The 279,894-nt window shown below is 39.3% G+C and overlaps 27 protein-coding genes and 2 long non-coding RNA genes across 36 annotated transcripts in view; 13 read left to right on the top strand and 16 right to left on the bottom strand.

Annotated features, from left to right (window-relative positions):
• rnf34b (ring finger protein 34b) overlaps positions 1–20,261 on the top strand; it is a 22,867-nt gene extending 2,606 nt beyond the window's left edge. The window contains exons 2-7 of the mRNA XM_014997970.2: positions 8,406–8,624; positions 10,246–10,728; positions 13,795–13,857; positions 13,970–14,171; positions 14,269–14,292; positions 17,906–20,261. Coding sequence (XP_014853456.2) covers positions 8,406–8,624; positions 10,246–10,728; positions 13,795–13,857; positions 13,970–14,171; positions 14,269–14,292; positions 17,906–18,090 — 1,176 coding nt within the window. The 3' untranslated portion in view covers positions 18,091–20,261. The remainder of the gene's footprint in view (positions 1–8,405; positions 8,625–10,245; positions 10,729–13,794; positions 13,858–13,969; positions 14,172–14,268; positions 14,293–17,905) is intronic.
• Positions 20,262–20,465: 204 nt separating this feature from the next.
• Positions 20,466–40,764, bottom strand: kdm2bb (lysine (K)-specific demethylase 2Bb). Its single transcript, XM_014997917.2, has 21 exons — positions 40,583–40,764; positions 39,896–40,040; positions 39,672–39,750; positions 39,203–39,249; positions 38,067–38,245; positions 37,841–37,947; positions 37,553–37,646; positions 37,236–37,389; positions 36,715–36,830; positions 36,197–36,317; positions 35,273–35,673; positions 35,092–35,178; positions 29,826–30,056; positions 28,366–28,509; positions 28,175–28,261; positions 27,674–28,039; positions 26,447–27,498; positions 26,194–26,357; positions 23,581–23,742; positions 23,249–23,467; positions 20,466–22,287 (listed from the first exon to the last, which is right to left on the bottom strand). The coding sequence occupies exons 1-21, from the start codon at positions 40,625–40,627 to the stop codon at positions 22,106–22,108; spliced, it is 4,182 nt and encodes a 1,393-aa protein (XP_014853403.2). The 5' UTR covers positions 40,628–40,764; the 3' UTR covers positions 20,466–22,105.
• A 1,499-nt stretch (positions 40,765–42,263) lies between these two features.
• Positions 42,264–43,909, top strand: orai1b (ORAI calcium release-activated calcium modulator 1b). Its single transcript, XM_014998020.2, has 2 exons — positions 42,264–42,594; positions 42,677–43,909. The coding sequence occupies exons 1-2, from the start codon at positions 42,481–42,483 to the stop codon at positions 43,232–43,234; spliced, it is 672 nt and encodes a 223-aa protein (XP_014853506.1). The 5' UTR covers positions 42,264–42,480; the 3' UTR covers positions 43,235–43,909.
• An 815-nt stretch (positions 43,910–44,724) lies between these two features.
• morn3 (MORN repeat containing 3) lies at positions 44,725–46,164 on the bottom strand. The gene is made up of 5 exons (XM_014998005.2): positions 46,002–46,164; positions 45,724–45,881; positions 45,480–45,639; positions 45,206–45,390; positions 44,725–44,790 (listed from the first exon to the last, which is right to left on the bottom strand). The coding sequence occupies exons 1-5, from the start codon at positions 46,144–46,146 to the stop codon at positions 44,725–44,727; spliced, it is 714 nt and encodes a 237-aa protein (XP_014853491.1). The 5' UTR covers positions 46,147–46,164.
• A 1,665-nt stretch (positions 46,165–47,829) lies between these two features.
• Positions 47,830–57,097, top strand: tmem120b (transmembrane protein 120B). The gene is made up of 12 exons (XM_014997983.2): positions 47,830–48,009; positions 50,896–51,014; positions 51,463–51,579; positions 51,713–51,772; positions 51,861–51,956; positions 52,036–52,125; positions 52,224–52,289; positions 52,390–52,451; positions 53,888–53,980; positions 54,255–54,319; positions 54,451–54,519; positions 55,520–57,097. The coding sequence occupies exons 1-12, from the start codon at positions 47,830–47,832 to the stop codon at positions 55,622–55,624; spliced, it is 1,122 nt and encodes a 373-aa protein (XP_014853469.2). The 3' UTR covers positions 55,625–57,097.
• Positions 57,096–60,318, bottom strand: rhof (ras homolog family member F). Its single transcript, XM_014998035.2, has 5 exons — positions 59,860–60,318; positions 59,614–59,701; positions 58,538–58,647; positions 58,107–58,241; positions 57,096–57,899 (listed from the first exon to the last, which is right to left on the bottom strand). The coding sequence occupies exons 1-5, from the start codon at positions 59,992–59,994 to the stop codon at positions 57,735–57,737; spliced, it is 633 nt and encodes a 210-aa protein (XP_014853521.1). The 5' UTR covers positions 59,995–60,318; the 3' UTR covers positions 57,096–57,734.
• A 2,522-nt stretch (positions 60,319–62,840) lies between these two features.
• On the top strand, positions 62,841–81,773 carry setd1ba (SET domain containing 1B, histone lysine methyltransferase a). Its single transcript, XM_014997869.2, has 18 exons — positions 62,841–65,982; positions 66,215–66,366; positions 66,589–66,687; positions 67,377–67,647; positions 68,453–68,574; positions 68,951–70,030; positions 72,708–73,457; positions 73,928–74,101; positions 74,303–74,396; positions 74,822–75,042; positions 75,128–75,200; positions 75,287–75,685; positions 76,136–77,374; positions 78,581–78,747; positions 78,825–78,950; positions 79,064–79,183; positions 79,577–79,714; positions 79,801–81,773. Exons 1-18 carry the CDS (start codon positions 65,922–65,924, stop codon positions 79,972–79,974), a joined length of 5,460 nt encoding a protein of 1,819 aa, XP_014853355.2. The 5' UTR covers positions 62,841–65,921; the 3' UTR covers positions 79,975–81,773.
• Positions 81,774–84,405: 2,632 nt separating this feature from the next.
• car15 (carbonic anhydrase 15) lies at positions 84,406–89,070 on the bottom strand. Its single transcript, XM_014997995.2, has 8 exons — positions 87,520–89,070; positions 87,396–87,425; positions 85,949–86,125; positions 85,713–85,858; positions 85,509–85,601; positions 85,363–85,429; positions 84,764–84,924; positions 84,406–84,681 (listed from the first exon to the last, which is right to left on the bottom strand). The coding sequence occupies exons 1-8, from the start codon at positions 87,569–87,571 to the stop codon at positions 84,469–84,471; spliced, it is 939 nt and encodes a 312-aa protein (XP_014853481.2). The 5' UTR covers positions 87,572–89,070; the 3' UTR covers positions 84,406–84,468.
• A 135-nt stretch (positions 89,071–89,205) lies between these two features.
• dgcr2 (DiGeorge syndrome critical region gene 2) lies at positions 89,206–103,985 on the bottom strand. The gene is made up of 11 exons (XM_014997929.2): positions 103,520–103,985; positions 98,318–98,350; positions 97,466–97,588; positions 95,327–95,413; positions 95,039–95,249; positions 94,355–94,431; positions 94,093–94,275; positions 93,802–94,005; positions 93,088–93,240; positions 92,681–92,917; positions 89,206–92,060 (listed from the first exon to the last, which is right to left on the bottom strand). Exons 1-11 carry the CDS (start codon positions 103,602–103,604, stop codon positions 91,828–91,830), a joined length of 1,626 nt encoding a protein of 541 aa, XP_014853415.2. The 5' UTR covers positions 103,605–103,985; the 3' UTR covers positions 89,206–91,827.
• Positions 103,986–105,177: 1,192 nt separating this feature from the next.
• Positions 105,178–110,251, bottom strand: ess2 (ess-2 spliceosome associated protein). Its single transcript, XM_014997948.2, has 10 exons — positions 109,852–110,251; positions 109,019–109,187; positions 108,829–108,912; positions 108,539–108,708; positions 107,684–107,801; positions 107,411–107,544; positions 107,011–107,113; positions 106,133–106,242; positions 105,928–106,043; positions 105,178–105,833 (listed from the first exon to the last, which is right to left on the bottom strand). Exons 1-10 carry the CDS (start codon positions 109,993–109,995, stop codon positions 105,554–105,556), a joined length of 1,428 nt encoding a protein of 475 aa, XP_014853434.2. The 5' UTR covers positions 109,996–110,251; the 3' UTR covers positions 105,178–105,553.
• Positions 110,252–111,308: 1,057 nt separating this feature from the next.
• On the bottom strand, positions 111,309–114,682 carry LOC106924361 (retinal homeobox protein Rx1). Its single transcript, XM_014998048.2, has 3 exons — positions 112,515–114,682; positions 111,609–111,853; positions 111,309–111,461 (listed from the first exon to the last, which is right to left on the bottom strand). The coding sequence occupies exons 1-3, from the start codon at positions 112,735–112,737 to the stop codon at positions 111,384–111,386; spliced, it is 546 nt and encodes a 181-aa protein (XP_014853534.2). The 5' UTR covers positions 112,738–114,682; the 3' UTR covers positions 111,309–111,383.
• A 545-nt stretch (positions 114,683–115,227) lies between these two features.
• On the top strand, positions 115,228–117,842 carry LOC106924376 (uncharacterized). The gene is made up of 2 exons (XM_014998063.2): positions 115,228–115,443; positions 117,074–117,842. The coding sequence occupies exons 1-2, from the start codon at positions 115,314–115,316 to the stop codon at positions 117,739–117,741; spliced, it is 798 nt and encodes a 265-aa protein (XP_014853549.1). The 5' UTR covers positions 115,228–115,313; the 3' UTR covers positions 117,742–117,842.
• Positions 117,843–117,907: 65 nt separating this feature from the next.
• On the bottom strand, positions 117,908–122,100 carry rnf185 (ring finger protein 185). Its single transcript, XM_014998074.2, has 6 exons — positions 121,490–122,100; positions 120,551–120,569; positions 120,330–120,442; positions 120,004–120,058; positions 119,553–119,670; positions 117,908–119,468 (listed from the first exon to the last, which is right to left on the bottom strand). The coding sequence occupies exons 1-6, from the start codon at positions 121,693–121,695 to the stop codon at positions 119,371–119,373; spliced, it is 609 nt and encodes a 202-aa protein (XP_014853560.1). The 5' UTR covers positions 121,696–122,100; the 3' UTR covers positions 117,908–119,370.
• A 2,388-nt stretch (positions 122,101–124,488) lies between these two features.
• Positions 124,489–126,626, bottom strand: LOC106924393 (chemerin-like receptor 1). Its single transcript, XM_014998095.2, has 2 exons — positions 125,845–126,626; positions 124,489–125,721 (listed from the first exon to the last, which is right to left on the bottom strand). The coding sequence occupies exon 2, from the start codon at positions 125,708–125,710 to the stop codon at positions 124,697–124,699; it is 1,014 nt and encodes a 337-aa protein (XP_014853581.2). The 5' UTR covers positions 125,711–125,721; positions 125,845–126,626; the 3' UTR covers positions 124,489–124,696.
• A 2,412-nt stretch (positions 126,627–129,038) lies between these two features.
• On the top strand, positions 129,039–132,247 carry iscub (iron-sulfur cluster assembly enzyme b). The gene is made up of 5 exons (XM_088010966.1): positions 129,039–129,219; positions 130,590–130,703; positions 130,830–130,940; positions 131,547–131,625; positions 131,727–132,247. Exons 1-5 carry the CDS (start codon positions 129,118–129,120, stop codon positions 131,816–131,818), a joined length of 498 nt encoding a protein of 165 aa, XP_087867092.1. The 5' UTR covers positions 129,039–129,117; the 3' UTR covers positions 131,819–132,247.
• A 1,029-nt stretch (positions 132,248–133,276) lies between these two features.
• Positions 133,277–136,993, bottom strand: tmem119b (transmembrane protein 119b). Its single transcript, XM_014969044.2, has 2 exons — positions 136,650–136,993; positions 133,277–134,450 (listed from the first exon to the last, which is right to left on the bottom strand). The coding sequence occupies exon 2, from the start codon at positions 134,432–134,434 to the stop codon at positions 133,601–133,603; it is 834 nt and encodes a 277-aa protein (XP_014824530.2). The 5' UTR covers positions 134,435–134,450; positions 136,650–136,993; the 3' UTR covers positions 133,277–133,600.
• Positions 136,994–138,327: 1,334 nt separating this feature from the next.
• Positions 138,328–144,330, bottom strand: selplg (selectin P ligand). The gene is made up of 3 exons (XM_014969068.2): positions 144,048–144,330; positions 143,722–143,829; positions 138,328–142,285 (listed from the first exon to the last, which is right to left on the bottom strand). Exon 3 carries the CDS (start codon positions 142,265–142,267, stop codon positions 140,771–140,773), a length of 1,497 nt encoding a protein of 498 aa, XP_014824554.2. The 5' UTR covers positions 142,268–142,285; positions 143,722–143,829; positions 144,048–144,330; the 3' UTR covers positions 138,328–140,770.
• A 1,265-nt stretch (positions 144,331–145,595) lies between these two features.
• On the bottom strand, positions 145,596–160,384 carry coro1cb (coronin, actin binding protein, 1Cb). Of its 2 annotated transcripts, none has more exons than XM_014969076.2 (11): positions 158,226–160,384; positions 152,798–152,997; positions 151,382–151,504; positions 151,137–151,266; positions 150,847–151,028; positions 150,629–150,748; positions 149,594–149,698; positions 149,370–149,515; positions 147,230–147,287; positions 146,886–147,128; positions 145,596–146,549 (listed from the first exon to the last, which is right to left on the bottom strand). In XM_014969076.2, exons 1-11 carry the CDS (start codon positions 160,378–160,380, stop codon positions 146,430–146,432), a joined length of 3,582 nt encoding a protein of 1,193 aa, XP_014824562.2. In that variant the 5' UTR covers positions 160,381–160,384; the 3' UTR covers positions 145,596–146,429. The 2 variants fall into 2 exon arrangements, with proteins under 2 accessions (XP_014824562.2, XP_014824569.2); XM_014969083.2 differs by lacking the exon at positions 158,226–160,384 and adding an exon at positions 157,111–157,541.
• Positions 160,385–169,039: 8,655 nt separating this feature from the next.
• Positions 169,040–182,224, bottom strand: ssh1b (slingshot protein phosphatase 1b). Of its 2 annotated transcripts, XM_014969101.2 has the most exons (15): positions 181,712–182,224; positions 180,338–180,375; positions 176,515–176,615; positions 175,515–175,579; positions 175,020–175,141; positions 174,870–174,938; positions 174,561–174,626; positions 173,437–173,631; positions 173,255–173,348; positions 172,603–172,731; positions 172,267–172,313; positions 171,907–172,053; positions 171,538–171,738; positions 170,447–171,083; positions 169,040–169,747 (listed from the first exon to the last, which is right to left on the bottom strand). In XM_014969101.2, exons 1-15 carry the CDS (start codon positions 181,781–181,783, stop codon positions 169,253–169,255), a joined length of 2,478 nt encoding a protein of 825 aa, XP_014824587.2. In that variant the 5' UTR covers positions 181,784–182,224; the 3' UTR covers positions 169,040–169,252. The 2 variants fall into 2 exon arrangements, with proteins under 2 accessions (XP_014824587.2, XP_014824579.2); XM_014969093.2 differs by lacking the exons at positions 180,338–180,375; positions 181,712–182,224 and adding an exon at positions 177,909–178,172.
• Positions 182,225–182,337: 113 nt separating this feature from the next.
• Positions 182,338–189,045, bottom strand: svopb (SV2 related protein b). 2 transcript variants are annotated; one of them, XM_014969113.2, is made up of 16 exons: positions 188,887–188,963; positions 188,531–188,664; positions 187,309–187,394; positions 187,127–187,225; positions 186,960–187,031; positions 186,738–186,862; positions 186,564–186,627; positions 185,833–185,958; positions 185,620–185,748; positions 185,443–185,516; positions 184,652–184,725; positions 184,459–184,563; positions 184,214–184,325; positions 184,038–184,119; positions 183,872–183,961; positions 182,338–183,353 (listed from the first exon to the last, which is right to left on the bottom strand). In XM_014969113.2, exons 1-16 carry the CDS (start codon positions 188,946–188,948, stop codon positions 183,213–183,215), a joined length of 1,575 nt encoding a protein of 524 aa, XP_014824599.2. In that variant the 5' UTR covers positions 188,949–188,963; the 3' UTR covers positions 182,338–183,212. The 2 variants fall into 2 exon arrangements, with proteins under 2 accessions (XP_014824599.2, XP_087867090.1); XM_088010964.1 differs by having other exon boundaries at positions 183,144–183,353; positions 183,872–183,948; positions 188,887–189,045.
• Positions 189,046–196,509: 7,464 nt separating this feature from the next.
• Positions 196,510–206,586, top strand: myo1hb (myosin IHb). The gene is made up of 31 exons (XM_014969124.2): positions 196,510–196,691; positions 197,047–197,162; positions 197,901–198,099; positions 198,184–198,264; positions 198,351–198,530; positions 198,881–198,979; positions 199,059–199,172; positions 199,258–199,329; positions 199,415–199,534; positions 200,398–200,465; positions 200,546–200,651; positions 200,734–200,814; positions 200,906–200,997; positions 201,076–201,170; positions 201,339–201,385; positions 201,972–202,052; positions 202,142–202,247; positions 202,349–202,466; positions 202,552–202,665; positions 202,772–202,848; positions 202,951–203,019; positions 203,127–203,211; positions 203,294–203,456; positions 203,557–203,640; positions 203,935–204,028; positions 204,316–204,371; positions 204,456–204,591; positions 205,626–205,696; positions 205,794–205,891; positions 205,963–206,062; positions 206,134–206,586. Exons 1-31 carry the CDS (start codon positions 196,566–196,568, stop codon positions 206,152–206,154), a joined length of 3,069 nt encoding a protein of 1,022 aa, XP_014824610.2. The 5' UTR covers positions 196,510–196,565; the 3' UTR covers positions 206,155–206,586.
• Positions 206,587–207,482: 896 nt separating this feature from the next.
• Positions 207,483–214,820, top strand: LOC106904697 (sushi domain-containing protein 2-like). The gene is made up of 16 exons (XM_014969137.2): positions 207,483–207,609; positions 208,277–208,475; positions 208,559–208,710; positions 208,811–208,978; positions 209,191–209,365; positions 209,452–209,653; positions 210,117–210,202; positions 210,497–210,765; positions 210,838–210,972; positions 211,067–211,228; positions 211,438–211,686; positions 211,849–212,032; positions 212,682–212,776; positions 212,859–213,038; positions 214,381–214,477; positions 214,613–214,820. The coding sequence occupies exons 1-16, from the start codon at positions 207,549–207,551 to the stop codon at positions 214,659–214,661; spliced, it is 2,463 nt and encodes an 820-aa protein (XP_014824623.2). The 5' UTR covers positions 207,483–207,548; the 3' UTR covers positions 214,662–214,820.
• Positions 214,821–217,126: 2,306 nt separating this feature from the next.
• Positions 217,127–218,394, top strand: hspb15 (heat shock protein, alpha-crystallin-related, b15). Its single transcript, XM_014968979.2, is given in 3 exon segments — positions 217,127–217,626; positions 217,740–217,803; positions 218,217–218,394. Coding segments are annotated over 3 exon segments (621 nt in total). The 5' UTR covers positions 217,127–217,247.
• A 1,275-nt stretch (positions 218,395–219,669) lies between these two features.
• LOC148155998 (uncharacterized) lies at positions 219,670–222,143 on the top strand. 3 transcript variants are annotated; one of them, XR_015764878.1, is made up of 6 exons: positions 219,670–219,980; positions 221,006–221,091; positions 221,181–221,298; positions 221,480–221,547; positions 221,626–221,741; positions 221,837–222,143. It is a non-coding gene; the product is annotated as an uncharacterized LOC148155998 (long non-coding RNA). The 3 variants fall into 3 exon arrangements; XR_015764876.1 differs by having other exon boundaries at positions 221,622–221,741; XR_015764877.1 differs by having other exon boundaries at positions 220,985–221,091; positions 221,622–221,741.
• Positions 222,144–226,325: 4,182 nt separating this feature from the next.
• Positions 226,326–233,232, top strand: taok3b (TAO kinase 3b). Its single transcript, XM_088010962.1, has 7 exons — positions 226,326–226,605; positions 226,727–226,855; positions 226,944–227,147; positions 227,798–228,037; positions 228,124–228,336; positions 228,471–228,653; positions 230,722–233,232. Exons 1-7 carry the CDS (start codon positions 226,420–226,422, stop codon positions 230,881–230,883), a joined length of 1,317 nt encoding a protein of 438 aa, XP_087867088.1. The 5' UTR covers positions 226,326–226,419; the 3' UTR covers positions 230,884–233,232.
• A 3,384-nt stretch (positions 233,233–236,616) lies between these two features.
• m17 (IL-6 subfamily cytokine M17) lies at positions 236,617–238,116 on the top strand. Its single transcript, XM_014969157.2, has 3 exons — positions 236,617–236,696; positions 237,075–237,223; positions 237,331–238,116. The coding sequence occupies exons 1-3, from the start codon at positions 236,642–236,644 to the stop codon at positions 237,796–237,798; spliced, it is 672 nt and encodes a 223-aa protein (XP_014824643.1). The 5' UTR covers positions 236,617–236,641; the 3' UTR covers positions 237,799–238,116.
• Positions 238,117–241,470: 3,354 nt separating this feature from the next.
• tescb (tescalcin b) lies at positions 241,471–249,919 on the bottom strand. 3 transcript variants are annotated; one of them, XM_014969182.2, is made up of 9 exons: positions 246,749–249,919; positions 246,545–246,650; positions 245,951–246,020; positions 245,641–245,721; positions 243,355–243,494; positions 243,211–243,272; positions 242,953–243,057; positions 242,821–242,868; positions 241,471–242,637 (listed from the first exon to the last, which is right to left on the bottom strand). In XM_014969182.2, exons 2-9 carry the CDS (start codon positions 246,606–246,608, stop codon positions 242,554–242,556), a joined length of 654 nt encoding a protein of 217 aa, XP_014824668.1. In that variant the 5' UTR covers positions 246,609–246,650; positions 246,749–249,919; the 3' UTR covers positions 241,471–242,553. The 3 variants fall into 3 exon arrangements, with proteins under 3 accessions (XP_014824668.1, XP_087867087.1, XP_087867086.1); XM_088010961.1 differs by having other exon boundaries at positions 242,748–242,868; positions 246,545–249,919; XM_088010960.1 differs by having other exon boundaries at positions 246,545–249,919.
• Positions 249,920–250,011: 92 nt separating this feature from the next.
• On the bottom strand, positions 250,012–259,323 carry LOC106904745 (NACHT, LRR and PYD domains-containing protein 12-like). Its single transcript, XM_014969203.2, has 11 exons — positions 259,123–259,323; positions 257,561–257,683; positions 257,380–257,427; positions 255,087–256,851; positions 254,834–255,007; positions 253,927–254,094; positions 253,544–253,717; positions 253,003–253,170; positions 252,721–252,894; positions 252,288–252,455; positions 250,012–250,522 (listed from the first exon to the last, which is right to left on the bottom strand). Exons 1-11 carry the CDS (start codon positions 259,175–259,177, stop codon positions 250,276–250,278), a joined length of 3,264 nt encoding a protein of 1,087 aa, XP_014824689.2. The 5' UTR covers positions 259,178–259,323; the 3' UTR covers positions 250,012–250,275.
• Positions 259,324–268,781: 9,458 nt separating this feature from the next.
• Positions 268,782–279,671, top strand: LOC106904752 (uncharacterized). Its single transcript, XR_001414976.2, has 3 exons — positions 268,782–269,759; positions 272,941–273,033; positions 278,626–279,671. It is a non-coding gene; the product is annotated as an uncharacterized LOC106904752 (long non-coding RNA).
• Positions 279,672–279,894: the final 223 nt, after the last annotated feature.

Here is a 279,894-nt window from a genome sequence, read left to right as displayed (position 1 = left end):
ATCAATGAATATAAAGTCAAACAGCATTAAAAGCTGAAGAGCCAATGAAACTTATAGATTTAATTTCTAAAAACTAATATTTGGCATCAAAAAAGTGGGTGGAAATCATCGTCACATATTTACACCCAAAGGATGGAATAATCAATTACTAATTCAATATACATACTTATAGCTAATACTTGCTTAAATGACAGAAGGAGAATTAAAAAAATATTCAAGGCATGTATAATTTTTGTATATTATATGAAATGTAATCATATTTAAGTAAATTGTTAACAACTGTGTGCTTTTTAGCTTTGTGTGTTTCTGGATTCGGGGAGAAATCTGTAAGGAGAAGGACTGCAAGATGTAAAGTTTAGATTTAACATATTTTTACATTATATTGGAAGCAAATGTGTTTTTGTTTGGCTTCTAAACCTACACAGAGTTATGTATAATTATGAAGTAGGTAAATTAAACTAAGCAACTCCTATTACTACTAATAATATTTTAAGTACTGTTCTAAAAGTTCACCATTTGCGTTGCTTATAGTGTTGATTTGAAAATAGTGTTCATCATATTCTTAATATGACATGTTTTTAACGATATAAATTGTAATGTGAGTTATCTTGAATATGTCACATTGTACAAAAAAAATTTCAAGCAACTGAATAGAATAAATTATTGCTAAAACAAATATTTAAATCATCCAAAACGTTGCTGGTTTCTGCCAACCAGAAACCAACAACTTCACTTTAAACCTGAAATACACTCTTGCACGTTAAGAGCTCGCTGAGTTCAGCCAGTGCTGGAAAATTAAAACAAAGACATTGAATGGAGCCTCAGAGAATCTGTGGCACTTATTTATTCTGGAAAGAGTCGCAGAGGACGTGGTTTGGTTCTGAGGCAAAAAAACAGCGTCGACACGTCTTTAATTGTCACTGAAAATAGAGCGGGGGGGTTTTTTTTGTTGTCGTTTTTTTTATCTGGGTTGAGATTGTCACATTTTCCACAGTTGTTAATCACAAAATTGAGGCTGATAAGAGAAACAGACGGCTTAACTCCGTGAAGTAAATTTTCCCAGAGGCACATCCTCACTCACGCTGTCCCAGGGAAGCTAAATGGACGCGTTGTTTTATTGACTAATCGGGTTTAAATTAAAAAGCAGCTTTTCTGCCCCTGTGGATGTGGGACGGCGCTGCTGTGTGCAAGCGTTGCTCTCAAGCTGGGAAATATACTGCTGCATGGAGGCCGCTGTAGTCACGACATAAAAACTCGACTGGATCCACACTGCTTCTGCATGCATGGTTGATTTTCTTTATATTTTTTTTTAAAGCTACCAGTAATTGCATAAGTAAAAAACAAAAATCTGCTGCGGTTTTGTTTTGGAGATCGCATTTCGTTGCAAATTAGGCAAAACTAACCTCAGGCTTTTCATCTAAAGTGGAAGAAGAAAAAGTCCAAAGCTATTAAGGACATCCAGGAGGCACACATTTCTGGTGATAGCTTCATTTGTTTTTTTTTTGTTTTTTTTACATCTCCAAATGATTTCCTGAAGCCAGATGCAAGGTCCGAACTCATTTCTCATGGAAAAGTTGCATACTTTTCCATACTTGGATAGAATGGCATAAAATGAAGGATAGTAAGAAGGAGAAAATAAAAGAACAGTGAAGATCACAAAGAAGGAATGAAGGAGAAACACAAGGATGGAAGGACATAACGTAGGACTCAAAGCTGAAAGTTTACAATGAAGGATACAAGAAGGAAGACGGATCAAAAAGAGGAAGGAAGGGCAGAAGAAAGAAATCGAGAGACACATGAAGGGAGGACACCAGACAGAAGGACTGAAGGATACAATCAACATGCCCAACAAAACATTTCAAAGTCTGTAAAAAAATGAAAACAAACACAATATCCTCCTTCATTTTCAGCGACAGTAATATCCCTGACTGAATCTACCTTCTCGGGGAGTGAATGGCATTTGGAGCTGATGCAAAAGGGCGAAAAAGAGGAAGAGGAAATGAAAAGCGGCGACGAGACGGCGGAGGATGGAAGACGCAGAGTTTACCCTGATAGCACCATCTGTTTGGTACTTAGATGTGGGAACTGATGGCTGGACAGATGCACGGACCGGGCCTGAGTGACAAGACGGCAACGTGAGATGAAGAAGAGAGCGCTGCCTTCTCTACAGGTTAACTTTGCTCTCCTGGAACAGTAACATCAACATTCCGCACAATACCTCCATCTGCTGCTATTTTTCTCTAGAATCCAGCCAATATAAACTTTTTAATGCAGAATTATGTAGCGGTTTGTCCACAGCAGGACGGCATTTAGTGTTGGAAGTCTCTCCAGTGACTGATTTAGAGCTATTATCTGGGTTCTTATTACTGTCAGTATCAGCTTACCTTAAAATATATTAAACTGGGGCAGAGCAGGAGATTTTGGATACGGTTTACTCGAACCAGCAAAGCTACTAGCATGTCTGGGATTTTATTTAAGTTAATCTGAGTAAAAGTGACCCATAACCTTTGAATTTCTCCTAATTTTGTCATATTACAAGTTAAATCTTCAATGTATTTAATGTGCAGACCAGAACTGATTATGTACTAGCAAGAATCTGAAAAGTGTGGTGTGCATTTGTCAATACATTGGAGAAAACTGCTCACATTCTTTCAGAATGGGTGCAGGTGTGTGGACAGCAGTTTTCAAATCTTTCCACAGATTATGTTATGAATTTAGATTTGGACTTTGACTGGACCATTTTGAATGTCACTTTTTCCTCCTGAAAAATGAACCTCCATCCCAGTCCTGAATCTTTTGGAGCCTCCATCAGATTTTCTTCCAGTAATGCTCTCATATTTAGCTTCATCAGCTCTAAACAGCGCTTCTGTTCCAGCTAAAGAATAGCATCTGCACAGGATGGTGATTTATGTTTTTTATATTATATTATACACAAATGGTGCCTGTCTGCAAAGTAGATGACTTATGAAGGTGATTTGTGGCTCTGGATTTGAGTTAGACACATTTTTATTTGTAAAATAAAACACAGTGGAGTTTGAGGTTGTAATGTGAAATTTATGTGAATACCTTTGCAAAACATTGTAGATGTTATTACTTTATATATACTTACTTTGGTTTCATGTCACAATTTGGTTGTTTTGCACTTTCTGTAACTTTTTAGCACTTCAGGTCACAGCATAATGTGTTGTAGTACATTGTTTTTTATACCTTTAAATAAAAACAGTTATAATACTTTTGAATTTTTATTAACTTGGGATGACAAACGTAAAAAAGTAAAAATCAAATAAATCAGAAACAATTATTGTCTGATCCAAAAATACAAAAATACTGATTATGTTTGTCCTCTACAGGCAGCCACTTTGTTTATGTAAAACTACTGGATAAGTGAATAAGATAAACTTAATGTAAAAAAAAAAAAAAAAAAGACGTTTATTTAATCAAGCTGCTTCTGTGAATAGAGGTGTTGAAATATTTATTCGACTTTTCATCTGAGAGTCATTTTTATTGACAGTTCACTTCAGGTCAAGCAGTTTAAGGAACAGTGCAAGGAGCTCATCGTCCCATTTCAGCTTCATCTCCTCTCCTTAAATATGCTCCAAATGCATCATATTTGTCCCGGTATAGTAAAACACCAATCAATTGGCAAGTGACTGAAAAGATCTTTTCTATTCGCTAAAAGCAGCTAAACAGAAAACTCCCATTTTCAAGCAGCATCTCGTTTGAAGCATTTTGTGGTAAAAAAAAAATCACACATTCCTTCATCTTTTAAAAGCGTTACCTCTATCAATCGCAGCGTTTCTTTTTGCCAGGAGTGTTCATTTCCATTAAATATGTTTGAAATCCAAAGAGAAATGTCACATAGAGGCTGCGCTCGGAGAAACTCTGATGACGCAAACATTTTAATCCACCCTGCAGCTGACTGACCTCAAAAGCCACGTTGTCATACATCACTAATTCAACATGGAACATGTGGAAATGTTTCATAAGGAGGAAGTTTTTAGGGTCATTCAGTTGCTGAATGGAGAACTTGTTAGTGCCGAAAAATTCATATAGCGATTCATTAAAATCCATCTTAATCAGGCCTTGTTTTGCATTTTCTGACTCATTTTTAGTCCTAATTAAACACTTTGGTCTGCCTCTTTGACCCAGTTACTTCTGGTTTAGCTTTCCGGATGCCAGAGCGTTTCTTTTTCACATTTTGTTCACCAAAAAAGGCTCATTTTATGAGGTCAGACATCCTTTTTATCTACACGAGTCTTTTCCCTGTAGGATTTCTATTTAAGACTGGGCCTCTGTCAGTTTCTGAAACACAACCAGGTTGGATGCAAGAAGTTTGATGACGTTCACCGGTTTCCTTTAACTCGTGCATTTATTATTAATTAAATCCAATGGTGTTGAACCGCAACTTGAATAAATGTGAGTGTTTTGCTTTTATTGATGTCGCTGGTGCTCGTTATCAACTTAATTGAACTGAGCTGTACTGATCTGAAAGCAAACTGAGCTGAAAGGAATTCACCGAATTTTAAACTAACGAAAATTAAAACTAAATTAAGATGACATGAATTCAATTCAATTTAGAAGAATTTAATTAAGCTGAATTGTAATTAACTGAATCTTAAATTGGATGGATGGATTTTTTTTGTTTTGATTTGTAGGTTCATTTTGCCCTGATTGATATAATTTTGTATTTTGAAGACAATTTTGATTCAGATTGTCTTTTTGTGATTTTTTGTTACTTGAAGTTAAAGCTTTATTGATTTCCTGACGACAGATTTAATTACAAATTTAAAACTGGTATCATCAGTGGTTGGATTTGAGTTTTTTATTTAAACTACGACAAATGATTGTATGTGCTGTGATTGTAATTTTCATGTTTTAACTACATAGGTGGAAAAATGGAGAGACCACTGCACTGAACCTCCTGGTTTTTCCACCAAATATTGATTTCTGAACTCTTCCTGAGTTAAAACATTAGCATTGTTGTTTCTAAATGAATATGAACTTGTTTTCATTGCATTATTAAGAGAAAAGCACCGCACCTTTTTTGTTATTTTGACCATTTCTCATTTTCTGCAAATAAATATTATGTTTTTGCTTGGAATTTCAGAGACATGTTATCAGTAGTTCATAGAATAAAAGAACAAGTTCATTTTACTCAAACATATACCTCAGGAGTAAAATCAGAGAAACTGTTGTGTTCTCTTACGTTTTTCCTTAGCTGTACGTTACAAACATTTCACTTCCCTTTTAACACATTTAAGAAAATGACCAGACACTTCACCTCTGCTTATCTGCAGTTTCCCACGGCGTCACATGACCAGCGTCCTCCTCTCCTTCTCCAGAAACAAGATGGCAGCGAGTTTCATTTATATGACTGATACTGTATGTTAAAAAATGACTTATGTCAGCCGATACTGATATTAGTGCCAATATATACAGACATTAAACAACATTAAACTAAGCTGTGCTGAACTGAGCTTAGTTGATTCGTACCAAACTAACTGAACTGGAATGAACTCAGTGGGTTGATTGAACTGAATTATTTTTATCTGATTTTATGAAGTCCAAGATTTCCACTGAAGACTGGTCCTCTGTTGGCATTTGTTGCTTTGCCATATTTGTTCTTTTGCGAGTATTTACCGGTGTTTAATTTCAGTAAAACATCTCCACTGCTTGCTGAATATCCGACCAAAGATGATGAGAGAACAAAAACACCGTCCATGTTTCTGGAAGAGCTTATAGATCTCCTGTAAAGAAGCCCTTGTTGCTTGTTTGTCCGGGACTCCCCGCCTGCAGGGCTTTGAGCCTGCTAATGGAAGTGACAGTAGGGAAAGTCGAGCTGCTGGCAAACAGCCAGATAAGCCTAATTTTTTTATAGCCGGACTGCAGTGGCTTCTCCTCCTGTCCTGGAGAATGCAGTAAATGTTGCCTTTTCCCTTCAGGACGAGGGAGGATGTATCTGACCAGGGAGACTGTTGGGCAGTAAAACCTCCAGTCGAGTTCATACCAGCAAAGCAAAGTGTTGTGCATTGTGGTTTAACTGCAGGGAAATAAGACTAGATGTATGAACAAATACGCTTGGCACTGTGGCTCATTTTCGCTAATATTTCTGACTTTTCTGTTGTTCCGACTGCAAAATGTGTGTTTTTAAAAAAATTTTATTCTGCAATTCAAGTTGGTGTAAACTAAGTTTGCTAAAAGATAAATCAATTATTAATAATCCCCTAGTAGAAAAAAACTGAAATGACTTAAGACTTCTTCAATCGGTTTAATAGTAAGTAAGTAAGTAGAAGGACAAGCGGCAGGCAAGCAGAAATGGACAGACTTTACAAGAAGCTGTTAAATATTATCGATTTGAACTTTAAAGAGACACGACTGCAGGGAGACACATTGACTTGTCTGGCTGTGCTGCCTCCTTCCCCACCTGACTCCACAAATAGAGCCTTGTTCCTAAAGATTACATAAGGAATCCCTGAGCAGACGGGTGAGGTCAGATCACAGGGTGTTTGTGACAGAGCGCTGTCTTAAGACGGGACGTGGCTGGACCCGGTGGACCGCATTGTTTCCCACACAGAGCCGCCTTACATTACGCCCGTGTCAGCTATCGATTCAGGAAGCCGGGGGAACAACAGAAGGAGTATTCTTTCTCCTCCCGCATCTCATCTGTATGCTCCGAGGAGCCGCGGCTCCTAAAGCTCCATCTTCGCGCCGTGACTCGGCACTGCTGAAGCGAACCGACGAAACGTTGGGAGTTTTTTTCTCTCCTGTGTATTCCAGTCTGCAGAACAACAAGGCCCTGCATTTGCTTTCATCTAGCTTAATGATGCTTAAAAGTGATGTGCAACACACACTAGAAAGTCACATAATGCTTTAGAAAGATCTTCTGAGATATTAACTGGTTCAGTTACTGATTAATTTCCTTTAAAAGAAATATTTTCACTCATAAGCATTTGTAATTAACTGAATCTAACGGTTTTGAATTGCATACAATTTCATTTTAATGTAGTTTTGACTGGACTTAGTTGAATAAAAGGGATGTTTCTAAATTTTGTGTTGCATAATTGAATTAAATTGAGTTAAACTGAGTGAGACTAATCTGAACTGAAATGAAATAAAGTGAACTGAACCGGATTTACCAAATTAAAGTGGACTGAAATGGACAAAGTGTAAGCAAGCTAAAGTTCAATCAACTCGACTGAACTGAAATGAACTGAATTGTTTTTAGTAGATTAATTTGAACTGAAATGAACTAATTAGAGCCAAACTGAGCTGAATTGGATGCAGTTAAGTGAAGCAAAACAGATTAATTTATTGTTGCGTAATTGAATGAAACTGTATCAAAATCTGAACTGAACTGAACTTGATACAGTTTATTTTTTTGTTGATTTTTTTGAGTTTTGTTTTGATTTCCAAATAACTTTTATGAGGCAATATATCTACTCAACATGAGTCTTTATCCTGTGGATTTTCTATTTTCTATTTATTTTCTATTTCCACCAGCTGCTAGAAAACTTTTATGATGGTGTAATTCACCTGGACTCATTTCTGTCTCTGTTATATTTGTACCCGGAAGTCAGATTTTGTTCCAATATCGGAAAACCAAAGACAAACGTCTCCTAAAATGGGAATTCTTGGAAAATCAGGGGCTCTACTGCATCCCAGTAACTTGAAGGTTGTAACTCCACAAACTAAGTGTGTTCCAGGGATGTGAAACATCAGCGACTTTTCAGCAACTATTTTCACAGTACAAGTCACAATGAGTCCATTTTTCATTGCACGACATTCTGTCACTTAAGGGTGAAATGCATTCTGTGTGCGATGGATAGAAAATTGAGGGAGGTGCAAATAAGCTGTTAATTACTGCAGGGTTTTAGTAGAAAACACAGAGCTGAGCCAAGAGCATTCCACACATTTTCAAACACCTGTTAAAGTCCCAGAGCCAACATGGTGAATATAGTACAATCATTTGTGAATACCAGCCCAATTGATATGATAAATATAATACCTTTATACATGTCTTCTATACTCTTGCATAGTGAAAGTCGGCATGTTTGATTTGACTCCGGCTTTGCAGGGATCACATGGAAAAACGATGTTTTAATGTCTCACATTGATGATAAAGTCAGAGAAATTTGTGCTCTCCAGTGAAAACGCATGACTTCACTTTTTAATTCCAGCTCTTGCATCATGCAAAGTTCCTGAAAAGGAGGACAGGGAATGTGTGACACAGAATTGCATCAACAAAACATACATGGGGAGAGTTTCAATTTGTGCAAGTCTTCCGCAGTTAAAAACCATGATTAGTTTGAAAAACGGTGCATGCTACTGACTGCAGCGTAAGCAGAACGTGAGGATGCGCGTTCCTCGTTAAGTGAGCGTGCAATATGTGTGTTTGCCCCCGGCAGGCGGGGGCGTCGTCCATGTGGGCGTCATGCTGCGGGCTGCTGAACGAGGTGATGGGCACGGGAACAGTGCGGACACCGCAGCCGGGCTTCGGAGCGGGGGCGGGGCCCTTCCGCTTTGCCCCCAGCGCAGGCTACTCCACCTACCCCCCCACCAGCTCAGGGAGCGCCGGGCAGCTCTGCAAGGCCTGCGGGCTGGCCTTCTCCGTCTTCAGACGCAAGGTAAACGCAGGCAGAGGTTAGACCCTTGGGGGCGGGGGTGATTTCTCTTCACCACAGAAATCTGTGAAGCTCCATGTCTGGGTTCACCTTCATCTTTTTTTTGCTCTAAAGTGACTCTTTTAAGATTAATGCTCAGTCTTCTTTTTATGTTGTGACTGCATGCTGCTTTTTAAATGGAGTTTAATGATGCATTCAAGGAACACATTCATAATTACTGAGTTTTGCAAACCTTTATAGAACTTTTCGGTCTTAAGCCTAATCAAATGCTGTGATCTCAGGATTATTTTTATTTCCAAAATAGTGCGAACTAACACAATAACAGTTGAAACTTTTCCGTTCTTGTTTTCCATGCATGCTTTTCTAGGATTTACCTACTTTTCCTGACATGGCTGCTCCAAAATCGTCACAACTGGGTGTCACAAAATGCACAAACTTAGAGTCAAACTTGAACGACAGTCAAACTTATCCCTTAATCTGATCTTTATATATAAATGTCGGGTTTGACATACGTGATACTCTGCAGAGTCGCGGTAATCTTGACATTTCAAGTCCTCCTGTCCAACCCGGAGTTTTGTAGCTTGAATAGATTTGTCTGGCAGTCGGAGACGTTGATAAAAACTCCGCCGTTCCCAGCTTCCCTCTCCGCTCGCTGCTTCAGATCGCACTTTCATCCTCCGTGCGCAGCCAGTTGCCTCCCCTCCGACGGCGGCGGGTCGACTCAGCGTTTGAGTGTCAGCGTGGTATTTTTTGTGGCGTGGAAAAAGTCCCACCGGGGGATAAGCTGCAGCCGATTGAAGAAAGCCGTCTGTTCCGCTGGAAATGTGCTCCGGGTGGATCCGGGGCTCGGTTGTGCCCGAGCGATAAGAGAATGTTTACCGCCACGGCTGACCTGCTTTTCTGTTCATTTGAAGTGTCAATCTACTCTGTCGCTCTGTATCAATGATAAATGTCAAACATCGCCAGAAGCTACAAACGGTTTGTCTCGCTTTTCTCTGCTCTCGCCAAGAAAATGGCTGGGTTGAGGCAGGAAACGACAAGTAAAATAGATACTGAAATCTCCTTTAAAAAAAAAACAAAAAAAAGTGGCTGGTTGAGACCAAAACACCAGACTGAAGCTTTTTGTCATCCGGTCTTTGGTGGAAAAAGAGACAAATACGAGAAAAATAAACAATCAAGTAGATAGAAAGGATGAAGCTCCTTTTAATTTATCGTGCGATTAACTGATTATCACAACCCACTTTTAGCTGGTGGAGAAATACACTAAAAGACGTTAAGCAAAAAAGTGATTTAACAAATTACTGACTCAGGGCGACTGAATGCTGCGCTTCTTCAAATAAAATCTGAAAACCATCAATCATTTTCTCTCCATTCAGTAATTATGCTGTTTGGAAGTTATAAAATGAAAAGGTTCGAGGTGTGTGAACACTTGAGCTCGTGTTTTATTTATCAAAGCATCAGCTCACACGAGTGCAAACAGTTCAGCGGCTCCTTTTGTCTGTCAGACTTGAATAAAACAAATAGTTTTGTTTGTAAAAAAAAAAAAAAAAAAAAAAAAGTCTGCTCCATGCACAATAAAGAGAATAACTGATCTGACGTGCGTCCTTCTCATGTCTCCCCGCAGCACATCTGCTGTGACTGTAAGAAGAGCTTCTGCGCCCTTTGCTCGGTGCTGCAGGAAAACCTGCGCTGCTGCACGACCTGCCACCTGCTGCGCGGCACGGCCTTCCAGCGGCCGCGCCTCATGCAGCTGCGGGTCAAAGACCTGCGGCAGTACCTGCTGCTGCGCAACATCCCCACCGACACCTGCAGGGAGAAGGAGGACCTGGTCGACCTGGTGCTCTGCCACCAGGGGATGCGGGAGACTCCAAGGCCCGTGATGGAGGAGGAGGAGGAGGACGAGGAGGACGAGGAGGACGAGGACGACGACACGTGCGGCGACGAGGAAGAGGATGGGGGAGAAGACACAGACAGCCTCCACTCGCTCCCCCACTCGCGTGCGGCGTCGCCGCCCTCCGCAACGCGCTCCGCCTCCGAACAGTCGGTCCTGTCTGCCTCTCAGGGGGAAGCGCTCAGCCCGAGTGACAGTTCAGGGACCCCCAGCCAGGTTGGTGCCGCGCGCTCCACCCAAACATCCATCCCTCACCGACATATGCCGCACTTCCTGCACATCTGCCCTCATTCTATCCACAATAATTAATTTCAAGGGAGAAACAAACTTATTTACAAGCTCTTCACAGTGGCTGTTTGAAGTCGCACAAGCAGTCGCCCCTCTCGTGCAAAACTGAGCCCGAGTCAAGCCCGAAAAATCCTTTTCCTTTTCCCGTTTTCCCGGGGTTTTCAGGGTCCAACTGGAAGCAGCTGTGTTTGCGTTGCGTCAGTGTGCAGAGCCCTCAGTCGGGCCAGTGAGGCAGCTTAAACCGTTTGCCTTTTATAGGTCTGTTACATGAACTGATGCCGTTACGTAACAATCACAGAAGTTAAACTCGCCTCATGCGTTGCTGCTGAAGCCGGGGAATAGAAACACCGCGTCCCGTCGCTCCTGTCAGTGGATGTCTGCATGTTGTAAAGGGGCTTTAATCCTCAGACCTGGAAACAAACATACTTGACCTAATTATGTTCACTGAAACAAAAATGCCAGTCGGGACGTCGACTTCAATCCTCCTGCTGGTTAAAACTATGGTCGCTGTGATAGAGACGTGCTTTCCTTTGCTTTTTTTCACATTTACATGTTTCAGATGATCAAACAGATATTATTATTGTTAGACAAAGAGTAAATGCAAAAGGTGGTTTTCGAACTATGTTTTTATTTGTTGTTTAAGCTCAAACTGGAATCAAAGACTAATAAGTCAAAAGTTTTTGGGCAGAAGAATTGTGTGACATGGCTGGTGGAGATCTCAAACATCTTCCAAATGCTGATTACACTTTGTTAGTTTGGTTTTTTTTTTTTTGGTTTGTTTGTTTTTTGTTTTTTTACGGCATCTTCCATCAGATGACGCTTGCGAGTGTTTCTGCGTTTATTTATCTTCCATCGCTGGTTGTGTAGCATTCAAACTGTTCTGCTCGGCAACTTTTTCGTTCTTTTATAAGTGCTTACTACTAGTTCAGTTTTTTTTTTTTTGTTTGTTTTTTGTTTAAATAATCTGTGCAAAAACCAACTCGTAGTCACAGAAACCATGTGATCCAGGAGGTTTGGCTGTTTGACTGAGTGGAGCTGCTGCCGGCGTCTCGGAGGAGTCTCCTCCGGGCGTGAAGTCTGCGCGCCGCCACGCTGATTGATGCTTTATTAAAACGTCTTCATTAGAGGACGACGGAGGTCTGCTGGAATGTGCTGAGGCAGAGAAAGAACGAGACAGTTTTGTCTTATTGCACTGAGGTGGAAACAGTAAACTGCGTCACATTAGATGTTACAGGCTCGCTTTTGTCAAGGAGATAAAAAGAGGACAAAAGCGGATGATTGGCTGACACAACGCTCAGAAACAGATCAGCTGCTTTTGTTGCAGTTTAAATTCAGTAAGTAGAAGGTTAAAGTAGTAGTTAACCTTCTGGTCGTCAAATAGCGAAATCTTCTTTTTGTAGAAGAATGCAGCCAGACGACATCTGTGTATTATCTGTGTTACTCAACACAAGAAAAGTTAAGCTGTGTTTGATTGTACATCATGTTATTGTCTGAGTTTGAGTTTAATTACAATGTTATCGTCAGAACAAAACATTATCATCTTTCCAGTCGGAAAGGAATGATTTTTAACCCAGTCTTTAAGCTTTACAAACATTCAAGATTCACTTTCGTTCTGCAGCTGCAATCACAAGGTTATTTCTTTCCCTCCAATATCCAAATTGACCACTACTGTGTTTGTAACACTTAATTATTAGTCACACTTAATTTGCATAAAATAGTCGTCAAACTTTGACATTTATTTTATTGCGTCAAAGAAATCATGTCATAATTATTCTCTGCAATCAGAATGAAGCTTGCAGCTGAATTACCCTGCGTACATTCGCGACTAGTACAACGTCCTGCGACAAATTAGAAATAGAAAACTTCTGGCTCTGTTTTCTATGCTTAATGTTTTTGTCTCAAAGAAAGACTTTGTCTTTCTGCAGTTCTCTTTAGGTTCCGGTTCAAAAATGTCATCTTCTCTTTTGTCAGAATTTAAAATCAGAAAGTTTTGTGTCATCCAGATTCTCGGGCTCTCAAGACCACAATCTGCCTAACGAATTGGATTCATCAGTGACTTTTATTCATGATTTAACAAGTGGGATGATTTCTTTTTGACGTAAGCCCAGATGTATTTGGATAGCTATTATTCCTTAGCATATTAAATCATCATTTGGAAACTGTATTCTGGTTTTACTCTCGTTATTTTTGTCAGATGTCAACCTTTATTTGTGTAATCTAAAACACGTAAGTTAGACAAAAACAGCAAACAAAATAGAGGAAGTCTGCAATACGGTTGACTGATGAGGAGCAACTGCAAGTCTGTTTATTAATGAGTAACAAGTCGCCAGGTATTTCGCACTGCAAAACCATGTTAGACTTTAAAAAGGTGAAACGCCACTAAGAGCCAATCAAATGTTTGAAAAGCCATTTAGGAAGCGAAGAAAAAGTGCAGATTTTCTGTCAGTTCTTGACCAATCCTGTCCACGTTGGAACCGTTATGTCCAGCAGGTTTCCATAAATTAACCAGAAGGACTCTTGCAAACAGCTGGAGGCAAGTTTGTTTATTAAAAATTTAGACTGAAGCGTTGCGATGTTTTCTCCTTCACTACGAGAATGTTGAAGAACTCTTTTTTTTTTTTGGAGAGCAAAGTGAATAAACCCGTTCACATGAAAGCTGTTTCATAATGGGCTGGGGCTTGGGAAGAAATCACATCTCTTCCTGTTTGTGTGTAGTCTCTAAACGGCAGCTTTCACCAAAATCAAACGGTTTCATTGAACTATCCGACCAATGAAATACTCTTTTCATGCCTAATGCTTCAGGGCTTCCTCTCATTTGGCGTGAGATGAGATTCAGGCAGTGTGAACGTAAGACATAATCACAACAGAGGAAGAAATATTTCCTCTGGAGGTATTTTTCTTCAGCCCTCATGGGCATTTTGAGGCATCAAAATGCTGATTATGCTGATGACTGTGCGGTCAGTTTGAAAGCTAACGGACATTTCACTCCCGCAGGAGCACGAGGAGACCCCGACGGCTTCCCTTTTGAACCTGGAGCCTGCTGAAAACATCTTAGAGGTTCGCTGGCTGCGTTCATATTTGCCCGATTCTTATCGCAGACGTCTTTGTTGGGGGAAAAAATAAAATGAAAATCTGCGATTAACAGCTGCGCTCCCGTGGGGATTTGCAGGTCAGCCCGGCGACGCAGAGGAGGATCAGGGCTTCGCTGTCTGATCTCGACAACGAGGAGGCCATAGAGAACCTCTCCGTCCGCCAGCTAAAAGAAATCCTCGCCAGAAACTTTGTCAATTATTCCGGCTGCTGCGAGAAGTGGGAGCTGCTGGATCGAGTTCATCGGCTCTACAGGGAAAACGAGCAGAACAGGAAATCCAGTAAGGACTCTGAAGTTCTTTGTATTGCGTTGATCATTAACCATAATGCCTGACTAAATTGATCCTTTTCTTTTTGTTTTCGTTCTCTATCCTTTAGTGGAAAACGTCAGCATAACCGCAGGTAAATATTTTTTTGGATTATTGCATTTTTTTATGATAATTGATTGTTTTTGGTTAAATCAGGAATAAGTGCCTGGCAAAAGTATTCACATCTCTTCAACTATTGCATATTTTACCACTTTTTGCACAGATTCTTCATTGTATTTTATTACAATTTTACATTAAAAAACAACACGAATTGGAGCATAATTGTGAAATGGAACAGAAAAACACGTGGATAAAAGATTTTACAAAAAAAATTACGCTTATTTTCATCCTCCGTGAGTCCAAACGTATTGAAATATCCTGTTTTATCGTCATGGCTGCAGCTGTTTTTAAAACACTTTCCCATTTCTTCTTTGTCAAGTTTGGATGAAGAGCAGCTGTTTGCGTTACGCTTGTCACAGATTCTCATGTGGATCCGAACACAGCATGATGCTGTCACCACCGTGTTTCACAGTGGGAATAATGTGTTCAGGATGGTGTGCAGTGTTATTGTTGCTGACACACGTGGCCTTTAATAGTAGGTCAAATGTTACATTTTGATCTTATCTGACCTGAGCGCCCTGTTTGCTGTCCTCCCTACAGCAAACTGGACACAGGACTATTTATGGCTGTCTTCCTGCCATAAAGGCTCGATTTGAAGTGCATGACTCTTCTCACTCTGCTTCTTCAGAGTCATCACGGTCCACTTGACTGTTTTCCTTGCTGGCAAGTGGCAACACAGTCAGAACCTATGAGGCCGTTTTAAAATGTAACCCTGCTTTAAGCTTCTTCATAGCTTGACCTGTCTGCTGTTTGTATTGTGCTTCGAGTTGCTGTTTGTCCATTAGATGACTAGTGAATTCAAATGGTTTCACCTGATTTTATTTACACAAATCCATGCCATACTTTACAGTTTTTGTCTTTGGAAAAATGATACCATGTGTTTTCTTTTCCACTTTATAATTATGAAGTTCTTTTTGTTTACGAATCATAAAATCCCAAAAGAATACGCCGATGTAAAAAAAAAAAAAATTTAACACGTGAATACTTTTGCGAGGCATCGTAAAATACGAAGCAGATAAAACATTACCGTACAACTGTACATTGATTTTGATTTCCACTAAAAAACAGACTCGCTATTCCCGAAACTAATTGATTTTCACTATTGTTGCCCGTTCTTATGTGTGAAGTGGTTGCATATCCTCCACCTCTTTGCAACAGTGGAGTTGGAGGTAAGATAATAACCGAGCTAACTTTTTTCATTTCCTTCACAAACCGCTGTGCAGACACAGTAAAGGCATGCTGCAGCCATTTGTTTTGCTCATGTGATCCTTTCCATCCTGTTATGGACATCGACTCCTGCCTGCTTCTGTGTTTCCACATTTCATGTGTCTTCCCCACTCTGCGCCATCTCCTGTAATTCTGAAGGACAGCCTCTCGTTCCGTCATTAATGCGCCCTATTAGAGCTTTTAACTCTTGACGAGCAATCATATTACTGCAGCAGCAGCAGCACGTCTCCATCAGGTGTAATTACATTGTCAAGCATCTCGGCCGACACGAAGGCCTCCAGGACCTTATTAGCCCACTTTGCGTCCAGCTGCAGGGAGGCAGGCGGGTCGCAGCTGCATCGACGTTTTGCCCGTCACGGCAGCGGGAGTCGGATTTAGGCCAGCCGGCCGATCGCTCAGCGTTTGACTCCCATAAGTCAGCGCTCTGACACGATTTAACATGATTTGATGCCTGTAGTTTCTCCTCCTTAGCCGGGATTGAACAAGAGGGAAACGCTCCCTCCAACTGGAGCATGAAAACTGTCGGAGTTTAATCAAATCAGGAGGAAGCTGCTCGACAAATAATTACAGAAATAACTTGCAGGATTTGAGTGGCGTGTAGAAACGAAAGAGCAGATTGGTGCTGGCTAAAAGGCGGAAGAGGAAAACAGAAAAGATAATAAGAAACTGAAATGTAAATATAGATTTGTTGATGGGGCTGCAGCGTTGAAAAATATGTAGTGTATGGATTTATTTCCTCTAGAACTGAGAAACTCAGTGTAAAAATTAAAAAGTGTAATGATGTTATATCAACCTATGAGATTCATATTAAAATGTAAGTAAAAATATTATCTTAGTTTCATGTCGTAAAGTAAAGATTAAGTTTGTTCTCCCATTTATGTTCTGTTTTTAACTTTTTTGTAAAGCAAATCGATTATTTGTGCACTGAAGCTGCACAGTAGATAAAAATGCAATTGCAATCGTAATTTTAATGTTTGCAACACCACAATGACGGAAGACGACATGGATCCAGCAGTTTTCTCTATATAAAATTGTAGGTGCCATGAGTTCTTAGTTATCAAGATACTGAAGCTGACGAGTTGAGGTCACTGTGATGAGAGGAAAGGAAAGAGAAAAGTGGAAAAAACTCAATTTGTGTAGAGCTTTTCTCGTCATTCTGACCACTCAAAGCACTTTACAGTCACATTCACCCAATTGCACTAACAAATTCTTGCACCAAAACACTGATGGGCTGCATATTGGCGTGTGACTGTATGTGGAATCAAGCCCACAACCTTTCGACTGCAATACGCACTGATCCACATTCTGTTGCACCATGAGACTGCATTGATTCATTGGTTTTCTATCAATTCAAAGTCATGCTGAAGATTAAACTTGTAATGAACACTGGCTCTAAATTAAAAAAAAAAAAAAAAAAACTAAATTTACAGGTGAATAATAACGAACAGATGCCGTCAGTCTCATCTGTTTCCTTGACAGATGTTTTGTTTCGTCAGGAGTTATCTGACACATCATTCTACTTTTTGCATTAAATTCGCTGCTTGCTGATGCTGATGATGTTTTCATACGTCACTGATGTTCGCTGTCTGTTTTGATGCGACTTGTTGATAACGCGGCTTGCAACACGTTAAGCTCAAGTTAATTTTCTTCAGGAAAAACGAATCTTGTGCTTCATGATCTTAACAATGTGCCATCCATCCATCCATCCGACAGGTTGACATTTTTTCACAGTTTTAAAGCATTTAAATTGCAATTACAGAATGTAAAATCATTTGTTGTAGTTTAAATTAAATCCGTTTTGATGCTGCAGAGGAAGACCACTGATGATACCAGTTTTATATTTATAATCTGATCTGCTGTCAGGAAATCAACAAAGTATTAACTTGAAATAACAAAAAAAATCACAAAAAGACAATCTGAATCAAAATTGTCTTCACAGAAGACGAATAAACCTACAAATCAAAACACAAAAAATCTACATCCACTAACAAGATTAAGAAGTTCTGTTACAAAAGTCTGTTTTAGGGTTTCTCTTCAAAAGATAAGAGGAAAAAATTAGATTTAGACTTACTATATTCTCATTGCTCAAAACTTGGCAACAAAATGTAGTTGCTTGGTCACCAGAGTACACAGGAAAAATCCTGGAAAACTATAGCTTTAACTACACATAGATATATACAATTGTTATTGATGCAGGTCAGAAAAAAAAAACAACAAAATGATGCAGCAACATAACCTATCACACCTCCAGGGAAAACATTTGAGAGTTACAGAGGATGAGAAGAGGCCGTGAATAAATCAGCTGATCTCTGATCTATGTGCAGCTCAACGCGTGTGACGCTTCCCGTCTCCCTCCACAGATGGTGTCCGAGCTCAGCTGGCGGCGGACGAAAACCTTTGTCGCATCTGCATGGACGCCATCATCGACTGCGTGCTGCTTGAGTGCGGCCACATGGTGACCTGCACCAAATGCGGAAAGAGGATGAGCGAGTGCCCCATCTGCAGGCAGTACGTGGTGCGGGCCGTGCATGTCTTCAAGTCCTAAAACTGAAATGGGTTTTTTTTTTTTGTTTTCCGTTGCGTCGGAGCGCACGTGGCCCTGGATTTAGCACGGAGGAGGAACCCGATGCTGCAACAATTGTGAAAGGATTTTTGTTTTTTCCAGACTAGACTGTTGCCTCTGGCCTACATTTCCCCCCCGACTTCGTCCCAACTTACTGACTGGTCCCACCCGTCCTCCGGCCGCGCCAGGTCTCCCGCTCTGCACAGCAGACACCGTCACGACTCTCTGCTTTAAATCCTTACTTGTGGGAGGCAAGAGGAGGTGGTTCTGTGGACGCTTTGAGAGGGTCTGTGGCGATAGATTTCAGATCCCAGGGTTTTAGAGTCGATAAGGTTTACACTGTCATGCCACATGGCACTGTGTGATCTCCCTCAGTGTTCATTAGGATGTGCAATATCAGAGAAAAAGACTTTGTGCGTGCGTGTTGTTAGGAAAAGAAACATCCGCCACCGCATCCATCACACACAAGGGCGCGTGTAGGGTGCCAAACGACATGCCTTCACAGGATGTTTGGGTTGAGATCTCACAGTGTGCATCTCATAACCAGCAAGCTTGGTTTTAATAGTTTACTTTTATTTATTTATTTATTTTCAGATCAGCAAAGTGTGGACACGTTTTCCTGGTAATTCATTCCGACAAAAAAATGAATAAATCTGAAGTCAAACCCAACTTTACCTGGACCACGTCTCAGAAAATATTTCCATTAGCAAGCTTGCAACAATTTGAGAGCTCTGCGTAGTTTATGGTGGTTCCTTTGGGAAATACAGGAGAGACTTACCTTCTGGTTTTTGATCATGCTGTCATCTACAGTGCCTTGCAAAAATATTCATATCCTCGAACCTTTTTTCTAGGCACCCCAACCCTCAACAATAACCACAAAACTCATTGTATTTCGATGGGATTTTGTGTGATTGGCCAACATCGAAGTAAGCACGTCAGTGGAAAAGTGGAAAGAAAATGATTTCAATTGTCTTGTCCATTTCCTGAAGAGCCTGCAGTAAAACAAAAATCAGATTTTAAGGAAGAATATTCCTGGTCAAATGAGACCAAAAATAAGACATTTTTGGGAGGAGGCTTAAAGTCGGCAGGGTAAGGGAAGATGGACGGAGCTAAATAGAGGAAATACTGGGATAAAAGCTACTAGAAGCTGCAAAGAAATCAACAACAACCCTGAACCTTCAGATCAAAACCTTCTGTTTGGACCTGAACGTTCAAAACAGTTCAGATCAAAGACTTAAAGACTTGAAAATTAATGTGAAAAAAAAAAAAGAATGGGCAAATATTTTAGTTGCTACTACTTTGTGTTGGTCCGTCACAAAAAAAATCTGTTTGTGGTTGCAACGTAATAAAATGTGAAAAAGTTCTAGGGCATGAAAACTTTTGCAAATCATCTTAAAACCTTCACCGTCTTCTTCCGCTAACCGTGCTTCTTTATGGTTCCATCCTAGCTAATCAGGTGCTATTTCCTCATTTATCACCGTTAGATCATCAACATGATTTTTTTTCTTTTGTCTCGTGGTCCTACGTTTTACGACACAGAGGTAGCTGTTTTTACTTTAACCTGTTATGCAAATGAAACACTTTCATGTGAAAAGAGGCAGTTAAATCTGTTTCGAAGTACTTTGCAGCAAACTGAATAGATCTCGTCGTTAGCTTCTGTTGTTCATCAATAAGTTACGGATGTTTTCTTGTAAGAAATATGATTTTAAAAAAAAAAGAAAAGAAAAACTCCACTGAGGAGAGAGGGTTGAGAATTTTCCAGAATGTATTCTCACTGCGTCACAGTCTCTCTCTCTCTCTTTGTTTGGCGCATTTCTGTCACCAAACAACTGAATCTGTTGAACACCATTTCCACTGTAACTCTGTAGGTCCTGTTGTTGAAGCTGCTGTTTGTCGAAGATGTCATTCACGGGCAGCTACGGTGATATCAGACTGGGAGAGCACTCATATTCACAGATATTTATATTCTGAATGTTGAACCTTTTTATTTTGGTTAACAGGAGATAAAAAAAAGGATTTATTAGATTCAATAAAATGCAGTATTACAAACCACAAGGTTTAAAGTCTGCTATTCATTTCTCTGTAGAGTTCATTTAATTATCAGCATTAAATCAAACGTCAATATTAAAAAAAATAAATAAATTGGTGCACAAGTTTGAGTTGATGATTATTTATGCCTGTTTTCATTTATCTCAAACAAATGTTTATGTCATAATCTTAATAAATAGAAAAAATAGACAATATATTGGCCCTAACCAACCCAATCCTACGTAAAAAATAAATAAATGTATAAATAATTGTTCCCAAGTTATGATTTGTGAAACCTTTAGACAAAAAAATGAAAATTTAAGACCTCATTGTTCATAGTGAATTTAATATCTCAAAGATTTTCTATAAGATTTACACGTATGTTTTGAACAGATAGACTGATCTAAGGTAATATACAAAAAAAATCTCACAGAGACAGTCTTTTAAAAAATGAATCTTTAAAAGTGATGCTGCTAAACTGTAAACATGGACTGACATTTTATAAAAACAAAATCTTTCCACAAAAAGGAGAACCATTTCAAAAAAGAAAAAAAAAATTACAGTTTGCATGAAAACTAAAATTGTTCAGTGTTACAAACCAAAAGCAAACGTAAAATACACTTCTGTAAAATGTTGCAAATAAAGAAGTATTTTGTTAATATATCTGTTCCCACATGATAAATGGTAATACGTCTCTTGGTGTTAAAGATGAAAGAGATCATAAAGTAAAACCTTGAAACTTATCCTCAGACCAATGTGCTTGGCTGTCATGAATTTAGCATGAATATTTATTTATTTATTTATTTGAAAGCTTCAACTGCAGCAGATGGAAACCAAATCTGCCTTAATGCTGAAATCCAGAATAATCACACTTTTGGAATAAAAGTGAATGAAAAACCGCCTTGTTGGTTTATTATTTAAAATGACGGTTTCATACATACTTTAGACAAATTACTTTCCTTTCTATTTTATTTTATTTTTCAGTCTTTGCAGATTGATATGATTCAGCACTGCTTATTTTAACCTAAGGGGCTCCACTAAGGCCTAGATTTAGTAATGTCAAAATATTGTTAAATCTAAAGATGGATGTAAACATTTCTTTGCTGCATGCAGAGCTAAAGCGCTTTCGTCTAGAAAGCTCCAGCAGGAGAGGTGGCAGAGAGGCGACTGCTCACTGACGTCTTAATGCAGAGCCGCCGAGTCGAACGCAAGCAGTCGGTAAAATTACTCAGCAGAATGTTTTAGTGTTGAAAAAATAGGCTTTATACACTGTACAACGTAGCGTATGCAGGAATACATTCGTGTATTCGTATGTACCTCATGAGTGCAAATAAGTTTTAAGCTTTGAAACATACATACAGGTACAGTACCTGATCCAAATATGGTCTTTATATTGGAAAACTTTTTGTCTTTTTTTCTTTTTACAGTAGCTTTATCTAATAGAAGAAGAAAAAAACAGATCCAGGCACATTCAATAAAGTGTAAAAACAACCGCACAAACACTAATTACCTTCCCAACAACTGATTTTTGCCATAACTCCACAGAGCTGAACAACAATGCCAACTGATTATCTTTTTTTTTTTTTTTCCTTGTTTTGGCAATATGATACTATACACTGGTGCATTTTATATTGCACGTAAATGTAAGAAAGACTTTCTGATACAAAAATAGTGATTTATAATGCAAAGGTTATTGCATTGGAGCAAAATAGTCTATAAACACCGAGGGATAGCTGTGATAGAATATGCAAACAGTTTATCAATAAATAAGTCATAAACAGGCGCCAACAACAAAAAACATTTAATGTAATATTGCCATAGCTGGACGGGACCTCCATTTTTACATTCTGGCTCAGCAGCACGTCAGTTTCCAGACGTATTTACCGTCCGCCTGTGGTCCTGCGTCTCCGTCACAAAGCCGTCTGCTGCCTCCAAGTGGACGGTAGTTTTATCACAGTCTCTCCCGCTCCTAGCTGATCTTCTGCAGCAGTTTGTCCTCTATTAGCTCAAACTGAACACTGACCGACATCTCGGCGATGAACTGGTCACAGCCCTCCTTGGTCACCTGTTTGCAGTAGCGCAAGTCGATGTGACAGATGCTTCCACAGCGCTTGAAATAGGTCAGCGACTGGTCGGTGACCCTGTTACAGACTGCAAAGGGAGGGAGGGAGGGAGGCGCAGGGTGAGAAATCAGAAAAAAGGTGCAGAAGTGTTCTGACATGAAGGATATATGTGCATGTCTTGTGATGACCTGATTTTGGTTTTAAGGCTAGAGCTGTACTTAAAAAGTCCACGTATTTTAAAGGTTACAAGGTTCCCAAGACCCTTAGAGGAGAAACGGGCCCACAGCATTACAGAACTTTCACCGTACAAAACAGTTAGCCAAAGGTGCTCATTCACACATTCTGATAATCATTTGTTACTAAAAAGCTCAATTCAATTAAATCCTATTTATTTTATGTTTATCTTTGTGATGGTAGGACAAAAAGAGATTACTTCCTGGCTTAAAGATATTGCTTAATTAAAACTTGGCAATCCCAAGATGCCACTTTCTAGACTTATTGATGAACTAAACTAAATTAAACTAGCAGATAGGATTTAAAAAAATGCTTGACTTAAACTTCCTTCATCGTAAATGTCAGTGTTGTCAACAATAGTAGAACTAGTGACTTTGTTAAGAAAACATTTCCACAGATATTAACATCGAGGAGAATCTGACTCTGACTAGAAAGTTCTTAATGAACTAAATTCTGTTTCTGGATAATTCACTTTGTTTGCACTAAAACAACATCAATGCTCTCTTTCAATTTGATTTCTCAGAGTTCCTGGTGTTTAACATGTTCATAAAATGAAACAAAATCTAATCTTTCAGTAGTTAATAGTTGTCACACTATTTTTATTTTACATTTTTTTAAACGATGTTTCACTTTTTCCAGAAACATGTCAGTCAGCAGTGGCTCAAAATGCTCAAAAATATCTTTTTTTTTTTTACCTCAATTCCAACTGACACGTTTGCTTAACTTATAAACCTAATATTTTAACTCACACGCCAGTGAGCTGCACATGTGAAGTAAGCTGAGATTTCCAGCCTGTAAAAGAGAGATTCTGGTACCTGACAGGTTGATGTCAGTGAGCGAGTCTCTGGTGGTTGTCCCTGCAGCGGTCAGGATGTTCACGGACTGGTCGGTGACATGGTTGCAGTAGCTGAGGTCCAGCTTCGATAACAGAGGCATGTAACGGATGATGAGGCACAGAGTCGTGTCGGTGATGTCCAGTCCGGCCAGCCGGAGCTCCTCCACGTTACGCAGCTTACTCCGGTTGTCCAGCTGACCTGGAGCATAATGAAAGGAACTTCAACATCTGAGGGAAATGATTAGGCTGGGTAACAACAGCGAGGATGTTCAGATGGTTCTGTGGAACTGATTTCTTAAGAAGCGTTGATACCTGGCCTGTTGTCTGTCGGCGGCGACAGTAAGTCTCTCATCTGGGCGTCTTTCAGGCCCTCGACCCACTGAACGTCCAGCGTTCGCAGCAGAGGACAGCTGGAGGTGCACAGGGCCGAGACGGCGACCCAGGAGCAGCCTGACAGGAGCAACACGCGCAAACCTGCAGGGCAAGAATGTAGAAATATATAGTTACATTTTGAGCACCTCCTCTTGTTTTCCTACAGGTACAGAAAAATATTCTGCGTATCGAAGAGTCATTCTGAAGACATTGTTAGGATTTCCTGTGTAAACCAGCTCACATGCACGTCAGGTAGACTAACGGTGAGGGAGAGCCGTAACGATTCATAAACCTTTCCTACAGTAAAATAGTAAATAGTTTGCACAAAGTTGCTTCATGAAGTACATTATTTGATTCCCTTCATGAGAAAAAGCATTTACAATGATGATAACTTCTCTTCTCAGATTATTCAAAAATTGAGTTTGCTTCTTTTTGGTACATTTTTTCCCTACGGATAACTGAAGAGGCCCTGGACAGTCACTGTAAGTTTCCTCAACTTGCTCTCTGCAGGTTTGGTGTTGTTTTGACCCACAGAGGCACCGAGGTGAAGTTTTACATCTTCTTTATTTGACAACTTTTTGCCATGGCCGTGTCCCATAGTGCCTTAGCACAACAATCGCATCCCTGCAGCCTTTTCACATTTTGACAACACAACTGTTACAAACACAAACTTATATCTACACTATTTGGATTTTGAGTGCGAGATCGACGTAAAGCAAGACAAAAATACACACTTGCCAAACTTCTTTATATAAATAAAATCTGAAAATTGTGATATCCATTCGCATTCTACCTTTCGCTGCAATTACGACTGCAAGTGTTTTGGGGTCAAATTTGCACACCTGGAGACTTCATTTTTATCCATTACAAATCCTTGGAAAAGCAAGTGTGTCGTAGTCGGGGTGTGTTCGTGTTTATATGGAGTGTTTGGTTTTGACTCGTCTGACCAGATTAGCTTCTTTTATGCGTTTGCTTTATCCTTTAATCCCAATAAAATACATGAAAGTTTGTGATAATAACGTGGAAAAAAATGTGGAAAAATACTACTGCAAGGAACTGCGTATCAGTGCACTCCCGGTTATTCAGGTGTGCACCAGTGTAGTTGGGGACATTTGTGTTTGCATCAAGACAAATGTTGCAGAGGTTCACAGTACGCAGCTTTAACCATGTTTGATGTTTTACTGATGAGATTATAGAGCGCACATTTCATGGATAAAATCACATTCCTGGTTCCATTTATTAAATTCTCTGCATGCACAAGCAAAAAATGCTTGTGCATGGAACAAAGTCAGGAGCTCTGCTGATGGAGTGCAGCACTTTTGAAAGCAAAAAAGGACACGGTATGAACCATCATTTGTTTCCCCTCTTCTGTAGTGTCTGCACAGTTTGACTAAAATGTGATTTGCTAACATAATGGGTAGGCCACAATTCGTCTTCACTTCAAGACAAATGTTTAGTGAGCTACTGTAAGGAGTTTTGTATATACAAGTTAAACCAGGTGTGGACATCCACTCACTGTTTGTACCCGCTCGTCCTTCCCGGATCTTAGCACAGCTGGTGCCGTTGTCCAGGGTTTATTTGTCGAGAGGCGGGGACACACCCTGGACAGGTTGCCAGCTCATCACAGAGACACACAGGACAGACAACCACACACACACACTCATATCTAAGGGCAATTTAGAGAAACCACCTAACCCGAGAGTTGTGTGTTTTGTAACCTGGAGTACCCAGAGAGAGCATGCAAACGTGCAGAAAGACCTCAGGCTGGGATTCAAACTCAAGGCCTTCTTGTTGGCAACAATGCTCCCTGCTGCGACACAGTGCAGCTGGAAAATATCTACAACCTGAAGAGCATCTGACAGCAATGCCTTTAAGGAGAACGGAGGAGAAATGCAGTCTGACTTTGGTTTCATTTACAATTCTATAAGATCACTGCAGATTTTAGCCCCTTTCAGATCATAGTTCACAACTACGAACAAGATTTCTATGGCTTTTGTCATGCAACTCATACAAGTGAGTCCTATGAGGCGTACACCAGCATACACCTGGATTTGTGGAACCAAAGGGACATGTCCTGCAAGTTACAATCGTTCACCTGAACAAAAGACACAAAATTAGTGTCAGGCTCAGTAACATCTACATCTGCTTCTGTTCATCAATGTATTTCTCATAATCGGACACCTACACACTACAAAAACACAAAATCTCTCCAAGTATTTTTAGTCTAGTTTTTTGTGCAAATATTAAGTATTATTGACTTAAAACAAGCTCCTATATCTTTCTGAAAAAGCTCCTATATCTTTCTGAAAATGTACTTGTAAGTTAGTTACAAGCACATCCAGCTGAGAGGATAAAATCTGACAAATCCCTTCTTGTCATGGCTTGATTGTCTCCTCGGGTAGATCTGAGGTGTGGACAGCGTTGGTTCAGCTTCAGTACCCATTCTCTACTGACACCTTCCTACTGACTGCTGTGGCATGCAGAACATGTCACAGATCAAAAGTCTTCTCGAAAAAGATCCTTAAGTTTTACACTCCGATGAAATCCTCTTACCAGGAAGCCTGTTGATGAGCCAGCTGAGCTGTTTTTTGGAGATGTTGGTCCAGCTGAGGTCCAGAGCCACCGGCTGCCTCCGGATGATGCCGCTCAGCATCAGCGGCGTTATCGACTTGCAGCGGTTCAGGCTGATCTGCTTCCACAGGGTTTTATCGCAGCACCTGGTTTGTGACAGGAAAGACGCGACCCGTGAGTTCGCCGCGCGTTCCCGTTTGGACGTTTCCAGCGGGACAGTTCGTCTCATACCCACCATCTGTTCCACGCTCTGCAGACACGCATGCAGACGCAGAGATCCCTGTGAGGGAGGTGACTGAACACTTTCATCCACGCCTCGCGACGCATCACGTGGGCTTCCCCGTCGTTCAGCGGCAGCCTGTCGGGTGGGGGGCTGATGGGAGGGGGTCGAATGACGTGGCGCTCCATTTGAACGCACTTCGGAGGCGACCGGCGGGGGAGCGGACGCGGACATATCGGTGTAATCGGCGCGCCTCTGTTCCAGCTGAGAGGAGAGTAACCGCACGGCGTCCCGTTGACCTCCCGACCTCCCCGGTGTCGCAGCCAGTCACCCAGGTCGCTGCTGCCGTTGCTGAGCGGCCATCTTGGTTTCTGCTCGTCCGCTTCGCTGCCCGGCTCTGGCTTTACTGGGCTGTGATTCTGGTTGCCCGAGCAGTCCTCGGTTTTCAGCGGCTGTCTGTGGTAGCTGGCCACACTGTCCTCCAGCTTCGGAGCTCTACGATTCTGAGTCTCTTCGGTTTTTATAGGCTTGCAGTTCTGATTGGCTATGAAATCTTCATTTTTGAGCGGCCTGCGATAGTGACCGTTGCTGTCCATCTTCTCCGCGCTGTGCTTCTGGTTGCTCAGAGAGTCCTCCATCTTGAGGATCTCTTGGCTCAACTCTTTGCTCAGTCCTTTGTTTGGAAGACGCCGGCGCTGATGGCGGGCTTTGAGTGGACCAGAGCTCTTCTCCTGGCCGTCTCCTGACTCGCTGCTCGGTCCGGCTCTGGGAGAGTTGGAGGATGAGTGGTCACCTTCTCTGGCTGAGGATGTTCTTAGCAGGGGAGTCACGAGTGCCTTGGCTTTATCATCTCTCTCTTTAGCTGAGGCCTCCTCTTCCTCTGAGTCCTCGTCTTGGTCCTCATTGTCACACTCACTCTTCCTCTTAATAAAATGCATTCGGTCCAAGGATAAAATATCTTCTTCATGATCCCAGTGTCCCTCATCTTCCTCCCTGTGATCGTTCTCTGTCTTGATTTGTTGCAAAGGCTTCGGACTAAATTGATCATCTGTTTTTAAAAGCTTTTTCTGAGAAAGAGAAGAGAAAGTTACGTTTTAATGCAATGTTACTTTACAGCTCTAAAACAAATCTATCAAATCATATAACAAAGGCCTCAATCTTTTAGAACAACTCCAGCACAGTAATATCAAATTTTAATAATAACATATGTAAAGGTTAGTGTAAAAAAAATAAGGGTCTCACCTTCTTTTTCAACATAATGGGTTCATCATTCGTATCAAACAGTTTCCTTTTCTTCCTTAACGGATTATCTTCAAGCCGTGTTCGTGGTAAGCTATCCAGAGCCAGCAGGGGCGGACGTTTCTTTGGCGGCTCCTCGTCGTTCTTCTTCAAGGCTACTTCCCGCTCCGCTTTTCTTTTCACAGCGGACGAGGTCGTCAGCGGGGTAACAGGTGTCGTTGCCATCACCAGCGGCAGCGGGGGCGGCAGTGGCGGCGGCGGCGGGGGCAGCGGCTCGGGCTCCTCCTTTGAGTCTCGGTTTAAGCGCGGTTCTTTGAGAAGGGAGCCAGGAAGGTTTGATGCGTACTTGAATCCTGGCCCCCTTTTTTGCTTTGTGGCCAAAAGGTTGGAAGGAAAAGAGAGGACAACTTTATTTCTCTGGCTCTGACATGTGCAGATGAATTCAGCTGTTTTGCAAATTGATCAAGTGAACATAAGCGGAATCCAGTCCACAGTGATGCTTACTTTCCCAGTTTTCCCTGCATGGTTGCACTTTGGACACTCCCAACAGTTTGGCAGCTCATCATTGACTAATCCACTCGAATCTTTAACCTAAATGAAATCAGGATTTATTATTTGACAGCTGTCTATAGCATGAAAAGGATATTGTTTTTTACGGAGTTTATATTTGACCATACTGATGCCGATCGGTTTACCTTGAGACAGTTCGGATGAACAATCTCGTTGCAGATGGAGCACTCCATGAGCATCAGGTTGAATTTCTCCTCTTCGTCCTCCACTGTGTCTTCCTTCCCAGCTTCTCCGCAGACAAGACACACGGCTGTGTGGGGCAGGACCGGCTGAGGAAACCCATACAAGGAGATAATCAGGACATCTGATTTCACATGATTTCAGTTGATGGCTGATAAACAGGGTTTTGCTGAATTGCAATCGTCTGAATGTGGTCCATGCAGGTCAGTGTGTCGTTAGGACCAGGTTTGGGAAACTCTGCCCTGCAACAGGCTGTTGCCACCCTGGTGTTTGGCCTTGTGGTCAAGTACACACGATTATGCATCATCAGAAAACCAACTAAGGCTTTTGTTGTCTGTGGGTGATTTGGAACAATGCTGAGACGTTCACACAATCTTGTGACTCATCTCAGCTGGTGAGATTGTTTAAAGCAGAGGTTCCCACAGTGAAGCATCTCCATAACCTGAGTGTTAAATTTGAATCAGGGTTCATATACACATTCTATGCTTTGATTGTTTCCATCCATTTTGACCTATTTAAAAAATATAAATATAAAATCTTTTTTTAACGCAGACGTTTTCCTAAAGGTCTGGCTTTGAATAAGCAGAAAAAAAAAGGCAGATAGACTCATACGACAATGATTATAGGATAGGGAATACAGTCTGACAATTTTTTCCCACTCTCTTAATTTCTTCCTCTATATTTAGTCAGATTCATAAAATCCTTTAAATGAAATGTGATACTTTTGCAGACATTCCCAGACTGCATTCTAACCACGTTTATTCTAAAACTATTGCTAATAGCATACATTTTGCCATAATAAGAAGGGATTTTTTTTTTTTTTTTTAAAGCAGTCATATATAGCTTAAAACAGCAGAACTGTGGCTGTTTGTGATGTCATTTTGCTCTCGTCTAAGAGGCTTATTAGAAACATGTGTATCCTTCAAAAAGTAATACTCAATGTCATAAATCTTTGAAAGTATTATTTAGTGAGTTGGAATCTAAGAAGTCTTAGGAAACTGGTCTAAGCTGCAAATACAAGCCCAGTTTGTGTATATTTCTCTGTCCATGGTTCTGAAACATACAAACAGCATTTCACCAAACACTCATCAAGAAGCCTTTGAGGGAGTCAGGACACAAAAATACACCTGTGAACCAACATCTATGGACATTCTTCATAAAACGGTAAAACGGTACAGCATCCAAAATTGTACCGACCACCAGCCTCTCACAACATGCTCATCCATCTGCCTTTATTGTTTCTCCAATTAATTATCAGTCTTTATGCAAAGATGGGTTTATTACCCTTCCTTGTTTATCAAACAGATACAAAACTGCTGCCAACTGTGTCACGTCGCATCAGAAAGCTAGCAAGCCAAACATCATCTCTAAATAAAAACGAGCGCTCCCAGCATCCTGTACTCACAGCAATGCACTGCCTCATGATGCAAGACTGCTTCATTCGCCCCGGCCCTCCAAACTTCTTCATGTCTTTACAGAAGTGGCACTCTCCGCACTCCGTCCGCAGACACGCCTCGCACTTTCGGCAACGCGTCCTTCTTCTCCTGGCACCAGACGTTCCCCGGCTGGCCGACAGCTTGACTGCTGATGCGGGAGACGCTGCCATCTTAGGTTTCGGCCGGTTGGGAGGCCGGGGCTATAAGGGCAAAAAAGGGGTATACAGTGACGAGCGGGTTAACAAAAAAAACAAAAAATGAAGCAGTAGTTTTACTTTGGTGGTATGTGTTGGTGTCACGCTGCTCAACATGAGGCCTGCAGTGAATCATGTGGGATAAAAGCTCCAAGTTTAATCACATCAATGTAGAGATAAGAAAGAAGCTTTACAATTAATAATTAATATCCAATTGTCTCAAAGAATACATCATTAAGAAAACCTCATAACAGGTAACGTAAAGCCCATTAGTACATTTAAGTTCTGCAAAAATGTTCATACTACTTCAAGTTTTTCATGTTTGGTTACTTTTCAACCAAGCACTGTATATAGACCATAAACTTATATAACTTTAAAAAGTGTAGCATGCATTTGTGCTTAATTCCTTTGACTCACTACTTTGTAGAACCACGTTTTGCAACAATTACGTCTTAATCTTATTGGGGTGTGTGTCTCTTCTGGTATTAGACATAAAGAAACTAACATTGTTGTCTATTTAATTTGCAAAGTAGCTCAAAGTTGTTCAAACTGCGTGGAAAGTCTCTAATCTTTCCACATATTCTCAAATAATTTGGGTCCAGACACCAAACAAAATTCTGAAAGAGTTATGTTTTCCTCACCTGAAATCCCAGTAAAACACATTGAAGTTTGAGGCTGTAATATTTAAAACATGAAGAGGTGTGAAACCTTTCGGAAAGCTCTGCATAACTGCAAATCTAATATTCAAATAAGATGATGTAAGTGCTGAACAGCATTTTTTTTTTTTTTTTGCACTTTCCCTCTCTAGGATAATATCAGAATGTACACATAAATAAAGGGATGATATGCGTTAATATTTATCCACAGAAAACAAACCTGACCAGATGGGGCTGGTTTTAAACACATACTCCGTGCCTCTTACAGGACTGAACAGAAGAACAAAAACAATCATCAAAAAACGTCCCTGAAGGCACCATCCAAATTTAGCCTCTCGCTGCCTTGCATGTTTCTTCTTCAAAGAGAAGCTGCACTCACAGCCACATTTCACACATGCTGCATGAGGAAGACACATTGTTCTGTCTCCCAGAGCACACGGAAGACACGCACTCGTAATAATCTCTCCTCTATTTTAAACATCTGGCCAATGGAGATTATAAAATCTTTGACCATTATTGTTTCTGTGCTGTAATTCTCCTCCTTTGGCGGCTCAGTGGTTGTTCTTTTTAATCAGAAAATCCACTCGATGCTCCCCACCATCACACACGAGAGACACTGAGTAGCAGAATGGGGGGGGGGTAAATAAATAAGAGCAAGAGGTGAAAAACACTGCAGCTATTGGAGACGAAGCCTGGATTCCTTCAGTTACATCGGCAGTGCAGATTTTCCTGGTGTCAGCATAGCAACAGCCGCGTCCCGTTCCCTAACAGAACAGTGTATGACACACACACACTTGTAACCAATGAGGACTGTAACTAGAGAGCCTCCAAGAGGGGGGAAAAAAAGTGAGTGTGGTAAATTTTGGGCACGTAATGATAATTTAGAGCAGCCATGAAACAGACTGACACGGACCGTCAGATATGTGGTTGGCAGACAGGATTAATGTGAGATATTGAAGAACTGGGGGGTTGTGCAATCTGCCCTGGAGTTTTTTTTAGGGGGATTAACAAAAGGGAGGGACCAGATAACCAAGCAACAGAGACCAGTCCTGAATAGTTACAGCCTGACAGATACTCAGGTGGATGTTAAGCAGCTACTTATCTAATGATCACAGTGTATTACAGGTAAATAAAACAGGTAATTAGACTACAAGTTCAAGAGGCAAGATAGAAGACAGACTGATCCCGTCTTGTGTCCTGTCAGCAGAAACGGCTGATGCACAGAGAATTAAAAGCGGTCTTAGCTTTTAGCAGAAAAATAACTATTTTTATTATTTTATTGACAAACTACAAACGGGCTACAGTTCAGTCTTTATCAACAATAAAAATACAAGAACATCGGACTAGTTAGCAATTTCTTGAGAGCTTATTCTGCTGGGAAACATTTTAATAGAACAGCTGCTACGATTAACGAAATGACCAAGAACTCCACGTTCATTAAGTTGAACACAAACGTCAATGTAAAGTAGATAATGAGAACAAGCATAAGACATATACAGACAATTACAAACCTAAGGGCAACAACAAACTTCAATGATCGTATACCAGCAGTAGAGGTTCAAAGAAAAAAACACGTTGATAACATTTTTGCAAAAATTGGAATAGATAATAACAGTTTCAACATTTATCGGAATAAACGACCAAAAACTGCATTTAAAACCTGCAGGTGATGTCACTAAATTCAACACAAGTTGCTCAAATTGTTCCTAAAGTTTCTGTTTCAGAGCCCGAATCACCCTCTGAACAGTTTTTGGCCTTAAGGCTACTAACTTAAAGAACGTGTGTGTGTGTGTGTGTGTGTGTGCGTGTGTGCGTGTGTGTGTGTGTGTGTGTGTGTGTGTGTGTGTGTGTGTGTGTGTGTGTGTGTGTGTGTGTGTGTAAATGACTGGAACCAATTTTGCAAAGGTCATGTGACTTGTTCTACTTGACAGCAGAACAAGATGGACTCGTTCATCAGCGCTCAGTGTTTTGTTTCATTCAAATGCAGTCACAGATTTTAAGTGAGGGAGGAGTGTGGCGCTGAGGTGAGCAGTGGAGTAGGAAAATCATTTACATCAACAAAGATTTGCAAGCAAGTTCTGTCACAGATACAGCTACCATTTTTACCCGTGTAAATGGGTGCAATAATATATAACACATGTTGAAATATTAACAGAGTTCAATATTTTCGCAGTCAGGCCGCTAAATCCGAAATGAATCAGCATCATAAGGCGACCGCCAAAAGATTTTAACAGTAAAAAAAACAACAAAAAAAAACACCAATTGTCTTCTCTGCAATAAACACACAAATAAGAAAACTATAAAGAAGGTTCAAATCAAAGACTGAGCACTGAGGGCAGACTGAATCCATGCTTTTGTCTCAAACAAGCTCAATTTCCCCACTGCTCTGTGATGTTCCACACAAGCGTAAACACAAAACATTCCTCCAGTTGGCTCGCTGTGCCCGCCTGCCTGCAGGGCGTCAGTGTGCTAACCTGCTCAGAGTCTGAGTCGTAGTCCTCATCATCAGCGCTCAGCGACATGGCCATGGCTTGTTTTCAGATGCCGTCCAGCTCATAGCAAACTGACATGGCTGCAGTCTCCTCCTCCTCCTCCTCCTCCACCTCCTCCTCTTTCTACTCCTGCTACTGCTGTCAGGCCTACAGCCCTCCCTCCTGCTCTAAAGCTTCACAATACCACAAGCAGATGTAGGAAGCGCACACACACACACACTCACTCACTCACTCACTCACACACGCACACAATTCTCCCTCATTAATATGGATCTGCTCCATGGAAGCAAGGGGGTGTTGCTGCAAAGCGCCGAGCCAATGGCAGGCGGCTGAGCATCAGAATATGAACTGGGGGCGTACGCCTCGGTCCAATGAGAAAAGAGGAAGCGGCAAAAGTGTTGTCATATTCATTCTGCGCATCATAAGGACAGAAGAGCAGGCTTGTGCACAACCAATAGAGCCAGATGGCATCTCATTACAAAAGGCAAACACAAAGGGGCCCCGGGACCAGCAGCTGGCCTTTCAAGGGACAGCAAGTGGGTGGCGGGGTGATCCAGAGGCTTGATGGGACCAGCAGAAACTTTATGAGCAAAACATCCACATGACAATTATCTTGAGATGCATAAACAACACTTTCCCTAGTAGCTTAAGAACTGATCTGCCAATTACTATTCAAAACAAGCACCTGCATAAGCTTTTAAGTAAGTAAGTAATTTTACTATAAAGTGTCCCGATAAGAAAATGAAGACGATACTGACATTGTTATTGTTAAGGTAAATGTAGGAGTTGTTTTGTTTTTACATATCACAGATTAACACAAATTAATTGCAGTATGATGTATTTTCAAGGCACATAGTGCTACTTTATTGCACAGTAAAGCAACTTTGTTGCCTTAAAAAGGCAGTATATATATCAAACTTGACTTAAGAGAAAGTTAATGTTGTAATTTGATCCCTGGAAATTGGCCTCCATCTTTTTAAGAAGCGTCTGCTCTTTCTGACACTCCGCCTTCAACACGTCGTCACAACAACAACGCTCCTCATTTCGTCGTTTACAAAGGGTCTTAGGAGAGCTGAACGAGATTTGGTCACATTCTCCGACAGGCAACGACAGCTGGCAGAGGCTGCATCACCACCGTCCACTTTAAGAGCTTTTTATCATGCTTTTCATGGAAAATATTCTCATTTTCCCGTTCACTGGCTGGTTCTGCTCAACTTCCCTTCAAGATTGGACATCACCAAAACTGTCCTGTCAGAACCTGCCTGCCTTCTGTGACCGCCGCAGTGTACAACGTGCCTACAGGATTTTAAAGGATCGCTGTCACCCTCTGGACTCGGATTGAGATGTCCAATACGCAGAACTCAGAGGAGGAAAAACATGTTTATTCCCAAATTAAAGAGCAGTAATAAGTGCTTCTGCAATCTTCTGTAGACTATTAAGCTTTTTGCAACACAAATGTGACTGATCAGCTCTGACAGACTGTCCTACATTTAGTAAAAACCCGTGTAAAGCACCAAACCTAGGAATAACTTAAATTACAAGGATTTTTTTTTTTCTTTTGACAACCAGCCACAGGTTTATGACCACGTATTAAACTGTATTCTAATTGGGGTATCCTACAAAACTTGAAGATCAAATCCTTTACATTAAATTTAAGAACCACAAAACTTCCATACATTATTATCTTCCTTTAGCCGTTATCTTAAAGTCAAGAAAAGTCAGATGAACACCAGAACTTAAAATGTCCCGCAGCTAAACATTTCTCAGTACATCAAAAACTCACTCCCACTTTGCATAGTTCATCGCCCTGCAGCTCATTTGTCTGTAAAAGAGGGCTGACACAATGTAATAGAAAATTAACACTCTCTGCAAAATCTGGTTTGTTTTGCTTACCTTTAACACTTTCTTAGGCCATAACACGACAGGAACCCCGGTGATTGCTAGTTTTGGGTCATCATCAGCATGTTCCTTCAGGACAACCTAAACAGCCAAAGAAGAAAACAAACCGACTTATGTCTACTCCTGTAATTATTTCAGTGGGTTTTTGTTTTGTTTTGTTTTGTTTTGTTTCTACCTTCATGTCATCTAGGAGGCCCTGAGGGCTCTCTATTCCCACCGGAACACATTTTTTATTCTCAGGGAGTGATTCCAGTTTCTCCACCAGTGTCCTGAGCCCGATCAGCTCATGCTGTGTCAGGTGAGTCCACTGAGCCTCAGAGCCTGGAGAATCCGAGGGGGTTTTGGGGAAGTCTAGAGAGGCGGAGCAAGGATGACAGCTGTCCTCCGAGTCGACAGATAAAGCAGCTTTGAGCAGTGAGCCCTTGATGATGTCAGGCGAGCAAGGGCCATCTCCAGACGGTCTTTCGGTTTTTTCTCCGTGGCCGTCCCTGACTGGAGGCCCACAGGAGTCATCGTTCATGTCCTGGCTCCTGGAGTCTGAAGACGGACTCTCTGTCTTTATCTTTGTCTCATAGTCTAGAACAGAGGTAATAATAGCGCTTGTTGAGAACGTGTCAAACATCACTACAAATGAGTCAGCTTTTGTTTTTACTTCACCTTGCAAAGATGCTTCCCACCTCCACAACTAAATCTTTCAGATAATTGACAAATTAAAGACGATGGGTTTTCCCTTGTTGATTTGATTTATTAAGGGAAAAAAAACTATTCTATGTGGCAATAACTGTGACAACAGCAATTTATTTCAAAAATAAAATAAAATCAACTTCAGGCATCAAATTCAAAAGCAGAATGACATGATATCCAACACCAACTTGATGCAGAACCTCCTTTCTGCACGATTTCCTGACTGGTGGATTCCGCTTTACATAACGAGAAAAAGTCCAGCTGCTAGTATTCAGTCTGTGTGATAAAAATCCTCCAAACAGGTTGGAGGATTATATATTCTATGAAAATCATGCTTTTAGCAGTTTATGCATCATTGAATCATATGTTTTTTGCATTTGTCTTTTTCTTTGGTGTAGTAACTGATCGTTCTTACCGACAGACTCTTTATGGATCTCGTGAGTAAAGTAGGACCTCCTGGTCAGACAGTGCAGGTATCGCTCCAGGACGTACCAGCATATCTCGTAGTAAAATGGGAAGCGGAATTTGGAATGAACCTGAGGAGAGGAAAAAGGAATTTATACTTACATAAACTCAGACTGGCGACACACTGGTGACGTTTCACACTAATCGCATTTTTTTTTTTTTTTTTTTGAAGGTGATCAGAGATGTCAGACACAAAATTTTGCTTTTATACACAGACGTGTATAGAAATAACACATTATGTTGCATCCTGAAGCAGGAGACAGAACAGCTCCTGGGGAATTCGGGTTAAAGTCTATAAAGCCAATAAACAGGAGACAGCAGTTCTTTTTTGCAGTTTAAAATAAACTCAAAAAGTTTATTTTTGAGTTTATTTTAACTCAAAAACCACAGGAAGCTCTGCACAGGAAGCTGCAGAGCTTCCTGTGCAGGTAGATATATCGCCATGCTTTCCAGTATGAAGACTCCTACCTTTGTCCTGTTTTCTATCTCGTGGATAGTGAACTGCATGGGGATGTTAAAGCTGTGCAGAATGTTTCCTCCAAACACTAGCGTGTCCACAGGAGTGTAAACAGCATGAATCCAACCTTAAATTGCAAAAAAATAAAAAATAAAAAATAAAAACAATAAGGAAGGAAAACATTGGATAGACAGGGTTGCTACAACTTTTTTTTTTTATTTACAAAAGGCATACTTTTCCAAACTCCCAAAATTTCCAAGTATGTCACTCTTTGTTGCCAGTTTTTAAACTACACACACACAATTTACCATTTTACCATGGTCAGGCTTTAAATATGTAAACTGCCAACACCGGGACAATAAGGATTCACTACTATTCAAATTAAATCCCAGACTTTTAAAGACTTCTCCAACTTCCATAGGAACTCTGCATTTACTGCAAAGTAACCGTAAAAAGGCTTTGCGTACTTCTTAATTCATCTGGTATCTAAACTGTTCCTGTTGCCTCCTTAAAAACAACTAAATCAGCTCACCAGATGGGATGAAGAAGGTGTATCCTTGCTTCAGCTCCACTCTCTGGCATCCGTCAGCTCGGTCTCCCAGGAAGACGTCACTCTGCTTGCCTGAAAGGACCCAGTCCTCATACAGTGCAAGGTTATGTGGGGTTGGAGGCACAAGCCAGAACACCTGGCAAAAAGAAGTGTTGTTACAGGGGGGCTTTTACTGCAATGGACTGGGATAATGTTAAAAAAAAGCCTGGGGCTACCAATTATTAAACCACATGAAGCAAAATCTTACTTTAAGTATGAGTTTAATATAGTTTAGGTATAAAGATAAAACACAAACATACTTTTTGTCCCTTGAATACATGATACCAAACTGAAGTTCCTCCGAAATCAATGTGAAAGTCTGTGTAGCAGCCCTTTACACTCATCAAACAGTACCTGAAAACAAAATAAGATCATACTTAGTTCTACGAAAAAAAAACAACATATAATTAAAAATTGGACAAATATTAACCATTTAGAAGATGGCAGCAAAAACAGTTACACTTGCAAAAAAAAAAAAAAAAAACACATTCCAACTATAAGAAACTAACAAGGAGGACAACAGTAAAGGAAATACTTTACAGTATTACCTTTGCACTTTGGGGTACTTCATCTCTGAAATGATGTTGGTAGCTTCTGTTTGGCTGTGCTTCAGATCAGGAGGCCACATGTTGTCCACCCAGTCAACCTGATCCACCTGTAAAAACGATTAAAACTGGACGTTTGTGCCTGAGTAACAAGTTTTCAGTCAAGCTCATAGAGGTAGGTTTCTGAACACCTACGAACATTTTCACAATATCACTATGCATTTCCTACCACTGTGGGCCGTTTGATGAGATGCTCCAGCTTAGTGTGGCTGAACTCTAAGCTGATGACATTAAAGAGTTTGTCGCGCTCTTCCTCCGGGGTCTCGTAATAGCGGACGAACTGAGCCATGCTCATTTCCGAGCCTTTTTGAGTGCTCACGTCCATGACATCCACAGACCTGCGACTGCCTGCAACAAAACAGGTCAAATCAACTCATCATTGGATTTATTACAAAAACTACAAATTGTGGTATTACACGGGACTTTATACCACAAAGGTCGTTTTCTTACAATCTAGGCAAAAATCTTTTACGTTTTCTTATTTTGATTATTGAAAGTTTGCAATAAAGCTGCAATTCTGAAACAGAATTAAGACAATTGTCATTATCAGTGACACTGATAATTTATCATTATCATTTCTACAGCTTTTATTGCAGTAGTTTGTTCTCACTCTTTCAACTTAAAGATATTTGTCAGTGTGAGATTAGGCAACTGGAAAAAAAACTTAAAGTAATTACCACTTCTACACATCTTTACTAGAGGTGTAAGAAAATGTTGAGGGTACTGTAATACATCTGCTCCAATTAGGGGTTCCTCAAAGTATCATTCACATGAGTCACCACTAGATGGGGCTGATTTATTCAAAATTAATGAAACTAAAAAGAGAACGGCAAAAAAATTAAATATCATAATCATAGCAGTGAGGGGGAATTCTTCTATAGCATATCACAGTTCAGAGACCTGTGTGAGTTTTCATCTCAGTGTTATACTTAAAAAATGTAAATACATATTTTCATAATTTTCATTAAAATATATCAGTGTCTTTTGCAACCAATAATTTCAAGCAACAACACTTTTCTGCTTTAAGTACAGAAAAGTGCTTAAAGCAGTATAATCCTGTGTTACAAAATATGTCACTGTCAGACACTAGATTAGGCCAAACTGAAAAAATGTAAACAATTTTATGATTTTATGTCATTTCTAATGTGGTGATCTGGTTTGTTTGCAGGAAGTCAAAACAGAGTTGCAATGATTTCTTTATTAAATCTTCTTCATATATATATATATATATATATATATATATATATATATATATATATATATATATATATATATATATATATATATTTGTGGCATTCTGCTTACCAACTAATCCTTTTATTTCACTGACTGTAAATTCCGGGTCAGGCATTCTGCAAAAAAAAAAAAAAAAAAACTATTGTAAAAATAGAAAAGCAGATCTTATCGAAGAAACATGTCTGACAATGAGACACAATTACATAATTTAGAACTTCACTTCTATACTATAGCAGTCCTTTCAAAAAAAAATAAGCACACAAATACTCAGTAATGCTGATGAGATTTTGTTTGTTTTTCAACTGTTTTTGCAGGAAAGATCTGCACAACTACAAATGCAAATATAAATACATCTTAGTTGTTTTAAAAGGATCTGTTTACATTTAATGAGTTATGTTATTTGAATATGGACAACTTTAAATAATTACTGCAAGTGTATTGTGGTCCAGTTAACAATAGTTTAATTAAACACTTTAAGAGAAAGTGAAAACAACCTCAGTAGTAACAAAATTGTTGTTTTGTGTAGAACACTTCTTACCTGATCCCTAATTCATCTTTCTCTTTAAAAATTAGTGGTATCCTGAGGGCCTCCCTTTGCACATATTCATAAGTGAAGTCTGCAAGACAGGATATTGTCAGTTTTACTCCAAATCATGTAGCTATCTCTTCCTATATTTTTTGCTGTAAAAACGATATTTTGCCAGTCAAATTGTCATGTATTTTGTTGCAAGTGAATAATAAAGTTGTATGACATGATTTTACCTCTGCCCTCCATTAAGTGAACAAACTCTGAATTATAGCAGTCACTGGCAAGCTTTTCCTCCACGTTGAAACCTCTGATGTTTACAATTTCTTCCACGTCAGACAGATCCTCGTTCTCGTCGTACATCCTCCGGCAGATGGAGCGCTGCCATTGAAAAATGCCATTATTTACATGACAAAAACAGAGACACGCGTGAAAAGCCCACTGGCTATCCCTAAAAAGGCCCACTCTTCTCCACAGATGGTTACTAAAGAATAGCAAAGAGTCTCTGAACGTTCATTTAGTGTCTAACTTTAACGCGTAAAATATTTCAGTTTTTACAGCGCCACTTCGGTTACCATAGCAGCACAATTGTAAAATGTGACTTCTCGCGCTGCGAGCGTTTAATGACGCTTATCGAATGAGAAAGGAGCTGCTGGTGATAACTGTAATTGTTTCCAGTTAATCACCCGTCTTTAACAATTTGTCTTATTTATGTTTTCAAATGCTTGGTGAATGTTACACAAATAAAATAAGTTATGGTCTCTACAATTCGGCATACGCCGTTCTTTTTATTGTTTCCCCCAAACTTTACCAGCTTCCATGACATGACAAATACCCCCCAATGTTTTCAGTCGCAAACGTTAGCTAAGCTAACCCAGTCTCTCTTCTCACAAGCTAACGTTAACGCGGCGGATGCTACACACCAGCCTCCGTCCAGTTTCAGCACACGTCTCCACGGACTGGGCCATCGTCTCTTCGGGTCGTTTTCCAGCCTCTCAGTTTCGGGGAAGCATCCTCATGCGTAGTAAAGTTAAGGAGGCACTTAGCACGCTTTACGCTTCAAAACAAGGGAACCATGTTTTTGTGTCTTACGTCATGTTCAGGAACCAAAACATTGTTGGACAACGTCATGGCATGTCACTCCGCTGCTTTCCACTGTTTTTACAAGCCACAAACATTCATTACATAACATCGGCTTACAACGCATAAAAGCAACTTCCGTCGTTAGAGGACGCGTGTAGTTTAATGAACCACCTTTAAATAAACAGACTTTAAGATGATTTTTAAAATGTTTTCATGCATAGATGAGTAAAACTGCAGGCACCTAAACTAACACCTTGGTTTTTTTTATATAATTAGATAATGATAATAAAAGATTTTGTTCGTTCCAAATAAGGTTATGGTGTTAGGTGTTAGGTATATGACAAGTATATTTCTTGTCATATCAAGAAATATACTACTAACATTTTGTACTCATTTAAATTCCTTTTTTTATTTTTAACTCGGTTCCCTTTTGGATTAGTAAGATATTACTGAATCTGAAATTATTAAATTTCTGATTTTGGTCTGCATCTCTGTGCCTAAGGATGGGTTAGTTTTATTTTTGTTTTATTTTACTTGAAACCAACATGTCCCAAATCCTCTATCAAAGAACATAGTGTAAGATATTTGCTTTGCAAATTTATAGTAGTGCATTTGTGGCTATATGTCACCTCATTTCCATACCACACCGCACTTGCGATGCCAAAACAAATTCAATCCAGTTTAAGATAAAAGTGGAAAAAATGTTTCCATGTTTCATCTCAACAAAGTTTGATCAATTTGTAAGTGTGTGCTACTTGACTTTCTGAGGCACAATTTTCATTTTTTGCAGAGTTCTGGGCTTTTCATTGTTCACAGCTACAGTTAAGCCTTTATATGATGCTTGTTGCTAACTCTTTCCCCCACAAATACAGCTCAAAGTGATGTGCTTGCAATGACCAAAAAGACTTGAGGCACCAAATACTTTTTGTGAACATTAGGAGCTGACTCCTGTCTGAGAGCTGCTTTATGTTTTTATTAATATGTGTTTACTTCATATCCACAACAGAATGTTGACAGAAGCTGCAGACTCCTTCTGGTTATCCCGGCATACTGAAATTAAGTGCCACAAGAAACTAGTATTGTATAATTTTGTCATGTGTTGCTGTTTGTTGATGTTTAGATGTTTAGATGTTTTCATCTAACAATAAACTTTTCACATTTTTCCAACACCCAGCATATTGCGAAAGTCTAAGCTTTTAGTTTGATACTTTGGACTGGATTTTCATTTTACAAATGCATGTCTGTACATGTTCACAAATATGACATAAGTTCAGCTTGTAAATTTTATTCAAGCTCTTGAATGACTTTTGCTTCACAATTTCCTTACGGTAGTTGAAACTAAACTTGGAGTTTCATTTACTTTTAGTCAAAATCATTGAAATCACTTATTCCATATTCTAATTTACTGAGGTTTTTAAGTTCAGAACTTTTAATCAACTGACTTTAATTAATTGAGCCAAAAGATTCGGATCTCGGAAAAGATTCGAAATTCCCGTCACTATTTGCTTGCGGATGTTGCCCTCGCCGCGCGTAGACTTGTGGGTAATTTAAGGTGCAAAGCAGATCAACACGCTGAAGGAAGACTGTGGGTGGAAAAAAATAGCTTCCGCAGTTACAGTCAGCCGACGAGTCTAAATGCTTCCTGAGGGGACGTAGTTGTTCACTCCTTTTAGTTTTGTGGCGCAAGCTTTCCTAAACAGTTGCGCCGCTCGGCCGGTGTTGTGATAATTAGCGCAACATGAGTCTGAACGAGCATTCACTGCAAGCCCTGTCCTGGAGGAAGCTGTACCTGAGTCGAGCCAAACTGAAAGCTTCAAGCCGGACATCAGCTTTGCTCTCCGGATTTGCCATGGTAAAATCAACTTCATATATAAATTTCTAGTCCCCTGTAGATGAACTCATCGCATGACATTTTGTTTGTCCTTTCCTGTTAGGTCGCGATGGTGGAAGTGCAGCTCGACAACAAATACCCATACCCACCTGCTCTCCTCATCGCCTTCAGTGCCTGCACTACTGTGCTCGTTGCTGTTCACCTGTTTGCTCTGATGGTCAGCACCTGCATTCTGCCTAACATAGAGGCGGTCAGCAACGTCCACAACCTCAACTCTGTGAAGGAGTCTCCGCATGAGCGGATGCACAGACACATTGAGCTGGCTTGGGCTTTTTCAACTGTGATTGGGACTTTGCTCTTCCTCGCCGAGGTTGTTCTGCTCTGCTGGGTGAAATTTCTGCCCATTAAGCCCGACCAATCCAACAACAGCACCTTCTCCTCTGGTGTGGCTGCTGCTATTACCTCAACCTCTATAATGGTCCCGTTTGGTTTAATCTTCATAGTCTTTGCTGTGCATTTTTATCGCTCGCTGGTCAGCCACAAGACTGACAGACAGTTTCAGGAGCTGGAGGAGCTGTCTAACCTCACCAGGCTTCAAAACGAGCTCGACAACAGAGGGGAATCTTCAATATTACAATCGCCAAGCTCCCAGTTCCCATAGACAAAATACCCCGATCTGTATTGGAACTTCCTGAGAGGGCAGAAATTTAGGAATTACATTTTTACAAGAAAGATCTTTCACCATTTGAAGGTTTTACTTTTCTTTTTCTTTTTTAGAAGACACACTTTATCTTACTGTGATCTCATGAATGCGTCATAATGCATGTAGCTGGAAATCACAAAGTTCTTAATGTGATAGTAGCCTGATATTACCACTCGTTATCAGATATCCACCCACCATTTGTTTCCTGGTTAAAACATTATTCTGATCCTTTTTTTAAAAAAAAAAAAAAGATATATATTTTGAAGTTTGACCTGCTGAGGAATTACACGTTGTACATGTTATTGGTTTATGTGTTTCTAGGCCAAAAGTGGTGTGCTTGATAACAGCTCTACTCATTATGTCAGACATATCATGCCTGGACTTGTTTCTGTTGCCTGCTGCATTTATTTATCATTTAGTAAAAAAGCACATAATGTTTATCAGTTATTGCACATCTGTGTTTGTGAAACACAGCCTTTTAACTTTTTGCGTATTTAAAGAAATCTACTGTCCTGACAGTTTCAAACAGTTTGCTGTATGTGTTGACTAATAAGCTGCCAACTTTACAGTATTAATAGAGTGCTGACATGTGTTGTGTTTTAATAAACACTTTTTAACTAAATGGGACTTGAAGTTCAGATGTCCAACACATGTCGTCTTTAATTTTTATCCTTGTAAATTACAGCAATCCTGTAATCCTGCAATCATTTGTGTGACTATAGTTTATATTTTTAAACTTATCCTGTTATGGTTTTATTACACATTCTACATTCACTCCAGACCTGCAGGGATCAATAGCGTTTATTCTCACTTGACTGTTTTGTTTTCAACAGTTAAATCAGTCCATTTTGAATAAACTATTACTTATGTTAGTCTATCCAGATACTTATAAGTGTAAGGATGTCAGTGGCTGGACATGGCAGAGATGAGACCCACCTTTTTGAGGCTGACTGAAGGAACTGGTGGATTTCTAAATAGGTTTAATAAGTTCAATTGAACATATTATAGCTTCTGAAGGCAACAAATGAGCAAATCAAATTATCCATTGTCTACACTCGCCGATCTTTGAAGGGTCACATCTCCAGCTGCCACTGGGCAAGAGGCGGCATACATCCTGGACAGCTTGCCGGTTCATCGGAGGGAAACACACACACATATTCATACCTAAAGACAATTTAGAGAATCCAATTAACCTAAAAGTCATGTTATAGGACTGTGGAAGGCATACGTGCACAAGGAGAACATGCAAACTCCACAACGAAAGACCTCAGGCTTCTTTCATGTTATTAATTATAATTGTAACACCGGTGTCATTAATTAATGATCAAAAAAGTGGAATCTCAATGAAAACTATGACTGAGAGAACTTAATGAATGGATAGCGTTGTTTTATTGGCTTTCTGGTAACTGGATGAAGTAGGAACTTGCCGTTTTTCCTCCTACTGCTCTTCAATGGTGACATTGGCAAGCTGCTCTAGCTTCCCGTAAAACCAACTCCATGTCAACCAGTTGAATCTTGGAAAAAGAACATAAATACATATCAATCCTTGTCACTGAACTGAATACTTTTAGGTGTGTTTCCAAATTTTCCAGGAACCACTAGTGTAGTTTTCTGGGGCCATTCTTTGACCCTCCACTGTTTTCACTGCAACTGCCAGCATAAAAACAGATTACGTTGGTCAAATCTGACCCAAGAAAGCTGCCTTGGTGTAGGCTTTTAATATGACCCTGGAGATTTGAAGAGGGAAGGTGTGAAGCTTTTCTGATTGGTTCACTTTGATCAGTATAATGTTTTAGTGTTTCACAGTGCTGATTTTCCAGCGTACAAATAAAAACAATCACAATGCCAGCAGGTTTTCTGTTTGTCTGATAAAATGAGTGTGGAAGTGAACGGGTTTTAATACAGTCATAACTGTAAATAGTCACATACCTCTGGAAACGGAAACTGAGGTGGCGATGGTGCTGATTCCCTTCCAACATCTACAAATGTCCCACATTTTGCTATCCCATCCACCCAAAAGCCTTCATAAAGCAGGCCTTTGTCAGAGTAATAGAACTTTCCATCTCCGTTCCTCTTCCCATCTCGCCACGAGCCCTCATACCAGTTTCCATTGGCTACAGGAGAAATTGGTAAAAATTCCAATTAGACATATTGGAGCCCAAACGTTTTTCATTTGCAATTATGGGAAGAAATATTCTCCTACAAAATCTAATGATTCCCCGGCCGTGAGTCTTATGGTTCAGCCACTCTCCTTCATAAATGTCTCCGTTTTCGTAGTACATCCTTCCCCAGCCGTTGTGTTGGTCATCTGCCCACTCCCCCTCATACACTGCCGAGCTGTCAAAGAAGTATGTCCCATATCCCTAAAAAGACAGAAAAAAAAAATATATCACTGTCTGGATACATATGTTTCACAGTCCAATATGAAGATAATAAATAAAGCATACATGCTTCTTTCCATTTTTCCATTGACCACAATACTTCCTTGCGTACTCCTTTGTTTCTGGGATTTGTACACTGTAGGTGCCATAACCATCACGTTTTCCATATTTCCACTCCCCGTGATAAACGGCACCAGCTTTCTTCCAAACCTGAATTCCTTTGCCTTGACAAAGTTTTCAAAAAGTCAGTCATCTAAAATTCCATCTTGCAGAGTATTTGGTTTAATATTGGCTAACTTGATATTGGCAAGTTTTGTTGTGGTAAATGAAAAGTGTTATCTAACCATGCTTCTTGTTCTCCAGCCACTCTCCGGTGTATTCATTTCCACAGACAGAGTAAACTGTGTGCCGCAGTCCACATTTCTGGGAATCTTTATCCTTCTGTACTGAAGGTGGGAGAGTTTTCTTAAATGGTTTATAAATTGGCATGACTGGAAGGATGTGATGGAAATCCTGTGAGAAAAAAATATATATTTTAAACATTTAAGACGGTATGTTCACTCACTGCCCATTGATTTACAGACTAAGTGTTTTTTGCTTTTTAAAATGATCATCAGCTTCAGCAAATCTGAAGTTTAAACTCTGCACAGAACAGTTTCAAAACAGTGGGATGCCAGAGGGTTTTCTTACACTTGTGGCTTCAGATAATTCAGAGTTTTTGTGAAGTTCTCTTGAATAGAAATATATTGAAATCTTCAGAGTACTCTAATCTTTACAGCTAGATACCTGAGACACAGTGCTAAATTAGCAAGAACAATACAGACTTTTACAAGAGAATGTTGTTAGGTCTGCTGCAGTTGTCTCAGCCAAGCAACATCTATGCTACAGCTCCAAAGAATAGCAATCCACCTGAGCATTTAACAACACTCTTGTGAAAAAGCACATTTATATGTGAAAAAAAATCAGCTAAAACAGAGGCCCATATCATCCACCAAATCAATCAACTGGGGTAATTTCTACAGTAAAAAAAACTAAACAAACAAACAACATCTACTTAAAAAAAATTACAGCTGGTATCAAAATCCATAAGTACAGTCCACTATGTAGAATAGAGAGAAGAATCGCAGCTGAGGAAACCATTGATAAAGTCGACAACTTCAACCAATGTAACTTTAATGTAATGATACTGAAGATGTACATATGAGAAAACAACCACAAACTTAACATTCTTGTGAAAAAAATATGTGCAAACATCAGCTAAAACAAAGGCCCATATGACTAGCACCTTCACAGCTCTGAGGATTTATTCGGTGTTCTACAAACTTGCTGGAGTATGACATTTTTTTCTATCAAAGTGGGGGAACTTTTACTGATAACTTCACAGAACTCCACTTAAAAATTTCTGAACTATCCCTTTAAAATCTGTACATCAAAATCAATGTCAGAACTTGGATTTTATGTAACATTATTTTTCCTTTGCAATTCTCTTGAGATTTTGTTTTAAAAAATATATTACTTAATTTCATTGTTGACTATTATGTCACTACAGAACATTATAATGAATATGCAGCAAAAATTTGCAAAATTACCAAACCTTCATAAGACTACCTTGTTTTCATTACTGAATAACGTTCTCAAGCAAAATGAGCCTTATCGTTCTATCAAAAACAATATAATCACAGAAAATTAAAGTCAAATTAGATTATAACTAAATATTTTGGAGCTACCTTTTTTTCTTATGTACATAATCACAAAGACATCTGGACAGTTAATGCGATTTTTTTTTGGGACACATGTACTTAAAACATAAATTACTGTAAAACACCGTCCAGAAATTTTAAGTTAGATAAAAGTATTTTGTACCTCGGCAGTGTATCCAAGCGGATGACTTAAACGCACTCAACCCGCTTGGAAAAAATCAAGAAAACACAAGCTATATTAACTTCTTCCGCAGAACAAAAAACTGTTTGGTGTATCATAGCAACAGTAAAGTGCACTGTGATTGGTGGATAACGAATTCATTAAAACCCTCAAATTAAAATGATTTGTAATTAAACCTGTCAGTTATTTTCCAATATCTTAACAACTTTAATAAAAATTACGGAACTGTTTGTTGACTTTTAGCAGGTTCGGCTGCGGTTCAGCTACACTGCTTAATCGTTGGATGTGCGCATGCGCTCTGCCGCACAATTAAAACACGGAGAAGCAGTCTTTTGGAGCAGTGAGGACGAGCCAGTCCGAGTGGAACCTGGTGGAAGTGTCTTTCCCGTCACGTTTCGTTCTGCTACGATGTCCAAACCCACTTTTGAGGCAGAATGGGAGGAAATAGAAAAGGAATACCAACAATTACAGGTAACCAGAACTCGCTTAATCGAGTGTTTTTCATGTGTAGTGGGTGCAAGTGACAGACACAGTAGCGGGGCTTTGGCACTTTGGTTCTTTGCTCTTCGCCATTCATTCTCGGCTCAGACTTAAACGCTGTAGTTAGTCTTCTCTCCTGCTGTATGTCGCTCCAACTAAGCTGTGAACTTATTTAACCATGACTTTATTTTTCTCTGACTGTAGTGCAACATCCTTGTGTTGTAGCAGCTAGCATTAGCTGCAGGTTACTTGACATTTTTCCCTGCCGCTAGAGAAGAGCTATAGTCCAGCTAAAGCTTTCAGTCTGACATGCTATGCTGCTGTTTGTTACACAATTGCTACCAAAGTTACGTAAAGGTCGTGTAAGGTGTTTGTTTGCTCAGGTTTTTGCTTTGGTAAACTCTTAATAGCCACTTACTCCCACCCTCTGTCATTAGTTATCAGGCTAGCTCACCTTTGCTACAGTTGGCTAACTTGAAACAACTCATGAGCAGACGATGCCAGTGCGGCGAGGCATCGTAATCAAGTTAACTTTAGACGTGGATCTGCAATGCCATGGAAGATGGAAATCTAGAGCTGCTCTTCAGGGAAGGAAATTGTGGTGGTGATGGTCAGCTGTTCAGGGATTTCCATGATGAATGCTACTGCTACGTATTCTTCTTGAGTCTATCGTAGTCTTGAATGAACTTGTTCAGGTGCATGATCAGTAGAGAACGCATTAAAAAAATGAAAACGATTCAATGTAACAGACACTGGCAGTATCACAGATGTGAAGGAAAGAGACATAACGTATCTATGTCTTTAAATCCTGCTGCTTCTTCCCCTTCAGGTAGTGTCTCCTTATTCCCTAATATGATAATGTTACATACTACTTTAAATAAATGAATCCTCTTTGCTAAAAAGGTCCCATCACTATTGCCTTACTATTTGTCAAACTTGTTGAATTGGAAACATGTGTGCTATCCAGTTCAAAAATGCTTTATTGATCCCAAAGGGAAATTAAATGTTGTTGTATCTCTTCTTAATTTAAATTCTTCAAAGATTTATTTTAGATGGCGTTGACAGGAAAGATCACCTGTAGCAGTGTGTATCACAGTGAATTTGAAGAAGCCTCTGACTGAAGACATTTAGTTTTTCTAAGACAGTCTCAGAGGATGGTCAGGGTTGTCCATAATGTTCTTGATTTTATGTAAAATATTTATTTGTATTATCATCTCAAGAGGTTCCACAGAGCAGAACCAGCCTTCTTTATCAGATTGTTGAGCATTTTTAGGTCCCTGGTTCTGATGCTACTGCCCCAACAGATGGTGGCAGAACAGATGATGCTCTCAACAACAGAATCTTAGCTTCCTCAACAAGAACAACCTACTCTGACCCTTCTTATAGACGGCTTCACTGTTGCGTCTCCCCTCCAGTCTGTTGCCCAGGTGAACACCAAGATATTTATATTCCTCACCCACCTCCACTTCTTCTTCCTTGATGGAAATATGGTTGGATCTTACCCTGTTTCTCCTGAAATCTACACTCATCTCCTTTGTTTTGTTCACATTCGAGATAAGATCATTGTTCCCACACCATGACACAAAGTGGTCCACCAGCTTTTTGTACTCACATTCTTGTCCATCTCTGACACAGCTGACGACTGCAGAATGATCTGAGTATTTCTGTAGAGGACATAAGTCGGGCTTCGGCTGTAAATCTGAAGGTGAAAAGGAAGTACAGTACAGTACAGTACCCTGTGTTGCTGACCACCTGGTTAGACACAAAGACCTTCCATCCAGTGAACTGTGATCTGTTTGTCAGGTAGTCATAGATCCAGCATCCATAAGAAATGGCAAACCAATGTGGTAAATATATTCATGAAATGACAATTAACCACATTTTTAAAGGAGATTGTGTTTTTTCATATCAAAGTAGAAATGCTAGAGAAGTGCCAAACTGGTCAGTCTAAGTTTATTTGCCTATTTAACAAATGGTGAAGAGCATCTACATGTATGAACATGTATTTTTTGTGTTGACTGATACAAGGCAACAGTTTTATTGTAAAGTTTGTTGTAAAAAACCTTTTAGAAATGGAATAATAATAAAAGTATTACAACTTCTGCCCTACCTAGTGTTAATAATTAGTGTTTAGTCATTAAACACTAAACTAAATGAGTGTTTAATTAAATTTCCCTTTGGCTAGATAAAATATTATTGCATTTGAATTGTGTTGTAGAGGCAGGAATTCAACATATTACAATAAGTCACTCCTTGGCAGTAATTGTCCTACCACTTCCTCCACAACGTAACCTCAAGTATTCAACTGTTCAGATGTAAACTCCTGACTGACCTGAGGTACAATGTGGTCCTTAAATTGGTCATGTGCACATCAACAGCTTTAATGAGCTTGAGAAAACTCATGTGACATAAAGCACAGGCACTACTTTATATCACACACCTCGGGATGTTTTATTGCACAGCAGAAATCTGTGTGTGGTTTCATTCGGTGGACTTGGTTAAAATACAGAAACCCAAAGAGCAAACCAATAAGGAACCAAGACGTAAAGACAAAACCACGTTCTTTGGAGTCTGAAAACTCAAGTCTGTTTAGGTTAAGTTGTCAAAAGCATTTCTAAAAATCTATTAGTGGCCGCGGTCGTTTCTGTAACAGCTTGTGTTGTCTGCAGGGATAAATTCATTCTGCGGCGTGTTGTTTATCTCGCCGCTTAATGCAGAGTCATGGGCGGATTTTGTTCAGACGGAGCTCAAATTAAATTTCACAGAGTGAAGCGTTCCCTGCTGACAATTTTTTATTTATTTTTAAATAATGTTAGCGCTTTGACATCTGTACAAGTGTCTTAATGTAACTCATGTTTCTGCTTATTGTACCTCCAGGAAACTCATAAAATATACAGACACAAACTGGAGGAGCTCACCAATCTTCAGGCGACATGCAGCAGCTCCATCAGCAAACAGAGAAAATGTCTGAAAGACCTGAGGCTTAGCTTGAAGAAGTGAGTGCTGCCCGCATTTAGGGGAAAAGAAACAATTTTTGTTTGGGTTCAAAACAGTGAGACTCAGTTAATGATGTGACTGAAGTGTCTATATCTATATTGCCTCGCAAAAGTCTCCATACTCCTTTAACTTTCCCACATTGTTCAATGTTTCAACCACAAGCTTCTGTCTAAACACAAGACAATCCAATAGAGGCTGCAAAAGACTAAAGAGTTTAGGAACTGTTCGCCATCCAACCGGATAGCAGCTGCACATTATTGAGGTTTGTGGGTGTGACGCCACAAAACATGACAAAGATGAAGAGATATGGATACTTTTGCAAGGCACATTCTCATTCTGATTCCAGTCACAGGTGTAGATGGATGTTACTGCCTTAAAAAAAACAACAACATATTTTTCTGGCACTGACATTTTCTTGCTCATCAGCATTTACTTTGGTCTTCACAGGTGTGCGCAGACGTGCGATGAAAATCAGCTGAAAATAATAACAGACATCAAATCACAAATCAAAGAAAAAGAAAATGTTTTCTTTGACATGGAGGCCTATTTGCCAAAGAAGAATGGGTGTGTGCTGTTTGTTTTTTCCATGTATTTGTTCTTTTCCTTATTCGGTAACATGAGAACTGTTTTTAATCCATGAAACTGTACTGACCTGTTTTGTGTTGTATTTATTTATTTATTTATTTTTTAATTTCAGGCTGTACCTGAGTTTGGTCCTGGGCAACGTGAACGTGACGCTCCTCAGTAATCAGGCAAAGTATGGAAAATGCAAAACGAGTTGACTCCAAGATGGGAAAAGGAGATGTTGTCTACTTGCCCATCTCACCCGTGTTTCATTTGCATAGATTTGCCTACAAAGACGAGTACGAGAAGTTCAAGCTTTATATGACGATAATCCTGATGTTTGGAGCCATAACTTGCCTCTTTTTTCTTAACTACCGGTAAGGTAATGCTTCCTCTTGAAGGAGTAGTCTTATAACGTTTTCTTAAATAATTTTTTTTTTTTTTTTTAATCTTCAGAGTCACAGATGAAATCTTCAACTTTTTGCTGGTCTGGTACTATTGCACTTTGACCATAAGGGAAAGCATCCTCATCACTAATGGTTCCAGGTGTGTTTTGACAATGATCTCATAAAAGATTTCTCCGTTTGGGTTTTTGAAAATAACGCAGCTGTTTTTGCTCTCCTTCCCTTTTTTTCCTGTTTCAGGATCAAAGGCTGGTGGGTGTCTCACCATTATGTGTCCACTTTCCTGTCAGGTGTTATGCTTACCTGGTGAGATGCCCGTTTCGCATGTAGTTCAGTAACACACCAAGAAGGTGAAAGTCATAAAATGCTAAAGCGTGTTTCTGTTTGTCACTGTATTTTTGGACAGGCCTGAGGGACAAATGTATCAGATGTTTCGAAACCAGTTCCTTGCGTTCTCCATTTATCAGAGTAAGTCTTGTGGTTCGCTTACCCAGATTTGAGCTTTTTCCCCAAAAAGTCTTTCTCTCTTGTCTAATGTTCTTTTTTTAAAATTTTACATGTTTGTATATTTGAAAGCAAAGCATACAGTGCTGTAAAAAAAGATTTCATTGTCCACCAGGACTTTATTAGGTTTGATGACGCGATCGCAGCTATTAATGCAAATTCACTCATCATTCTCAGATTTTATGTATTTTCACCAGTCGTCGCAACTTCTTTGCAAATCCGACCAACAATCCTACCGTTTTCTGTATTTCCTTCTTTTCTGAAATGCAGTATTACAGTTTGAACTTTAAAAACCATGTTGATAAAAATAGTCCCATTCAGAGGGAGAAAAGAAGAGGGCTTGTATGTTTTTGTTTTTTTAGTTTTGCATGACAGGATATTTACAGCTAACCACACTGTGCTCAGGATTGGTGGCACCGGCGTGAGCTTTGAGCTCACTTTACAGCGTTTAGCACCTCCTGCACAGTGGAGGGTCATAAATCAGCTGTAGAAAACAATCCTGGTTTCCTGAATGAAGGGATGTGACTAAACATTTCCATTCTTAACAAATGGTCCTCCTAAATCGCTTTCTTGATCAGAGAACTGAATATGCCAATTGTTCCTAATCAGTGCTAATCACTATTCTCAAATCATATGGATAAATATTGTTGTTCTGTTATTTAAATATATTAAAACTAAGAATTTAGACTATTTTTAACAGCATTTACTTTCACACACTGTCTTGTTCAATAAAATCCAGCTAAATGTCTGGAACAAAAAAAAAGCTATCAGTTTGAGTGTGACCAGTACATTACTGATGAAACTTTATCTTTGTTTAGTCAGCTTTTCTCCTCCCAGCTTCTCACAATTCTATCAAAGGCAGTAGCAGTGGTGAGTTTGTCTTTCAGGGCGGTTTCATCTGAAAATTCAACAAGTGAAAGTCAATATCCAAGATAAAAAAAAAAATTTAACTGCTGGGCAATTAAACCATTGACAAATATTTGCTTCTAGCAAGCACGTTTACCCTAAATTCCCATGTACATTTTGTTCAATTGGATAAATAAGCTTTAAATTAATAAAATTGAGGCTGTTTGAAAAGTTAATATCCAAACTTGGAGAGTATAACGTGTTGCACACTAGTGATTAAAATCATTGCTTATTGATACTCATTATGTGGTAACTTTCTTCAGTCTCAGGCGATGGTTCAGATTGAAAAAACATTTAATTTAAATAATCCCTGCTCATAATTTCAGGGTACAAAACCTTAAATGGTTGGATTTTTTTTTTTTTCTAAGCAGATTGGATTGGTGTGTTGTAGTATTTTCTGTCTCCCTACCTATATATTTTTCTGTGAAATCAGTTTATTCTTATCACATTTCTATAATCCAGTAATTATACTCCTATCATTTCCACAATTCTAGGCTTTGTTCAGTTCCTCCAGTATTACTACCAGAGCGGCTGCTTATACAGGCTGCGCGCTTTGGGAGAGAGAAATCAGCTTGACCTCACAGTGGGTGAGTTGTACACTATTTTTGGTGCTAGTCATTTCAATCGTTTGAACCCTTGAGTCATCTGCAGCGGCATGTCTAGAAAATTGGGGTAAAGGTGAAGAACGGAGACAGCTGTAGCTCTTACTCTGTTGGGATGCAGATGTCTGGGAAACTCGAGTGAGGCATCTTCAAGCTATCTCCAATGTCAGATTGTTGTGCGGAAAATATAAAGTAGTAGTGTAATAATATCTCAATTGGTCTGTGGCACGATAAGGTTATAGTTGGGTTTCTGTTGCAGAGGGATTTCAGTCGTGGATGTGGAGAGGGCTCACTTTCCTTTTGCCTTTTCTATTCTTTGGCCACGTAAGTCCAACAAGTCTTGCCTTTCTGCTTGTATTTAATGCATTAAAATAAAAATCTGAGTTATGCCACGTCACATTTAGCATTTGTAGACATTGCAAAAGTTCTGATGGCGATGCTTAATTTGTTTGCAGTTTTGGCAGCTGTACAACTCTGTGACCCTTTTTCGCTTGGCAAGACATGACGACTGTAAGGAGTGGCAGGTAAGGATCGGGTTGATGGATGCAGTCGTTCAGTCAAACACATATTGGTTTCAAAAAAAAAAAGAGCTATATTTAAAAAGATTTTTTTTATGTCAAACATCACCATAAGTTCCTGATCTTGGACTTGTATGTTCTGGGGCTTTAAAAAAATCAGGTTTGTTGAAACTTGTAAAGGTTTTTGTCCTGCTTCACACATTTCTGGCTTTGCTTTGAACACCATAGGATTTATTCACTAGCGTTCCAGCTGCTGTTCCCAACAAGTCTGATGCTGATCGTTTAGAAGTGGTTTAACTTTCTCATTGTTTACACTAATAGAAAACTACATTTTAAAAATAGTAATTCGTAAAGTTACCTCATTGGCATATGGTTTTTGTTTACCATATTCAGTGTAGAAAGAAAATCTCAAATGATACGAATAATTTTCTGAAAAAGAAACTAAACAACAATACAAGGTGATATTTTGTATATGACTGCAATTTCAATGATGGTGACTAGAGTTTCATTTTTCTTGAATTTTAATAATATTCAGCTCAAAATTTAAGAGAAAACAAATTTTGTGTGCAAGACTAAAATGAAAGTTGGTTTTCATCCTAACCCGAACAAGTGGTGACACAATCTTGTCTCTTTTTGTTTCATGAATTTCATATACACTGCTCAAAAAAATAAAGGGAACACTCAAATAACACATCCTAGATCTGAATGAATGAAATATTCTCATTGAATACTTTGTTCTGTACAAAGTCGAATGTGCTGACAACAAAATCACACAAAAATCATCAATGGAAATCAAATTTATTAACCAATGGAGGCCTGGATTTGGAGCCACACACAAAATTAAAGTGAAACGTTCCCTTTATTTTTTGAGCAGTATATTTAGTTTATTGTAACAGTTTCACATTTTAGAGTGTTAAAATGGTTTCTAGTACAGCTTTGGTTTCTGTTTATTTGTAACCTTTTTTTTTTTTAATTATTGAAACAGGTTTTCTTTGCTTGCTTTCAGATATTCATGCTGGCTCTAACGTTTCTCGTCCTCTTCCTGGGAAACTTTCTTACAACGCTAAAAGTCGTCCACCAAAAAGTTCAAAAGAAGGAGAAGGACATCTAAAAAAATGGCGACTGAATAAGTTCGGTGAAACCTCTCTGATCCTTGAAAGGACCAGCAATCGCAGGTCAAACACGCACAATCGTTTACCGGACTGACCCCACACCGACCAGGCCGAGTCTGGATGGAGCTGAGGCTTCTCTCAGCCTTCGACGGCAGCAGCAGCAGCTTCCAGCCAAAGTATCCCGCTGACAGGTTCTTACTTTACGGTAACTTGATGTTGCTGTGAACCAGTGTGGATGATCACCAAACAGGAGGAGCAGTTTCTTGCTTTATTGTGTGTATATATTGTGGACAGAATGTGTTTCTATGGATTTGTGCATGAATTTCGGAGCGCCTTCGCTCAAATCATTATGCAAGGACAGGTAGCAGAACAGAACAAAGTTTGCCTTTCAACACTTGAACGTCTGCCATGCGCATACTTCTGTGAAGTAGTAATAGTCAAACTGGCGCTGGCTTGTATTCTCTTTGGCACTTCAGTCAATGAACTTTTGTTTTTTTTCTTCATGAGACATTTAAAGCCACTGTCATGTTACATCAGAGTAAACCAGCACACAGTTCAAGCCCATGACTCTAAAAGCATTTGTTAAAGGGATGGGGGGAAAAGGTCCTCACTAGTGTACTTTGCTCTATTTACAGTCAGAGGGAGTTTTTTTTGTTGTTTTTAGTCAGAAAACTTCCATTTAAAAAGGGAATTTGACGTTTGTTAAAAACCAACTTTAGTGAAACGGCAAGGAAGCGCACATAACAATGTAGCTTGTGATTTCTTACAGACGTAGACACTTTACATTTTACATCTTAACATTTTGTTAAGAAAACGTCTAGCAGAAATTTGACTGATGGTCTTAATCTTGCCGAAGACACTTAAAAGTTCAAAATGCACTCTTCAGGTCCCGACCGTTCTGGTTTCTTCTGTTGTTTTGTTGCATAATGTTGTACAAGTGATCAAATGCTGCTGTTTGTGCCGCTACTCAGATTTATTCAGCTAAGAGTACTGTTGTGTTTTTTTCCGTTTTAAGTTGCGTAAGCGTACCACTATTCTGTAATATTGCACATTTTATTTTTGATTAAATCATTCACTGTAATGTTTTTTTTGTTTTTCAGTCTTTTTAATCTGTTATTTCAAAATGTGTGTGTTTGTTGCCTTATTCTACCCCCAAAAAAAGAAATCTTCCATGCTATTTTGAAAATGCCACAGTTATTCTTTATTATTATTATTATCATTTCAACAAATTTTAGTTCCATCAGAGAGCACGTAGAACTCCTTTTTATTCAGGGGGGGAAACTGAAGCTCTTTGAGGATCAGATTGTTACATTTTTATGTCATAATGCACAAATAATCTTATTTCACAATGTGGCTGTTCATTTCATGTCTGAAGTGTGGTCAGTAACAGAGGACATGTGCCAGTTTCTTTAACCTGTGTATGTTGTTGTGAACAAAACCCACGCTACATTAAACACAAATATGCAACTGTTTATGTGAAGATTTGCTTTTATTTTAATTTTAGGATATTGATGGCACTTGACATTTAACGTGCTAGTTTATTTTCTGCCTCAAGTGGGCGCTGTTGGTAAAGTTAAGAATTACTAACAGGCCCAATTTTGCCATGTTGGTAGCCAACCAGTGCTACTTTAAAGTCACAGTACCAATACGTATTGAAAACCAACAACTATTCTAAGTAGGATTATGTTGCCTACGAATGTCAGCTCAAGAACTGATTTCCATTAATAAATAGGTAAAGACAACTTTCTGCAGTTGTGGTGCAAAATACTTTCAGGAAAAAAAAATACTTGTACATAAACACAAAAAGTACAAAACGCATACAAGAAGTGTCTTGTATGCTACATTAGAAAATGTCACTACGACTTGCAAAACTGCCCTTCCTGTTGCAGCAATCGCAATTTTTGTTGCGCTGTTGAAGATTACTAACCGGCCTTCCGGGGCGCACATAAGACGCATCCTATCAGGGTTTTTTTTTGTTTTTTTTTTACTTTCATATCTGTGTAGGACGCAAATTATATTTGGCATCTCAAGTGTCCAAATGCGTTGAATATAGCAAAGGATCCTCTAACAATTGCCTGCAAGAGCGTGGGATCCTGAAAGTTTGTATCTTCACAGAATAAGACATTTTTTCTTCCTCTTGTTGTTCCTCTGTTTTCGGTTGAAGGCCAGGGCTCTTTTTGTCGCCTCTCTGAAAATGTCCTCCACGTTCTCCTGATGTTTGGCTGAACACTCAAGATAGAGCTCCGCGTTCATCTCCTGCCGAGTCTCCTCGCCCTAGGCCCAAACACACCGAGAATTACACTGTGCGGCTGACAGTATGACAGCATGCAAATAAAAATAAGCAATTGGGACATGATAGAGATAATGTGGTTTAAATGTTTGGTTTGGCCGCTTCCTCTTTCGCATTGCTCTGTGCCTCCTGCAATCTTGCTTAAAAGGTTCTGCTTTGTAGATCAGTAAATGCTGATGCGCTTTTCTTACCTGAACGTACGTAATGGGATTCAGATTCATGGCCTTCAGTTTCCTTGAACACTCTTTATCCTTCCTGAGGTCAGTTTTGCAGCCAATCAGGATCACCGGTGTGCCCCTGCAGAAGTGCCTCACCTCTGGGTACCACTAGATAAATATGAGATTTGAACATTGTGTTGAGAACTGGAAGCCTGGGTTATCTGATTGCATTACCGTGCTTGTTTCTGCTTGACTGGATAATCTGTATGGAGGTTTAAACGGCAATAGTTCTTGAGTTAATCAGCAAAAAGAATGCAGCACTTCTTCAACATAGCTTTCGCTACTAATCATTAGCAGATAAAACCTGAAACTCCACTTTGGCATAAAGAATCTCTATCCGTTGCTTTGTGCTGTGTGTGTGTGTGTGTGTATAGCTTGACGCAAGGTATGTTGGAGGTGTGCACCTTGATCATAACATTCTCAAAGCTGGTAGGGTTGGTCACATCAAAGCAGATTAAAACCAGATTAGCTTCTTGGTATGACAGTGGCCTCAGTCTGTCATAGTCATCTTGTCCTAAAGAAACAAAAGCACAAGCTATGTGGGTAAAATAACAGCTATAGAGACGAAACCATGCATGGTAATGCACAGCAGAACTGAGCAGCATCACTCAATAATGAATATACCAGCAAGCGAAAAAGCTGCGAGTAAAGACATAAAACCACATCCTGAATTAGGTTTCCCTCTCTACAGATGCAGGGCGCCCTGCCAAAAGATAAGCTTCGGCACAGACTGTCATGACTTTCTAAAGCAAAAACATTTAAGTACTGTGTGCCTTCCCGTGAATCTTACAGGAAGCTGTGTGACAAACATGTACTTCTTATTCCTGGGTAATTATAAAAAAAAAGAAACCACAATTAATGCAACATTGCCATGAACATATGCAACCAAGTCAGTATGGGAAACAAGAGGTTTGCTCATTCAGTTCGCAAAGAAACAGAAACTGTACAAAAGATCTCTGATCTTTGACACAGAATACTAAATATGGAGAGCTTTTCTTTTTTTTTTTTTAAAGAAAGCACTAAAGTCGATGCGCATCTTGACATAAAAATATTACAAATTAAGCTAAAACTAAATAAAAAAAATAGGTATTTTTCTAGTAAAAACTAAACAGGTTGTATTTTATGTTAGTATGTAATGAAGGGTTGGTTATCACTAACTTGTCAGTTTCTCTGTCATAAATATCAACCTTTTCTACTTCCTCTACATTTGTTGCTCACCTACCAATTCAGTGACCAATAAAATTTTACAGGCCACAAATTTATTATCTAAAATAAACACTTTGAAATGTGTTGCCATCCCGATTAGTTGACAGCATTGCTGACTCTGGGCCAGAATGCAGCATTATTATATTATCAACATGTGGACAAGGTGTGTGACCGCTGAGTTCAAGATGTTCTAAACCTTCTTTATGATGTGAAATGTGTTGTGTCAAGAGTAAAAACGGGATGAATTGTAATAAGGAAGTGATATTTCTCTTACCGGCTGTGTCATACAGGTTGAGCTTTATCTCTTTTCCTCCCAAGGAGATAGTTGTGACATACTTTTCAAACACTGATGGAGCATATTTCTGTTTAGGAAAACAAAAAGACAGACTTATTTTTATAACTGAATGTTTAATATCAACTTCAGATCACATTAAGTTATTTTTTTTTTACATGAATTCTTTCACATTTATCATATAAAGTGTTGTCTGTATATTAAAGTCTCAATGGGAGCTCCTCTTACCTCTGGAAAATCACCTTTGGCATAAACCATCAGAAGAGAAGTTTTCCCACAGCCTCCATCTCCCACAATCACAATTTTAAGTTCTTCCACCTTTTTTGTGGTACCGCTGCCGGGTCCGGCACCGTTCTGTGTCATGTTTTGGTTCCCTCGAAACAGTCAAATACGTGCCAGGCAGTACGAGGCAAGACGGTGCTCCCTCCAGATTTTAGTGAGAGATTTTGTGAAAACAGGTAAATCTACATTTGGATCGAGTTGAGATCACATAGACAGGAACAGGCATGTCTCATGGTTTACCAGGTAGTTCAAACAGCTCACCACTTCCTCTTCCTGTCAACATGACGCCGTTTCCAACTGTCCCCCCCTACACTTCTCTCCTGCCCCATCATCAGGCATGCTCATAGAGAGCTGCAGAGAGCCTGCAGCCGAACTGCACATGTATCGTTACCAAGACTGGCTACTCCTACTTCCTCTTCTGCTTATTTCATCCTGTGGGTGTGGGCTCAAAGTGAGGGACAGCCTCCACCGAGTGTGGATTTGTAAGGAGGGAAGATAGCACTTAACCTAAAAACATGAATGCTTTAGTACAGTGAGTGGGCTTTTGTTTGCACGAACATCACTATAAAACCATTTCTTACTTCTGTGGTTCAGAAAAGTGTGAGGATGCTTTGACGGCGGTGAATGTAACCTCACACCTTCTTGACAACTGTTTTTGTACATGTGGAGGCAGGTGAAGAAACTGTAAAGTCTAATTTGAGTGGAATATTTATATCACCAGTAGGCGGGATAACTAAGACACAAAAAGTTATATTTGATGTGTTTATAAGTGTTTGTATATTTTAAGTTCAGCTGAGTTTCAGATTTCCATTTTGAATTATTTCCATTCAACAAGGACGTTTTCTTCTGATAACTGAGACGCCATTGCTCAACAGGTAAAACAATGGAAAAGGAGTGTCATTTAAAAAAAGAATTAATTTGCATTTAATAAAAAAATTGGCTTCCTGGAAATGATTTAAACCCTCTTTAACAATCAATGGAATTTTTTTTATTGGCATTACAGCAATCAGATCTTTCCACAATTGTGGACCAGCTGTTTTCCATGTTTCCACTGGTATTTTGAAGATTTATGTTTGGCAAATAGCTACAAGTCTCTGAGGTTGTAAGGTTATCTTGTCACCAACCTTCATGTTCAACTCTAAAAATGTCGGTCAAATTAAACAATTACTTTAAATCTTGAATCTGTTTGTATAATCAAGAAGATTTGTTTTTTTTATTCCGATGATACTAAGTGGAAAAAATCATGAGTCATCCACCAAGTCTTCAGAGGACTTGATTTTACACGGCCACAAACGGCTTATATTTTGTCAACAACATTCCAAGACAGGTTTCAGCATCTCACCAGGCCAAAATCAGAAGGTACTTTGAGGCGTATTGAACAACATAATCAGTGTGTCATGATTTTTAGTCGTGGGTTAATGTGTCAAACTACAGCTACACCCTGAGGCAGACATGGTCTATCTGGCTCGGATTAGGGAGGTATCGATGCACAATAGGCATAAACAATCACTCCTTGCTCAAAAAAAAGAATATATATATATATCTCAAGATAGTAAATGTAATTAACAGCGCTCTAAAAGTGAAGTATATTTTTCAAAAACAATTTTGGAAACGGTTTAACTGATGAGGATTACAGAATAACACAATCTGCTCGGGTAGAGTGAGTAGATCACAGGGAGTGAGCGTTCATCATCAGAACATACCAAAATGTTCTTGAATGGACCAGTTTACTTAACATGAAGGCATATCAGCTGAAACTGAGGTAGGCTGTAAAGTCAAATTTGAAGATTTATGTTAGAAGACAGCAAGTAGAAGAAGCTATCACTTTAGAATGACAGGTTATAAATTTGTACTATTTGAAAAAGGTATTTTAAGCATTTTATAAATGATGATTTGTACATTACTAATTCAACAATGTCAGCCTGTATCTGAAATAATGTTCCCTGCACATGTTGTGTAATTTATTATATTTGGATGATGCAATCCTCTCAAGTATGGGCCTGAAAATCTTTTATAAAACATAAAATAGCACAAAACTCCAAAATGAGTGTACAGTCTTTATTTAAACGTCAGGAACATACAACTAGTAAGACTACATGAAAAACTGTAGAGTATAACAAAAACAAATGATTAAAAGTTACAAAAATTAAACCTACATACAACACCATCAATAGGAAAATTACAAGTCACTAGTAACTGCATTGGATGAATAAAACTATAAAGCTTTAAGTACATGTTCAGTACAATCTGGCAGCTTTAAGAGCAAATCATTGTCCCTATAAGGCTCCATTTCAAGCTGTGGGGAAAAAAACCCTGTCTAATAAACAATAAAACGTGCTTGTATGACTTACAGAGTGAAACTCGAAGCTTCACATATGCGTAAAAAGGTGGTCTGTAAATGTGTCCTAGAATGTCCACACGCACACAGCCCTTTATCAATAAACAGAGAACAATTCTTGAAATATTTGTCGCCGAGCAGAGAGAGAGAAAGAGAGAGAGGGTGAGACAGCTGTCCTGCGGAAAAGAGGCCAATCCCCTGTGTGGAATATTCCAGTCTGTCAGCGGTAAACTGAGCGGCGCTGCCGAGCGGGGAATTTTTTCTCCCTGCTTTTTTCTGCAAATACAAGGCTATAAATACCTTCACTGGTGGGTTTCGACACAAAACTGTCCACTAAAGTGGCATTTTCACTGCTCCGAACACAAAACTCTTAAATAAATGCGCAGTTAACAGGCCTCTGAACCACAGCCGGGTTTTTGTGCCCTGCTATTTATCTTGCAGGCAACTCCATCGCATTGAAAAAGGCAACATTAACCTTGAAATGCACCTGGAGACCCCCCCCCCCCTTCCGTTGCGCAAGCGAATCCAGACCCTCCCACCTATAATTTAACTCTTTCCCCGAAGTTAACTGTAAGAACCCGATCTTATTTGTTTCCACTATCTGGTCTGCGGCGCTTTAAACTCGCCGTGCTGGTCGGTCGCTGATCCGCCGGATTCTGCCTTGAAGCACCCTTCACCTAGATACAACACAAACAGGGGCTTGCCGCAGCGGATTCCCGTTGACCTTATATGGAAGTGTGTGGGGGTTGTTGTTGCAAAGCTCTCGCGCTCTCATGGCAACCATCCAGTTCTCGTATTACGAGTCAGCCTAGCAACTGCCAGCCTGAATACGCTTTTATGATCAAAGTTTCACCCCCTCTCACGGAGAGTCCACCATTTATCCTCTTTTTTTTTTTTTTTTAACTAAACAGCATTTGGACGATAACCACATTCGTTACAGTCGTCATATTTGTTTCTTAGTGCCGAAAACATAGAAGGAAGTGTTCCGACGAAAAAAATAAGGGCGCTTTCCAGAGCCTCACCCAGTTATGGCGCAGCAACATTTCACAGCACAGTGCTCCTTTTGTCTGTTAAGAAGCCATTTTGAGACAGAGAACTGAGCAAGAGCAGCCTCCTGAACACCAAAAGGTTTATTTGGATGTAAGAAATCAGTAGAAAAACACAAGATTTCCTCCTCATAAGATTCCTTTTTGTCCGTTTAAGACTTGGATTACATATTTTGAATATCAACTGTAAGTTTGCTGTATCATTAAAAATGTGGGCTACAGCAGTTTTCCCTATAATCGTCTTGTCAAGTTTTAAACGTCTGTGGCTAATATGTTCACGTATAAGCAATTAAAAAATTAGGTTAAATAGCTAAAAAAATCCGTTACCTTATTAAAACATTTCCATGTAGGTTTAAATGATGTAGCTCAGTTAGAAATGTCGAAAATGGACGAGGTTATACTCGACTGCAATCCTGTCTTGAGGAGAAGAGATGGTTTTGCATATTGCCCACACAGATGATGCTTGAAGATGCATTTTCGCTGGCTGTCAGATGGGGTATGCTTGCCAGTGATGAGAGGGGAAAAAAAGACTTTTTGAAAAGAGGTCTAACTGTCGTGCTAATGGAATTCCTTCCTTTTCAGGAGACGCATTCCCACCCCCTATTAAAGCCATTATTAGAGGATCCGAAGATGGGGCTGAAAACATCCCTCCTGTCCCTGCGTTTAGGCCTGTTAACTGCATTCACCAAAGTGTTGAGGTAAATATTTTCACAATGAGAAAGTTTTCCCTCCATCGGTTTCCTATTAGGTTTTGGATTGTTTGTGATTTAAATATTACAAGAAATATTTTTGTAAAAAGGACTACCTGAATATGCTTGTCTTAGATATTTAGATATACCCTTGAGGCAAGGTCAAACCGGCGTTTATACTTTGGACGTGTTTGGCTCTGAAATGGCGAGTGGACGACTCGAACCTAAACGTGGTTCTGGTTGTTTCCACCGTTCCAGGGCAGGGTGCAAGACGAGCCATGTTGCTGTTTTGAGAGGAATAATGTTGACAATTAATAAACGAAGCAAATAATTATTAGCACAATACATTTTGGTGAAAAGATATTTGTTATTTATGGCCTGCTTTGGACAAGTTCCACTTAAACACATACAGAAATCAATGTGAACATATAAAACTGAAAAAAATAGTTTTAATAATAGTTACTGCATGCCTCACAATTGACAATGTTAAACAATCAAAAATGTTACATTATATAAATTATATGAAAAGAATTAAAACTTACTTATTGCTACTCACTTCCTACAAGGCCATAAAAGGAATAGTAACATTTGTCACTTTAACTGTTTTCATGTCTAATTCAACATCTCCAATCACTTAAAACAGTTTATTCACATTTGGTTTATCACTTAACAAATATAAATATTATATGGGTGTGCCATGACCTAGTTAAGACAAAGATGGATTCCAAGCAAAAGAAAAAAAGGTTGAAAATGTCACAGGGTATTTACATCCAGTAGCTACATTCTCTTCCAATCTTCCCAATCCTTTAAAAGGAGCAAACATACGTTTTATCATAGTCCGTAAAGAGATGAGGAAACCAAGTGTAAAGATCCCTTTTGGAACAAAGGAAACCCATATAGGCCATTGAGTCCTGTTTTAAGGAAAATGGCTGCCGAGAGAGCGCACTCAGCCCCCTCTCCCTGCTCTCTCTGTTGAAGGACTCCTGAGCCGTTGCCTCTAATAGCAGGCAGCTCCACCGCTGCCGGGCTCTGATTGGCCCGCCGAGCTGCCGCTGTTAACCAGCCAATTGCCCGAGCACTGCAAAACAACAGGCAATGTCAAACAAAACCCAGTTTGCTCGACAACACGCTCTTCGTTGAAACAAAAAAAGAAGAAAGCTAAAGATCAGGAAATACCAGTGAATTTTGAATAGTTTGATGACTATAATAAGGCAGGCATTGCTGTTTGTTCTAGTTCGTCCGTTATGTATCAACTGCCAGAAAGAAACGAAACAAGCCGCTGCATTCCAATAGTCACAAACGTTAAAGAAACTGTAGAAACCAGCTGCTAACTAACCAAATTTTCCTTTTAAGTCGCATTAATTTGATTTAAATGCAACATAAGTAGCCAACTGGAGTCTCTGGAAGCACTTGGGTTTCATTTTTCTATTTTAAAATATGCAGCGACACGTCTGTATAGCATACAGCTCCTACCCGAATCAGCTTTATTAGCTTTCAGAAGCAGTTAAGAAGATATTGCCCTCCGAGTTTAGCTTGTTTGCCGTTTAAGTCAACGCAATCAGCAGATTCAACACTGTTACTCAGTGATTTAAGAGCACGAGACTATCACTAGAGCTCATATTCCCATATGTTTTAGGTGTATTTGTGCTATTGTACCTCGTGTTTATCCAAGATGATTTTTTTTAGCTGAGTTTACGATGGAAATGGAAGCAACTTTGTGGCGAAAGTGCGATGCGCGCAGGGGGTGGGCAAGCCTAGCGGTGTATTGTGGGAGAGACAGCAGCTAGAGAGAGCAGAGGCACACACACACAATATGTGCTGGCTCTCGCCGAAAAGGAGGCAGTATTCTTCAAGCGAAATCATGTAATGTAAACGGAGAAAGCAAGGCGATTTCATCTTTTTGTGTATTTAAAAAAACACTCGATCGGACGAACCATGTCCAAGCCAGCGGAGAGGAACAGATTGAACGAAGACCATGGGAGAAAGCAGAGTTCAAGTAAGCTTGTTCTTTTTTCCCCCTCTTTCTCCAGCTTTACTAATGCCTGTTTTTCCGTAAGTGGGATATACGCTACATCCAATTTTCGTTTCCCCTCATTGCCGGAGTCATGCATGTGTAGCGCCGGGCTGTTTTAAAGTGTTTGGAAGGGCTGGTTGGTCGGGAGACTGTTTAGCCCTGGCTCCCGATAACGCTAGCTCTCCTCTCTCCCTGTCGCTGGCTGCCGTTTCAGGTTTGGCGAACGGCATGGACAGTCATCCCGTCTGCGGCTCGGCGGAGAAGCGGAATCACCACTGGAGAAGTTACAAGTTGATCATCGACCCGGCGCTCAAGAAGGGATCCCACAAACTCTATCGCTACGATGGGCAGACTTTCAGCATGCCCGTAAGTGCCGCCGTTGATGCGGCCAAAAGGCTACAATAGTAACCGAGGAGCCGACCTCCATGATGCCGTTACTATGTGGCTGTTTTGCCGTGGCATATTCAACATCCAAGAACACCTGTTTCACCAAGCAACAATTCCGATTTTTTGCACGACTACTTTGCAACAAGTTAATACTGTGTGAACCTGGCTAACAGGATCGTGTCCCATCCTTATCTCCAACAGAACCCAGGGATACCACCGGTGGACCTGGTCCGTGACCCGAGGATCGGACGTCTCTGGACAAAGTACAAAGAAACAGACCTACCGGTGCCTAAATTCAAGGTATCTACCATCGGAGTAGGATGCCACATTGCTGCTTCAGGAAAACAGTTGCTGTCAGAAGTTGCAGACACACCCCCCTCTCTGTCATCTTTGGGTCTTGGAGTTAAAGTATGCACCGGTCAGGCATAACATTATGATCTTCATGGGTATCCCGCCTGAAACTGGGATGTACTTTGTTTTCTGACAACTTTCTGTCTGAATCAGCATTCATTCTTCAGCAATTTGAGTTGGATAAGACCCCTACGAAGCAGACCCTGCTCACTAGGGCATCGCTTTTACTTCTTTGGACGACTGCAGACCAGAAACGCCACAAGAGCTGCAGTTTTGGAGATGCTTTGATCCAGTTGTAAAACTTTCTTCGGTCCTTCTGCTTGTCCATTTTTCTTGGATCTAACACATCAGCCCCAAAGATAAAATGTTCTCTTGCTGCCTAATATAGCCCACATGCTTAACAGGTGTCACAATGAAGAAATAGTCTTTCATGTCACCTGTCTAGGGTCATAATGTTATGCCTGATTATTGTATATCAATGTGTGGATACACTGTTTCATATATGGCTTTAAGTGCTGTAGGAAATTTATTGCAGCTTTCTTTTAATCCTTATCTAGCCTGATAGAAATGACCCCACATAACGCAACATTAAACTTTGACGGCCCTTCTCACCTCAACTCCTTTCATTCCTCTCCCAGATCGATGAATTTTATGTCGGCCCCGTGCCTCCAAAGGAGGTGACGTTCGCCAGGCTGAACGACAACATCAGGGAGGGATTTCTCACGGACATGTGCAAAAAGTTTGGAGATATCGAGGAGGTTGAGATCCTGTACAACCCGAAGAATAAGAAGCACCTGGGAATAGCTAAAGTTGTTTTTGAGAGCGTGAAATCCGCCAAGGTTGCTGTTCAGTCGCTGCACAACACGTCCGTGATGGGAAACATTATCCACGTGGAGTTGGACCCGAAAGGTAAACAGTGATTCATTCAAAAGCCTCTGCAGGGTTGCGTTTATGCAGAGCCAGATCGGTTATAAGATGCATGAACGTGGATTTGAAAAGATTAGTTTTACATGTTTGTTTTGAATGTTCACAATGACAGTAGTCACGCGTTTACATTTACGTGCGTTGCCTGGTTACACGGGCGTAATTGAATTTCATTGAAAATGAGCTCGGTCCCATAAGCCCAGAGCTGGGGGTGCTGCGTACTCCCACTGAGCATAATTTTAGACCTGAAAACAAACAATACCAATCTGTCAGAGTCTCATGCACCTCTGTTGATTTCAATTGATGTGTCTTTTAAAAAATGAGAAATATATATTTTTTTTACACTTAATAAATCTATTCAAAGTTTCAAATGTCTTTCAAAATCAGTATCTGAAATGCATTTTGCTATAGTGCATGTTAACATATTTTTTCTTACTATTTGTATTTATATGGACTTAATTCAGCAATTTTTTAAGTGCACTTTGAACTGTTTTCATTAATTTAAAAAAACTAAGCATGCACTTTTTAAAAGCTAAGATGCAATTGTTGTATGCATTGATTCGTATGTGCACTATTTATATCTTTAGATTGCCATAACAATCAATATTAATTTATTTGAAAGCATTTAATTCTTTGATGATGTGTTCTTTGATTTTGCTACTGTTCTGTTTTATTGATCAACTATTACAGAGATAAGTATTACCAGTTATAATTTCTGATCACTTTTTATTAGTCGCCCTGCTGCTTTCTAAGTCTTGCATCAGACCGGCTCATTTTAACTGTCCTGCAGGTGAGAATCGCCTCAGGTACTTTCAGCTCCTGATGAATGGCAGCTACACACCGCGGACGCTGCCTGTTGGCGGAGAGGAAAACAGGGAAGTTTCCCCTCGGAGTCTTGCAGAGGCCTTACTGGTAAAAAAAGAGAAACTTTTAGCAAAATTTAAGGAGTGTTTTTATACAACGTTGTCCTGATGATTGTTTCTATATGGTCAATTTGGTGTTGTTTGATGCTCATTTTACCAGTATTGTTATTTTGTAAAATCCAAGCCTGAAGAGAGATGTTATCTTGACCTTTGACTCTGGTTTGAACTCTCAAAGCTGTAAAAAAAAAAAGCACTTTGACCTTGTAGTAAGATATTTCCTGAGCTCCTGAACCTAGAGACCTACAGAGTTTTAGATCTTCTCTTTACTGAAATGTTGCTATGTTCATATAATCACTTTTTTTTTTCAAATTGTTGTAAGTTTTCCCAATATAACTTATTTTAATGTCTTTTTTTTTTTTTTTAAGGCCTGTGAGCCCATCCGCAGGTTGTCAGAGAGCAGCATGTCTATAGGAGGAGTGCTGCCACCCAGCAGCTCCACCACTCCCCTCAGCCTGGAGACGGGTTACTCCAGCATAAGGCAGGACACCCCCCAGTCCCAGGGAACCCCTCACACCCCTCGCCAGCCGGGTACGCCCTTCTCTCAGGACTCCAGTTACTCCAGCCGGCAGTCCACACCTGCGTATCAGTCGAGCCGTCCCGAGAGCTCTGGAGGGTACAAGTCCCGCAGGCACGAGAGCAAGTTCCAGGACGCGTACAACCGCCGGCCGGAGAGGCCTCAGTACCGCAGCAACATGTATCGGAATACGCCGTCTGATCAGGCTTCCTTCAAGCAGCACCAGCTGACGCCGCCTGAACCTCCACCTTCAACCCCTTCCTTCAACTACACAGCGCCTCCTCCCGCTACGCCCAACTTTAAGTCCGCATTCTCGCCCTACCAAGCCGCTTTGCCGCCTGCGTTCCCCCCGTCAGAGTCGCCGTACCATCACCCGGCTCAAAGGGAGAGCGAGTACCTCCGACCGCCGCAGCCGCCTCCGACGCCCCCGACGGACGTCTTGCCCATTAAGGAAAGGCCGGAGACGCCTCCGATCCCAGAGCCACCGCCGGAACCGGTCCCCCAACCCGCCACCCCTCCCCCTCAAACGCCAGAGCGCTGCCCGTCGCCCAGCTCCCCGGCGCTGGATCCGGAACGCAACAGCCTGGACTCGCGTATTGAGATGCTCCTCAAGGAAAAAAGGACAAAGCTGCTGCCGTTTCTGGAGGAGCGGGACTCGGACAACGAGGTTCGAATGGAAGGTAGCCCCATTTCCTCCTCATCCTCCCAGCTGTCCCCGATCCCACCCTTCGCGGGCGGCCAGCAGAACTCTCGGCCGTCCAGCACGGGCTTGGAGGACATCAGCCCGACCCCGCTGCCGGACTCCGACGACGAAGAGCCGATTCCCGGAACCGCTTCGCTGATCAAGAGAATCGGCTCTCCCGTCAACGAAAAGATGGGAAAAGGTGACGTCAAAGACGGAGGCCACAGTCCCACTGAGAAAATGGACACGGTAAGACGCAGACACAGAGTGTGTGACACAAATCACAAGAGTTTTGCAAAAACTGGCGCGCAGGTGGCAGCAGCAGCAAGCCACACTTATTAAGTCTTGACTGTGATAGCAGCACGAGGCTGGCGTTGATGTATGCAGGTGTGAATGACAGTTAAACAGGGACACCGGAAGTCAGGTCTAGTTTCAGTGTGAGATTGTCGTAGTAAAGACTTTGTGTCACTGTTTTTGTTCTGCCCTGCGTCGGAAATTCTGGTTTCTCAACAACTGCTGTCAAGACAGGCGTCTTTGAAATAAGCAACAGCCTAAATTGAATTGCAAGTTTAGATTCCTAACTTAAAAATAGCTTCACAATTATTAAGCTTGGCTCACACTCTGACCTGCGAGGCTACATTTCTGAACTATACTATCTCTTAAAAGGGAGAAACTCGAGCCGCGTTGCAGTTAAGAGAACAAAGCGTCTCGTTTCCTCTTTCTAACACTCGCTGCACTTGCTCACAGGGAGGAAAACACAGTTTTGGCTGTTGGCCCCATTCAGCTTCACACTTCCTGGTTGTAGCAGAGACTTACAGTCGGGATTACGTCTCTGCTCTCATATTTCAACTTATCACAAAGCAAACAGTGCAAACAGGTCATTTGGATAACAACGCCATTCCCCTGACAAGTTTAGTCAGCTTGCTTCCACAACTGCAGCCGCTTGCGACGGATTGTTTTTGCATAAATGCATAAAATACTTTAAAATTTATTTATTTATTTATTTTATACTGTTGCTCAATCTGACACTGAATGTCCAACCTTAAAACTTGGATAAATTTTATTGTGAGAGAGTCCCCAGTAGTACATTTATTGCCACCGACACTTTAAATACTTCATGCAACCCCCTTATTGTCCACAGAGACGCCGCTTTGTTTTCCACTATAACATTTCACAAGCTTGGAGCCTATAGAGAGGAATCTTTGACCCTTCTTTGCACAATCTGCCTAGATCACCCAGAGTCCGAGGTCCTTTCTCCTGCTCTCGTCTCTTCAGCTCCAGAGCTTTTCTATACGGACTGAGACGATCACAGGGAATGTTGATTTTTTTTTTTTTTTTTTGGTAATTTGTCCTCATGTTTTGGATCATTAGCCTTTTAACAGACCAAATGATGATCCGGTGTTAGTTTTCCAGTAGAGCTGTGTTTCTCAGTCATTTCAAAGCGTTAATGCACTCTGACAGGTTTCCCTGCTCCGCAGCATCACAGATCCTCCACCATGCTGAACGCTGGGCATGAGAGTCTTTTTTTTTTTTTTTCCACATTTATTTTGTCACGCCACACTTGTTTTTTTCTGAAAAACAAAACATAGTTCCACATAACCAGATGAGCGCATGGCTCTGAAATAACCAGTGGTTGTTATAAAGACTTGGCGACCTCAGGATACCACCTCTTGCTGCAGCTCCCTAAAAGTTAGCTTCAGAGATTTCCTCTTGCATCATTCTGACTGTCTTTAGCTATTAGGAGCTCTGTGTCTTGCATCATATTGTCACCCCAGGAAAGCAGGAAGCCACGCATTACAATTTAAAAGTTCTAAGAAATGTTGCAGTTTAACAGACCAGTTAAAAAAAGTGTGCATTTTAAAGACTTTTAGGTACTTTATTTTAATGTGATAGTTGGGAGTAAACAATTTTGTCACAAGTGAGTTTTATTAAAACAGTTTTTCTGTTGGATTTTTCTAAATTTTCAGTGTAAGATTATTCTGCTGCAGTAAATGAACAGATTAGGGATTTTTATGAGTCTTCACCAGAGCTGCCAATATATTTTCTTTAATTTGTATTTTGTTATTACAGTTTTCTGTAGTTTGTCCACTGTCGTGTTCTAATAAAAGAGGCAATCAGCTCCGCTTGGAGCCGTGCTGACCAAAGCCACAGGTCAGCTGTGTTTGACTGCTAATGGGTATACAAAACTTTGAACTCAGATTAGCGCTGGAATTATTTATAGCTGCCATTCTGAAATATTCACTAGTTCAGCTCTGATTGAAATGTTTCAGCCGCACCAGCTTCATTAGTCCTGACCGGTTTTGATATAAAATAGTTTAATAGTAATAACGATTATTTTAGGAATCGATTTTATCACTTATTCTGACGGTTAAGCGATTAAAAGGATGAAAAGAAATTGGCATATATATATGCAGATGTTTCTTTTATTTAACAATATTAGAAATCATTTAAAAGATTAATTAAAAAAATGAATTCGTTTTTAAAGAAGAAAATAAACATTTTATTGTTTAAATGCAATAATATAGCATTATTTAGTGAATTTGAAACGGGTAAAGCTAAAACTGCACCACTTGAGGAGTTTTTGGTAAAACATACAGACAGAGTTGTTTTTATCATAATAATGTATATATTTCTTGCAGTTCTGGCTTAATTACTGCTCTGAATATGGTATTTTTTCAGCAAATATATATATTTTTTTGAGTTTCCAGATAACGATTACTAAATTTTTTATAATTGATTAATCCGATTAATCGTTTCATCTCTATTCAGTAGTGTATTTAAAACCTCTCTCTCTCTGAACTAGAAGCTCTCTGGATTACCAGTCTAATGCTGTTGTTTGAAGACTGCGGTCTCGTTTGCTCGCAGAAAAAGGCTGACGACCGCACAGACATCGGCTCTTGACGCTTTTTGTCCCCTTCTCACCAAGGCTCATCAGTCGTCGGGAGAAGACATGGAAATCTCCGACGACGAGATGCCGGGAGCCACCATCACCAGCGGGGAATGCGCCAAGGGCATCGTGGTGAATTCGGCCGTGTCACCCATGCACACCATGTCCATGCACCCAGGCAGCTACCACGCCATGCAGCATCAAGCCGGCTTCGCCATCGCCCCGCAGCACCTGGACCCTCACTCCAACATGCTGGGGCACCCCGCTCACCTGCGCGGCCACCACGGCGTGCCTCCCCACATGATCCCGCCCATCGGCCACTATCATCAGGACGTGATCCAGATGATGGGGCTCATGAACTGCGTGCCGTGGGAGCGGTGGAACACGATGCACATATCCTTCCAGATGCAGCAGCAGATGCTGAGCCGCATGACTCAGACCAGGGGGCCGTACTCGTATCCGCTCTTCATGGACGGCGGCACCTCGGGGCAGTTCGGCGGGCTCTACCCGCCGTTTTCACTGGACGCCGCCGCTCCGGCGTGCAGCACCGGGGTGCCAGGGCAGCAGTGGCACCATCCCAGTTTACCACAGTTCAACCCCACGGTTCCTCCGCCGGGGTACGAGACGAAAAAGGAGGACCCCCATAAAGCCACCGTCGACGGCGTGCTGCTGGTCATCGTCAAGGAGCTGAAGGCCATCATGAAGAGGGACCTCAACCGCAAAATGGTGGAGGTGGTGGCTTTCAGGGCATTCGACGAGTGGTGGGATAAGAAGGAGCATTCGGCAAAGGTAAAATACAAACTTCCTGAAATGTGCGTGTTTGCACCGCAATCTGAAAATGGATAAAACGCTAAACCAGTTACACCAACGTTGGGAGCCGTCATTCCCATGTGAATCATCGGTTCTTTGTGGCAGATGATGACCTTTCTGTGAAGTTGCTGCAGATTTGCCTCCCTGTGGTCCGGCTCTCATAAATTCAGCCAGTAGTTTTGAATTAATTGCCTGGCTGCTGTCAGTGGGACAATAGACAGAAATGATGCATCTGCTCTGACGTTCACCATGTTTTTATGAATGCAAATCCCCTCAAAATCACGTTTGATTTATGTCAACCAAATCAAAAGCTTTCCCTTTTTTGGAAACTCCTGTTTATGAGAGTTTCATGTGTCTCCTTGGTTTATTTCTTAAAGTAGATTAGATAAAAAAAAGTAGATTTTTTTTTTGGATTTCTAGAAACTAAAACCCCTTTTCATTTTCTGCAGGCATCTTTGACTCCAGTAAAAGGCGCTGAGAGCAAAGAAGAAGAGCGACCCAAACCCAAAGAGACGATAGGTTCCAGTCTGCTGGAGAACTGGAACAAAGGAGAAGGGCTCGGCTACGAAGGGATGGGTCTGGGGATGGGTTTGCGAGGAGCCATCCGCTTGCCGTCCTTTAAGGTGACAAACTTTCCAGAGCTGCTTTTCGTGTAAATTAGACTTGAGAGTTTTGCGGTCGAGTCAGACACGACGCCACGTTCTCCTCCCCTCGTCATGTGACCTACGACCATCCCATAAGATGCTTGTTTGGTCATATAATGCCATGTTTTGTAATTTTATGTTTTAAAGTATCGATGAAAACATTTCAACTCTTTAACTCAGGTAAAAAGGAAGGATCCACCTGATACAGCAACGGGAGGAGAGAGCAAACGAGCCCGACCGGCCACCCCAGCAGACGACGAACTGGAGGATGAAGGTAATAATCCACAAACTTTGATGTAATTCATCAGGATTTATGGAAGGAAAATTATACATTTTCAAATTTCTTTACAAATAAATTTCTGTCCCCTCATATTTAATGCCTTTAATAATAGTATAAATGTGTAAAATGTTGTTGTAGTTTAGTTTGCCTTGTTCCTGCTGTAGAATGTAAAATACTTTCACAGAAGCTCTTTTTTTTTTTTTAGTTCCTGTCTATTGTTTTCATCTCCATATCGTGGTGCTGAAGAAGTTTGAAAAGTGCTTGAATTTTGCTATAGGAAATGTGTGCAAACCACTTGCCCTTCTACTTCCTTCCTTCCAAACAAAATACATTGAAGTGTGCAGCTGAGACATGAGATGAACTGTGTGAAAACTCTCCCGAAGCCCCTCAACTCAGTTTTGGTGACAAATGTCTTCCAGAGAGAGACAGAGATGCAGCCGAGCTCCCGTCAGACGACTCCAAAGTGGCCGGCGACGGCCCCTCGGCCAAGCGGCGGCCCTCGCGACCGCTCGAACTGGACAGCGAGGGAGAGGAGGAGATGGACACCTCGGAGAAGGAGGAGGAGGAGGAGTCGTTGTCCGACGCCGTCGACGAGGAGCGCGATGAGGACAAGGCTCCAGACAGACTGTCGTCAGCCAAAGTGAGTCTCATCAAAAGAAAAAAAAAAAGGATGCAGGTAAACGACACGACGGTGATGATGATGATGATGTCTAATGACCTCGTAGGAGAGTGACGAGGACGAAGACAAAGATGGAGACTCGTCCAGTGACAGCGGATCATCAGACTCGTCCGACGACGGTACGTCAGATTCCTAAAAGAAACGTCTGTTGAGAGTTTGATTGCGTTTTTTCCTGTTATCGACCGTTTTGCGTCGTCACTCGCAGAAGCGGACAGCTCGGCTTCCTCCAAGGCCAGCTCCGACTCCTCGGCCGAAAGCTCCGACTTGTCAGGGGCAAGCTCCGACTCCGAGTACGAGATGAGCTCGGAGGAGGAGGAGGAGACGGAGGAAGACGTGAAAGCGGTCGCAGAGAAGGTGGACAAAAAAGGGGCCGAGACCACGTCATCTTCCTCCTCGTCCTCATCCTCGTCGTCCGATGAGGAGGAGGAGAACAGGGAGGAAGACGTCAAACCAGCGACTCCTCCCACCGTCCAAGTGCGGGAGTTTAAGGTGGAGCGAAGAGAGGAAGAGGAGCGGGGCGGCAAGTTCAAACGCAGACCTCCCAGTCCTCCCGAAGAGGAGACCCCCGAGGAGCCGAAGCCACCGGCGCACCAGGGGGTCAGAGGTGAGTGAGGGTCCACACCAAGCTCCTCGTGCAGAACCTGCAAGGTTCCTCCTGTGCAACATCTGGAAACAGAAAGGAAACATCTGGAACACAATTTCAGTTTCATTTCTGGATAAAAGTGAAGAAAATGAGAGAATGGAAATATGTATTGGCTTCCTTCCTTCCTTCCTACTCACTCACTCATTCACGTTATTACTTCCTTTTTGTCCTTCCTTCCTTTCTTCCTTCCTTCCTTGCTTCCTTTCTCTCTCTCTGTCTCTCTCCCCCTCCCTCCCTTCCTCCCACAGCCCCCAGCCAGCAGTGCTGCTGCCACTGGTGCTGGGGGCTTCAGGGATGAATTAAATCCTGACAGAATCTCTCAGAAATTCAATATTTTACTGTTTTAATGGTTTTAAGTTGAACATCGTTGAACTCAAATTGTAACACCTTTTTTTTTTTTTTTTTTAATAGTCAAAGAGGAGAAAGTCTGTGTTGATGTCAAGCTTGAACCTCAGGACCACGTAGCAGGCCTCCGGCCCCCGACCCCCACCGGTTCCCTCCCTGACGGCGACCAGGAGGTCAAACCCAAAGGTAAAGCAGAGCCTGAGGAAGTGCCCTGCACCCCGACTCAGTTACCCCTCTCCCATCCTGTCGCACCTGCCCCGAAATCCGTCTCCACGTCCTCCATGCACCTCCCTCTCCCCCCTCACCCTGCCATAGAGAGTCGCTCCCTGCTCCACCCGCCCCCCGGGCCCTTGCCTGAGTTCCCTCAGCGACCGCGGCTCCCCACGGACGAGGACATCCCTCGCACGCCGGGCCGGGACCTGATGGAGCGCGCCCGCTGTCTGGGGAAATCCCAGAGCACCGACACGATCCCCAACACGCCGGGCAGCGACGCCCCTCTGACAGGCAGCAGCCTGATGCTCAGCTCACCTCACATCCCCGGCAGCCCCTTCTCCTACCCGTCCCAGTCCCCCGTCCTCAGCGCTGGTGTCCCTCGAACTCCCGGTAGAGACTTAACCTTCACGCCCGTCTTCCCCGAACCTGCAGCCCTGACGCTGAACAGGAAGAGCTTTGACGAGCGGCCCGTTTTCAAGGAGCCGCCGATCAGCGCTCCTCCGTCGCTGGCAGCCGGAGCCGATCACTCGGCCGTGGCGCCTGAAGATCTGCCGACCGGCGTCTCGGGCGATATCCCCGTGATGTCCGACGCCATCGCCTCCAAGAAGAAACCGGGGCGACCCAAAATCAAAAAGACCGCCGCCGCATCCGCCGGCGACGACTTTTCATCCGAGTCCACGGACGCGCCCCAGGCGTCGCCTCTGGAGAGCGTCTCCCTGACGACGGTCCGATCTCCCAAACACACCAGCCTGGACTTCCGGGAAGGAGACGTGGAGCCGCAGACGCTGCTGCCCGCCGAAGACGGCTTCCCCGCCTACGACGAGGAGCCGCCCCCCGTCACCAAGCCGGCTCGCAAGACGCGGCGCTGCTGGGAGGAGCTGCTGCTGGACAGCCTGTCCCCGGTCAGCACGCCGCCGCGCGCCTATTTCAAGCCGCGCTCCGAGTTCGAGGAGATGACCATCCTGTACGACATCTGGAACGAAGGCATCGACGAGGAGGACATCCGGCTTCTGCAGATCACGTACGACAAGATGCTCCAGCAGGACAACGGCAACGACTGGCTCAACGACACGCTTTGGGTCAACCATCCTTATATCCTTTACTGCTGCTGCTGGTTAGATCAATCAGAACCTCTTGTTTACAATCTGAATCTTTGCGTGAATCACAGAGCAGCTCCCCCTGCTGGTTAAACAGGGTTCGCACAGTTGCTTGACATCTTTGAAAGTTCTTGACTTCTGTATATTGTAAGGCAGCAACTAGCAATTATTTTAGCAGAAGATTATGACGATTAATCGGATTAAAATATTTCACGTTCTGCATATTTTTCTCTTAACCACTTGAGCAAATAAATACATTTATTCCTTTCTAAATAAGAAAGTAAACACTTTATTGCCTAACATGCAAAAGTAGCAAAAGATAAATTAGTAACTAAAACATAGTAATAGCTTTAGCTTGTGAAAAGCTCAGCCCTTTCTGCTGGACTGACTAGCAATAGATCGTACGGCTGATACGTTAATTATTTTTTTTGACTATCTGATAAATAATTGGATAGCAAAAGGTGCTTGATAGATTTTTTTTTTTTTACAGAAGTTGTACCAGGTGACGATTAAACTGCACTTGAGGAGTTCTGTGAAGAGCTTCTTTTTCAACAAATGTTTGCAGAAAAAGAAGCGTTTCTTTTTTTTAATCTTGAAAGAAAACTTTATTTTTTAAACAGTTTTGGCTTAATTCCTGCTCTGAGTGTTTTCTTTCAGCTATTGGCCTTTTTCCTACTCTATTGTCCAGTTAACGATCAATCCATTACTAAATCGATGACAATTATTTAAATAATCGATTCAGAACGATTAGTCATTTCAGTCTTTGCGTAAAGTTTGGTAATAAAATGCCTAATGTTTGATTATCATTGGGAGAGACAATAAACAATAAAAAGACACATTTTTTTCTTCCTGCTGTCTGAAGTTAAATCAAACTAAACTTCCTGTTTTAGGTCAGTTAGACCTAAAATTTGCTAAATGTCAAAAAAATTAGTGAGAAATTTTTTTTCAGACATTTCAAAACATGAAATTTTGTTATATGTTAGTCAACTACGCTGTAGGATATACAGTCACAGGCCATTATTAATAACAATAATCCATAAATAGTGAAACTGTCTCCTTTAGTTCATTTGAATTGTATTGTTGGAAAAGTTACCTTGAAAATGTTTGAAAAGTGCTTGAATTTTGCCTTTGCCCTGGTAAAAGCGAGGTGCGTTCTGGAAGTTTTGGGTGATTTCTTTCGTTTTCCTTGACTTCTCTGCACCGACCCACATCCCCGGGGTGAAGAAGAAGAGGAGAGACGACGGCATGCGGGATCACGCCACCGGCTGCGCCCGGAGCGAGGGATACTACAAGATCGACAAGAAGGACAAGGTGAAGTACCTGCAGAGCTCCCGGGTGCAGTCGGAGGAGCCGCCGGTCGACACGCAGGTGGGTGGAGCTTATATATAATTAATGCACACATGTGTGTGTTGCTGGGCGTTAACCTGGGCGCTGAACTGTCGCAGGGTATGAGCATTCCTGCACAGGTCCACGCGTCCACCAGAGCCGGCTCAGAGCGCCGGTCAGAGCAGCGGCGGCTGCTCTCCTCTTTCGCATGCGACAGCGACCTGCTCAAGTTCAACCAGCTGAAGGTAACCCAGTCGTTCGGTTCCCACGGAGGAACATTTAGCAAGAACAAAACCGTTTTGGTGCAAACAAAGGATTTTTATTATTCATTGGGCGTTTATTGTCTCTTTTTTTTAAGTTCCGCAAGAAGAAGATACGATTCTGCAAGTCGCACATCCACGACTGGGGTCTCTTCGCCATGGAGCCCATTGCTGCTGATGAGATGGTGATTGAGTACGTGGGGCAAAACATCCGACAGGTGAGACGCAGTTTAGCTCCATCTATACCACATATGTCAAAGTCGAGGCCCGAGGGCCACATTCACCAGTTCCTCTGGATTTTTACCCAAATTTTTTTGCAAAAATAGTCGAAATCGTTGGATTTAAGTGATGCTAACTCCCGCCTGTAGGTGGCGGTGTTTGTCCCACCACACTGCTGCCTCTGCCTTACTTGATGTCAAGTTATATTCCATGAGCGATACCGCGAGTCGAATTTAATGTCCTACCTAAGCGCAAATTTAGCAAAATTCCTTTAAAATACTTCTAAAATTAGCAACACATTATTTTTGTTTGGAGGCTAATCGTGTAAAGCTGAGCAGGGTTGACGCAAACCTTCACGTTTTTTTTTTTTGTTTTTTTTTTGTGGTTGCCAGGTGATCGCCGACATGCGGGAGAAGCGCTACGAGGAGGAGGGCATCGGCAGCAGCTACATGTTCCGCGTGGACCACGACACCATCATTGACGCTACCAAATGTGGCAACTTTGCCCGTTTCATCAACCACAGCTGCAACGTAAGGCGACATCATCTTCATTTCACAAACTGAAAAAAAAAAAACATTGTTTTTATGATTTTTTTTTTATTGTTTGTCGTTTGCAGCCTAACTGTTATGCTAAAGTCATCACGGTTGAGTCTCAGAAGAAGATCGTGATCTACTCCAGGCAGCCGATCAACGTGAACGAGGAGATCACGTACGACTACAAGTTCCCCATCGAGGACGAGAAGATCCCGTGTCTGTGCGGGGCGGAGAACTGCAGGGGGACGCTCAACTAACGGACCCGCCTCGCAGCGTGAAGCGACCCGGCGCCTCACGCTGGGTCGAGCTAAGCTACCTGACCTGCACTCTTCATACATTAAACTCTAGATTGTTTACGATTCACGGTGCTCTTCAAGTGAAACTGTGTTTGTTATTTTTCTGCCAGTGTGACTTTTTCTCCCCAGTATTTCTGCACGACTCCTGCAGCATCGGGTCCCGGCTCGGGGCGGGGCTTTTTATTTTACACTTTTCTCCTCTCATTTGTCTCATAAGCTTTACCCCACAACAACCACTTGTGGTACAAGGAAAAACAAACTCACATGTTCAGCTGCTCAGTAACACTTTAAGATGCCTGAGGTCACTTTGTCTCTGGAGCAGACGAGCGGAAGGCGGAGCGTTCTCTCCGCTTCCTTCCCTGCGCGTAATAAATCAAACTAGACCGAGATACAAATGGTTAAATCTGGAGTATTCAAGCATCTTTCACCTGTCCTGGACGGGTCGTGCTGCTTCCTGTTAGTTTATGCAAAGGTTTAACGATGTTCTGCAAAAATTTGCATTAATCATATTCCTTTATATATATTTTTTCTAACAGTTTGTTTGTTTTTCTAACAGGTATTTTCATGCCTATTTGTTCAGATACACTATGTATGGGTGCGTGTTTTGCATGAATGAGTGTCGGTACCTCCTGGTGCAGGAATGTGAGTGCGCTGCCCCCTGCTGGCCGAAAACGGAAGAGAATCTCAACTCAACAGCAACGGGGCTAATCTTGAGTTTTCAGCTCTGGGGTGGGCGGGGAGCAGTTATTCATCATTTTAAGTGCCAAATTAATTAATTAATGTACGACTGTCTCTGTTTAATCATGAGGAAGCTGCTGATGTGTTAACAAGCAACCGCGAGGAACTTTTCCCCTCTCTTGATGATCATGTTTTGTTGTATTTTCAGTAACATCAAGGCGCCTGCGGGCCTCCTCGCTGGAGCCTCTCTGTCTTTGTCGTTTATTTAGATGAAAGATAAAATACTAAATGCACTCGAGGGCTCGCACCTGCGCCCCTCTCCTTCTCAAGCCCCGGAAGACCAAGTCAGTTGTCGCTTTTCATTCACTTGGATTAATAATGCAGATTCCTGTTTGTTTTTTTTTTTGTTTTTGTTTTGTTTTTTTTCCACCTCTGATGTTCATATTGTATATGAGAATCTGTACAGAAGATCTAAAACCTTTTTTATCTTCAGAAATGTAACACTTTTAATTTTTTTTCTTTTTTTTTTTAACGAAAGACTGAATATTTAAATATTTTCAGGGATCTGTGAAAGGAGCTAACGGTTAAAAGGTTGTTTATTTAAAAGGTCCACTGTGTACAGGAAAAAGCTTCCACTTCCCTTTTTGAAAGATTGTTTCTTGTGGAAACGTCTTTGTTTTCTGCCCATTTGCTTTGAGATCCTAAAACGTGTAAGTAGTTTAACTGTGAATACGATATAAATATATAAATATATATATAAATATATATATATTTTTGTTTCTTGGGATTTGCTACTTGAACACAGCTCGGAGGGGTGTGTATCATAAAGAGGGCGAGCGCTGAGCTGGTCAGCTGGTAGCAGGATATTCAGCTTGTGTCAAGCTCCTTCTGTTATTTTTGGTTTTTTAAATTTTGTTGTAAATTCTATGAAAAGCTCTTTGCAGTGTGGAAAAAAAAAAAAAAGTGCAGAAACGGCACTGGGAAGAGGACTGAAGTTTCAGCCCGTTTCTCGTGTCTATTTATTATAAGTGTATGAAAAAGAAAAAAATGATGAATAAAATTTTTTTGCATACATCCATAAACGGTGGTTGTTTCTTTATTGTAGCAAGGAGTGCCGTTCTTATACATTTATAGCATCTTAATGCTGTTCAGAGAGCATAATATAATTTTTAATATGAATTTAAGAAAGGAGAGGACAAACTTCATTGAGTCTGATTTATTTATTTCTGGGTTTTTACAATCTGGAAGAATATTTTAAGTTCAAAACTTTATTTCTTATTCTTGTTATATAAAATAAAATCTTAATTTCTGAAGAATAAAGTGCTTCTTATTGATTTATATTTAATTTTTACCTATCTCGCAAATGAAACAACTCAAATGTTAGTAAATTGAATCAAGTGGCTAGTTTTTTTTTTGTCTTTTTCTAATTTTTTATAAAAAATGTTTTTGCCATGTCGGACCATTACCTTTTTTGATGTCTAGTCCTCCAGTGTTTCCATTGAAAACATAGAAAATAACCCCATTGCGTTTCTGTTTACTCAAACAATGTGAAAAATTGTTGAATTTTGAAGAATCTGATTTCTGTATGCAGTCCTGTGAATTACTGCCCCATTATAGATAATGAAATTATCTATAACTGATCTATATATTTATCTGTGGCCAGAAAATGTCCCCGTTCTTCTGATTTGTTCTCAGAAATCAGGTGGATAAACTTAAGCCTCAAGTAAAACCAGAATGGATAAACATCAGATTTTGGATCACAAGCGAGAAAGAAGATTTTAAATATATCTGAATTTTTAGGTATGGATTATGTCTGAAAGTCATTAAATTATCCCATTTGTTCAGAATAATATAGTAGCATTAAGTACGCATGGGTGTGCGTGTGTGTGTGTGTGTGTTGACCTGAGGCTGTGACAGGATGGTGTGACCACAAGCGGAGAGGCAGGGCTGAGCAAAGCAGCATGGGAGCCAAACTCACACCCGTCTCCATCTGCTGAGCTCGAACTGATTGGTCCGAATCATAAAATGCTGCTCTGTGTTCTCAGATTTATTCAACAAATCCCACATTACGAGCCAGAAGTCACTACAGTGTCATCCTAAAGTTTGGACAAAGATGATCTGAAAATGATTCTCAGAAAAGATGGAAGTAAATATTATCATATGGGTTGAAAGTAGAGCATTGTCTACAAAGTTTTAGGATATTCTCTCATCATGACGATGTTTTTCTGCTCTCCTAACTTGTTTTATTCTGTTTGTATGAAGTTACCTGACGCTGCTCAGGACTCTGGTATTTGATTTATATTAGAAAAAATAGTAAAGTAATAGTTTAGCCTCTTAATTTCCTTTGAATTAAAACCTAGCATATTTTTCAATATATTCATCAAATCAAACCAAAGAGTGTGAAACAAACTGATTGGATAATGTCTGGCTCTCTTTCATTTAATTGGCTGCATTGCCTAAAGATCCTCTCCTGATTGGCTTGTTCCCCATGTGTGTCCATTTAAATTACATTTTGTTTTCTGAGTCCTTTCCACAGTCGCCACATGCTTGCTCATTTCCTTAGATGGAAACTATTTTATCCGGGCAGCAGAATGAAAACTACTGCAACACAAGGACGTTATTTTGTATCTACTAAGCCTGCTGAAATATTTCAAGGTCAAACTAGATACAGTAAATCTGCACAGGAAGAAAATTATATTAGGAAAAGTGTTTCTTCTGTATTAATTTGTTATATTGTATAATTATATGTTGTTTTTTTTATTTTAATCTTTAAAATACCACATTTTGCACTTAACTCTGCTATTTTTGTCTGATTTAATTTCTAAATATTGAATCAAATAATATGATTAGTCCTCTGTACTTGAGTAATCTTCTTACCAAACACTTTTTTTTTACTTTTTCTTGAGTAAAAATATGTTGAATTAATGCTAATCTGACTTGAATAAATTGTTGGAATGCAGTTTTTTAATGTTATTCTGTTTATTCTGCTTAGACTCAATAACATATAAGTTAAGAGCTTTGGAAAAACATTCATGTTACACTTTGAATTAAAACTTTAGACTTTCTCTAACATTTTAAAGTCTAATTTAATGTAATTTTTCTCATCTAAAGTGTAATTTTAAAAGTAGATGCATTAAAATTGCATTGTATATATATATATATATATATATATATATATATATATATATATATATATATATATATATATATATATATATATATATATATATATATATATATTGTCGTGATGTAAGAGGAGCTAAACTGCAAAAATGTTCTCTAAAAACTGACAAGAACAAGATATTCATGGTAACTGTGGAGGAGCTGCAGAGACCCACAGCTCAGTTGGGAAAACAATTATTTTCTGTACACTCCATAAATCTGATAGTGAAACATAGTAGTGGCAGCATCATGCTGGGTGGATGTTCTTCTTCAGTTGGGAGGGGATGATAGGATGATGGAAGAAAGTTAAATACAGAATAATTCTAATTAAAAAATAAGTTAGAGGCTTCAAAAGCAGGCAATATCTGAATAAAAATAAGAAAAGGTTTAAGAGGTTTGAGTATTTTTAGAAGATATTGGTTTGATGTTATTAAGACACCATCCTACATTGTCAGGCCCCTTTTTGGCCTAGTTCATGTAAAAAGATACAAAATAAGGACTTATCCAGGAATCAGATTTAAAAGAAAATACCAAAACAAAGGCAAAGGACCCTTTGATACTTTCCAGTGAGGTTTTTATAGAAATCTCAGACATCATTGTGGGATAACAGGAGAGTTAAAGTTTAAAGATGAAACTGCCCAGGACGATGATGTGCAGCAGATTTGACCGGATCGGTCGACCGGCCGCCGCCCTGAGGAGCCCGGCGTCTCTGGAGGCCGACACGGTGCGGCTGAAGGTGGGATGGACATGCCTGAAGTTGTTCTGCAGAGGCGTCACCTGCTCTGCGTCTTCCTCCGTCGAGAAGATCTGCGAGGTAAACTGAGCCAGCTGAGGAAGAAAAATAGTTATTATTTTTAAAATTTTTGCAGCCAGGCAGGAATCCTGTGATTTTTTAGGAATCAGAACCAACCTGGGACCAGGAGATGAGGATGGGGACCTCATAGAGAGTCCAAACTACAGCCTGGGAGCAGGGAGGGGTGGTGAGGCTGCCAGAATAACGGTAATACTGACTCATGTTGTGCTTCGGCAGGAGACTCAGCAGTGGGAATGGCTTTACTTTAGTCGTCTGGCCTTGAGGAAAAGATGCACAGCCATGTTAGAAACCTGCAAAAGCAAAGTTTCACCAAATGCTTCTGTTCTGGTTTCTAGTGCAAACTTCTTAATGCACGTGAAATAAGACGAAACAAACCCACAAGTAACTTTTCAGCAAGATTTTAAGTCAATGATTTCTAAATATTGATGAAAAAGTTCTAGTGCTGATTCCACCGGCAGATTACTTCTCTGATAAGAAGTTAAAAGTGAAGCTAGAACTTTTATAAAAAATGAAAATTAAGGAATGGTTTACTTCAAATAAGCTCCTGTGTCTTGCTGAAAACTTCTTTGGAGGTTAGTTTTGTCTTATTTCAAGTGTTTCAAGATGTTTGCACTAGAAACTAGACCAAAAATACTTGGTCAAATTTTGTTTTTTTTTCAGTGCAGTAGCAAGTGATTGTAAATGGTGAGTCTAACCTCTGTAGGCCACAGAAGACAGTTTTTGAGAAATGTGTCCAAAATGAACATTGTCCGCATAAACGACCTGCAACAAAAGACACGACCTTATGTAAAAGCTGCAGCCGCATTACAATGAAAGGTGTTGCACGTTTTCATCAACTAACATCAATGAAGAAGCCAAGAACAGCAAATCCTGTTGGGTCGTCCAAAGCTGCAGACTCATTGGGGTGGATGGACTTCATGTTGACTATGTGCATCTGTGGACGACATCAAAACCGGCGCGGCGCGGCGGCGGCGTTAAGGGGCGGCTGCGGCGCGGCAGCCTGCTGAAACAGACGGAGTAGAGCTGCCTACTGACCATACTGTACCTCCATCGGATATCTGCGCCCGTCCACCGTGTGCTCAGAGCCGTTCGTCGCCAGGCCTCCCCAGTGGAAGTGCAGCTGGATGGTGTGGTAAACATCTGGAAGACCTCCGCCGCTCACAGCCATGCCGCTGCCAACCTGCAGCAAAACTGAAGGAGGAGGAAGGGAAGGCGCAACGCGGACGTCAAATCCAACACAGGACACGACGGGAAGGTGAGGAGAATCTGCGGGATGCTCACCAGAGTGTCCGTCGTTCTCAAGCGTCCAGTGGCCTGGTTGGACCGCGTCAAAACCCTCAAGGTGCAACGGCCCCAAGGAGTCGTTTTGGACCAACTGGTGGTCCAGGTTGATGGGAGAGTGGTGGCGCTCGAGTAAAGGGTGACATGAAGGGAAGGAGTCGCCCCATGAATACGGATCTGATGCAGAGGTAAAGAGAGAATCACTGAGTCAGCTGGACTCTCCAGAACAGGATCAAGATAAAAGTTACAAATGTGTTTCAAGAAGCAAAAAGAGAGCAAGGAAAAATATTTAAAAATGTCATTTTCAGGTGATTTTTTTTTAAAACATGATTTTGAGTCCAGATAACTCCAACTCCAAAACTAATTCAAACCCTCCTTCTTTCCAGCATCCCTGTGTGGGCCCCATATGTAGCCCATTAATTCAATACATGCTAAAAACAAAAATGTGATCCACAAGTACCAGCTTAATGCGGGTTTTCTCTGAAATTGAAGGTTACAGTTATACTTTTTATACTTTGGGGCTTTTCCATAAAATCAATCTGATTTTTGTCATTGTCATTCTAAAACAGCTTTAGATGTGCGTTTCGTATCGTTTCCCACTTAGATGAAGGAAGGTTTATTAGGATTTAGCCATGGTAACCACCAAGATGGCGCCAAAAAAGAAAGAAGTGATTTCTCCTAAAATCAACACCTTCAAACTTGCTTTCAAATCTGAGATTATGGGGCCAAATTATTTAACTGCACTTTAAATCAAAATCTTCAAAACAAAACAGTGGTGACCACAAAAGGCAGCTGCACAGGGCGCCATTAGAAAAGGGGGCACACGAGGACCATTTAAAAACATAAAACTACAAATACAAACAAAAAAAATTGTATGTAAATCAGGCTTTTAACTCTGGTGTCTCTTGATAGCAACAAAAAGCAAACAGTTTCCAGTCACTAAAGGACATTTAACCAAGGTTTATGACTATATTTGAGCATACATGCATTGGTAAGGTTTTATGTTCTTGAGGAACCACAAAGTGGTTTCAGAGAAGAAAATAAAATCAGAGTTTCAACAATGAAACTCGCTGAAATAAATCTGAAAGGTTCTTGTAACTGTGAGGCGATAAAAAAAAAAAAAAAAAATCTACAGAAGTTGTTTAATAAGAAGCTGAGATGATCAACAGCTTTAATCTGTAGCATAAGATGCTGCTGAGCTAACATGGAGGACAGGATCAAATACTGGCGCAAAACAACTTCAGCACAAGAGAAATTTGCATTGAAAGCTTTAAAGTCTACCAAGTTATTTGGAGATAAAATATTCCACTATATCTTGGTTTAACAGGCTTACTACTTTGTATAAATTTAGTCCTGAATTAAAGGATTTACAGACACCAAGCTGCTAAAATGATGGCTCCAAATGTAAACCTAGAGTCTCCAAACTCATAGTTATTATTTTACTTACCACAATGTGGCTCATCATAGCAATAGTCCTCTGGAAGACACAAACAACCAGCACAATCAACCAGATGTTTTCTTGAACTTAATTAACCAGAAACAAAGTTGTTGATATTAACGTGGACTCTTACGCGAATCAGCGCACAGAAGCAGGAGCATGAGGAGAGCCGCGCTCCGCTGCATGGTGGCTCAGGCAGCCGTCTGCGTGTGTTGAGGTAGAATGAAGGCAGATCTGCAGGAGCGTCCGGCTTAAGTGGGGTGGGTGGTGAAAGCTGAGTTTTATTTCCTCTGGGACTGATCAGTGAACTGTGTCATTACCAGTCCAGTGGTCCTTTCTGATCAACAGCCTCATTGATGCGAGGACGGCTTCACCCCTCCTCCCCGAAGCCATCAGAGATGCTCAGTGACTAGTAACAAGACCCATTCATGAGAGGATGTGCTTTTATCTACACATCAGTGTGCCTAGAAAGTTAGTTTTATGCTCTAAACATGCATAAATGCACGGAATTACATTGTCATTTTATGGTCTAATACAAATTATTTTATTATTTAACCCAATAAATTAAATACGCTTTTTTTTTTTAACTGTCCAGATTAAGAATATAGTCGTAAAACGACATAAATGAATCAATTTAGGTAATTTTATGGTGTAAATAAAAAAATGAATAAAAAAAAAATTAATCATAGTTTAGTTTTAAAATAAGGGAAATTTTATGGCCCAAATATAAAACAAAAAAAAAGAAACATTTTAATGCTGTGGTCTAACTTCAATAATTTAAATGAAGTCAGAATAGGTAATTTTATGGTATAATACTGAAAATTAAAAAGTAAATGTTATGGCCCAAATATTAAAAACAAAAAAATATATATATTTATGTTATGGTCTAACTCCAATAACATAAATATAAGTACAAAAGTAATCTCATTGATTAAATTGATTTAAAAAATACATTTTAATTTCATGGCTTGAATGCAACAAAATAAAGAGATCAAAAAGTCATTTTATGATCCATAAAAGAAAATCATTTTCATAGTTTAACTTCAATAAAGTAAATATGAATTCAAAAAACTAATTTTATGGCCCAAATCTAGAGGCATTTTAACATTATGCCCCAATTCCAAAATAAAAACAAGTAATTTTATCATACAAGTCTAATTAAAACCCACAATTTTAATCTCATAGCTTGAATACAATATAAAAACATTAAAAAGTTAATTTTATGATCCAAATCTGAAGAAAAAAATGTTTTTTTTTATTTTTTATTTCTAATCCTTAAAAAAAAAAACACCCACACCACCCAATGAATGCTCAGCTTCGTAATTTGACTCCATGTTCGTCGTGAGCCTGTGCGTTGATTGAGCCGTTAAGCGCTACGTTTTAGGTCTCTCTCATCAGGAATAAATTTCGCGATTCTGTCACTCGTTGCTCCGTGGGGGCCGGGGGGGACAAAGCCTCCTTTCATCCCAGACAACACTCTCCAGCTGGGCATCGCTCTCTCCGCTCCGCCTGCTGCCGTATGAGTCACTCTGAGCTGCGTTATATTCGCTTCCTTCAAATCATCTAAATCTCCGGGCGCCCCCCGTCTCACTGTTTAGGTCGGGGTGGGGAGGGGGGGATTTCCCTGCATTCCACCTTAAATCTCTTTGACATTTGGTCAGGTGGAGGGATTTCCTTGATGAAGGAGAAAAAAAAAATGCAGAGGATAAATGTCGCGTCTGAATAGGCTCAGCGTAAAGTCTGGATCGCAGCCCCAGCTCGGATTTCACAGTGAAGCTTATTAAGATTAGATGTAGATCCATGTCAGAAAAACACAGGCTTGTTTTTTTTTCCCCCCGTTTTTAATTTAAGGGCTGTCAAATAAGAGACAAAGAAATGTAGCATAAGTTGCATTACAATCCCCCCCCCCCCCCCCCCCCCCAGGCTTTCAGTTCATACAAAACGCTGAACTACATGTATGAGCCTTTAAATCTACTGTACACTGTTGTGCTAAAATTACCTCTCAGCATGCCAACACATAAAAAACAAAAACATGCACCAAAAGGTACATAAAGCAAGAAGAAAACCAAAACAAAGATGGTGCAAACAGAACTGAACACCATCTGTTAAACACACATGCTCACGTTTGGCAGCGTATGAAAACATGACTCTGTTTGCTGGATAATCCACTGTGGATTGTCAACGCAAAAAGTAGAAAATAAAAAAGAAATGAGTAAAAGATGAGCACAAAAAGTCATGTATTATATATATATATATATATATATGTATATTCAGTACATTCAATCATGAGATGTGGAGTCAGACATATTTTAAACCATTTTTGGGGGCAGATCATGAGTTTGGATGCTGCTGGTGGTGATGGAGGAACCTCCAAAAAAAACAAAAAAACTCCAACTCCGTCAAATCCATCCTCGAATGAATCCGACGATTGTCGTCTTACTTGCTCCAAACTTACAATTTTTTTTTCTTTTAAATACACATTTCATCAAAGAGAGAAAAAGACAAAACAAAAACAGCAACAGTTTTGCAGAAACACCATCATCATGTTCTGCAGAGGTTCAACCCAGGCATGGGCTGGCCACACATTTTAATTCCCTTTAATAAAACGCCACAGGAAGAGGTAGAGCTGAGGTGCTAAGCTTGTGCTTGGATTTTAAGAGCAAGAAATCAGGCTGTTTGGAAATAATTTTGATTTTAAACTAGTTAGCTGGCTTTGTACGGTAAGCAGCGGACTGCAGGCTGGATAGATGTAGTAATGATCAGGTTTCTGACTTTTTAAACTGGGTAAAAAGCTAAAATATTCTGCACTCATGGTTACTACAAAGTTTACACTTCAAAATTTAGTTTTCTTCCTGGTAGATTTTATGACAGGCTGAACATTTCAGTAAGGTTGAGGTTTATTATTTGGTCGGTTTACAATTCATCAGTGTGTCAAAGGGACATTTCACTATATATTTGGAAACTGAACAAACTTATCTCCATTTAAAAATCAAATAAACATATGGATTTTTTAAATTGAGCACTAATATGATGTACATTAGTGAAACAAAGACTAAGGCTTTTGATGCGTCTCCAGAAATCAATGTAATTAATGCTTTTTTGGCATCTAAAGGCCAATTTTAAAAACTGCATGTTGTAAGAAAGTCCAGGAGCCAAAAAGTATTTATTTCTCCTTGGACCGTTTCATTCATTTGTCCTTGGATTATACGAAGATTTTCCATACCCATCCAGAATTACATGATTAAACAGGAACATTGTGAACAATAGACATGTTTGGTTGAAAGCTGCTACTATATGTAGTTTGTGTTTATTCTCTGTTTATATTTTAGAATAAAGTCAGTTGAATTATTAAACCTGTAATAATAAATATCTGAGATTGTTTTAGCAACACCAAGGTATACTTTTAATTAAACCAATAAGATCACTATATGCTGCCTTTTTGTTTCAGTTGCATGAAATTATCTTGATATACATGTTTTTTACTAAAATTATGTTACCAAGAAAACGTTGCGCCAGCCCACGCCTGGTTGGCACATTCTGGGACGGACAGGAAGCGACAGTCGATGAGCTTACCTCACAAATCAAAGCGTGAAGACTGAACACAACCCAACCACAAATAATACAGAATTTGAATGTTAGCATGGCTTAACGTCATAATTGGAGAAATCTTTTAAATTATAATTTTTTCCTTTTATGAAAGACCTTCATCTCTAATCTTTACCCATACAGTAACCAGGTCTTTATCACATCATTAATCACAATCTGCTTACACGTCTCCAACCAAAATTACAGCCTGCAGTCATAAATTAATAAACGCAACACCAAACTGACCAGCATCACCACAGTCTTCTGACATCTAAAGCTTTTTTGTCAGCATAGCCCGGTAAAAACCCAACGATAAGAGACTACCAAACACCTTCTGAGCTATAAAACATCTGCTTCTGCAAATCTGTGCTATAAATCTGGAAGACGGCTGCTTAGATCGGATTGTAAAAATGAAGGTTTTTATCAGCTCAATGTGTGACGCAACAAAAAGCGTACAAGCAACAAAAGCTGGGCTGGTAGTTTGACGCTGTGCGGGACTGAAACACACAGGTATGAAGTCTGAACCTCAGGGAGCATTTACAGCAGTCGGGGTTTCACCCAATTAGGCTGCTTCTCAGCAACAAAACAAAGAGCGCAGCCATGTCAAATTATTGGGATCCGTTTGTTTTTTTTTTCTTCTACAGAGTCGGTCCTTGCTGCTCCCTCGGATGCCAGTGTCTTCAAAAAGCAAACAAAACCGAACACTTTATCTTCAGAAGGAAAAACCCCGCTGTAAGAAAACAGTCGCCGCTCCTCCTTATACGTCTGTACAAAACACGAGTCTCCTCCCTGCGGCCGACATCAATAGCCTGCAGTCCTGGCTAGTGAGATCCGGGTGCGGCTCCGTCCTTCGCTCCTATACCACAGTGCTGAGGGAGGACGTGCAGTCTGCGGGCAGAGGGGCGGGGGCGTGGCCATCTGTTGGCGTGTCGGGCCCCACCAGGAGGGTGCTGCTGTCTATGGAGTCCTCCCTCTCTTGAGACGACGGCACGCAAACGGGCGCTGGAGCGGGGCAGTTGGGAAGTTCGGCCTCGAGCCCGTCGCCCAGAGAGTTCATCTGGCTCGGCACCATGGAGACCCCGCTGTGTCCTGGAGGCAACGATGAAGAGCGCAGAGGAGAGGAGACAATCAGAGCTCATCCAGGGCTCAAACGATAAAACATGCACTGCAAAAACACCGAATCCTACAGAGTAATCCTGCAGGTCTAGTTTCTAGTGCAAATAGACTAAACTAACTTACAAGTCACCTTTCAGCAGGAAACATGAGTTCATTTTAAGTCAATAATTCCTTAATATTGATGAAAAAGGACAAGTTATTAGTGAAATAACTAAACTAGTGGATCTAGTACTTCTTCATTATAAGGAATTATCAACTTAAAACAAGCTCTTATATTTCTTATGTAAAGTGTACCAAGATATTTCCATCAGATTACTGAAAATACAGATTATTGAAATAATTGTCAACTAGTTTAGTAATGGATTAATCATTAACTGGGCGTACAGACTCAAAAACACAACATATTCAGAGTATTTCTAATATTATGCAAAAAAAAAAAAAAAACTTAAGTGGTTAAATGAAAGCTTAGCAGAATGTGACAATTTTTTTAAAAATCAGATTGTCAGAATAAATATAAAGATAAAATATTCGCTAGCTGCAGCTCTACAGTTCGCATGATGAGCTAGCTGGACAGGAGGACGGACGCTCCCTACCGAAGTCCACGTAGAGGAAAGTGTCTGGGTTGATGGAGGCTTCGTACGGAGGAGGGGGGTCGTCTGGGTGCTGGATGTTGGCGTATTTGTAGGCGGCGTACGGCGGAGGCGGCTCCTGGAAATGAAAAGCCCCGCCTTCGCCGTCGTCAGACAGGTGCAGAGGAGTGAGACCGGTGCCGAAGGCATCTGGGCCGTAGTCGAAGCCCGGCACTCGTCTTCCGAGGTTGAAGTGGTGCACTGAGGAAAGCAACAAAAAAAAAAAACCCGAGAAATGTTAGAGATTAATAGATTTCAGCATCATTAAAAGCAGAAACTGCAAATCAATCACAGGATTATAAGCAGTGTGTTATTTATCCTATTTCTTCCGATTAAACTAAATGACATCATATTGATCGGTTGGGGCTTACAGTTGCCTCCGATCAGAGTCTCGATGCGTTCGCGTCTTCTCTGACGAAGTCTGTGCACCATGAAGAGCAGCAGTGACAGGATGAGGAAGGACGAGATGCAGCTGACGATCAGCCTCATCCCACTGGCCATCGAATCAAACAGGGTGCTTCCATCTGAGGGAAAAGAAGAAAGAAAAAACAAAATAAGACTTTCGCTTGTGCATTTAAGCACAATCGGAACCGTACAACTAGTTAATAGTTTAAATTAATTGCAATGAATCAATTATTGAAATAATCGTTACTAATTTTGTAATCGATTAACTTAACTGAAGGCTACAGACACAGAAAAGGCATTTGCTGAAAGAACAACATGCTGAAAGTAAGTCAAAAATGTGCCAAAAATAAATTCATGATGTATTTACATAAAAAACAGCCTTTGTCTGTAAGTGTCATAGTTTTGGCTTAAACTATTCAGCACTTTTTTTTCTATTCAATTTTTACCTGGTTAATCCCCCAAAACAAACAGATCAGCCCTGGACTGTATTAATGTCAAGTCAACCATAAAGTGTTGAACTTTTCACATGTGGATGTTAGAATCATTTTTTTCGCTGCACTGGTTGCGGCCCTAATCTACATTTCTTGTAGTACTTAAGATTCTGCAGTAACGGGTATAAATGTCCAGAGTTTCCTTGTACAAACACACAGCGGCAGAGACCAAAAGATGAACACAAGTACCGGGATCCAGGCAGGTGAACTTGCAGCACTCTTTGGGATCCTTCTGAAAGCGAGTGCAGCCCTGCGGCCGCTCACACAGCGCCGCCACACACATCTCCGGCTCGCCGTCATGACATGTGCAGCTCAGACACGGGTCGTCCCCCTTCGGGGTGAAGTAGTAGCCCTCATTTACCACATTGTCTTTTATGTCCACACATGTTTGCCCTGTGTAAAGAGTAACCAAAAATAAAGAAATGGTAATAAAACAGCTGATTATAGGCATATCTGGAAGCAAACGGAGTGAGCACATACTCCTCTTGCAGAGGAATGGGAACTTCTTGTAGCAGTTCTCGGCGTCCCAGCTGTGCAGGCCGTGTTCATTCATGCTCTTGCTCTGGAAGCGTTGCAGCTGGGCGCAGAAGACGTTGTCCTGAGAGGGAGAGGTCTCCCCCAACTTCTTCAGGCCCTCAGGCGGCCAAATCACCTCCAGGGACCCTGTGAGGAAACAGCGCATCCTTACTGCCCAACCCAGATCACAGAGTGGAGATTATTCAACTCTTCTTCCTTTCATTACCTTTGGAGGCCACTTCCCAACGGCCCTCCAAGGTGTGACTTCGATTGGTGATCACATACTGATAGCCCACCCAAAACCTGGACATAGTATTACTACACATTACTACATGCTGAGTCCAAGGACTTATTTCTGGGTTCATGAACCGACACATTTTCACCACTAGATGGCAGGCTATCACTCTATGACCTCAGTCAATTTGCTCAAACGTTTACGGATCATATGACGAAATCTGAATGAAATCTGAATCTGTCAGTAAAGACAGAGCATCAGGACTGAAACGATTAATCAGGATGAATTGATTACTGAAATAATGGTCAGCTAATTTAGTAATCAATTAATCATTAATTAAACACAGTTTGCTGAAAAAAATATTCACAGCAGTAATTGAGAGTAAATTAAATATATCTACATTTTGTTTTTAAGATATAAACAGCTTTGTCTGTGAAACTAAAATTCCTCAAGTTTTAGGTTCAAATTTACTAAATGAACGCTACACTAATGCATTTTAAGAAAGAAAATGTTTATTTCCTTATTTTAAAAAAAGGAACTGAAGTATTTCTAATATTGTATAAAAAAAACTCTCAAAAGTTTCAATGAAAAATCTGCAGAATGTGCCAGTTTTATCCAACTAATCGGATAAAACTGCTAAATGTTCCCGAGGTAAGAAAGTAAACATCAACTCACGTGCACTGTTCTCTGCGCTCACACACTTTGTCGTCAAAGTCCAGCTCGATCTCCAGTATGAACTGGAGCTCCTCGCTGGTCACGAACGTAGCCAAGGAGCCGTTAACCTTCTGGCACGTATCCACGGCCTTCCAGTAGTTCTCTTTCTTCAGGTAGGCTTTGTAGCAGCTGGCCGTCTTCTCGTAGTGATGCCAGCCGTTGGGACACTTCTCTGTAAGCAGGGAGGACATTTTGACGGCTGCAGTGACTCAAGCTGCAGAAGCACTGAGACAAAAGAGAGATGCTCACTGTTGAAGCGAACGGGCTGAGCTACGCCGATGGCGTCTTCTACGTTCTCGTATCCGTTCTCAAAGCGAAACCTCTCTGCCTTTATAACTGCAAAGTATTTTGATTATCAGTCAGTTGCACTTGCAGACCACACAAATAATCTCTGGAAAGAAGAACAAGATAATTACACAACCCAAACCAATCAACTTTGAGTCAAAAGATCAAGCAGGAAGATCCAGATCTGGGGACAGGAAAAGCAGCTGGAAAGCTTTGCAGATTTTAGCCTCTAAGTATGATTAGCAGTTTAATGAGATTAAGATCTGGACAGACGGAAGAAGCCTGGCATTGTCTACGCACAACAAACTCTCCTCCTGCAACATGGCCATCAAGGTGGTAGCAAATCAGGAGAAACTGAATATATTTGCCTGTCGATGCAGGAAAAAAAATGTCAATGTAGTAACAGAACACATTATCTCTCCTTGGAGCCAGAGGCCGAATGATTACTCGCAGCATGCTAAAGGTCACTTGTAAAATCACCGAAGCAGAGTTACTTAAGAAGCACAAAATAAAAAAGTTAGTGCATGTTAAAGGGGATGTTTAATAAGCATGAAGGTAATTTCTAATGACAGGTCTTCCTTTGATGGACCAACTTCCTGCAGAGGCCGTAGCTCCAAACCGCCACAGGTCATGCAGCCTTCAGATTAACTCAAGAACAGCTTCATGGAGAGCTGCATCCAATCGTTACGATGCAAAGCTTCAGATGGAGTGAAATAAAGCATGCTGCCACTGAACTCTGGAGCAGTGGAGAAAGTTCTCTGGAAGGATGAATCATGCCTCTCTAATGTAAAAGTCTGGGTTTAGCAGCTCTTCGGATTACAACGTTAATGCGAAAATCCGACTTCCGACTGAAAAATCAACCGGAACACCTGCCGAGGATTTGAGAATCTTTCAAACGCTGACTTCAAGATCCAATATGCACAAGGTTTCCCTCAGAAAACTTACGAAGCCCAGTGGTTGAGACAATCGTTTATCCAGCGGCCCGTCGTGTTTTTGAATTAAAAAAATGTTTAAAGTTGACAGGAAACTTGAAAATATCACTTGATAATTATGTGTTATTGGAAGATTGGAAGTTTAATAGCTGAACACCAACTATAAAGTCTTAAAAATGCAAACATTAAAAAAAAAACCCTCAATAAATAAGCAATGCTTATCCTGGTGGGGGCATAAGTAAAGCCTGGTGGCCTGCCAGGCTTAAAATACACTGGGGGAAACCCAGCCGCCTCTCCAAAAACAAAGCCTCCATTAACTGAAATTACACCTGCTAATGAAATAATTTCTCTGGTTACACGAGCATCCATTGAGCTTATCTTGTGTTTTCACATCCTCTGCATATTATGACCAAGCAAAAAAAAAATACTTCTGTTTAAAATTGACTAAAAATATTAACATTTTTAAATGGTTGTAAATATTAGACGTGAAGATGAAAACGTGATCATATTTTCTTCTACTTCAGGAGTTTGTAGCCTTATTGAATAATGAAAAAAGGGGCCAGTGTGAAACCGTAATCAGGTGTACACCACCAGCATTAACTCAAAGCCAGAACAGCTACTCCTTTATGGAGGTCACATGCTGTTCTCAATCCTTCTAATAATTCCCATTATGCGATCAGGCATCCGGGGATAAGACGTCAGGATTTAGGGGGAAACAATAGGATTTCGGTCAAAAGGCTTAGCTCTGTAACATCTACACACTGCTGAGGGGATCAACCCAGTGGTAAACAAAAACAGAGACTTTAACCCTGTGTTCTCCTGTTTTTACACCACTAGTCCTGATTTGTTTGTTTATTAATATTAATGCTTTTTGGGGAATATGGAGGTTTGTTGATACTAATCACTCACTGCAAATGTAAACAGCAACTCTAGGGAAGAATACACCAAATATGCCCTTATGTATACATGTTGCAAAACAGAATACAGATTGATGCAATTTCTCTACATCCCGAAGGGACCATCGGAGCAGCCATATTTCTTTTTTTAAAGCTGCTTGCCTGTGATTTGATCCTTTATGCCTGAAACATCCTGTGTGCTGCAGGCCTCCAGAGAAATCAAAGCTCCAGAAGCACAGGTGCTAGAATGGCTGCATAATGGGAGTCGAACTTACGGGGACAGTCCATCTCGTCGCTTTTGTCCTCGCATGCTGTCCAGCCGTCACACTGCCAGGATATGGGGATACACTGCATCTTCCCACTGCGGCAGGCGAACTGCCCAGTGTTGCAGCGCTGCTCTGAAACACAACAAGATGGGTTGTGTGCAAACAAGAAAAACACAGCAGGGATATAAAATACGCATGAATAGCTTTAAAGGCAGCAAAATAAACGTTTAAAATCAAAGATGGTGGTGGTTGAAATGGCTGCAAACAGGTGGCAAATGTGGGGCAAACTATCTTAGAAACTATTCAGCCTTCTTCTCATGTTCTCTACAGATATTAATCTCCCAAAAGAGCGATGATAAAAGACTGATTCATAAATGTGCAGACAAATTTGATCTTGTCTGCACATTTTTAAACAGGCATCTGTTTTGTGTCAAACAGCATGTTAAGGCAATCTGCTTCAAAGAGTCATTCGTCAAACTGCCAAGATCAGGTCACTGAAGTAAAAACAACAATGCTGCTTTTATTAAGTTGTCATCAAAAAAGCAGCCTCGAGACTTCAGCTGACCAGAACTTAACCTCTACAGTCGATGACATTCGATAAGGACAAAAGGCACTGAACCGTCATCTTTGGAGCTTCATTGCTTCATGTTTTTACTTCAAATATGACCTTTAAGTTGCTTCTCAGAAAACTATTTTAGGGATTGGGTAACAGGACTTTTGACAAAACTTCCCTAATTAGAAAATATTCAGGGAATTTTGTAAAACAACATTTTGGGGCTGCTGGTCCTTTCTCAGGAAACGATAACTCAACTCGACAGCAAAAAAAAAAAAAAAAAAAAAAAGGAAAAAAAGCTTTCTTACCTGACAATAATCTTGCCAGAGCTAGCCGTGGACCTGAAATAAATACAGACAATAATAAAATGACTATCTAGTTAATTACCATTTCATTTTTACCAACAATTCAATAAATCACTACATTGCAAGTTTAATGGAGTTTGTGTTGCAAACTTATGAACATAACCTAATTTACCCGGCCCTCAAAAACCCCAATCACACATACATTTTTTTTTTTTTTTTTAGATTAAAGATTGTTGCACCTAACCTAAAAACATGCTAAAAATTCAGTAAAATGTAATAAAATTATTCTGGCAGAATGCAGACTATTGGACGTAGATCTACACACCAGCGCTGCACTCTGTCAGGAACCATTTAAGATTGCTAAAACATCTGTTTTTAGTGACACCAAGTGGATTGAGATGTATCCTATTGCAGGGTTGTGTTAGTTTCCAGGGACTGAATGCATTATGACCAACAAGCAGGGATAACATTAAAAGCCATGGATTTAAAAATATATCACTGAGGAGGAATATTAAATATGCATGTCTTTAAGGGGGAGGGAGGGCTGCAAGGGTGAGGAAGGAATTTGTCAAGTTGAAAGTCAGTAGCATTATCAGCATAATAAATATCTGAACATCTGCAGAATTTCTTTATATATTTGTCTGCGCAACATTACAATTTCTTTGGTCAGAGAAGCACAGAATATTTGAATCGTGTTATATCGACTTTTAATATAAATGCATGCTCTGAAGCAGATGAAGTCTGACTGCATGGATGATTACTTGCATATTTGATACATTTATAACTGTATGACTGGAAAATGCACAAGAACAGAGCTTATAGATGCTTTAAGTTATCAAACGTTAAAGACCTGCTTTGATTATCGCCATGTTCTCAGTCTAAAACACTTTATTTTTAAGTGTGTAACGATAATGCCCACTTCTGAATTTTCCAGAAATAAGAACAGAGAATCTGAAAGGAATTTTTATCCGACACCATGTTTTGTATAAAAAGATTTTTTTTAAATTGTTTAAGGCTTGATAGAGGGGCTTTTAGGGAAAAACAAAAAAACAAAACATAACCCCCAAAAAATTTGTGTTAAGGCCTTTAACATATTCATAATTTTGTCTTATAAATGCCAGATAAGTATATATCTTTAATTAATTTAATAATACATGGAATCTACATTTTCTTTATTTTAAAATAGCAAATGAAGTTTGCGTATTCAATACATTTTATGACAATAGAGTGGGGTAAAAGTTGACTATAAAAGGTTGAGTAAATCTGTTCCAGGCAGTGGATAGAGACATTTTTGGACTAATGATAATGAAATTTAAAACAAATTATTCATGTTTTAAATACAATACTGATCCTTTCTTCAACTAACTGCCCTTTGTTTAAGAATGTTTACAAAGGAGTTCTTCAATTTCATACTTAAATAATCATTAATATGAGACACACTTTGGGCAATATTTGATAAGCAATTCTACTTAAAGCTCCATGCATTTTATATTCTTTGTGCTACAGTGTGGTTAGATGAAATCTGCCCCTGGTGCTGATGCATAATAAATCTAAAAGTGGTCAGGATGTTTAAGCGCACAGAATGATTTAGTATCGCAATGATAGAGAAATGAAGAGCAAGGAAAAATATCACAATATATTCAACAACAATATCACATTTTCAAGATTGTCTGATATCATGCAACCCTAAAGTAACAAACTGCATTTAATAAAATTAGGGTATGATGTGCTGAATCAATGGTTCACAGCCAAACAACAAAAATGTTTTTACATTTTCATCATGGAGATTAAGTGCCAAGCCTAAATATCAGTATAGATCATTTTAAATGATTCATATCCTAGTTTCCTAATCCCTTTCTGATCCACACTGTTGATACATGTCAGCCACATTCAGTGTTACCAAGTGAGTCATGCGATCATGCTTCGCAAGGTCAATTTTGAAAACTCAGCTCATTTGTATGTGCACAGCTTGCAGAAATGCATTTAGGAAGTGCACATTATTGTGTTGAACGACCTGAAAATGTTTTAAAGCCTCGACAATGACATTCACCGTGAAAGAGAGACTGTGCTGGCTGTTTCAGCTTCAAAATGTAAAATGACCTGCAATCCCTGCTGTGGAGCCTCACTGCAACCTTCTGAGGAAAACCATCAACCGGTATCGTCAAACGGAAGAATAAAAACGCCAGAATTATCCTTGAACTTCAGCTCAATGCTCCGAACAAAAACAGGAGCAAACACCAGTTTAAAGTAAGCTGTAGAGACGTGTTGTTAGGACATTGAGTCGCTTCCTTAACGTTATTAACTCTGAGTTAGAAGAGCTCATCAAGGCTGCCCTTCAGAAACTCTCTTTGCGAGAGCATCTGTCAAGAAAACAAACAAGAGTGAAAAATAACCAAGCAACATTTTAATACGGGTGTTCTTTCACTTAGAAACATTTTTTTTTTTGTTTTTTGACAATTTATAGCCCAGACTGGCCTGATAATGGAGAGCAAAAACATGGCAATGTACAGGAGCTTTCTCCCGCACCGATGATTCAACCTGGAGGTTTGTGTTAAAAGCAGCGAGTGGGTTCAGGTAATTATTTTCTTTGTATCTTCTCGCATTTAATTCGATCTTTGAGCAGATAAAAGCTCTGTGGGTCAATTTTCTTCAAAAAATAAATAAATAAATAAAAAAACTAACCCAAGTAGACCGTTTTTTCATTGTGTAAAAACTGCTTTGCCACTTCTGCTATTTTAATGGACCAACAAGAAGTTGTTAATCATGTTTTTACCCCGGACAGACTTCAGTTTCAGTTCTGATTCGATGAATGCAAATGGTAAATAGTACCACTGGACTACCTCATTTTATGAGGAAATGTTACCACAGTCCGTGCAAAAGTAGAGGTAGCAACAACTGAAACTTCAAAAATGTATAAAATTATATTCCAGACAGTATAATCACATAAGTCTCTCTCAAAGAAATCTTTTTTTCACCTCGTTTCAGAATGAGTAAACATTATATCGCCCAGCCACACAAGTTTTTTTTTTTTTTTTTTTTTTTAAAGAAAAGGTCTTATTTCGAGTCAGGAATGTCAAGAGGATCAGGAATGTTTTACGGGTTTCTACAGGGGGGCATAACGCAATCAAAAACCTGTTCCCAACCGCACAGAGAACCCTAACAGGTACATCAAAATTATCTTTGCATACAGTTTAATATTTCATAGTAACAATGAATTACTATGCTCTGAAATCATTTATATACTCCTATAAGTAACAAGCCAAATGTTGCAAAACGATGCCAGACAAAAGCTGAAATGAACTTTTACATGTTTTAAATGAGCAAGTCGCAAATCTTCGGTCTATTTTAAGTCCACAAAAAACTTCAGCGAACGGTTATTTTTAAAATATTCTGGCTGTGAGGAGTTTTAGTCCGCTATTTTATTTGATTTTAGTCTCCAACACAACACCCCAGTTGAAGTAGTCTGAACAAACTCTTGTGTGGTTTTTCAGCCAGCCACAGTTTAATGCTAAAATCCATTCTCCATATTATTGGAGCAAACCAGAGGTCGTGAAAATAACCTCAGAAACTCTTGAGAGGCCCATCATGTGTACCAAACCCTACCACAGTGTTACACCACAGTGTGCAGCGTTGCACACAATGCACATGCAAGAGTTGCTTCCATCTCTCGACCAGAAAAAAAGATTCTTTGTTGTTTGATTGTCTCCCTTTAATTCATACTTGACTTATGAAAGTCTGTGTCCTTATTTTAAAAATACACTTGGCACTATTAAATATTAAATGAAGCCAAGTAAATGTGTTGTGAAATACATGTGGTGTGTAAAAATAAGGATGCAATGAGCTTTGAGATTTATGAATGCCGAACGGCTGCATGGTTGCTAAATAACATCCTGGTAAAATTAAAGCAGGTTCTATTAATAATTTTATTGTCCACCTAAATTATGCGAGTAGTAATTTTGTTTCTTTTTCAGTACTTAAAGTCCTTGTCAAGTAGCTCTCAAGAAGATAAGAGTCCACAGAAACCGACAGTGACACACGGTGAAAAATACCATCACCCAAACAACCAGTAGCCGTTTCCAAACATGCACTGAGTGAACTCTACGCATTGTTCTCAAAAGCGTTAGGCATCTTGATGAAATGTGCACAAAAATGACCTTCACACTAAGGGCTAAAGCTATGGAAATACAACAGCAAAGCTCTAACTCATCTTGTAACCCCTCTAAAAACCTAACTTGACTACAAACTCAAAAGAAGCTGTCAAATAAATGCCCACAACACAAATATAAACAATGTTTTCCTTTTTCCTTTTAATTTGCTCTCTAGGTAGGAGGTGAGTCCTCTGGTTAGAGCCAAACAATAATGAGTTTATCCTTGAGCTCCACTGATAACGGTAACTCTAATCCAACACAATTGACGGGATCACGAGACCGAGCTTGAAGGAAACCACAGAGCATTTGTCCTGTGGTGATGCTTACGAAGCTTTTTACAGAAGATCATTCAAAGCACCAATAAATGCTTTTGGTTCAGGAAAATCCACACTTCCTTGATTGATAAAAAAAAGATATCTAAACAGATAATAGAGTAGTATTCCAATAAGGTGGTGCATTATTTAGAGCAAAACACAGGGTTTTCACTTAACCAAGTCATCTTTACAGACAGCAGTAACAATTGTCAGTATTTTTTCTGCCAAGTCAGTTGTGTTTAATGGTGGAGATGAATGTGAGCCAGGTTTGGTGATGCAGGAAGATGAATCCCTTTCATGCATTTTAAATTACAGACTAGGTGAGGGAGATCAACCTAGCATTGCAGTGATTAAATTAACTAATTAAACTAAATTAGGGTGCACCATTTTAATGAGGAATTAAAGTATAATTAACCGAAGTTAGCATCTTTGATTAAAAACAATAACAATTAAAAAAATAAAAACAATGAAGTCTAATAAATGTACATCTGCTGGCTGTTGCAAGTGACCTAGTTTTGGAGTGAAATACAGGTACTGCGTACACGGCTAGCTGGAGCTGCACCCTTAACAGCAGCAGCAGGGAGACGGGTTGAAAACTACCAGAGTCCCAGGTCTGACCAACAGGCCGCTGCGCCTGACCTGCAGGCTGCAGCTGTAAATCTGTTTCTCCCACTTTTTTTTTTTAGTCGAGCAAACGGAACAGGAACACATGCCAAAAAATAAACAAACTGGGGTTTATTTACCTGTCCGTGGTGGGTCCGTTAGTGTGAGAACGAAGAGAAGAGAGAAGAGGAGGACGAAACTGCTGCTGTCAGCCTTCGGCAACATTTATCCTCCATTCATAGTAACTCCTCTATCCAGAAATGTAAAAATATACCGAGGTTCAGCAACGCCTTTGCCTTTTTTGCCTTTTTTAAATTATAGCCGCAAAACGTTTAAAACTACTTATGCCCATTTTTGCGCACACAATGCGTCGACTACGTAACAAGGTGCAAATAAAGCATAGTCGTAATAAGAGGCGAGGTTAATCTCTCCCAGCAGCAGCTAACGTTAGCTAGCTGGCTGGCTGCTCCACCGTCACCGTCGACCGTTGGTGCTCTGTGCGGAGCGGCGCTCATCCAAGATGGCTGCGGCCTCCCATCACAACAATTCCAAACATTCAGCAGCTCACAGGCAGACCATCAGCTGGAGGTGCTGCCGGGGCGGAGTCTGCCAGATTATACCCAAACAGACACTGTGCATGTGGGGGGGCGGGTGGAGCCACAATGGGAGCAACTTTTAACGCTGCTTACAGAGGCGGTGGAAGAGAGTTGAACCACTGGGGGTCCACTGCTATATATTAGCATTTTTATTTGACAGGTTCCATACCATTTTAGGAACAGAATTTTGTTATAATGAGAACTCTTCTGGTTATAATAACAAGATATAAAACAAATTTGAACAAGTTTTACATTTTTGTTATACTTACACCTTATAAAAAAGGTCTGGTTTAAACATTAAAGGTACACAACAGCAAAACATCAACACTTCGTGGGATGTTTGAGTGTCGTCATTGATGAAACAGAGTGAGAACATGGAGTCAGAGGGAGCCCCTTTATATGGAAGCTATTAACAGCCAGAGCTAAGAAATAAACTCAGAAGCAGTGTCTCAGCAAAATGCAAAACTCAAAACTTTCTTGTTTTAACCAGATGAATACTACATCTAATGACAACCAGAAACTCAGATTCACTTTATTTTGGCAAATTAACAACTTTCTTGCTCTGGCCACTAAGATACACTGGCCCACTAGCTCTGAGGGTTCCCAAATCTTCCAACCCCAATTCCAACGATTGCATTGAGTATGTTACTGTAGATCAACATGCTAGTGCTACCCTAGATGCTATCACTATGTTTTATTTTCAAACTTCATGATCATTGTTGTAGGTCAAGATGCTAGCCCTAACCTACAGGCTATTAGTATTTCAGTTAGCTTTAGCTTTTTAACACATTCTCTTGTCACCTTACAGTTTAGCTTTGTAAACAGAGTTCTGCACAAATTTCTAATACTTTTTGATTGGGATTTTTTGCATTGACTGAAAGTTTTCACTCTTCTACAAGTTTTCTATTTGTGCTTTGAAGGCTTTTGCTTTATTCTGCTGCTTCTGCCTGCCTATTTTTTTTTTTACATTTCTGCAAGTCTGCAGTTGTGCTTCTGCAATTTTCACTAAAATATTCAGCTTACAGCATTCATACTGCACTTTATGCACACTTTACTAGGGTGCATAAAGGCCTGTAAAAATGCATAAATCCAAAGTAAATTTCTTTGGCTTAAAAAAATAATAAAACACTACTATGATGTTACATACTATAAAGTTGATTTAAATTTGTTGATTTAAAAACTGCACCAAAAATGATACTGGACAAAATTACCACATTCATATAATGCATTGTAAAAATCCAGAAGTCTTACATTTTATAACATTTTCAAGTAACATAAACAAACACTGATATATTGAGCTTGGCTTTATGATCCCATGTGTTTGTATAAGTTTCAAGAACCACACTAGATTATAATAAATACATAATCTCTCAAATTTTCCATTTCAAAAAGGGAAATACTGAGAAAATTGGACAAGATGCATTTCACAGAGACACTAATAATCATATTTGCCATTGAATTTAGCAACAGAACATTAGAAATTCTAGCTGTCCTTTATTTGGAGAAATCCTCTTCTCCTAAGTTTTAAAGACTTTTTAAACAGAAGTTTTTAACAGTTTGAACTTAGAGCAGCTTTTCTTAGAAAAAGTCTGAGGCTTTCCGTCTCTTGGGAAGCTGCAGCAGATTGTCCGTGAGTGATGTGAGGTCCTGCGAGCTCGGCGTCTTAGCCTTGGTGGGCGTTGGCGTTCCTGAAGGAGTGGCTGGTCCGGCGAAGGGAGACTTGCAGGGGGTGACCCTGTGCGAGGGCGACGGCGTGTAACTTGCCCGCAGCGCTTTGTCTGTGTATTTGCTAGAAGTCCGATTTACAAGCCGCTGCAGGGCGGGCGTCAGGGCCGGGCTCAGACCTTTAGGCGTAAGACTGCAACGTAGAAAAAGTGTGCTCTTAGTTTTGAGAATTTCTCCATCTGTATATAAATCAGGAAAACATTTAACAAAGATAGTGCACTCCTTACCTTGCCAGGTTCTCTGTAACCCTTCTCAATGCCTCCTGTTTCTTTGCACGATTTTTCGCAGCAGCTTCATTTGCCATCTTTATACCCAGCCTCTCTCTTCGTCCTGGTTCGGGAATCTTTTGAATTCAACAATAAGCATCAAAATGTAGCGAGATAAATAATTAGACATTAATAATGCAGACATAAAAAAGGATATCTCGCTAACCTTGAATGATGGGCCGTGATTTCGCTCAACATACGGCGTATCTGATCCGTCCAGACGGAACGGCGTGCTCTCTATCTCTCCCCAGGTCATCAGAGGCGAATCAGCAACACCTGAAAAAGTCAAAAATGACATTTGGATGAAACTATCCACAAGAGTACCTCTCAGAAACTCAGAGCAAGCAATAAAATATGTGCCATTAAACTAAAGATCAATTTGGAACAGATGATTGAGCAAACACAAGTATGAAAGTAGGAAGTCATCAGTTTGGATAATGGATAAAATAAATAGAAAAGAGGGAACTTAAAAAGTGAATGAACCTCAAAGTAAGATGGCAGGTAACGTTTATTTTAGCAATTGATTATTCTCAGGTTTTTCATTTAAACACGTGCTTATTTTATACAATAGTAAAAATATGCAAAAAATGTAAATAATTTTTTCTAAATGAGAAAATTTAAAATGTTTTTGCATTAAAAATGCAATACGATACTTAAATAAGCACTTTCTGCTTTACTTAAGCAGGGCTGATATGTTGACTATTTTTTAGATGTAACCAATTAATAACTGGACATCAAAAGGTGCTTATCAAGAGAAATTTGCAGAATGTGAACCAGGTGAAGTTTAGGAGTTCTAGATAGAACTTTTAAAGAAAGTTTTCATCTAAAAGGGTAGATGCAAAATGTGTAATTTGTTTTAACAGTTTTGCCTAATTTCTGCTTTGAGAGTGTTATGTTTTCAGCAAATGGTATATTTTAGGGTCTGTTTACTCCAATTAACCTTTAATCAATTACCAGTAAGTTAGACAATTATTTCAATAATCGATTAATCACACTTGTTTCAGCCCTACTTCATAGGACTGAATAATTTGCAGGTTCACTCACCAGGGGCAGGTGATGGAGTCCTTTCGAAGCCATATCCATTCACTGTTGGGGGTTCATGCGGTATTAGCTCCTTCCCATCGGGGCCAACTTTACCCTGTTTGAACTGCAAAAACATGTAAAATAAACAAACAGAATCCATAAGCGACACCATTCAAATAAACATTTCTTTTGAAAAAATAAAAATTTAAGTAAAACAGTCAAGTCCTGGAAACCAAAAGAGCAGAACTCATCCCAATATAAATGTTACAATTTTTATAACTAATAATATTTAGCAACAGCTGGAGCAATATGTGATTTGCTTTTTTAAATAAAAACAATAATATTATTTTAAAAATTGGTTTTAAACTCATTTTACACAAGGTTTCTGTGCTGTGAAAACTTCACCCATTATTGTAGGTACCTGTGCATTGAGGGCCGCGGCCTGTTGAATCTGGCTTTTGTTCAGCGCTTTGCTGAACGGATCTCCAACAAACCGAGTGTTCTTGTGCACCACCTCCCTGGGCTTCTTGAAGATTGCATCATCATCTTTAACACCTAAGATAAAGGTAAAAATTACATTTAAAAAAATCATCAAACATTTTATGCCACACTTTAGAAAATGTTGTGGCTGAGTTAAAGTGAAATTGACTAATTAAAAAAAAATCAAGCAGTTTTCTCAGTTTAACATTCATACCCTCTGGATAGTACATTAAGGCATTTTTTGCTTTGTACTCCCACGTTTCCAGCCCAGCTTTGACGCATTCAAGAGCAGCTTTCTCCATTGACGGGAGGGCGAGGTTCTCCTCATGGCGCTGCAAAATAAAAGATCACAGATGATTTAAATCTTTTCCATTCTTTCTACAGTAAACCACAAATGCACCCAAAAGCAGTCATGTTTTCTTTTCTGATTTCTAATGTCCAGGAAACATCCAAATGCAGCTTCAAAGCAGCACTACGTGTCTGAGCGCACTGCAAAACCATGCAGGTGCAGCTAAATTTCTTTATTTTTTTCCTGTAGATGATTTAATTACATGGCAGCATCATAAACAGGATTAATGTCGCTTTGGAAACAAGCAACCCCTACAGGCCTCAGAGTTGTTGTGATGCAACTTTCAGCTAAAACTTGTAAGCCGACAAAAACACCTTATGCTATAATCACACTGGAGGCTGATGGCTTAATTTAAGCTGTACCCAAATAACACCTCTGAAGCTACAGTGTAAATTATCTGAGACAGTTTTAACTTAGTTTCAAGATATTGTGATTTTTCACATAGTGATGGTGCTGCTTGATGAGAGCAGTGGAGCATCAACAGAGCCTGTATTATTTGAATGAGATATGTGTTCATCTGAAACTAAGACATCAAAGAACAAGATCTAACAGAAAACGTGCCATGATAATTGCTTAAACTCATAAATATCAAAGTGTGCAGATCATCCATAATGAAAAAAAAAATCATATCTCCAGAAAAAAAACAAAAACAAAAAAAAACTCCAATTTGGGCATCTCATTAAATTACTTTGAAAATAACAGCCCAAAATCAATACCAACCTGTTTAAATTCAGCCTCTGCCTCATATAACCAGGCGTGCTTCATTTTCTCTTTGTCTTTTGCCAGATCCATTATCTGCTCGAAGGATGCATTATCTTCACTGGTGTTTTTAGCAAGAAAACGATCCAGACTGGGCAGCTCTTTTTCTTCTTTGTCATCATCCTTTTTCTCTACAGAAACGTGGTCCAACAAATGTATGGGTCAATTACTCTAGTTTACACATATATCTACTGAATTTACTTCCACATCAACAGTGTTAAACTAAACTGAGCATATTTGTCTTAACTTACCCAAAGCTGAACTTTTACTGCAGTAAGTGGAGGACGGCGATCCTGCGTGACCGACTGGTGTCTCAAAGCTGGCAGGGGTCAAATCTTGCATTTGCGAAAAAAAAAAAAAAAAGGGAATAGAAAGAAATCACTCAAAAAAATCATATAGTGTAAAATAAATACTCATTTCATTTGGAAATCTTCTACTTACAAGGTACAGAGGTTTGTGGTGTAGATTTGTTCAACGATGAGCCGTATCTAATGGATATCTCCCTCATCTTCTCGAGGTCTCCACTTTCCTCCGCTTCAAGGTATTCCTTTTGTGCTTGAAGTTTGGTGACATCTGGGAAAAAGTCCCTTTGGATAATTTTCTCCAAGCTCTGTCAAAAGCAGCCAAGTAAAGAAAGACACAAACAGTAAGAATACGTACAAAACCAAATTTAAGGCAACATAAAACAGTTCTGCAGCATTAAGCAGAAATGTACTAATTAGGTTTTTCTTGGTTCATACTGATTTCCAGTTTTCTTGGAGGTATGACCTTACAGTTCTGATTCTGGACCAACTTTGATTAAGAAGAAAACTGTCCAAATTATTTAAAAGGGGCAGTAGTTGTGAATGTAGCAGAAAATGAATTTCAAGAATCATCTCTATTTTATACATCGAAGAATCTCAAACATCTTGATTTCGTTCTAAAGTCAATCAAAATACCCTGTGGTTGATCACAAGAAAATTAGTCGAGTCTGATCTCTGCACGACTAATTGCAGAGATCGGTGGAAAAACTGAATCTGTTGCTTTATTATATTTGGAGCTGCACATGTTCTCCTGAACGAAAATCTTAAGAAAATTGTGAAATAGCTGAATGATATCAAGTAACGATTAGAACATTGTGCAAACATATCCAGTTCCTAGTTCTCATAGGTTTGTAACTTTTAAGTTTGTACGCCAAAACGTTGGAAATACGTCGACGCTTACATTGTTAATGACATGTTTACATCTTGAGATCAAGGTCGTTTCTGAATCCGTGTTTGTCTTGCGTTACTAACCTGAATATAATCCTCTTCATCGAGAACCTTTCTCTTCAGTTTTCCCTCCTCTTTATCCTCAGGCTGACACAGAGCCACGGTTGTGACCGCTGAAGGAACCAGAGTCCCGGACAAGGCTCTCCGAACACTGGCGCTACCCTCCATTGTGGATGGAGCCTGTTAGCCTTTTAGCTCAAAGGATAACGGCGACTCTATTACGATAAAAAAAATGACTTCTAAATAATACCAAAGGGCGTATTTCAGATAAAAAATAGCATATGTTTAAAATAAAGTTAAGGAAATAAATATATAAAGACTAAAAGAAGAGTCAGCCTTGCTAAGTGTAACGTTTCGTTTAACTTTTAGCCATTACGCCACAGTACGACACCACACGCAACGTAATTACGTAATGTTGTCTTCTTCTTCTTCTTTTTTTACTTCTTCTTCTACTACTACTACTACCATTATTACTAGAGTTTAATAGCGGTTGGCAACAGCAATATGGTGCATTACCGCCACCAACCAGTAAGGAGTGTAAATCAAAAAACTAAGCAAACCTTATTCCTGCCTGTATATATATTTAAAAAAATATATAAAATATTTATATATAAAGAGAAAGTCTAGCTTAGACTTCAACATTTAAAATATTTTTTCCCTCTAAATGAGATGGAGTCCACTTTAACACATTTACTATGTCTTAAAATATCTCATATTTATTTATTCCAAATTTTATCTGATTTTGTTCGTTTTCTCTTTAGCCCAGGTAAGTCTTGTTGTCTCGCTCTGGTTCAGGAGTGGCTTGATACAGGGAATGCAACAACTGTTTAAAGTTGTTTATTAGGCTTAGTAGAGTTGATCATCTGATTAACTAAGCTAATTAACTAAGCTAATGGTTTACTGTATGCAGGCCGAAAGTATTGCACTTTCATGTGGTATAACAGTTTTTTCGCTATACCTGTATGGAGGTACCTAAATCTGAAAATAAATGATGCTGAAGGTCTAGTAACTTCTGGCCTGATGTCATGATTGATAATAATAATAATAATAATAATAATAATAATAATAATAATAATAATAATAATTCCACATTCACTGAGAAAAATAAATAGTCTATCCATGTTAACCTGACAAAAAATTATATCTGGATTTGAACAAAGACACACATTTTCTTTAAGACTTTTTCTCAAAAAGTCTGTGCATTAGACTTATTGAGAAAATTACAAACAACTTTGTTCTGTTGTACGACAAAACTAGCGAGGTTATTCACAAACAATAGAGTCATGAAAGTATTTATTAGATCATAATCACATGACAAGAAGCCGTTTTACAAAACGACTTCTTATATTCTTGATATATGGATTAAATTAAATGTCAAAATATACGCAGAGACTAGCGTATATTGCTAGTCTCTGCATGCAGGTTCATTTGATCAAATTGACACAATTAGATCCATTTTGTTCATGAACTTGGCTATTTATTTGAATCATGAGCAAAAAAATATAACTTAAGGTTTCCATAAATTTCCACGTTGCTGTAAATCTATATGAAAGAAATTAGTTTTCAGTGTTTCCGACTACAAATGACAGTCTTTTCTGACGTCTCCATTTTGCTCTTCGGTTTTTAAACCAAACCTACCAGGAAGAAAAGAGACAGAAATATTATTTAATACCTCCCATTCTTCATTTGCAATATTTGGCAGGGTTGTTCATGTCCACATAATCAAAAGACAGTGAAACCTCTCCATCAAGCTTTAGCAACACATGCAGCTGCTGTCTTACTTCTACTCTTTCTTCTCTTAAGTTAGTTTGCTGTGCAAGTTTCTCTCTCGCGTTTACATCTGGGTACTGGTTCTGCAGGAACAGCTCTTCCAGTGCATCCAGCTGTTCTTCGGTGAAAATTGTACGGTGACGCCTGGTTCGCCTCTGCACCTGGCCTCCCTTAGGATGCTGCTCCTCCCTGTGAGCCTCCCCCAGCCGGCACGTCTCTGAGACCATAGCTGCGGGGTTCCATCTATACTGGCAGGCTGCAACAAGATTCACATATGTCATCAAATGAAAATGACAAATGCACTTTTCTGAAACTGAAAAGATCATTTTGAGTCATATCCACAAAAACAGGAAGCTGCTACATGGATTGTTAACTATAATTTGGAATGCCACTATAAATCAAGACAGTCACAGAAGGGTGTGTTTTCCTGACAGAGTGAGAGAAAATACTTCAGACAGACTGGCAGTGTTGTTTTGACAGTAAGGTTCTTCAGATGTGAACCACAGACTAATAATGTGAATTATGGTGAAACTTAACCAGTGTCTACAAGGCTTAAAATTACAATGCTGGTCAGAACTGGACCAGAAATGCTGACAGGATATCTGTTTTGATTTCCACTTTTTATCACATGGGGTTCATTTGACATGTGATAACGACAGGCAGACTGCATCACTGGAAAATGCTTTTAAATCTCTTACTTGGGTGCCAGTTTTTTAAGTCTTCCGACTTCCTTGTCCTCATTAAATAAATCTGCATATAAATCTTCACTAGTAACACCTGTAGCTTGAGAGTCTATATAGCTTTATGAGCTACAACCCCGCCTTTACATGGCCAAAGTGTTGCCGTCAGGGTTTCAGAACATAAAACTGAATTTCCATAGTCACTTTATGCAAAGACAGCTGATGGTTTGTTCCTACCGTCATGGATGAGATCAGAGTGCAGCATGTCAGCGCAGTGGGAGCAGAAACAGCAGCACAAGCAGGCGTGATGAACAGGCTCAGGACACACCATCTTCTCCTTCAGTCCAAGAACTCTTGTTCCACATAGTTGTTTGCCTCCAATACTGCTAGGATATTTGTTCAGAATGTTCTCAATGGTGAACGGAAACTTTTGTCTTTCCATCTTGATGTGTCCGTCCATTTGTTAAGGAAATTCCTTGAGCTCAAAAGCAGTAGTGATAACCAGATAGAGGCCTCTAACACTCTGTGATACTGCCCTCTCAGTGGCTCCTCTGCTTCTACTCCTTCTACAAGAGCAAGTCTGGCCCTTATAGGCAAAAAGAAAGAAGAAAAAAAAAAAGATGGAAGTAAAACTATAATCCCCCTGTGGACCAGACACATAAAACGGTTGAAACTTAATTCTGAGCTAATCTGGGCAGTTTTGTGAAGAGGTTAGGGAGGACGGCAGATTCGGCTAATCTCGCCTCATTCCTTTCTTCAAGCAAAATCAGATTTCACTGCATAAAATGAAAAGTGGAGAGCTCCTAAAATCCTCATTGTTGAGGTTTTAGAGAAAAGGGGATTGCTTGGTATTAGGAACCTGGACTTATAGACGGACACCTTTGGTGTGGTCTCATGCTTGTGTATGATGAATTTAAGGATTAGCCTTTGAATTAATTTCATATTGCTTCTAATGCTCAGTTTTAATGACAAACGATCTTGTATTAATTTGTAGATTTGCTCTGAAAGTTACACAAACCAACTTCTGGCTGACATTTAACCACCCATAGCAAATGAGTGGTTGAAATCTGAATAAAGATGCAACAAAGGTGCAGCTTCATGGTTGTATATCCATCAATGTGGTTTATATTCACGATCATACATCCTGTGTCTTATCTTTGTGTTGCAGTCTTTTCAGTTTGACTTCGCTGACAATGTGCACAGCGGAGGTAAAGCTATTACTGGTTAAATTCATCTCTGTCCCAGCAAATCCTGCGATTTCATACAAGGCAATATATCTTTTTTTTTTCTTTTTTTTTTTTTCTTTCAGGGAATTAACGGATTTCCACAATCTGTCTTAAGCCCCAACCTGTTATAAGGGCTTTTGAAAACAGATAACAATAAACACCATTCCCATCCTTTTCACCCGGGTTTAATAGCGTTCAGATGGCTGATGTATAGTATGCGCTGTGTGTGAGATCGTTATCTCAGGTTATTGTGGTTCTCAATGGAAGGAATTGCGCCAAAATCCTTGTAGGTCCACAGGGTTCAAAATTCATTATAGGGGATCAGAATTATAAAGGCTCGTGTTATTGTTGTTGTAAGCAATATTTGGTACATCTGGTAAAGTGAAGAGAATTATAATGGCTCAGTTGGAAATAATGTCTTCATGTTTTTTTGTTTGTTTGTTTTTTTCAGGTGCATTTGAAGAGTAAACTGACTTAGCAGCTGAACTAATTGATTTATCACAAGACAAGAATGACTTGCACCATTTGAAGCAGACAATGTTATTATGTAATGGAATGTAATGCTGCAATTTAATAACTCTTCAAACTTAAAATAGTTAGACCTTTGCTCCCGAGTGGGGAGCAAGCGCAATCGATGAACACAAAAAGCTGTAGAAAATCAATAAAAATGGAGACAACAAACAACGGCAACAGTTTATCAGATCGTTTTGTGGCTTGCCATCCTTTTAGACAGTATTAATGTATGTCTGCTGTGCAGCCATTAAAACAGCAGTCTTCCCTTTGACTGTGTAGCTCCTGGCACTATTTACCCTACATTTCTGTATTTCAGATGCGTAAAAATGCGATATGTTTGCCCTGCACAGTATGAAAATGAACTTTTCAATACAATTCTAAAATGTCATTTTACAGGCCAATGCTCTGAAACTTTGAGGCTTCTTAGTCTTGCATTCAGCAGTTGGAGCTCACTCAGGCCTGAATAATGCTAAGACAAAATAGCGTTCAAGATCACATTTGAGCCACAACACATAGTGAATTGCAGATTACTGCCAAAAATATTTGTCTTAAATATGTAAAAAGAATATGCATCACAATTTGACACAGACTAAAGAGAATTGTAACAAAGGTAAGGCCTGCATAAAACAAAGACTGGGATTCTTACTTAAAAAAAAAAAAAAAAAAAAAAAATATATATATATATATATATATATATATATATATATATATATACACACACACACACACACACACACACACACACACACACACACACGCACACACACACACACACACAATGTGTAATTGTGCATTAAGAGCATTTCAAATAGTCTGAAGCCAGAAGAATGTTAGGAAAGAATAGTTTTTTCAGCTACAGTTTTTGACCCGCAGAGTATAATCCCACTTAGAAATGAAAATTTGATTTATCACGAAAAACAATTTCCACTTTCAACATTTTATATATCTTCTATTAGACCACTCTGAAACATTTAGTTAGTAATTAAAAAAAAGAAGCATAAACCGCTGTAAAGTTTTAACTTATATGCAGTAAATCCATAATTAATTTCTGTAATATTTAGTATAGCTAGTGTGTATTCTGGGTAAAACAGTATTAGCTTAAAAGATAATTGACTCGTGCGCCCCCTTGTGTCAGAACACTGTAACGTCCACACGGCAGAGCGACACGGGCGGCACGCAGTCCGCCACTCGCGATAACTTGCGTTGGAGCAGCTGCAGCAAGGGCGGAAAAGGCGGGAGGAGCTTGCCGCTTCCGCGTCCGCGCAACAGTAGCAGAAACAGAAAATACAAGGGCAAAATGGAAGATAAGTTAATTTTAGCTGTATTTAATTACCCGGAACTGTACAATGTCACTTTACCGAATTACCGTTGCACGGAAAGTCGTATAAACGCTTGGCGAAACATCAGTATGGCACTTGGTTACCCATGTGAGTATTTGTTTATCGCAACTTTCCTCCCAGTTATTGTTTGCTTAGCCGCATCTGCGTCGGGAGCCTAATCAGGCACGAGTTGTTTACGGAACACAGAAGTATTTCACGCTTCTGAACTTGGCGATTTGCTGTGATTTAGGTGTTTATCCTGGTTGCTAGGTCCACTTTGACGTTGATGCAGCCGCGCGCGCCGTGCTAGCGGTGACTGCCGTTGCTCCACGCCGCAGGCCGCGCTGCGCGAAGCGGAGCGGCGCGGCGTGCCTCTACCGCGGAGCTAGCCGCGGCACTGAACTTGTTCAGCGGCATGGACACGCAGCACTCTCCGAGCTTCGTGCGATTCTAGGCACTTTCTTTGCTGAAAATGTGCTAGAAAGGCTGGAAAAGCAAAGAATGCTCCTGAAAAAGCCGTAAAAGTTCACAGCAGCTCTTCGGTTTGTTAAACATGCCACACGGTGCGGGACAAATGCAGGGCCCCAACCCAGAATAAGTGCGCAAAGTCAAAGGCAGCAGAGTGCAAAACTGAAATATACTTACCATACACAAAAATGCCTTTAATAATGTCTTTTTATTTATTTTTGAAGATCGAACTTTAGAATATTGCTAAATAATTAAATTGAAAAACTTTTTACACATCGGTTAGTCAACATACAGGTTTGTATTACTTAATATTAACAAATAAATAAAAACACCCAATATAGACTTATTCTCTGTACTGGTTGGAACAAATGTAATTATTTTTAAATTAATTAGCCTTAAAATCTTTGAAAGGAAACTGATTGTTCTTGTCAAACAGATGCTTTGCAGATGATTCAGACCTCAAGGTTTTCTTCACATTATAGCCACAAACCTTAATGTATTTTATTAGAACACCAGTTAGTGCATAATTATAAATGAAAAAAAAAAAATGGTTTTATTTTTTTTTCACCCTAAAACATATTGAGAACAACTTTTAGAGCCTGATTTGCACTTGTAGAAATTGATTTTTTTTTGTTGTTAATTCTTAAATTTACATTTAGTCAGATTGGGATAAGTTTTTTTTTATACAGATTTTAACTTTCACCAGGCACTTCTAAACACATTAATAGGGTTTGATCCAATCAAGGCACTTTACTACTTTCCAACTTCGAGATGTGTCCTTTCTCCAACACACCTGAACTGGTTACACAAGCAGAAACATCAGTTTGATTAAGGTGTTTTAGGGCAGTCCTGATCTAAACATCTAAAAAATGATAAAAACATACATAAGAAGTTTGATATTTTCTCTCATTTCAGAAAATGAAACTCATTAAGTCATTACAGAGTTAAATACTTCCATCCTTTATGGCGTGTAATTTTGAAGATCAATTAAGAAATGTTTAATTTATGCAAAACTGACAGGCTTCTGTCAATGCAGTTTTCTCACCAATCAAGCACAGTGACACCAAGGTTGAACCAACTTTCAGTACATTTGGCAATGTGGCCAGTAGACAAGTCCTGCTGGAAGATAATGTCAGCATCTAGATAAAAATCTTTCAGCAGAAGGAAGCATAGAGTCCTCTAAAATGTCCTGGTAGACTGTTGCGTTGACTGTGAACTTCAGAAAATTGAAAATTGCTCCAGTTTTACACTCTGAAATCTTGTTTTTCAGCCCATGAATGCAAAAGGAAATGGAAGAACCTAAGAGACCGCTACCTGAAGGAAGTCCGGATGGAGCTCAAAGGCAAAAAGCAGGGAGAGTTTGTACAAAGCAAATGGAAGTACAGACAGCTGATGAACTTTATCGCCCCCTTCACCGGATCCAGAGTGGGAGTGACGGACATCTGTGGCAACAGTGACGACAACCCTGACCACGAATCCGGGAGTGCTGAGGGAGACGCCGCTTCGTCAGAGTCTACCAAGACTTCTATAAAGGTTTCTACGAGTCCGTCCGAGCAAAAAGCTCCGCTGGCCTTCGTAACGCAGCTTCCTGCGTTGTCTCAGGACACAGAGCTGACTCAGCTGGCCATGGTGGCCAAGATGCCCCCAGTCTCCCAGATAGCCCCCACCAGCACCACTGGACGGAAACGGACTTTGTTGCCAGAGTCGGCGTCCCCTCAAAGTACAGACTTGTCAAATAAGTGGCCGGTGAAAGAAGGCGGCGGGCCGTGCCCTGCCAGGATGCGGCAGGACGAGGACGAGCTGTTTCTGCTGAGCTTCGTTCCAGCTCTGAAGAGACTGGCCCCACAGAAAAGGTGCGAGACTAAAATGAAGATCCAGCAGATAATGTACGAAGCAGAATTTAACGTGCAGGAAAAGAAGGCGCCGCAAGACACATAGAATCGATCAAAATTTAACTTATTTTTCTTTCCACGTTGCATGGCCTTCAAAAATCTTTTCATCAAAATGTCTTAAATTTTAAATAAAGTGTCACTTTAAAATTTGTGTGTTTATTTGATGGCTTTTGTGGAGATTAAGTAGTAACAAAACAACAGAAACAAAGGAATAGTCATAACTTATAAAGCTTTACTGTCAGAAGAAATTCAGTTAGAAAAGTTACCCCCATTTTCAACCAGTTTTCATTTACTCTCTGATCTACAATATTTTACATTTAATTGCAGTGAAAATCAGAAAAGAAAAAGGTACAGTTTGGAGCAAAACACTGTTTGAAAAAGAAGATTTTTATCTGATTACAAGCGAAACAAATTCAGGCTCTGGGTCAATGCTTGCTCATCCATTTAGTCAAAACCTGAATCCATTATGTACCAGCGCATTTAATCACTGGTTAGCAGTTTCCAGTATTTAGGTTTTTCTAAAGAAACTGCTTACAGTGTCCCCAAGGTGGACATAAATAGAAGCACAGTCAGTATGAGTATTCACATATCTATTTAAGGCTTGAATAAAATGTTGTGATTAAATGTTGTGATTGCTCAAGAGTCTGATTTGGGTAACTAAATTAAGACTAGGACAAAAAAAAAATCATCAGTATCTTTAGATTTTGTTCAAAATCAATCCTGCTGACCAACACAGACTATTAGACTTCCAGTCTTTCTGCAACTCAGCTGTTGTTTCACTGTACAGATTTCTGAATAATGAATAATTTCACACATCTACAGTAGATTTGAACCGGCTGGTTTTCTTGTATTGGTTTTGCAAAGACACATCCCATTAACAGGTCTAGATTACAGAATGAGCTGCAACTTTACACGGTCCCTATTTAAAGGGAAATTAGCTCAGATGTTCAGATCTGTTTAAATACCACAGGAATTTTTCAAACAAACTAAATAAAATCAATAAACACAGTTAAAACCAGATATTTACATTGTATAGAATACATTTATCCCTTAGAGTATTAAATCAGACTAAACTTTTCATTTTTTTAGGTTAGAATTATATAAAATAATTGTAATTCGCTAAATACCGAAACAGTGAGTTACTTCTCTTTCTAAACAATTTGGAAATGCCAAAAGTTATGACTTTGTAAAGTTTAATTCACATTTGGCTTAAACTGAGGCATACATACGGATCTATTTCGGGCACAAACACAATGCTTCCTTGTGTAAAATAAGAGAAACCAAGGAGTGAACAGTGAATCTCCACAAGTACGGTTTATGTTCAGGTACAATTTCCTAAAACCTGAAAGTGCAAAGTTCATCTGGTCAAACAATTATCCAGAAATATCAACAGGAGACTCCAGTCTGAAGTTTATAAGACAGTCTGTTGTCTAATGAAACCAAAACTGAAGTGTTTGGTCATTACAAACAAAGTGACGTTCAACAGTGTCAGCATTACGGAGAATCCACCGCAAACCCTTCATCTGAATAACTCAGTTACACTAGTTATGTCATTTTATACTGTGGCGTGTAAAACATCTGGTTTCAACTGCATTTCAAAAGGAGCGACATAAAACATTAAACAAAATCTCTGTCCAATCTGAAGTGACAACAACCTGTCCAGTTTCCAAAGCTTTTATGCAATCAGCAGCCAAAACATCATCACCAAAGCAACGAACAGGAAGAGTCGAGAGAGAAACTGCTCGTCCGTGTGCTGTGGCGTTCCAGGAGCCGCTGCAAAAGGTCAGCAGAGGTTAGTGGCGCTGCCGTTTCAAAAGACGCACAAAATGAAAAGCTCAGGGTGAAATGTGCCGCTACCTGGAGGAGGTCTGCCGTCGTTGATGTTAAAAGCTGTGGCAAAAATACCGAAAGGAAAGGCGCCGATTCCAAATGACATCTGGAAACCACCGTCTCCAAAGCCAAAGCCCTGAAAGCCCTGCGAGATGTCATTAGAAACGTGTTAGAACAGACAGTGAGTGAGGCGTGACGCAACGAGCTGTAAGACTTGTGGGGATTCTCTTGAGAGGAGCTTCAACTCGACTGTTAAAGTGTAATGGATCCCAGTGGGAAGTGTGTGTGACTGCTAATGAATAAAACACAGGTACGCCCCACAGCAGACATATGTAAGGGTTTCATCATGAATGGATGGATTTCCTCAGCAGCTGACGTGAATTAGGAAATGAAGGCAAAACCATAGTGATGCCAATCTGAAATAAGAACACGACATACTGTGTTTGGCTCATGCAGCTGTGCCTTTTCATTTACTTACGCCACGGTTTTCGGGCTCTGGTCTTTGTCCTTGAGGTCGAGGGGGTGTTCTTTCCCTTTAAAAAAAAAAAAAAAAAAAAAAAAAAGTTTGGAAGAAAATATACAGTTAAATTTCTGAAAATTGCTTATTTAATCCCACCAGATTAAGACTGCCCTACAACATCCAGTTGCTCTGTGTCCTGCAGTCTTAATCTGATGTGACAGAGCCTTACAGAAACTTAATGTGACATTTTTAACCTCCGAGTGTCATAATGTGTATTATAACAAAAAAATATATATCAAGTTTTAGTCTTCGCTACATCTGTGTCAACAGGTTACAGCACCCACCTGGGATCTTGTTGTCCAGTGCTTCCTCTTCCATATAAAGGAATCACTTTTTCTCTGCTGATGCCAGCTTTGCAAACTGGACACACTTGTCTGTTAGGTCGAGTTTCCAGCCACTGCACGAGCAAGAAGTGATGCTATTGAGCTAACAACTTATTTTGTAAAGTTTGCGGGTTGTTTTTTTTTTTTTTTTTTTGGAAGGGGATAAATAAGATCCAGCTTACCTGATGCAAACAAGGCCAGCTACAAAGAGCACAGGAAAGGAAAGAGTTTGATCAAAGAGTTTGACTGAAAAATGGTAAATAAAATTCAAACAAAGCAATCGGAGGCAGAAATTTTTTAATTTAACTAACTGCGGCATAAAACTGATAATGCTGACATTACTAAAGACTGATGAGTTTAAGTTGTAGAGTTCCACCACAAAAATAACGTTATACATTTTAGTCAATTGTTTTTGTTCTACAAAAGCAAAAAAAAAATAATTCGCTTCTCAACTACATATAACGGATATTTTTGTAGCAAGCTACAAACAAAGATCTTGCAGAAATAAGGAAAAATATAAAAATATACAAGCTGTGTTTGCAACTTAACTTTAGAATTATTATTATTTTTTAACAGATTTACTGGTTCATCAGGATAATTCAACTATAGTAATCAACTTGTGTTCTGTGTGCTGTTTAACACTGCAGAGTTTTTATTTTCATTGTTTTATTCTTTGTTTTATGTCATGGGGGTTGGTGAACATTTTTGAAAAACTTAAATGTGCTACACAAATAAATGTGACATTGACATAAAAACATTATGAGACAAAATACACTGGATTTAGCTTAAGCTTTACCGTTTTTATTTAAAAATAGCTCTTTGTAGCCACATTCAATTGGAAGTAAATATAATCATGTATGATTTTATTAGGATGAAAATTCCAAAAATATGTTATTTAGTTAGTGGTATATTCTCCTATAGAGAGTGTAAAAAAAAAAAACAATCCTATATTGCATTTTTGTAAAGAATTTTTTTACAACGAAAGTTAAATACTATCTGCATGTCTGAAATTGTTTAACTTCAAAATTTTTGATTCTATTAGATTCTAACTAAAAGCAGTCCAGCATGTTGATACTCTGCTCTGATTCTAACGATACACAAAAATCCCAGTTGAATCTCACCAGAAAAGATGCCCGCATAAGCTGATCACGGCATCCTTGGCGGTGTCCAGACAGATGTTGCATTCAAAAGTGCTGTCCTGGCTGCCGCCGTCGGCAGCGGTCGAGCTGCTGGATCCTCCGGGACTGGAGGTTTCAGCAGCGGCCGCAGCAGAACCAGAGGCTGCTGCTGCTGCCGGAGGAGGAGCAGAGGGGGCAGCGGCGGCCATTTATCTACTGCAACTGAACTTTCTCTGCCAGCCCCCGAAGTAGACACATAGGGGAGTCCGACTGAATTGGTGGTCGCTGACAAGCAGCAGAAAAGTGAACGGGGAGGAGGGATAAAAAACAAAAACAAAAAGAAAATCACCAGCTGCTAGCTCAGCTCAGCTGGCGTCCATCTGGAAACGGAAGCTACGCTAACGTTAGCAAGCGAGAAGGACAGCTGTACGGACTGTTTAATAGAAAAACTGAAAGTAAAATGTAAACATTAACGAAGCTAAATTCCAATTCAGTTAAGCTGTTTGTAAAATACCAGGTAGTAGCTGAAAATCGTAAGGCGCTGTAACGACCAGGGGACAAAACTCACAGCTGATTGCATCACATCCGCAAGTTAATCTGGTAGCTTCCTTTGGCGGAACGTTGGGGGCGTGTTTATTTAATGAGCTAGACTTTCTCTAACACCATCAATTTTACTTTTACTAATCTGTTTACTGTAATCTATTGATAATATGTGATGCTCTGTAATCAAATGGATATTACTTTCAAATCTGTACTTTTTTACGTTTTTACCATTTAACAATCTCACTTCTAAGAACCTAAAATTGTAAATACATGCCTAATTCAGTTCAGCTCATTAAAAACAACAACAACAACAACAACAACAACAACAACAACAACAACAACAACAACAACAACAACTTTATTTACACCGAAGGGAAATTAAATGTCGTATCTTATAGCCTCCAAATATCTTCATAGAGTTGTCCTGTGAGCAGGAATTACTCCAGTAGAGGTCAGTCTTGCAACGAATCTCAAGAAGCTTCTGATTTAAGGCTCTTGCTGTTTGACAGTCATGACATGGTAACAGTTCAATATCTGAGCAGCGGAGATAAAATTTCACAGTAATGTGTCCTGGATGACACAATCAGTGGTTGGCAAGTACTACTTATTGACCCAATTTGTCTCTTTTAAACCTATGACTGACTGTATGATTGAGAGCCGGGCCACTGGAGTTGGAGATATGATTCTTACTCCTCATAATAATTTTCATTTGTCTGAGGCACTAAGCTTAATTCGATTTGGGGAACATTATTATGCATTATAACTACTAATCACACAGCAGCACAATCATCTCTTTTATATTGTTCACATTTGATGGATTTTACATTCTATTATTCTGCTATACTTTGGTCTAAAGCAGGGGTGTCAAAGTCAAATGGACGGAGGGCCAAATAAAAAATTTAGCTACAAGCCGAGGGCCGGACTGATTGAATGTTCATTGAAATGTTTTTAAATGACTCATATAGTCTAGTGAACCTAATTGAACCTACTGAAAACCTAACAAATATATTCCAATATGATCAGATAAATAAAGCAATATTTTCTTATGGCTCTGTCAGTAATCTTTAATTTTCAACAGACACAACTGAAATATTTTTAAAATATAATTGGATTGAAATACAATAAAATAAAGTGCAAAAATCTATTAATCCACATATGTCAGAGTCAAGGCATTTAGATGTGTCGCCGGCGAATTACGGTACTGCAAATTTAGATGTGTCGCCGGCGACACATCTAAATTTGCAGTACCGTAATTCCGCCACACGCAGCGCTAAGTCAGGGGTGTCAAAGTCAAATGGACGGAGGGCCAAATAAAAAATTTAGCTACAAGCCGAGGGCCGGACTGATTGAATGTTCATTGAAATGTTTTTAAATGACTCATATAGTCTAGTGAACCTAATTGAACCTACTGAAAACCTAACAAATATATTCCAATATGATCAGATAAATAAAGCAATATTTTCTTATGGCTCTGTCAGTAATCTTTAATTTTCAACAGACACAACTGAAATATTTTTAAAATATAATTGGATTGAAATACAATAAAATAAAGTGCAAAAATCTATTAATCCACATATGTCAGAGTCAAGGCATTTAGATGTGTCGCCGGCGAATTACGGTACTGCAAATTTAGATGTGTCGCCGGCGACACATCTAAATTTGCAGTACCGTAATTCCGCCACACGTAGCGCTAAGTGGAAAAATTCCAACGGTTTCTGAAAGGGGAGACGTTGCACTTTCCAGCAAGTATCGGGTTAATACGGTAACTTCGCAGCTGCAGCTGCAGAGAATGTAATTAATCCGGGGGGCACTCGTTTAATAGACGGTATATTTCGGCAATAACTTGGTGGATATTGAAAGTTCCGGTTGTTATGGATACATGGGTAAGTACATAATCTCACAGAACATTTAAAGAACTGCTTACAGTTCAAATAAGGAAGATATTTTTTTTCAGACGGGGTGCCGGCTTGCTGCGGTCTGCGGGCCGGTTCTAATAATAAATCAAGATCATCCCAGGGGCCGCAAAAAACCTTCTCGCGGGCCGGATGTGGCCCGCGGGCCTTGACTCTGACATATGTGGTCTAAAGCAAGCTAGTGAGCAAATGCTGAATTGTTTTAGTAGTATATTTGATATTTTTTGAAGTAAAACTTTCAGTAATAACACCATGGGTTTAGGAGCAGTGGAAATTGGCATCCACCTAGGGAAATTATGGTGATTAACAACACAAGATTACCCCTACTAATAAAACTTTTTCAACCAAGTTAAGTCACGTTTTGTTCGGAGAATAAAATATTTTCACTATTAAATAACATACAAATTTTGAGTGTTTATTCAGTATGTTCTTTGTATATTTTGGTTTGTCTCAGTAAAACAACCATGAGACTGTTCATTTTTTTGTATGTGAGCAAACAATTTAAATAAATAGAATGCACATTGAATTTTAATAAAAAATACTTACTTTTTAGTGCATAGAACAACAGTTTATTGTAGATAATTCATTTAGTTACAACCACAGCATTTGTTTAAGTTACAAAGGATAGCAAAAACAATTAAAAGCCATCAAAAAGTTTAAATAAAAAATACATGTTTTGTGTTTTTCACAGCTAAAGATTTAAATCAACTTAAAGAAGATCAAAATACAATATGTTTTTTTTTTTTTTTTTTTTTTAGGAAATAGTGTGAGTTTGAATTATTTCCATTGATTTGGATCTTGAGTGATTGAACCCAGTCGTGCGGATATCCTCAGCCATTGCCTCCTCAAACCTTGACATCACAGAGCGCTTCAGAGTTCGCTTGAAGTCATTGCCGATGAACACGTAGAGAATGGGGGATATGAAGGCATTAGCTGCTGCCAGGGTGTTCCCCACTTTTATTCCAGCCTCAATAACATCTAGCCTGTGTTTCTTAAGGTTCATTTCCATGAGGGCAAAAGTATGGTAGGGGACCCAGCAGAAGAAAAACGACAGGATGAGTGCCACCATGATTTTATAAGGCCTTTTGGATCGAACGGTTGAGGCTCTCAGCTTCACACCGATCACCACGCAGCTGAGTACAATAATCAAGAAAGGAACAAGAAATCCACAGAAGAACCGACCCAGTACCACAGCCTTGTATGTGAAAATGGAGGTGTAATTCAACTGGCACTTGGTGATGGATTCTTGGACTGCGGTGGTTCTAAAAATTGCTGCAGGAAGTGTTAGTAGTCCAGCGAGAAGCCACATCACGGCGACGGCTCCGTATGCTTTGTGCACCGTTCGGTGGTTGTTTGCCCACACAGGAAACAAAACAAGGACACAACGGTCAGCGCTGATTATGACCAACAGAAACACACTACTGTACATGTTGAGAAACAAAGCAGAGGAGGTGAACTTGCACAAAACCTGCCCAAAAGGCCAGTTTGAGGTCAGCAAATAAAAAATGTTAAAGGGCAAAAAGATACAAACAAACAAGTCTGAAAGAGCCAGGCTGATGTACCAGGTGGTGATGACCGTTCTTTTCATTTTACACCCACAGATCCACACCACCAAAGCATTCCCTATCAGACCAAGAAACGATATGAAGATGTTGACCACGGCAATAACAAGAGTTAGAGAGGACTGAGAGTCGTCTGATTGTTGCAGGAGGTTTGTAGTTTCATTGTTTGGAGTGTAATCATCGTATTCGACGTAATCCACTTCCATTGTTAGTTTTTCTAAAAAATAAAATAAAATACAAATAAATGACATTCCTCATAAACATAGTCATACAGACAATAGTGAAAATAAACAACTGTAATCCAAAGTGTAACATAAAGTAGATAAAGCTAAATACTTACTTCTTGTGTGGATGTAAAAACAGACCTTATCATCTCCCTTCCGTAGTTCTCTGTGCTGAATATAACTTCTCACTTCTCTTTCTCGGAGCGTGTTGCTTAACAGATTCAAGATTGCAAGAAACTAGTAGTTCAGCTGTTGTGAGAAAAGGTTTGATGCCCGGTCAGAATGATAAACATCAGAACGCAGTTTCATTTCAGTGCCTAACAAAAGTTTAACACACACAAACATTTTAACATTTTGTGATACCACTACACATGTTAGGAAGTTTCTGAGACACATTATTGCAGTGAATCAAGTAGTTGATAAGAAGAAGAGAAAAGACACCTGGTTTTGATTTTTTTTTTTGTTTGTTTGTTTTTACAAAAACTATTTTGTAAAATAAAAACTGTTAAACACATGGTTTTTAATTTTGTTTACTTTCTGATGACCAATGTCATCACTCAAACCCCGACCCCCCACTACTTCTCTATTTCCTCTTTGACCCTTTGGTATTTCTCAAGCTTCCTATGTTCCTTCTTCCTGATATTGCTTGGGATTGCGATATATGCCATGGCTGTTCTCTTTTCTATTTCGTCTAAATTCACAATACCCGATTGTCAGTCTGGATTCGCACGTCCCACACAATCTTAGCCTTATTATTCTTAAACACTCTTGCTGGTCTGTCCCACATTGTTGTCCACTATTTCATCTGCTTGGCTGTGGTGTTCCATGTAAGCTTTGCCTGCCAGTATGCTACGGCCTGGTTTTATGTTTTTGATTGTTTCAGGGACATCACTGCATTACCCTTGTCCTGGATCTTGTTTGACGTGGTAAACCTCAACCTCTGTAACTCTGTTCCTGTGATTTTATCAGTTCCTCCCTCTATGGAAATTAAGACTTGTTGGTCTTGGCCACTTCCTCAACCTGACAATGTATTTGTTGTACGCATCCTGAGAACACCGCAGTTTATTTATCTTTACTGAAGCCCACCATTTGTCAAAGTTTTGCAGTTGATGTAATTGGTTGAGCTCTCTCAGGGTCCTAAGACTCCTGCAAGACTCTCAGGTTGGCCCTGGAGGGAGAGTCAAGACTAACGTTGGTGTTATCCTAAACTGAATCAAACAAGAGTGACTGCAGACAACAAGTTATCTTTACAGAATATTATAGGTTTGATATCTTTGCAAAAAGAGGAATAAACAGAATGGGGAGCAACTGGTTTCTGGTCAGGTCATCACAGAAATGCTGATTTCACAGTATAACAAGAGCATATGTCAAGTAGCATCTTAACAAAAATGAGGAAGAAAAAGTCTTAATAATGTCCAGTCTAGAGAAAACGTGATCAAGACAAGTATGACCAAAAATGTAACACCCAAAGCGAAGAAACTAACCAAACCAACCTGGGTCTATTGGAAAAAGAAATCACCCAGTGAACAGAAAAACTACTTGCACCACGTGACAACTACTGGTATCAAGTATTTGATCAGACAGCGAGTGTTTTACATTGCTATGTGTTCTTCTTTAGAGGATTGCTTTATTCAACCTCATTTGCAGGGTTTCAAGATTAATTAACTGTTTAGTGTTGAAAACCACAGCATCTCAATCTGATTAAATTTTGCATTCATTCTGCAGTGCAATTGCGGCTGGGCTTTAGAGCATAACCAAGTGAATTTTAGCTAATGACTTTCACTGTGGTTCACCAGTCATAGAAATATCTTTGCAGCTCTTTACTGATCGATATATGTAAATGAATTTGTTTCTCATGTTGAAGTTCATGTTGTAATGCAAGTTCTATTCAAGCAATTTCTCCACAGATCTGGTAGAAAGGGTGTGGATAGGAAATAAGTGGAGCAATTGCATCTTCATATTTTACCGTGTTGGTTGGGATCTTTTTTCCCTTAAGACAAAAGATTGCATTTGAAAACTGTTTTTATTTACCCTCCTCACTGTTATCCAAAAATGCTAATATGTCAGGTTCCATGAGCACACCAGTTCTCTCATGACAATTACAATACTTTGTCTGAAATTTTGTTTGATAAGCTCAATCATTAAAAAAAGATAAAACTGAACAAATCTATAATGGAAAAAAAAGTCACAAAACTGCACCTTCTGAGAGTTTCTATCATAAAGGGATTAGCCAAGAACAACACAAAACCACTTCTAGGGAACATTTCCTCTTTTAATTGGAGTTGAATGTTGGAATGCATAAAATACAGAAATATTGATACACAGTTAGAAATTATACTGGATTTCCTGCTTGTAAATACCACTTTTGGAGTAACACTTGTTTTGATTAGAAACTTTGTGACTTTTTGTCAGTTTTGTTTTTCTTGTATTTGTTTGTGTGTTTCTGTGTGTGTGTGTGTATGTGTGTGTGTGTGTGTGTGTGTGTGTGTGTGTGTGCGTTTGTTTGTAATACCTTGTGGGGACGATTTTCCTGACATATGCTACGTTGTGGGGACCAATCGCTCCTCGTGGGGACCTGAGCCTGGTCCCCACGAGGGGAAACCCTGTTTTTGGGCCAGGGGTCAGAGTTAGGGCTAAGGTATGAATTGAGTTTTGGTTAGGGTTAGGGTTAGGTATGTGATGGTTAGGGTTAGGAAAAGGGTAAAGGTAAGGTTTAGGCTGTAGAAATTAGTAGAAATGAATGGAAGTCAATGGAAAGTCCCCACAAAGATAGCAAAACAAACGTGTGTGCGTGCGTGCGTGCGTGTGTGTGTGTGTGTGTGTGTGTGTGTGTGTGTGTGTGTGTGTGTGTGTGTGTGTTTGCAGCTGAAGAGTAGCTAAACTTGTGAGTTTTACAACAGTGTCTTAGAAGGTATTTATCTTGGATTTAATAATCTGTTTTACATTTTTAAAACTTTAGAAAACCCCCATATAATTTTTTTTCCTATGACCCTATTACAACAGAGTATTGTGGCCACACTAATAAAATAAAGATAATAACAAAAATAAGAATAATACAATTCTAAAAATATAATCATAATATTACGAGAAAAAAGTTCTGACTGTATTCTCGTATTATTTCGATTTTATTCTTATACAATTTTATGATTGTATTGTCGTATTTTTTATTTATTTATTTATTTATTTTTTTCTTGATATGGCCGTAATACTTCGTCGTATGTAATGGCAGTACTTTGTTTCTGTAAAAATTGGCACCTACAGGACTCCGTATATATCCTCTGGCTGAGTTACATTAACTGAGCATGCGCAGTTTGGATAAGTCCTCCCCGCTCTCCCTCGGTGCTGCTCGGTCTTCTGTCCGGTAACGTTAACTGCGCCATTAGGTCAACATGGCGGGCTCTGTGGCGAAGAAGTGTCTCAGTCCTCTGTCTTTGCTCACTCGGAGGCTCTCAGCTCCTGAGTTCATCACTCAGTGCTGCTACCATAAAAAGGTAAACAGCGCCATTGCTGTCCTCGAATCTGTCAGGATAATGTTTACGATATGTTTACTCTTGCGTTTAGGTATAGATGTGTTGCTAAAGAAAGAACGGTGCAATTGTGGAACTTTTTTTTGCTCAGAAAATTACTTAAAGGTTGTTAGAAACTCGGGGATAACCAGAGGAAAGAAGCTTACATATGTTGCTAATAAATGTCCTTTGTTACATCAGAGCAGCAGCAGGAGGCGTGTTTAACAGAGTTATAAATACCATGCTACATAGCAGGGAAGGACACTGAGAAATATACATTATTCATTGTTTTACAGTATCTAGTTGGCAAGTTTAAAACTAGAACCAGGTCACTGATCCTCCAACCAGCTGCCCGCAGTTTTAAATATAATTAGATCCTATTAATATGCTTAAGTGTCCGCGGTGTGCTAGAAACAGCTGAATGTCAGTGTAACTGCTTGTGTTTCATTTACATAACAGCAACAATATTCAGATTTTTACTTGATCAGTTTTGCAAATTAAAGTGGCCATGTGTCAGTCAGAATTAGAAAGGCATTAAAAATATAAGAGTTTTGTTTCACTTGTGATCTCTGGTTGTTTATATAATATAGTTTACTGGAGTAAAATGGGGTAAAAACTAGGGGTGCAACTATTTTAGTAATCGACTAATCTATTGATTGTTCTGATAATTAATTGATTGTATAAAAAATGGCACATTCTACAAATTTTTAATTTAACCATTTTTGTCTTTTTTTTAAAAGAGATACTTAAAAAGTTGCAAATAAACAAATAATTAAATTTCCTCTTTAAATTAAAAAAAAATAAAAAGCACATTTTTGAGTTTGTTTACTCCAGTTAATGATTAATTGATTACTTAATTGGTTGACAATTATTTCAATAATCAGTCACATTAATCCAGTTAAAGGTGTTGTGACTTTGTGCAATCAGTCGATGAGACTCTGTTTAAATGTTGCCATAAAACTCTACATCGCTGATATGTGAAGAAATACATCAAAATAGTATAAAGTAAATTCTTTCAACATATTAGAACCACTTGAGCATTGAGATGACCCTCTGACCTCACACTTTGTCGGTCAGAGTGACTCAGCAGAAACGAAAAGTAGGAGGGAGGGACGGGTGAAGGGGGACAAATGACGGTTTTGTGGATAAATCTGATCCAATCCAAGTCTGTGTATTTCAGTCTCTTATGTAAGAAAGCCAGGAAACTGGTATTTACATAACATCCAGGACTTTTAGACATGTATTCTGGGGCAGAATGCTTTGTGGCACTCTGGGACCACAAAGTACAATTAGAGATCAGATCACAGAATAAGCAGCAGTGGAATTGCTCTCACGTTTTCTTTACACATCTCAAGGTGGTGGATCACTATGAAAACCCAAGAAATGTGGGATCACTGGACAAGAACTCCAAGAAAGTTGGAACCGGCTTGGTGGGAGCGCCGGCTTGTGGAGACGTAATGAAACTTCAGGTGCTGACTCCTTGTAACAAAGAAGGTTTTTTAAAATGTCATGGGGGTACTCTAAAGTGTAGAGCATTAATGTGTGGACTTATGTTTATAATCCCTTTTGTTTAAAATTGATATTTCCGTTTACAGATTGAGGTGGATGACCAGGGGAAGATTGTGGACGCCAGGTTCAAGACCTTCGGCTGCGGCTCTGCCATCGCCTCCAGCTCTCTGGCAACTGAGTGGGTGAAAGGCAAAACCGTAAGCTGACACTTTTCTACTTTCAGGGTTTCCAGGCAGTCTTGAAGAGTATCAGAAATGGTTTCAGAACTTTCCAAATTTGGATAAGTGTCGAGGAAACAAAAGAAAAGAAAGTATGGGAAAAAGTTTTGTTTTCAGATGTCATTTCCTAAAAAATAAAAATCGAAATGACTAAAAACCAGTGATTTTTACGTTGATTTCCATTTAAAAAGGATCATTCTATCTGATGTGCTACTTAATAATAAGTAAAAAAAAAAAATACTGAAAGACCCTCTGGACAGTTAGATGCCAAACAAAGTATTACTATTATTATCATCAAAGTCACATAATTAATTTAAAAGCAAAATAAAAACAACCCCCAACAAATCAAGTGATGACTTGGGATTGCTTTAAAAATAAAATGCTGTTTACAAAATGCAAAGAGGTAAATGTTTCGTTTTCTCAACTCTCCAAAACTTTAAGAAAACTAATGGAAAAGGAATCTGCAAATTTCAGTTTTTAGAAAAGCACAAAATTTTGAAATGAAAAATCAGTAGGAACCCTACTAATTTGATGTCTTACAAATCCGAGTTGTGTTGTTACTTAAATTTCGTGCTTCTGTTTCAGCTGGACGAGGCTCTGGAGATTAAAAACACCGACATCGCCAAGGAGCTCCGTCTTCCACCCGTTAAACTGCACTGCTCCAGTAAGACGTTGTCGTGTTTCTTTCCTCTAACAACGTCCTCTCGGTTCAGCCTCCTGCATTCATGCATTGTTTAATTGACCTTCGCCTGGTTTGTCCCTCAGTGCTGGCAGAGGACGCCATCAAAGCGGCCCTCGCAGATTATCGCCTCAAGCAGCACGACGACCAGCAGGAGGCAGTCAGAGCCAGCAACTGAACCGAGCTCTCCCGCTTTGAGCCGGATGCCGTCTGCTTCCTGTTCAGAAGAAGTGAAATAGCAGCGGCCCAGTACCTCTGTTTCACTTTCCAGCAGTAATTAAGACAAACGCACACTCGTCAACCCTTTATCGAACTGTTACACAAGGCTTTCTGTGTTAGTCTTTGGTCCTCTAACCCTGTCTACCGTATGTTTTAGCCTGTCACGTAAACGCACAATGTACTATTTGGGTTGGCGGTACAAAGCTGAGCCTTATGCTGTTTGAGATTATGTTTGGTTTTCAGATTGCGTTGAGGAGGAGTGTTTATTTTGAAAGGTGGGATTAAGGTAAAGATCTGCGCTGAAGACGGGGGTCCAGTAGTCGAAAGTGTAATTTATTATATTCACAAATGCTTCCTCGAAAGCCTGCAATAAAAATGTTTTGCATCATTACGTTTTCAGCCCAGTTGTATTTTTTAGGCCTCATAATTAATGGAGCTTATTGACAGATCTGCAGAAAATGTAACTTTTTCAATGCCTTGTTTCAAAGAAAATGTTTATTTTTATTGATTTTATATGACATTTAGAGAAAAATCAAGCATTATAAAACTGATATACAGTTTTAAGTAACAGTAATTCTCTAAAATACTCATCCATTTGAACTTTTTATTCATTTGTAGAATAACAACCGTAGATGTTATTACTTTTTATTGGGATTTTAATTTCTAGCCTGACAAAATAGTGCAATATTATGGAAAGAAATTGATTCTTGGTTTCAAAATCAATACCAATTTCATTATAAGCATAAAATAAGGCATTATGGTACTTCATAATTGGGTTGCACAATATTGGGAAAATTATTATTATTGATAATAATTAGCCCACATATTCCTCAGGATTTTCTACAATCATAAAGTCCTTACTGTTGTTCCTAAGCTTTCCAAACTCCCTCTGCTTGTCGACTCAGAGGCTCAGAATCATCTAGAAGGATTTTAGCAAACAGGGTTTTATAACCTGAATGGTTGTAGCATCATAGCATCCAGGTGGTCCTTTGTGTTTCAGGTGTTGCACATTTGATGTTGAAATGAAAATTCTGCTGCAACATATTGCGTAGCTCTACTTTTCATCACAAATACAGCTGTAAAACTACCAACAGTCCCACACATTGTGAAATTAAGGTCTGGCCTTTGACTGGGCCAGTTTAAGATAGGAATATGATCTCAATCATCTCTAGTGGGACGTTTAGGGCCGTCTCAATTCTGCTCCATCGTACTATCCTGTATTTCTCTCCATCCATGTTTCCCTCTTCCCACAGCATGATGCTGCAACCACCAGGTGAAACTCTGTCTCAAATCCTGCAGCATTTAGCAGGTTTTCTTCTGGTTGTTGTGTCAATCCATCCTCCCACCGACTCTGACCGGCTTATCTGTCCCTGCTGGAGAAATGCAGCATGGTAAATGAGGACTGAATACAAATAGATATCAGACATTTCTAATTTTAATTTGAAAAAAAGAAAAAAAAAAGCTTCAAAATGAACTCTCTTCTTCATGTTAATGTATAAATTCAGTCCCAATGAAGTTGACTGAAGTTTGTGGTTGAAACACAAAAAATGCGAAAAGTTCAAGTACATGAATGCAATTAAAAGGCACTGCGGATCCTTCAACATGCAGTCATAGCTTTAGTCCTTTGCTAAAACGTCTTACAAAACTTATTTTCTTTACAAAATGACACAGTAGTGGCGAGAATGAAACGTCGCTAGAGGATCCCTGTGAATAAGTTCTTGGCTTGTCTCATTAAGGCTGATTAGAAGGCCGTTTTCTCTCCGGCGATCAGCTGCAGTGTTGCAGTTTCATTGTGAATGTGCAGAGACGAGGGCCGGAGACTCCTTCCGGTCGGAGGCTCCTCTGAATCCCCGTCTCCCGGGTGAAGATGCTCTGGATGGTCCGACTCTAAACCTGCTGCCTCGGCTTCCCTGCTGTCGGGAAGCAGCTCACACTGCTCCTCCTCAGGCAGAGTCGGCAGCTGCTGCTCCGGGACGCTGTGGTCTGGTTTCAAGTCGTCCTCAGGACTGGGGTCCGCCGCTGTCTCGCTGCTTTCTGCAGCCTGAGGACACTTACTTGGCGTTCGTAGGCTGCTTGCAGCTCTTAAGATTTCAGCCTGGAGCTGCTTGTTGGAGTCCACTGGCTCCATTTCCAGCTCAGGAACGGCTTTGGCTTGCACTTCGTTGAAGGGCTTGGTGCCTCCGGTCTTGTCCTGATGGTCCACGTACATTTTCGAGGGGAAGGAGCACGGGTGGTAGGAGTTCACCTTGAGCCTGCGGCTCATGAAAAACGCTCCACAGGTAATGAGGAGGGTGAGAAAGATGAGTGTGCTTGAAACGAGGATGAGGAGCATGTTCTCCTCCAGGAACCTGGTGAACTCGCGGAGGTTTCCTCCGTCTCGTGACGGCTCCGGTGGTGGTGTGGTTTGGTACTCAGTTGGGTGAACTCTGGGAACGACGGATGAATTTATGAGACTAAACTCTTCCTCATCCGTACTTCCCTCTAGGGGACCGTAAAGAGGTAAATGTGTGGCCAGGCTTCTGCTGATGCAAAACACCACACACAGGCTGATGGGACGCAGGGCTCCTGGATGCATGGCTTCCTCTCCGGATCTGTGAAGGTCCATACGGAAAGACAGTTAATGCTAAACGGAGGTATAAATCACTTATTGTAAACGGAGATTTATTGTCATGCGAATGACAGAGTCAACATTTTATTTTATTGTTATCAGTAAAAAAAAAAGGCGCAGGCTAGTGAGCAATATAGAGTTATAGTGAGACATTAAACAAGGCAAGGCTGTTGATGCTTAAATGCCTCCAAAACTATGTTAACTTTATTATATTCCCCACTGTTGAGAGTATCAATAGATTGCATTGCATTTGAAAATATTTCAGTTACTGTGTGCCGTTTAGTGAAGCGTTTTACAAAATGGGAATGTTTTTCGAGAGCAGTATTTGTGTTTGTGGGGCTGTGAATCAGTCAGAGCCACATAATTACCGAAAAAAAAGAAGGAACAAAAAGTTGTTATTGTCACTTTTATCGTTATCGCCATAGTAACACAAAACAATGTGATAAAACTTTAAGTCCATGTTGCCCATCGCTATAGTTTGCTACTCTTGATGAAATCGTGGGGAAAGTGCTGGAGTGACAGAGTCCTGGTCATCAGGCCGAATGAAGGCAGCTGCAATTTTCCATCAGTTTCAAGAAAGACAAATTCAGCTGTCTGGAAACATTTCTTATCACAACAAACATGAACTGTCCTGGTAAAAAAAAAAAAAGAAAAGAAAAAAGCAAATAAACACTGTTCTTATCAAAGGGAGGCTGTAAAGCTACAGTTTTGGAGCAGTCTGCTAAACGTGGGCTGCTGGCTACAGCAATGTCCAGTTGCATTTTTCTGGCATATATAAGGAATATATGGGTTTGTTTTCTTTTTTTTTTCTAATAAAACTCAGTTTTTTTCACTCATTGTTATACCATGAGAGTCTCACACTGGCCCGTGCTGAGTTGAAATCTTTTCTGAATAAAACCCGATTTATGCATTTGCAAAAAGGACTGTCCTGACTCAGAAATGCCTTTTTGTAAATCAGTATCAACTTACAAGCTTGAAACACAGTGCCTTGTGTGGCACATATTTACTCTTTGAACCTTTTTGAAAACATTTGCAATGTACATACATTTAATATCAACATATTTTTTATTAACTTTGTTTTAATGCATTAACCTGACCTCACTTGACAGGAGAAGACTTCAGACTTTGGTCACTCAGTTTAGTGACCTCTAGTTTGACCCTGAACTGGCTTCAGTCTCAAGTTTCACTCCCACCAAGCCTGATGTTGAACACATGAGCACATGTTGACATTAGTGAAGGGAGTGTAAAAATAGCACACAAAACATCTGTTAGTAGATGTTTTACTGATTTACTGTTTTGGTTTTGGAAAGTCGTTAATTAACAACTTTCTCTCCCTGCTGCTCATCTGCTCCATATACTTTTTGTGTTTTTTCATGACATGTCAAAACTACTTTAATTGACTCGTCTGGACTAGTATACAGTATATCAATTTACAAATATAGTGAGCAATCAATGAATGCAAATGAAGGTATTATGAAAATTATACTTATAAAATGTAATTTTGCTTAAAAGTACCACCTTTAAAACTGCAGTAAGTGTTCATTTTTGCTGATTGTTCTCTCCTATCATGGAAAGTGACAACAGATTAAAATATAATAAATCTACTTGGCCTAATTTTAAATGTTTGTTTGGGAGATTTTTTTTCTCTGTTGCATATTTCATGAACTGACCCTGTAAAGCCAGCTGTAGTTATTGACTTGGCCTTCTCTCTGTTCTCTGCTCTGTCTGTGTGTTAACTGGCAGCGGCTCACTGTTGTTTTTTTTTAAACCCATCTCAGCTGCATCTGTGCTCAAGCTGTCCCAGCTTCCAACTGGAAAATAAACTTTTTCCCCTCCACTTCGTGAATCACCCCGAGCCAAATACCCAAATATGTCTGTGCAGTCAGACACAAAAAAAAAAAAAAAAAAAAAAAAACATGCCAGCAAAAGGTGACCAAATGGAAACAAAGGAAAAGAAGTTACACGAAGCAATTAAGGAATATTAAAGTTTACCATCAGCTTCTTTTATAGGTAATTATCAGCTCTGGATGTAAAATATATCCAGAAGTTTAAATAACTGAGTCTGGCAGCATCCTGATGCTGTCATGCCTCCTGACTTCAGACAGCATCAGGAGCTGCGTGATGCTGTCTGCGCTTTCCGAAATAAGAAGAAAACTTTCTAATGCGTTTCCATTTCACTCACCATTCAGTGTGGAAGAAGCTTCTCAACTTGAAATCCCCTCTGGTGGAAGGGTGACTGAAACCAGTTTGCAAGAAGCAAAGCTAGAGGCAGAGCAGAGCACGTGTGACTGATTGGGGAACCGTGCAACCTCTGCAAGTTTCAGGTTTCAGTGTGGAGGTTTGCCTGGATAGCGCAGGAGAGATGTCATTAGCCATGAGTGCAGATCCCTCCTTCTGACTCTGCTCTCCTCCCCCTTCCTCCAGTTTCCCCGACAGTGTCTGGGTTCTCCAGGCCTGCGCACAGATTGTTCTTGTTAGGTATGAGTTTATAAAGTGCTGTGGGGGCAGGGACCTCCTCTCTGCTCTTTGTGTGGCTAACTGGACATGGAAGGTATTTAAACGCCTTTAACCTTTTTATCCCGTTTTGTCTTATTAAAACCAAAAGAAATCCTGTGTATTTTATTGGGGCTTTATGCTGTCGATCAATACAAAATTAATTGTGAAGCAGAGTGAATGAAACAAATAAAGTACGTTCTGCTTTTCTTTACACAGAGAAATCTAAAAAGTGCAAAAAGCATTTGGTTTTAACCAACTTTTCCTGATACCACAACATAAAATCCAGTGTAACCAACTTTATGTGAGAGAAGACCAACAATGCTTTCCTTCACGAAGGGACTGAAAATCTGCTCAGTTTATGGGAATATGGATGGAGCTAAATACAGAAAGAAAAGCTGGAAAAGACTTTGTCAGAGGTTATTCTGACCATGCAGCCCAACCTCCAATCAAACGGTTTAAAGCACATTCATGTGTTAGAATGGCCCAGTCAAAGTCCAGAAGCAGATCCAATTAAAAATCGGAAGCAAACTGATTTTCACAGATGCTTTACTCACTCTGACCAAAACTGAGGTTGATCATTTTAGTGTGTAGCTCTGCCCTAACACATCTACAGCTCACAGTTTTTTGTACTCTTTCATGTGTGTCTATCACACGAAATGTCACAAAAACACATTGAATCTTTCGGCTGCAATGTGACAAAATGTGAAAAAGGTTTAAGAGAAATTGACACTTTTGCAGGTAACAACCACTCGCTCTGACACTTTATGCAGCGAGAAGGCCAGATGTGGCAGCCTTGAAGTGATGCTAATGAGTAGCAGACGACCACCTGGGGTTAAATGAAGTAGTCATAGAGCAGCTTGTGTGACTGACCTCCTTAATGCAGGGAGAGGTTAATGTTTCCTGTGGAGACAAAACAACTTCAACAACCAGAGAAAAGGCTGGGAGGAGAAACTATTGCAAACAATGAGGTGTTTTTCATCCACAAGCAAACGATTCAATGCACGCGCCGAGTGTGTGGCCAGTTTAGGACGGGAGTGTGACTTCGCCGGAGACGGCGCTTTTCTCTTTACTACTCTGCTTTGTCTGCGGCCGAAGACAATCCCGGCTTTATATGGTCAAGAGGAGCATCAGATGACGTCCGGCGTCAGAAAGGTTTACGTTGGTCTGGGCTTTGTTGATAGTTGCTGTTGCCTGCTTCACATATTTGATGGGACACAAAGGGGGTAAAAAAGGGACATTGTGAGGCTAATAGGTAGTCAGAGAACTGTTATCATTTCACAAGAAGGGAAGTGAATGTGAAATTAAAATCCAGTGTAGGAAGCAAAAGTTTGTCTGTGAAGCCTTTTGTGAATAAGGGAACTGAATGAGTTTAGAGAAGATCCAGTTTTATTATGACTGTTTGCCATTTAGAGAGCCGTAAAGAGAAGTTACAAAAGAAGTACCAAAATTACACATTTAATGATGAAAGACACTGTTTTCTACAGAAAACGCACAGAGTAGATGTGTCATTATTAATCTATTTCCTCAGCTCTGCTGCAGAGAAGAAGGAGCAGAAGTTCAGTAAATCTGACCAATTCTCATTTACCTTCCTAAAGAGATTTCTGATTTTTCCAATTCTAAACAATCATGTGACAAGACAACAAATATTAAGTCTAAGTTCAAGATGCAAAATTGCGATTTTTGATTTTTTTTGCATAAAAAGTTCAAAATGACTTTGATTCAACCTCAATTTCTTGCAGCCACAACTTCAACAGTACTAATCTCTATCCTCGTGTTACGTATCAATTACAGATTAAACTTTGAGGAAAGCACATGTATCAAAAAAACATCCTTATTTATGTCTGAGTGGACTGGGCTTTTAATAACAGTATCGTTAAGAGAACACAATGGAGACAACAAAACATAAAATGTTCTGCAGAAATAATAAAAAACATATGTATATACTTTTTAAGTCTACAATTTCCTAGAGATAAACAACTAAAACTTAACTTGGCCCCCTTCAGTGTCAACTACACCAGCATGCTAGACTTTTTTATGCTTTCTTCCAAAAAACTTATGCAAAATTTTTTCTCAAAGATGCCAAAAAAAAATAAATAAGAAATCCTGCAGCCCTACAAGGAAAAAGCCATTTTCAGCAGAATATTATATAGTGGATATAAAAAGCCTACACACCCAGGTTAAAATGTGGTTTCATTGTTACACGCTCATTTTAAATTGGAGTTAAAGTTCCTCTGATGGACCTCAAATAAAGTAAAACTCTTCTAGTGGGCATTGCCTAACATTTCCTACATCATATCTCAGTGAAAGCAATGGTTTGCAGAAACCTTAATGAGCATCAGAGGGATCACAGTGTCAAAAAGGTATCAGTCAGGAGAAGGTACAAACTTTCTCCAAAATGTGAGAAACACAACGGAGCATAGGGAAGACAAACGTCATCAAAAGTTATGATGAAAATAAGAAAACTGATCCTGTTTCTCTTCAGTTGGACTTGGGGCGTTAGTCAAAATGGAAAAAAAAACTTATGAGCGTTTCCAAATACCAGAGAAGGTTTCTTTTTAGCAGAAAACTTCAAGTTTCTGCTAAAACGCTGAGGAAGAAAAGAAACTTTGGGACGATGACTCAAATTTTGTGCATTCTTTGTGTTAGGAAGTCAGATTTTTCAGGTTTGTAGTTGGAAAAAAAAAGCAAATATAAACGACTAGGAAATACAGAACTCAGTGAGGAACTTTTAGTTTGGTTTTCAACATGACTGAGTGCATTTAGACTGTGGTGAAAATTGCTAGCATTAACTGTTGCCACTTCACATATTTGTCCCTGGTTTAAGGAACGACACATAATGCCGTAAAGTATCTACTTGTTACCATGTCCCTTTTGTGTTACAAGGCACGAATTGTAGAGATGTATTTTGTAAATAGGAGTTAGCAACTCAACAGGTAGCAAATCCCAAAACTAGCAAAAGTGATCAGTCAGAAAAGGAGAACATTATTCAGATGCAGAGATGCAACACTCAGGTTGAGGAAGCTGTTAAAACTACGAGTGGTGCACATAAAAACAACAGGTTTTTATGAAAATGATCACAGTTCAAAATGGAGGGATGCCTTTCCTGGAAGAAGAATAACGTTTTGAATGGGTCCAGTCTGTGCTCAGACGTGCAACCACAGTATTTTAGTTTGTAAATCCACCTCTCTAAGCTCTCTAAAATACTTCTGATTTTCAGTTAAGTAATAACTGGAAGTAACATTGGTTACGAAAAACCTGTCATGTCAATAGGTGTGTCGACTTTTTATATGCCGTGCATATAACATTAAAACAACAATTATTGCAGTTCAAAAGGTGTGCTTTTACACATGGATAAACGGTGAAATCTATTCAACAAAGTCCGATTTTAAACTGTTAAGTCTTCAGGTTCCAAAAAAAAAAAAAAACTGAGCAGTCTCTGCGAAGAAGAGCTCTGTCTCGACAAAGCAAAGGCTTCCTGTCTCTTGTTGCAAAGTGAAATCCCACAAGAGTTTTTGGTCCGGATGTTTGAAAGAAAAAAAAAAAAAAGGAGAGCAGCTTTGATCGTTCTCTGCATCCTGGGTTCAATTTTCCCATGAGGGGGGAGAACGTGTGTAAAGTTATGCAAAAATGGCGAGTTTTGCTCAAAGTCAACATCCTTCAGATCAAATTTTGTCAGATCCGGGTGAACCAGCTTTCATGAAGTGGTAAGTGTTTGTGGTTTTTGTGTCTGCCACATCAACTCATCCGATTTCTGCATCACTGATCCAAGACAGACCCATTCCATCTCACAAGGCTGCACCAAAGCAGCTAAACATAGCGGTCGTTTTCTGGCAGGAAGCTGCTGAGGGTGAGATTATCCCCAATTTCCTCGTCGCTGTCTCCTCCCGCAGGGTACACCAGGACTCCGTTGCTCACCGGATTGCGCTGCCTTGTGTAGGTGTGACTCCTATCAGGCAGCAGAGAGGAGATGCACATCATCTCTGTGTCCTGCTGACGTTTCCTAACTTTGTATTTTCTATCTGACAGTTTGATGCAAAGGACAATGGTGGAAACTATGAAGACGGTGGCCACAATGGCCAAGACGGCGATAACTATGAGGCACTGCTTCTCCACGCTCCTGATGGAGCAGGGCGGAACCTTGCTGCTTGACGAGTCCTTTGATGGTTCGCAGGGAGGTTTTGTAGTCGATGGAGTCGAGTGTGTTGTTGACCCAACGATGTGAGGAATAAGAGCCCCAGCTGGGCTGGTAGAGTTGGCGGTGGTGTTGGCATAATCTGTTGAAGTGGAAACTGGTCCAGGCGATGTAGATTTGAAGTCAGTGGTGCCGGAAACAGAAGACGGTTTCGATGAGAGCTCGGTGCTGGTGGACTTAATGGTTCCTGAGGTAGGAACTGAAGTTGTGGGACCACTGGAGGTGGAAGTGCTTTGAGTAGAGTTATCCATAGAGGTGGAGGAAGGTACCTCTGGTCTGAATCCAGTAACGGATGTTGAATTTTGAGTAGAAATAAATGAGGCTGAAGTAGTCGCAGGATGTGTTGCAGGAGCAGTCGTGTTAGTAAAACTCGAGGCAGATGTGTGGGGGAGATGGTCTGTTGTCTGATTTACTGCTTCTGCTGTTGTTGAACGGTACGACGGCTGCACTTCACTCGTAGCTGTCGTCATGGCGGTGGACGGATGTAGTCCACTTCCGGTCGACGCGACTTCGGTAGAAGTGTGCGCATGGCCTGTGGTGTTTGACGAGGAAATTTGTTCTTTACTTGTAGCAGTGACGTTGGCAGTGGGAGATTTAGCTCCACCACTCGCTGTGGTCACTGCAGCAGAAGTTTCTTCTCTTCCAGCTGTGATTGTTTGACTGACAGACGGAGGTTTGCTTGTGCTTGTCGTCAGCCCTGCAGGGAAGGTCTGTGCAGTTGCATTTGTCGTCTTTACAGGAACTACATCCTTGGTCGTCACCTTTTCTGTGGGGGCGAGAGGTTTGGAATGGCTGACTGCTACTTCAGCGGTAGTCAAACCAAGCCGTCTGCTCTCGCTTTTACTTGTGTTTCTGTCGCCGTCCTTATGGTCCGCTGTGGGTGACGCTGCCTCCGTCGCACGAGCAGCAGCATCTGTAGGTTTTGCTGGATGCGGGGTTGCAGGCTGCAACGTGCTTGCGTATGCAGTGATCCGCTGGTTGGCTGTGATGTCTGGTGGAACAGTGGTGTTCGTGTTGCTGTTTTCTGGCGCTGAACTCGTCGTCGACTCCACAGGAAGCAACGCACACACTCCCCACAGCAGCACAGCACATATCTTCACGCTGGAGGGCATGGTTGTTGAATATGAGATCTGAAATCACAGAAAAAAAAAAATCATTTTGAAAGCATTGCCTGTATTAAAGAGACATAAAGTGACGGTGAATTTGTACGCTTTTCTTGAATTTCCTGTAAACTAGGGTTATATATATGTATGCTCACCGCTGACATGTGGACATGTTCTATTTATAAACAGAGTAACAAATTTGTTAAAAATATTTATATTTTTGTCACTGCGGTCAAGGTCCTGCCACAACTCTGGCTTTGTAGATGGAGAATAGGTTGGTATCAAGAATAGACGATAGATTTTCAGTTTCTTATTTTTTAGCGATAAGCCTTGCCTAGCTAGCTTCCACCTCTGTAGCCGAGGCTGGGGAATTTGGAGGTGGTCTTGCTTCAACATGACTCAATCCAGTTTGTCAATAAAGCAAAACAGACACTCAGTATGAAGCGGCCACTGCCATGCTTGACAGTTTTCAGCTTTGAAACTCTCTGCCTGACTTGTCCAAACATTCCTCTTGTAATACGACTAAAAAGCTCAATGTTTGGGTCTTTTCGCCGTGAAACCTTTCACCAGGATGCATGTTCTTCTTGTCTTCATTGTAGGTGAAAATTTCCATCCAGCTTTGACTTTGAAGCACGGACTCATTTATTGGTCTGTGTTCTCTCAGCTCATGTTGCCGTGGGCAGTGACGCTACAGCATCCTCCAGATACTAATAGCTTTGAGACTCATTAACTGCATGATTAGTCCTGATGATTTCCACCGATTATCTATTATCTGAGGCTCATAGTTTGGGCCACATGGTTGAAATCTGGACATAATTGGGCATTCTGACAGGAAAAACTAGTTCCAATCGAGATTCTGCATTTACGTAGATCCCAACAGTATTAAACAAAAAAAGAGATGAACCAACATAAATGAAGTTTACAAATTCTGAGTGGCTAAATAACCAGACAAGATGATGCTGAGACCTAGTTCCAGGCTTCAGAAAGTGTTTATCCTCTAAAAACTGCTAAGATGTGTGTGTAATCATACACATTGCAATAAAAACAGCTCAAATGCATCCTAACCCCCCAAAAAATTAATAAATCCACACAAATGATGAGTGTATAAACTTCCCACTGCGATGTTGACAAGGGGAAAACTGTATGTGTCATTTGTATGCCGGTAACTTCTTACATATAATGAAACGATCATGTTCCTTTACCACACCCTTTGCTTCATTCTCACCAGAAAAACACTAAAAACTTCAGGAAATATCAGTGTTTTGAAACACTCAAACAGCGTTATCTGTTTTTAAAGAACTGCCACTGTGTCACAGTGGTAAAAAAAAAAAAGAGAAAAAAAAAAGGTGAAGTTGAGGAACATGTCATTACATTTTACTAACAAACTCCATTACATTCAGGTAAAATAGGTGTTTAAAACTATCTTAACAAAGTGTTTCCAGAATCACCTGCTCGTGCCTTACCTCGGTATTGGACGAATTTGATGTTAGATCCAATAAAAATGTTCACCTCAGCTCATTTCAGGCTCTCATTGCGCACATCCTCGTTGCACTGATATGGCAACTGTTGCTCTGCTTGATGACAGAAACAGGAAACGAAGAAAAAAAAAAAACATGACGGTATATCACACTTTTAGACGACTTAGATATGATGAGACACTTCCTTCTGAAATCCATATCTTTACGCATTCACTAAAAGGAGCACTTGCAGTTTTAAAGAAATAACGACCGTTTCATTTAACCCCACCACCAATATTAATTTGTATCTACTGAGATGGGATGAAACTCACCTGACAGATGCAAGGCAGAGCAGAGCTCAGATTCGTTGCTGCGGAGCGTCCTTAGCATGTCTAGTGTACTGGCTTGTTTAAAATAGCAGGAAGTGCTCAGTTCTGTAAAACACTCAGATGCTTGTCGCATGTCAACCCTTGATCACATTTCTGCCTCACATTTAAAGCTGCAGGTCATGTGAGAGAAAAGCTGTAAATGAGAGATTTCAAGGGACTGAGAGGTAACCGCAGGGACTGAGGATCAGTCATATGAGGACATCATTGTTTTCTTAGTATGTGTGTGTGTTTTTCCCCTGAATAAAGCAGTGGAGTCAACTGAAACTCCCTTTTATCAGTCAGAAGTCTTCATGCTGAGATAACGCTGCGGTCAGATGACTGGTGACAGTGGCCGAACTGTAAGAGACTGGTGCATAATTTCATGCTTGGCCTTCTACATTAGAGATCCGAGTGGAAACAGACTCGTCCATCTAATGTGGAAACCGTAACTGTCACTTCCTGTACTGACTCACACTGACATGCGGTTTTGCACAACGTTCAAGACACATATACACTCAGCCTGTTTTTGTTTAAGGGTTACCAAGAAGAAGTGACGAAAAGATACAAATGTAATGGAAAGGCTGGGAAAAAAAAATGTTTGCGTCCAGGCCTGTTTATTTACTGGTAAATAAATAGACAGACTCAACCTCTTCCTGTGGTTTATTACTCGTCTTTTTCTTGCTTCTTCCTCCTGCGTTGACCCACCTGAATCCAAATAGCAGAAGTTCTCCTTTTACCCACTTTTTGGCTTTTAGTTATGGGCTTCTTAAGTACACCCACGCTCTAATGTTAAATGCCAGCAGAGGAAAAGAAAAGTAGAACTGAGTGCGCATGAAACCATATAATCTTTTCTTACTGACCAAGATCGAATCTGACTAAACTTTTCAGGTCAGTTAGTGTTACGAAAATCCTTCCTATTTGCTAGATGGCACAATAACGAGAGACAGTTATTACCTAGCGATGGGGCTAAAACCGAGGCCCAGCACATTTGGTCAGCTGGTTTTATTGTATGTGCTGTACAATGGCTGCTGGAAGTATTTTGTTGTTGACCGTCTATCCAGAAACTACTTGCTGCATTCTTGTTGACTGTGTAGGAGGCTCTACTTCTGCTTTTCAAACACATGTTTGCAGCCGTTTTCACATGCGAGTGTAAACGTGGAGTCGGGTGGGCGTGGCCAGCATCAGCTTATTTGGATTTAAAGTGACATGACGCATTAAAAACCTCATTGTGAAAGGAACTCAAAAAAGGCACAACTGACCAGACTGAAATTACATCATCTGAGAATGACTTTGTGCAAAAAACAAACAAACAACAAATACACCATAGACCTATCCTAACCTGCTCAAGGAAGCATAATAGTACATTTTACAACAGTTTTTGTAGTTGAAATGCATGAGATTTTTCAGTCAGATTACAAATGCTTATCTGATAACAGAAGTGAAATAGAGGAAATGTAAAATTGTTGATGGATCAGATCAGATTGTATTAAATAAAGAGGAAAAGAAGCAGCGTTTTAATGTGTAAAATTTTTTATTATGTGCACAGAACTGTCTGTCAGAGGTTCAGTAAAACACGGGCTGCGAGTGGTCCCTTCCCAATGCCAATACGCACCGGAGAGGGCAACTTTCGTCTGACCCTTAACAGTGACAAGAGGCACCACAACATTTTCACAACATTTACAGCAGGAAGATGTTACACCCACCCACCCTCCACCTCCATGTTTGGACCCCAATGGTAAATTTTAAAAGCCCCAGAAGAACAGGAGAAAATTGTTTTAGGATCTCTTCCACATTCATATTCTGACCGATGCCAACGAGGAAACTGCGGGGAAGAAAACAGTCCGACAGCATTTTGTTTTAAAAATAATCCAGCTTTGACTTGTACTGTTCCACCAGGTTGTGACTGGAATGTACAACAGGAGGAGAAAAAAAACAAAACAAAAACATAAAAGCAGTGCATGAAATGGCACACAATTCATATTTGGCAACACAATGAGAACAATGGAAATACTGATGCTACAGTTGTTGAGCAGTAAATACAACCTTCACGTGAGAATGCTTCACCACATCTTAAAAAATAAAAACAGTTAAGACTTTCTTTAACAAAAATGTCTTTTCTTCGGATGTGAACATGAGCTTTGAAAGTTTTTGCCTGTCCTCTGTGAGCGGGTCGGGGCAGAGTGTGAAATGGGAGGACCGATGAGCGAAAATAAAAGTTCGTCTTGGAATGTGGGCTTGGTTTCAACGGAATGGGACGGAAACCAAGCTCGGTGAAGCCGAATCTTTAAAAACTGGCCGCAGCTGACTCCGAAAGAAAACAGCAATCCTGGCAAGGGTCTCTGCGTCTTACATGGCAACCTTGGAGACCTGATCTTCGAGTCGGGCGATCCGGCGGTCCTGGAGGATGACGCGGTCCCTGAGTGACTTGAACTCTCGGAGTACCTCTTCCAGTTTGTCTTCCATTTTCTGGAAAAGAAAAAAAAACAAAGAACGAAGAGAAATATTGAATATTTGGAACCAGGGGAGGAATAATTTGGATCGTGAGCAGAAAAAAAACAACATCTGTTCATCCGGTTTAAGTCAAATGTGATCCAACGGGCAATGGCGTTTATTTTTCCATGCAGCTGTGCTAAATTGAGAGCCAGAAACAAGATTATGTACTGATCCATTATTTTCTTGGATTTTCCAAAATTATGACTGTGAACAAGGAAAAATCCTGCAATCCCATCACACCATCTGTTCACAACAACAGTCAATATTCAATAAATGTTGATAAAAATTGTATTTTCTGCAAACACTTACAACAGTGGATTGCGGAGAAGCATGTTTCTGGATGGTTGGGATGCTCTCTGCTTTTGTGGCTGGCTTGCTCTCCAGGATGTTCGTCTTGACCACCTTCAGGTCCCGGTTCTTGGTGGAGACGTAGCCGTCTTTGAGCGAGATCAGGATCGGGCCTCCGTTCTTCCCGGCGAACCATTCCTCTGCCTCCAAGGCGGGATCAGGGCCGGCCGTGTCCGGGTACAGGTCGTCCTGGAACAGATCCGACTGGGAGGGGGCACGGCGCGGGGAAAAGGGGGAAATTATTAGGCACCAATAAGGGAAAAGCATACCAGCTCACAGAACATGATGGCTTTAAGCAAACTTACCTTCCGCGGGACTGTCATGATGATTGGTTCACATTTTCTCTCATGTAATTTATAAAACCTGAAGAGATGAGAAATGATAAGAGTTTAATATAAGAGAAAACAAAGTAGTTATTTTAATGACACTTGAATTTTATCAGAAGACAGATTTTTCCGAAGGTACATGGCTGAAGGAGACGTTTCCCTCTGTTTTAAGGATTATTATGAAACAGCAAGGAACCAGCCTTCCCACCAGGAGATTTGTTCTGAGGGTCCTACTTTGGTGTGAAATGTGTGAATAAGTCCAGAACCAAACCAAAAGACTTTGTGAAGATGCTGGCTGAAGCTGATAAGATAATGATGAAAGGATGACCTGACCTGAAACACCACTTAGTGAAGAAGAAGCCATGACTCCAAATACAACATGAAGGACAGATTACTGTTTGGAAATGCTTTCAAAGACAAACATCAGACATGTCCTTTGGTCTGACACAACTAAAATGTTAAGCATATCAGCTATAAGTGTGTCAGTAGATAATAATGGTGAATAAATATATGGATATAGTTATGAATAGAACAACTTTCAGTTTATCTGGCATAAAAACACTATTATTACTATTATTATTATTTATATTGATAACATATAAGCAACATTTACAGTGTGTGACAAAATGACAATAACACTGCTTCTAAATGACTTTAAGGGGATTTCCAGCAGGGTTACTACATATTTCCATTTCAAAACTACATATTTTTCCAGATTTATGCTGCCACTTCAACGCGAACAGAAACATGTTGCAACGTTGACATTTTCATACATCTGGAATCTTGAATTCAGATCTTTTTTATAAAAAGTTTATTTTTGGTCCATTCCTTCACTAACAAGTACTTTTATTTTCATTTTCCATGCACTAGGTGAATACTGATCTACATAAAGAATTGGTTTATCTGGTTCATAATGTAACTTTAAGATGTTTTCCTCATTACTCTCTCCTTCTTTAAGAGGTCAACTGGCCATGTGTTGCCATGGAAACGCACCCATAAACAGTGCAGACTGGTGAGTTTAATCCGCCTCTTTGGGAAAGAAAACACAACAACTGGAGGAAAGACTGATGACTGAGTGGTTTTGGGTTTAGTTTTTGAATTACGTTGTTAAAGTAAACTGGGAATTTGTAAATGTTTGTCTTCTAGAGATTTATCGTAGTTAATAGAGTTTGGCTTCACCCATTATAGCAGTGGATTTAATGGTCTAGAAGGAAATCTATGTCCATATGTCAAAAATGTATGTTTATGAAAAATCTATATAAAGATTTTGAGCTCTGCCACTTTGTGTGTGATTTTTCTTTTTAGTTTGCATTTCTGCTGCTCCAGCCACATTAAAGACAAAAGCTTTTCATTTTGTCCTCAAACCTTAATCCAGTTTAACATATATACTGAAAATTTCTTATTAAATATTTGTACAATATTTTTTAAAAATATTTTAACAAGCATAAAAAAAAGAAAAACAATCAGATATATTTAAAACTAATAACTCCAGGGCTGATGTGGATGGAACAAAATGTAATACCAAAAGAACATTTGATTAAAATTTGTCTTCATAAACCTTTTGAAGAAAATTGCCTTTTGTGTTTAAGCAAACAGAGAGCATGAAAAAAAATTAGGAAATGCAAAACCTTTTCCATATTCTGCTTCATATTTTCCATATTTATCCAGACATCCAGAAATTTAATTCCTCAGATTATTCCAGCATGAATTAAGTTTGTAAAGCTGCATCTGAATAAACCACTGGACGTCTAAAAGAAAGTCCTTTGCAGAATCATGATGGTGTTTGTTATAGTAAAGTCAAACACCACATTTCTATGAAAATAACCCAACCAACTGTCAACCGCGGTGTTAATAATTTGGGTTTATACGTTTGCCTGACAGAATACAATTTATTGAAATTATTAATGCTTTTAAGCCTGGAGCAGATTTGGGTTTAGACTCATTGCCTTTACATTTTGCTTTATTGTTTAAAAAAAAAAAAAAAAGTACTATTACGATTTTGCTTCATTTAGACATAAAGAAGCAAAAAGGAGTGAACTTCTTAAAAAAAACTATATATATATATATATATATATATATATATATATATATATATATAAAAACAGTAATGTCTGAATACCTTGCTATTTCACATTTGTTGACATCCAGGCCTCTCTTGGGCATGTAGCCCATGCCTCTCTGCGGCTCCTTTGTTGAAAAGGTGTTGAGGTAATGAACAAACGGCGCCTCGTCAGTGATCTCAAAGTACCGAATGCTGCTGTCTCCCTGCAGGTACAGAATGTGTAAACCTTTCAATTTAACATTTGAAAATAATAATAAAAAAAACCCTTTAGTCTCAACTACCTTTCCACACAGGTAGACTATGCTAGTGTCTGGATCGTAGAATGGCAGCAGAACTCCATTACTGGAGTCCATCTCTTGGACACATATGGGCTCATCCATGTTGTCCTGCAAACACAAAATTATACATTTAAAGGGGCGGTGCAGTTTAGATAAACTTTTATTGGTATGATTTAGGATTATATTAATTAAAAATGGGGGGCAAAAAAATCAGAGCATGTGCTCTATCAGGAAATGTTACTTGGTATTCATCGCCCTCTGCTGGAAAGGAGTTGCACAGCAGAAACTTTGGCATGATTGGAAAAAATAGGAAATGTTCAATGTTTCAGATATTTAGATATTGTGTATTATATTGAAACTAATCATCTGACTGGTCTGTATTTAAACAGCTGTGCAGATTAACAATTCATCTGACCAGAAAAATATTATCATTTTAGTTTCATTAATACTAAAAATACTGATGCAATTATATATATATGCCTTGAAAAATTATTTAGAAATGTAATTATGTATTTAATGAATTATTTCAACATTAAAATAACATAAATGTCAGAATTTCTTTGCTGTATTCACTTCTAACTTGATTAAAGTGTTGCCCAATAAAAGTAGTTATTTAACGGCTTATTTATGTTTTTGATTCTCTCGTTGCTTTCTAAATTAGGGCTGCTAAAAATAATTTCAGTTTGACGATTATTCGGTTGGTTATTTTGATGATTAATTGATTAATCAGATATAAACAATTTGGACATTCTGCAGATTTTCTATTTAATCCTCCTTTATACAACACAAGAAATGCATTAAATGTCCTCTTCATACATCGATTGGCTTTTTTTTTTTTTTAGTTTATACGCTTCAGTTAACAATTAATCGTTTACTAAATTTGTTGACAATTACTTCAATAATTGATTCAGCACAATTAACCCGATTGTTTCAGTCCTATTGTAAATCACTAGTGACGTCAGGATGTAAAGATTTGGCTTTATGATTTGGGTAGAGACTACATTTTAGAGTCAAGAGGACCAAACGATGAACACATACAGATTTCCACAGGGCCAGCTGACGCTCGCTCATGCGGCTGAATCCAGTGGTGAAAATGTTTCCGTCTGCTAAAAAGATGGCTCTCATGGGTCGAGCTCCCTCGTGGGCTTTATCCTTCTCCTAAAAGCAGAGTCACACCAGTCAGGTTGTAAAACCGCGGTACTAGATGCGTATTTATCGGGGAGACGTTAATCTCTGATCTAGCACCTTTTACTTACCGCCACTATCTTCTTTTTACGCGGGTCGATGATGCGGACCTTTTTGTCCTTGCAGGCGGTGCACAGCAGGCTGCCGTTGCGACTCCAGCTGACGCTAAAGATGACATCCGGGTGCATGTCGTCCAGGCTGATCATGGCCTCTCCCGTCCCCACGTTCCAGATGACCACCTGGTTGTCACAGCCTGGAACGGAAGCGGGTTTATTCTCAGCAGTCCGACAGGAGCCGTTCGTATGAAAAACTGTTATGTTCTTGGTTTTATTTTGATTTGAGGAGTTCAATCCGAACTCACCGGCACTGAGGAGAACATTGCGAGCTGTGGGATGCCAGGACACGATGCCGACCCTTTTGGAGTGGCCCTCCAACACGACCACAGGCTCCGACAGCGCAGCATCCAGTCCGTTCTCAGGGATCTGCCACACCTGCATGGAATGAAGGGAAATTCGGAACCACAGAAATAACATCACAGAATCATATTTGTACTTTGCTATAAAGCAAACATTGAATGAGTGTTAGAACATATAGATGAGGCCTTGCCATGACTGTGCAATCCTCCGAGCCGCTTGCAATGACGTGATCATTATGTGGACACCAGTCGATGTCCAACACTGGGCCCGTGTGACCACAAACTGTCGGGTACGGCTTGTCTATACGGCCAGTCTAAGAGACAGAGAAACGGGTTTATCATTCATGATTGATACAATTCAGTTCAGTTCATAGAGGGAGAGCCAAATCACAACACAAGTCATCTCAAGACGCTTAAAAAAACAAAGCAAGCCAATCATGCATAATTTCTGACATGGTGCTAGCAGGTTGGTGTACAGAACAGAAATGTGCAGGTGTCTTCTTTCAGCCTGCTGGTTTGCAGTGTGCAGCAATAGCTGGAGGGCAGGATGATTGTGTTCCTCAATGCTGGAGAAAACTCCAATCACTATGACACTTTCTCTAGGTTCTTATTAAAAGTTCTTGGAACTGTAAAACAACGTAAAATGTTGTTTGGACACTAAAACTTTTAGTTGTTATTTTATAGTACAGCTCTGGGAAAAATGAAGAGACCATTGCAAAATGATCAGTTCTCTGATCATTTACTTTTTATAGGTATATGTTTAAGTAAAATGAACATTGTTCTTTTATTCAATGAACTGCTGTCAACATGTCTCTGAAATTCCAAGCAAAAATTTCGTATTTATTTGCGGAAAATGAGAAATGGTCAAAATAACGAAAATAAATAAATAAACAAATAAAAAATGCCGTGCTTTCAGACCTCAAATAATGCAAAGGAAACAATTTCATATTCATTTAGAAACAACAATACTAATGTTTTCACTAAGGAAGAGTTCAGAAATCAATATTTGGTGGAATAACCAGGAGGTTTTCAGTGGGGTTCAATGCAGTGGGCTTTCTTTTCCCAGAGCTCAGGTAATTTGCAGTAATAATGCAGATTGTGCAACAATCTTCCTTTGTATTATCCCAAATGCATGCAGAAAAAAGAAAGAAAACATATTTGGTGAAATCTTGACAAAATGTCTATTTTATTAATTTTTCACAGTCTATAAAAAGATTACACATATTTTACACAATTCTCAGTTCTTAAACTTTTCATCATCTACCCTCCAAATGGCTGTAGTAGACGTTTCTGACCCGGTCTGTTCTTTGTTGAAGGAGACAAAATTTCCCAATAAACCAGTTCAAATGGACAATCATAGAATTTAATCAAGTATTAATGTTTCACAAACCAAAGTGAGGTCCTAACCTACACTTTGGGAAACTCTGCTTACTTTAGGAAACACTCCCATCACTGTAGGGTTGATGTAACATTTAGTGACATGTCCAAATTCAAGTTCTACTCAGAATTTAACAGGGTTTTCCTTGGAAGCAAACAAAAATGACTAAAAACACAGAAACCGAACATCAACCTTCTAAAATACACAGCAAAAATCACAAATTGAATACCTTATTTAGAGGAAGAACAAGAAACGCTCCTCCTCCGCTGGCGTCTATGATGATGGCAACAAACTTGGGGTTGACGGCACAGAAGGAGCTGTCCCACGTTACCCTGGATACGCGGATGTCATCGTAACACTGGTCGTTCCTCACAGCCTGACCGAACACGTGACGGAACTTGCTCTGTCGCACAACTCGCCGCGACATTTCTATGGCGAGAAACGAGACAGGGAGGAGCACGGCGAGTCTGAGTCACTCCATCAAAACAAACAGAAGGACGGGATCAAGCGGGTCCAAAAGGAGCTTCTACTGATCCAGCAGCTTTAAAATGGGAGTCATGGCACTGAGGTTGTGTTTATGAATTACATCTGAGTTTAAGCTTTTATGCTCCATCAACATCAGTTTCTGTACAAGACTCATCTCTTCTCCTGACGCTTTTACGTACATCAGTGCAAATTCCCAGACTAAATTCAATGAGGGCATTTGACACGGAGTAAATTTTATTTAAGTGGGTCTGATTAAATCATTATATATATATATATATATATATATATATATATATTTAGTTATATTCCAGTCTGACCAGTGTTCTGTTCTGCTGCCTGAGCTCTCTGACTCTAGTTTATTTTCGGGATCTGCAGAACGGGAAGCAGGGCGAAGGCCCTAAGCCGTCATAACGGACGCTATAATTTTAAGCTGCTGCATCAGTTCCTGTGAATGCAGCACAGATGGGCTGTTAGTTACCGCTGCAGCCGTCACAAAACGATCGCCGTCTTCCATCAACATTAAACAGCGCTTGAGTCAGCTTCGCTCTAAACACAAAGCCCTAGATGCTGTTCATTTCTTCTCAAACACAAGCTAGCAACTGAATCGTTTTTGACATAATTTTCCAATTCGGTGTTTAAATATGTGTAAGGTTCCTAAACGGGCACTCGGGCGATGCATTAGTTGTCTCCTCCCTCAGTTGTGACCAGGTTTGCCATCACAGCAGGCCACCTGCTCCCTCACAGTTGAGAGATTTCTAAAATGGAAAAGCTGACTCACCCCTCTTTGAGCTGAGACTTGGATTTAATCCAGAACCCTCGTCTACAAACCAGACTGCAGAGGTGAACTGTACTTGTATTACCGCCACTGTTGGTGTTGTTCCGATTTAAAGCTGTAATCTGATAAAATAGCTCCGTTGCTTGGAAACTTGATATTTATTTTTGACGGGACTCCAGGATTTTTTTTTTGGACCGCTGTTGTTTCAAAGCCCTTACATGCACATTATACACCCACATAAGTGCCAATTATTTCGTCCGTTTCGACTTTATCTTACGACTGCGACTGTGTGGGTGTGCGCAGACTGACTGGCAGCGTCATTTGCATTGGTCACATCAGGTGTAATACACAGATTTTTTATTATCTTTTATCTAAATGCATTTTGAACTCTTCAAATCATTTTATCTGGACACATCTGTGGTGTGGAAAGCAAATTACCACAAGAAACAAAATTTATTCAAACCCGGGGATGACTCACTCTGTTTTCTGGAAAATATATATAAAAAAAATGTCTTGGTATTTTCACAGGTCATACGACATATGAGAAGTAGCCCACAGCATCACAGATCCTACATTGTACCTAACAGTGGGCATGAGGTTATTTTTCCTCATATTTATCTTTTGGATAATGCCAGAGCCACATGAAGTGCTTCGTGGCATCTGAGTGCAGTCAAAAATTCATAAATCTATAAAAAAAAAATGTTTTACATTTTTCATTTTTATGGGAACCTTAAAAGGTGCCGATAGATTTGGCACCTGGGATTTTGAAAACAAAGACTAAAAAGTTTTGTCTTTTACTCTTTTTCTTATGTTTGTATAAACATGACACATAAAAGCTAATTAAGCAGCAGGGATTTCAGCAGAAGACTGAAGAGTCCTGTCTCCTTCCTGCCACTTCTAATTTAATTCTCCGTTCTGTGACTGATTTTTTTCAAGCGTTAAATGATAAACGTATCAATGCAAAGAGTCAGTAGCAATAAAAATCTTATGCAGAACATCTGTAACCATTAGTATGGTCTGAGAACAGGATGAAAGAGCTGACAAATCTTACAAATCAAAACGCAAGACCTCGACATTTAAGAGACGACGTTGACACATGGCATGTCTAGCCATCCGATCAGAACATCCTGTACGCACAGAGCCCCATTCAACAGCAGCTACCAAGTCTAACACACAAATTTATCACATAGGATGATCTGCAGTAATATACTCTCAAATCTCCAAAGAATAGGATCATGTTTTGAGGTCAAGATGCCCACAAATAGGCATCTTGACCTTTTTGTGACCATCAAAGTAAATTACAATTCAATATCTCTAGGATTGTTTGTATCTATAATTAATCAAACACACTAAATAAACATCATTGATTCTTTCTCCCTTCCAGCATGGTTTATAACCACTGCTGTTCTCAAAAGCACAAAGTGTTTACATCTCTGCTGTTATTTGTTTTTTTCCCTCATGTTGTGTTACACTTTTTTCAATGACCCTACTCAGTCTGCCATTTTTAAGAACTGCACAGTATTTTCATATTCTCTAAATGTGCAATTAGTATGTTATTAGTATTAGAAAGTATGTTATTCTGTTTTTATATTGTTATTTTAGGGTAAATCTACCTAAAAGTCAGATGGACTGGTCTAGTGAGGGAAAATAAAGGTTATTTATATTTCTAAAGCTAGTGGCCTTGATAGTTTTTGATCCTTAATGTCTGTAACCATTTTGCAGTTTCAATTACAATGACCCCCGGGCTCCTCTGGACATTACAGTCAAAAGCAAACAGTGAAAAACCATGCAGAACATGATGCTACCGCTAACAGTGCCACCACAGACACGGCTACTATCACTTTAACTCGGCTTTAGCCTATCACACCACCGGCATGTTGAACATTTGAATTCCGCTTCGTGCTTTCAATGGAAGCTGCGCAGCACGGTGCTGCTGTTAAACAATGGTTACCTAGCAGGCAATGCTAGCAACATTAGCCAATATTCCAATTGAGCTCTACATTAAAAACACGCGTTACATACAAAGGAAATTAAGAAGACAGTTACGCTAGAGTAGTGGTTCAAAATGATGTTGCAAGACATTATCAAGCATCCTTTTTGACGTTGTAAAAGAGAATGCCAATTAAAGCTAGCCGCGCGTGCTAACTTTAGTGCTAGATTAAACAGAGGGTGGACTTTGAAGTTAGCTTCCGATTCGTAGAATGAGGGTCTTTTACAGTTATTTGTGAATATAACTTTAGTTTGCTATAGTAAAAAAACCTAAAATAATAGTCGAACCTGGACTGAACCTACAGATAGCTTAAAACAAGTTTTATGGCTGTTCAAATCTTTACTTTATATGTAAGAATGCAAATAAGTTCAGTATCAATACATTTGTGGATTTACACACCAAGAAATATTTCACAGATAAAAAAAAAAGTGTTTTACACAACTACTTTATGTAGAACAATTCAGTCTATGTATGACTTCTTTAAGAATAGCAGGATTTCGCTTGAGGTAGTTTGTTCCCAAAGTAGGGGCAGGATCTCATTGGGGTTTCCAAATGATAGCTACAAATAAATAAATAAAAATCTGAGAAATGTCACTGTTGAATGGATAAACATAACATATATTATCTACATAAGCAACACAAAATGTTCGTATTTAATAGCAAATCTTTTTAATAGCTTCGTTTGAGAATCTATTAATTTTTTAGGTTTCACAGAAAGAATAAAGGTTGCACATATTGCAGGTTATGTTTTAAACAAACTATAGCCAGTATAGAGTAATTTAATCTATTTTTAAGAGTTAAGACCAATTAAACAGTTTTACATTTTTGACTATAGCCGGTGTAGAGTCCGTAAAAAGAGCGAAACGATCCTTTATACAACTGCATCAAAAGCTGTGAATCGGAAGCTAACTTCAATGTAGTGGCAGCTGGAGGCTGTAACGGGGCTGGTCCCGTCAGCAGACACCGACACAGACGTTTCACCGTTAGGAGGCTGAACAATAGGAGCTGTTAGCTTCATGTGGAACCACTATCCAGACAAACAAGCCATCTTTTACACCTGAAATGTGTTTTCCATCTCAGTTGCCTGTGGGTTAGCAGGCTTGCTAACCGTTAGCTGCGGTGGACCGCTTCCAGCTGACGCAAGTGCAGAAATTTCCACCCAGGATTTTTTTTTTTTTTTGGGTTGCTCCCATTCCCAAACCCATCCAGCGAGCGTCCGCGGATGCTGCAAAGCTCACAGAATAAATGCTAAATTGCACAATGCAAAAAGACACAGTTTAAGTTTCCTTACCTCCTAAAATCTATGCAAGATTTTCCAACGCAAGGAGGGTGAAAAACCAATTTCAACACATGAATGTGGCAGTTTAGGCGCGCCCTTATCCTGCAGGACGGTGCTTCAGTATCCCTTGTCTCCGCTGGAAAAAAATGAGCCCAGTTGCAAGGTTCTTACAGCCCCCTCTCAAGTACTAATAGGTAAAGTGAACCAGGGTTAAAATCTCGTTAAATATAGTGATTAAAAACCACAGCATCTACTGTCCGCTCCTCACCTGCGGAAGACTAGCCGTACTCTATTCTCATCCCGTTATTAAATTCACCAGGATACATTGGGCTACGGCACATGCGCAAACCAAATGCCAGCTCTGATTTCTCAATGATCTGAATGGAAATGGGGATGGGGAGTGTTAGAAAAAAATGCGTCCGTCTGTCCTCCACGTCTTTATAGGATAATTTTATGTTCTTAAGATAAAAAAAATTGAGTTCAAGCTGAACATCTTTCTATTCCCTCATCCCCCTTTACACTACATAGTTTATTGCGACAACTGCTAAAATAAATCACATTTGAAAGAATGCGGTGTTACAGCTGATATCATTAAGCTGATATCACAGCGTCCACTGTGTGGTCCGAGGGCCTTTTTCGGCTATTTGAATGATTTTTTTGTAGCCTTTTAGAACAATAATGCAAATGACCTGGTCAGTGGAAAATAAAATCTTAAAATGTAAAGTTTCAGAATCAACAGAGCGTATTAATCTTATAGGAACCGCTGCTAATTTTAATTTTACAGTAAATAAAACACACAGACTCACAGTAATCACTACACATACACTCACTGTCTTGTTTTTGTTTCTTTTAAGCTGCAGAGTTTATTTAGAAATTCAGTCATAGCTTAATAAATTTAGTTTTGGTCTGTAAATAAGTTTTCTTTTACCTCTTCTAGTCTGATAATGGCATAGCCTGGCAGAAAATTAAATAAATTAGTGTAAAACCTTAGAAGCAGAAGGGATGGTTTACTGCGGTTTCGGGGCACCAAGTTTGGAGTTTAATGAGAGACATGTTTAATAATGTTGAAAATGTGGGAGAGGACATCAGCATTTGTGGATATTTTGGTAAGTAGTTGTGGTTCCTACCTTTCTTTGGAGGTGCTTGGACTTCTGCTGGCCTCTCCTTGGATTTCTTTGGGACATCAAAGGTATTCTTCATTTGGGAAACTTTCAAAGTTGGGTTCTGTTCTGCCAGACACACCTGAACTTTGGGTCCGTCAGGTTTGACTCGACCCTGTTGTCTCTGCATTTGGTTTGTTTCTTTCACGATTTCCGCCACCGGCTTGTAGGACCCCACCTCGCTGCATCTGTCTGTGTCTCTGTTGCTGATGGGATCTGTGAAATCTTTAGTATGCTGGCTCTGGCTGTGTGTATTGACTCTGTGAGTCGGGAGGATTGGTTGTGTTTCCTTTTTTTCTAAAAAAGTATATTTTTGGCTTTCAATTTCATCGTTAGGCGTGACCCCTGGCCTGGAAAGAGTTTCGGTGCAGGTCAGAGTGTGCTGTGGCTTTTCCGTAACAGGAGGAGGTGACCATTTGCGCCTGGATCGTCTCTCTAGGAACATCCGTCTCTGCGTCATGTCCAAGTTTTGAGGCTCTTCCTCTGGAGACAGCTCTGCCATTCGAACACAATATTCATAGTCAATCATATCTCCAAAGCGATCATCCATGTCCCTTAGAGACAGATGGTCCCACAGACCAACGTCAGCTGATAGTCGGCGAAAGTTAGGCGGTACGGCAAACGAGCCCCTTTCGTCCCACAACATGCACATGTCCTGATTAGTTGGTGCACCATATGGGAGATCTTTGTTAAAATGAAACGTGTGTCTCCTCTTGGCCCTGTCCTCTGATCGCAGGTGGTCTTTTACTCTTCTTTGCACATCAGTAGACATTAGCTGTGCAGTTTTAAGCTTTATGAAAGGATTCTTGGGTTTTTTGGGAACAGGAGGAGGTGGACCTTTAGGTCTGGATTTCTCTGCTGGCATGGTGGACAAGGCAGACGGTGCTTCTGGTGGACTTGATGCATCGTCCCCCGGTAAACGATGAGTTACAGGTGGAGGTGTGACGACAGCAGAGAAGCAAACAAGCTCACTTTCCTTCTTCAGGCAAGCGACTTGCATATTTTCATCACAGCTTCCCGCCTGCGACGGAGAAGGCATAGAGTTAGTTTGTTCCAGGGTAAATGAATGACCGTCTTGCAGGCGTGGTTCTCCGGAATTAGATGCTACAGTTTGTGAAAGGTGAGAGCTGGTGACTTGAATGTTATCTCTTTTGGTAGACGGTAATAGGTTGCTCTGGACTCCAGCTTTGGCCCTCTTGGATACAGCCCCAGCAAACCTGTTCTCATGGTTGTGATCAACTTCTTGCCGCTGATCCTTACAGCTGTTTTGCTCCTCCCTCATACGAATGGCAACATTTTGGTCCGTCTCTGCCATTCCCTTACCAGTTGTCTTGGTTTGAGCAGCCCGGGCACAGCTTACTCCTTTTAGCTGACACCTGTTGCCTGTCACTTGAGTCGAATGACGACCCATTTCCGTCTCTAAACTGTCTCCGGCTGAACCCTTAGCACGTGCAATGTCTTTATTCTTCTCTTGAGGAGAAATCCTGGAAGATTGTGAAAGCTTGCCATCAGAACTGTCCTCCTCGTCCCCAGGTCTACTTTGGTGACCTGCGGTGTTGTTTTCCACATCATTTGACATCCAGTTCTCGTCTCTTTCCAGCACTACAAAGTCTTCCTCGTTGGAAAGGTTGCATGCGTTTGTTACACCCTTGCTACTGTCTGTTTCTGAGAAGTTCATATTGTCCTGCTCATCCATCGCTGCAGTCCCCGTCCCGGCTGCAGACCCTGTTTCAGAGCTTTGCTTTTTGTTGGAGATTCGTCCTGTCTCCCTAAAGCTCAGGACCCTTTTTGAGTCCCCAACAGTGTGAGAGTCTGTCTCCCTGCCTGGAACCACCCACTCCCCTCTAGAGTTCAGAAGGTGTTCCTGCTGACTCCCAGTCCTGATTGGCGGCCCGCTTTGGGGGCCTGTACGTGAAGTAACGACAGCCAGCTTCCCTGAGTTGCTGATTACTCTGATCCCACCAATGATCAGATGGGACACAGAGCTGCTGTCCTCCTGATGTCTTCCCTCGTCTTGTCCTGTAACTTCGGAGAGACGCTTGTCTCCGGTTTGCTCGGACCAGTCAGAATTACCCAGGGATTCCTCGTCTTTTTCAGACACCCTCTCCAGCTTCTGCCCCATGACTCCTTTTCTGTAAATGCAAAAGCAAAACACACACATAAAGGATGTATTTTGTCTCTTCCCTGAACGAAGTGAAATTCCACTACAGATTTTTACAGATTATCTTTAATTATCTTGAACCTCTCTCTATTTTTAGATATTCTTCCACTGTTCATAATTGGCTTCCCAAGGCCTCACTATCTTCCTCTCCCTATTCTGTCAGACAGGAATGCTGCAGAGGCTATAATTAAAGCAGGTCTGACTGCTGCCAGTGAGTCAAGAGGCCAAAAAGGAAACAAGATAAGGTTGATAGGAGGTCAGCTGCCAGGTGCCAAGGTCAGATATGATCAAATGATCCCACGCCTGCAGACAAATACGTCAACGAAATAAATACGCCTTTTGTTTTTCTTTGAACCTAAATTACTAAGCTTTGATTTTCTATGAAATAAATTTTTCTACTACAGACACACCTATTCAGTTCTGATGAACCCCACATTGCCAATTACTGCTGTGTTGACAAGGCTTGTTTGTGCCATGCGTGCCTTCCTTCAGACAGTCTGAATGTTTATGATTGTTTTGGTGACGGGAGCTACAGAAAGGTCGCCGGGAATACGTGATTCGAGTCACAAAGGCTCTGACACATGAGGGGAATTGTGGTTTGATGAGCCGGTTTTAGCTGCAGACATGATGGACGGTGCATGAGGGATTATAACAAGGGGAAAACAGCTCAACTGACTTTACGGTCAGGCGCTCTGAGTATTTTTAACTTACAAAGAAAACACTAGACCTAAACAGAAATGATCCCCAAAACAATGCAATACCAGGTAGTTTTGTTGAAATACCACTTAAACTCCATATAAAGTTGATTTAAAATGAACTTTGGGATTAATTCAATTGTCATTTTAGCAAGATTATCCTGCTCTTTTTTTTTTGCTCTGGTTTTAACAGCTAGCATTGAAAGTTTTCCAGTGATTGAACAAAAGTAAATCAAAAGATAAACAAAACACATCTGTGGCTTGTTTTACTGATTTCTAAGCTATAAGAATCTCACTCTTTTTCCATAAGGGATTTATATCTTGCAAGGCTTTTAATGACTTTCTTCCTGCTTCTTCTCTGCAAAGGTCAAAACCTGTGGCACGTCAGGGAGTTCCTGCATGTTGGCAGATTATTCCACCTGAGCTGTGTGTCTCTACAGCTCCCCCAGTTACTTTACGCCTCCAGGTTTTTTCTCTGATTCTTGTCCAGTCTGTAATTTTAAGTGGACGGCAAAATGTCAGTGGGTTTGTGACACTCTTTCCACTTGTGGATGATGGTTGGAACAATGCTTTTTGAGATTTTTATATACCATAATAATTCTGTAATCTTCAACACAACTTCATCCCTGACTTGTCTGGTTTTATCCTTGGCCTGCATTATGCTGTTTGTTCTCTAAAGTTCTCTGAAAAATGTCTAAGACTTTCATAAAGCAGTTGTTTTTACTGTTGTTTTATTTTACATTTAATTTCACTGAAACTTTTGTGGTAATTCAAATAGAGCACACTGAGTTTTTGCTACATGACAATGTCAAAAAGGTCAAAAGGCGCCAACACTTTTGGAAGACAGTGTGGCTTTAATTTTTGCTAGTTAAATATTAGAATAAAGATATAGTATACCAATTGTATTCCCTGTCTTGACAATTATGGAAATGTACTGGATAAGATAAACTCAGAAAAGTTGGATCAGCAAAAGGGACATTTTCTGACCGGAGTGTGGGAGTTCTGCCACATTTTGTTCAACTTAAACTCCTTATATCCCTGTATCAGCTAACATGTTTTTACTGCAGCTCTGTTCATCTGGTGTGTAGGTGACGGCAGTTTAGCAGCTTGACAGATGCGTGCTCTTGCGGCTTTAGTGCATCTGAAGCGTTATTTTGAGATGGATGTGTTAAAATGGCAGCAGTGGGAGGCATCCATGGTATTGGCTTGTGAAATCCCCTCCAGCCCCACTCCTTCTCTGTCTCTACGCCTGTTTCCCATGTTTATGTCTCTCATGCCTTACAGTGCAAGCCAAAAGTTTATAAGAGCCTTGTGACCAAGAGTACCCAAACTATTATCTCCGTCTTAGAAGAGGCCTTGTTTTCCAGTTGCAGAATTGACTCTACTGTCGGTAATAAACTGAAATTCAAATTGTCGGAGGTGATATTCAGATGTCTGATCAAGCCGCACAGTAAAATTTACATGGAGACAAGCGAGACGGGATGTGCTATGATGTAAAGAGCCGCAAAAAGTGTTTACAAAAACTCAAGAAATGTTTTTAATTAAGGTTCAGAGACGTGTTTATGTGTTCATAAACCCTCTGTTTGGATATTTTACACTGATCTGGCCCTGCTGTTTGTTTTATATGACGGCTATTCTATTACGATAGCAAAATAAATCAACCATTAACATTTAAGCCATAAACACATAACACATGCGCATTAAAACTAAAGAAAAACCATTATGTGTCAATAACAGTGAGATAATTTTTCACAAGTTATAACAGTGTTAGCAAAGAGTTTTATCAGCCAGAGGGATAAATCGATAGAGTGAACACTTACCTACGATGATGCTGCGCCTGACCGTCGTCCTTTGGGACTTTGGTCCGTCTGGGAGATCACTCCTCCCGGAGTCACCTGCCCCGTTATGTCAGCTGTATTTCATTTGACTAATTCAATAAAAGCGCCTGCTGCTCCTTGGATTTGACTAAAAGAGACAGTCAAAGCAGAAACAGGCAGATCTGGTTTGTGTCCTTGCTGGTGCTTTTTATCATTACATTCTGAGCTTCTTTCATGACAGTTTCTCCTTTTTTCTCTATTGACATTCACCTGAAAGTTGCATTTGGGCACAATTGGTCTCAGTTAAGAGTTCTCTCTTGTCCAGTGTCAGAAACCAGGTAAGAATAAGAAAACACACTTTTTTTTTTTTTTTTGCTGTCCAGCAATTAATTCACTCAGGAAGGAAGTTCTGGTTTCCAAAGATAAATGTGTTTTGCTCTGAAATGTTGCAGAAAAGCAAAATAACCTGTGATGATGCTTGGTAAGACTGGTGAAAAAAACTCCTTTACCAACACTGGCTGAAAGACAACTCAGAAGAAGAAACCATTTCTCCAACAGCAGCACATAAACCGTGGTCTGGTGAAATTAAACTTGAAGTGTTTAGCCACTATGGTGACCATTACATCAAGAGAAAAAGAAGGAGTGCTTTAAAAGCCTGAGAAAACCATTCCAGCTACAAAGTACGAGCGTTTTGAGGCATTTTGTTGCAGAAAGTACTGGTTCAAGCCATCAACAAGGAGCGTTTGTCCCATCGCCCTGATTTGAGTGTCATACTGTGAGAGGAAAACAAGGAGTGTAAGAATATAGCCAAGAGGAACTCCACACGTACTTTTTTTCTGTGTGATCCACTTGTTCAAAAAATTTAAATGAAAAACAACACTCTCTAAGCATTTACAACAACTTATTGCTCAGATTTTACAGAAAAATTATTTATTTCCATTATATACATCAGACTGGACACAGTGTAACAAAATGTAAAAAAAAAAAAAAATGTGCGTACACCTGAACACTGATACAGTACACAGATAACCAGAAAACAAAAGGTGAACATTACATCAACTTGCTCTCCAGGTGTTTTTTTTCTACATTTACCACTCATCTCAATCTCACATGCTTTGGGAAATACTTGTGCTCTGTACACTCAATAAATACAATTCCCCCTTTTTAAACTACAACATGCCCCACGGCCCTCACGGTTATGTTCGGCTCATAACTGGGATTGTCCTTTTTGATGCCTGTGTTTGGCACCAATTGAACTGAAAAATAAATAAATAAACATTTTAAAAACCTAATTCACAACTGGAAAATATTTTCCAAAGTTACAATGATTGCAAATCATTTTTACTGTGCTAAAAACACAATAATTCACAAGTGCTTCTTGATACACAATAACACTATTGGCATTTTTTTTTTCTTAATGTTGTCGTTAAGCTGATGTACTGTAGAAGAAAGACTTGTCCAGACTGCAGCATCTCAAAGACAAACTCTTAATTTGTAACAATTTGATGCAGATGATTTATCTTTGTCCAGCAAATAAATGTTCTTCAGCCAGCTGCTGAACCGGTGCAGCATACGGCAAGCTTTACGATAACAAATACAGTATCATTACAGGCTAATAATAGATGGAAGTCCATTAAGTATGCGAATTATGAGGGAGCGGACGGCGTGTATGAGCATACATGTTTGCATACAATATTCATGTGCTGAGTTAAATGCTGCAAGAAGCATAAACTTTCAAAGAGTGAAGATAAATTAAAAGTTAAACGCATTTTCTGAAAACCCATCTGCAATCGCTGCGGTGCTTTACAACAGAGCTGTGGCCACAGTTAAGGCACTTCAGTACAAAAGGATATTTAAATGTGAGGCAAAAAGCAAAACAAATAGGGTGCTGTAGTTTGAAGACAGAAGTAAAGCAGCTGTTAAGAGTGTAAGGTAATCAATAACTTATGAAGAAGGAGACTGATGCAGACAGAGCACCAGGTAACAAAAACTAAAACTGAGCATATTCTAGATGGTGGCATAGTGGATATTTGAATTTAAGGCTCCTGAGCAATTCTAAGTTTTGATAATTAGTACTTATTTTGTACCCATACATCACCATTTCATGCCTTCCTGCTTCCATTTTATACCCCTAAAGCATTGGATATCAGTTTATTGAACCGCTTTTCATGAATTATGGAGAGCTCAGAGCTCACATGATTCAGTTTTAACAATAAAATATGTTCTGTACTTTTTATATTCCAACTCTTGTTTCAAATAATTGTGATTCTGATCTCTATTTTGGGACGGTCAGCACCTTTTGATTATGACCCCCAAATGAACTAGAATAACTTCAGCTGAAGGCCATTGTTTATTGGAGCCATGTGACCCCGTCTCATTGGAGTTGAAAATCGGTTGTCGTAATGAGTACGAATTGTCCGGCTTTTTTTTTAAACACCAGAAAATGCTTTGCAAGAAACCACCAAAGCTGAAAAAGTACAACCATACCCAAATAGTCACCAAAAGCTCACTAAAAACAAAAAACAAAAAAAAAAACAGAACACTGAGATATTAGCAATTAAAGTAAAAACAACAACGGTATCCTAATTAGACAAAAACAATTGTAAAAATCATAAAACATAATAGCACCAGGATGGGGCATAGACCTCATACTTCTAAGTGATAGACACATGTTTTATAAGTACCACCTGAATTTTATAAATAAACTCTCAGAGGCAGAGAAATAGAAACAATCACACAGGCACATATCTACGATAAACGCAAAACAAGAAAATCTGAGTTATTTAATATTACAGTGGACTACATGGTTGGCTAGATTTAAAACATCCCAGCATAGTCCACTTACAGTAATATATTAATGAGTGAAATATGTGAAATTATGTGGCACAAGGTAGGTAAGATGAAGCTTTTCAGGAAGTTGCAATTTGCAGCTTGACCACTAGATGTCAGAAAATCTAAACAAAAGAAAAACTTGAGAATTTGATGAATAGGTTTATGCAATTCCAGTCTGCAAAATTAGTTATATAATAATTAGAATTGAATTATACTTCTAAATATAATAGTTTGACTCTTTAAAAAATGCCAGGAATATGTGTTAAAGATGCTCAGGTAGTCATAGGACAGAACAAAACAGCTTGAGAAACACCCAAAGTATTATAATTTCATTAGAAGAGCAATCTCGCAGCTCTCTCAGATTCAGCTAAGACACACTGGGTGCATCGTTTTCTTCCAAGTTGTATACAAATTTGTAAAATAACACAAAAGCAATGACTCTTTCAGTTCTTTCATTTCCCTGAAGTGCTCAAAATAGACAGAGCAAAGTAACAAACAAGTGCTTTTCCTGCACACAAGCAGGCATCATTCAGGTTCAACCGTAAAAAACCCCAAAACAAAACAAAACAAAAAAAACACAACATACCATCAGATACACAGAAACAACCTAAAGAGAAACTAATCATGGCTCAACTTCCAATAAACTGGTCAACTGTGAGTTGGACTGGATGCTCATGTAAAACCAAAATAATCTTCAAAATAAAATTGGAAAGACAACGGATTGGCCAGACGTCGAAACCTCCGTGTGCCATAGATCACTCGGTTTATAACAAAAGCAGCTTTTGCTATCAATATCAAATATTTTCCAGCTTTTAACATAGTTAAAAGAAGATTACCATTGACATTTCTTTATGCTATATTTATATTTCTTGAAGAATGAATTTAAGATTGACTGGATTTAAGAGCAATTATACATTTTTGACTGGTTGATGTGCAATTACAAACGGATCGGCCCCGTAACCTCCAGAAACACCATCCCTATCAAATTTGGAAAACCGTGTTTTAGTGTCAAGGCGAAACATTTTTTTTTTTTCCACAGTCTTCATAGTTTTATTACACAAAGAATAAGATTCTGCACCTTCAGGATCAGATTCAGCTTGCTGTGGAGTTGCAAACACCACATTAATCACACCAAGGCTGTAAAGCCTGAGATATTTTTTCATTAAGTAAATATAATAAATTATGGTACTCAGAGCCAGGTGTGTTCCCAGTTCATCTTCAAATTATGTGCTTGCAAATCTTTGTATTGGTCAGGCGGATCAGCTAATCAGCTGCAGCTGAGGTGCCAAGGACACAAAAAAAAAACTTAGGGAGGAAAAGGTTTTTTTTCCATTGAAGCAACCAAATTATAGAAATTTGAAAGGCCTCTTCACTAGCCACATGTTTAAATCTGCTCCAAAGACACGTCTCATTCCTTTAGCCTCAGCATAACATTGTTAATTAAATTTTAGATTTTTTTTATGTCCGTCATGTTTTCTTCTTGCTAGTTTTACTTGTACAATATTCTGCTCTCAATTATTATTATTTTTATTCTGTTTTATTCATTTTAAGCTTGCTGTTCTTAAAATCCTGTATTAATAAAGTCAGCTTTGTTGCCACTATGAAAACGAGCAATGCATGCTCAAATCACTCAGGAAACTCTCGCTGCATACCAGATGCACTCCATTAGAGCTCTCAAAGACCGCAGAGAAAATGTGACACATTTTGGCTGTTCTTTAAATGACTAAATATTTAAATAAATAGGATGTGATTAACTACGATGCCTATGATTTGAACCATAACCAAGAATAAAAATCGAATGTGGGACTCAATAGTTTTTAATGCATTTTGATATCACTCACAATTAAGTCGACCTTTAGGCTTCTTGTTATTTATGTCTTATAATTCTTTCTTTCTTTCAATTTTAAAGTGAGGACTGAAGGTACAATCTGATTCTGGGGGGGCAATACTTTCCCTCATTTACATGGAGGACTTCTAGAGTCTTTAGAGCTACTCATTTATTAGGGGAAAAAACCCTTAAAGTGGATGTAATTTGTATAAATGGCACAGAGTTTTGTATCAAAAAGTAGAAAAACACACAAGACGTGGCAGAGGCATCAGGAAAACTTCGATATGGGAGGAAATAGTTAACAGTGGTTCAGTCAAATTGTACCTCAAGGTAACTAACATTTTAGTCCATATACGACAAAATTGAATTTTAAGTCAATGTGCTTTCAGTTGTTATTAAATAGCGTGACCCGCAGCTTCAATATTAATACAAGCAAAAATGTAAAAATAAAGAAATGTTTAAAAAAAAAAAAAACAAAACAAAAAAAAAACGTGTTTTGTAATTCTGCATGCTCACTCATGGGCTAAACTGAGCACCTAAAGTAGATGATTCAATTGACTTTAATAGAAGAGGTCAGGCTTAACAAGGAAAGAGAACTGGGAACAAAACAGTCCTTCACCAAAACAGTCGGGAAAGTGTGTAGTCCAAAGACTCATGATTACATCCGTCTCTCAAATTATTATTGTGAATACACACACAATGCAAAAAGCAGCTGCAGCAGCAACAATATCAGCAGGCAAGAGGATAACATGATGTGTGAGAACAGGCCCAAATGTAAATACTGTATTGAGCTCCCGCATGAGTACATACTGAATACTTTGAATATGATTGAAAACATAGAGCATGCCGACAGAAGCTGTTTGTGTTAAGATTAATGTGCCAAATTTAGCGTTTTGTATCCAGGCAGCAACATGAACTAGACCTAACAACCTCTGCTGGAGGTATGATGGGTGCATCGCCACTGAAATGTGGTGAAACTGCATGTGTGCTGGGACTGGAAAGTGTACAGGGTTCATATGAGGCTCTTAAACAGCTAACGACGGGTTGGGAAGCAGCTCTTCTCTCCCCATCTATCCAGGTTTTGAAAACAGCCAGCTTCTACAAAAGGGCACTCTCTGTAAAGCCGCACATAGCTGCTAGACTGCAAAAAGCACAAAATCTTAAGTATTTTTGGTCAAGTTTCTAATGCAAATATCTTAGTGCACTTGAAATAAAACAAAACTAACTTGCCAATAACTTTTCAGCAAAATAAGAGCTTGATTTACGTCAATAATTCCTTAATATTAATAAAAAACATACAGTGATATAATCTGCAAGTAGAACTAGTACTTAAAAAAAACAATATTAAGGAATTATTGACTTAAAACAGGCTCCTGTATCTTACTGAAAAGCTATCTGTAATTTAATTCTGTTTTATTTCAAGTGTAATAATGTACTTCCACTAGAAACTAGACAAAAAAAACAGCGTGCCTTTGCAGTGTACTGACTTATTTTTTGAAGTTATGAGGCAAGGTTGAAACAGCAGAGGTCACTGCAGAGCTTCTGCATTCCTGGTGCAACACCACAGCATCTAATATTCACAGCCATCACAGCAGCTGAGGCAGTGGTAAGCCAGCTCCTTCATGGAGAGGATGCATCGGTTTGGGACTAAGGCGGAGGACCTACTGGAAACTTGCAATCTCAGCACCGAATTTGAGCCCGTCGGCTTCAGTCACATCGATGGCCTCGCTACTCTGCCTCGTGACCTCGTCCGGCAGATCTCCGTTCTGCGGCTCCTCCATGTCCTCCGTCTCCACCGAGCTGCCGTCCGGAGGCGTTTCCTCACAGTTCATGGGTGAGAAAAGTTTTTGATGGTTGGCTTCAGGGGTGGATGTGCTACCGAGCGTGCAGCTGGAACATTGGTAGAAGTTAGTGCAGGGCTGGACCAAGCTGGACGGGATGACCGCCGGGGTCGACAGAACCGGAGTTGACGTAAAGTGTGTCCCCGGAGGATCTATGCATATGGAGGGTACGGTGCAGTGGCGGGAGGGGTTAAGGCGGTGTGAACGGCCTCCTGCTGGGCGGTCACAGCGCCGCCCTTGTGGTAGACGCATGCAGTCTTTACAGGACTGATAGGAAGGCTTCACTTTTAATGGGTTTCCTGCGCTGGCACTGTCCTATATTGATCCGAATTGAAACACAAACAGAGTAGAGTCAGTAACATAATTTAAAAAATAAAATAAAATCATAATACTGTCCTGTTGCCGAGACTGGTTTTAGCCAATTTCTAATTCACTTTAAAGACCATATGAAAAAAAATTCACAGACATTTCTGAGTATTCAGTATCTAACCCTTTGAAGACAATTTTAAGGTTTTACATCAGACTTTAATCTAATTCTTATCGTCTGACCTTTGTGTTTGTAGCTGTGTTGCACATCTGTGTAAAGATCAGGAGTCTGAGCACTAAAACCTAGAATAAAATTACTAAGATTTTGCTTTTTTGCAGTGTACTAGTTAACACGAGTGAATTTATTTGCATTTTATCAATTCACATTTTAAAGGAACACATTCAAGAGACAAATTGTACAGTAATGTGTCTGACTTTATGAGTTACAGTCTACCAGAATTACAACAAATTTTCTATTGGCTTTTGGATGCGGTGAGAAACGTTTATCTATCCAAATTGGATGTTAGACTTCCCAGCTTTTTCTCCAAGGTGAGTTTAAACTGATAAATTTTAAGCTCAGAGTAAAAACCAGATCCAAAATGGTAAAACAGAACAATTTCTAGCTGCACTTCTGTTTAAAATTGTGTTTGAAACCTAAATAATGTTTAAACTGACCACTTTATCAAGGTAAACATTCAAATAACTCACATCAAAAGCTGCAGGACAGCTACGCTTGGCAGCCAGGCGGTTGCTGTTGTTGGTGTTCAGGTTGGCTAATCCCAGCTGGCTCTCCTCGTTCCCCTCAGCCTCCTCTCCCGTCTTCCTCCCATCCGAACTCCCGGCTGTCTGAGCCAAGGCCGCCATCTCTTCTTCCTCCTTCTTGGCCTCTTCCTCGTCCTCTTCCTCCAGCGTGCTGAATTCCAGCCTGAGCCTCATGTCCTCCATCGGGTCGAGGCGGCTGCAGGTCTGCGCAGCGGTGCCCTCGCCGGGCAGAGTCAGGTGGGCCATGGGGAAACCCTCGTCCTCCAGCAGGGCGTCTCTCTCCACATCCTCTATTTCGATAAAAACTCTCTCCATGCCCAGCAGAGGAGGCCCCCGCACCGGTGTGGACGGCTCGCTGTCGAGTGCAGAGTCCGATAGACGTCTGAAGTAATAGTTGTAGTTGAGAGAGTCTAAGGGCTCCATCTCCAGACCCCTGCATGGCGACGCCCCGCAGCCTCCCCAGGCCTCTTCCCCTCTGAGCACCGGCGTCTCCTCTCCACCTGTACTGTGACCCGATGCTTGCAGATCGTCTGAACCTTCCTCGTCCGTGTCAGGCCGCCAAAGCTTGTTGTGACGGTGTTTACTGTGAACATGAAATAAGTTCTGCTTCAAAATATGTACCAGAGTCTATCAAGGCTTCCACTCATTTTCATGTCAAAATTACATTCGTTTATAGAGTTTTCAATGCCAGTTCTTACACATTTACTCTGAATTAATGGAAGATATAATAGAGGAGAACAATGAAAAAACAGGAAGGATGAAAAATAAACAAATGTAAGGAAGGAAAAAGTGACCATTGGACAGTGAGGTCAATGGGTGGATGAACGGTTGAAAAGAAAGACAGTGAGTGGACGTACGGACGGATGTGTGGACATATGGACAATTCAGAAGTAAGGATGGAAAGAAGAAAAGGAGGAGAGAAGGAAACGAGAGAACTAAATTTTCGTATCTGTGCGCCCCTAATTTCCATTAAGGCAAATCTGCCAAAAAGCCTTTTGTCTTATTGGATCCATGCATAAAAATCTAGATCAGCTGACCTGGCGTCGAGGATTCCCTCATATTCCGCCAGCTGCCGCATGAAACCAGCATTTGGCTGAGCTATGCCCCTCTTCTGCTTGACGTAGTTGTACGCTTTCTCCAGAGACCAGCCGTATTCCTTCATGGCGTAGGCGATAACTGTGGAGGCAGAGCGGCTCACACCCATCTTACAGTGCACCAGGCACTTTGAGTTATTCTTCCTAATTCAAACAAAAGAAAAAAAAAGATATTACTTCTACTTCAAGTAATCTTCTCTCCAGTAGACACTCATAATACATCTCCACATCTCCTGTTCTTCACATGGTGTTTATTTTGGACAAATCCTCTCTAAGCGATGTCAGATTCATGTCTATGTGAAGGGCTCTCACTTGGCTTTGACAATAAAGTTGTAGGTATCGTTCCAGTGGGCCAGCAGGTCGGTGGCGTCCTCGTCGTACACGCGGACGTTGTGATAGGAAAACATCCCTGGGAAGAAGTTGTCAATCTCTCTGGTGATGTTCAGAATGTAACCGACTCTGCAAAAGGAAGCATATGAAATTGTATTCTTTAATCTGTAACCTGAGGCTGCTGACGCGTACACAGTGTCAAATATGGAAGTTATGTTTTATGCATTTTTTTTGTTTCAGCTTTTAAATGGAGTAAAACAATATATTCAAGATTTTATCATGGAAAATCTTGAATATATTGATACATCTCATCCAGTTTCAAATGGTGAATGAACTGCTAACCCGCAGTTTTGCAGTTCTTCCAGGTTGGAGGCGTTCCACTCAGAACCCTACAAGGAAACAAGGCACAGATGTCCATGTTTTTATAACCTTCTACTGCTATTCAGAGGTGCAAGAGGATAAAGGATTAAGTAAAAACAGAAGAACACGTGTAAGAAATTTCAAATAAATAATTACTAAGTGTAATCAAAGGTTCAATTATTTATCCTAAAGCAAACAGAAATTATGTGACGTCACCTTTTGCTCGGACATGTGGTTGCTGATAATTCAGCGCAACCATGAAAGCAGCAGCAACCAAAAACAGTCACTAAGATGAAACAGAGCAAAAAACGGACTCACCAAATAAACGTGGTCGAAGATGAGCGTGGCTTTGTCCATCTGACCCAGGATCAGGAGCATCTCGTTGTCGATGAACTCCTTGTACTCTTTGAGGTTGCAGCTCATGTGCTGCTCCAGCTCGTTACGGATCTGAAGAGGAGGAGCTCATTACTGTGCTGTACTATTCCAGATTATTTTCACGTTTTTCACTGTAAAACTCCACATATATGCAGTCACTTTGATAACCACACAGTTGTGACCAGATATTTACATACATAATAATTTTTTTTTTTCTCACTGTCAAATGTTTCAACGTATAATCAGTTATGATTAACTAAACTGGCAGAATAATGACTTTCTTCAAAATCAGAAATTTACAAATACTAACAAAACTATTCCTTTTGACAACTTGGAAAAGTCCAGATCATGGTGTCATGCTTTTAATTTATTAGAGGAACGTTTCCTTGTGTGACATCACAGTCGAACTAAATCAACCAAGATGGGAGAGAAAGAAATGCGGACCACCCATCGTCTGCTTCGTCCTCGGCTACGAGAAGGACACGCAAAACGTTCGATACATCTCATCCAGTTTCAAATGTAAAGTAACACTTTTTGCCAAAAAGCCAACGACGTAAAACGTTTCACACCGTTTGGGTTTAAACCCGGCACAAACCTCCTTTGACGTGATGTTCTCCAAGTCTTGAAACATCATGATGTTGCGAAGTTTGGACTTGATAAGACACTCTGTTCTTTCTCGCTCCGTCGGTCTAAAAAGCAAGTTATAAACTAAACTATAAATATTTAAAACGGGGACAACAAAAGAACAATTAAACCCAAAAGCTTGCAGGCTCTTACCCATCGACGAACATGTTGGGGGAATCGGACCGGGTGGTCTCCAGGTCGGTCATTGCGTTCCACTCATTGATGAAGCTCTGCTCCGAGGTGATGCAGCTCTCATAGAACGCCATCCACGTAAGAGCAATGCCACCTGGGAAGTAGTTGAACCGGCGGGACACTTCGCACGCCTTATGGAGGACCTGCAGGGCAGACCTGTGGGCATAAAGGCAGCTTGGTCATCCAGAGGTCATCCAGTCAGAATAATGTGTAATGAGATAACTAAAAGCGGAGAAGAAACTTGCTTCTAGGGTGGAAAAAAAACAAAACAAAACACTATTTATTGTTATTTTCAAAACTGACCAGCAGGTGGCATCTGACATGTTTATAATTATAATAACCAAATTATTTTACAGTAATAAAATATTTGGGTGCAGTTAAAGTTAATATTTTCTCAACAGAGTTTGAAACTTAAAATTTCAGAGACTGAAAACAGGTCCACAGCATCATACATCCTCTACCATACTTAACAGTGTTGATGAAGTGATTTATTCCACATATTCATAATTCGTTCATTAAATGTTTGCAATTCTAAATATTTCAGTGTGAGATTATGGAACTGCAATGGACATTTCATTCATTTTAAGTCATTTTAAACATGTCTCTGTTTTGAAATCTGTGTGCTCTGAAGTTTTACCAGTTCATTTCCAAGAGAAAATGGGGAAAGTTAAAAAAAATGTAACACTATGCAAATTTAAAACATGTATCCAGTTTCTAGTTCACCCAATAATAAATGCAGGCAACGCTCAAAACTTAAGCTACAGAAGAAATAAATTAAACCCACAAGGATGAAAATTAATCAGAGCTTTTATATGATTTTTTTCATATTGCTATATACATCATTGTTGCTTGAAACATGTTTATGTCATCCAACAATTGAATAGTGGAAAATTATCTATTTCGTAATAGAAAAAAAAAGGTTCTTTTTGGGTCCTTGATGATGCGATTTTAGAGCTTATGAAGTTCTGAATAACTGTATTGACTGTATTTGCCGTTTTTATTCTGTGTTGCTCTGAAGAAATAACACTGTATTGTTAAATTGCTGCCATAAATTTAAGCAGAAACCAAATATTGCGTCTACTTACCACATAGCCTGCACAGAAACAGGTTTGAAGACATGTGACCGGCCTGCTGTGTTCACACTGAAGCCTCTGGTGAATTAGAAAAGGAGGGAAAAGGATCTGTTTAAGGTTAAAAAGCGGGACAGGATCCATTTAGTGGGCCCAAGCTGTGGAACATTCCTCCAGCATACGTAGGCAATGTTACCAGGTCAGCAAGAATCGTTCTTATGTGTAGTTCACTTTGTTTGACAGTAGGAGGCAGTATGTCACCATGTGACCCCAAACAGACACACTACATGCGTGAAAGAAAGACTCATCAGTAACCCATCTTACCCATCTCCGTCTAGATGGATGTTGGCGTCACTCCACAGAGGCAGGACCATCCCAATGGAGCAGTTTTTACTGGAAATTAGCAGAATATAATTTCAGAAAATTAAGTAATCTGAAAGTACACAGAAAGTAGCGGCTTGAAAGAGAGAATACCTGTCCTTGTCTGGAAAATCCATTCCCAAAACAATGTTTTCTTCCGTGTCTTGATGGCCGTTAGTGTAGATAACAACCATGTAACGCACGCGTTCCGACCATCCGCTTTCCAAACGCACAGCCTGGGGGACGAAAGGAGAATATTTGGTGATAAAAAAAAAAAACCTATTTCAGTGAAGACGTAACAGAGCAGCACTGTGGAGATATTTCAACTTTAATCCAACGATAAAAATAGTAACAACTTAGAGAGGACTTGAAGTTGTTGTTCAAAGCAGGTCTGGATTATTATTTGGGTCATATCTGCCATCTGTGCTTTCTGTTGAAATAGCCTAAAATATGAATCATCTGCAGTGTGCAGTGCTTAACATCTCATCCTTATCATAAGTTCCCCACAATGGATGTTTAATATGTGTATATTTTAACTGTGCTTCAGTAATATTAGAGGCCTACATAAATGTAATGATGTTTATGTTTACAGAAGAACAAAAAGCTGACCAGCTTGATGCGATCTTCAGACCGCAGGATCTTGAACATCACCTGCAGGTGTTGAGGTAAATCACCTGAAAAGGAAGCATTAACATAAAAGATAGCCAGGGCAAATACAAAATGCAGCTCTCAAATTATAGATTTATTTATTAAGGGAAAGAGATTCATAAACAGATGCGGAACAAAGTAAGCGGTAAACCTTTCTAGGTGAAAACCAAAATTACCCCAGGAGGATATTGACGACACATACAGAACGTCACAGAAGAACCCAGAAAATCATCAGAGCACTGCAGGCCTCACTGTCTCACAATTCAACAATAAGAAAGAGAGACGGGGTAAAAATAGCATCCAAGGCAGCATTTCAAGGTGAAAACTATCACTGATCAAAATAAGCACAAAGGTCCTTCTCAAATGATCCCAAATAATCTGCTACCAAGCAGAAAAAGCTGAGGAAGAATGCACAGCCATCAACTTGTGAACTTGAGCACAAAGACACTTGGATTATGCAGCAGAGCAATAATTCAAAGCACACTAGCAAAATCCTGGCTCAAAATCCAAAGTGAGTGTTTTCAAGTGGCCTACTTAAATCCAATTGCAATTCTGTGGCACAACCTTAAGCAGGCAGTTTATATGAAAAAAAAAGTGTCCAGTGTTGCTGAATTGAAACAACTGCGTGTGCAAAGAAGAGTGGGTCAAAGTTCCTCATGTATGATTTAAGAGACTCATCGTCGACAATCACTAATGTTTAATACCAGTTTTTACCTGCGTGGGCATGAAGACATGTTTTCAGGGTTAGGGGGTAATTACATTTCCACAAAGGGCCGAGCTGCTTTGGATAAATAACTGAAATCATCATTTGATTAAACTGATTTTTGTTCATTGCTGCTCCGAAACATTTCAGATGTGACAAAAACAAAGGCAATAAACTTTTCCCCAAACACTGCAGAAAAATATGGTTTAGCGTTGAGCATTTGGAGTGTCAAAGCTCTTGGTGTCTATTTCTTCCTACCTGCATGTTTGTGGTGCGTCGGAGTCTTTGGCCCCTGTGCGTTGCCGCCCTGCTGGAGGAAGAGGGCAGCTCCTTTGACCATGAAGAAGCTTTCACTGATGCTGGAAAAAAAAGCAAAACAAAAGGTCTAGATCGGTCTGACAAAGGACATCAACACAGTGGACAGTAAGGTAGTGGCAACAGAAACAATTAGGGCAACATAAGAATGTTGTATTTGCTCCAGAAATGATAAGCTTTACTCAATAACAGAGTAAATGCAGTTAGAAACTGCCAAGAAACTTATAACTACAAATAATAAATCTCTATGTGCCGACTCATTAAAGTATTATATACCCACTGGTTAAAGGAGCTTTAAAAACCTACTTGCACGCTCACTAGGCAGGATTTTTGCTAAATGGAACTCAGCTGAGTCCCAATCCAGCATTTAAGACATACTGCATGTTTCACATGCCCTTTGCAGATCACAATGCCAAAAGAAGAACTTCACATTGTAACGCAAAGGCAGCAGAAAGAGAGCTTTAGCCCAGTACAGAGTTTGGCTTTGTTCCACCACTTATTTATTTTCCTCTTTCAACCAAAAGCCCACAAAGCCTGGTATGTCTGAGTGGGACCATGACAAGGCCTTTTGTTTCAGCTCTGCTACTCCTGTCATTTGATGAGTTGGCAGCAAAAAAAAAAAAAAAAGGAAAAAAGGAGTCCGAGGCTTGATTTGCTGAACCAACATAATACTAGAAACAATAATTTCTTAAAAAAACAAAAGAACACGAAGACTGTCAACTGGATTTTTAAACAAATTGACACTGACAATATAAAGTAAAAACAGAAATTGACCTGATCAGATTGGAAAATTATCAACTTTAACAGCATTTATCAAATTCTGAAGCATTTCACTTTGATTTGATTTTAAGAGGTTCAGCATCATGATTGATGCTCTGTGCATTGCAGAGCAAATGGTGATAACGACATACATCTTCAGAACCGGAATGTATCCCTTTATGTTCCTCTATGAAATTTTCCATATGTGCATATTCGCTACCCAGATTAAAAGGTGAAGATATTCTACTTGTGTGCCACTGATAACATATTTTTTAATTGTTGCAAAGTTTTTCTGGAAAACCACACATTAGTCTCACACAAGATACCAACGTGGTTTGGGAAATGGAAAGAGAAACAAGTAAAAACCTCTGATAAAAACATGCAAAGAGCTGCTTTCAGATCACGTTGAAGGATTAGACAAAAGTCTGGCTCTTTGCAAACAAACTATGAAAAGATGAGGAGTGTGCTTAAACATTACCGTAACTGAAAGGCTTAAGAAAGTAAGAACTATTAGTAAATTGACCCGATGAAACTCTCCTGTCTTAAGCTCGCTACGTCTTGCTGCTCTGAGAACTTACATGCGACAAATCTCCCTCCGAGTCACAGACGCTTTCTCCACAAGGTGAGGCAGCTCTTTGAAAATAGCTCCATGTGAAGACTTCACAACCAGATGCATCCTGCTGGTTTTAATGTTATCAGTCACTTCGGAGAAGTTCAAGCTCGTCCAGAAGGCGCCTCTCATTTCCACCCTGGTGTCCATGTCCTGCAGCCGCCCGTTCCTCCAGCTGGATTTAGCCTAATTTGGTTCGACTCATACCGCCTTCCACATCCTTCATCTTCTCCTTTCCTTCCACCTCACGCTTCTTCCATGGCCGTGCTGCCGGCTTCCCTGCGCAGCATGTGATTCGGCAATCAGCTCTCGCGGTGCAACGCTCTGCAACAATGCGCTTCATTCATGCGAGTGTGTGCAGGCGGGTGGGGAACGTCTCATGTTTGACATGCAAGAATCAAGGCTTCGCGCCGACGATGAATCACAAAACATGACGGGGCTTTTTTCAGCCTACAAATCCAACACAAAGGCAAGAGTGTTCAGCAAAGCTTTGCTGACACATGCCTTGACTTCTGTGACGTTGGTTGGATAAAGAAAAGCCTTGTTTCTGAGCGGGGACAAAAGTTTATGCACTTTGTTATGCAAGATCATGAGAAACTGTTTTTTTTTTATTATTTAATCTATTTTTTCACCTGCTTTGTTTGTGAGAGCCATGGAGGAAAATTAAGTATTGAATAGGCAGGAAGAAATGCAATACAGGATAAAGTCTAACAAAAAAAAAGTAAAACTCTCTTCTCACAGCGTTGTTCAATGTTAACTTGTGTTTGACACATTGCCGTAATAACAGGACAAAAAGTAAAACCTAATTTAAAGACTTTGTGGATCAGGACATGGATAATTACGTGGCATTTCCCAGGTCCTAAAATGATTTAAAACAAACCTCTACTGTATAAAAGCAAAAAGAATATTCCAAATATAATATGATAATAACAAAACTTGACTGACTGGTCTCCAGAAAATGTGACCACCTCTATAAAATCAAGATTTTGACAGTTTGTTGGTGTTAAGGCTGCAGGTGCATGAAAACGCAAAGTCATGGTGCAAATACTTCAGGAAAGACATTAGAGAAGTCACTATTTGTGCAAATCAAACCGGGTGAAGTACCGCACAACGCAAAGTTCGTTACTCAACGTGAAAAAGCGTGCAACACAGCTGGGTATCACAACAAAATTCCCCATAAGTCTAACTGTGAAGTGACCAGTAATTATGTTTTGGAGCGGTCCAGTCAGATTATCCATATGAATCTGATAGAGAAGCCAAAACACAGCATATCAGCACAAATATCACTAACAAAAAAACTTTTTGGCCTTTTTCCTGTCCAACAATTAACGAATGAAGTCCAAAAACCTTAACGGAACCAAGACAATAGTACTATAAGCAGCATCCAATTATCACGGATGCTTTGTTGTGTCAAAGTATGAAAAAAAAAAAAAACCTGTTCAACTTGTTTAGTAAAATTGTTCAGCCTTTATTTTTACCTCTAAGATCAGAAATCTTCATGTCTGTCCACATGTTATGACTTCAACTGATCTTAAAATAGATTCAATTTGTTTGTTTTTTTTTCTTCCTATGATCAGAGATGCTGCTGAAATCTCTGTCATGATAAAACAAAACCAGCCTTTTGGAGGGAGTAAGTAAAAATAAAGGACAGCGTAATCTTTTTTTAATTTTTTTAGAAAAAATATCTTGCAGACGAATAAAACAAGGATTTAGCCAACCAACTATGTAATATCTCAGAGCTGACGATGTATTTCAGGGTTTTAAAAAAATGATCATAAGACTGAGGAAACATACAGTCGTCTTCATTAAATTTGAATATATGTCCAGATGAGTCTCGTTTGTCTGATTAAAAACATCTTTTGAAAAGAACAACCTTTAAGTAGGAGCAAACATTCCTTTCATTAAGCCCACACATCTGTTTTTAAAAATACTTGTTTATTGGTCTGATGTAGTACTCTAATTTTAACATCTGGATTAAGATGAATAAAGATGTCAAATAATATTAAACTTTATTTACATGTCTGGTCTGAACCATACTGCTAGACCGTCGCAGCTACAAGCAGCAACACGGCCAATGCAACAGCTACAAACGGTGTCACCATGGAAACCAGAAATCAAAAGCCACACGAGTATTACCAAATCCATGCAATGCCGTATTAATTATTTTTGACAGACTGCGTTTCTTTACACAGAGGCAGAAAGAATAGAGAGAACAGTGAAATGCTTGACGCTGGAGTCAAAGTTCAGTCCGAACTGAAAACAAATCCCACAAAAGATCTCAATTCCAAGAAAATACCAGAGGCTTCAGAAAAGCTCTGGAAGATGCATCATGTTCAGATCCATGCCTGGACAAGGATGTTATCAAACTTCAGGATAATGTAACTGATTAAGTCTTACCTCTGGTTATTTTTCCTGTCATCATCACTTCCGAAATCCTGAAAGAAGAAGAAAAGAAAGTGCAGATTTTGAAATCGGACAGCAGCTGTGAGTGAAATGCTTTAGATCGCCTTTGAAATATGGGTCATTTCTCTAAGAAGGTCGCTTACCTTTGCATACCTCTGAGTTCATTTTACCTAATAATCAACTTTTAAAAAAAATATATATATGTTAAAGATTAGACTGTTCCTGTCATTTAAAAAGTTAATTTAGATTAATTAATTATTTAAGAAAACAGTTATTCAAGATGTAATCAGCTTAGTGTTTGTAAAAAAAAATTATAATTACTGCAGTCATTTTGAGAAAATTAAGTCTATTTCTCCAAAACGTAAAAAAAGCAATCAAAAATATCACAATTTAAGTTTTTCCTAATGCTATTCTTAACCACTCTGCTTAAAAAAAGAAAAGAAAATCTGATTTGAATAAAAACAGCAGATGAACAAATGTTGATACTACTTAAATTAGCTCATTGGTTCTAAGTTGAAATATTTTAAAATATTAAAAATATTAAGCACAGATAGGAGCGAACCTGTTTTATAATATTAAATAGTTTTGATTTTCTAAACGTTCACATTAAGTGATTTCTAACACGGTTTGCTATAGCGCCATCTGCTGGTCAGCTATCTAACGCTTTATAAACTCTTAAAGAGTCAGAAAGCGGATATCCATTTTTGTCTCCCTCATTACAGAATTGAAAGCCAAAGAAAAGAAAATGTGATATGAAGAATTAGTGATGAAGAAAGTACGCAGCTTTTTCTTGCAACTCAGAAAATATATTTGTTTTTAGTCTGCATAATATCAAAAGCAGCAGTTGCAATCTGCAAAATAAGGGATAAAAAAACTGTCAGAAAAAGGCTGGCTTGTGTGGTTTTGTAGAGGGAATTGTTATCCTGGCAAAGCCACGTGTTGTGCCCTTAAATCAGCTGTCACCCCATAACAGAGTTGTTTTTGTAAGTTTTTATTGCATCACTTAAAGATCTCGGGTCAATCCAACAGTCTGTGGACTAAACTGTGTAAAAAAGACTGCCACTCTGCCAAATTGCAAAAGCTGTGAGAGCACAAATCCCAATAAACAAGCAGAGAGAGCAACCTCTGAGTGCAAAATGAGCACTTTGACTTGACAGCTAAACCCTGAACGGCTCCCCCTCCCCCTCTGCAGGATTTTGTTTACAAATCCGCTGCAAAAGCTGCAACAAACTAGCGAAACAAAACCCTGTCAAGTGCACAAAACACACAGGCGGGGGTGACTTGCAGGATATTAGTCGCCACACACTGTATCGGTTCGTGCAGGAGCGTTTCTTCACACAAATCCCGATCCCCGGCTTTCCCACTCACCTCCCCCGCGCTGCTGCTGGCCGAGGATGCCGCACTAGGGGTGGGAGATCGCTGCAGAGTCACCAGGGCCATGGCTGGTGGACTGCGGCGGCCGTGGAGGGCAACAGAGGAGCAGGGAAGGGAGGGGAGAAGGATGCGCCGCTGCTTCTGCCTCTGTCACCGGGTAGAAAATAATGCCTAGTCAGACCCTCTCATCCAGCGGCACCTGACTCCAAGGAAGCCCGCTCCGCGTCTCCTCCGCGGCTCCTAGGTTCCTCATGAGCGTGAAGTGGGGCGAGACGTCCCGTGTTTGGCTCCAGCCAGCGGTCCCACAGATTTTCACGGCAGACAGACAAACAAAACACGCTGCAGGTAGCAAAGCGGAGCAGAAATGACATGCAGCTTTAGCGGCCGCCTCTGATTGGCTGGCCTAGTTCGCGTGCGGGCTGTCATTGGGCCAATGTTGTCAAGGTGACAGACCAGACTAGGAACTCCCACACCATGCTGTTATTCTGCGAAATAAATATTATTCAAGTCGTGCTTTTTTAAAATATAAAATTATATAAATTATATAACACAAATAAAATAAAATATAAAATAAAACTCCAGCGAATACGTTTTTAAATAAAATGACTGAGATTATAAAATGATGGTGATAAAATTTATTTAAATATTAAAACAAATGTAATATTAAATATTTACATTTCTGGAATCTCAGTAAAATATTTGAGTTTAATTGACCCAAAGAACAAGCAGTCACCATGTTGTACATATTTCATAATTTTTTTTGTTGAAGCCAAAGTTTGAAAGCAAAAGGAGAGGATAAAAACAAATTGAGCACAGTTTAATTTTTTTTATTTGTAAAACTGCTCAAAAAAGCATAAATTAATGTCCTTTCATTTGATCAAAATTGATAATTTTGTGTTAGTCCAATACATAAAATAAAAATTCATGGGATAGCTTTTGAAATAGAACATGATACATTCCTGTTTCCAATTCTTAAAAGATTTTAAATTACAATCCATTATCATACAGATCTCCTACACTCCTCAATCTATCAGGTTTTATTTCACCAAGATGATTTTTTCCTTCTACATCCAGTTCAGTAAAACAGACAGGAGAAAAACTATAAGACATTAATTTTGGAAGTTACTGATTTCCATTTGGCTCAAAGTGACCTCTTGTTTTTCAGGGTCTAATTAAGCAGCATCTTTTTATGAACGATCCAAAAAAATGTCTAAGGTGACTATGATTCATTTAATTTTTGGTTGAAATGGAAGATAATGTACAAAATCCTTCTGCTATTGTTAGACACAGACAGCAGCCCTTCACTTATTTCCCTCCTGTTTGTAAGATTGCCCTCTGACCTTGTCCAGTCATCATTCTGATAATTCAGTTCATTGTTGCAAAAGCAAATGTATTCCCAGAAGGCTTAGACGGCACAAAATATTACTTTCTTCCTGGTTGACCTGTCATTGGTCCATGGCGCGTGTTGAACTATTTGACAGTCTGGTTATGTTGTTTATCTGTCCGAGTCAAGGCTGGACTCCTGCAGACTCCTGCCCAGAGTCTCAATAGGCAGAAATATGGATGCAAGGGCAGCAAGCAGACTGCAGCCACAGTACACCGAAAGGGTCAGATACATTGACGTCCTGAGCAGCACCTGAAAACGACAGACACAATCAATTTGTCAGAGAAAACTGAAAATCTTCTCGCTTTAATATGCAATTATAGAGTCTAAACAGTGTTATTCTGTTCAAGATAATCAAATGTGATTTAATTTCCAAATGCTTAAACCTACTTAAATTTACATGTTTTTTCCCCCCCAGATACTGCAAAAAAGGTGATTTATTGTAGTTGTTTTTTTCTTCATATGTTTATATAGAAAGAAAATACATTTGTTATTTTTGTTGAAAATTAAAGTCTCATTCAAGAGGTTTTGGTGTGTAGCAGTTTTAGCAGCTGTTTGTTGATGTATATCTTCACTGATTTATCAGTGAAATGATCTGTTGAAGAAGAATGGTGACATTCCACAAAAGCTCAAATAGAAATATTTCTGGCAATTTTAACTAACCTACGACAGGAAAAGTTTAGTATGACTGTGAGAAAATATGGCTATGTATATTTTTATGCACTGTATATCAATATCTGGCGCTTCAACTGTATAGTGGAGCTGGATACCTGAGCCACAAATGGAGTAATCAGAGCACCAACTCTTGCAAAAGCACTGCAAGTCCCCATGCCCAAGGCTCTGATTTCTGTGGGAAAAACCTGAATCATAAAAATAAGTACATGTGTTGGGCAACAGTTTGTCTACAGATATTTTTAATGCAAAACTGATTCATACCTCTGGTGTGTAAACAAAAACAACTTGGTATCCTCCAGAGATGAAAGCTCTTGCAATGAAGATGAATATCGTCTGACCTATCCTACAAAAACAAACAAAACAAAAAAAAAGTCAGTGTCAGCGATGCCACGAGTCTCAAAGTGTACGTTTGCTGTTGTATCACAGAGCAATCTCACCTCCCAATGCAAGCATACAAGGGCAGAATACACAAAGAAAACATGAAAAAACAAATCGCCATGCTTTTCTTTCTGCCAAGGTAATCAACTGCAAACAGGATTATTAAAAGGCCTAAAAAAACAAACAAAAAACAACAACAAACAAAACAAAAAGGGAAAAAATGTTAAAGCACACAACAATGTTACAGTTCAGATCGAGTCCTCAGAAAAAATTAAAATAAAAAAAATACTGGCAAATGTTTTACCTGGGAACTCTGCCAAGGTTGTCCATAACAGATCCTTGTAGTCAGCTGATGTCAAATATTTACATTCTAAGCTGCACCTCGGTTCAATGCTGCTTCCCTGGGCCACTATAAGGAAGGCGAGAGATGTTGATATCTTTTTATGGTCACTTTATAAAAGTATAACTTATTATAATTTGTGAAATATAGTACACACTTCCGCATGACTCTGTTTGGAACAGTTCAGTAGTCAGCAGGACAATCCCAAAGTAAGAGAAGGCAAAAGAAAACCTTTGGTGAAAGAAAAAAAAAAGAAGAAGAGGGACAAATATTAGATTTCGGAAATTAAAAAAAACTGAAGAATAAATAATATAGCTAGAATTAGACGTGTGTGTGTATATACATGTACAACGGACATAAATACAATATTTATTCTGGCTTTGTAATAATTTATTTGAGCCCCATCTCTTTAATATACAAAAATAAAAGGAGGCAAGTTAGTCAATTTCTAAAAACTAATCTGCATTATTTAAAGCTAATTAACCTACTTTCAAAATCCTTCCTAAATAAATCTGGTTTCTCAACAATAATAATCTTACTAAGTTTTAAATCATAGCATCAAACTAGCACTAACTTCTAGAATGTTGCCGATCATATAAGCCCTTTTGAAATAATTTTTAACTTATTTCAGTCAAATATCCAACCTGACCAGAAGCTCAGTTCAGGTGTGTGAATTACAAAACAGAAATTCAAACTTGTGCATCAAAAAAATACTTTTGCTTGTTTAAAAATTCTGTCACTCCAAATAAAAGAATAGATCAAATAAATAATGGAAAACTCCAATATGACATTTATGTACATGGTTATACATGTTCTGATAGAGCCCAAAAAATTAAGATATTTTTTGCTAAATGCTAACTAGCTACAAACCCACTGATTCACCCCAAATATTTCAACTTGATTAAAGCTGAAAGTTGAGAACAAAGCACACACATTAAACAAACTAACCATATAAACCATAGAAGAAGAGTAATCTTCCAGTACTGTTGAGAAAAAAGATCTTTATACTGCCCACGTTCATTCTGTGAAAATAAAAGTCATAAACAAATGTTTGTGCTAGTACATATAAATAACCTGACATCGTCATCATCTCATCTCTGAGGAAACATTTATCTCCAACGTCACCTGTTTATATTCGATGAGTGTTCCCTGAGGCAATTCTTTGCCGTTCTCACGGGCGATGCGAGTCAGAGTTGCTATGGCCTTTTCTCTTCTCCCCGACAGCACATCAAAACGAGGACTTTCAGGCAACCACTGTGCGACACATGAAGGCAGGTTAGAGTTTGTCAGTAGCTTATTTCGCTACATTTACGTTTGAATCTTATAAAATATACTTACAAAGCAGAAAGAAACAAAAATTCCCACTGGAATGGCAGAGAGACCAAGTAGCCACCTCCAACCCAGAGTGGGCATTACCCACAGGGCTAAGAGGACCTCGGACACGGTGCCAAGGACCCAGAAAACCTGGAGAAGAGAATGATTTCTGTAATGTTTCTGAGTGATTTCTTTGGTAACACTTTATTTGAAGGGGTTGAATAAGACTGTCATGACACTGTCATAAACATGACATAACACCTGTCATGAACATGAATAAGCCTTCATGAATATTTATGACTGTTGTCATAAAGCGTCATTCGGTAAATTATGACACTTTTAATACAAAGTTGACATTATTCAAAATGTCTTTATGACAACTTGACATTAACCAAGAAATCATTACTGATATAAATTTGTTATAAAAGTATTACTGATTGCACTTTAAAAATTAGGTAACTTTATGTTATTAAAGGTAAAGTTTAAACAGTAATGATTTATTGGTTAATGTCAAGTTGTCATAACAAAGACATTTTGAATAATGTCAACATTGTATTAAAAGTGTCATAATTTACCGAATGACGCTTTATGACAACAGTCATAAATATTCATGAAGACTTATTCATGTTCATGACAGGTGTTATGTCATGTTTATGACAGTGTCATGTCAGCCTTATTCACCCCCCTTCAAATAAAGTGTTACCATATCTTTAGTGTAAACTTTGATGAACCACGTAGAAACAAACTCCAAATACCGCCATCAACATAATGGACATGCCTCTTGCTCTCACGGGAAGGAATTCAGAGTACAGAGTCACTCTAAAAAAAGAAAAAGAAAAAAAAAAACACTCAAACGCAAAAAAAAAAAAAAAAAAATTAACCAATTGCTAATGTATCTCGCTTTCGCAAAAAGGACCGAGAGAACGTACGACTGAGGTGTTCCTCCGATGCCAAAGCCTACGAAGCCTCGAAGGGCCAGCAGCCAGCCGTAGACTGGACTGAAGGCGCTGAGCAGGCCGTAGTACAGAGCCCAGCACATGGACATTACCAGACCCTGTCACCAAGACACAAACAATACAGAAGGTACTGGAAGGTCATGAAATACACCTAAAAAAAAACAAACAAAAAAAACCCCAAGATGTGACACTTACTACTTTCCTTCCGTACTTGTCAGCCACGTTACCCCATATGAGTGAGCTGAACCCCATCCCAATAAAAACAACCTGATGCAAAAACAAAAACAAACAGAATAAACAAGCTGAATGCAAACAACAGCAACCACCACACAACTCTCAGAAAGCACCCAAAGGCTTTTTACTGATGTTATGAGGGCCACTTGATAGCTGGGGAGACTCCAGTCACAGTGCAGCTCGGGGCCCAGGATGCTGAGGATCATCATCTCCATGGAATCTCCCACCTGACACAGAGAAGCACATGAGACACACGCAGAACGGACAGAATGAGAGAAAGGCATCTCCAGGGTCTCTTCAGGATTCCTACCCACGCGAGTCCCGTAACGAACGAGATCTTCCACTGAAAGACTCCAAATCCGATCACTTCCAGTGCATCGTCCACTGTAAACGTTCCTGTGGAAGGTAAGAGGCAGAAACAGCGACTGGTGTCAGTTTATCAGGCACTTTGCTTCCATTTATCATTTTCCTTCCACTTCACAATAAAATGCCACATAAAATATCAAGAAAAAGTCACTGAAGTTTGTGGATGCATGTTGACAAAATGCAGATTTCTTATTTTTAGTTACTTTTAAAAGTCTGTGGTTTGCTTTCAAAGCCTGATATCGTCAAAGGCCTAAATAAACTCTAGTGCAATCATTTAATCTCAGGATAAATCCAACTGTTCTGTGAAGGCCTGAAGGGATTTTTAAAGAATATTAGAGCAGTGTTTCATAAACCCTTGTCCTCAAGACACTTAGTAAACAAAGTTCCATAAATCTGGTCTTTCTGGAGCAGGGGTCACCAACTCCAGTCCTCGAGGGCTACCATCCTGTAACTTTTAGATGCGTCTCTCCTCAAACACACCTGGATCAAATAAACTGCTCGTTTCCAGCCTATTGCAGAGAGGAATGAATGCTGGTGAGGGAATTCAGACATTTTGGAGCAGAGGTGAATCTAAAAGTTGCAGGATGGTAGCCTTGAGGACTGGAGTTGGTGACCCCTGTTCTGGAGGATGATTATCTGGTTGGACAGGACTAAAATAGGTACTTTAGGCCTTTAAGCAAAACTCTATGTATGGTAGAAAAACACCAATGTTTCACTTATTTGGCCTTACTGAACTGTTATTTGTGATTACAAATATAAAGAATTGTCAATCATATTTATGTAACAGGTATCTATTAATACAGTAATATACAATAGGATGACAGTGTAGTAAGGAGTGTTCACTGACTGAACTATGTGGGTTTAGCTATTAAAAGAGAAATAAATCAGCAGCGTAACTTTAGAGAATTGATCACAGTTATGGATCCAGTTGTGTAACCAAACACTAAAAGAGGCCCCGGCCTACATAAACGGTTCTCATATTTCTAGACTGACCTGTAGTTAAGCATTCTTTACATTGCATTCGCTCTTTTCTATTAGAAAACCACCACAATTCATCATATCAGCCGATTCTGACTGAGCTACATCTGTGGCTTCTGTTAGCATTCAAATATAGTTGATAACACAAAGAAACAAGTCTGTGCAATTCACAAGTAGGCTGTGCAAACCTGCAGTTTTATTATTTCCAGAGCTGTTTGCGGACTCTCTGCTCCCCGAGTCGACTTTTGCTGAGGCAATGGTGCAGATCTCATTATCCGTGGCCTGGTCTTCATCAGTGTGACCCACAAAATCTCCCTCATCTCTGTCAGCACACAGAAAGAACACGTTCAGTAATTGCTAAATTAAAACGACTAATTTCACAGCTTAATGTTAAAAAGCCCCCCAAAAAGACAACTGTATTTATATGTTCATATGAGGAAGTGAAGGAGCATTAGCAAACCCTGAAAGCACTTTTTTTTTCTGAGAATATAACACCTGTCAATAAATTACAGAGAGAAACAAAAATCTAGGTGTTTTTTTTTACCCTGGTTCAGGATTCCTCCAGCGCTTGTAAGTGACCTTAGCAGATCTTGTCCAGTTTTCCATGTTGTAGTCCTGCAATAGAGAGGACGCATAGCTACAGCTGAAGTCAAACAGGTCATTTGTTGTCAAACCTGCTGGTGCAGTCGCTTCAAGTTTCAATGAGACAGCCAATCAGAGAACAATACCTGCAGAAACTCAAGGGGGCGTGGTTACACCAGGAAACGATAACTTTGCTTTACAAGGGGGTGATTCACAATAAAGCTGTTTAATAAAAGAATCAGTGCAAAGTTTCAGTAAATACAATATGTCAAATGAACGATGCTTGGATAAGAAGGCTAAATTAAAAAAATGTTCCTGGGAGTAAAGTGTCATTATCAGTTTCGAGTTTAAATAAACCGATATAGACAAAAACAAGCTGGATCAGAAACCCTAAGAGAATAAAAGAAGGTTTTTACAGGTACAGTGTAGAAATCATAATTGAGTTTGTATCTAAGGTATCTAAATACAAATTAAAGGCCAGAAATAGTGAATGGTACTTCTGTTATCTACCAGACAAGCTATTTGCTCCATCAAAAATTATTTTCATTTTTTTTTATCTGACATCGCAGAGATAAAGACTTAAATGACGTTATTCCATTTATACTGACTTATACCAAACACCCTCCAAAAAACAGTTTCATTGCAGAAAAATAGCTTACCTGCAGGCAAATTAAAAAATGTAGATAAAAGGGCTGCTGTAATGAAAACAAAATACATTTCTTACAATTTTGCATGGCTGAGTGTCATGATGTATGTCAGACTGTAGGTTGTGCTATTACCCTGATGCTTTTTAACTTTCTAACCAAACCTTATGTGTTGTCAGTTGTGTTACTTGCTTTTTGTGTGTTTGTTTGCTCAGTAATTGTGTTAATATCATTAAGAAAAACAGTTTGTTACCAGAATAATCAGTATTTTATTCAAATTACACAACCATGTTATTCAGATTGTTTCCAAACTGAACCAGACTTTTTTGTTTGTCTTTGTAATAAACTCAACATCCTGGTGAGCTGCCAGTCCAAAGCACATATTATAAAACGGAAATATCTTCAAATAGGGATGAAGTGCATTTCTCCTGTTCATAGCTGATTCCAGACTCTCCAGATTTCATGCAGCTTTTGATGAGCATCTAAATCGTACAGTCCTCTGTCCCCTTGTACGTGAATAAGGTCAGGTGTAGAAGCAGAAGCAAAGTAGGACATCAGAGGATGCACTGAGGCTGCGGCATGGACAGCCATAAATACAAGACAGGTGGTTTGCACAGCGCATCCCTCTGTCCCAATATCAGCCGCAGACTCACCCTGAACATCACTGAAACTCAGCAGAGTCGTAGCGGTGAGTCCGAAGAAGAAGTCCGACATGGAATCAAAGGTAAGGTTTGATGTCTGCTAGAATTTACTTAGTTTTGTAATTATTTTTAAACGTTGAAGTTGTAGAGTATCTGTAGCAGTTTAACAGAGCTCCCTGAAACTAAGAGTCCCCTTCAGCATGAAGCTGCTTCCTCACATGAATAAGTTGGTTTGAACTTGTTAGACCTGCGGAGGAAGCAGGTTTGTCTCTATAGAAACAAGATTGGCTTAATCTCAGAGAATAAAGATACAATATAATGTCTATAGTGAAGAGTACAGTAGCTGAGGCTCTCTGGATAATCTTTGCTTCCCCAAATATTATTTAGATATCCAGATGTGACATAACAGTCCAATGTCTGAAAGCTTTAAACAAGACTGTGTTCATTATAGAAGGTTTTACAAACGTGTAAGTATTACATAATGCATTGCTGTATGTTAATGAGCATTTTTCCATCCTGCTCTCTTGTATCACTGCGTGGTTTCTCCAATCATGAGGCAGTAACGTAAGATGGCTCCGTTGATGCTTTCAGGAAGCACTGTTAAATTTTAAACAAATGCAATTAGATGACAGCACCGCGTGGCTTGACAAGGAAGAACTGTAGCAAATGACAAACAAAAGGTGGAAGCTGCAGATCTGTTGATAGTGTTTCACAGTGATGGATGTTTTCAATGTCAGCTTCTTTTATTTCTAATTTTCTGTCAACTAAATGTGTCCCAAAGCTAATTTTTTTTTTGGGCTCTAGTGTAATTTACTAAATAATCTCATAACACATTTTTTTATCTTTTATTTCACATTCATAAAAATAAACGCTTTTGTGCTGGACGTTGAAGTGATGTCAGTGTTTATCATTTGAACTGGAACGAATAAGGTTGCATTAATTCAGCCCTGGAATAATCTGTTACCTTCTAGTTTCATCAGGTTGCAGGTAATTACTTTGAAATACATCCATCTAATCAAAGATCAGTAACTGAATACCTTTCCTGTATGTTGTGTGGAGGAGGGTGAGAGTGGGTCTCTGGGTGGATCGGATTACAGCAACCTGGTGTTACATACCTGCACAGACATAGACATAAAAAAAAAATACACACCCACACACTCTTCCGACACACACACACAGTTCAACGCTCGGGTGAAGAGCTGGATGAATGTTTGCTGCCTCGGCTCCATTCATGTTTGAGCAGCCCCCTGCTTCCAGAACCAGGTGGCCCGTTCCTGAATCGCCAGTGTCAAAGCAGCAGCCAAGCAGGAAGCAGCAGTTCCATCCCTTGCTATCTTGAATTGAGGTGAAGGGTTTGTGTTAAGGCTGTTTTTTTTTTTTTTTTTTTGTTTTGTTTTTTTTGGATGAAGGACAGTGGAGTGTCCGAAGACAGAATAGCTTAGACCATTGCTGAACTGAAGAGGCTCAAATATGGAAGATATTCTCATATTTTAAAGCCTCTGTGCTGGAGTTTGTGTGCCCGAGTTGCACACCTGTGGACCGAGAATCGTCACAGAAGACCGGTTCAACCATGACACACATGGCTCTGGAAGAGAGGGAGGTAAATCTATCTACACTACCATGAATAAAAAAAATTGTGTAACCTTTTTGCTTCTTTCCATATTATGTTTATTATTTTTTCTTCTTCTCCTGCGCCTGATCATGACAATATTGTGCAGAATTCGCCTAAATAAATAAGGAAAGTGAACAAAACAAGGACTGAAGAAGAAATTCTTGGACATTAGAAAGAATGGGCTTCAACTAACTGGTGAACCTTGGAAACAGAAGAGACCATGTGGTTCATTTCCAGGCTGATGAAGCACAGACCGGATCTTAACTTTTGTAGTGATGCTGATGCGAGACTGGCTGTTCAGTCCACGTGTGTGTAGTGCTGAGGTTTATCTTGTGCTGGGGATGTTTTTAATAGATATCCAGTTCTTATGAGCTATGTCTGCATTTTTTGTGAAATCATTTCACCAAGGCTGCCACATATCACTTGTCCTGCTGTGGCGATCATTGAAAGTCATTTAGATTAGCTTTGATGCTTCAAGCTTTGACTGCTCTGGTCTGTGATAGTAAAGAAAGAGCCGACTCAAAAACTGGTTGATCTGTGTTCCGGGTTCTGATGGTGAGATACATGTATCTGCAGATCATGAGCAAAAGAAGAAGATCCTGAATGCAAGCAGGTTGGATGGGCTCTGCATTAGAGATAGGGTGAAAGTCTTCTTCATCTCCTCAGAAAATGAATTAGTCTATGGGGGTTGTTGGATATATGATCCCACTTCAAATTTTCTGGGTACATCGCAGTTTGAGGAGACACAGAACACACTTTGTTGATTGCAACTTTCTTTTGGGGACACTTTGGGATCCCTAGAATAATAATAATAATAATGGCTGGTGACAAAGGTGTCAGGGTTTCCCTCCAGGATCTCAAAACTTTATATTTACAATAAATTAGCAATTGCAATTGTTGGTCCATTCATCTGAATATTGGTGAAATGTTAGATAGGAGTAACACAAAGATGCTATATTTGTGTTGTGACACAATTTAGTTTGTTTTGCAGGTTTTGCACCTTTTCATTTGTTGTTCATTCTTACAAGCTAAAGCATGATGCTTGGGACAAAATGCTTTTAAAACATTTCTTTAGGCCAGTCCTGTCTAATAAGTATTTTATTTTTAAATCTATCAGGATCTAACCTCCAGCATGCAAAGCTGAAAACATTCAGCTGAGCTGGCAGGTGTGAGTAACTTAGGGAACTGGTGTGTTTGAAGGACCGATTAAGGTCAGGTTTCTCCAAACACCTGCAGCCCCCCTAAATGTATATTGCCCTTGGTGATGTATGGTGTCACTCAGCGGCCCACGAGGAGAGCTATCTCTTTCAGGAGGCTAACTGCCACTTTGTGGCTGGGTAACAGGATCCAGCACCGAACTGGATGGACACGGACAATGGGGTGTCCTCTCAGGTGATGATCTTCAAGTCAGATAGACTTTCCGGCTCAGATATGTTTTTTTATTGTGGTTGCTCTTACTGAGATATCGTCACTTGGGTTATGTCATTTTTTTGTTTGTTTTTTGTTTTCAGTTCAGGAAGTCGTTACCATTTAGCTCAAATGGTACTAAATGGTACTGACGTCCATTACCAGGAAAGCAAACGTTTCCTTTAGTGGTTTTTGGTGACGTTCCAGTACAGTGTTTTGCCTTCTGTCTGCTTCTTGAGGACACATTTCCTTTGATTGGTAATCTGTCTTTTGCACTAAATGATACCTGATCACTTAGAAGATAACAGAAACATGATGTGAGGACAACAGGGAACAACAACCTGGCGCTCCCAGTGTAGGTCCCCTTGACCTCAACGACCTACTGGGAGCACAGCAATATAAAATATCAATGAAATATGCAGGCATTTGTTCACACAGAGACCTAAAAAGCAGTTTTGAAAGATTCTGAACAGATATGCAACAACTGCGGCTTAAGCATCTCTAGGTGTAAAAAGGAGATATTAAATTGACAATAATCTGCGTAAGTAATGTTTGGATATTCTTCCCTTTCATTCATGGGTTTTCTCCATGACATCTAAACACATCCGCGTTAGGTTAACTGGTTTTCCTGGATCTAATTTCACATTGGGATGGTTTTCTATTCTTTATCTTTGTGTTGCAATGTGATGAACCCCTTACCTGTCCAACGTGTGTCCCGCCTCTCTCCTACGACTGCTGTTAAAGAGTCATGCCTTCCCCAAGAAAATTAAATAAAATAGAAGAATGGATTGATCCGACCAAAGTGGCCTAACAAGCAAAATACATGTTGACAAGTAAAAGGAGGAGACAAACCAATCAGAAATAACCGCATGTGGAAACTGTGAAAAAAAGAAACAAAACCTTAAACAAATACCAAGAAAATCAGTTCAGAGTAAAACAAAAAGTAAAAAAAAAAAAAAAAAAAACCCACAGCAAGCCTTAATGATGATCATTCACAGCCACTTTAGAAAGTATGCTCAAATCTCGCATATTATTTTCTTATATATATTTAATTTCTTACTCCATTTGTATTTTAATCCCCATTTGGGTCTATTCAAACTACAAGGTGGGGCAGATTCTGTGTCCTAAATAAAATAAAAACAATTACAAGCAGTTAGACATCACAAAGCTAAATTTCCTTACTGTTGATCATGAGTAAATTATAGATAACCACCTTTTATCATCTGTTGCCACAGCGGGCACAAACATCTGTCGAATAGTTGTTTTCCAGTTCGAAGGGCTTTTTGAGTTTTGAATCAGTCATGATTTTAGTAGGAAATGTGTTTTAGCAAACACAACTGCTGGAATGAATCTATTTCAGAAAACAGTTTTGTTTGTGTTTTCAACTATATCCACCCATAAACTTCAATAATAAAAGAAGAATACAAACAAATACATACTTAGAACTGGACACTCTTCCTTTTTTAAAGCACTCCCTACATAATTTATGACTTCCTATTGGAGGAAACCGAGGATATAATCCATCAGTGTTTCCTGTGTTCCCCCAATAAAAGCAGATGTTCAGGTTCAGTTGGGGAAAAAAAAAGAAGAGAGGCATCAGGACAACCATCGAGGGCCCTGAGAGTAGGTAAATATTTGATTTGACTTCCAGTCAATCATTGTTAACTTCATTATATTTGAAAAATTCAAATATTTTATTGTACATTTCTTCTGTGTCACTAAATCAGATGTTATTAAATGAGTTACTGTGACTTGATAGCAGCTAAACTTGGCAGAGATAATACGAAACCACAGAAACGTGGTACAAGATGGCTCATACCGCCGTAGTTAAAGTGCAATGAATCTCTGGTTATACCCTGGCAGAAACTGAGCTGTGTATTAAATAGTTAGGTATATTCTGCGTTTATGCATATAATCATGAAGACCTCTATCTCTTAACTGTACTTTGATACTGAAATGTTGTTGAAATCCACTCTGTTTTCCAGGCTCGGTTGCCTGTTTTCTGATTTAAAAATTGCAAAAAAAAAAAAGAGTAATGGGTCTATGGAGAACACATAAGCAGATAAGATAGAGGTGGCTGAATTTAGATTCACATAGGAATAGCGGATGTGGCCAAGGACGCTAACTGGAATCCACAGATATGAGCACAAAAACGCCGGCAGTGAGACGCCCACTGGGAGAGATATTTTACCAGGACTGTTGGCATGTGTCTCAATATTTTCCTCACCAACACCACAGAAAAAAAAAATACAATAGAGAGAAAAGTGACACACAAAAAAGAAAACAACAGCTGCATCCATCTGAACTAGAGTAAAAATAACTTTACCAGTCCTGTTCAAATTAAACCAAAGACGGAACAAGTCAAATTCGGTTCAGCCTTTGATTAACCCTGATAGTTAAAACATTTATGTAGATGTTTCCATATTTCACTTCTCTTTCACATTTAAGCTTTGTTTAGATAAAAAGCAACGCTGTCTTTTCTATGTTTTGTTAGTGAAATGTTGCTCTCAAGAAAAATACTGTCCTGAAATTTCCATTAGTTTTGCTTAGTGTAACATTTTTAAATGATCTTGTGGTCTTCCAGTGTTTTTTAAATTTACCTCTAATTTTCACTTCGGTTCTCAATAAAGGTGAATAGCATTAAGTGAGTTCTTGAAAAATAAAAGAAAGAAACAAGGAAATGAAGAATTCAAGAGGACTTCCTGATCGTTTCCTTCTCTTTCTTTTTTCCTTTTATATTACATATCATCTTGTGGAATTGGTTTGGTGAAGTCTGATCGGGTTAAAAATGGCAGCCTGTAAAAAACGGTGATGCAACTTTTCTGGTCTTTTGTATAAACAAACAATCTAGGTCACAAAATTTGACCAAATATTAAGTTAGAACCAAACAAACTTCTTTCCAAAAGCCAATAAGCTGTATTTGGGAATATGGCCTTCCTAGTTTTACTAACTGCTAATTAATGCTAACAGAAATTATACTATGCTTATCTCTGTGCTCATAAACGAAACATCTATGAACAAAAAGCTATAGATCCATTTTCTAGTTACATTTTTTAACTTTTCCATTTTCCCTAGCAAAGAAACGAAAAGATAAAGTCTTGCTGTAAACAAAGACAATAGTGGAAAGCCAGGGGTGACGTTATCCAGGGCCATTTTACTGGAAAGTCTATTTAGGTTAAGGTTAAGGTTTGACTTCAGACTTTTGCAGCCCTCCACCAGACAGGGAGTTGGACCTGAACGAACAATAACTTGTTATCTCCTCCTGTTGTTTCCCTGTCTTATCGCTCCTGTTTTGACACAGAGCCTGGACGAGCGGTGTAACCGGATCCTGAGGAACATGGAGGCCTCCCTGACGGCCCGGGATCGCGTGGGCATCCAGGATTTTGTTCTGCTGGACGCCTACACTAGTGAGAGTGCCTTTCTGGACAACCTGAGGAAACGCTTCCACGAGAACCTGATTTATGTGGGTGCTTCCTGTGCAGCTTGTTCCCTTAAGCCTAATGAAACCTCACAGCCCTCGGCCTCTAACCCCTGCTGTCCTAATGTGGCGTTTTACCGTCTATCTGTCACCTTGTGCTGCTGATATAGCAGCTCTGCGTCTTTGAATCTGCAGAGCGAGCATTTAAAAAGGTCACAACCACCCAACGGGTCACGGTGACAAGCGATTAAACTTAATAAACTTATTGCTGTTGGTAAAGGACAAAACTAAATATAATCGTGGAAGAATATTTGTAATCAGTAGAAGAAGAATAGTTGTATTATTACTGAATGTGCAAGAGCTGCAGGTCACGAGTTCATGTCCTTGTCTTTGTTTGAAGACCTACATCGGGACGCTTCTGGTGTCGGTCAACCCGTACAAAGACTTGGACATCTACAGCAAGAAGCAAATGGACACCTATATGGGAGTTAACTTCTTTGAACTGCCACCTCACATGTAAGTTATTGTTTTATATCTTTTTAAACATCTGAGAGATAAACCAGATGAATCAATTCAGGAATATATTGTTTCAGAGAGTGTGGATATCTTTGAATTGAGGACCATCATCATAACATTACCTGCAAATATTAGTAGTTTTCACAATTTCACACATCTTGCATTTGAAATTCACGCCAATACTTTTAAGTTTGTTGTCCTTTGTAGAGATACGCCTCCATCAGGTTTTCTCTATTTTTACCCTGAGATTTATTTCATCGATATTTAATCAGTTTTTACCAGGTTTATCTTTTCGCTGCTGAAGAAAAGCATTCACACAAAAACCACTGCTCTTTACAGACAATGAGTTTGACTATTTTCTGGTCATTGTATGTCTTAAGAAGGGGAAACTTAGGCTTTATGGAGACAAAATTGATTTAGTTTGAGCATTTTTATTTCCGGGATTGAAATCTAAAACGTAAGAATATGTTACCCCCCTCCAAATAACTTCAGGTAAAACTTCAAATAATTTAAACTAAATCTTACAAAAAATAGTGGTTTGTGCTGTTGTGTGGTGTGGAAATGACAACAGATACACAGATAAGGTGTCAATAAGAAAATGAGAAATACAAAGACATAAATCGTTATGTTGGAAATTTGGTGAAATAATCTAAAATGTGAACATTACTGAGCTGGAAAATATTGATCCATGAAAATCAAGAGTCTTCTTGCATTGCCTTAACCTGTTTCCTGTATTAGTTACGCTCTGGCAGACAACGTTTTCCGCACCATGCTGTCGGAGTTCAACAACCACTTCATCCTGATCTCGGGAGAGAGCGGGGCTGGAAAGACCGAGGCCTCCAAAAAAATCCTCCAGTTCTACGCCGTCAGCTGTCCGAGCACCAAACTCCTGAACAACGTCCGGGACAGGCTGCTGCTCTCCAATCCAGTGCTTGAAGTCAGTGGCAAATTAATGCTACGCTCTTTTTTAGGTAAACATATCATTTTAAATCAAGCATTTGATTCTTTTATGTTCCTGTAGGCTTTCGGAAATGCCAAAACCCTGAAAAACGACAACTCAAGCCGCTTTGGGAAATACATGGACATCCAGTTTGACCATCGGGTAGACTGGAATGCTTACACACAAAGAATAAAAAATACTGACAAATCACACAGAATCTGGAGTTTAGAGATTGTCTTCTTCCTTAGGGTGGAGCTGTGGGTGGTCACATCCTTAGTTACCTGCTGGAGAAGTCCCGCGTGGTTCACCAGAACCACGGCGAGAGAAACTTCCACATCTTCTACCAGCTGGTGGAGGGAGGAGAGGAGGATCTGCTCCGCTGGCTGGGCTTGGAGAGAAACTGCAAGAACTACCGTTACCTGGTGCAGGTAAGAGGAAATTTAGAAAAGAAATCTGCCAAAAATCTCTGAAATTTTGAAATTAATGTCTAAACCAGTGTTTCTCAACCCTGGTCCTCAGCGCCCCCCTGCTCTGCATGTTTTAGATGTGCCTTTATTCCAGAACAGCTGATTCAAATGATTGCTTGACCATAAAGTACTGCAGAAGCCTGTTAATCACCCAGAGATACAATTCATGTGTGTGGCAGAAGGGAAATACCTAAAACATGCAGGACAGGGGGGCGGTGAGGACCAGGGTTGAGAAACACTGCTCTAAACATTTTCTCACATACATGCTCCACAAATTTTTTAAATCAGACGTTTATATTTCATGCTTTCAGGGGGATTGTGCCAAAGTTAGCTCGATCAATGATAAAAGCGACTGGAAGACAGTGCGGAAAGCGATGTCTGTCATAGACTTTGGCGAAAGTGACACTGAGGTGACGTGACACAGTCAGTCATTATGTTCAAATTTACATGGTTTCTTTCTCTGATTGTCTCTGTGTTGTGTCAATGCAGCACCTGTTTGGCATTATTGCCAGTGTGCTCCACTTGGGGAACCTAAAGTTTGACGCAGACGCTCGAGGATACGCCACGATCAAAAACAACCAGGAGATGCATTGGGTGTCAAAAGTAAACCGTCTGTCTGTGCTGCACCGATCTTCTCACGTGAATGAATTTAACACCCAGAGCGTGTTTTTGTCTGTCTTTGTTGCAGTTGTTGGGTATTCCTAATCAGGTGCTACAACAGGGTTTAACCCATAGAAAGATAGAAGCCAAAACAGAAGAGGTGACGCTCCCGTAGCTTTGGATGTGTTTTACCAATTTCTGATGTTTGTTTGCAGTCAAACGTTCACATTATTTTGCTCTCAAAGGTGCTCAGCCCATTCTCAGTGGAACATGCTGTATATGCCAGGGACGCCCTTGCCAAAGCCATCTATGGCCGAACCTTCAACTGGCTGGTCAACAAGATCAATGAATCACTGGCTAACCAGGTCAGCACTGCGTTGGTGTGCTTTAGCTGCTCTACTGGACACAGCAAGAAAACCTGGATGTGACATTTGATTAGTTTGAATTCTGACAATATTTTCTGCCTTGCAAAACAATTTACAATACTTCAGCTTTTTGCCTCATCCAGCACTCTTTAAACAGCATGAGGAAAATGCCACATGTAGCATTTTTTAACATATAAAGTGTTCAGTCTATTCCTCTTCTTAATAACTCCTTCATGAAGAATGCAGGACTACGAGTTGGTTGGTTGTTTTTTGGATTAAGGTTCTCATTTTCCAATGTGTCACTTTATGCGGACACAAAGGTCTTGGCCAATATTTGCTCCTTTGATAAATTAAACAGCTGTGTTCGTAGATAATTTTATAATCTAACCCTGTTTGAAATGTGTCCACATCTTCATCCTTGGTGTGTTTTTGGTTTTCATGAGGAGGCTTGTTCATTAATGGTGCTTAAAAAAGTGCTACAGTCTCCACAGATCAGTTGTAGACTGGGTTTAAATTAAAAACCCATAGACTCACTTACTATTTAGTTAACTGCTGAACACTGTTAGGTGTGCCAAATTTTTAATTTTGGTGTATCAGAGTGAAAGCAGCAGCAGATTTTTAAGTCTAAAAAAAAAAAATAAAAAAATAGAAAACTGTTACATTTTTCACCCACTTCACAATTCTGATACTTTTGTTCTTTTACGAAAGAAAAACTCAGTAAAATACAATGAGTTTGATTTGTGACTGTAAAGTTACAAAATATAAAACACTTTTGCAAGACAACATATTTGGTCAAACTCCTCTGTATTTTTTGCCACTAATCCGTATCCTTGTGTGTTTATGCCGTCTTGTGCTGCGTTCAGGATTCCTCAAGGAAGATGGTGGTCGGCCTGCTGGACATCTACGGGTTTGAAGTTTTCAGTGTCAACAGGTGAGATCATGCACATTTTACCATTTTCAGGCAAAAAACACTTTGACCATTATAACAATTTTTCCCCTTTTCCGTTTCAGCTTTGAACAGTTTTGCATCAACTACTGCAACGAGAAGCTGCAGCAGCTTTTCATCCAGCTGACACTTAAATCAGAGCAGGAGGAATACGAGCTGGAAGGGATCGAAGTAATAATGCAGTTATTCAGTTGCATCAATAAACGACATGATTCATAAAACAATCTAATGTTTTTAATGTTCTTGTGCAAAGTGGGAACCGGTGCCATTTTTTAACAACAAGATAATCTGTGACCTTGTGGAGGAGAAATTCAGAGGAATCATCTCGTTGTTGGTAGGTATTTGAATAAGCTATGGTCATTAATGAATGAATTAATAAACCTTTGGCTAAATAAAACACAGACGTCTGATTTTCATGCTGATAGGATGAGGAATGTTTGCGTCCTGGGGAGGCCACCGACCTCACCTTTCTGGAGAAGATGGAGGAAAAGATTGGCGGCCATCCTCATTTTGTCACGTGAGATTTTAATTCTTTGGAAAATTCACCTTTATGGCATCTAAACTACGGACATCTTAAATGTTTCTCCTCACACAGGCACAAACTTGCAGACAAAAACACGAGAAAAACACTGGAAAGAGGAGATTTCCGCCTCCTACACTATGCTGGGGAGGTTACATATTGTGTTGTTGGTAAGTAATAATAAGACTGTTGATAACTATTAGAGAAGCTTAACATGCTAATTTGTTTTTTATATTATTATTATTCCTTTTACACTACAGCTGTTTTCAGTGAGATAAGAAATAGGGTGTTTATTAAAAAATGTATAAGTGAAATATGTTTTTCTTTTGACATTTCAGGATTCTTGGACAAAAACAACGATCTGTTGTATCGAAGTGGAAAAGAGGTGATTTTATTCTGGGTCTCTATGTTCAGCAAAGTGGTGATTCTGTGGACAGAAATGTGTTTTATTTAAACATTAAACAGAGTTTAACAATAATTATCCTCAATAGTTTATTTGAAAAGCTTAATGATAGGTTTTTATCCATTTCACATTTTGCTTTGTAAGAAGTTGTGCTGCGTTTTTTCCCCATTGTTGACCTTTCACCTTGTTCAACCTGTTTGGTACGAGGTTCAAATAAAAAACGTTGATTCATGATGGTACCTCCACCATGCACTGAAGCTTTGCTTGACTTCAGTACTTTATTTTCCTTTCATTTTTCTGATTCAAAACTTTCACATAAAACATCTTCTGGGTGATATTATCTTTTGTCTTTTGATTTTGGGAAACAAAAGAGAACAAAAAAAACAACAAAAAAAAACAAAAAACATTTTCCCCCCAACAAAGCAATATATATTTTTTTTAACCAAAGAATACAATTATCAATAAATCACAAAAATATGTCATTGCACTGGGGTTATTAGCATTTCTTCATTTCTTTTGAATTTCTAATCAAGACCAGTTAACGTATTATTCTTCTTTTTTCCATAAGGTCATGCAACACTCCAAAAATGTTATCATCAAACACTGCTTTCCCTCCTCTGAACCCGACAGCAAAAAGAGACCAGAAACTGTGAGAAGATGCTCAGACGACACTTAATCTTCCTCAGCCTTTAATCTGGAAGTGGTTCAAATTGTCCACCTTGTCCTGCATCTCTTTAGGTGGTGACCCAGTTTAAGAACAGCCTGGTTGGCCTGACTGAGATCCTAATGTCCAAAGAGCCTTGGTATGTGCGCTGCATCAAACCGAATGAATCCAAACAACCAGGTGAGACCAGATTACATTTACACAAAATGGAGTCTGTTCACTGTGCTGCTGATGGGGCAGATAACTGAGCTGAAATCTCAGTCCTCTGGTGTGCTTTGCAGCAAAATTTGATGATGTGCTGGTGAGACATCAGGTTAAATACCTGGGGCTCATGGAGCACCTGAGGGTCAGGCGAGCCGGCTTTGCATACCGACGCAAATATGAGATCTTTCTCCAGAGGTAGCAGAACATCTTCAGGCAGATTTAATCATCTTACTTTGTAAAGTTTGCTCTAGTTGTTGCAAATGCTCCTTCTCTGCACTAGGTATAAAGCTCTGTGTCCAGACACCTGGCCCAACTGGAAAGGTACGCCAGCAGAGGGCGTTCGCTGCCTCATTAAACACCTGGGCTACAAAACCAATGAGTATAAATTAGGCAGGTTGGTAGATGCTCAGCACGGTTTCGAAAGATTACTAACAATCTATAATCCCTGTCAAGAATCACTGGATCTTTTGACGCTTTAAATGTTGGCTTTCCACTTGAAGGACGAAGATTTTCATCCGCCATCCCCGGACTCTGTTTGCGACAGAAGACGCCTTTCAGGTCTGCAAGCATCAGCTTGGTAAGAAATAACTCGGTTTCAATCAGTTCAAAATATGAAACAATAATAGGACAATCTTATCAGAAGTGCCGTAAAATGTGAAAACATCATCTGTCACTATAGCAACAAGGATTCAAGCCAAATACAAAGGTTACAGAGTGAAAGAAGACTACCTGAAACAGAAAGAGGCTGGTGAGTGACTGAAGTGACGCTAGTTGAGTAAGATGTGATGATGTTTTCAAAATCAGAAACAACATGTTAATTTTAAAGTAATTCATCCCGTGTGTTTGTCCAAACAGCCACTAAAATTGAGAACTGCTGGAGAGGTTTGATGGCGAGGAAGGAGCGTGAGAGGAGAGCTTGGGCGGTCAAGGTCATCAAGAAGTACGGCACAATAATCACAATAATGTCTGATAAAGCAGCTTAATGAGACAATAAGCTGACCTGCTTGATTGACTTTTGATAGATTCATCAAAGGTTTCATGACCAGAAATCAACCAGCCTGCATTGACAACAGTGAGTACCTGGCCTACGTGAGGCAGAACTACCTCACCCGCCTGAAGGAAAACCTTCCCAAATCGGTCCTGGACATGGACTCGTGGCTCACCCCGCCACCCATTTTAAAGGAGGTAAATGAGCTTTACATGTTTCTGAAGAATGCCGTGGCAGTGATTGTATTGTGCGATTCTTAAGACGTAAAACATATGACAATGTGTTTTTATTTTGTAGAGCTCGCAGCTCTTGCAGAACATCTTCTCTCGCTATTTGGTGAGGCAGTACGTCCGAGAAATCACCCCACAAAGGAAGGCTCAGGTAGGATCCACCATTTTCAAAAAAATATCTTCAACTCACTTTTTCTATCTTTGGCAATCTCAGTATGCTTGTTCCATCCCATTTTAAAGAACCCATAGTTTCCTTACATTAGTTTTGTAGTTAGATAAAAACACAACATCTTGGAAGCACAAGTGCTGCATTAAATCTATTTTCCATGTATAGCCTCTATAATTGTTTTAATAGTTTTTGCAGTTATTGTTCTTGTTTCTCGAAATTCAATTTAAACAATTAAAGTCACCATGTTACATTGTTTGGATGTTTCTCCTTCTCCAGCTTCTCCTCAAAGCCCAAACAAGCTCCATGTTCAAAGGAAAAAAAGAAAACTACCCACTCAGTGTGTGCAGACCGTTTGTGGACACGAGGATTGGTAAGATTGCTTTAGTAGTATTTATATTTTTTTATACATGTGAGACATGGTGGTGGCAGTATTATGCTGTGTGGATGTGTGTTGTGTTGGGACAGGAAAGCTGGAAACAAATACACCCCACAATTTTTAGTTTTATTATTTGTAAAAAGATGAAAACACTATATTCCTTTCTTCCATTTTACAACTATACACTGCTCAAACAAAATACATGAAAGTTTGCTAAAACATGCGAAACTGTAGACTTTGATCAATTTGTTGACTGGATCCTCTCTTTTTAAACCTTTAAGCTTTAGAAGACATTAACCTCAAGGTCCTTCAGACTATTCAGCATGAGCACCTCCAGGTAAATCAGAGCCAGAGTTCACTCTGCCTCTTCTTGTTTTTGTTTTTCTTGATATCTTCCCAATTGCTTGCGTTTCGTCCACAGTACGGCGTTCCAGTGGTGAAGTACGACAGGAACGGCTTCAGGCCTCGTCTTCGGCAGCTCATCTTCACCCAGGAAGCCGCCTACCTGGTCGAAGAGACAAAGATCAAGCAGCGGATTGATTTTACCTCGCTGAAAGGTAATGAAGCTACTAAATGAAAGTAAACTTATTACTTCACTATTTGGTGTAGCTGCATCTTAATTTCCTTCTTGCTGTATCATCCATGCTTATGAGTAACGCATGCTAAAGATGTTTTCAGGCAAACTGCTCAGCTTGGGAATCAAATCTTACATTAAGGGTTAATTAATACAAAGTTATTCCTGATATCCATGGAATAAAGTAGATTTTGTATGCATTGAAACATGTATGTGCTGATTCGGTGATATGTTTTGAATCATTGTGCCGATGAAAAACAAATTCCCAATGTTTTTTTACTGGGAGATAACATTGGATTTTTAATTTAAATGTCTTGGTACTTCAGCAAGTTTCCTAGAACCTTTGAAATATAAACAGGCCCAGAGCATTACAGATCCTCCACCGTACTTAACTTGGGACAATACGCTATTAAATATTTTTATGTTACTAAAATGCTCTTAGTGTAATATCAAAACCTTCAAAGATGCTTTTCATTAAATCAATATGTTAAACATGTTTTGTTGTTTTATTGGATTTATTTAACATTCTAATCTTAAATGTTGTGTTTTTATCTACTGTAGGTGCAAAAAAGAATCATTATTAATTGAAATAAAGACTTGAAAGCATAATTCTGTGTAATTAATATATATCCTGTGTTTTGCTTAGTGAATGGAGATAAAAATTAATTTTCTAAATGTAATAATCTTATGAATATGTCTGTAATTTGCATATATTGGTTATTATCTAGACTTGGTGACCCAAAGTTGCAGTTTTCTGAAATTGAGCTTTGGAGATTTTCTTAGTCTTACTGCTAGGGAAGCAATTACATTCTTGCATTTATTGTAATTAAATAATTATCCCCTTATTTTTCATTTATTTATTTTTGTGTGTATTGAATGAATTCCCTCAAATTAAATGTTGGATTTTCATGAATCTAACTCGATAAGATTATGTAAGTACAAAAATAGATCCGTTTATTTTAGAGATTTTTACAAATCAGAATAAGAATAAAAGATCCTGATCTGATTCTTTTCCAGGTGTGTCTGTGAGCAACCTGAGCGACAACTTCCTCATCCTCCATGTTACCTGCGATGATATCAAGCAAAAGGTTTGATGTCTCTTTTGCAATGAAAGATCATTATGAGACAGTAATCAGGTTGGTACTGTAATTAAATATGGAGGACCAATCGTGCTTGTTGTTTCAGGGAGATCTGGTTCTGCAGTGCGACTTCCTCTACGAGGCTCTGACTAAGCTCAGTTTTATTGCTGACAAGCAGAGCTGTGTCAAAGTGGTTCAGGGGAGGTACAGAGTCTGGATCATACTCAGCATTATTTCAATAATTCCAGTTAAGAATCGTCTCTCTCTGTGTTCAGCGTGAGGTTCGACATTCAGCCTGGCAGAGAGGGGTTTGTCGACTTCAAAAGTGGCCAGGAGACCATGGTCTACAGAGCAAAGAACGGCCACTTGATGGTGGTGAGTGTGGAGTTCAGATAATACTTTTTAAGCAAACACACAAGCAACTGATTGAGATTTTTGTCTTTTAGGAATCAACAAGAACCAGATGAAGATGAAGCTTAGAAGCATCAAAGATGCAAATCTTTAAAACAAAACAAACAAACAAACAAAAAAAAACAGCCATGCTTTCTCTACCTGCTTTCCCTCATGCTCTTCATAACGACTGATTTTAAGTTTTTCATCTTTATGATATCACTTTACGGTAGTCTGATGTTGTTCGTCACCAAATAATGCCAATATCTCAACAGCAGAAAGAGCAACTCATAGAAGAAAACATATAAATTATATAAGCTAAATAAAGCCTGTTTTGTATTTGACGTTTGTTGATATGGCAATCTAAGACATGCATGTGTAAAACCATAAAGAGCTTCATGATGCCACACCTCTGTGTAAGAACATGCTTAACCATGCGTACGTTTATAATTAACTTTAGAAAACTATGTTAGTGAAAATACACTGTAATAAATAATTCTCAGACTATCTATACCCTGTGTTCATTGATGATCCCCGTATAGCAGCTCCCCCTGCTGAGCATTTGCTGATTATGCATAAGGTTGTGATGGAAAAACAAACCCTGAAGTGTCTTTCCTCGGTTGTTTCAGTCAGAACAGGAAAGATTTTGTTGAGTGACAGCAAATCCTTAATTCTTAGTGCTAAATATAATGTTGATCCACACTTTGCAGTTGTAGGACTGACCTCTTTAGGGTTTCCAAGAGATTTAGGAAAGTGATTTGGGGGAGTGTTGATCAGAGGGGCAAATATGAGATCACACATTGATGTTGGACAAGAGGGACTGGCCTCCAGTCTCCACTGTTATTAATCTCTGAGGAGTTCAGGGCTCTGCGAAATGCAAACTCATTAAACTCTACAGAATATACTTGAGCTAATCTGATAATCTGAAGGCCACGTGAAGTTTGGAGAATCTCAACACCCAATATATATATTTATTATATATATATATGGTTTGTGTTGATATTGCAGTTCAACAATACCAATAGGGTATATTGAATCCCTCTCACACAGGTTGACTTGCTTATGGCTGTAAAGTTTTATTCATGCTAAAATTGCCACTGTGGTAGTAAATATTGATGTTTTCACAACCAAGCACATTTAGGATTGTTGACTACTGTCAATTTTTTTTTAGAGAAAATGCTTCTGAATGCATCAGCATATTTACTTTATCTTAATTTATCTTATCTTAATGCAATGAGCTTATCTTACATTTTTAAGGTGTAGCTTTTCTTTTTTAAGCGAGAGAAGATCAAAGTTGAACACGTGAGCGTCCAGTGGAAAATGGTGTAATAATGACTCCTAGTTAGCAATTAACAGGAAGGCATATAAAGGTCATGACAGGGCCAAGGTTTGGAAAAATGCTGAGCACATCAGCATGGTGAAAACATTGTAGCAGACAAGAGAGTGGAGCAAACAATCGGACTTTGCCAGGATGAGAAGATCAACAGCAGTGATTTTTGTCTTTCTGGTTCCATATATCTGCAGAACTTTAGGCAAGTATCTCCTGCGTTACGGATATTCTGAATGATCCAATTCTCTTTTGTTTTTTTATTTTATTTACTCATTTATGACGCTGAGACAGATCTACAGGGAAAACTTTACTAAATTCAGAACAAAAACAATTTTGTCTTTGAGAGTAAACATGGAACAAAAGTATTCACGTTCTATAAATCTGAAGTCACAAAGTTTTATCTGGCACAATTACAAATTAACATTTATAGCTCTTAAGATTCCAGGTCACAAATTGTATAAAAAAACATTTTTGCTAAAATTATTGAGAAGCAAAAGGTGGGAAAAGCATCCACAAAAACAAGTAATGTGTGTTTTTCTGTCATTGATGGACACAAAACTTTGTCTATGTTTCTTCAAATGTATATAAATGACGTTGGGAATATGTTTGCTAAAAATCATTCAAATAGGTTCTTGTTGAGAAACAAAGTATTCCAACTTTAATACAAAACAAAGATTGATGGATCATCTTTCCCTTCACAAGAAGATGTTTAAGTCATATGTTACAGCTTAAACTTTAAAAATATAAATTAAAAATCTGTCTTACTTAAATGTTTATTTTTTTACATGCAGCACCCTGCAACGCCAGTCAGAATATATAGAGGCATAACTGTGCATTTACATTTACTTTATCTGTTTTATTATGGATAGGAAAAACTTGTGAACAAAATTGTGGGACAAAATTAGACTCCTGCTCCTGCCACCCAACATGTGGGTCTCTTGGGTCCTGCTGCTCTGACTACAAAGAGTACTGTGTAAACGCTTCTCCATACTCTGGGTCCATACTGGGCGGCACAGACTTTGTTGTCCTTGATGCAAACTTCAACAAAACCTCTGACATTGTTTGTAGGTAGGACATTTTTTTCTACTCCTTAATACTTGACCCAAACTAGTTAAAAATCGACTGATCAATTATGTTTTTTCAATTGGCAGGTTTGATGATAAAACTAACACAGAAGGGTACGTGGATGGAGATGGTAGAGGCCACTGTATTTCCCCACTGTTATACGAAACCGGATGGGTCTCTTTGCAGATCTCCTCAGATAACGGCACCACATTCAACAGAGCTGGATCGTGGCTTTCAGGTACCGCAACTAAAGAATAAAATAAGATAAAAACAAAAGTTTTTTTTTTTTTTTTGTTGAATAACTGGAGTTCAAATGTTATCCACATGTGCTGCTGTAGTTCACACAGGCAAGTTGGCTTCTCGATTCAAAGCTATTCTGGTGAACTCAACAAAGTGGCAGTACTATGGAACGCCTAATACTGGAGGCGAACTACAGATGACATGGAATACCACTTTAGTCAATTCAGAAAAGGTCAACATAGAAGTCTGGGGATACGAAGAGACAGGTAAGAAAAATGCATATCCACATTAAGGATTTCAGACACTGTAAATGTTTTCATAATAATAATAAAAGTTTCTTTACTTCAGTTGTGCAGAATTTTGCACAAGCCTTTTACATCAAGGCTTGTGGTTGCAAGATGATAAAACAATGACATCTTTGCTGGAATGTGAATACATTTTATGGAAAACATGTATTGTAAAAAGTGTTTCTCGACAGGGGAGCCGTACTCAGAGTCCTGGCAGGGTGACTGGCGGTATCTGTACTCCCTTACCAAGGATCACCCCAACAGTGGCTCCTTTAAGTTTGTACCTAAAATAGCCGAGGGAGATTTTTCTAGATGGGAGCTCGGTGCCGTTCGTGTCAGCTCAAGCAGCTACCCTGACGGCAAGTGGTATGTTCAAAAGATCCTTAAAGATCACCATCATCCACGACTTTCGGTGTAAAAGCTGTTCTGCCTGTACTGTATGTTTCATTCAGGAACCTCCAAGCTGCGTGGAGTGAGGATCACGCTCTGGCCTGGCATCTAGAGGAAAGCTTCAGGCAGAATTCAGCAGGATGGGCTCTGGATAAGTGCTTAGCCTGGGACAAGCTGGAGAACGAGCTGCCAAACTTCCTCACTGAGATCATCGACTGCCCATGCACGCTGGCTCAAGCAAGAGCAGACACTGGGAGGTTTCATGTAGGTGGAGATTAGATATCGACAACCAGATAAAAACTATACAACCCAAGAGCACAAGCCTTGGACCGAGGGTTAAACATCTCTGTAGCTAAATAAAAGTGAAGAAATTGAACAACATAAGAAAGAGAAACTCATGAACGTCAAAGTCCTGGAATCTGATTTGGTGATCAAAGTCAATGTGTAATAGGTTGATCTGTTTATGATCGTATAATCCTCCTTAGTTCAAAGTCAAGAAGCGGTATCTCTCTAATTTCAGCATTTATGAGAACTCTATCTACAAGCAGCATGCTGCAGGTAGAACATGTTTACCCTACAAACATGACTACTGAGTTCAAAACCATAAAATCATTTTCATTATAAGGTCACTGATGTGGATCATGAAAGCACAGAACAGTGTGATTTCTTTGCTGAAGTTGTGTTGCTTACCAAGTAGTTATGATCGAATCTTCTCTTGATTCCTCAGACTGATTATGGCTGTGATATAGAGAAAGGCAGTGTGTGCACATACCATCCTGGGAGTGTTCACTGTGTGAGGGCGATACAAGCCAGGTGAGTCTAAGCTGAGATAATCATTGCTGCTTCACTAGAAAAATGCTTAACTGGGTATATCTGGGGTTTGTATGTTCACCCTTTAGCATGCACGTGGTTGTGTTTTTTTTTTCTCCATCTTTCACAAATATAAACGTTGGGTTAATTGATCTAATAAATTTGAATATTATTGAAAAGTTAATTTATTTCATTATCTCAATTCGCTGTGTGGACTACACAAGCCTTTATTTATGTCAATCGTGATGATTTCCGTTGTTCCGCTATTAAATAACATTTGTTGTTTCCTTTCTCCAGTCCTAAATATGCAGCAGGACAACAGTGTTGCTATGACAGCACCGGCGCTCAGGTTCTCACAGCAGACTCGATTGGCGGTAGCACTCCGGACCGGGCCCACGACTGGGGGTCGCCTCCTTTTAAGAAGCCCCCTCGGATCCCAGGACAGTCCCACTGGGTTTATGATGTGCTAAGTTTCTACTACTGCTGCCTCTGGTCGGACAACTGCTACTACTACTTCAAACACCGGCCCTCCAGCGACTGCAGGCGCTACCAGTCTCCCAGTTCAGGTGCAGTTTGCTAGAGCAGCTTTAATGGGATTATTATTTTTGTTTATGCTTACATTTTGGTTTACATTTCAGCGGTGGTGTTTGGAGATCCACACTTTATCACCTTTGACGGCGTCAGCTACTCGTTCAACGGCAAAGGGGAATACACTCTGGTCAGATCAGAGGGGAAGCAGCTGACAGTCCAAGGCAGAACAGAGCCTGTGAAGGGTGAGATGCTGAATTTTCCCCAACTATGTCAACTATAGAAGAAGCAAAACACACGGCACATGAACATTTTTTTTTTCTCTAAATGTGACGATAGATTCAGAAAAAACGATAAATGCAACAAAGTTGACAGCTGTAGCTATGAGAGAAGGGTCGTCCGACATCATAGAGGTGCGGCTGGATAGGAGAAACGGCCTTGAGCTACTGCGCAATCAGCAAACCCTCTCCTTTGCAGAGCAGACCTGGATGGATTTACAGGGTGAGATTTCACTAACGTCACATATGTTAATACTTCTGACAAAGAAAGAGAAAAACATTCCCTTGTTTTATTCAACAAAGAGCTCTAATGTGGGCCTTTCTCCTCTTAAGCACCATATATTTTGCATTTAAGTGATACTACAAATGTTAAAAAGCTAAAATCCTGCTGTGTGTGTTGCTTCCTCTCTCCTCTCGCCAAATATCTTGCAGGCGTGTTCGTGTTTTCTCCCATCTCTACAAACGTAACTGTGATGTTTCCATCTGGAGCCGGGGTGGAGGTGCGACGTAGGGGTGAAACTATGACCACCACTGTCCTGCTGCCAGAGGAATTCAAAAACTCCACTGTGGGACTGCTGGGGAAGATGAATGGTGATGCCAAAGATGACCTAGCCCTCAGCAATGGGCAGCTAGTGCAGAACCACAGCAACCCAGAGGAGCTGTTCAGCTTCGGGGCGAGCTGTAAGAAATAACCTTAAACACAATACATACGGTTTTGTAGATAGAAATATAAATGATAAAAAGAATACCTGGATAGATTCTATTAGAAATCTTCCTATATTGTGTAAATCTTTCACCAATAACAGTACGCACACTTAATCAGGGTTTGTTTTTGTCTTACAGGGGCTGTAGAAAACACGTCCGCTTTGTTTACATATGATTCCGAAGACCTTCTCAACGCATATTACTTCGCTGCAAGACATGATCCAAATTTTATGCCAGTATTTTCTGTCCCTGAGAATCCAGATGATCCGCTGAACACCCAGGCAGCTGAGATATGCACCGGAGAGGGGTCTCAGTTCTGCAGGTGAGAAGAAAAGATGACAAAGAGTTTGGTTTAAAGCACAGCAGCAGAGGAAACGCAAGGTTTAAGTTATAAAACCATCAGCCATAAGGCTCCACAGCACCACTAGCATCTCGTTAATCTTGACTTTATAGTTATCAAGTGAGCAAACAATGAGCTTCTTAAGTCAGGTCTGGTCTTAGATGAGTTCCTGCTCCAACAGGAATATTTATATTTATTGCTCCATTAGTTCATATCAACCTCTACAAGACCCAGCATTTGATTCAGGTGTGTTGAACCTGGGAACAATTAAAACGTGCTATATATCAAGTCAATTGAGAACTGACTTTGTGAATGATCTGTTTGTGCCACATTGCATTAGTCATCTAACAAATGGCACTTAAGAGTCGTGTATCAATTAAGATTTTGAATCTTTACATTGATAAAGACACATAAGAGTAATTTACCCCAGGTAAAATAGTAGCTCCTTGTAATATTTTAAAGAAGAGTCTCAAATAATAAGAGTCACAACATTTAAAATGTGTATTTTGAATGAAAGTATTTTGAATGAAATTTAAAAGCAAAGTTATTTGTTCTGGTTGTGTTTGAAAGAAGAAATGCCGTATGATTCTTCATGTTTTTTTGTTTTTTTTGTTGTTTTTTTTTACTGTAGATATGACATCCTCGTCGGTCGCAGCCCTTTAATAGGAAATGCTACAAGAGTTTCTTTCCAGAGTCACGTTTCTCTGGTGGATGATCTGAAGCCAGGTATGATGTTTTGAAGAACCTCAGAGATTCACATGATTGAGTCCAACCTTGGCGTCACATTGGTGGTTTTTGTTTCATGCAGTGATCTCCTGTGGATGGCTCCCACCACCTGCTAATGGGAAAAAGCAAGGAACCAGGTACCTACAGGGGGCGAAGGTCAAGTTTTCTTGTGATGACGACTACAAGCTTAGTGGATCAGAGGAGCGCACATGCCAGAGAAACGGCAAATGGTCTGGAGAAGATGCGAGCTGCAGTGTTCCCAGTACGGAAAGCCAGTAAAAATAAAATGAATCAATAAACAATGAAACTTTGATTTTTAACAAATCAACAAATCAGTGTCTCTAAATGCGTCCATGTTTGATCTTGAGTTTGCCTCTCAGTGTATTCTCTTCCAATCAACATGTGTTTTGTATGAACAGATTGCACTGTCCCTATGCTCGATTTCCTTGAATCAGAAACTTCTCAGAATTCGATCATTGAACAAAACATCGGAAATGAATCGTCACTGCATTCCTTTCATATGATTTTGGTTGGGAAGCAACTGTTGATTGAATCCTTTATGAAATACTGTCATGTTCACATTTTTGGGCTTATTTGATTCTATTCAGTGACTTCATCCAGCTCTGATGAGAAGAAATTCAAATCATTATACAGTTCAGTGGGGGAACATAAAGGTTCCTGACCCTGGGCCTCTTTCTGTATGTTTTCCTCCTTTTCTCTAAATCCATTTATTCTTGGATACTTTGGATAAACAGGCTCTACTTCAACAAAATCTTTAAAAAAAAGAAGATATCTCATCAGCATAATTTGGGACTGGTGGCTATGACAATTTGAAAATAGTGAAAATAGTTGCATCCCAGGGATGTAACTAGAAAAAAAGGAAAGCAGGATATCTTTATGTGCCGTAGATGTGATCCTGTATTTTAAAAAAAGTCCAGCTAGTCTTACTTAAATAAAAATAAAGTATGTCGACAGTGTTCAGGCTCCCATATTAATAGTTCAGACTCTGGTGTCTGTTTTTGTAAACTAGAAGTTAAAGTTAAGTGGTAAGATGAAGATCTTTTAAGCTTTCAAATTTTACTATTTTCAGAGTGAGCTTTCTTTTGACAATGTATAAACTTGTCCACTGTTTTTCAGGCACAAATGTAACTCCATATTTTCGGTGTGCTGGGGCTGTTATGCCGTGAATAAAAGTGGAACATGTTAACGTTGACTAATATCACACCAAAAGTTTAGCAAGTATATTCAATTAAACAACAATTAGTATCTTTTGAAGGGCTCTGCATCTTTAACTTAGCAATGGCCATCCAACATATCAGGCCCAATATTGGTCTTGCTCAGGTTAAATAGATAAACCTGGGATTAAAGTTGTTCTGTGTCAAACCTAAAGAGGTATTTGATATGCTATCACTCTGAAAAAATTGGCAAATTATATTTGTCATCCAGTTGTTCATGCAGCCACAACCCTGGGCAGCTTCATGGTTGATCACTGCTGATCATTAAAGTTCGATTTGTTTAATATTAGTGCAATAAAAAGTTGCAAGTGAGGCGCTGGCGGTGTGAGGAGTTTTGCTGAAATAATTCAAATTCTTGTTGTGTTTCAGGTAAAGTTGCTGGAATAGTGGCTGGTTCGGTTGTTGGAGCCTTGACTCTGATTGTAATTATAACAGCATTAATTCTCCACTCCAGAAAACAGAAAAGGTAATTGATTAAACTTTCTCGCATTAAAAACATAATACATCAACACAATTGGAATATTTTATTTTATTTCTTTTTTACTTTTTGTCCTGGTTTCATATATTCCCATTTCTTATTTTGCCTCCCTTTCTGTTTCAGGAAAAGTTCAGATTCAGATGAAGAAAGAAGTAATACCTCCAAGCTCTAGTTCTAAATGCCATATTTTATCTGCATTGAAAATGTGCAGGTCATAAAGATTAAAAAATGTACAGCCGGATGAAAACACTGATTATTCTCAGAAGGTACATACAAGTTCTGTCTAGTTTGTATTTGTGAGCAGAGAAATAAAAACAAGCTAAACTTTGAATTTAAGCCAATTTTTTTCCACACACAAATCTAACTTATTAATGCACCTTGATTTTTTAAAAATGACCATGAATAAGATTGTGTTTTACTAATGCCTGTATGTTTAATATTGTATATAGGATATATTTAGTCCAGGTTTTAAAAACATCAGTGAAGCTATTATACTTACCTGTATGCAGGTGTTTTTCATTGTTAGCTCATTTTTTTCTCTACAACTTGACATAAAAAATTAGGAGCTCAGGACTAATAAGCTTCTTCTGGCAGCTGATAACTGAACATAATAATATATGGACTAATTTATAATAATAATACTACTACTACTACTACTACTACAACTACTACTACTACTACTACTACTAATAATAATAATAATAATTTATGGTGTTTTATTCATACACTGTTTTCAGCATATATGGATCATAAGCATATACAGGTGCATTTTTTTAACTGTGGATTTTGTGTAGGTACATAACATTTTTGGTAAATGTAAATAATCCAGGCACATTTGCATTAAATTAAATCTGTTTTATACCAGTTTGGTCTCTTTTTTGCCACTAAAATATCAAAAGATTTCCTAGCATACCATGTCTTTAGCAATAGGTCCTCTACGAACCCTGAAGACTGTTGAGCTGGATCTTTGTCGATTCAACTTGCTTTTCTGTCATCTGAAGTATCACATTGATATCTGTTCAGGAAACAGCAGGAAACACCGGACGTCCTTGTATGCTGATGATATAATTCTCTATTTAGCAAACTTTTGAGTCAGTCTTCCTACATTTATGCATCAGACTGAAATATCTGGAGTGTCTTTTGACTTTGATTTGTAGACAGTATCCTGTTATTGTGTCTCCTTCACTTGTCCAGAAAAAAGTCTTAACATTTTCTGAATTGCTCAGAGTCTGTGTCTGATTTATTGTGTATTTTGGTGTAACCTTTTCTTGCTAGCTTTAAGTCAGAATCCCATTATGCTGCTGATGAGTTTACAACTGGGCTGTTTACCTCTTCCATTGCTGACACTATTGGCAAACTTAGACCAGTGTTAAGCTGCTCAGTTTATTTATTTATTCAAAAAAGGAACTAACAATTTATTAAAATTTTATTCATAAGCAAAAAATACACAAACCCTTAAAAATGATGTTTATGATAATGAGATAAAGCCTTTTAAAGAAGCCAGAGCTTCAGCCCCTATAAGTTTACAGTAACAAATGACAGAAAACAAAATATTCTACTTAAGCATACAAAAAGTAACATTTCAATAAGGTTTATTCAATCAATCAATCATCAGTCACGTTTATTTATATAAAACATTTTAGCAACAAGGCATTTCGAAGTGCTTTACTTCATGAAAACACAAAAATACAAAGTCATAGATTCATTGACGCGTTACATTTTGTCAAGTGCCAAATTTACACATCAGAATGTTTGTTAATGTTTCAATCAACATAATTCAAGTATTTTGTTTTATGGTTTTTACACATGAATATTTAGTATCAACGTTTAACAATTTATTCATTCTTGTTGATGGCCTGTGCTGCACTGCTTTAACTCAAAAGCAGAACACTAGACAAACAAAAAAATTTTTTGGTTAAAATACATTTTAAAAAGATTTGAATTTCATCTGCACTTTGCTTCACTGAACGTGTTTACCCGATAAGTACTCACCGTTTATCTGACCTAACCTTTGAGCATAACTGAGAAAGCGTCAGATATTAAGTCACTAATAAATACCTCCCTCTCCAAAGGTCTGCAGATGCTTACTGCATTACTTGAACAACTTGTCACCCACAAAGATGCGACTGTGAAATTCCTCGCTGCCATCTGAATTCACCAATCCCTTCATCCATCACTTTCTCCGGGCTGCGAACACAACTTTAGTCATGTGTTTGGGTTTTCTTTGACTAAGTTATTTGTCCAGAGATCATCTTATTTTGTTGCTTTTAAGCTGAGTGTTTAGCTTAGGGAGTGGAAGTAACTCGTTTGTTTACTGTGCGACTTTAAATGAGCCGTTGTTCCCTCACATAACAGACTGCAGTGGTTTCTGTGGACAAAGAGCACCAGTATGTGACAAGACTGCAGAGGCCAGAGCTGAATAAACAGGCTGCTTGCTGCTTCCAGTAGGAGTCAAGAGTTATAAATACAAATAATTAGCATTGTCTGTTCCACCTACCGGGGCAACAGAGGAGCATCTCACCATATATCAAGTCGTTCTCATGTCTTACATCACGCTTTCTGCTGTGCAAGTGCAACATTGAGTCAGCTGGACATATATATATATAAAGTGTGTGTGTTCAGCACTGCATGCCTCAGAGTAGCTTTCCTCCTCAGACCTCCTCCTCACTTGTTGTTACATGTGAGCAATAAACTACAGCTGCTCTATTGTTTCGTCAGTGTTGGAGCTGCAGGAGCTGTCGAGCTTATCGTCAAGGACATGGCTGAGCAAAACAAACTTTTACCTCGTCCCATCTTCCGCAGAGACGTGCCCTGGGAGCCCTTCCCGAACTGGACCCAGCCGAGCCGCATCTTTGCTCAAGACTTTGGGCTCCCTCCTTTGCTGGAGCCCGGTGACATCGATTGGCTTGACTGGGCAAAGAAGAGGCTCGCTTCTTTCGCCTGGCCGGGGTACGTCCAGTCCCCTCTTCTGCCTCCGTTGAGCAGTCGCCACGGTGAGCAGGACACGCCACAGGTAACGTGTGGCGTGTCAGAGGTCCAAACCGGACAGAACTGCTGGAAAATCACCCTGGACGTCAATCACTTCACACCAGAAGAGATAACAATCACAACCAAGGATGGGTACTTGCAAATATCAGGTAAAATACTGCTTGATTTGAAAATAAAATTTCTGATGAAATCTTTGCAAAAACTGCAATAAAGTATTATTCTTAAACGTTGATATTCTTTGAAAAATTGGTTTGTTGTCAAGGAACTCATGAAGAGAGGCAGGATGAGCATGGAGTGGTCTCAAGGTGCTTCAGTCGTAAATACAAGTAAGCTGTCTGACAATATAATGTATTTCACATGTTATACTGATTATTAGATCTGTTCATGAAACACATGTTGTTGACAAATTAACTATAAAAATCAAGTTAAAGAAGCAGGCAAAAATGGGAAAAGAGTATCAACAACTCAATAGGCTTTATATCTTTGTTTGTCAATAACATGCAGCAAATTTTTCTTTCATTAACTTTCCTCTCAGAAACAAACTGTGTGGTTGAATAAAAATCATTTGAAATCTAAATCTCTATTTGGATATGACTGATCATACTCAGATGATCCAAAGTATACAACAGATATAAAAAATACAACTATTATTGCATTTTGTTTAATCTCACTCAGCAAAACAACGTCAAATGTGAAGTATTTCTGTTCGTTATATACTGACAAACTCTATCTGCTTAAGGTTGCCACAGGGGGCAGATTTGCAGCACATCAGTTCAGCGCTGTCTGATGGAGTCCTGTCTGTAGAGGCTCCCGTCTCCGGCACGTCTGTCAGCAACCCATGCAGTGAGATTGTTGTTCCAGTTCAGATCAAACAGACAGAAGACGGAGAGAAGTGAGCTAAAGACCCGGCTGCGTGATAAAAGAAAAAAAATAAACTGTTGTGTCGATCTTTTAAAATGATTGTTTACTAAGTTTGCATGTTTTAAATATCGTAACTTAAAAAAGCATCTAGACTATTTTAACATTTTTGTTTTTAAAATTGAAGAACTTAACCCAAATCTTTCCTCTTTCGAGCACAAAAATAATTTAGGTTAGTTTTCCGACTTCTTCAGCCAAACTTGGGGTGAATAATCATCAAAATGCTGAATTGATATAAGATAATCTACAAATGTAATAAAAAAAAACGCTTCTGGCATCTAAATTAGAAAAAAAATAAAATATTTTTTATAACTGCGTTTCAGTGTGTTTGTATTTTCTGTATTTTTTTGTCATTGCAAATAGGTCAACACCGACATCTAGTGGTCAAACGGAATACTACATCCCAATGGTTCAAAAGCAAGAAATGCGGAGGCTTCTGTTTAAAAACTGTTTAGAAATACTATTTCATTGATCGGTATGAAATTAAAAGGCTTTCATGCAACCTTTGCAACCATCTAAGGGAAGTTATTAGGCTTTCAGTCATCTGTGGTGTCTGATATTTGTGGTATATTGCTACTATTATTATTTTAGGTTTTCTTATACAACGCTAACCATTTACACCAATCAGTCATAAAACTGTGATCACTTACAGGTAAAGTTAATAACATTGATTATCTCTTCATCATGGCTCATGATATCAGCAGCAAGTGAACATTTTCCCTCAGAAGTGAATCATAAAAATGGGATAGTGAAAGCATTTGATTGAGACAAGTAAAGGTCAAATTGTCAGTCAGTCTGGCCTGTTTTAGCAGGGTTATGCACCCTGCACACAAAACAAAAACAGCCCAGGAATGGTTTGTTAAGCACCACAAACATGAGGTGATAAAAAGAACAGCAATTTCAGATCAGTCACTCAAACATCTGGAAACCAGACATCACAACGCATCCTTGGGGTTCTGGTCCAGTCCAACCCTCAACTGCTCAAGGTAGTTTTGGATGAAAAAGGTGCACATTTACATCTTTATGTTATGCCATATTTCTGTACAGTAAATGCAGACTCTCAACATGTCGCTGGTCAGAAGGAGATAACGTCACAGGACTGTCCTGCCCCCTTGTGGTAGCTCGAGGACATAGCGACATACGTCAGGAATGGCAGCCAATAAAGCGAAGCAGAAGAAACAAAAGTTTAAAAAGTTGCAGTTTCACCGTCACGTCAGAAGTCAGAGATTAAAACGGCGCAGCCAAATTCAGTTCCACTTGTTATTCTTATATACATACACAGTAAAAAATGCTGGGTTATTTTCATAACCCAATTTCTGGGTTGAAGCTGTTGGGTCATAGGTTGGGTTAGTTTGACCAAATATTGGGTCAAAATTCATAACTCATGAGTTGGGTCATAAATTTATCGGAAGTCTACATCTTGCACACTTCTGTTGGGCCAGGAGTTGGGTGGGTAGATTTACCCAAACGGTTGGGTTAAAGATGAAACTGTGAAGAAGCCACGCCCCTCTTCACAAGCCTCCATTTTCAACAAGACTGTGAACGTTGCATATCGGACTTCTCCTCTACTTTAAAATAAGACATGGTAAGTAAAAAGAAGATAAAGTTTCAACGTTAATAGAATTTTATACATAAATTGAATTTATTTCAAACATGTTTGATATTTATTTTTATGGTTACTTAAAATGTTTATTACGGTAGGTTCCTCTGACAAAGAGCTTCGGTGTTGCTACAACACGGATGTTGGGGGGGAAAATAGATGAAGGGGAAGGGCACAATTTGTCAAGTAAATTAAATTCAGTTTTTAATATAACCTCAATCATATTTGTTCGTAACTTAACATAGTTAAATTTTTAAAAATCGATTTAGTTTTAAAAGAAAAGGTAGTTGACGGTTTCTCCCCTGATTTTTGCAATATGCGCGCGCATCCTCAGCGGGCTGAGGCTACGTGTTGGAACACCAGCAGTAATGGCGGAGGAGAGCGAGCAGAGCTTTAATAATGTGGGTATATTATGCTTTATGAAAATAAAATAACTTTTTCAGTTATTAGGCGATAAATTAGTTGTGTAAACCTAAATTATGCGCTCGGTTTATTAACATATAGCTTAATTACAAACATGCTCGGACGTGTTCGGACTTATCGCTCCCCTCCAGCCGCCTGCTCGTCTCGCCCTCTCTGTCAGTTGACCGGGCGGAGCGGCTCGTTAAGCCGAGAGAGAACGACCGTCTCCCGGCACATTGCTTTCAAACTCCCGCTGGTTTTCGGCAACGAATTAAAAGCAAAACTAAGACAATATCTAATGTTAATGTTTGCTCATTTTATTATTATTGTTACTATTAATTACAAATACATTTATTTAAAGTTGGTGCTGAAAGTTATTCAGCACTAAGTTTGTGTTAAGTTTTACTTCTAAATTAAATTATATGTGTCATTTTATTTCATTAAGTGCTATATTTATTGTTAGGAACATAAAATTACTCTGAACATTTGAAATTGCTGGCTAATTACAAGTTATTTGCAGTGGAGACAGCTATAAGATTGAATCCAGTCATTCTTAAAGTTTGATTTGTGATTTTCTTTTCTGATAGATTTTGTAATTTTACATCCAGGATCTTCAGAATTAAGCGAAACCCAAACTCATTGTTCTCAACAAAGACCTTCTCTGTGGCCAAGAACATGAGTCTGCTCCCTTAAGGTATTGAAGCTCAGAAGAAATGTTCTCTAAAATGTTTTCATGCTTTCTAGTTACTGCAACATTTTAACACTAACTTATGTTTGATACAGAAGGTGATTTAGTCCTGCAGCTGCTGCCAGTACCCCTTCCTGCTCCACCTTACTAATTTGGGAGAAGTTTCAGATCCATCAACCTGGAAGTTCAGATGTTTTCATTGATATCCAGCCTGTAAGTCAACATTCATCTCTGAATAATGCTCAAATTGTTTAAATAAGTGCATCACATTCAATAGTGAGGTTTTGTGTTAAACTAGAATCAGTCAGAAATTAGTTTTTGAGAATGTAGCCCTTTACCTTTAAATTCACTAACGGCCCGTTTTTGTGTCTTCTCTCTCTTGTTCTCAACGAAGATCTTTTGTATGGCCAAGAAGAGAAAGGAGCGGCCATCTTCTCAACAACATGAATTTTCTCCCTTAAGGTATTGAAGCTCAAGAGATGTTTTATAAACTGTTTTTAAGATTTAACATTTTAACACAAGCTTATGTTTGGCAGACAGACAAGATGATGTAGCCCTGCAGCTGCTGCCAGTACTCCTCCCTACTTACACATTTGGGAGAAGAGTTTCAGATCCATCAACCTGGAAGTTCAGAAGGTTTCATTGATATCCAGCCTGTAAGTCAACATTCATCTCTGAATCATGCTCAAATTGTTTGCTGTTTATATAAGTTCATCACTAATGGCCTGTTTTTTCTGTCTTTCTCCATCAGGTTGGGACAAACCTGGTGGTGCATCTACAAAATGTGACAACCCGTATGTCCTCATGCAGGGAGACAGGCAAAATGCTAAAGTGTCGTTAAAAATGCTCCTTGTTTAATGGCTGAAAGTTTAACTTGTAGTTTGCTTTAAAACAGACTTTTTTCATTAAATGTTTTCTAATGTGGAGTAACAGATACTTCTGGAGTTGTAGCCAAATGAATTGAAGTGATTTAACTACTTATGTTTTGTAACTTTTGTAAATGAAATCTGCTGGCTCTATATATGTATCATGTGGAAATAAAAGAAGCTTTAAATTCATATGTCTTTTAATTCTGTTTTTATATAGTGAAATTTAAATTTTTTTTAACCCAACTATAGTGGTATAATAACCCTTGTGTTGGGTTATGAATTTCAACCCAATTTTGGGTCAATTTAACCAATTTAAACAAGTCAATTTAACCCAACGTTTGGTTAGTTGCCATGACCCAATGTGCTGGGTCAAACCCTCAACCCAACCCAGTTGGGTTAAAACAACCCAGCGTTGGGTCGGTCCATATTTGACCCAGCGCTGGGTTACGTATTGGGTTATTTTTAACCCAGCAGTTTTTACTGTGTACAAGCTAGTGTTAGCACTGCAGCACAGCTACATGTTACGGGATGTTAGAAAAGCAACATCTTAAAAATCTATTCACTCATTGCTTCACAATCTATGGAACTGTTTATGATCTGGTTATTATGAGCAATTATGTAACTTTAATAATGACAATCATCATGGTGAAAAAATTTATGTTGCCAGTGTTTGTAACATTCAAACTGAAAAAAAAAGCAAAGGTTGAAAAGTTTCGTGTCAGTATTATTCAGACATGGTTTTAGAAGTCATTTTTTTCTACAGTAATCAGACAGTAGTTGGGCTCCATATAATCCAATTTGATTTTAAGAAAAACAATGTTACGTTACAATGAAGGTATGTAAGCTGTGTGTGTGTGTGTGTGTGTGTGTATATATATATATATATATATATATATATATATATATATATATATATATATACTTTTTATATTGTAAATATACTACATCATGGAACATTATTCTTCTCATATTACAGATGTCTTAAAAGATGATAGTTTTTTTTTAAAAATGAAGAAAAGAAAGATTGCATCCCTTTAGAAATTACCTCAGCCTTGTTGAGATGTGCCTGTACTGTTGTGTCTCTTTAAAGGAAGGGGGAGTGTAGGAAAGGGACAGAGGAAAGAGATGAATAGAAGGCACCAGAACCACCTACCATGACCAAGTGCGCTGTAAATGTAGGGCAGAAATTCGAGTGGAATACAAGCGGATCGCTGAACGACACATTCGTGGAAAAACCATGTTTGGATGTGCCTTATCAGAATCAAGTGTTTTTCAACATGGCACCACATTCGATCACAGGAAGACAGGGAAACCATTTTTCCTCCCAAATATCTCCTGCCTTTTGAAACGGAAAAGAAGAGAGTCAGGAAGACACATCACTGAGGTATCTTTCTGATTATCATGGTAGGCTTTGTGTAATTCGCCCCCATCCAGCGGAGCCGTTTAATTCCTCCTGTTTTCCAAGAGGAGGACGCCAGAGAGAGAACGACTACATTCAGAGGCTGCTCCTTTCGGTGTTGCCTGCAATTGGTTTGGCAATGCCCTTTTCTCTCATAGGAAGGACTTGGACGCAGTAGCCGGGGAGCAAGCAGGGGAAAGGATGCATTTAACGCTGGTTGCGTGCTGCTTTCGGGGAGATTCGGCACTGACAGCAGCTCCAGCGGGAAAAACGAGCGCGGAGGGCCTGGGAAGCACCCAGCCCCACTATCTCCTCCTTTTCCTCCCCCCCTGCAGGACCATGCTTGCGTGAGGGATGAGGCCGTGCACAGGGACGCCAGGCCAGAGCTGCGGCCTATATCTAACCAGAGTCGGTCTCTCGACTGCCAGATCTGTGAACACATCACCACCATCAAATCAGCACCTTTGGTACGCTGCGCGCCCGAGCTCCGCCGTTTGCATGAAAATCCGTGCGCGCGCGCGTGCACGGGCGCGCGTGAGTGTCTGTGTTCTCAGCTGTACATCTGTAGTCATGGCAACCAGATCCAGTTAATAGATGTCATCCCTTCCACCCCTCACCCCCCTTCATCTTTAGTTTCCACTCTGCCTGCGCTTTTATGTGTGTGGATTGCATTTGTACGGACAAATATCTGCCAGATGCCTTCAGTCACAGCCGTCTTGGTTTTTATTATCAAATGTGAAAGGTGTCATTTGAAATATTCCTGCTATTCTGATTGGAGAGAGGTGTCTTGATCAGCCTTTTGTCAAATATTGTTTTGTACATTGTGCTAGCTTTTCATCAAACCTGGCATTAAGGAGAAAATACCGCAACAAAATTTGATTCTAGTCAACAGAGCTGACACTTTTTATGGGCTTTGACGTGATTCACCCGCACAAAGTGGCACGTCGTTGTGAAACGGAGGGAAAATTTAACTTCTTTAGCTCTGATGTGCGTTTGTGGTCAGCTCCCATGAGTCAGTTCTTTGTTGAGTTTTTTAGGATATGACTATAGGCTGAGATCTTTAAAGATTTATTTATTTATTTATTTATTTTTGGCTGTCAATTTTAGAAGAACTCCCACAATTCCTCAATTGGATTCATGTAGCTCTGCCTGACGGTTGAGAGTTGTTTTCTGCCAGGATCAACATGGATTTTGCTCCTTAATGTTCCCTTTAGTTCTGACCAACTTCCCTGTTCCTGCTAAAGATACTTTCCCCACAGCATGATGCTGCCACCACCATGTCACTGTGGGGGTGGTCTGTTCAGGGTTAAAATTTCACCCTTTAAGCTGGACCTCTTGAACTGAACAGCGCGCCCTTAGATGGGATGTAATTTTATTATCTACTTCTGCTTTAAACTACTCGAGACTTTTTTTTTTTACACTTAAATTTTTGAACACAACCATTTTACTTTCAGTTGTGTGGATGTAACTCCGTTACAATAAGCAGGAAAGCCGTAAGAAGATGTAAACACACTGACCGAATCCCAAGATTAGTGAGGTTTGAAAAAGGCCGAAGAACAGAGACCGACTGTGGAACAATGAGAATTTTAATAATGAAACAGCAAGAAGACTTACAAAACTCAGAGAAACACGAGGGGACCGGAGGACAGTAATGGTAAATGGAGAATCAAAAAAATAAAAAAATAAAAAAATCCAGGAACTTAAACACAGGGGAGTGTGATAGTAGACAAGAGGCAGGTGGTTGATTACCAACAGGGTGCAGCTGGGAGAGGAAGAGAAAATGAATAATTAACACTAAGGGCAGAACTGAATAGTTCACAAGAATAGTTGCAGAAACTGGAAATCTAAATAATGGACAGATACAGAAATACATTTCAAACAGCAATGAACACAGGGACCAGAATGGAGCATTGCAGAACATGTTAAGCAATAACAAGGAACAGAAACAATAATCAAAACCAAACACCAAGGAACTTAACACAGAAAACCAAAAATAAACACTAAAATCACAACAAGTCAAACGCTCAAAAAGGCTCAAGAAAATTCCACACACTTATTGAAAAACTTAATTAAAAGTATAACTCTGCGAAAGCTGCTTTAAAAAAGCTGCTGCATGTTGCTCAGTCAGGGCAATGAAGCCACATTAACGTTCTTTGTCGAAACACCAAGATCTTCTTCTAGCGGTAACGATGTCCAGTTAAGCAACTCATAAAGCTTGTAATCTTGCACCTGTTGTAAATCACATAACAGCGTTATAAACCATATGTGCTTTTTGAAAAGACCATACAGTTTCATTCTTAGAAATTACATCATCATTGCCTAGTAACCTAAAGTAACCTGTGTGCACAAGTGTGCAAAACCTTAAACGAATACTTTGTTGAAGCAGATTTTAATTCACCTTCAACTTTGCGTCTTCTTTACGTCACAACTGAGATCAACTACGATGAAACTGATCTAAATAAAAGTTCAGCTGTCTCAGTAAGATTATTTGCGTCTTTTAGCTATTTATAAAGTCTCAGAATTACGTCATTTTACTCCTGATTTGGTATCAATCAGGACAGAAATGGCACAATGCAGAGAGTCATGTACACCTGGACAGATAAGACATTGCAAAAACTGGACATTCTCTTTAAGCTGATGATAAAACAAAAGGGAAACTAGACATGGAGGCCGAGCAGAATGATGTAGCCAGAGTTCAGAGCTAAATTTGACAGAAAATATATGGAACCACATAAGGGGAACTGCAAGGAAGAGAATTCCTCAAAATCTTGCAGCTAGAGAGGGCAATGCTGATTAAAATGATGATTAAATAAGACTGAAAGCTGAGGTTGAATCAAACCTTCCAGAGAGTATTAGTTTGAGCTTTTACACATCAGGATACAACTAGTTCGTGGTTCACTTCTCTTTATTTTGTTAGGTGAATGTGACGGCTACGTTTGAACGTTTTTATTTTGCCTTTGCGTGCCTTGTTTTCGCCTGCTCAGCTTCTTTCCCTTCCTGCGTTCTCCTGTCCAGGGCATCAGGTAGATCCAGGAGCATGAGCAGGACTTTGAGCTGCGGGAGCAGATGTCTGGGTATAAGCGCATGCGGCGACAGCACCAGAAGCAGCTGATCGCCCTGGAGAACAGGCTAAAGGCCGAGATGGATGAGCACATGCTCAGGCTGCAGAAGGAATTAGAAACTCATGCAAACAACACTTACATTGAACTGGAACGGCTGGCCAAACGCCATGTTGCTCAGACGGATAAAGAGGTATAAACAGCAGCTAGTTATGAATGAGCAGGAGACTAAAGGAGTGATTCAAGCCTTGTTTGTGTCCGTAGGAACGTGAGCACGTTCAGGATGGAGTGATTATTTCGCTGTCTGTTCACAGATGAAATCAGTTGCAGCAGAGGAGAGGAGGATACAGCAACAGATTGTTGCTCAGCAAAAGAGAGAGCTGACTGGTTTCTTGGAGAACCAGAAGAAGGAATACAGGCTCTGCAAAGACAAGATCAAGGATGTAACTATCACCAGCAGCAGATACGTTCGTGAGTGAATTCTGCTGAAGACATCTCCCACCTTCGGTCCTGTTTGTGCTTTTGTTGCAGGAGATGAGTGAGGACACTTGTGCAACCAAGGAAGAGAAACAGGAGCGACTGTCCAGGTACAAAGAAACAATGCAGCACTCCCAGGCTGAGGAGGAAGCTCACCTGCTGGCCCAGCAGAGGCTGGTCTACGACCGCAGCTGTCGGGCCCTCAAACGCAGGAGTCTGATCAGGCGGCACGAGTTTGAACAGGAGCAGCTAAGAGAGGTAATGGGACTTTCTGTCATCGTGCATCACTCGGCATTCAGGCTGTGAAGGCTGCTGCTGCTGGGTTAGGGGAAATATTCTCTGTTTTCTGAGAAATTGTCTGTGACCAAATTCCAAGAAATAACCAGATCAAGTTGTTTCTTGGTAATTTGTTTAACTTTTGCATTAACTTTAATGTGGTTCGCAGGATAAGATTTCTCTGTTACCTTTCACATGTTACTCTTTGCAACATGAGTGTTGTGATTGCTTTGAGGTTTCTGGGAAATTTCCTTATTTCCTTTAAAAACCTTAAAAACAAATAGCTTTCTTGATAAACCTGCTAAAAAATTCCAGCAATAAATTTCTGCTCTCAATTCTTTTTGTGAAAATTGTCAAATATTCGAACAGAACAGTTTGTCATGGAAACCTTGTGCATTTAACTTGGATCGGTGTAAAATGGCACACCACCAGCATAGATTAAAAACACAAAAGTGTAAGAAGCGAAAACATACAATTTATGTTTCAGATGTCGAATTTTGTCATCTTGTCGAGAGGGCTTGTCACGACCGAAAACTAATGGCTCTGAAATGTAATGTTGGGAATAAATACATGAATAAATAAGTGCATGAGGCATGAAAAATGCAAAACTGCTCTGAAACATCGTGTTGCAGGAGCTGAACAAAAAGAGGACACAGAAGGAGATGGAACATGCCATGATGATCCGGCAGGATGAGTCCACCCAGGACCTGGAGCACCGGCAGCTGCAGATGCTGCAGAAGCTGCGTGTGGAGCTCCTGAGGCTGCAGCACCAGACCGAGCTGGAAAACCAGGAGGAGTACAACAGCCGACGACAGACAGAACTGCACAGAAAACACACCCTGGAGCAGCGGCAGCAGCCCAGAAACCTCAAGGTGTTTGAGAAACTCTGCTTACTTCTTTATTGTTTATTTAAGCTTCATTGCTAATTGGGATTTATATCTTCCTTACCTCTTCACAGACCCTGGAGATGCAGATCAAAAAACAGTTTCAGGATACTTGCAAGGTGCAGAACAAGCAGTACAAGGCTCTTAGGAACCACCAGCTGGAAGTGTCTAACAAAGGCGACCACAAAACTATCCTGAAGAACCTGAAGGAGGAGCAGACACGGAAACTGGCTATACTGGCTGAGCAGTACGAACAGAGCATCAATGATCTGATGGCCTCACAAGCGGTACGTCGTATTGTAATTTCAAAACCACCGTTATTCTTCATCTTTTGGATAGCAGAAGCTTGGCAATATATAACGCGGACACCAGCATTTCCCATTTCTCACTTTTTTTCCCCCCCAATCGTTTAATTTTCCAGATGCGACTAGAAGCGGAGCAGGAAGGTGAGATCCAAGCTCTGAAACAGCAGCTGAAGCAAGAGATGGAGCTCCTGGACGCCTACCAGAAGAAAACCAAGTCCCAAATGGAGACCCAACATGAGCGAGAGCTCCAGAAACTTGAGCAGAAGGTTTCCATCCGGAGAGCACACCTTGAACAGAAGGTAATATCAGAGCATAAAATACACCAGGAGACGATATCTGCTGATACTGCTTTATCAGCGGAGTATATAATATCTGATTAATAACTTTATTAATCAGATACTCTAATCCATGCATGCAGGGTAGCTACGAAACAGGGAATCAAAAGGAACTCTTAAAAACAAATTTAATTCAGCATATTTTCAACAGGCATGTAAAAAATATTTGTGTAAAATACTGTGGAACTTAAAAATGTACAAAAAACAGGTTCCTGTCATTCAACTGAGGAGGCCATGATTCATGATCTAAAGCTTCTCCCCAAACTTTAATATGAAATATTTCCTGAATATTTTAATTAGAAAACAAACACACCTGTTAAGGGACAAAACTAGGAAAAAAAAAAAAAGCAAAAACTTCAACGTCTTGATTGCATATGATTGCATTTAAACTAATACAAGATGTACAAATATTTGATCGCTGGATTTTGCAAAAGTTTTCCAAAGTTGTCAGATTGTGAGGAAATCTCTTGTCCATAGTCCTTATCAGACAGATTTAAGTCTAAAGCATCTCAAAACAAGCAAAAGTGATTGGGCGAAATCTCATTTTCTGAGAATAAGTTTGAACAAAATGTAATGAATATGTTTTGTGTAGCCCACAGACCTTCCCTAACTTGTTCAAGGAAGCATAATAGGTCACCTTTAAAATTAATTAATTCTATTGGTCCTGCATAATATGCATGCAAACCTCAGTGGGATGGGATCTGAGGTTTGAATGCATTAAAAAAAATAATGAACAATACATGTTTTCCACAGTTTGTCATAAACAAAATTGTGTGTTCAGGTTTACAACTGCTAGAAAAACCATAGCTTTCGAAACTTCAGAATAATTAGTGACACAGTTTAATACGTCAATAGAATTGGAGCTAGAAGAAACAGGAACCACCCAAAAGAAAGTTAAGGGGAAGTCATAAGAAAAAAATATTCAATGTCACCATAAATCTAAAAAGTTGCTGTGTCAGCCTTGCTGTTAGGTATTTGGAAAGTCTCAAGCAGTTTGCAAACCGATTCAAAGAAATGTCTGTCGAGACAAAACACATTGCCAGACTTCTATGACATATTAATTATGAAATATATAAACTGCTCTTTTATTATATTTTGTTGACATTTTAGAAAGTATTGTTTCTTGAGTGATGACTAAATGAAATTAGTTCACACTTGGTTGAGAAATATTTCTATCAGTTTTTATTTTATTTTATTTGCTATTCAAGTCAGAGTTACCTTGTAAGAAGGAAAAGAGTAGTTTTCCTTCAATATAACATCTGTTTACATAATTTTTAGTGAGAATTAAGATTGCTTCAGGCATCAGACGGGCTTCTGGTTTCAGACAGAAGAGTGACCATGGGGTGGCATTGTGCAGGATAGTGTGCACAGCTCTGCATTGCTGCAATAATTACCTGCTTTAAGACTCTGGTGGTAAGGATTTCCAGATTCGTGGACTTATTGTTTGTTCCAATGTTTTTTTTTTTTCTTTATTATTAATGGAAGCTGTGTTTGGTTGAACAATGTGAGGAGAAATGGTGTGAAACTGTCAGCAGGGCATATCTATAAAGCCATTCTTCAATATAAAGTGCTGTCAATTCAGGATTTGCTAATCAGTATTTGGAAACCTAACAAACCGACACCCTACCTTGAGTTTTAAAAGCGCTCCATGGCAAGGCTAGTTAGCATGTAGACAAAACATGCCCTCTGGTTGTTACCCCATATGTACAGACATCAATATTCAAATTTTTTAAAACAGCTGTCATCAAAATAGCTAACATTTAACTTTCCAATAGTTCCCCATGCTGTTTTTAGTGGGTAAGGAGAAATTCATCCTCACAACTTGTGTTTACATTCACAGAGCAACACTAACAATTTTGTAGCATAAATGCTCACTGTTGTGTTTTGTGCCTCATTAGAGTGGTGTTTTTGTTATTGTCTATTTTAAATTCACCAAATTTAATCCCCAGATTCTGGGTTAAAATAATCTTTTAGTTCATTTGGTTTCTTCTGATATTTTCAATTCCATGAGTGTCTGCTGTGCTGATTGCAGATTGAAGAGGAGCTGGCTGCCCTTCAGAAAGAGCGAACTGAAAGGATCAAGCACCTGTTGGAGCGCCAGGACAGAGAACTCTGCGCTTTTGACTCAGAGAGTCGGAGCCTCGGTTTTGGAAGCCTTGGATCTCTGGACTTCCCCAAAGAAGACAACAGATGAAAACGGATCTTATCTTTTTAAAAGGACAACATATCTGTGCCCTTCTCATTTCCACTCGGCCATTTTGCTGCATCCACGATGACAAAAACTGGATAACTTTCTCCGCTACTCTTCTTCTTCTCTCTCTCTCTTTCTCTCTCACTTCAGATATTGCATCGTCGAACGAGAGGGTGTTCTGCTTTTGCTGTGACACTCGGAGGGAGAAAGCAAAACAGAAGAATCCTTAAACGCGTCCGCTAGCGAGCAAATGTCGTGTAACTCAATGTGTTCAGAAAACAGACTCTTTCCTCCATGCCATCTCCTCTTTTTTGGTATGAATTGAATAAATCAGGAAATTTTAGTAAAATGGGCACTTTGATATGTTCAGTTAGAAACCCATCATGTTCATGATGCTTAATGTGTGTGTTACATGGAGGGACATTGTGGAATGTGAACTACGGACTCCCCCGTGGTGTTAAGCTGCTTTTGTTTCGTTTTTATTATCATTTGATTTTTGCTGTATTTATTTAATTTAAATCTCTGAATGTGAATATTACTGTACGGGGGAAGAGGGAGGGGTTGCTAGGGGTTTTCTCTTATTTATTTTATTTTATTTTTTTACAGGATTCCTTTCTCCTACTGGTCACATATCCAACATGTGCGTACTCAGTATACTGTGGTCCCTTACTTTTCTACCAGATTTCATTTATTGGTATGTAGAATCAATTGGCATCAACTCGATTGACCCGTTTAATCGTCTCACAACTCAAGATCCCACTCACTCAAACTGCTTATTATTGCATGCACTTTAAGGACAAATTCAGGTTGTGAAGTGAAGCATGAATCTGTCAGAGATTTTAGCTGTTTGTAAATAAGTGGTCATAGCATATGTTTTTTTTTTCTTGTTTTTTCATTTTCTTTAAAGCCTATCAATACTAGACATAAGCGCCATATTTGATGGGTTTTTTTCCACAAATGCCTTTATTTGAGTTGTGCCTGAAGCAGGTTTGAGTTTTGTAATATCAACATTTTAAATTACTTAGGAAGGCACATTTTCTTTTTCTTTTTTGTCTTTTTTTTGTCGTTGTTGTTGGGTTTGTCTGAACTTGTGAATCATTTAATTGTTCACTAATCTTGTAAAGGAAAAATGGTGAGATCTGTGCTGTATAATTTTTGATATGAATATTTGTACATGAAAACATAGCTAGAATATACAGAGACACTGGTCTATTACCGATAACAGAGCTTAACGATAAAGATTTTGCTTCTTTTTTTATAACGTCGAGAAATGGTCACACAATAGTTCAGTATATTGCTAAGTCGGACCACTAGACTTTCAGATTGTATAAATGCTGGTGAATGGAACCACAGACTTCTTGTTATTTCCCTGTAAATGATCTTTTAGAGATCAGAGACTCTGCAGACAACGCGGGGCTGGACTGCGTTCAAACGATTTGCGTCTGAGGAGTTCAATATTTTCCACCATGTTCATTATAGTCATTGAACAGGTTGCACAATTGTTCCATTCATGGTGAATGGAAAGATGATTTTTGGTGCTTAATTTCTAATGTCACCTTTAGCCTTGTTGTCTTTTTTTATTTTTTAGTTTCTTTAGTTTTTTTGGAGAACGATTGAGTTTCACAAACTGTTCGTAAGCATTTTGCAACCCTCTCTGAGTAAAAACACAACAGGTTTTTCAAAGACTTGTGACCTATTTGAAGCCCCGATTGCAGTGAATTTCTCAAATAATGAACTATATGTATGAAGAAAAAAAATAAATGCTACTTCATCATGGGTCACTTTTTAAACATGGTCAAAAGTGGTGATCTTGAATGCAACACTTTTCTGTTCAACGGTGTCTTTTTAGTTTTCTTTCTCTCCACAGCAGAAGCTTGTATTAGTTCCTCACAAGGGGGGCTGGAAAGCTGGAAGATGTCCCCTAAATTCACAAAGTATTTTAACTGGAGGAATCTGATAACACTTGGTTTCTGGTGGCAATAGAACCTGACTGCTCTCGTCCAACTCGACCGAGTTCTGACGTTGGAACGGCAGAGCCCGATTTCTCATGAACTTTCTGAAATTTAATGAAGCTGTGTCTCATATGCAGTAAAGCCTTTCTTTGTCATCTGGTCGTGTATCAGCTGAAGCTTTGTGGACAAATGGTTTCATAGAGAAAAAGTGCTTTTGAGGTGCTCGAGTATGTTTGCCTGAGAGCTTCAGAACAACAAACCTTACAATTTGTGTACATTTTAGGTTATTAGAAAGATGTATTTAGTTAGAATAAAGGGGACTTTCCTAAAGAATTTTATTCACCATTTCCTGTGCAGTTCGAAGACAAAATAAAAGAGATTTTGTTGAAAACAAAAAACAGTCTTGGCACTCAACATCCTGCTTCTTGACACAGAGAAATCCTTGGTGTGTGTGTGTGTGTGTGTGGTTTAATTTCTTAGCAATGTCTCTTTAATGTGGTGTGAAACTTCACACGTTTTCTTTTCTTTGGTGGGAAATGACCACTGTGACCTACATTGATTCGTTTGCTGTTTTCTATATTTAACGAGCGTACAGTAAATGCGGGTCAGAAATAACCAAAATAATCAGAAACGTGAAAATGGGAACAAGAGGTGAGAGAGAACTTGACCTGCAGAGGCTTACTTTCATTTCAGTGAGACGTTGCTGCATTCAAATGTCAAATGCGAGTTTCTTTTGACACAGTGGCAGGAATTTTACTAGAGTTTCCTTGAACTGCCAGCATCTGAGGCAGACATCTGCAGATGTCTGACGGCTGCAGACAGACATCTGCAGGCGTCGCCCACCTCAGCACCACCGCCCCACTTTTATCCCCTGGGGCAACTGGAAAGCCCCGTGGGATGGCATGAAGAGTGGTGAGCCTTTACCTGAAGTGGTGTTGACACGGTTGTGGTGCATCGAGTTTCCCTGCCTATTCTCAGGTAGTCGGTGGTTTGCAACTAACGCATGCCTTCCTGTGCTGAAAATGCTTTCAAAAGTCATGGAGGTCATGTCAGATCACAACAAGTTGTTTCATTTTCACTGCAGTCGTTGCAAAGGGGCTGCTAGGCTGCACGATGCACAAACACTAACCAACTTACTTGAATTGCTTCAAATAACTGAGTTAAGTTTATCCAACTTAATTTATTAAGTTGGTTTAACTTGACAAATTTCGGTCAGTCTTACTCATATCATTTAGTTTATTTCAAACAAAGACATAAACTAATAAAGGATCTTTGTTTTTAAAAAGGTTTTTTGGACTCAGACGACCTGTGTGAGATTTTTTTTAAGTATCCTAAGCTTTTAACAAACCTACCAAGACATGGCCGTCCACCTCAACTAACATGAAGGACGATTAGGGCATGGAGAAGACTTGACCCTGGCGCTGACCCAACAGGACAACGATACTAAACAGTCGGAGCTAAAGCAATAAATGCTATGAAGAATTTGTGGCAAAGCTTGAATATTGATGTTCACAGATGCTCTTCGTCTGTTCTGACCGAGCAGACAGACTGAGAAGACGAACTGGCTAACATTTCAGTCAATTTCATAGATTTATTCCTTTATTCTTCTAAGGCAGAGGTTCCCAAACTGTGGGGCGCGCCCCCTACTGGGGGCGCCGTGCCATTGCGGTGGGAGGCGGGGGCGGGGGGGGGGGCGCGGGAAGCAGTCTGGATGAAAAAAAAGAAGAAAGAACGCTGTATGCGCGGGGTTTTTACTTTAGAATGGCCAACTCTTATTCCTCTGTCAATTTGATACAGTAGGGGCTTCCACACTTCACATATCTGTGTCCTCTGTCACTTTTATCAGCAGTTAAAACTGTTTAATCCGTTGTTAACATCTCGTAACCTGTTTTTCCGAGCCACCTTTAAACGCAACATGAGCGCTACGACGCTCCGCTGGGTTTACACCTGTGCGGCAGTGAAGGAGACCTGCTGCTGCTGTGCAGAGGTACAGGTGTGTTAGAATCATGGCAGCAAACCAGCAAAACGCAAAGAACCTTTCACAGTTTTTCCCAAAACCGAACAGACTGTTGAGTAAAGCTGTTGGATGAAGGTAGAGTTAGCTAAAAGATCACTAGCTAGCTAATATCAACAAGTAGCTTGTAGGCTACTGGTGTTGTTGTCTATGTTTAGCTATGATTCATTTTGACTTCAAAAAAGTTAATTCCCCACTTCCCCCCCTTGTTCGTCTGGGGCTGAGTGTAACAGGGAGTCTCTAAGAATCCACCCACCCTTCGCTCACACACATCGTTCAACCAGACAGCTATTTGTAAGCCATAGGGTGGGGCTGGGGGTGGGGGCAGAAATAGTTTGGAAACCACTGGGGATCCCAGGAGAAAAAGTTTGGGAACCACTGTTCAAAGGATTGACTGAAGGTTGAATACAAATACATGCCATGATTTTTCTCTAAAAAAGAAAAAAAAAAATCTTAAAAAGCCTGCATCATTTTCCTTTTACTTCACAGCTACGTGCTACTTCATATTGGTCTATGAAAACAAAATAAAATGAAATTAGGCATTGATCAAAAGGTTAAAAAAAAAAAAAACTCAACGGATAGGAACAATTTTGCAAGACACAGAGGTATTTTGTCAACATTTTGTTTGCGTCCAGGATGTTTGCGTCCAGGATTTCGTTCCTCAATACCAGCCACGGGTGTTGTCAAACGGAAGTGAGGTCTTTCCTAAAAAGCTTCGTGTGGTTCAGCACTCAAATCCCTGAAAGATGTAACACGGCGATGTGTAGCAATGAACTCATCCGCTCATTCTGCATGTGAGAAGCTGTGCTCACCGCTTCTTGTTACGCAGATTCACTCATCTTTACGTACATGTAAAGTCTGTGATTGTGAAACGCGTTTCCTGTGACCTGACAAGCATCCTGTATGGAATACCACATAAATCTGTTGCTGCAAAGCAGAAATGTTGACTAATATCCAGAGAAAATAAGATGTCATTGTTTCTGAAAAAAAAAAAAAAAAAAGCAAAGAAAAAAATTTCACACTCGTCACCTCAGAACTGCACTTAGTTCTCATTTTATTTTTGTAAGTATTAATCAACTAAAATTAAACGAAAGTTTCATCTGACAGTTTAGATCCTCCAGAGAAAAGATGAAATAAAGACTTTAGGTAGAACTTTCTTTAATTTATGCTAAAGTAAATTAAAGTTCAGAACTGTGTCACAGGGTGATCTGACCAAAGGACAGAGAACATTTCTAGTGACTCGACGCCTAATCGCTAAATCCACCCATCCATCCATTTTCTTTACACCCTTGTCCCTTAGTGGGGTCAGGAGGGGTGCTGGTGCCTATCTCCTGCTAACGATAATCGCTAAATCAAGATGGTTGATTTTTGTGAATAACAAACCCACCAGTTGTGCTGATGTTTTTCCACGCATGCAACCAATTTATCTTAAATACTTCTGCAACTTTCAAACCATACCTCCATATATGTCTTTGCATTAGGTCAATGCCCCGACATGTCTGTACGCAGATCAGGCATGCATGAGAACTGACCTAATGTCATAACCACACATTGTTGTTATTTTTAAGTTCAGGTCAATGCTATTCCCAAGAAACATCTCACAATTATGACAAATGATAAAATGAATAACGGCAATAAGAAGAACTCGATATTTTAGTCATGAAGAAATCGCCCAGGATGACGTGCCGTTCATGAGGTTCGGTGCACGTCATTTCCTGTGGGTTCTTCTAAAGAAGTTTCAAAGGAGTGTGATCATGACAAGTCCACACAATTTGACTGTGAGACACAGAGGAGAATGAATGGTCATGTAAAGAATATGCATTTTCAACAGCTTGTGGAAAGAGGAGCAAGTAAGTTTACCTACATTCATTTCTTAACTCAAAAAGCAGCTTTAAACATCATCGGCTCTTTTTCGTCTTAAAATTATGCAACCTATTTTTAGTGACTTGTGGCTGTTGTGAAACTAACTGAAGTTTGCAGTTTCCTGCATGAATGAGTCTGATTCCCTTTTAGCCTTTTTTTTTTGTCCAGTATTTGTGTAATAGACATTTTTTTTCCACACAATTTCAGCATGTTTAAACTCCAAAAATAATGAGACCAGTCTGCTTTTTTCCTGTCAGTATGTTGTTTAATGGAAAGAGTTTGGCTCTGCGATTACAGTTTTGTAAATGAACTCCTCCAGTTATGCGAGGCAGTTTACGATAACTGACCGCTTCTGTTCTCCTCAGCATTACTCTGCTTCCTGCTGCTTGTGGTTGTTGATTCAACTAAAACCGTGGCAGCCGCCAGAAACCAGGAGTGCAGCAATGACCTGCATCGGACTATGAAGCTCACCAGGCTTGTCCATAAGGATACCGGTGACCTGATAAAACAATATGTGAGTAAATTCATAAATCTGCTTCATTTTTACCCAACCAATCACACATTGTCACTGTATTACATTATGTTGTGAATCTGATTCAAATTTCCATTCGTCCCTGGCAGAAAACGTCCCAGGGGGAAATGCCAGAGCTCCTCTGCAAGGCTTCGGTGAGCGGCATCCCCGACCCGAACATCTCTGGGCTGGAGCCTTCGGAGAAAATAGCAAGCATGTATGCGCAGCTCCAAGCCTTCTCCCCTCATCTGACGAGGGTGTACGAGCAGCAAACAGACTTGCAGCCCCCAAAGAGCCCGCTTCTGAATCTACTTAACATGGTGATAAATCAGACCGGGATGCTGACTCGCCGCATAAACAACTTTTATCACAAAGTCTTCCCGAACCTGCCTCTACCGGAGCCTGCGGGGGGATCCACAACACTACCGCCGCCTCAGAACGTCTTCCAGCAGAAGGTCTATGGCTGCGTGGTCCTGACGACCTACAAGAAGCTCCTGACAAACATGTCCAAAAACATGAGGACTCTGAGAAGCAAAGTCTGCAGAAAGGCACCAGCAAGTGAATTCAACTTATTTTGATGACCTGGGGGCTGAACTCCGGCGGTCGGTTTCCTGCAGCACTTTACTTACTGGGATGACAACAGACTTAACGAAAACATGTGTTTGAAGATGGCAGGTACATCAGAGTAACGGAGGATATTTATCGTATTTAATATTTATTTTCTGAAAGTGTTCCTGGAAAGAGTGAAGTGTGATAATGATTAGCGGGCTTATTGTTGCATGTTTTGTAATTTAAATGTTTTTTTTTTGTTTTGTTTTTTTGTTTTTTTTTGCTGTACACAGAACATTAATCTGTTGCTCACGCCCTGATACGGAGGATTAAAAGATGCAACACAAGCTGACCTGTCTGTTGGATTATTCCTGTGAATTTTTCTAATAGGTGTTTTCCCACCTCAAAGTGTATGAAAAGTATCATGTGCTGTTTTTTTCTTTCTTTTTTTCGCACAGAATCACTCCCTAAAAGAGGAGTTAAAAAGAAAATCGGGAAGCTGCTGAGACGCTGACTGTGTGATATCAGCTTCTAGTGACGCATGTGTTCGACACAGGGCTGCATCAGATAGGAAAGATTTCATGAAACTAGCAGGCTGTCTGGTCAGTCACAAGGTGTGTGTGTGTGTGTGTGTGTGTGTGTGTGTGTGTGCGCGTGTGTGTGTTTTGGGAGGGTCAGACCACTAAATTTGTTAATGGTGTGTCATTTGCAGCTTTGCATCGTTATACAGAGGCTCTTGCAAGGGCGTATTAAGATGGGGAACAAAAATGATAACATTTTGGATAAAGATGCCCCTTGAGTAAGTGCTTGAAGACTTGAGCTTTATTAGTCTGGATAATATCGTTTCCACAAAATTAACTAATTTTAGCTCAACTTTCCTCCAGTCACAAGCTGTCAGGAAACTAGAAGTAGATAGGGGATTTACTCTAGGTCATGAATCAAGTTCCCTGTTATAACTTTGCCTTATTTAAAGCAACACTGAGGGCACCTTAGGGCGGCAACACCTACTACTGAGTCTGGATCATGCATTTCTTTTAACTGTGCTTAAAATACGTACCCCAGCCCACATCTGAGGAAATATAAAAACAGCTGCTGGCATCTCGGTAAAACCAGATTTACCAAACACTGCAGAAATAGTAGCACCATTAAACTTGCCCACATTTTGTCACATTAGAGCCACAAACTTTCATGCATCTTATTGGGCAGTGCAAAACTATTGTGCGACAGCGATGCGAAAGAAAAACGATACGTGGCTATTTGAAGTTTTCATAAATAATTATCCTAAATGTGTGAGGCACGTTTACATTCAGCCTATTCTGAAGGATGATCTTTTGATGTAGATACAGCGGTGAGGTTTTTTTGGGGTGCGTCCCTACCAGCAGACTGAACAGTTTGAACTCTGTTTTTTTTTTTTATAAGACAGCAGCTTAGTCAAACTGGATACATTTTCACACAAATTCTAGATAAGATTTAGGTCTGGTCTTTAATTGATCCCATTGTCACTGTGCATGTTTAGCGTTGTTGTTCTGTAGGCGACTGAACCTCTGCCAAACCCTGCATGTTCTGCACATTCACATTTTGCTTCAGGGTTGCCCATCAACTCTAACCAGCTTTTCAATCCCTACAAAAAAAAAAAAAAAAAAAAAAAATATATATATATATATATGAATCCTTGCAGCATGATGCTGCCACCACCCATATTTCACAACAAGGATGGTGCACTGAGATGTGCAATCAGCCAGTTTCCTGCAAGTGTGACGCTTCACATCTAAGTGAAGACTAAATGAGCTTAGTCTTTTTTATGGACTTCTTTCAACAATGTCTTTCTTTAGAAAAACTATGTATTATTTTCCTTCCACTTCACAAATATCAACTGCTTGATGTTAGTCTATCAGATTCAAACTAATATTAATTTATTAGATTCGAGGAAACAATTCACTGTCAGATTTCAAAACCAAAAGAGTCTTAATTAACCCACAGGAGAGAGTGAGCACAGGGACATCCTTAGCTGTTTAGTCACTACTCATCTTATAAAAAATGTCAACTTCATCAGTTAGTAGTGTCAAATTAATAAAAAAAAAATCCCTTCCTTCAAATTTTATTCCTTTAAACAAATGATTTAGATTTTTATTTTGAAGGGCCCACTCAAACACTATTCTCAGAGAAACAGACTGAAAGAAGCTTGAAATTGAGCTTCCGATAAACTCATTTTATGAAAACTATGAGTCAAGTGGAAAATAACTTCTGAAACTTTGAGTGGTTGAATCTTGTGGTGACACCACAAGCGTTTTTTTTTTTAACCTGCACGACAACTACTCGTATGCAATAAATTAAAACATTATTGAAAAGTTCACTTCTTTCAGTAACTCGGTTCAGTTCAGTAAGTGAAACACAATGAAAACATGGCAGAAGAAGTTTAATGCTTAATAGCAGATTGAAAGGTATTAATTTTCAAAAGATACTTTTAATTTTATAACTGATTGGGAAACATTTACTGAATATGAATGTATGAGGTATAACCAGGTATAACAGGAGTTTAGATTTGACACACATTGGGGGTGATTTAAGTCACACACACACACACACACACACACACACACACACACACCCACACACACACACACTTTAGCATCATAGTGGGCCCAGAAGCTCTTTGGGACCCTTAACATAGTTTGATCCGAACAATTTCTGACACAATATTTTTTATCATGTCATCCATGTTTCAACATTTGTCTGTTACGTCTAATTTAATAATTTAATAACTACTGTTAAGAAACTCAGATATGAAACAAATGGACATATTTTGAAAAGTACACCTTACTCATACATTTCTAATTTTTTATTATTATTATTATTTCTTTTGTTTGTTCCCTGCTAGTGTTGAGGCCCTAAGCTGCTTTTTTATTCGAGATAGGCTGCCTCTAGATGGCAGTATATCTCAGTAACAAAGTAAGATGAAAACTGAATAATAGGCAATAAGCAATAATAATAATAATAATAATAATAATAATAATGACTCACGTTTATGAGTTCTCATTTATTAAGCAATTTCATTATTATATGATTGTTTTTAACGTCTGTCCGTCAGAAAAGTGTGGGTAGAAGGAAGAAAGATGACAACATATCTTCCTATTGCTGCAACATTTGGTGTAAAGTTCAAATGCTGACTTGCTGTTTTTAAGTTTCATTTTGTTTTGCTTTTTATGCTTGTATTTATTTTTGTTCAGTGTAGAAAGCTTCTCAAAGACCCTTATGTGAAAATATCAGTTGTGTTTGTCAAAAACTGTATCCTGAACTTTGAGAGAAAAAGTAAATGTTGAAAGTCTCTTCAGTTTTCTCACCATTGCTCAAGAAAAATGGTTTCCATTACTCATTTTTATTTCAGGTTATGATGTTTTTTTCCTGATAAACCTTTCCACCATTTGCTCAAATGCCGTTCTCTCACCATAAAGAAAACTTTTAACCTTATACTAACCTTAAAATATATGAATGTTCCTTTTATGATGAAGTAGCACAAATATTATATACATATTATTCTGCTTATTTGATAATCATTGAAGCTTTGTTGCACAATAACTCCAACCTGAGAAATAAAGGGTTCAGGCATCCTTCAAGGCTACATTAATATGAATTTTATGCCCATGATGACTTTTCACTAGACCCAAGTTTCTTTTTTCCTTTTGAGAGAAATGCAAATGATAAACAGTTTCAATGTTCTTTATTTTGCATCTACAGAGTGCAGGGAACTGGCACTTACTGCTCACAACCATAAATACATATTTTCTGTAATAGAAAGAAAACGACAAGAAACATTTTTGCCATGAGGCAAACCATAGCATCTTTGATCAAGGGGCATTACAAAAAGAAAACTTTACATATTCAAGCCCCTGCATTCACATATGTAGTCTATCTAAATATCAGTCCATTTCTTGAACACTGCTAACAATAAAAGTGAATATTTATTTTAATAAAGTTCCATTCACAAACCTACATTCATTATTGGCATGAATGTTATATCAGTCTTTGGCTTTTAATTCTTTTTCAGACTTGACTGGTTGTGGTCCAACTTTATTAATTAAAAAAAAAAAAATCTATAACTGAAAACGACCCATTCTGGGGAGAACAGCAGTCAAGCCACGTCAAAAGCCATTAGCCATACCTACAGCTATAAGAGTTGTGTAATCGAGGCATGAAGCCATAAAGGCTTTAACCCAGTGTTTTGTGGTGGCTTGGTTTGGTTGTGACATTCACTCTGACCTAAAAAAGACAATTCAAAAGCCTGCTTTACGGCCAAAAGTTGAAACAGCATTCATGCCCATGAAGCGCATTGTAAAGATTTTACTGGAACCACAATCTTACCTCTTTTTAAATAAATGCAAATAATAAAGTGCTTCAACGTCCCCTTTTTGCGCAAACAATAAAAGGCATGCACATTCTGTAGTAAAGAAATAAATATTTTCTGTGATCATACAAGACAACTATAATATCACGTGAGATTTATGAAAATAATTTGCGTATTCAATTCCATTTACATCAACAAATAGTGTCATCCACGTTTGAATATCATTGCTCTGTCCTGGCATACAGTAGTGCAATCTTATTGCTTAGAATTAAGTCTTCTAATAAATTAAAATTGTCGTTCGGTTTGCATAGTTGTTCCAACATGCATGAGGCGTATCGTCAGTGCAGGCATGTTGCTACAGAGCAAAACAAGAAACTAATATCAAACAGTTTAAGGCATCAAACTTTCTATTCTCAAAGCTTACTTAAAACAGTTGGACACTTCAGCCCAACCTGCAGCCAGGGATCACATCCGTCTTTAAGAAGCGAATGTTCATTCTTGATTCGATATCAAAGTTAGACAACAGCTGCAAAGAAAACAAAACAGCAGCTCAGCGTCGCGTTTCAGACTCGTACAAATTCATTCAAACTAACTAAAATCAACTTCAATGTCATTTTAAGAACATATGCCGACTACCTTTGCCACACATTAAACATCGGATGAGCCATTTTTCTTCTTTTTTAAAGCACAATGCACTCTGTGAACGAACCTTTAGAAAATGCTCGAAGGTGATTCCCTCATAAAATTCATCGGGGTCCTGAGTTCAAAACAGGAAGCTTGTGATTTAGTCTGTGCAAGGAAGGAAGCAAATGACTTTATCTGACCAGAACCACCTCCTTACCCTGTGACCAACTGTTCTGGCCACTTCAAACATGGCTGCATCGGCAATGGCTCTGGACGTTTCTTTCCCCAGTGCTCCGCTGCGAGATAACAACTCCTCCACCACCTGGAAATATCAGAACAAGAACAGCTCTGATTTCTGGAAGTGAAGGAGCGAGGTGAAATCCTCAATTTCCAGCCGACTGACAGACAATAATTCAAACGATTCTTAAGTGCAATAAAAATCATGTGAATATTTTGGACTCAATAAGAAGCTCACGTGTCTGTAATCCTCAAGCGTTATCAATCCATCGCCGTCCGAGTCATGCATGTTGAATATAACTGCAGAGAAAAATGCAACTTTTATGCCAGCCACTGGCAAACATCAAGCATGGATTAGAGATTCCCTGAAGACAAAACGCACATTTAAGTTTCTCCCTCCTGATGCTTTTACGCTGTTCATCTGTCATTTTCGAACACGGGGGCTTGAAATGAGACATGACCACCAGAAATTCTTCAAAGTCAATCTCGTTTGCCCTGCCCTCACAACTTGGGGAAAAGTTTCTGCAATAAAGACAAAAAATATACATGCCATAATTATTCTAAAAGTCTATTTGCACACACAACAATACTAACAGTAATAATAAGAAATCAAATAGAGCCCAGGTTTCTTAAGAGTGAAGTTATGTTGTAAATGCATATATAGGCATCAGTGTAAAATGCCCACACCGACACCTAAAGCAGATCTTGTGGATTTCTGCGTCAATAGGAGTTAATAAGGAGAAGATTTATTTGATTTGTCCACTGAAGTAAAAGAAGAAGTAGTCAGGAGAACAATGAAGTAGAAAAAGAAATCAATTCAGCAACACATCTGAGATTAAAAGAATGGTTCACAAGTCCAAAAATCTTTGCCCTAGAAGAAAATCTCTGGTCATGGGCTCAAACCAGTGGCACATGGTCAATCTGTGTCACAGAGAAATCGATTGTAAACTAATGTTCTTATTACCAAAGACAACCTAATACAAATATACAGCAGTGTCAAAACATTTCTGGAAAAACCCTGCAAGTGGCTGATATCAGGAAATCCTACCAATGGCTGGAGAAAGCTGGACTCAAGGACAGCACGGAGGCCCTCATCCTGGCCGCCCAGGAACAGGCCCTAAACACCAGAGCAATAGAGGCTCAGATCTACCACACCAGACAAGACCCAAGGTGTAGGTTGTGCAAGGAGGCCTCTGAGACAGTCCAGCACATAACAGCAGGGTGCAAGATGCTGGCAGGGAAAGCGTACATGGAACGACATAACCAAGTGGCGGGCATAGTGTACAGAAACATCTGTGCAGAATATGGACTGGAAGCCCCGAGGTCAAAGTGGGGAACACCCCCAAAGGTGGTGGAGAATGACCGAGCTAAGATCCTGTGGGACTTCCAGATCCAGACAGACAAGATGGTAATGGCGAACCAACCGGACATTGTGGTGGTGGATAAAGAACAGAGGAAAGCCGTTGTGGTGGATGTAGCAATACCAAGTGACCACAACATCAGGAAAAAGGAGCATGAGAAACTGGAGAAATAACAGGGAACTGGAGAAGGCCTGGAAGGTGAAGACCACAGTGGTGCCTGTGGTCATCGGGGCCCTCGGGGCAGTCACCCCCAAACTGGAGCAGTGGCTCAAACAGATCCCAGGAACAACATCAGACATCTCAGTCCAGAAATGTGCAGTTCTAGGCACAGCCAAGATACTGCGCAGAACCCTCAAGCTCCCAGGCCTCTGGTAGAGGACCCGAGCTCAGAGGATGGAAGAGAGAGACCACCCGCTGAGGGTGAGAAGGGAATTTTTATATATATATATATATATATATATACATATATGTTAAATCTGTCTCTTTCACTTTAAATTCGAATCTAATAAATTAATATTAATTTGTTACTTTCACTTTAAATTATTCGTCACTCCTGCAACAAACTTGACAGATTTACGCCGCGTCTCTTCAGCAAGAAACCAAATGGTGATGTTAGTTCTTATTAAAAGAGTAATGCCTGCATTTTTGGATCACCCTTCAAGATAAGCCTGGTCAGAGCTTGTGATTGGCCGGACATTGTTTTGTTCAGCAAACAGCTGACAGCACACGGGTAACCCCCATTTCCTCCACAGAGCATTTATGGGGAAGGTAAAAGTGCTGACACCATCCTGCATTGGCAATAAGCTGTGACACATCCAGTCCATATATGTCTTCAAGAATGACTTTTTAGTTCAGAACAAAACTGTCTCTTTCTCTTTCTAGCATAAACCACATGTCATTGTCCATATATGGTAGTGCTTCCTGTTGCAGGGACAGGAACTATTGATTTCTTTTTTCTTAATCAAGATATGAAATTAATTATGTGCTGTAAAAAAGAAAACATGGAAGTGAAAATAAAATTCATTTATATTTTACATTTCTTTCTTTGTATGTTTTTAAATAAGATGATATTTTTGCTTTAAGATAAAGATAATTGTAAGACAATATGAGAAAATCAATAATTACTATATGTTTCACATTGCTGCAATGTTCCACAGATTTCTTTGGTACAGTCTTGGCTTTTTGCAATATTTTTTTATTTTAATTGTTTTACATTTTACAGGATATTTAGAGGAATTAAATAAAAAAGAAAAAAAAAGAAATCATTATTCATAAATGCAGAATTAAGATTCATCGCTGCACCGTACCTTCGGTTAAAGAAAGCCTCTATGATCTCTTTACGAATGGGATTGTATTTCAGAGAAGAGATGCCCAGGAAATCTTCCCTCCTGAGGGAAGTAAAGTTAAGATGTCAAACTTGGTGTAATATCCCAGCCAGCATAATATGTGACTAGTTTCATGTTAGATGAGATGACTGAAGCTTTGTAATTAAGGTTTCCAGCTTTAAATACAATCAAGTTGGCATTTCATGATCTGTAACTGACTGGAAATGGTTTGTAAATGACTGAAGTTGTCAAGATCCAAGAAATCAGTGAAAATAAGGAACTTACAGCTTACCTTAAAACATCATCTCCCTCACTCAGCTGTTTGAATCTCTTGTGGAGGACTCTAATCTGCCTAAGTGAAACTGAAAACAAACCACAAAGCGAGCAAATACTGTAAATAATCATGCAATTTGTAAGTTTAAGCTGGAAATTCAAGGGTCCCTTTTCACTTATGGAAGCTTCCGAGCCACCCGTTTTGTGTATTCAAATTTCATTTTCCACTCTTTTAGTTTGCATCCTGCGTCTACCAATAAACTTCTGAGAGAATAGAGGAGTTCACTTGACAAGTGGTGAACAGTAATCTATTATTAACAGCATTGTGCTTTGTAAAGGATAATGTTACACTTCCCTGAACTTTCACTCTAAATTATTCATCACTCCTGCGTCACACTTGACAGATTTACGCGTCTTTTTCACCAAATGGTGGTTTCTTATTAAAAGAATAACGCTTGCTTCTTTTTTTTTTTTTTTTTTTTTTTTGTTTGTTTGTTTGTTTGCATCCCGCTTCAAGACGATACTGAAAAATGAAAAAGCATTTCCGTTTCACGAAGCTCTTTATACTTCCTTCTCGTCCGGCAGGGATTGATAACAGATAATGATTACTCACAGCCAGTTTTCTCCGACAGGTCATAGTGTTCAGTCGGAGCCGGTGTAGACTTTAGTGCTCCCATCGTTGCTAAAGGCTCTCTCTCCCCTCTCTCTGCCTCTCCGACCTGTGGAGTTGTCAAAGGCACCACGCAGCCCAGGATGTACTCGACAGGGATCAATGCGATCATGTTTCACAATAATCCGTGTCCATATTAGTGTTTACCTCAGATCCCCGGGCTCCCACCTGTTTTCGCTTTCGTGTGGAGGCCAAGCAGTTCTCATCCCCCTGCAGGCAGCGACGGCTACTTCCGCAACACCCGTTCCTATGACGACACGGTCCTAAAAACAAACCGGTAACGTCTGATTTAGATGTCTGAAGGTTCTAATTACTTAATGGCTGGTTTGAGTGGAGTAAAAGGAGACGTTATTTTAATTTAGGTTAATCATATTGAGTTAAAATATCATTGAACGATTCAATTATTTCAATAACTCAATTCAGTAAGAGAAACGCATTAATTATTTCTGTTAATTATATTTTTTAACCTTACAGCTATATAAGTAAATCAGACTTGCATCAGAACAACAAAAAACATGTTTTACTTACAGAAATTAGACCTTAATAAATGTACCTTGAAGGTTATTTTCTATACTTTTAATTTGACCACTAGCTTTAGCAGAATGCACACTAATTTAGTGAAAATGACTAATGTCACCCTTCTTTTTCGTTCTGAGTCAGTAGGTTCACTTGATGACACACACTCGGGTTTACTTGATTTATTCTTAGACTGAAAAAAAAAAAAAAAGTAAGTTGGTGGTTACAATCAACCAGAAGCTTCAGCTCTAAAGTTACAAGAGCAGCATAAAAATGAGATAAACTGACTCACATAATTAACCCCTGGCATAAATAACAATAAATATAAACATTTCAAATAAAGGAATGAGAGTGCACACATAACATTCAAAGACTATCCCACGATTGTAACAAAAACATTATATATAAAAAAAAGACTGACAACAGAGAAAAAACAAATTGGTGATTAACATCCAATATAGCAGCTTCTGTCCGTATCCATAACAAATAAATACAATAAATAAAGCTAAACAAAGTACACAGTGATTATTTCCCAATGAACAGTTGACAAAATAGTTTACCTTTGCAAAATAAAATACAGCTGAAATGGACAACGTTCAAACATGGTGAAAATGCACATGAAACCCTACACATGATTAGATTTGTCTAAAATAAATGCTAAAATATAATACTGGTAAGGAAAACACAGAGCTGATCCTAATACATACCACAGTTACAGACGGCAACAGAAAAAGGCTAACTGTCACTGGTAGCTATGGTAACCACCAACTGTCAACTTAACAATAAAAGTCATGATAAAATAACTAAACAAAACTAATTTGTAAAATAAATAAACCAGTTTTAACAAACTTCACATCTACATTAATGTTCCGAAAAACCCATTTAAACTGCGAATCCTATTTGCAGTTCAAATTAATTATTTTAAAAAGAGAAGAAAAATGATGCACATCTTTTTAGATCCTTGTTGCAAATCAAAATCTAAAAAGTGTGGCATGAATTTCTATGCAAAGCCATGTACTCTGATACCCCTAAATAAAATCCAGTACATCCAGTTGCCTAAAGAAATTACCCAATTTATGAACTAAGATTTGTTGAAGAATGTTAGTGGAAAAAAAAAAAATCAGCATCATGAAGGTCAGGAAGGACACTGCACATTTCGGAGATAAAGGTGCAGGAATGTTTAAGAACCATTTCTTTAAAATGTTGTTTAAATTATGAGTAGTACTACATATAATTTAGTCTTTTGCAGAATCATTTATTCCTTTGAACTTTTCCTTAATCACATTGCATACTGATTGACAAAGGCAAAATCATGCAGTTGTGAAGTACAGGAAGCTATCATTTGCAGCAGTTACAGCTGAATATGTTTCCAAACCAAATAAGCTTAAAATTTCTGTGACTAGTTTTGTGCTGAGTGATGTATATGTAAATATATAAGTGATATGTTCTCCAGAAAATCGTTATCAGATCTTTGCAGCTCATCTCTAACAGGTTCAGATTACTGCAACTCATTAATTCCCCGGAGTGGTTAAAAAAAAACCTAATTCAATGAAATGAAAAACACCAGACACCAAAAGAAATGTTACTGCACTAACTGAACCAAACCTCAGAGAAAGACTTTTTGTGGTTATGGTAGTTGCTTACATCAGTCCTGCTGCACATTATGCATTATGTAGCATGATGTCTAAGATGTCTAAGAGTCAGCAGTATAAACCACAGAACATTGCCAGTAACAACTTTCTGCCCCGTTTGAGTCATTTGAAAATTCCATTTAATGCTAAATTCGACTTAATAAAAAGATAATCTTGACAGATTACCCCCCCACCCCCACCCCAAAAAAATCCCTAGTAACATATAAAAAAAATGTGTGAAGGTAGGAACCCAAGATCAGTAGATTAGGAAGGAAAAACAAGCAGTAAAAGAGTAAATAGGGTATTATTAATAATTTGATTATTTTTGTAATCAAATATAAATTATCTAAAAAAATAATATGAACCATATAAGTTCTATTATTCAAATTTGGAATGTAAAAAAGAAATAATAAAAAATACTGTATAAATTGTGTTACCTGCAGTACTTCAATGAGCCGCACGGGGGCAACACAGGAACACATTTGTGTGTTTTCCAGCCCAACTAGCTGCTAGCAGTGGTTAGCATTATTTAGCAGGAAAAGTTTGTATTCAGTTTCTTTGTGTGGAGTTTGCATGTCCTCCATGTCCATTGATAGGTTTTCATTATGCAAACTCAAATCCTTCAGCAAGCAAATATGATGATCTTAATACAACACTGTAAGTATTTACTTTAAAGATTATTTAAAAATAAATTTATATCCATGTTAAATTTATGCACTCATTATACTAGAATTTTTTTTTTTAAATTGAACAAATAAAATCGCATTCCTCTTGGTAATTTACAAAAACTCAGTAAAGCATAGATACCAAGCAACTGTGTGGTTGCCTAAGTGTTCACTGAACAAACACACTGAAACAAAAGAAAACAGGTTTCCGACTGAAACTAATCAAACCTACAAACAAGGTGACCACTCCCTTTGTTTCTGGCATTATACCGCCCTCTTGTGTGCAAATGATCTAATTACCACATGAAATCAAAACCACTGAATAAAAAAATTAAAAAAAATCACTGTAGTTCCTTTTCCTGTGTAACATAACACCCAGAACCAGTTGCTCAAACTGACTAAATTCAAACTATATCATGCAAAGAAAAAAAAGAAAAGAAAAAAAAACAACTAATTACAGATTAAATTCCATGAATACTTAGTTGTTTTGAACTTGTAGGCCGCATACTGCTGCTATCAGGTTCCCCCAGGCTGCACCCTGACCCACCACCAAAATCTCATCATAGAAGTTTTGAGGAAATTTCATAACATATAATACTTCAGAATATATAAAACAATATTTTATTATTGACTTGAGATTGTCGAAACGTAATAATCACATAGAAGCTCAGAACTGTACACTGAGTCTAGATTACCTCTGCCTATGCAAAATTATAATTTCAGGAGTCTTCCCATCCAAAACGGGACAAAACTTAAGACAACTTATGCCATAGATAGTCAAGTTTAAAGCGTTTGTGAATTTACATAGTACAAGAATATAACTTTTAGGTAAACATTTGTGGTAGCCAAGCAGTACGTTATTTCATATCAATTCTAATTTATTCAATTTCTCTCTCAGTGTCCCCGACAGGGCTTGTTCTTTGAGCAGACTTTGATCTGTCACAATCCGTGTCTGCAGTTTGAAGTCATCATTCTTCTGTAAGTCAGTCAGTAACTTCACTAATTCTTCTAAATGACTTTTGCTCAGCTCCAGCTCTCTCAGGTGTGAAGGGTTTGACCTCAGAGCCGCAGCGAGCAGCGCACAGGTGCTGTCTTTAACAAAGGACAACCTGGGAAAAAAATTGTTAAATGTCAAAGTCAAACAAAAAAGGGTGTATTATGAAGGTTTTAGAGATAATATGCAAGTAATTACAATTAAACCAAATATGACATTTTCCCCCTTGAGTAGAAAGTTAAAAAATCGTTCATTGTTACGAAATGGTTTCTCTGCAGGTGAAAAGTGAAAAATAAACTGCAGATATACAATTGAGGATGTAAAATTAGTGTAGGACCATGGAAACTGTTCTTTGGCTCACAACTTCATGATGTGAAATGACTAATGATCAAAACTGCTGAAACTGTGAGTGCCTTCAAATTAAGGCTAAAATAACCCACTTGTTTAGAACTGAAACATCATAAACTCGCTGTTTCCTTTACTTTGCTAATGCAATGTAATGTTTTTTGTTTGTTTGTTTGTTTCGGTCATGTAAACCACTTTCAATTGTTGCTGAAAATGTGCTATACAAATAAATTGCCTTGCCTTCCTAATTTACCTTCCACTTCATAAGTTAATCTGTATTTGCATATGTTTACCCTTTACATATGTTGTCTTATTGGAACAATAATGCAGGTTCTTCATTTAAATATTTTGCTCAGGACTCAAATTTGAACTTTAAATGACTTAAATTACTTGGCAACACTTTATGTGAAGGGGGGTGAATAAGACTGTCATGACACTTTCATAAACATGACATAACACATGTTATGAACATGAAAAAGCCTTCATGAATATTTATGACTGTTGTCATAAAGTGTCATTCGGTAAATTATGACACTTAATACAAAGTTGACATTATTCAAAATGTCTTTGTTATGACAACTTGACATTAACCAGGAAATCATTACTGTTTAAACTTTACCTTTAATAACATAAAGTTACCTAATTTTTAAAGTGCAATCAGTAATTCTTTTATAACAAATTTATATCAATAATGATTTCTTGGTTAATGTCAAGTTGTCATAACAAAGACATGTTGAATAATGTCAACTTTGTATTAAAAGTGTCATAATTAACCGAATGACGCTTTACGACAACAGTCATAAATATTCATGAAGGCTAATTCATGTTCATGACAGGTGTTATGTCATGTTTATGATGGTGTCATGTCAGCCTTATTCACCCCCCTTCAAATAAAGTGTTACCAATTACTTCTTATTTGTTTATGCTCTTTTTCTGAATTTCAGAATTTTTCAAGGTAATTGTTGGAAATATTATGTGTTGTTATCATTCTTACATGTGTATAGATTATTGATCTTACCATAGCAGTCTTATATTATTATTGTGATTTTCCTTGGGAAGTGTTGGTCTCTCACTGTCTGTGTTAAAACTTTTGACTGCTGTGTTGAAGACTTTCTCACACTGATATCAGCCCTCTGCCCTTAGGAGAAATCACTCCCAAGGGAAAAGACGAAATGACCTTGTGTGTGTAGAACTTGCTGCTAACTTGTCTCTTATGTCTATCCCTCCCTTCTCTGAAAATAAAAGATGAGCTCTAACTGGAAGTTATCAGAACGCGCTGTGGGCAGCTCGCTGGAGCGGTCTGCTGCATCTTCTCCTTTCTTGAAAGCTCGGTAAAAACTCACATAAGTTGTCTGTGATTCATTTTACGTAGGTTGTCAAAAAATACCTATCAGTAATCACTAAAAAACATAATTTTTGTTGTTGTTGTTCTTCACAAAACACATCCATTTAGTGTCACATAAACAACGACAACCAAGAAACATTTGGTTCAAATCTTCAGCTGTCCTACTAAAAAGACACAAAACAAGTCTCACCTCAGCACCTCTAATTTACATTCGGTTCTGCTCAGCCAATCACAGATCAGCTTCAGGCTCTCGTCCGTGAACAGGTTGTAAGTGAGGTTGAGCTCTCGGAGGAAAAAGCAACGACTGACAGCTAAAATCAGAGGCTTGGTTGCTGTGGTTGCAATGCAGCATGTCAGGCTGCAACAAAAGATTGAAATCCCAAACATTTAACGACAGTATTTCAGGTAACTTGATCTATCTAAAACGCATACGGTTGCAATAACACAAGTCATCTTTGGTGAAACAAGTTGAGAATTACATTGTTGGCACCTTGGTGAACATAAAGTTCAGTATATGGCAATATTTCCAATTTATAAATTACTGCTTGGGTGGAATTCTGCATTGATCTTTATCTCTATTGTAGAGAAAACAATGTGAGAGATGTGGTGCACATGATACGCACTTCAGTATCTCCAGTCGACAGCTTTGGTCTTCCAAGAACTTGGAAAGTTCTACAATTGCGTGTTCTTTCATGATGTTTCTTCCCAGATCTAGATCTCTTAAATGAGCCGGGTTTGTCTTCAGAGATGAAGCCAACACGGCACAGCCTTCATCTGTTAAGCGACAGCCTTGAAGTCTGTGGGCAATAAAAGTGAACTGAGCAGATTTTAAGGTCTTCAACATTTTCGAAATATTCTTCATCTAAATTTGTGTCTATATTCGTGCAGCATAAAGTCTTCCTTACCTCAGGGCTTCAAGTTCACTGTTTGGACTCTTTAGCAGTTCAGAAAGTTTCTGCACCCCAGCATCACCTATTGTGTTGGCTCCTAGGTCTAATTCCTTCAGCTGGTCGGGTTTGAGAGCTGAGGCCAGAGCAGTTGCACCATCCGCTTGTAGGTTTGTTTTGAAAAGCCTTGGGACAAAAGTAGATGTTTGCTCACTTTAAAAAAAAAAAAAAAGTTTACCCAGTGGAAAGATTTAACTTAATCGATTTCCATGCACACAGTCAGTGCATCTGGTTGGCCTAAACGCCACAAAATAAACAATCAGTCAATAAATATTGATTGTGCTTTTGAAAGGCTCAAAAATATAAATAAAACAATGAGTACATTCATTTTTCTACTCTGCACCTTGTGGGCTGAAGATGAAAACTGGAAAACAATAACTGTCTTACAATTGCATCCCTACTAAAACAGTCTTTACATAATCATGCATTTAATTATTTTTGATTAAAATGTTTTTCTTTTTAGGTGTTTAGATTTCGTAGAAGTGGAGGGCTTTCTTACCACAACCGTTGCAGCTTACTGTCAGGGTGCTGCAAGAAGTTAAAAAGCTGATTGACTGATGTTCTACTGAAGCTGTTCCTGCTCAGATCCAAGTTTTGTAGATAAGACGGATTGGAGCAGAGAGCTGATGCCACACATGTGCATCCTTTCTCTTCAAGACCACACCCAGAGAGTCTGCAGAGAAACGGTTTTATTTCACCATGATCACGTGGAAATTTATACTTAATCACAAAAGTCTTATTAATTGATTTACACAAAATCTTGCAAATCATGAACTCTCATATGTCAATGATGTTGTGAATGTTTGCACTATCCACAAGACAAAGTGTACATTTATGACCTGATCTAAGAGTAGTACCTATAAAATCTGGAAAATGTTTTACCTTAAAGTTTCCAAATGGCAATTCTTTACAACGCCAGAAAGCAGCTTCATTCCCTCATCATTAACTTTATTTTTGCTGAGGTCCAGCTCTCTCAGATGAGAAGGATTAGACATTATTCCTCTGGCCAAAGACTGGCATCCTGTTGTTGTCATGCCGCACTGTTTTAATCTGCATCACAGAACAAAAGTGACATAAAAACATTAATCAAGAAAAGATCAGACCATGTTCTGTCCTTAGTTTTACGAGAGACAAATGTTTTATGTTTCAACCAGTATTAGTTTGGAAGCAATTTTGCCTCTTATTTCATGAAAGTTATGCTATACATATGAGTAGTGGCAGCTCATTCCAAGAGTAGATAGAGCATTGGGTAAACTAGTCCTTCTGTGCACTTCAAAAATAAAGCCTGTTTTGCAAGTAAACAGTAACTAAAAAATGCAACTAAATATAGAAAAGTAGCCCCGATTCCTTTGAAAAATAAACAACCCTTTAAATCTAGTGCCTTGAAGATATTTTCAGCTTTATTATCTAGATGGAGTTTTCAACTAAATGTTTATAAAGTGTTTACACTGTGCACAGTCTGTTCCCTATAGATCTGATATGCAAAACACGCATCAGGAAATTTGTTTGGAGAAACTGACTGACTGCTTTTTCCCCTTTTGAGTTCCTGTTCTGGTTAGTGGGGATGAATAGCTGAACGTGGCACTGGTGAGTGCTTGTTATGACTAGGAAAGCTCAGTTTAAATTAATTTTACTTGCCATTTCTAACTCCTTTGGTGCTGAACTCTAAAATGACACAATATAGTGTCTCAGGTCTATCCAAGAAATCTTGCTTGCAAAAAATTGCAAATCAACAAATTCATACTCTAAATCTGTGAGTTAAAAAGGGAAGGATTTATATATATTTTACCGGAGTTTTGAAAGTTTGCAGTTGGCATCCTGCAGGCTGTCAGCGAGCAGCTGCACTCCGGAGTCGTTCAGAGTATTTCCACTTAGATCCAGCTCTTCCAGTCCTCCAGACTTCATGGTAAGAACTGAAGAAACATAACTGCAGCACCTGTCAGTGAGGTTACTCTCACTTAACCTGAGTTGAGCAAGAAAATTATGGTAAGCAATCTTGTGCACCAAGTAGAACAAGGTTAACATGAGTTAGGTTTACTTACAAAGCTGTCTTTGCTACTTTAAGCACTGGTAGCAGCCGCTCTAGGACTGCTTCAGATCCGTAGTACTTTCTCAGATCGAAGACAGACAAGTCTTCATTGGAAACAAGCAGCACGAAAGCCAGAGCCGACCAATGGGCCGGTAAAATTTTGCTGACATCCCCTGAATTGTAATACTTTTGGACATGCTCCACAAGAGATTGGTCTCCTAACTCATTTAAGCAATGGAATAGATTGATACCCTTGTTGGAATACGACGTCTTCTGGATTTTACGGTGAATGTAGTTGATTGTCTCCTCTCGGCTCGGTGGAAGTTTGTCCTTATCTCCAAAGATTTTCTGTAGAAGCCCCTGATTTTTGTCTTGAGACAGACCCACCAGGAACCGTAAGAACAAGTCCCATCGTCCCTGATCACTGCTCAAAGCCATGTCCACAGCACTTTTGTGTAGAAAGATAATTGGACTTTCTCCTCCCTCGGAAACCAGTTTCACAGTGTTTGGGCTGAGAAGATTTTTTCGCCGATCCACGAAGGTCTTGTGTACATACAGAGCTGCAAGGAACTCCTGAACGCTTAAATGTATGAAAGAGTAAACTTCCTTTTTGTGAAGACCCGATTCTTTTCTTATGATCTGTGTGCAAACGCCCGAGTAAACAGCAGCTTGTTTCAGATTGATGTCGCATTCCTTCAAATCTTCTTCACGAAAGACTATGTTGCCATTTTGCAGCTGCTCAAATGCCAGTTTTCCCAATTTCATGATCATGTCTCTGTCAGTATCACCTCCTTGGTAATCTTTTTGATTTTTCAGCTCTGTCTGTTTGATCAGGAAATGCATGTACATTTCTGTTAGGGTTTTTGGGAGCTCAGCTTGATCCTCTTTCATGAGGAGGCTTTGAAGTGCTGTGGCTGAAATCCAGCAAAACATGGGGATGTGGCACATTATGTAAAGACTTCTCAAAGGTTTTGACAAAAGATGCCCCAAGACCTTCTGAGCAATAGTCTTGTCACTGATTTTCTTTTTAAAGTATTCCTCCTTTTGCTCGTCGTTAAAACCTCGTACCTCTGTCACCCTGTTGATGTGCTTTGGAGGAATCTTATTGGCTGCGGCTGGTCGAGTTGTGATCCACACAGAAGCTTTGGGCAGCAGTTGGCCTTTGAATAAGTTTGTGAGTAATATGTCTACTGTTGTTTTCTTTGCAGGATTGCGACACATCTCGTTCCTGTCAAAGTTCAGGGGAAATTTGCTTTCATCCAGGCCATCAAAGATGAACAAAAGTTTAGAGCTTTTGTAATCTGAAACATCCAAACACTCAACCTCGTCGAAATAGTAACGTATTAACTCAACGAGAGAGAACTTTTCCTCAATTATTAAGTTTAGATCTCTAAATGAGAAGGGAAACACGAACGTAAAGTCCTGGTTGGCTTCTCCGTCTGCCCAGTCCCGAGTGAATTTCTGCACAGCCACCGTTTTACCAATACCTGCAATTCCCTTTGTCAAAACTCTCCGCGGTGGATCTTCTTCATTTGATAAAGCACCGAAAATGTCATTGAGATCGATTTTTCTTTCTTCACTTGTAGGCCTTGTACACTCTAATTCAATAACCTCGTGTTCCCTGTTGACTTCACCACTGCCTCCCTCTGTAATGTAAAGCTCTGTATAGATTTTATTTAAATAAGTTGACAATGTTTCTTCTTCTGTTCCTTCAGACAGAGTCATTGTCCTCGACTGAAGGTAGGATTTTAGTTCATCCTGGCAATCTTGGATGTTCTCTGAAAGATTAAAACCAAAAATCAAATTTTAGATTCAAGATTTAAACTTCAAACATCATAAACATACAGCTCTGGAAAAAAATAAGAGACCACTGCACTGCAAATATTGATTTCTGAACTTTTCCTGAGTTAAAACATTAGTATTGTTGTTTTCTTTGCATTATTTGAGGTCTGAAAGCACTGCATCTTTCTCATTATTTTGACCATTTCCCATTTTCTGCAGATAAGTACTAAGTTTTTGCTGGGAACTTCTGAGACATGTTGTCTGTAGTTCATAAAATAAAAGAACAATGTTCATTTTACTCAAACATACACCTATAAAAACTAAAATCAGAGAAGCAGATACTTTTAAGTGGTCTCTTAATTTTGTCAAACTTTATATTTATATATTGGGTTTCATTGCATTGTAAAAGGGGTCAATTTTATTGTGCTATTTCTTTTATTTCTTTTTCATCTTCTGTTTGTGTCAAATTTTAGTGTAATACAAATAGTGCAAGCCACAGAGATGAACAGCTCTATACATCTTACCTTTGAGTTTTGGAGCGACACCCCTGACTTGATCTGTTGCGGCTGGAGCTGAAACAGAAATGAGCTGAAAACTTTAGGTCATTTTTAATCTGATTTGAAGAAAAATTCACAATTCTAAATTAGACAAATCTAAACTAAATCATAAATCAGACATGTTTTAAAATTAATTTCAAATTATTACCGTGTGTGCAGTTTGTGTTGACAATAATATTGCCATTGCTTATGTTCACATTACTAAAACTGGGTGAGGTGATGACGCTTCCATTCTGGGCGGTGAGGACGTTGCCTACCGGTGCAGCTTGATCTAAAACAGAACAGACAACTTAGTTACATTTGTCCCATGTTTTTTTTTATGTAAATATTTTTACTTAACCTCAGAGGTGAGTAAATCTGCAAGGGTAAGACAGGAACCTAATTTTAAAAATTAAAACTTAGAAGCCATAAATAAAAAGTCTTCCTTATTGACAAAACATTACTTCATTCATTAAAAAGACATCCTGGGCCTACGTCAGCTAAATTATCTGCAAAACGTAGGACTAAATTCATACTGACTTGAAATTTCTGACATAATGACATGTTGTTATGCCATAAAGCTGCTCTCTCATTGTTTCCTTTTTCTAGTGTTTCAAAAAGCACATTATGTGGCTGTAAACAGAAATAAATGAAGTGGATCATGTGGAATATAACTGAATATGACAACAGCTGAAACTGAAAACTAATTTAGCTATTTTCTTGTACTTGGTGGTGACTTGACTTTGTAATTCTGATCTAAATGACTAATTTTGTTAATAATTGCCTTAGGTCAGATGCGTCAAACTCAAGGCACGGGGCCAGATTTTTATGTAGCTTTTAATGTAGCCTTCTAGGCTCCAAATTACATCAATAACTCCCTCCAGTTTTTCACAAATCTACAAACTTTACTCAGAAAATTCATATAAAATCAGCAGATGCCCAAGTTTTTCTGATTTTACCGACATTTTTTTCTCAAAAGTGATTGTTGCCTCAGCCTCGCATGATGTCAAGTTGCAATCTGTGACTGATACAGTGAATAATAAACACACATATTAGCATGAATACCGTAAGAATTCCTTGCAAATATTTCTAAATGATCACAAAATCTATGATTTTGATTGCAAAAATAACACAAAAACAGTCACAAACTCCTGGATGCACTGATGCAGTGTGAAAAGATGTTCATTATTGTTTCATTTTAAGAAACACCTATTGAATGCTGAAACAGCTATTTATTGATGTTTTAGCATGAATGGGTTTTGATACGGCCTAAAATGAAAATGAGTTTGACATCCCTGACTTAGGCACTTAAAATAGTTGTTCATAGATAAATCAAATCAACTGTCGTACACTTTTGATTTACTACCACCTCACCCACACCCACATACAGAAACAGGTTCTCACTCGATTTGACTGTCTCGAGTCCAGACAGAGGATGTGGGCTGCTATCGAATAACAATGTTCTCATTTCTGTCTTTGCCAACTTTTATTAAAATGTAACCGAATGGCATTCTGGACTAATCTCATTGAGTCACCAGTTTTTGTTTTGATAATTTGACAGATGATTGTCTTTCTGCTCTACATCTGAATTTACATCTACATCTCTATATCTGAATTTGTTCGGAACCGGACAAAAGAATCATTTGCTATGCTCGCTCTTCCTTCTCAAAGTCAAACCAAGCCTTGTAAATACAAAAGTGATTCACTGTAAAAATGAAGCTTTGATCTTACCATGTTGTGATGTCGCCATGTCGACAGCCTGACCAGTTGCAAACTGCCTCTCCATAGTCACAATATTTTAAACTCCAACAAGCAAACTAAGTGACTGAGACATTAAGTTTATCCTCTTCCTGTATGTCCATCCTGGCATGTCTGTCTGTTTTTGTTAGAAAATAAAAACGCTCTCCTCAAACCAACACTACTTCCTGCTGACTGACATAAAAAGGAAACCTAAGAGTTTGCAGCTGCCAGTTTCATTTGAATTTGGTCACGTGAGGCAAACATTGTTTTTTGTGTACGATATGACTCACATCTCTGTGTACTAATATCTCCAAGGACACAGACACACAATAAATGCACTTAAAGTAATAAAAGTGAATGACTTAGAATATGGTGCTTCAAATTCCATTTGGGTATAGTTTTCATTAAATAAGATATGATAAAATACTACAATTGTAGAAAAGAAATTTGTGGGAGTGGTTTTTGACAATTTATAAAGAAGTGCAAGGATTAAAGTAGAAGCAAAAATCCTCTCTCAGGTATATGTGTAAGTAGTTTGTGTAACTTGTGATTCTAAATGTATGTTTGAGGTATCTTTGAGGACTGACTACGAATGCTTGGATGTGATAAAAATGTGACTAACTGCAAATTTTTGTTTGTGTTTCTTTTTCTGTCAGTTTCCTGTAAGAGTGAATGAGTGAATGTGCGCTTCCTGTTTTAATGTTTTTAAGACCAAATGTTAGAAACCGATCCATTAGAATCCCTTAATTTTGTAAAAGAATGTGATGTTTGAGATTACTTTTAAGATCCTAGATTGTTTTGTGTTAGGGATAGCAATTTTATGTTGACTTTTCATGAAAAAAGAGAGAGATTTGTTACTTTGAAGGGTATAAGAGTGGTTCCATGGATGGCTTATCAGATTATTGTTATTATTATGTGTCAAACAATTCTTCTGTGTTATTTAATTGTTTTATTTTCAAGCTTAATACGAATTTAAAACTATTGTATACTACTGTATATATAGCCCTCTATTCAATTAACAAGGAAACCTTTGCAGTTCTCTGGTTCACCACAAGGAGGCAGCATCAATAAGCCAATAAACATTTTTCTAACAGCTAATCTTAATAAGGGGGTAATGTTTACATCGTTTATAAATGAAGCGTAATTAAATCTGCCATGAATGCTCAGGTTAGTTAGCATAGCCACCGATGGCCGCAGAGCTGCAAACATACAAATAAAATATCATTAGTAACTCTTGGTGGTTCTAACCTTTTACCTTAACCTATAAACCTTACTTTATGTAATAACATTAAATTTACAATACATGTATTTAATTATTAACTATAACATTTCTATATTACAAATGAACTAAAACGTATTCCAACTGTTTCAGCTGTTCGACAGTTAATCAAATATAATCAAATATAAATACAATTTACTCATCAAAACACTCATCTTGTTCCCTCATCAACCAAGCGCTAGCTAATTGATTGTCTGGACCTTAATTTGACTGCTCCTTAATTATTTCCTTTTCACTGCGACCCATGCACTCTCTCTCTCTCTCTGCACGACGTTCAAACAGTTAATCGTCAGTTGCTGTCTGCAGTGTTGTGTCAGTCACCCAGCAACCCTGACCTCTAACGCCCTTTCAAAACAAAAGCATCAGCCGCAAAACAACAAACAACTCTTGGCCAAATGAGGAAACATAAAAAAAAAAAAAAAAATTATATATATATATATATATATATATATATATATATATATATATATATATATATATATATATATATATATATATATATATATATACACACACACAGATATAGCACATCAGTTACAGTCTCTTTGTCAATACAAAGTTTTTCAACTACAAAATAAATCAGCTGAATTCTCCATATATCACTGACCTTTGGGGATTAACAGGACACCAGCAGCCGACTAAATGAAAACATTTTTATTTATGCTCTCCTTGCGGGGGGAGAACTGATGCATCAAGCGGAGTGCAATCAATCGTCAAAGACAAAAACAATACACTTTTTTTTTTTCATAATCAGTCTCTGCCCTTGAAATGTTCCTTCCTATAAAATTGTCACACTTCCTGCCCTGTGTGTTTGCGTTTGTGTGCTTTGTAAGTATTACCAAGCGCACTCCATTTGACAGCCTGAAATTGATTTGAATAAAAAGGCCAGAGAAAATAAGGAGGTGTCTGTTCTATACGGTGACAAAAAAAAAAAAAAAAAAAAAAAATAGGGGGGCCAGAAAAGCACGGGCAAGGAGAGAGGGCAGTCTGTGCCTGCTTTGCATGCAGGGAGGGCTTCTCCGGGAGAAGGAGTTGACAGGGCGCCGCAGTGCTGCCTCCAGCTCTCAGACAACAGCTGCTCAGAATGAGGAGACGTCCTGAGGGTGCTGCGACATGTCTCCCTCTTTTTCCATCTCTCTTTTCACCTGTCTGCTTCTTCTTATTCTCAGCAAACAGATTCATGCTAGACACATGCGCGGCATGCTGCCTCCGCTACTTTTGAACAAACAACTCCTTTTTTCAGGGAGGCACACGCAAAGAAACTGGCAGGCTGCTGGAGCTCGAATAAACAAACAAAAATGAGCCGGGTCCGTCTGAATTTTGATGGGATCTGTGATTTGCTCTGCTCTACTTGAAAAGGTGTTTATGAGGATTAATTATCAGCCCCTTAATTAAAATGAAAAACTCCTCTTCAGCTGAGATATTCAGCTTGACAAGCTTTTTTACGAGCAGCAAAAAGAACTCATTATCTTATTTATATTTGTCTCATTTGATTATGCACAAACTTTTTTTTTATTTGCTGACCATTTTTCCTTTCGCAAACATCTATATTTCTGTTTTCTACTCACTCTGCAGTTGTTTATTCCCCAACCAACACAGATGTATATCTCAGAATAACAAGATTGTGGTATCTTGGCATGGGCTATAAATCATGTCCCCCTTCAAGGCCTTTGTGAATAATTTTACATCATAGAAAAAAATAAACAAAAACAGAAACATGAAAATGTGTTGTAATAAAACGCAGTATGACTTACCAAGTTGTGCACACATTCAGTCATAAAGCCCTGCATCTCTACAGGAGAGGTATGGATTTTATTTTTAATACCTGTTCTAAAAACACAATTAAAAAAAACAACAGCAATTGGCTGGTTGAATTGCTGTGCCTCCTGAGAACACAAAAAACAATTTCACATCCAAATAAAAAAATGAATAGATATTTTGTAACAATTAGGATTTTAATCCCTAAAAATAAGCATTTTTGCCATTATCAACTCCCAGCCTTTGCTTGAGATGATAAAATCTATGCCATGTAAGAAAACAGCACTCTATTGTTAACCGTATAACAATTAGCAACTTTGCAGAATTTGATGGTTTTTCAGCTTGAACAACTTGCTTAAGGTCTTATTTAAATAAGACCTTATATAAGCTTCTTAAAAACCAGACTTTGACTAGACCAGTCCAGGTATTCTCTTACTGTTGATGAATGAATATTAGCTTTTAACTTGAACCTTTTGTTCACACGTCCAAGTACGTCAAAATGCTCATTTACAACACTTACTCCTTCATATTCAAATTATATAAAATATTGGTTATGATAGATAAACTGTATTTAACTTCAATACTTGATTGAAATACATGTGGCTACTGGTTTGCTCCGGGACAAAAATTTGTAAGTTTTTTTTTTTTCTTATATTGCAAGTAGCGTCTTCAGTTTTTCTCTAAATGTTTTTTTTTTCTTTTGCTTTTGCACTCAGGCCTATGAAAGAGTAGAAAGATGGAGCTTTTCTATAGTTTTGCCCTTGCTTTGTCAATAAAGGGCATACTCTGATCTCCAGACAGAAAAAAAAATCAATTTCAGAGACAGACATGTGAAGCAAAGTTACAGTGAGTCCATGTTACACAGATAGTCTGTCTGTTGGAGAAATGTAAACATTAATAAGTTAAGATTTTTTTTTTCATCACAGATGGAGCAGTAGCTTAACAAACTGAATTAATGAACTTAGAAGTTCAATTTCCCATTTAACAAAAAAGTTGTTTTTTTTTCCTTAATGTGGAAGAACCTTCTATTCTCCTAGACTGTATTAGGGATGCAGGCCTTTCAGTGTCTGTGTTTCCAGTTGGTCACACCTGAGGGAGCCTTTAAACACAATCTGGCATTACATTAGTTACCCAAGTCTGATTTTGGCACCTCGCAATTTAAAGGAGCTTTGGTTCACTGCTAGAGGTTTTGCAGCATCACTGCAGTCTTTTAACATGTAAAAAGGTGCAGCCAGCCAGTAGTGAAAACTCAGTATGAGCCTATTAAATGTTTCATATGAAGATCATTTAAAGTTGATAAGGTGAAAATTTGAAAGAAGAAAGATTAACTAATTATTTTACAATTTAAACTTCTCCAGGTCACACAGAGATGAATCTCATTGTTCAAAATTATAGTCAGGAATTATAGTTAATTATAGAGGTGTATTATATCAGAACATAATCTGTTTAGAATGCAACTCCATAAAAAGGTAAGCACTTGACTATTAATATGCAGCATATACACACTACCAATTTACTTTATTGCTGATGTAAATGGATGTGAATTACATCAGTTTGTGCAGCTCTCCTTAGGCATCAATGCCTGTTTTTAAACAGTTGATAAAATATAAAAACAGCATGTACATATCAGATCCTGCAACGTAAAGCATCGCTCGTCGTCCAACGACTCTGCTGAAAAGCTTCCACCCAGGTATCCACTTATACATTACTTTTATGGCTGCCACCCTCCAAACATTCCTCCAATAATACTCTTAATAGATCCCACTCTTATACTACATTACATCTCTTGAACTGAGAAAAATAAAAAAAAAACCTTGGGAATGGCTCGGTGAAGATGAGAGAGCATCAGGTGTGCCACATTCCAATCTTATGGGATCTGTGGGAGGCAAGCCTAATCCACAGAGACTCCGGCTCACAATCCACAGTCCCTCTGGGCTTTATTACCAACATGCAGGTTCCAGACATGTCAGAACACCTCTCAGATGTGATTCATCCATGCCCCGTTCCACAGAGAAAATGTAGAAGCCCATTCAACGTAGGTGCCAAGATATATTTTCACCCTGCATGCATGGATTTGTCACATGTGCCAATAATATTTAATGTAACCTTTCTTCAGTATGCACAAGTATCCCTAAAAAGACTTAAAGCTGACAAAGGTTTAATAAAATTATGCTCTTAGGAAGCTGCAGGTGTGAAATAGTTGAAAACTATAATCTGGTACAAAACATCAAATGGTAGCATTTATGTTTAAGATGTACATTGAGCTTTTTTAAAATAGTCTTTACAGGACTGCCCAGCGGAGATAAAACCTCAAAAGTTTAATAGGATCCCTTATTGCTTATTCCAAATTAGATTTCATATATCTACACTTATAATCTGGGCTCATGGAAGGTAATTTTAAAATAGCCTGACATTTGTTCGCTTTTCTTCACCCGTTCCTGGGAGCCTTTAGTGTGTTTTAGGTCGTTGTCCTTAGAAGTTCAAAGACCTGAGGCAGAGCTGTCCGACTCTGTGCAATATATTTTACTCCAGGATATCTTGACCGTCTTGAGACTCTGTTGTGCCCTTCACAGATTCAAGGTTCCTCATTCAGAATAGGAATGTTCTTTTCTTTCTAAACGTCATTGTCGCATTGTTTGATGAGTTCAGGGTCCCAAATGCAGCCAGGCTTAAAGAGCAAATCACGAAGAAGGTAAACAATTTGTAAGGAACACAAAGGAGCACCAGATAGCAGATATTGCAACAGAGAACTAACGTGGCAACAGAAGGCTCCGACAAAGAACAAAGTAGACCGAAAGGGATGCTGGAGTGTCTGTTAGCGAACAAAAAGCAGGTGGTTGATTGTTAACAGGCTGCAGCTCAGGGGAAAGATAAGGAGCTGAAGTCTACAAAACATGAGCTTCACGTTCTGAAATGAGAGAACATTTTCATGATATTGTAATTTTTTGAGCTGCACTACAATCTTCTTTCTCTGGTTTATGTTCATTGTGCTTCAGACAACAACACCAAACCACAGAGTAGTATGTTCCTCAAATTTAAATAGATTGGTTGAAGATCAAACTTCAGCCTTGGTTTGTTGATTTATTTCTACTTCGTACGTGTGACACAGGTTCCAATTTAAGTAAATTGACCTTTTGTACTGAATAAAACCTCCTTTCATGGGAGTAGTTTGACTTGTTTCACAGTCTTTTTTTTGTGCTAATTTCATCACTAAAGAATCATTTAATAATTTCTTACCAATACACAACTGGGATAGGACAGGATTTCTGTTCACCTTTGGCACCGTCCTATTGGTCTATTCTGCAGATGAATCACCTTGATAGGTGTCATACTCTTCCTAAATGTTTCTCTGTTGAAGGGCATGTTGACACTTATTGTTAAGCAGGGAGCTTAACTCTAGTGTGCCAAAGTAATTCTCAGAGCTTTAACCTTTGTACAGTCCTATTTGCCTGTATAATTACGTTCCACGTGCAGAGAATAAATACTTATTACCTTGTAAAGTTCACTAAGTGGCACAAAATAAAGAGCGCTTCCAGCGCAACAGTGCAAAGAAAAGTTTTACAAAGAGGTCATACTAGATTTCACTTTGACCTCACCTGTTATTCGCCTTTATGACAAAAATGTATATGATCTTTAAAGTGTGCATCTCCTGGTTCATTTAGAAGTAAATTCTGTGCTATTCAAATTGAAAAATCCCAAATGCAGACTGTGTGGTCTTATCAGAACAATCCAATGAAATTTCAAAAGCGCAACAAAAAAACCCCGCGACTTCTGAGAGTTCGCTATTCCTCTCTCCGCGTGTGTACAGTACGTGATATGCATATGTTTTGATATCAAAAGCAAGGACAGCTACTGAAATCTGAAAAGAGAGAATACTGAGTACATGTGGGGCGTCACAGAGGTGGTGGATGGTATACTGCTGATGAATATGTGATGATTGGATTGAGCAGGAACCTGTGATTATAAATTAGAGACGGTCCCATCTGGACTCCGTTCCGCCCCTTCTGTCAGCGGTTCAGCACTAATTCTGAGCAGACAATGTTATTTGGAGGTGCAACAAATACTTTTCTGGGGTAAAATCTTTCTGCCTTAATTAGGAACCTCTAGATTTAACAGGACGCGTCTCATCGTCAGTGACAACACGGCTCACCTCGCTGGTCTTTCTCTTAAATATGTTGCGTTTCAGCAGGTTTGAAAACTCATTTTAAATCAGAGAAAGAACGAGGAGGCCACATGTGGACTTGTTTCTAATCTGGTCAGAAGTTTTGTACAAGAAAGACTTGAACAGTTAAGACTGAAATGTTTCATGAGCAGAATCAAACGTAAAATTAATTTGATTGAAAAATGATGTTTTTGATGGAAAATGAACAACGTGCACAAAGTACACCTTTCTCAAATGACAGGTGAGAAAGGAGTCATTTGAAGTGTAATTCACTTAATTTAGTAAGTGAACTACTTACTAAATTAAATGTTAGTAATTTAGTAAGTAATTCACTGTAAAAATCAGGATATTATTTGTTTAAAATCCTATAAAATATTTGAATTTTGAGCTCTTTTAAGATCTGTTTTGGAGTTAACTTCAGTTCAGCCAGCAGTAAGTTTGGACTCTCAAAACCAAAATCCCTCTGTCCACTTAAGATGAGTTACTCACTTTTAAAACAAACAAACACACAAACAAACAAACAAAACAGTTTAAACAATTCAAGATTGTTGCAAAATTTAATCAAAATTTCTAAATCCTGTTTCTCCTTAAGCTTTAAACAAAACACCTCGACCCAGCCATCTTAAAGACATTTCTGTTCACTGTGAGACTGACTACAGATTTATTACACCCAGGATGTTATCCCTTCCATATTCCAGCATTTTTCCTTCCTCCTCCCCTCCCTTCATTCTGTGACGGATCTGCTGCGGCGCCTACTCGTCACCTTCATCTGCTCATCAAGCTGTCAGCACAGGAGGATCTGTTAGATCCTTCCTCTGGTTGCTGTAAAACTTACTATGCAATTTTGCTATGTTGCTGTCTGTGATTTACTACTGCAAATGTCAGTCATTTACATGCACAGAATAAAAAGACATGCACTTTTTTTCCCCCCTCATTGTCTGAAGTCAAGTCAGGTCAAACTTCTCTTGCTCTCAAAATTATTATCTATTTGCCAGAAAATTCATTTTTTAGAGATTTTTCTTGATCAGTATCAGGGATAATCAAACCCAAAAGGTTTAAAGTTATACAGTTTAAAAGACAAAATAATATCCTTGATATTGACCAAATGTACATCTAAATTCAAAGAAAGTTACAAAAACAAAACAAAAAAAAAACCCTCTGAAATGTTCTTGCATCCTGGAATTTGGCAAATTGAGAAGATCATCTGATTTAACCTAAATAAAAAGTTAGAAAAAATAGTACTTGCCTTTTTATTTGGTGCATGTAAACATTCGTTTTCCATTATGGATTTGTGCTTTCAAGTCCAACCTTTGGTCTCCTCCACGCACCATCAGTATCCTTTCACGAAACCCCACACACACACACACAGGGCTCACCTGGACTCCTGGCTCCCTTCCCCAGATGTCTGACCTCTGACCTCGCCTTAGGTCAGCCTGCAGTCCTCGTCTCCGCCTTCCTGACCTCCAACACAATTCCTGGACGATGAAATTAAAGCCAGAGAAACACAGCTTCACTTTTCTCTAATCTGCATCTACTCCATCTTGTTCCTACTATTAGAAATTTGAAACAACAAAACCCAACTTCCTTAAGACCTTGAAAGAAGAAATTGTCATTGTTGTGTTTGAAAACTTCATTTAGATCTTGATTTAAATAGCTTCTTATTGACTGTCTGCCTTTGGGTCCAGAAAAGACCAAAAGCAGAATGGGGCTGACACCCTACAAACACGATGAGTTAAATTTTGCCTTACATAGCGCCTCTGTTTCCATCACTGCAGCATACTTTAATGGCCAAAGCAAAAGTTTTAGGTAATTGCTGCAGTTTTGGGTGGGTTTTTAGAGTAGAAAAGGCCAATATTGGTGATTTCTTTTCACTAAGTGGACCCTCTTAGAGTGCCTCAGTGATCCGATTGATTACCACTCACTAATTGCATCGATCGTAGCTTCCAGTCACTTGCAAAGTCTAGTTTTAAGAGGCTTGGTTTCTTTTAGGCAATGTAGGAAAGAGGATTTTCTACATTGATCGGTGTTATAACGATCACGATCGTAGACCTTTAAAACCGAGAAGATTCTGTCATAACAATTTCCTTCGTTGTGAAGTTTCAGTTTTTACAATCTTATCTGAAGAGATGTCTGAACATTGTTGAAATTTTATCTTTCAAAAATCTCAGAATTGTGAAGTGAAAAATTGAACGTAATGGATGAAAATAAAAGCTGTGATAATAATGCTGCAAAAATATTAAGACAGAACCAAGCTAATCATAAATCATCCCTGCTATTTTTAGTATCTATATAATTGATTTTTTGGTGGAATAAATGTGACTCAGTGTACTGTTTGTCTTCTCCCTGCACCATTCCAGCTTGTGACACCTCCTCAAGGCAGTTTCTGGGAGCTTCAAAAGCGCTTGGCCGTCAGGGGAGTTTCAGTTTGTTTCATCCTTCCTTGTCTTCCTGTTACGCCGCTTTCCAGTCGCACAGGGGACAGGAATTATTTCGCAGAGAGGGCAGATTTGCAGTTTAGAGGGACGAGGGTTGATCCGGGGAGGTAGTCCAAAGGAAACAAAATGGATTTCGAATCCAGTTATGTATCTGTAAAATGTCAGAGGATTTCTGACAGGCGCGTGGTCCAAGAGGTTTTCCCTCTCTGACTGTAATTCAGACTGTATGTGAGAGGCTCTGGTTAAATCCCAGCCCTCTCTAATGAAACTGTACAGAACAGATGCTGCACACCTTAATGAAATTCTCGGACTAGCTTCAGTGCGGGAATTGGTTCGCCTGAAAGACACTGGCTCCTAATTGAAAGCTGAGAAGGATCCTCCATCCCTCCTGCACGCCGCTGTGGCCTCTCTGCACCACTGCGTTTTTTTTTTTTTGTCTGTCTGTGACCTGCGTCTCCTCATTTTTCTTTCTATCCACTTTTCTGCGCAGCGTGAAAGGCTTGACATTCGGTACTTCGACAGGAAGGATGAGCTTCTCAGTAGCTGTGTATATTATGTTATCTGAGGCCCAGTCTCTCCCCAGGTCCCCGCTTAGCACTCAGAAAGGGTCTGTTGTGTTGAGATACTGGCCCCGAGTCACGCTGCGGTCGGGGACCTAGGTGATCGGATGTAATGCTTCCCTTCTGCTCGCCAATCAAGGTCAGTGGATTGGAACAGCTGCATCACTCAATGCAAAACTATCCGGAGCAACCTCCGCAAAGCAAAGAGACGTGTGTTTGTGGAAACACACGTCTGCTGCGGCTTAAACTCAACTGCTTTTTAAACTGCAGACGGAGCTGCTGTGGGAATCTGTGTTGGTCTAAGTGATTTCCTTCCAGTGTGACCATCAGTCAGGCTTGACACGGAGTGTGTGTCACTAAAGTGATGATCGTCTCCCACGAGTTTCTTCTTGGCAAGCGTGGCGGCCATTGTTATTGTTTGTCCTATGAGCCAGGTGAGACGCATGAAGGCTGCACGGCATAATTCAAAATTAAATATGTTAAACTACAGGGTTGGTTAAACAAGAGAAAGTTAATCATATACATTAGTTTATAGTGTTTTGCCTTTATTAGCAGGCCTAATGTAACCTTCACCCTTGCTGCCCACGTTGTGTTGCGCACTTGCTGCAAACAGAGATTTTAATTGTTTATCAGGGTCATTACTATTCAGGTGCAGGCAGTGGTAGATCCATAATGAATAAGATGGCAGAGGGGTAATCAATCACAATGTGTCGAGCAGCAACACTTGACACGTGGCATGTAAAATCTGAAAGTGAGAAAGGATCCTGCTGCTTCGAAGGGTTTCGGCGTTATTAGGAAGAAGCTCCACCAGTGCTCAGCTCTCATTTATATGGCAATACATCACAGTAACAACTTTCTGAGTTGTCTTACTTTAATAATCTTTAGAAATCCTCATCAGAGCTTTCTTGCCACAGTTTGCAATCTTTTTTTTCTTTTTTTTTTTGCTCTGCAACGTTGAATATGATCACCGGGTGCCTGTCTGGTGGTGAAAGGGCAAAACGCTGCTTACACACTGGTCAAGTAGAGTGTGACAGGGCTAACAGGTCAGTCTCTGATGCAGTCAGACATAAAGACAATTTAAAAAACCCTATTTAGTGTGATGTGCTTTTTGGACTAGACTGAAAAAAGGAGAAAAGCATGAAATGGGGAAAATCCCTCGATTTGAAGGTAGAAACTTGTTGCAGTGGTTGAAGAGCTTTACAGGTGTTTTTCCTGAAAATGTACGTTTTTTTTTACTCAGAAAAAAGGACATATTAAATGAACAAAAAACAATTATAATTAACACATAACTGTATTATTGGTTCTGATTGGTTGATGTATTTCTATTAACCTTAAAAAAATAAACATATAAAGTTAGGATCATTATTTAGAGAAAAATACTAATAAACCTTTCCTAAACCTGCATTGAGCTTAGTGTTTAACTCTCTTTGAGTATGACAACCCTTGGACCTTCATGTCTTCAAATTATTTACTCTTTTGAGAAATGAAAAATGAGATAAAAAGTAAAGGAATAATTTGACACCACAATTAAAATGATCAAAGGAGTTTTTTTCAGATCTTTTTGTCTGAGATCAGGCAGTGAGCTTGCATCAGGGAAAAATAAAGTTTCATCTGTTGGGGTATTCTGCTGCTCTGAGCATCTTAACATTTTGATCCGGCAATCATAAATTTAGTTTCACTCAGTAGAAATATCTTCGCTGGTCTGAGGCATTCTATGCCTCATCCTGGTCGTTGACGATCATCGGAGGAGACAGGTCAGAGTTGTCAATCATCATTGACGTTCGGTGACACTAAAACTGCCATCAGGAGGATCCAGTCACAGCCAGCTTATTATTTTACCCATTAAAAAAACAACAAATAATCAAAAGATTTGAAAATTTAAAAAAATAGTATGAGCCTGGATTTTTTTTTTAGCCTTTTTTAGGGTTAGCGTCTGGAAACGGTGAAAGCTTATGGACTGCTAAACATCGCTAAGACTGAAAACAGAGACATATCCTCAGGTGCGTCAAGCATATACACACGGAGAAGCTCATAAAAAATACAATACTCTCAAAGTCCCATTGGTAGTGTTGTCTCGTTGTTGTTGTCATGTTCAAACTTATTATAAGAATGAACAAGCCACTAAAATGAATTCACAAAGGCATGTGCATTCAAACATGTATCCATCATCCAAAAGGAAAATTAGACGGCAATCCCAGCAGAATGATCCCAGTTCTGTTATCAGTGGTCAACAGCTTCAAAGTCAGATTATTATACTGTTATGCTTACAGCTCTGACAGCTGATAGAGAAGGATTCTTTTTGAGTCATCAGGTGTTTTCCTCCCCCACTGTCATTTGGTTTCTTCTTTTATTTTGTGAGCATAGCTGAGATGATGGCCCTACATGTATGCAGAAGGTGAATCCATGCAGTGTGTCCAGGTTGAGTCACAGCAGGTTGATTTATACATGGGATCGTAATCTGGCTCAGTGCTCGCTGCTGAACAAAGGAGATAGTTCTGCTGTAGCAAATTTTATGTGAATTTAGGATATCTTGTCATTTTTCCTCAGGTGAAGAATTGCTTTTCAGATACAAAGAAGCTCTCTGGAAGAAACATAATGAATTTCTTTCTTTTTTATTATTTTTATTATCAAACATTATTAGTGCTGGGTTGGCCAAACTAATGTTGTTTGTGCTGGATGGGGTTAGAGTCTACTGTAAGTAAAATTGTTGCAGCTAGAGTGTTGGATCTTCTTGTTTTATTTGTGATCTTTACTTAGAAAATTGTAGAAAAAGCATGAGAGAGTTACAGCAGAAAGAAGTCTAGTATGCAGTCAAATTTTCCTGGAAAGTGGTGATGATACTACAAACTTTTGTATTCATGCATGAAACAGAGACGAACCCCCCAAAAAGTAGCTACAGCAAATCTGAATGTGATTTCTTAATGCAAAGATTAAATATATAGATAAAATAACTATTGGAAACCTAATAGACCAGCACCCACCTGGGGATTTAAACATTTTCTCTTGAAAGGCCACTTTGAGCTTAATTTGCAGAAATGGAAAATTAATTTTCATGTCAAAAACTGTGAAAACTGCGGTGTATCAAAGCATCTGAAAATGTCAGTTTTCTCTAAATCTTATCTCTGTTTTACTCATGGTTAAATAGCACCACAATAATATAGAAAAAACATTAACATAAAATCCAGATGTGGTAATAGCATTTCTGTTTTAGAGAGGAATGTATTGAAAATACTTTATTGCATTGGAAAACTGTGTTTTGAAATAAGTGATTTCCTGTAAAGTCTGTGCAGATATTTTTTGGCTCTAGAATATGAAACATGTAGTTCTTTGAAAGCTATATTTCTGCATGTGCAAAACAGTTTAAAGAAACATATTTGATGTGTATGAATTGAGTTTTTTATATAAATATAAGTTACTAGACATCAGAATCCTGCCTATTGTAACTAATTCCTAATCCCTCAAATAGACAGTGGACCAAAATTGAAGAGTTTATGAAATTGTAATCCAAATCTGATATATTCTATGCTCACAAAACAAACAGGTCTGTGAACATATAGCTTGTTTCCTACCTGTGTGGAAAGCTTATTTTACCATCTTTTGTTTGGCCATTTTTAGAAAAGGTGGCCTGAGGTGACAGAGGTCGCTAATGAATGTCAGCAGAAGAAAGGAACTCGTCTGACCCGATTGACACACCAACACACCTGCAAGGTATTCTGGGATTCACACACGTTTGACACACACACGATGGTTATTTAGAGCAGGACCAGTTCCGAATGATTACAAATCTAGTCTCATAATAATCACAACCGTTCATGTAAGAGCTGTTTTATAAGAAAAGTTAGCTCAGCTAAGATCTGTTGACAATAATAATCATGTGGAATGCTAGACAGAAAGTAATGCTTAAAAAAACCGAATCTCTATAAAATATTTGAGAATCTGTTTATAAAAGTAATCTGCTAGAGCTGCTCTCATTCCAACGTGTTGCATATCCTTACTTCAAGTATTCCCACAAAATGCATTCACAGGTTCAAATCCTGAAAAGTGGTTTGTTAAGAAATGTTGAAATCTGTTAGGAAATGTGAGAATAAAACTGTCAGCGAGGCACACAAATCCATAATTTGCATCGCAGCTGCAGACTGTAAACCAGCCAGCTCCTAGTTTTCTTGTCAAGGCTGAGGTGGCGGCTGATCAACCGAACTTGCTCACACGAGTGACGGACTGAAAGACGAGCCAGTGACCCCTTCCCCATTTCTTATTTACAGGGAGGTCACACCATCAACGGAGGAAAATAGAAAATTTGATTGGCAGTGTTTTTATTAAATTAGCATCCGGCACCAAGCCGCAAATCGAACTGAGACAAGAGAGCGGCAGCTATGGTAAAAAATTTCCAGGCCTTCATTTAGAATTAGATAAATTCTTTAAAGGAAATGTTTGATCGACGAAAACAGGTAGCATTTCACTGATTAGATTAACATTCCTATCAATCTATGGATAAAAATGCACAGAATTAATCTTACTCTACATATCCACATCATTACCATGCAGGATCTGTAGCTCTATTAGAGGAGTCGTTCTTGGAAACCAAATCTCCCTCTGTGTTGCTTCCTGTCTGCTGTGGAGACAGCAGATTAAAATGGCAGCAGAACTGAAGGACAGGGCTGTTCATGAGAAGTGTTTTAATAGCACTGATATATCTAAATCAGACAGCTGCTGTCTGCACATACATCTTCCCCCTCCAGGAGCTCGTCTTAATTGTCAGCATTGCATGAGAAGAATATTGCAATCATCTGCAGGCTGAACATTGAGATCCACACACAGTGGATGGGGCCGTGGTGTACAGCTTGAGATGAGAAGACGTTAAAAAGAAGAGGCAAAAACAGGAAAATTAAGACAGAAAGGAAGATGTAACGACTTTTCTGAAAGTTAGGGTTCCACAAATGTTATTCATGGAATTGCATGCCTGGATTAGAAAAGGTTTTGCAGCCACATAACATTCTCACAGCCTGAAATTGCCACTTAATTCAATGGCAATCCAATAAGATTGGGGCTGATTAGAGGGGAAAAGGAGCAGAACAAGACAGTCTGAGGTGTATGAAGAAATGTAAGAAATTACACAAACAGGACTGAGATTTGCTTGCATGACAAATTTTTGAATCAAGCCTGTTTTAAGTGTTATGTTAGATTATGTTAAAGTGACTTTCACTCACTCCTATGTTCTAGTCATTGTGTATTTCTTTAAATCTTTAAACCAGTTTTTCTTTTTGTATCTACCCCCTTTCTACCCCTTTGTTTGCCTCTCTAAAAATTGTAAGTGAACATAGACTAGATTTACTGAGAACAAAGAAGACGGCGTGAAAGAAACCCACTTTGCTTCATGCTTTGTGCTCCAAGCCACTGGGCCTCTCGGGCACATAATCTCTTTCCTGAAGCAGTTTCCCCCTCAAAATAAATGAGTTATTTCCACCTACTGGACCAGACAAAGCCCCAAACTCTATGATGTGAAGTCTGGCTTATCGGATCTGGGTGGCTTAAACATGCAGTACTTAACCAAAGTACTTATAGACCTTAAACTTCTTCACAGTGTGAAATGAAAACCACATATCACAATGATGTGATGTGCTGTTGGTTGTTGTAAGATGACAAAACACACAAATACTCAGGAGCTATATGTGCTTTTGTAAGGCATTGTAAAGTTTTTGGCTAAAATCTGAAAACTAAACTTGAAGTTAAGTGTATGTTTTCAGCTGATAAATGTGCAGGTGAATATATCAGAAAGTACCAGACATTTATGTATACTTGGGAGGAATTGTTGGAATATTTTCCAAACCCAATTATCCGACAAAAATTGACTTTCCTTCTTAAGAGCGAACAAATCATTCTCAGAGTCAGTACGGTTACACTTGGTGTGCAAAACTCAAACATAATCAGATAATCTTTGGCTGACCACAAGTCGTGGCCTAGCATCCGATCCCGGCCCTCTGCGGGGACGCGTGGCTCGTGTCCGATCGGAAACAATCCTTGTCCAGCGGCATGTTCCACAGATAACAAATCCTCAGGAGAGGAGGGCCAACAAGCAGATGAAAGAGTTAGGAGAGACTGAACAAACACCGAGTTGTTTAAAATAAACTCTACCTCACAGAGGACCTCATTACTCATGTAGGAGAAACTGCGGCTGTGTTAGACGTGGATCAGATCAATCATTCATCACTTTTACAGTGCATGTGTCGCCACAGGATCGTCACAGTGGCATCCTGATGACAAACACCAAACGATGCGTGACACTGACCGGTGCTGCCGGCACGCATTGTTCTGCAAAGCTGCTTTAATCTCATCTCCCAAATGATTGGGATATAATAATAATAAGAATAAGAATAAATTGAAAATATTTTAGATATAAAATAAATGGAAAAGCAAAAGGTAAAACAGCTATGTTTGAATGCAAATTGCGCTGCAGCGTTTCAAATACATTTATATAGTAACAACAGGAGAAAGCGTAATGCATAAATACATAAATGCATAAATGAAATGCCTTATCTTGCGACAGGTTAGACAAAAACTGGCAATGTAATCTGCCTTTGGGACTCTTCCCGCTCAAACCTGGTACATTAGGACCCTGCTTATAATAAAAATCTGCAACATTATGCTGCTACTGCTGCTTTGGCTTCACCCGAGCGTCTGCCGGCTGGCTGGACTCACGCTGCTGGGATTTCCTTCCCTGTTTCGCTGCAGTAATTGAATGCACAGGTGTGACGCTCAGAGCGCAGGGAGTTCATTAGTAAAGTGAGAAATTATACCTGACCCATTTTTCCAGAACACCCTGAACAGTGCTGGCAACTTTTTGACATTCTGACTTCTGTTTCGACATAAAAAGGAAGGGTGTTTAATTTATAGCCAGGGCAGTGAGGATCCCTGGAGGACGTCTTCGCATAAAATCCAGACCTTGAATATAAAATCTGTTCAAGTCGGAGGTCAGGAGAACCCAAGGCTAAATTTTAAATGCCTTCCTCTACATTCAGATTTTGTTCTATGACTAAAATCTGATGTATTAGGATCAATAATTAATCTGCAGTTTGCATGTTTACAGAATCACTTCGAGGATACGTGCAGACAATATACTTGCGCAGTCACACTGTGAGTGACAGAGGTAAACCTTGCGAAAATAAAATATCACCACTGATGGATTCAAGCAGACAATCGCACTGAATCGTCTGGTTGGGGAATCACTTCACTGTGAGCCGGCTGTCTACTCACTGCAAGCAAACATTGAAACATGACAAGAATATGAAGAGTCACACACACACAAATGGCAGATTGTATTTTTATTTTTTGTGAAACACAAACATCCTATGCTATTTTCACAGACTTTTCACAGGAAATCATTTCATGATATACATTTTTTTTTGCAGATTTTTTAGGGAGCTCCAAAGGAGTTATGATTTTTTTTTCTTTGCCATGATAGATTGTTTATACCTTGTAAATATGGAGAAAGACTCTCCATATTAACAATATTAACAAAAACATGGCATCTGTAAGAGCAGCAAGATCACAAAATGTGTTCAGCTTTTGGGATTTTTTGTTTGTTTGTTTGATCCAGAACAAACAAATATTGTTTCCTTTTGGCTGCACAATGAAAAGCATAAATCAATAATGGAAGAGAAACAAATACAGAAAAGCAAAAGAACAAAGGCAAAAGCAGTGCAAAGATAATTGGAGTAAAAGAAGAAATGAACGAAAGAAAACGCATTTTTATGGGTAAATAAATTCTGTCAAAAATTAAACGGCAGATAACTTACAATGTCGACACCAAAGTAAATAATTTCAGCTAGAAATTGAAGTTGAAGTACTTTTTGCAACATTCTAGATTATAGCTGGAATGGTTTTGTTTTACTTATCTTTTTCCTGGATTGTTTTGTCTGTAATTTTAATCCGACTCATCTAAGGCTGGACTTTTGCAGACATTGCAGACATTGGGATGTTCAGTTGTAATTTCATAGAAGCTATAAAAACAAAACAAACTTTTCTATGACATTGTTTTTGCTCTGAGCTGGTGAAATAAATCATTTTCCTGTAACATCTCGGAATATAAAATTAAACTGAAACCATTTTAATTTTTCAGTTTAAAAAACTGATGAATGAAGCTACATTCATCAGTGCAGTACGTACACTCACATTCATTAAATTGACAAACTCATTTCAAAAGGTACTCTTAATTGGGACAAACAATCCTAATCAGACGGATATTCTGATTTATCCAACATGACTACGTTCGGTCGAAACAGTAATTGTGATGCCGCCTCCTCGCCAATAAAGCAGTCTGGGAGTTCTCGCCGATCCTTATTGAATCTGGAGTCGGCAGCCAGCACAGCGGCTCTGGTCCTGAGAAGCTTATTTAACTACGAATCAACGAGGGAGGCCGATTTTGATTCGTCCTAAATCTACATACCCGATTTACATTTCAAAAGGAAGCGATCCTTTTAATTTCCATGAAATTGGGTGTCTATTAGAGGCTGAGTCAGACACACGCAGAACAGAAATCCAAAAACATCACACTTGGGAAATAGGCGCGCAGATTTTTGATGTATCAACCCACTATCGCAATTACTTTCTAAACCATCTTAAGCAGTATATTATCAATAAAAGATGTGTGATCCTTTAAGCTACGAGGAGGAAAATTCTCATATTTTATGTGTTCAGGTCCAAAAAAAAAAAACTCATTACTGTCCTTATCAGTGTTTTCTTTATTCCTAATGTTTGTGCTAATTAGATTTAGTTGTCTTCTTATCTGTGCCAGAATTACGTAACTCCTCATTGTGCTCCGATAGATCCTCCGATGCTTTCCGAGCAAGACAGAAGGATTTTGTGACCTAATTCTCAAAATGTGGGTCAGCTTTGTTGCTTTTTGGGTCAGTCCTGCTGTGGGCCTGGATTTTAGGAATACATGAAATATTGCATAAATTAAAATTCAGAATGAGATTTATTTTTTTTTCCCCTCTGAAAAACTGCAATAAAGTTGTCAAATGTGGGTCTTTGCTTCACACTGAGTTCTCAAACATTTTATTTTAATTTTTAATGCTTAAAGCTGGTTGTTCTCAGCAAAGCTGCTTAAAATTCTGCACAATTGTCTTTTGGATAATGTCCAGTAAGGACATTTAATTAAAATTTTATCCCCAGAAGACACATTGTCTGAAATATGCTTTTGCTCTCTCGCACTGAAAGACATTAACAAAACATTATTGTTCTGTCTGTGTGCCCACAATAAATTACAAAAGAGCCATGACCATTTACTTTCTTTCTTCTTAGACCCAAATCAAGCAGCCAGTTGGGATAATCGCGGGCCTACGGTTCTACAGCGGATTGACCTGTTTAGCACGGATCTGCTCTCCAAATTCTGACTAAGCATCTGCCCTGCAGTCATCCATTGTCACCTCTTTGCTCGAATGACTTCTGACAACAAAAAGACATGACAAGTTAAATGTTTTACAGTAAGCTCCAAGAATAATGGAGCTCAGCATACTCTCTTTTTTTGTATTTATTTATTAGTCTTCCTCAGTTTCCCTCCTCTCCACCTGCCACAGCTGTACCACATTTCCTATGATTAGTTCATTGTCATTTTCCACCTCTGCCTCCTGGATTTTCATTGTTTTTCATGTTCTTCTGTAAAAATCTCTCTTCACTATCTGCATTGATCTTCCTGCTTTTATGTGCCACTTTTTTCCTAGCACAGATTTATGAATTTTCATTAACATTCTCCAATTTGGATGACAGTTTTCTCTTAATTTAGGTCTTTTCTAACCACAAATTATAACAGGGGTTTGCTGGACGTCAATACAGAGTTATGAAACTGTGTCCTCTGCCAGATTTCTCTCCTTCCAGCCACAAAGCACATATAAACCCCACCAAAACAACCCTGTCTCATTACCAGCACATCAAGAAAACGTAGAGTTGCCAACTGTAAACTTTTCCCCTCTCTGACCAGCTGCATCCGTTGGATTGACTTAGTTATTTTCTTCGCTGCTGTAAGTAAAAGTTACCACAAATCAGCCACAGGCTGGAAATATGCAAACGAAATCTGTTTAATGATCAGGAAGCTGACGAAATATACAGCAGATGCGGTGTCCAAAACACTCAAAAATATTTTCATACTGTTTCTGAGATTTAAAAATATTCTTTTCTTTTTCTTGATTGTGTTGAGTGACACCTCCCTCTTTGAATTTCTGTCACTGTAAGACAGTCAGAGTGGGACATCCCACTCTTATGCAGGGTCCCTTTTTTTTAATTTACTATTTTTCAGTGTTATTTAAGTGATGTGAGAACAAAAATAATTGTTTATTAAAAAAATGCATTTTTGCAGTGTCACATTATTTGAGGGTTACAACAATTCCCCCTATTACACCTTAAAGGTGTCTGTAATATATATTCAAACCAGAAAAGCATACTTTGTACACAGCTCTTGTGATTTCATTTGAGGTTTTCTTTGTGACTAACCTCTACCTAAAAAAAAACAACAAAAAAAACATTTCCAGTGTGGTATTACCCATTTAATAAACTTCAAGGGCAAATCTTGATCAC

The sequence above is a fragment of the Poecilia mexicana genome, unplaced genomic scaffold (genome assembly GCF_051168715.1).
Source record: "Poecilia mexicana isolate PSO_F unplaced genomic scaffold, ASM5116871v1 scaffold_12, whole genome shotgun sequence".
NCBI classification, from domain to species: domain Eukaryota; kingdom Metazoa; phylum Chordata; class Actinopteri; order Cyprinodontiformes; family Poeciliidae; genus Poecilia; species Poecilia mexicana.
The sequence above is the reverse complement of the archived record's forward strand: the minus strand, read 5'-3'. Positions and strand labels throughout refer to the sequence as shown.

Coding starts and splice junctions, on each gene's coding strand:
- iscub (XM_088010966.1), top strand. CDS start 129,118: ATGGCGGGCTCTGTGGCGAAGAAGTGTCTCAGTCCTCTGTCTTTGCTC. Junction 130,704..130,829: donor GAGACGTAATGAAACTTCAG/GTGCTGACTCCT, acceptor TTCCGTTTACAG/ATTGAGGTGGATGACCAGGG. Junction 131,626..131,726: donor CGTTAAACTGCACTGCTCCA/GTAAGACGTTGT, acceptor TTTGTCCCTCAG/TGCTGGCAGAGGACGCCATC.
- setd1ba (XM_014997869.2), top strand. CDS start 65,922: ATGTCCAAGCCAGCGGAGAGGAACAGATTGAACGAAGACCATGGGAGA. Junction 67,648..68,452: donor CGTGGAGTTGGACCCGAAAG/GTAAACAGTGAT, acceptor ACTGTCCTGCAG/GTGAGAATCGCCTCAGGTAC. Junction 77,375..78,580: donor GCTTTGGGTCAACCATCCTT/ATATCCTTTACT, acceptor ACTTCTCTGCAC/CGACCCACATCCCCGGGGTG.
- myo1hb (XM_014969124.2), top strand. CDS start 196,566: ATGGAGGCCTCCCTGACGGCCCGGGATCGCGTGGGCATCCAGGATTTT. Junction 198,531..198,880: donor ACTACCGTTACCTGGTGCAG/GTAAGAGGAAAT, acceptor TCATGCTTTCAG/GGGGATTGTGCCAAAGTTAG. Junction 203,212..203,293: donor GCGGTCAAGGTCATCAAGAA/GTACGGCACAAT, acceptor GACTTTTGATAG/ATTCATCAAAGGTTTCATGA.
- ssh1b (XM_014969093.2), bottom strand. CDS start 178,090: ATGGACACCAGGGTGGAAATGAGAGGCGCCTTCTGGACGAGCTTGAAC. Junction 175,580..176,514: donor GACGCACCACAAACATGCAG/GTAGGAAGAAAT, acceptor CTTCCTTTTCAG/GTGATTTACCTCAACACCTG. Junction 171,084..171,537: donor GAGGGAATCCTCGACGCCAG/GTCAGCTGATCT, acceptor TCATGTTCACAG/TAAACACCGTCACAACAAGC.
- LOC106924376 (XM_014998063.2), top strand. CDS start 115,314: ATGGAAGATAAGTTAATTTTAGCTGTATTTAATTACCCGGAACTGTAC. Junction 115,444..117,073: donor TATGGCACTTGGTTACCCAT/GTGAGTATTTGT, acceptor CTTGTTTTTCAG/CCCATGAATGCAAAAGGAAA.
- LOC106924393 (XM_014998095.2), bottom strand. CDS start 125,710: ATGGAAGTGGATTACGTCGAATACGATGATTACACTCCAAACAATGAA.
- selplg (XM_014969068.2), bottom strand. CDS start 142,267: ATGCCCTCCAGCGTGAAGATATGTGCTGTGCTGCTGTGGGGAGTGTGT.
- tescb (XM_088010961.1), bottom strand. CDS start 246,713: ATGATCGCATTGATCCCTGTCGAGTACATCCTGGGCTGCGTGGTGCCT. Junction 246,021..246,544: donor CCTGTCGGAGAAAACTGGCT/GTGAGTAATCAT, acceptor GTTTGTTTTCAG/TTTCACTTAGGCAGATTAGA. Junction 243,273..243,354: donor CAGGAGGGAGAAACTTAAAT/GTGCGTTTTGTC, acceptor TTTTCTCTGCAG/TTATATTCAACATGCATGAC.
- svopb (XM_014969113.2), bottom strand. CDS start 188,948: ATGGAAAACTGGACAAGATCTGCTAAGGTCACTTACAAGCGCTGGAGG. Junction 187,226..187,308: donor TCGTTACGGGACTCGCGTGG/GTAGGAATCCTG, acceptor TCTCTGTGTCAG/GTGGGAGATTCCATGGAGAT. Junction 187,032..187,126: donor AAGTGGCCCTCATAACATCA/GTAAAAAGCCTT, acceptor TTTTTGCATCAG/GTTGTTTTTATTGGGATGGG.
- dgcr2 (XM_014997929.2), bottom strand. CDS start 103,604: ATGTTGCCGAAGGCTGACAGCAGCAGTTTCGTCCTCCTCTTCTCTCTT. Junction 97,589..98,317: donor TCTGGCAAGATTATTGTCAG/GTAAGAAAGCTT, acceptor GTTGTGTTTCAG/AGCAGCGCTGCAACACTGGG. Junction 94,276..94,354: donor TTGGGAAGTGGCCTCCAAAG/GTAATGAAAGGA, acceptor GTTTCCTCACAG/GGTCCCTGGAGGTGATTTGG.
- morn3 (XM_014998005.2), bottom strand. CDS start 46,146: ATGCCAATTTATAAACCATTTAAGAAAACTCTCCCACCTTCAGTACAG. Junction 45,391..45,479: donor CCGGGGAATCATTAGATTTT/GTAGGAGAATAT, acceptor TTTCTCCTGTAG/CCAATGGAAACTGGTATGAG. Junction 44,791..45,205: donor CTCAGTTTCCGTTTCCAGAG/GTATGTGACTAT, acceptor TCTTTTTCCAAG/ATTCAACTGGTTGACATGGA.
- kdm2bb (XM_014997917.2), bottom strand. CDS start 40,627: ATGGCCCAGTCCGTGGAGACGTGTGCTGAAACTGGACGGAGGCTG. Junction 26,358..26,446: donor TGCAGAGCGTGGAACAGATG/GTGGGTATGAGA, acceptor GTCACAAACCAG/GTGCTGCGATAAAACCCTGT. Junction 23,743..26,193: donor GCTCATCAACAGGCTTCCTG/GTAAGAGGATTT, acceptor CTTGCCCTGCAG/GTTTGCGCGTGTTGCTCCTG.
- tmem120b (XM_014997983.2), top strand. CDS start 47,830: ATGCGCTCTGCCGCACAATTAAAACACGGAGAAGCAGTCTTTTGGAGC. Junction 52,290..52,389: donor TCAGGTGTTATGCTTACCTG/GTGAGATGCCCG, acceptor ATTTTTGGACAG/GCCTGAGGGACAAATGTATC. Junction 53,981..54,254: donor TCAGCTTGACCTCACAGTGG/GTGAGTTGTACA, acceptor TTTCTGTTGCAG/AGGGATTTCAGTCGTGGATG.
- coro1cb (XM_014969076.2), bottom strand. CDS start 160,380: ATGGGGCAGAAGCTGGAGAGGGTGTCTGAAAAAGACGAGGAATCCCTG. Junction 151,029..151,136: donor CAATGTTCTCCTCAGTGCCG/GTGAGTTCGGAT, acceptor CTTCCGTTCCAG/GCTGTGACAACCAGGTGGTC. Junction 146,550..146,885: donor CTTCTCCGCAATCCACTGTT/GTAAGTGTTTGC, acceptor TTTCTTTTCCAG/AAAATGGAAGACAAACTGGA.
- rnf185 (XM_014998074.2), bottom strand. CDS start 121,695: ATGGCCGCCGCTGCCCCCTCTGCTCCTCCTCCGGCAGCAGCAGCAGCC. Junction 119,671..120,003: donor CAGAGCCCGAAAACCGTGGC/GTAAGTAAATGA, acceptor GACATCTCGCAG/GGCTTTCAGGGCTTTGGCTT. Junction 119,469..119,552: donor CGACGGCAGACCTCCTCCAG/GTAGCGGCACAT, acceptor GACCTTTTGCAG/CGGCTCCTGGAACGCCACAG.
- taok3b (XM_088010962.1), top strand. CDS start 226,420: ATGTCTGGGTATAAGCGCATGCGGCGACAGCACCAGAAGCAGCTGATC. Junction 227,148..227,797: donor AACAGGAGCAGCTAAGAGAG/GTAATGGGACTT, acceptor ATCGTGTTGCAG/GAGCTGAACAAAAAGAGGAC. Junction 228,038..228,123: donor AGCAGCCCAGAAACCTCAAG/GTGTTTGAGAAA, acceptor ACCTCTTCACAG/ACCCTGGAGATGCAGATCAA.
- LOC106904745 (XM_014969203.2), bottom strand. CDS start 259,177: ATGGAGAGGCAGTTTGCAACTGGTCAGGCTGTCGACATGGCGACATCA. Junction 252,456..252,720: donor TGTCGACTGGAGATACTGAA/GTGCGTATCATG, acceptor CTTTTGTTGCAG/CCTGACATGCTGCATTGCAA. Junction 250,523..252,287: donor TGTAAATTAGAGGTGCTGAG/GTGAGACTTGTT, acceptor TTTTTTTCCCAG/GTTGTCCTTTGTTAAAGACA.
- LOC106924361 (XM_014998048.2), bottom strand. CDS start 112,737: ATGGACGGACACATCAAGATGGAAAGACAAAAGTTTCCGTTCACCATT. Junction 111,854..112,514: donor CTCTGATCTCATCCATGACG/GTAGGAACAAAC, acceptor ATCTTGTTGCAG/CCTGCCAGTATAGATGGAAC. Junction 111,462..111,608: donor TAAGAGAAGAAAGAGTAGAA/GTAAGACAGCAG, acceptor TCTTCCTGGTAG/GTTTGGTTTAAAAACCGAAG.
- car15 (XM_014997995.2), bottom strand. CDS start 87,571: ATGCAGCGGAGCGCGGCTCTCCTCATGCTCCTGCTTCTGTGCGCTGAT. Junction 85,430..85,508: donor TTCTTGGCTTCTTCATTGAT/GTTAGTTGATGA, acceptor CTTTTGTTGCAG/GTCGTTTATGCGGACAATGT. Junction 84,925..85,362: donor GTCTTCTGTGGCCTACAGAG/GTTAGACTCACC, acceptor CTTTTCCTCAAG/GCCAGACGACTAAAGTAAAG.
- orai1b (XM_014998020.2), top strand. CDS start 42,481: ATGAGTCTGAACGAGCATTCACTGCAAGCCCTGTCCTGGAGGAAGCTG. Junction 42,595..42,676: donor TGCTCTCCGGATTTGCCATG/GTAAAATCAACT, acceptor CTTTCCTGTTAG/GTCGCGATGGTGGAAGTGCA.
- rhof (XM_014998035.2), bottom strand. CDS start 59,994: ATGACACAGAACGGTGCCGGACCCGGCAGCGGTACCACAAAAAAGGTG. Junction 58,242..58,537: donor TTGAGAATGTTATGATCAAG/GTGCACACCTCC, acceptor ATATTTATCTAG/TGGTACCCAGAGGTGAGGCA. Junction 57,900..58,106: donor ATCCCATTACGTACGTTCAG/GTAAGAAAAGCG, acceptor GTTTGGGCCTAG/GGCGAGGAGACTCGGCAGGA.
- ess2 (XM_014997948.2), bottom strand. CDS start 109,995: ATGGAGGGTAGCGCCAGTGTTCGGAGAGCCTTGTCCGGGACTCTGGTT. Junction 108,913..109,018: donor ACCACAAACCTCTGTACCTT/GTAAGTAGAAGA, acceptor CGCAAATGCAAG/ATTTGACCCCTGCCAGCTTT. Junction 106,044..106,132: donor ATCACGGCCCATCATTCAAG/GTTAGCGAGATA, acceptor TGAATTCAAAAG/ATTCCCGAACCAGGACGAAG.
- LOC106904697 (XM_014969137.2), top strand. CDS start 207,549: ATGAGAAGATCAACAGCAGTGATTTTTGTCTTTCTGGTTCCATATATC. Junction 207,610..208,276: donor ATATATCTGCAGAACTTTAG/GCAAGTATCTCC, acceptor TATTATGGATAG/GAAAAACTTGTGAACAAAAT. Junction 210,973..211,066: donor CAGAACAGAGCCTGTGAAGG/GTGAGATGCTGA, acceptor ATGTGACGATAG/ATTCAGAAAAAACGATAAAT.
- m17 (XM_014969157.2), top strand. CDS start 236,642: ATGAATGGTCATGTAAAGAATATGCATTTTCAACAGCTTGTGGAAAGA. Junction 236,697..237,074: donor GCTTGTGGAAAGAGGAGCAA/GTAAGTTTACCT, acceptor TGTTCTCCTCAG/CATTACTCTGCTTCCTGCTG. Junction 237,224..237,330: donor GTGACCTGATAAAACAATAT/GTGAGTAAATTC, acceptor CGTCCCTGGCAG/AAAACGTCCCAGGGGGAAAT.
- tmem119b (XM_014969044.2), bottom strand. CDS start 134,434: ATGCATCCAGGAGCCCTGCGTCCCATCAGCCTGTGTGTGGTGTTTTGC.